Below are 288,358 nucleotides of genomic sequence, written 5' to 3'. Positions count from 1 at the left end.
AGTTTCTTCATGGAGTGCCGTCACTAGCGGTGTTCCGCAAGGATCTGTTTTGGGACCATTGCTGTTTGTCATTTTTATAAATGACCTGGAAGAGGGGTTAGAAGGTTGGGTGAGCAAGTTTGCGGATGACACGAAAGTCGGAGGAGTTGTTGACAGTGAGGAAGCATGTGGCAGGTTACAGCAGGATATAGAGAAGCTGCAGAGCTGGGCAGAAAGGTGGCAGATGGAATTCAATGTAGCTAAGTGTGAGGTGATTCACTTTGGGAAGAATAACAAAAAGATGGGGTACTGGGCTAATGGTCGGATACTTGGTAGTGTGGATGAGCAGAGGGATCTTGGTGTCCATGTACACAGATCTCTGAAAGTTGCCACCCAGGTAAATAGTGCGGTGAGGAAGGCATATGGCGTACTGGCTTTTATTGGTAGAGGAATTGAGTTCCGGAGTCCTGAGGTCATGATGCAGTTGTATAAGACTCTGGTACGGCCGCATCTGGAATATTGTGTGCAGTTTTGGTCGCCATACTATAGGAAGGATGTGGAGGCATTGGAACGGGTGCAGAGGAGGTTTACCAGGATGTTGCCTGGTATGGAAGGAAAATCGTATGAGGAAAGACTGAGGCACTTGGGGCTGTTCTCACTAGAGAAAAGAAGGTTTAGGGGTGACTTGATTGAGGTGTACAAGATGATTAGGGGGTTAGATAGGGTCGACAGTATGAACCTTTTCCCGCGTATGGAGTCGGGAATTACAAGGGGGCATAGCTTTAAATTAAGGGGGGGTAGATATAGGACTGATGTTAGGGGTAGGTTCTTCACTCAGCGAGTCGTTAGTTCATGGAATGCCCTGCCAGTAACAGTGGTGGACTCTCCCTCTTTATGGGCATTTAAGAGGGCATTGGATAGGTATATGGAGGATAGTGGGTTAGTGTAGTTTAGGTGGGCTTGGATCGGCGCAACATCGAGGGCCCAAGGGCCTGTACTGCGCTGTAATGTTCTATGTTCTATGTTCTATGTTCTAAGGCATTTGGTATACTTCTCTTTATTGGTCAGTGCATTAAGTAGAAGAGTTGGGATGTCATGTTGCAGCTGTAGAGGACGTTAGTTCGGTCACTTTTGGAGTACTGCGTTCATTTCTGGTCACCCTGCTATAGAAAAGATGTTGTTAAACTTGAAAGGGTACAGAAAAGATCTTTGAGAATGTTCCAGGGTTGAAGGGTTTGAGCTATAGGGAGAGGCTGAGACTATTTTGCCTGAGGGGTGAAGTTATAGAAGTTTATAAAATCATGAGAGACATGGATAGGGTGAATAGGCAAGTTTTTTTCCCCCCCAGGACAGGGGAGTCCAAAACTAGAGGATATTGGTTTAAGGTGAGAGGAGCAAGATATAAAAGGAACGTAAGAGGCAACATTTTCACAGAGATGGTGGTGCCTGAATGGAATGAGCTGCCAGAGGAAGTGGTGGAGGCTGGTACAATTTCAACACTTGAAATGCAGTTGGATGGATATTTGAATAGGAAGGGTTTGGAGGGATATGGGTCAAATGCTTGTAAATGAAATTAAATGAATCTAGGATATCTGATCGACATGGACGAGTTGGACTGAAGGATCTGTTTCTATGCTATACGTTTCTTAGACTCTATGACATGTTTTCTGTTCCATAAGAGTACCTGTAATGTTTTTTATTCCAAGCCATCCTGTGAACTCTCTGAATGATACTGGCAGAATACAGTATCAATACAGAATTAGAAATGGTTGTGCCTCGATGTTCAGTTGGGATGCCACTGAAATTGCCCAAATTCATTTTAACAGGTGGATATGAACAACCTACCTCCTGCCTTTTAAAAGAAACTCAATATCAAATACATTAAATTGGATGCTAATTAAATTCACACTGAGAATTCAGCATATTCTCTATGTTTTAACATTCTCTTCTGTAATTCAGTGGCATGCCAATTTGCTGCAGCGTTATCTGTCAGTTGTTTAACAAGTGTAAAATTTTGTGTGCTATCATAGCAAGTGATCTTGAAGTGTCCACTTAGTAAAGACTAATCTATTTAAATCTGCGTGCCTCTGTTGACCTCTCTTTCTGTGACATTCAGTCTGCCTTTTAAATAGTTTCTTGTCAACAGACCCAAGGGTATTTTTTGTAATGTGGCTCTCTATTCTATTTTAATGATGCATAGCACATTTTCACCTACCTCTTTCCAAATGTTAAGTATTCTGCTGTTAATACACAGGCTGACATCTGAGCACTGTCATTTAATAAGCTCTTGCTCCAGATACTGAAGAACATTAACTGACTTTTTTTTTGTGATGCGATGGTTTAAGATGTGCTGCAGGATATAATATATCTGAAAAACACTGGTATTTCGACACTATGAAACTTACTGGTTTGACACCGTTGTGGAGTGTTATTTTGTATTCCAAAACACAATTTGTATTTGTGTGCAAAAACAAGATTTCAATAAGCAAGTCATTAATTGATGGAACAGAAGCGGGAGAGAGAGAGAGACAATAAAAGTAATTAGTAGTAATGAATTCAAATGCAAATTAGATGGATATCTTATAGAAAAATCACACTTTGGGGTGCAGTATGTCAGTAGTTTAAGATATAATCTGTCAGAAATGTCATTCATTTACAGTAACAGGTGATTTTGCTTTTACAGATTCCCAATTTTATCTGACTGGATGTTTTCTTGCCTTTCTATGTGTATTGCAGTGCTTCATAGAGATTTATTGATATGATTAGCCATCAGTTTTAGTTTTCATTGTACCATGTGACAACGTAGAAGGAGACCTAACAATGCTCATTTTATGTTGTTTTACAATTCCTACTTCATCAATTAAAATGGCCATATAATTTGCAAAAATGTAATGCACAGTTCGCTCAGCAAACAATGATAGGGCTGCTTTCCTACACACAACTGGCAACTTAATTGTGTGTCTTTCCTAGTTCCTCAGTTTGAAACACACTGTGAGTACATACAGGCCACTCTGCAGGAGTTCTTAGACTGGCTTCATGATGAATCCGACGACTCAACTGGACAATTCGCTGCTTACCCTCGTTCTCGGTATTGGGGCTATTGTGATTACAAGTACGTCGCCATGATCTTCAAAGAAAAGGCTGAGGTCTTCCAGGTAACCAAACAGTTCAGAGTATAAAACAAAATATTGCGCATGCTGAAGATCTGAAACAAAAACTGAAATTGCTGGGGAGACTCAGCAGGTCTGACAGTGGAGTGATGGCTAATTATATGAATAATCGAGAGTGTGGTGCTGGAAAAGCACAGCAGATCAGTCAGCGTCTGAGGAGCAGGAGAATCGATGTTTCGGGCAAAAGCCCTTCATCAGGAATGAGGATTATATCAATAATCATATCTGTGGAGAGAAATCAGAGTTAACATTTCAAGTCCACTGACCCTTCAGAACTAGTCTTGCTTGATATCGAAATGTTCCCTGCGAAATTAGTACCTATTAGTTTTCATGTTTTGTAATTGCTGTTTGCTGTCTCAGTTGGACATATTTCACGACTTTTCAAAAAAGGGGGACCTTTCCCTGATGCTTCAACTGATATCCTTTAAACAGTATCAGGCAAAATAGATTATCTGAGGAAGGGTCACTCGACCCACAACATTAACTCTGATTTCTCTCTACATATGCTGCCAGACCTGCTGACGTTTCTGTTTTTGTTTCTGATTTACAGCGTCCACCGTTCTTTTGCTTTTTTTTTTAAACCAATTATCTGGTTAGTACCACATTGCTGCTTGTGGGAAATTGCTTGTGCAAATTGGCTGCTTTGTTTTCCACAATGTAAGTTACTTCAGATCAGTACTTGGAAGTGGTTTGGGAGTTCCTGAGTTTGTGAAAGACATTATGTAAATGCACTCAATAAAATCTGGAATAGAAAGCTGATCTAATGACAACCATTCCAGGACAAAGCAAACTGCTTGATTGGTACTCCATCCACCACCCTCACCATTCATTTAATTTAATGCCGATGCATAGTTGTATACATGCAACTTGTAATGGTACATACTGTAGTAACCAACCAAAGCTATTTCGCCAGCACCTTCCAAAACTGAGACCTCCAACGTCTAGAAGGTTAAGAATGTCAGATTGATTAATGGTCAATAACCACCACATTGCAAGTTCCCCTTCAAGCCACATGCCTTCCTGACTTGGAAGCAATTCATTGTTCCTTCACTGTTGCTGGGTCAAAACCCAGAAATTCCCTTAAAAGTGTTGCTATATCCCAAGGACTGCAGCAGATCAAGAAGGCAGCTCACCACCATGGTCTCCACGGGAAATAAAAAAGATCAATGAATGCAAGCCTAGCCCAAGATGTTGCTATCCCGTGAAAGAGTTTAAGGAAATGTTTTTTTAAAAAAATCATCTGGTTCACCGATGTCCTTCAAGTCTGACCTACATATGACTCCACATGCATAACTATGTGATTGATTCTTAAATGTCCTCTGAAATGGCCTAACAAGCCATTCAGTTGTTTCAGAAGTGTGACAAAGTTGAAATTGAGAAATAAAACTGGGCAGACCATCCTGCATTGACCGAGGCACCAGAAATGACAATCCTTGTCAACCTTGCAATTCCTTCTTGCTAATCGAGACAGCTGTTCCACAGACTAGTCAAGCAACAGTCTTACTAAGTTATACTCTCAAGAATTATACTTTACATATTTTAGCTAATACCATTGCCATCCTTGAGTATGTTCTGTAGCACTAAATGTGACACAACAATGGTATGCAAAAAGGATGGAGTTGCCTTGAGAGTTCTGAACATTGACTCCAGATTCCATAAAGTCTTAAGGCATCAGATCAAACACTGGCAAGAAAACTTCTCGTACCACATGCTTGTCCCCTTGGCTGATGAATCAGTTTTCCTCATATTGAACATTACTTGGAGGCAATACGGAGGGTGGTAAGAGTGCAAAATGACTTAGTGTTGCTCGATAGTGCCACTGCTGACGAATTCCAAAAACACAACTGAGAGACTTACTCTGTGGTCGGTGGTGTGGGAACCAACAAAAGAGAAAAATTCATTGATTTTGTCCTCACTGACTGACTTGTTGCCGATGTCTGTCCCGAGCAGTATCTGTCGGAGTGATTTTAGCACAGTCATTGTGGAGACTCAGTCACATCTTGACACTACCATTGTGCCCAAAGGGACAAACTTAGAACTGACCTAGCAACTCAAAACAGAGAATCCAAGAAATGCTGTGAGCCATCAGCGCAGTAATCAACCACAGTATAATGCAAGTTAGCTCTCTGAGCTTGAAGGTTTGGTTTCAGACATATCATCACCATGCTAAGTAACATCATCAGTGAGGGTCTCTGGTGAACCGCTGGTAATATGTTCTGCCTCTCTATTTATAGGTCTTGGTTCCTTCAGGTGGATGATGTCATTTCCGTTTTTCTTTTCGAGGGGAGGTACATGTTACCTAGTATGGTGATGAAATGTCTGAAAACAAACCTTCAAGCTCAGCGAGCTAACCTAAATACTTATCAATCTGAGCTCTAAATTTTCTCAAAAATCACTAATCGACCACAATCTCAAGGCCAGGCATATACTCAGCTCTGTCACCACCATCACAGTGGGAGATGAACATTTGTTCAACCAAGTGGATAGAAGGACATACCAGGATCTGTACCAGACATAACATTAAGGAATCAACATGTTAAAGCTACTCAAACAGGATTGACTGCATGCAATAGATATGAGTAAGGGATGCCACAACTAGTCGGTCAGGCTGAAACTCTGCAATCCTGCCACAGCCAATCATAAATGGTGATGGACAATTAAACAGAGGAGAGGGCTCCACAATTATCCCCATCCCCGAGGATGGGGCCTTGATACATAAGTGTGAAAGACAAGCCTGAAGTATTTGTGTCCTCCTCCACCCAAAAATAACATGTAAATGTTTTGGATCAGCTTCCTCTTGAGGTCTTCAGCCAATTTGATTCACTGGCTGAAAGCACTGGATACTGAAAAGGCTGTAGACCCTGACAACATTCTGGCAATACTACTGACATCCGGTGCTTCAGAATTAGATGTGCCCCTCACCAGCTGTTCCAGTACAGCTACAACACTGGCTTCTATCCAACAATGCCAAAGATTGCCCAGGTGCGTCCTGGCTATAATAAGCAGTACAAATCCAAATTGGCTAATTACTGCCTTAGGAGAAAGTGAGGACTGCAGATTCTGGAGATCAGAGCTGAAAATGTGTTGCTGGAAAGGCGCAGCAGGTCAGGCAGCATCCAAGGAGCAGGAGAATCGATGTTTCGGGCATGAGCCCTTCTTCAGGAATGAGGAGAGTGTGCCAAGCAGGCTAAGATAAAAGGTAGGGAGGAGGGACTTGGGGGAGGGGCGTTGGAAATGCGATAGGTGGAAGGAGGTTAAGTTGAGGGTGATAGGCCGGGGTGGGGGCAGAAAGGTCAGGAAGAAGATTGCAGGTTAGGAAGGTGGTGCTGAGTTCGAGGGTTGGGACTGAGACAAGGTGGGGGGAGGGGAAATGAGGAAACTGGAGAAATCTGAGTTCATCCCTTGTGGTTGGAGGGTTCCTAGGTGGAAGATGAGATGCTCTTCCTCCAGCTGTCGTGTTGCTATGGCCTGGCGATGGAGGAGTCCAAGGACCTGCATGTCCTTGGTGGAGTGGGAGGGGGAGTTAAAGTGTTGAGCCACGGGGTGGTTGGGTTGGTTGGTCTGGGTGTCCCAGAGGTGTTCTGGGCGGCCTGTCTCCCCAATATAGAGGAGGCCACATCGGGTGCAGTAAATGATGTGTATGGAGGTGCAGGTGAATTTGTGGCGGATATGGAAGGATCCCTTGGGGCCTTGGAGGGAAGTGAGGGGGGAGGTGTGGGCGCAAGTTTTGCATTTCTTGCGGTTGCAGGGGAAGGTGCCGGGAGTGGAGGTTGGGTTGGTGGGGGGTGTGGACCTGACGAGGGAGTCACGGAGGGAGTGGTCTTTTCAGAACGCTGATAGGGGAGGGGAGGTAAATATATCCTTGGTGGTGGGGTCCGTTTGGAGGTGGCGGAAATGACGATGGATGATATGATGTATATGGAGGTTGGTGGGGTGGTAGGTGAGGACCAGTGGGGTTCTGTCCTGGTGGCGGGGCTCCAGGGCGAAGGTGTGGGAAGTGAGGGGATGTGGTGGAGAGTATCGTCGATCACGTCTGGGGGTAATTGCAGTCTTTGAAGAAGGAGGCCATCTGGGTTGTTCGGTATTGGAACTGGTCCTCCTGGGAGCAGATGCTGCGGAGACGAAGGAATTGGGAATGTGGGATAGCGTTTTTACAGGGGCCAGGGTGGGAGGAGGTGTAGTCTAGGTAGCTGTGGGAGTCGGTCGGTTTATAGTAAACTCCGTTCCAACCCCAACCTCACTATCAAACCGGCAGACGAGGCGCGGTAGTAGTTTGGCGTACCGACCTTTACACCACTGAGGCTAAACGCCAGCTCGCGGACACCACCTCCTACTGCCCCCTTGACCATGACCCCACCTCCCACCACCAAACCATCATCTCCCAGACCATCCATACCCTCATCACCTCAGGGGATCTCCCATCCACCGCATCCAACCTCATAGTCCCACAACCCCGCACCACCTGTTTCTACCTCTTGCCCAAAGTCCACAAACCTGACTGCCCCGTCTGACCCATTGTCTCAGCCTGCTCCTGCCCCACCGAACTCATCTCTGCATACCTCAACACGATCCTGTTCCCCTTAGTCCAAGAACTCCCCACCTATGTTCGGGACACCACCCACGCCCTCCACCTCCTCCATGATTTTCGCTTCCCTGGTCCCCAACGCATTATCTTCACCATGGACATCCAGTCCCTATACACCTCCATCCCCCATCACGAAGGACTCAAAGCCCTCCGCTGCTTCCTTTCCCGCCATACCAACCAGTACCCTTCCACTGACACCCTCCTTCGACTGACTGAACTGGCCCTCACCCTGAACAACTTCTCTTTCCCAATCCTCCCACTTCCTCCAAACCAAAGGAGTAGCCATGAGCACCTGCATGGGCCCCAGCTATTCCGGCCTCATCGTAGGATATGTGGAACAGTCCATCTTCCGCAGCGACACTGGCACCACCCCCCACCTTTTCCTCCGCTACATCGATGACTGTATCGGCGCCGCCTCGTGCTCCCACGAGGAGGTTGACCAGTTCATCCACTTTACCAACACCTTCCACCCCGACCTCAAATTTACCTGGACCGTCTCAGACTCCTCCCTCCACCTTCCTAGACCTCTCCATTTCTATCTCGGGCGACCGAATCAACACGGATATTTACTATAAACCGACCGACTCCCACAGCTACCTAGACTACACCTCCTCCCACCCTGCCCCCTGTAAAAACGCTATCCCATATTCCCAATTCCTTCGTCTCCGCAGCATCTGCTCCCAGGAGGACCATTTCCAATACCGTACAACCCAGATGGCCTCCTTCTTCAAAAACTTGCAATTTCCCCCCCCAGACGTGATCGACGATGCTCTCCACCGCATCTCCTCCACTTCCTGCTCCCCCGCCCTTGAGCCCCGCCCCTCCAATCACCACCCCTCCAATCACCACCAGGACAGAACCCCACTGGTCCTCACCAACCACCCCACCAACCTCCATATACATCATATCATCCGTCGTCATTTCCACCACCTCCAAACGGACCCCACCACCAGGGATATATTTCCCTCCCCTCCCCTATCAGCGTTCCGAAAAGACCACTCCCTCCGTGACTCCCTTGTCAGGTCCACACCCCCCACCAACCCAACCTCCACTCCTGGCACCTTCCCCTGCAACCGCAAGAAATGCAAAACTTGCATCCACACCTCCCCCCTCACTTCCCTCCAAGGCCCCAAGGGATCCTTCCATATCTGCCACAACTTCACCTGCACCTCAACACACATCATTTATTGCATCCGCTGCACCCGATGTGGCCTCCTCTATATTGCAGAACGTTTCAGAGTACACCTCTGGGACACCCAGACCAACCAACCCAATCACCCCGTGGCTCAACACTTCAACTCCCCCTCCCACTCCACCAAGGACATGCAGGTCCTTGGACTCCTCCATCGCCAGACCATAGCAACACGATGGCTGGAGAAAGAGCACCTCATCTTCCACCTAGGAACCCTCCAACCACAAGGGATGAACTCAGATTTCTCCAGTTTCCTCATTTCCCCTCCCCCCACCTTGTCTCAGTCCCAACCCTTGAACTCAGCACCACCTTCCTAACCTGCACTCTTCTTCCTGACCTTTCCGCCCCGATCCCAACTCCGGCCTGTCACCCTCACCTTAACCTCCTTCCACCTATCGCATTTTCAACGCTCCTCCCCCAAGTCCCTCCTCCCTACCTTTTATCTTAGCCTGCTTGGTACACTCTCCTCATTCTTGAAGAAGGGCTCATGCCCGAAACGTCAATTCTCCTGTTCCATTGATGCTGCCTGACCTGCTGCGCTTTTCCAGCAACACATTTTCAGCTAATTACTGCCCTAGCAGAGATGGAAGGGATCACTCAGTGTTATTAAACAGCACTTGTAAGGGAATAACGTGTTCGCTGGCATTCAGTTTGGGTTGGACACACAGCTCTTGACCTCATTCAGCCTTGTTCAAGCATAGGCAAAAGAGCTGAACTGAAGTGAGGTTTAAGTGACTCCTCTTGACATCTGGAGTCAATAGGAATCATGGGATAAAGATTCAGCTGGTTGGAGTCAAACTCAGTAGAAAGAAAGATGATTGTGTTTGATGGAGGTCAACCATTTCAGTCCAAGAGCTTCACTGCAGAGACTGATCATAATAGTCAATGCATAAACATCTTCAGGTGCTTTTATCAATGATCTTCCATTCATCAGGGAATAATAGCTGATGATTCACAGTGTTCAGCACCATTCACAAGTCCTCAGGTCCTGAAGAAGTCCATATGCAGGATGATTCGGATAACATCCAGGCTCGGACTGATAAGTGGCAAGTGACATTTGCACCACACAAAATGCCAGGCAATGATCGTCTCCTCCAACAGACAATCTAACCATTGCCCCTTGACTTTCAGTGGCATTTCCATTGCTGTATCTCTCAATATCAATATTCTAGGGTTACCATTGGCCAGAAACTGAACTAGATCAGCCATGTGCACACTGTGACTAGAAGTGAAGATCAGATGCCAAGAATCCTGTGGCGTGTAAGTCACCACCTGCCCTCCCAAGTGCTTGCCCATCACCTGCAAGACACAAGTCAGGTGTGTGATGGAATATTAGCCAGTTACTAGGTGAATGCAGCCATAATAATACTGAAGAAACTCATCATTGGCCAGGACAAAACATTCCTTATTTAATTCATTCACAGGATGATGGCCAGCATTCATTCTCCTTCCCTAATTGTTCAGAGGGCAGTTAAGAGTAAACCACATTGCTGTGTGTCTAAAGTCATATGTAGGCCTGGCTAGGTAAGGATGGCAGTTTCCTTCCCTAAAGGGCATGTGCTTTTCCAACAATTGACAATGATTTCATGATCATCATTTGACTCTGAATTCCAGATTTTTATTGCATTCTAATTCCATCATCTGTCATAGTGGGATTTGAACCTGAGTCTCTGGATTAACTAGGCAAAAGTGAGGACTGCAGATGCTGGAGATCAAAGTCTAGATTAGAGTGGTGCTGGAAAAGCGCAGCAGGTCAGGCAGCATCCTGAACTATATTGCTTTTCTTTTCCTACCTGTAAGTCAAAATCGTGGAACTTGCTCCCTAACAGCATTGTGGATATATCTGAGCTAATCCAACTGTTCAAAAGACAGCTCCCTTCCAGATTCTCGAGCAGTTAGGGATGGGCGATAAACGTTGACCTAGTGAGTGAAACCTACATTCCCTGAATGATAAATAGGTCTTTTTTTAAAAAAAACAAATAGAACATCTTTGTCATGTATTGGTTGCGATTCTTGTGATCTAAGAAAACAAAAGATTAATTTTGCTTGTGGCGGATCATGTTCTTGGTTTGTGACCTACTTTTAAAAATACACACAAGGTTAAATTTATTTGCTTAGAGAAAATGTTTTATTCCAGTTGTATATGCATCAGAACAGGCCAGAAACTAATCATGGTGCAAGAGGAATATGCAAGTGTTTGGTTGTGTTATTGTTGGATGAGACATGACACCTCAATTGTCCAGTGTTTTTGGACAGATTAATCAGTTTCTCTTGGAAGTTGTTAAGCCATTCAGTTCCTGAGGAGCTTTTCAGGGTGTATGCACATACATTTTCCTGGCAGCTGTCACTTTGTGTGAGAATCACAATTTTAATAATTTGTCGCAACTCAACATTTAGGACAGGCTTCTTCAAAACCATCAGTGTTGTTGCAGGCAAAGGATGACGTTGTGGATTGACTGTTGTGTGTAAGGTTAATCAGAATTCGCATTCTGAAGGCACGACAAATTTACATTATTTTATGCCTCTGAAGGTGATACAGTGAAAAGTGAATGTTTGTGTCTCCTGAACCACACCCAGATGCGCCTTTTTGAAATTAAGAAAATGATATTTCATATAATGCAAACTGCAACTGAATGAGTGTAGCATTCCTAATAGTATCAACAAATTGATAACACATATTGAACTAAATAAATATGATCTAAGAACAATAATGGAAAGGTGGCTGCAGGATGTCAAGGATTGGGTCGTGAATATTGAGGAGTTTGTGACATTGTTTTAGAATAAGTGAAGCAAGAGAATATGAAGTTAGGAGGGCCAGCACAGTGAATCAAGGATAGCTTTAATGCAGAAGTTAGAGATGGCTTGGATTCTCTATCTCAATTTCCATAACCAATCGGCAGTAGTAGCAAGTTTATAAAATGAGTGTGTTTCATAGAGCAGCATGTTCTCGAATCAGTTTGCAGGTTATATTATGTTTGGCATCCTGTAATCTCAGGATGATTAATGATCTTTATATAAAGGTGCTCCTATCAAGCAGTAAATACAATATGGTAGAATTTTATATTCTGTTGAAAGAGGGAAGAGTGGGTGAACGACTAGTGTTTTAAGCTTAAATAAGGGTAACTGTGGGCAGAAAAGCTGAGCTGGCTGAAGTGAACTCTTGAATCCAGCCAAGGGGCAAGATCAGTTGAGAGGCAGTGACAGACATTTCAGAGATATTTTAAAATGCTCAGAAGTAGTTTATTCCTACTATACAGAGAATTTTTAAGGGAGAACACATCATCTAAATTAAAGAAAGCCTCAAACTTGAGGAAAAAAGATATAATTGTAGTAAGAATGGCAGGTCAGATGGTTAGACAGAATATAAAGAATGACAAATGATTACAAGATTTGTCAGGAGAAAGGGATTAGAGTATGAGAGGAAGCTAACAGAAGTTCTAAGAATGGATGGTGAGTGTTTTTTAAAAAAAAGGTATATTGGTCTTCGAGGGTCCGAGAGAGAGAGGGAGAATTCGAAGTTAATAGCAAAATGCTGGAGGAAATGAGCAAATATTTCGCTTCTCTCTGTTATATAGGATGCAATAAATATTGCAGCAATAGCTGTAAATCAGGAGCTGGAAGGCCCTTGGTCAAATTACAATCACTAGGGGAATGGTACTGATGATAGAGCTACAGATTGATAACTCCTCAGGTCCGGATGGACTTCATCCAAATGGCTTAAAGGCGGTGGTAAATGAAATAGTAGATGCTTTGGTGGACATTTTCAAAAATTTATTAGATTCTGGAAATGGTTCCATCAGAAGTTGGTGGGAACAGAGATCAGGAATCTAAAGGACAGTTAGCTGAAATGGGTAAGGTATTATTGAGGGTCATGACTGGGCAATTAGACTCAAGGTAATCTGGAAGAGTTCGCATGGTTTAATCTTTTTATTAGAGTTTTTTTGAAGGCATTACATACACTGCGGATAAAGGGAAGCCTGTATATGAACTGTACTTGGATTTCCAGAAGGTATTTCATAAGGTGCCACATGAAAGTTATTGTGCAAAGTAGTAGTGGGTATGGTGTTAGTATAGTTGGTTGGTTGCCATGAAACGCAGCATGTAGAAATGGGTCTTTTCTAATTGGTGCTAAGGCACATAAGGTCATTTGTTTTACTGTTTATGTAGCGAAGGTCTTTTCCCCAGGGTAGGGGAGTTGGAATTTAGAGGGCATAGGTTTAAGGTAAGAGGGGGAAGATTTAAAAGTAGCCTGAGAGGCAACTTTTTCACACAGAAGGTGGTGTGTATATGGAACGAGCTGCCAAAAGAAGTGGTAGAGGTGGGTACAAATACAATATTTAAAAGATATCTGGACAGATACATGGATAGGAATAGTTTAGAGGGTTGTAGGTCAAAAGTAGGCAAATGGGACTACATTTTAGGAACTCGTTTGACATGGGCAAGTGGGGTGAAGGGCCTGTTTCTGCACTGTAAGACTCTGTATAAATGACAGTGTGCTGAGCAAAGGCAAAGTATTTGCCAATGACACAAAGATTGGTAGGAAAGCATATTGTGAAGAAGCTGCAGGCGGATCTCGATAGGATGAGTGGGTTAAAAACCTGGAAAGTGGAGTATAATTTTGGAAAGCAAGTTGCTGAATTTGGCAGAAAGAATAGAAGAGCTGAATGCTACTTAAATGGAGAATGACCATGGAGTTCAGAGATGCCTTTGTATCTCATTGTTCTAGTACTAAGTCACAACATTTTAGATTGCAGGTAATTAAGAAACATAGAAGATAGGAGCAGGAGGAGGCCATTTGAGCCGCCCCAGCCATTCATCACAATCATGGCTGATTTGTTCAACTCAGTAGCCTAATCCTGCTTTCTCCCCATAACTTTTGATCCTGTTCGCCCCAAGTGCTATATCTAGCCGCCTCTTGAGTACATTTAATATTTTAGCATCAACTACATCCTGTGGTGATGAGTTCCACAGACTCACCACTCTTTAGGTGAAGAAATGTCTCTTCATATCCATCCTCAATGGTCCACCCTGAATCATCAGAGTGTGATCCCTGCTCTGGACGCACCCACCATTGAGAACATCCTCCCTGCATCTATTCTGTCTAGTCCTGTTAGAATTGTATAAGTCTTTATGAGATGCCCCCTACCTCGTCTAAACTCCTGCGAAAACAATTCTAACTTAGCTAAACTCTCCTCATACATCAGCCCCACTATCCCCGCAATGAGCCTGGTAAACATTTGTTGTTCCCTCGTTAGGGAACTGGAGCTGGATGAACTTCGGATCATTCGGGAGACTGAGGGGGTTATTGAGAGGAATTACAGGGAGGTAGTCACTTCTAAGGTACAAGAGAAAGGTAGATGGGTTACAGTCAGGGGTCAGAAAGGGAACCGGCAGGTAGTGCAGGGATCCCCTATGGCCATTCCCCATAGCAATAAGTATACCATTTTGGATACTGTTGGGGGGCGGGGAACAACTTACCAGAGGAAAGCAGTGGGGCACAGGGCTCTGGCACAGCGTCTGTCCCTGCTGCTCAGAAGGGAAGGGGTAAGAGGAGCAGAGCAGTAGTCATTGGGGACTCCATAGTTAGAGGGACAGATAGGAGGTTCTGTGGGGACAAGAGAGACTCATGGTTGGTGTGTTGCTTCCCAGGTGCCAGGGTTTGTGATGTCTCTGATTGTGTTTTTGGGATCCTTAAGGGGGAGGGGGAGCAGCCCCAAGTCGTGGTCCACATAGGCACTAACGACATTGGTGGGAAGAGAGATGGGGATTTAAGGCAGAAATTCAGGGAGCTAGGATGGAAGTTTAGAGCTAGGACGAACAGAGTTGTTGTCTCTGGTTTGTTGCCCGTGACACATGCTAGTGAGGCAAGGAATAGGGAGAGAGAAAGGAGTTGAACAGGTGGCTACAGGGATGGTGCAGGAGGGAGGGTTTTGGATTCTTGGATAATTGGGGTTCTTTCTGGGGTAGATGGGACCTCTACAAGCAGGATGGTCTTCATCTGAACGAGAGGGGTACCAATATCCTGGGGGGGGAAATTCGCTAAGGCTATTGGGGTGGGTTTAAACTAATCCAGCAGGGGGATGGGAACCAAAATTGTAGTTCAAGTATAGAAAAGGTTGAGAGTGGGGAGATCCGAAATCAAGTTTCAGGGACGTAAGATGGCACCGGCAAGCAAGAAGTTGGTTTGAAGTGTATCTACTTCAACACCAGGAGCATCCAGAATAAGGTGGGTGACCTTCAGCATGGGTTGGTACCTGGGACTTCGATGTTGTGGCCATTTCAGAGACATGGATAGAGCAGGGACAGGGATGGTTGTTGCAGGTTCCAGGATTTAGATGTTTCAGTAAGAACAGAGAAGATGGTAAAAGAGGGAGAGGTGTGGCATTGTTGGTCAAGGACAGTATTACAGTTGCAGAAAGGATGTTTGGGGACTCGTCAACTGAGGTAGTATGGGCTGAGGTTAGAAACAGGAAAGGAGAGGTCACCCTGTTGGGAGTTTTCTATAGGCCTCTGAATAGTTCCAGAGATGTAGAGGAAAGGATAGCAAAGATGATTCTTGATAGGAGTGCGAGAGACAAGGTAGTTGTCATCGGGGACTTCAACTATCCAAATATTGACTGGGAACACTATAGTACGAGTACTATAGATGGGTCCGTTTTTGTCCAGTGTGTGCAGAAGGGCTTCCTGACGCAGAATGTAGACAGGCCAACAAGGGGCAAAGCCACATTAGATTTGGTACTGGGTAATGAGCCCGGCCAGGTGTTAGACTTGGAAATAGGTGAGCACTTTGGTGATAGCGATCACAATTCTGTTATGTTTACTTTAGTGATAGAAAGGGACAGGTGTTTACAACTGGGGGAAAGGCAATTACGATGCGATTAGGCAAGATTTAGGAAGCATAGGATGGAGAAGGAAACTGCAGGGGATGGGCACATTAGAAATGTGGAGCTTATTCAAGGAAAAGCTCCTATGTGTCTTAGATAAGTATGTATCTGTCAGGCAGGGAGGATGCTGTAGAGCGCGGGAGCCAAGGAAGTGGAATCTCTGGTCAAGAGGAAGAAGGCGGCTGATGTTAGGGTGAGATGTGAAGGCTCAGTTAGGGCGTTTGGGGGTTACAAGGTAGCCAGGAAAGACCTAAAGAGAGAGCTCAGAAGAGCCAGGAGGAGACATGAGAAGTTGTTGGCAGATAGGATCAGGGTAAACCCTAAGGCTTTCCATAGGTATTTAAGGAATAAAAGAATGATGAGAGTAAGATTTTGGGCCAATCAAGGATAGTAGTGGGAAGTTGTGTATGGAGTCAGAGGAGATAGGGGAAGCACTAAATGAATATTTTTCAACAGTATTCACTCTAGAAAACAACAATGTTGTCGAGGAGAATACTGAGATACAGGCTAGTAGACTAGGTGGGATTGAGGTTCACAAGGAAGAGGTATTAGAAATCCTGCAGAGTGTGAAAATAGATAAGTCCCCTGGGCCGGATGGGATTTATCCTAGGGTCCTCTGGGAAGCCAGGGAGGAGATTGCCGAGCCTTTGGCATTGATCTTTAAATCATCATTGTCTACTGGAATAGTGCCAGAAGACTGGAAGATAGCAGATGTGGTTCCCCTGTTCAAGAAGGGGAGTAGAGACAATCCTGGTAATTATAGACCAGTGAGCCTTACTTCAGTTGTTGGTAAAAGTTTTGGAAAAAGTTATAAGAGATAGGATTTATAATCATCTAGAAAAGAATAATTTGATTAGGGATAGTCAGCACGGTTTTGTGAAGGGTAGGTCATGCCTCACAAACCTTATTGAGTTGTTTGAGAAGGTGACCAAACAGGCAGATGAGAGTAAACCGGTTGATATGATGTATATGGATTTCAGCAAGTATTTCGATAAGGTTCCTCACAGTAGGCTATTGTACAATATGCGGAGGAATGGGATTGTGGGAGATGTAGCAGTTTGGATCAGTAATTGGCTTGCTGAAAGAAGACAGAGGGGTGGTTGTTGATGGGAAATGTTCATCTTGGAGTCCAGTTACCAGTCGTGTACTGCAAAGGTTGGTGTTGGGTCCACTGCTGTTCGTCATTTTTATAAACTACCTGGATGAGGGCATAGAAGGGTGGGTTAGTAAATTTGCAGACGATACTAAGGTCGGTGGAGTTGTGGATAGTGATGAAGGATGTTGTAGGTTATAGAGAGACATAGATAAGCTGCAGAGCTGGGCTGAGAGATGGCAAATGGAGTTTAATGCAGACAAGTGTGAGGTGATTCACTTTGGTCGGAGTAACCGGAATGCAAAGTACTGGGCTAATGGTAAGATTCTTGGTAGTGTAGATGAGCAGAGAGATCTCGGTGTCCAGGTACACAGATCCTTGAAAGTTGCCACCCAGGTTGACAGGATTGTTAAGAAGGCACACAGTGTTTTAGCTTTTATTAATAAAGGGATCGAGTTCCGGAACCATAAGGTTATGCTACAGCTGTACAAAACTCTGGTGCGGCCATACTTGGAGTATTGTGTACAGTTCTGGTCAACCCATTATAAGGAGGATGTGGAAGCTTTGGAAAGGGTGCAGAGGAGATTTACTAGGATGTTGCCCAGTACGGAGGGAAGGTCTTACAAGGAAAGGCTGAGGGACTTGAGGCTGTTTTTGTTAGAGAGAAGAAGGTTGAGAGGTGATTTAATAGAGAGGGTTAGATAGGGTGGACAGGGAGAGCCTTTTTCCAAATATGGTGACGGGAGCACGAAGGGGCATAGCTTTAAATTGAAGGGTGACCGATACAGGACAGATGTCAGAGGTAGTTTTCTTTACTCAGAGAGTAGTAAGGGTATGGAATGCTTTGCCTGCAATGGTAGTAGACTCGCTAACTTTAAGTACATTTAAGTCATCATTGGACAAGCATATGGATGTACATGGAATAGTGTAGGTTAGATGGGCTTCAGATTGGTATGACAAGTTGGCGCAATATCAAGGGCCGAAGGGCCTGTACTGTGCTGTTATGTTCTATGTGTACTCCCTTGAGCAAGAGTATCCTTCTCAGAAAAGGAGATCAAAGCTGCGCACAATTTTTGAGGTGTGGCCTCACCTGTATAACTGCAATAACTCTTTTCTGCTCCTGTACTCTGAACCTCTTGCAATAAAGGCCAACATATCATTTGCTGCCTTTACCACCTTTAGTGACTAGTTCTCAAGGATACCCAGGTCCTGCTGCACACTCCCCTCTCCAAATTTACAGTCATAAGAAGATTGATGGAATGCTGTCCTTTATTGCAAGAGGAGTTGAACCGAAAGGCGAGGATGTTCTTCAGATATGCATTGATGAGGCCCAATGCTAAGTACAGTTTTAGTCTCCTTATTTGAGGAAAAATATAATTGCATTGCAATGAAAGTGTTTCAGAGGTGGTTTAACAGATAGATACTTGGATTGAGTTGGTTGTCTTATGTGGAAAGGTGTAAGATTGAGCTTGTTTTTTTCTGGAATTCGAAAGGATCAGAGGTGACGTGATTCAAGTGTATAAAATTCTGAACAATGTTGGCAAGGAAGATGTGGATAGAATATTTCCTTTCTGCGAGTTCAGAATGAGAGAGTACTTCTCTAAACTTGGGGATCACCCTTTTAGTACAGAGATGAGGTGAAGTTTTCTTTTCAGAGGACTATGTGGCCTTGGAACTCTTCCTCAGAAGGCAGTATAGGCATAATTCAAAGTTTATGAGGCAGAACTAGATAGAACGTGGAGCAAACTGATGAACTGTGATCTTGAGGAATGACCTACTTCTGTTCCTAATTTGTATGTTAGCATGTATAGATTCATAGTGGTATACAGCACAGAAAAAAGACTCTTCGGCCCACCAAATCTGTGCTGGTCAAAAGCAACCACCTAACCATTCTCATCCCGTTTTCAAGCACCTGGCCTATACTGCTGTGTGCCTTGGCATTACAAATGCATGTCTGAATGCTTCTGGACTTTTGAGAGTTTCTGTTTCTAACCCCTTTACAGGCAGAGAGTTTGAGATTCCTACCACCTTCTGGGGAAAAGATTTTTCATCACATTCCATCTAAACCTCGTGCCTCTTACTCTAAATTGATGCCCCAGGTGATTGATGCCACCACCAAGGAGAATAATTCCTTCCTGTCTGTCTCTCAATTTTATACATTCTCAATCACATTTCCTCCTCCGTCTCCTCTGCTCCAAGGAAAATACCCCTTGTTGATCCAATTTCTTCAGAAACAAAACTCTGCATCCAGGCAGAAGCCGAGTGAATCTAGGAAACCGAAGCACCCGGAGGAAACCCATGCAGACACGAGGAGAACGTGCAAACTCCACAGACAGTTGCCAGAGGCTGGAATCGAACCCAGGTCCCTGGCACTGTGAGGCAAGCAGTGCTAACCACTGAGCCACCATGCTGTAAGAAACTTCTTTTCTCTAACACTTCCTTTTACAAGATTTGCATTTAAAGATAGTACCTTATCAGATTATATTGTTTTTAATTACTCTTGTTGTGCAGTGATGGATTTTGCTCTTAAGATTTTAGGACCAACAGCACGATTTGTTTCTGGTATTGCTGGAATGGTGTGGTGAATACGGTCCAGAAAGTGAGAACTCCCTGTTCATTCTTGAAATACTATTGGGTCGTTAACATCCACCAGGAACCCTTGGCGCAAGCAGACTTGACGTCTGCCTCAGTATCTATCTGAGGAATGGTACTTCCAACTACTTGCCCTCCAGCTTTTGTTGGGGTTCCACCTTCATATGTCCTAATGACTTTGAACCCATCTGTTTTGGAGATTGCATGTTAAATTTGTGATGCTATTAACGTTTTTTTTGCTTGTCAGTGAACAATGTAAAATCGAGGGGAGGTATCGGGTATTGCAGCTATAAATGGCAATTGTCTCCTATAAAGTCCAAAATTGCTGATATGTCCTGCTATGAAGGATACTTTTTAGTAGGTCATGTAGGTTGCTGATCTTAGCCATTTACTGCCATTTACATTTGCCTTGCAGCTGGCCAAGCATTAATATGCCCTTTGGGATCCTACTGATATGATAGCAAAGTAGGGCACTGCCTGATGGTGCATTGCAGCACTGACCTTGACGACTTGCGTTGGCATTTTTTTCTCTTCTATTTACAATCATACAGTCAGCAGAGCATCAGCAATGATGTTAGTGATGTGTATCACTTACACACACGCGCAAATGCAAGGAGCCCTGCAGCCAACAGTTACCTTCCTTAACTTTTAAAAAAAGGTATAGTCAACTCAGTGGGAGGCCTTATAGTGCAAGGCCATGAAGTGGATCTGATAGATTTGAATTATCCCTGGGACACCATATTGATATTAGGCTTCATTTTAGGCCCCTGTTTTACATAGCTGCTCTGGTCAAAATTCCAGCCTGTTAGATACAATACCAAGAGCTGGCCATGACATAATGGTCTAATTTGCCTCTTACGTAAAACACTTATTTTCCCATCCTGACTTTCCTTTCCATCACTCTGGAGGGCAGAGACCCGAGTCGGTATTGTGGTCTGGAATTGTGTGAGGGTCAGGTGTCAGATTTTCTTCTCTGGAAAAAATGCAGTAAATTTGTCCTTTTAAAGGTAGATGTTTTCTAGTGTGAGCCAAAAAATAATTCAAATTCACTATTTGTTTTTGTGGGAATTGAATTCATGACTGCACACCACAGCAGCCTGGTGGAGTTTAATTAGTTCAGCTAATAAAACTCTGGAATTGAAAGCTAGTCTAATCAGGTAATTATCATTGTTGTCAAACTAATCTCCTCTGTTGAAGGAAATCTGCCACCGTTGTCTAGTTTGACCTACTTGTGACTAGATCCAGAGAAATGTTTTTCTCCCCTTTAATTTTTTGGTGGGCTTTGCTGGCAAGGTCAGAATTTGTTTCCCATCCTGAATTGCTCTTGAATTGACTGGCTTGTTAGGCTATTTCAGAAGGCAGTTCAGAGTCTACTATGTTTTTTGATTTAAATTCCACAAGCTGCAGTGGTTGGAGTTGAACTGTTATTCTCTGTTTTAGTGCCGTATGTGGGTCTGTGGATTACCAGTCCAGTGATATTGCCACTAAAGTACTGCTTTTAGTTGACTCAAAACTGCTCTTTGCACTTGCTTTTCAGCTCATTACTTTGAAGTCAGAAAGGATTTGGCAACATATGGTGGTCTTGCCATGACACTTGCAACCCACAAAACAATAAACTTCCTTTTTAAAATAAGCCAGTCCAGTATCAGATACGATAATTCCCAAAATGCAGTTGGAAGTTAGTAATTTTTATTCCATAGCTGTTGCAACCTGAATAAGGTCTATGTCCAGCTGCTACAGGGAATTTCATTAGAGACATTGTGCTAGCTTTTGATCAATCCTTTTGCCAAAGTTTTAAGCTCTGATTGCTTTGATGCATGTCTTCCTGGTACATTTAGTCCCGTGTGTCACTTTGAATGAATTGCCAACAGAAATTAAAAGCAAACTTATGAACAAGAAATCAGCTTTTCATTACTGATTGTTAAAATTTATAAATTAGCATAATTTCATCCTGCTTAATGTTAGAATAGTTAATTTATTGCCAACTATAAACTTGTATTGGGAAACGTGGACGGAACGATTTTTATGTTGCGGGTCATATTTTTGCAGGCAAAGTGCTTTCCGGCTGGATTATTGCTCCCATTACATTGAGTAATTGTCTCAAAACAGTGAGAGGAAGAAGATTGTGTTTTTTTCAAGAAGGATTGCAATCAGTTATCAACTGATGTTTGTCAGATTTAGATTACAGATGAAAGACGGAGAAAATGATGCTGAAGCAGGGCCATGAAAGTAATTTGCATGTTCAAGCAGTATGTTATCACCTTTGTCAATTCCATTCTATAGTCAGAGCATGTCCCATTGATTGTAGATGCGATTGAAGGTCCATAAAGCATCCTTTATGAACGTTCTTTGAATAAATATGGTTTTTGAAGTCTGGCCTGTTTTGGTCCTCTCAGAATTTTTTTTCATTTACTTATGGGATGTGGGCATTGACGGCTGGGCCAGCAGTTACTGTTCATCCCTTGTTGCCAATGAGAAAGCTATGGTGAACTGCCTGGATGAAGGGGTGAGATGGAGTTGAGGGGAAAGGAAAGAACTGCTGACCCATTGTGTTCTGGCCATTTCAACCAAAGCTAAATACTGCAGATGCTGAGAATCTGCAATAAAGCAGAAAATGTCGCAAATGCTTATCTAGTCTGGCAGCATCTTTAGAAAGAGAAACAGAGTTAACATTCAGGTTAATGAGCTTCCTTCACATGGTGAAATGCTCACACTTGTCTCTCTCTCTCTCCACAGATGCTGTCAGACCTACTGAACATTTCCAGCACTTTGTGCTGATGGATCAATTAGTTTTTTCCTGTGAATTGTGGATGTAGAACAATCCAGTGCAGGAAAAGCCTGTATAGCACATCATACTTTGGCTGTGTCTTTTCAAAAGCTAACCAATTGATCCGACTTCTGTTCTTTCCTCCTACCCTTTTTCTACTTAAAGTATGTATCTAATTCATAGAATTATAGAATCCTTACAGTTTTGAATCAGGCCATTGGGCCAATCAAGTCCACACCAACCCTCTGAACAGCATCCCAGCTAGGCACACACTCTCTACCCTATTGCTGTAAATTTGCATTTCCCATGGCCCATCCACTTAGCCTGCACACTATATAGGTAATTTAGCATGGCCAAACCACCTAACCTGCACATATTTGGACTATGGAGGGATACCGGAGAACCCAGAGGAAACCCATGCAGAGGGTGGAATTGAACCCAAGTCCCTTGCACTGTGAGGCAGCAGTGCTGACCATTGAGCCACCATGCTGCCCAGTATTGTACCTACTTCCATCATCATTTTAGGAGTTCATCCAAATTTGCCATTATTCAGTGCTTTAAAACAAAATTATCCTGCCTCATCTCTGGTTTATTTACCAATTATTGTAAATTCATTTCCTCTTATTTACTGACCTACTTAGCAGAAATTTGACACTTCAGTTTATTAATAGTCTAAGAATAAGAGGTGGAATCTTTCTTTTTGGCGAATGAGTCAAGAGTTGAGAAGAAAGCAGTCCATGTGTGTTGATGCAAGGAATGGGTTAAGAAAAAGATTTTAAAAACTTGAAAACATGCAGCATTTGGCACGAGGTAAGATTATTAACAAGAAGTAACCAACACATGATCTCATGCAGCTGGCAGCATTCAGGTTGCGATCAGTCCTAGATGACATCAACATTATTACACTTAACAAATTGGTTTATGTAATTTCCCTCAAGACTGGCTTGTTAACAGGCAGAAGATTCTAGTTTTTAATTTAAACATGATGTAGGTGACAAAATGAATTTAGATAATGAGATGCTGTGAAACGTGCAGTATTGAAGATGCATCTTCCTTTAGAAAAAGGAAGTAGTGAACAGTAAAATGCAAATAAAGGAGGTGATAAAATGTCCTGTCAAATATTGTTTGTGTCTTGGAGCACAGGGTGGTGCACCGATTAGTTCACTGTATTTTTACTGAATGCAAATCCAGGCCAGACTGATGGGATAAACGTATCGTTTCTCCATCCAGCTGCAAGAGTCTGCTTTAAATCAGGTTAGCATCAATCGTGCCATTGTGAAGTAATAACAGAGTCAATGAACAGGAAGGAAAGTGGATGTTTTGTCCTGTTTCACTTGTTTTTGATTGACTCCTAAAGAGAAACCATTGCGTTTTTATAGCTTCTTTCTTAATCTCAGAACATCACAAACCATTTTAGTGCTAATGAAGTTCTGTTGTCAAATAAAAAAAACATTCTAGCCAGTTTGCACACAGCAAGTTCATACAAAGACCATTGTGATTGTGACCAGATAACCTTAGTCTTATTTGGAGTTGTTGGTTGAAGGATAAATATTGGAAAGGAAACTAGGAAAGTTCTATTTCTATTATGAAATAGTACTGTAGCATGTTTATTATCCATCCATGAGCGCATTCAGTTTAACATCTCTTCTTCCTTATGGAGGTCAAATATAGAATAAGATCAATTAAGAGGCTCCACTGAGGAGATTGAGGAGAACAAAGGTTTGACAAATCATTATCAGTATGCTAACACAAACTTTTTTTTAGTAGGACGTAATTTGGTCTGACTTTGGGTTTCCTGGGAGAGATGGACGGGACAGCACACTCTGGATCGGTACTGAAGGGGCAAACACTCCCTGTCACCTTGATTCCTATGGATGCAATCTGGTGTTACAAGTGCAAGGAAGGTAAATTCACTTGTTGATCATTTTTCCTCATTACATTTTTTTACTCGCGCTTCCCTTTCTCATGCTTGTTGTATTTTGCTGACTAACATGACAGAGAAACAGTTTCCACTTCCACATTCTCCCCACAACATTGCATGACCTGCAAATAGCAATGACGAGGTGCATCATATGTTTTACCAGATATCGTAAATAACTCTAGTCCCATTTGCCAGCCTTTGGCCCATATCCCTCTAAATCCTCCTGATTCATCTACCCATCCACATGCTTTTTACATGTTCTAATTGTACCAGCTTCCACCACTTCCTCTGGCAACTAATTCCATGGAAAACATTGCCTCTTAGGTCCTTTGTATAGCTTCCCGCTTTCACCTTAAAACAATGCCCTCTAGTTTTGGATTCCCTCACCCCCATGAAAAGATCTTGTCTATTTACCCATCCATGCTCTTCCTGACTTTCTAAACTTCTATAAGGTTATCCCTCAGCCTCCGACACTTCAGGGAAAGTAGCCCCAGGCTGTTCAGCCTCTCGTTAAGCTCAAACCCTCTAATCTTGGCAACATTCTTGTAAATCTTTTCTGAATCCTTTCCAGCTTCACAACATCCTTCCTATAGCAGGGAGACCAGAATTGCGGTATTCCAAAAGTGGCCTAACCGATGTTTTATACAGCTGTAACATGATCTCCCAACTCCTATACTTAATGCACTGACCAATAAAGGCAAGCAAATCGAGCCGCCTTCACTATCCTATCCATCTGTGACTCCAATTCCAAGGAACTATGGACCAGCACTCCAAGGTCTCTTTGTTCAGGAGCTTACCATTAAGTTGTGAAGTCTTGCCCTGATTTACCTTTGTTAAAAACAATGACTGCAGATGCTGGAAACCAGATTCTGGATTAGAGTAGTGCTGGAAAAGCACAGCAGTTCAGACAGCATCCAAGGAGCAGGAAAATCAACGTTTCGGGCAAAAGCCCTTCATCAGGAATAAATGCAGCACCTCACATTTATCTAAAATAAACTCCATCTGTCACTGTTTGGCTCGTTGGCTTATCTGATCAATTCATTGTTAAAAAAGAAAAAGAAGGATTTGCACTTCTCAAGAGCCCCCCAAAGTACTTTCAACCAGTAAGGTACTTCTGTAATGCCGACTGCAATGTAGAAAACATGAAGTTGTTGTTTTGCAGGATGTTGCCGTGCCTTAACTTTACTTCGTTTATTTTTCTTTGGGTTACTTGTCTTTATTTTATTTGGCCATAACTTAATAATCCTCACAAATATTGATAGCCCTTATTATCTGATAATCTGACTAACACTCAAAATATCTTATTAGTTGCATTTACTTTAAGTGCCCATTTCCACAATGTACTGAATTCCCAGGTGTACCTAATTTGGTTCACACCACACTTGTGTCAGCTCCTGACCTTGCTTCCTTTGCTCAAGGCGATGATTAAGGGAATGGAAATGGACGATGGAGAGAAGCTAGGTCATGTCTTGGATGTGATACTGCTGTGACTTTGCTGTTCTCATCTTTTTCATTGGCAGTAGTTGCAGAGCAGGGATATCATTGAGTAAAATGTACTGGAGATGCTGAGTAGTTCCAGCATCTGTGGAGAGAGAAATGGGGTTAACATTTTGAGTCTGATTATAACTCTTCTTCAGATTTCTAACTAGTTCTTTTTACTTTCTGTTCGCTTTCCTTCTTTCAAGATTTCCAGTATCGGCAGTACTTTGCTTGGAGGTGCTTGTGAAGGATATAGAACATAGAACACAGCACAGTACAGGCCCTTCAGCCCACGATGTTATGCTGAGCATTTATCCTAATCTTGAGATCAATTTGACTTGCACACCCCTCAATTTACTGCCGTCCATGTGCTTGTCCAGCAGTTGCTTAAATGTCCCTAATGTCTCTGACTCTGCTACCACTGCTGGCAGTGCATTCCATGCAACCACCACTCTCTGCGTGAAGAACCTACCTCTGACGTCTCTTCTATACCTTCCTCCAATCACCTTAAAATAAGGACCCCTCATAGCCATTTCTGCCCTGGGGAAAAGTCTCTGGCTATCTACTCTATCGACGCCTAGTACAGTTTGTTTGGTAGACAGTATGTATCAGTAGATTCTGAATGGCAGGGGCGTCCATGAAACAAAAACTTGCCAAATCTGAGTCAGTGGGCCCTCCTTGCCCATTGACCTATGGTAACGAGAAGGCAGGATCAGCAGCGTCTTGGAAAGCCAATAACTTCAGAGTTTATCTTTGAGTCATACATTGTGATGTGGAACTTTATCATCACTGACATAAACGTAGAGGCTTTGCCCCATCTGTTGAAATGTGGCAAATACAAAACACGTGCTTACATCTATTTCAGTAGCTAGTCTTTCTGAGACAACACCTTTTGTCAGAGGCTATAGTTTGAGAGGTGCTGTTCCACATGGCTGACTAAACATATCTGTCAATCTTTACCACTTTCTAGAAATTATTTATTAAAATAAGTAAATTTGAGCCACAAGTTACAGTATTAAACTGTCAATGTGTGGTTCGAATAGTTAATACTCTAACTAAAACTCCTTTTTAAACCTTTACTCTTGGGAATTATCTACAGGCCCCCAAACAGTAGTCTGGATGTCGGATGTAAGTTAAATCAGGAGCTGAAATTGGCCTGTCGCAAAGATGTTACTACAGTTGTTATGGGGGATTTCAACATGCAGATGGACTGGGAGAATCAGGATGGTATTGGACCTCAAGAAAGAGACTTTGTGGAGTGCCTCAGAGATGGATTCTTAGACCAGCTGGTGCTGGAGCCGACCAGGGAGAAGGCAATTCTGGATCTGGTATTGTGCAACGAACCAGAATTGGTCAGGGACCTCGAAGTGAAGGAGCCATTGGGAAGTAGTGACTATAATACAATAAGCTTCAATCTGCAATTTGAGAGGGAGAGGTACAATCGGAAGTGGCAATTTTTCAGTTGAATAAAGGGAACTATGGAGCGATGAGGGAGGAGCTGGCCAAAGTTCAGTGGTGCAATACCCTAGCAGGGATGACAGTGGAGGAACAATGACATATTTCTGTATATAATGCAGAAGTTGCAGGATCAATTCATTCCAAAAAGGAAGAAAGATCCTAGGAGGAGGCAGGGGTGGCTGTGGCTGACAAGGGAAGTAAAGAAACATAAAGTTAAAAGAGAAAAAGTATAACATAACCAAGATAGGTGGGAAAACAGAGGACTGGGAAGCTTTTAAAAAACAACAGAGGATTAATAAGAAGGAAATACGCAGAGAAAAAGTGAGGTACGAGGTTAACTGGCCAGTAACATAAAGGAGGATAGTAAAAGTTTTTTTAGGTATGTGAAAGGCAAAAAAATGGTTAAGACTAAAATTGGGCCCTTGAAGACAGAAACAGGGGAATATATTACGGGGAATAAAGAAATGGCAGAAGAATTGAATTGGTACTTCAGATCTGTGTTCACTGGGGAAGACACAAGCAATCTCCGTGAGGTAACAGTGGCTGAAGGACCTGAACTGGAGAAAATTTATATTTGCCAGGAATTGGCGTTAGAGAGACTGTTAAGTCTGAAGGTTGATAAATCCCCGGGGCCTGATGGTCTACATCCCAGGGTACTGAAGGAGGTAGCTCGAGAAATTGTGGATGCGTAGGTGATTATTTTCCAAAGTTCGATAGATTCGGGATCAGTTCCTGCGGATTGGAGGGTGGCTAATGTTATACCACTCTTTAAGAAAAGAGTGAGAGAGAAAGCAGGAAATTATAGACCAGTTAGTCTGACCTCAGTGGTGGGAAAGATGCTGGAGTATATTATAAAGGATGAAATTACGGCACATCTGGATAGTAGTAACAGGATAGGTCAGAGTCAGCATGGATTTATGAAGGGGAAATCATGCTTGACTAATCTTAAATTTTTTGAGGATGTAACTCTGAAGATGGACGAGATCCAGTAGATGTAGTGTACCTGGACTTTCAGAAAGCTTTTGATAAAGTCCCACATAGGAGGTTAGTGAGCAAAATTAGGGCGCATGGTATTGGGGGCAAACTACTAACTTGGATTGAAAGTTAGTTGGCTGATAGGAAACAAAGAGTAGTGATAAACAGCTCAATTTCGGAATGGCAGGCAGTGACCAGTGGGGTACTGCAGGGATCAGTACTGGGACCGCAGCTTTTTACAATATATGTTAATGATATAGAAGATGGTATTAGTAATAAACATTAGCAAATTTGCTGATGATACTAAGCTGGGTGGCAGGGTGAAATGTGATGAGGATGTTAGGAGATTACAGGGTGACCTGGACAAGTTAGGTGAGTGGTCAGATGCATGGCAGATGCAGTTTAATGTGGATAAATGTACGGTTATCCACTTTGGCGGCAAGAACAGGAAGGCAGATTACTACCTAAATGAATCAATTTAGGTAAAGGGGCAGTACAGAGAGATCTGGGTGTTCTTGTACACCAGTCAATGAAGGAGAAAGTGAGGACTGCAGATGCTGGAGATCAGAGCTGAAAATGTGTTGCTGGAAAAGTGCAGCAGGTCAGGCAGCATCCAAGGAACAGGAGAATCGACGTTTCGGGCATAAGCCCTTCTTCAGGAATGAGGAAAGTGTGCCCAGCAGGCTAAGATAAAAGGTAGGGAGGAGGGACTTGGGGGAGGGGCGTTGGAAATGCGATAGGTAGAAGGAGGTCAAGGTGAGGGTGATATGCCAGAGTGGGGTGGGGGCAGAGAGGTCAGGAAGAAGATTGCAGGTTAGGAAGGCGGTGCTGAGTTCGAGGGATTTGACTGAGACAAGGTGGAGGGAGGGGAAATGAGGAAACTGGAGAAATCTGAGTTCATCCCTTGTGGTTGGAGGGTTCCTAGGAAAAGATGAGGCACTCTTCCTCCAACCATCGTGTTGCTATGGTCTGGCGATGGAGGAGTCCAAGGACCTGAATGTCCTTGGTGGAGTGGGAGGGGGAGTTGAAATGTTGAGCCACGGGGTGGTTGGGTTGGTTGGTGCGGGTGTCCCAGAGGTGTTCTCTGAACCGTTCCGCAAGTAGGCGGCCTGTCTCCCCAATATAGAGGAGGCCACATCGGGTGCAGCGGTTGCAATAGATGATGTGTGTGGAGGTGCAGGTGAATTTGTGGCGGATATGGAAGTATCCCTTGGGGCCTTGGAGGGAAGTAAGGGGGGAGGTATGGGCGCAAGTTTTGCATTTCTTGTGGTTGCAGGGGAAGGTGCCGGGAGTGGAGGTTGGGTTGGTGGGGGTAAAGACCACTCCCTCCTTGACTCCCTCGTCAGGTTGATTCTCCTGTTCCTTGGATGCTGCCTGACCTGCTGCGCTTTTCCAGCAACACGTTTTCAGCACCAGTCGATGAAGGTAAGCATGCCGGTACAGCAGGTAGTGAAGAAGGCTAATAGCATGCTGGCCTTCATAACAAGAGGGATTGATTATAGAAGCAAAGAGGTTCTTCTGCAGCTGTACAGGTCCCTGGTGAGACCACACCTGGAGTACTGTGTGCAGTTCTGGTCTCCAAATTTGAGGAAAGACATTCTGGCTATTGAGGGAGTGCAGCGAAGGCTCACTAGGTCAATCCTGGAATGGCGGGATTACCTTACATTGAAAGACTGGAGCGACTGGGCTTGTATACCCTTGAGTTTCAAAGACTGAGCGGGGATATGATTGAGAGGTATGAGATTATTAAAGGATTGGACACTCTGGAGGCAGGAAACACGTTACCGCTGATGGGTGAGTGCCGAACCAGAGGACACAGCTTAAAAATACGGGGTAGACCATTTAGGACAGAGATGAGGAGAAACGTCTTCACCCAGAGAGTGGTGGCTGTGCGGAATGCTCTGCCCCAGAGGGCAGTGGAGGCCCAGTCTCTGGATTAATTTAAGAAAGAGTTGGATAGAGCTCTCAAGGATAGTGGAATCAAGGGTTATGGAGATAAGGCAGGAACAGGATGCTGATTAAGGATGATCAGCCATGATCATATTGAATGGTGGTGCAGGCTCGAAGGGCAGAAAGGCCTACTCCTGCACCTACTGTCTATTGTCTTTACATGCATACAGATGCAGGCTCACAAAGAAATGGATTTATCGGTAGGGAAATAAAACTGTGAAACAAAGTGCAGCAATTCCTTCCACAGTTATTGTTTTTTTTAGTTTAGTCTCTAGTCAAAAATACTGAACATAAGCGATAGGATTAACAAACGTCCATCAGTTTTGTAACTTTTCATTGACCCTGATCTCAACAGATTCTTGTGTGATGAAAAGCTTCCTGACATCACTCCTGAGCAGCTAATTTTAAGTGAATGCTCCCATCTCCTGTATTCCTGTACCTGAGGAAATAATTTCTCTCTACTCTGTGAAATCCTTTTCATCATCTTGATGATATCTGCCCATCCGGGGAAATGATAGACTGTGCCCTAGGTGTATGTCACTTCCATAATTATCATTTTTGTTTGTGGTTGTAGAAGCTGGTTTGTGAGCAAATCACCTTAAATACCTCAATTTAGATATTCCCTTAGTTTTTCCATGCTCAAGGGAATACATATTTCTGAACATTGTTAATTGATCACAATTACTATGTTAGAAATTCATGAAAGTGGATGCTACAGGAATAGAATTTAGAGCTTTATGACAAATTTTGATGCAAGTTTTTCCGAACTCAGTTGAGGGAACATTTTGCTTTGTTAGGTGAGAAGACTGTGTTCCATTGCAGATTTAACTAAGTTGCATATTTTTTGCATGATTTTTTCAATTTTTCCAGAGCTTTAATATCTCCTTTTCAAAATTTGGAATCTGTTTCAACTTTAAATGTTTTGAACGAGTAAATGACTGGACCTCTTGAGGAAGCTTTGGCCATATCCATAGGCATGTTGAAGATACATCTGGAGTGCTGTTATTATGCAACATGTCTGTTATTTGCTCTGTTCAAAAGGGATGGTTAATTGAGTTCTGGTTAAACAAAAACAGGGTAAACGTTGGACTGTGATCTAAACAAAAGTCTTCTGTTGTTTGCTTAGAGGAGCTGGCCCGGTCTAGCTTTGAAAGGTGACTTTGAAGTCAGATAGAGATCATTTGTTAAAGGTTTGAAATCATGTGGTGAATGAAATGAAGCCTTTGCTGCACATCACAGGAACATCTCCACTATCTACTAGACCTATCCCTTGCGCCAAGTCTCAAATGAGGTTTTGGCAGTAATCCACCGGATTTGTTCAGTTCTAGGTCTATGACTGAGTTTCAGTATCACTCCCACAGCACACATGTTTACTGAACTGCAGTAACTGAGGCAAGAGGAGAAAGTCTGGATATATTTTGAGCTGCAGATATTTATCATTTAGTGTGTTTCCAATTCTTGTTTGCTTCATATTGCCTTCATTTTAAGAGGTTGAAATAATTGGAGTGAAGTACATCTTAACATTGCATTTTGAACCCCTCTGACAACCTATTAAGCCATCTCTTTCAATCATCCTGTGTCCTCACCAAGATATTTTCTTCCCAGATGCTCTGGTGTTAATGCCATTGCCTAGCTGAATAGTTAGTCATGTGTCTATTGCTACCTCGATCACAACAATATGCCTTCATTTAAAAAAAATGTTGATTTACTGAACTCGTGGATCTTGGAATATTAATTCCTTTACTGTAAAGGCAGTTTACTGAAAATCAACAGCTTTTAGCAATTATCCCTTCAGCCTGTGACAGGTTGGTGCACTGGTTTCGAAAGTTGTCTATTCACTGCTGAGACCTGGATTTAACTACAGCCAAGACTAATTTGCTAAATGTTTCATTTATCTCGTTTTCATTAAGTGAAATGTGCTTAGGGCATCCTTAAGTCATAAAATGGTAAGCATGGAACCACAGCACAAGATTACAGTAATTTGACTCTTAGTTTGTCAATCATACTCAATGATAGTAAGGTATATTAGGTGACCAGAATATCATTGAAACTGCTGAGGCTTTGGCTTCAGAACAAGAAGCAATAATTTATTCTAAGCAATACCTGAGCTGTAAGTCTTTGTTTTTATACTTGAGCATCTACTGTTAGCAATGTAAGAACGCAAGTGGGATCTGGAATAGAGCATATAGCCTCTCCAGCCTGCTCTACCATTCAATATCATTGCAGTTGATCATTTGCCTCAGCTGCACTTCTTGCGTGCTCCCCATCTCCTTCTATTTCCTCAGCGATCAAAAAATATATCAGCCTTGAACATACTGAATGCTGGAGCATCTACAGCTCTCTGACTAGATGACTGTAAAGATTTACAACCATCTCACTAGCCAGAATATATGGCTGAAAATTTATTTTATCTAAGCTTGTTTTACTCCTTAAAGAAATAGAATAAGACATTTAAGTGAATATTTTGATACCGATATGGGGTAAAATGCTTGAGCAGCTGAAACTTTGTTATTGGAAACAGCAGCCCAAAGATTCAGCGGTATCATTCCTTTTGCCCTGCCTCTTAAATTGCCAATATGCTGCTACAGATGGGTGCCAGATAGATATCAGGTGCCTGTAGTGTGAATGGGAACACAATTGGGTGGCTATCCTATTGTCAGTGAGGCACTGGCTTGGGTTGAGTTTGTAACCAGCTGCAGAATATATATGGCTTTGAGAGATAGGGTGGTAAGCCTGAAAGAAAAAAAATCTTTTAAGTCTTACACACAAATGTTTTCTCATTGAAATAATTAAGGAAACTTCTCAACAATACATTTGCAGAAAGAGATGGCATCTTTTCCCCCCAGAAGACACAGCCTCCCTGTATCCCACTCGTATTCCTTATGAGGAGTCTAGTGTATTTAGCAGTGTGAACGTGGTCAACCCTGATTTGGAGCACTTCCCTCGATTTCATGGAGCTAAACCGCATGTTGTGACATTGCATCCAGGAGAGGTAAGATTGTGCATGTTGCCTGGGCATGGGATTAAAGGAATCGGGTGTAAGACATTTGACCTCTTAGATATGCTCTGTTATTCAATTCATTCATTACTAATCAGTGTTAAATTTCAGGATGTTGGACGATTGTGAAAGGTGCATTGCAGTGTATGTCACTGGCTCTTTACAGCTATGCTATAAATAGAACTTTCAATTATATTAAGTATGGGAATGGTACTGCAAAACCCAGTAACTGCTGGAGAAACTCAGCAAGTCTCCCAGAATCAAAGAGTCAGATTGCTCTCAAAATGTTAACTCTGTTTCTTGCTGCACAGAGGCTGCCAGAGCAGCTCAATCCCTCTAGCACTTCTGCTTTTAATCATGTTGTTCCTTATCACTCAAGCAGAACATCTGTCTGACGTTTACAATGGATTTGACTGATGTGAGCTTCAAGCCACATATCAGTTCCATCATCACAACAACCACTTTTCCCTTTTATTAACATTACTTGGCCTCAGTTCCACATCCGCTGAAACCCGTTGTTCATGTCTTTGTTACTTCTATAATATTCTGGTGTTCGACCAGCTGTCCTCCTGGCTTCCATCCTCCATTAACTCAACCTCATGACGAGCTCTATCCATATCTAACTTGGACCAAATCTGTGTTTCTGGATCAATAGACTTTTGTGAGCAGGTGTGGGTTTTTAAGCCTTAAAAAAAAGTATCTACTTGACCATTGAAATTAAACAGCCTTGGATTTAGATCATTTTGATAGATAAGTGTAAAACATTTTGACACTATATATTAGATGCTGTGCTGTAATGTAGATGTGTTTTTAATACAGTAATTCATCATGAGTTCTTCATACAAATAAAACACAAAGCCATTTGAAGTGAAATCATGAGTAGGTCATTCAACCCTTCAGCCTGCTTCACTAGAGAAAAAGATCATTGCTGATCTGATGTGGTCATAACTCCCAATTTTCTGCTTGTCCTTCATAACCCTTTGTTTCTCATTTCAATCAAAAATCTGTCTAACTCAGGCTTGTATATATTCATTAATTCAGCCTACACTTCTCAGCAGGATAGAGAATTGCGAGCAATAACAGCCTTTTGAGAGAAGTTTCTCCTGTCCTCAATTTTAACAATAAATGGCCCTTATGTTAACCACTGTTGTGTAAGTGTTGCACTGTAAAACTTTTTTCGACTGAAGAAAGTGCCATAAAACATAAACATTTTTAAAAGAAAATCTGTCAGTCACAGCCTGATTGCTTAAGCATCTGACTGCTTAAAGAAGACTTACTTTGGAAAGTTAAGAAAATCTTTGCACTTATTCATCTCCATGACAACAATTATGCTGTGGAATAGAAATAGTACACTGTTGAGCTATGTTACTTTCTGGAAATATAGCTGTTAGCTTTTGAATGACAGCTATAGACATTATGAATGCTAAACTGGGTTTCAAAACTACTAATAGCGTCAGCTAAGCAGATGATCTGTTGATCCAAGAACCATTGACACATTTAAGGGGCTGCAGCAATAAAAATGTATCTTTTTTCATGTCATTTCTATTTTGCTTGCTTAAAGGATAACAGTTTTTGATTTGAATATTTTTCCCAGTATTAATGATAATTTGAATTAAAGGTATTCTAAGATTATTAGAGGAGTTTTTTCCAATTATTCAATGACAATCCCATTGCTATTGCATGGCTCCTGAGCAATGTACATTGTTCCAATTGGGTGAGTGGTTATCAAGGATCTATGAGGGTGCATACAGATGGCATGGGATATCAGAGAGCATTTGGTGGTTTGGGAGAATTGTGGAGGATTACAGTAGTATGGGGTTTCTGAGAGGCATGAAATTGCCTTGCACCTGTAAGGAGGCACGGCAAGGAGTGATATGGAAGATCTGAGGAGGCATAAGAAAATGATAGAATATCCTGAGGGGACATGAGTTGGATTGAGAGACCAGAGGGTGTATGAGGTCACATGGAGGTTACAAAGACATCCTGAGAAAATGACGTGTGATTTTGGGGGCATGAGGACTATATGGGCTGAGGTTTATGGACTTTTAAGCAATGTTGCCAGTTGAGCCAGTGAGTTAGATAACCAAGCCTCCTGACCTACAGCCCTTACAAACTCCATCACAATTAACACAGCAAAACCAATCCCAGGCAATATTAGACTTGTGTTGGGTGTGCGTTTTAGAAGGTGGAAAGTGTGCAGATCTGCTTTTCCTCAATGTAAAGGAAAATCAAGTCCTAAATCTTGATGCAATGTTGCGAGTTCGACCAAATTTGGCAACTCCCATCGATATTGCACCACATGGTGCCCTTACTCATTGAGCCCAGAATTTATAGTGCAGTTAAATAATCTTGTCACAGTTTTGCCTTGTTCTTTATCTGATGTTGGTTTAAAGACCACAGTAATCTCCAGCATCTTGATTTATTGCAGCTTTGAATGCTGTTGGCTTATTCAGAATTGGGGTCAATTACAAGAAATACACAAGATTTTGGTAAAAAAGAATCCATTGTCTACATTTTTTTAATAGTTCTAAAATAGATCAAGACTGGGCCAATGAAAAGCAGAAGTTTAAAGTGGTATATTTATGGCTGGATGATTTTTATATGTTTGAATATTCTCGCTTTGTAATGCATTTATCATCGCTTAGACAGAGACATCTGTGAACTGTGCTATGACCTTGGCATGGCAACAAAGACCCTAAATATTTCCTAGTGGAAACAAAACAGCTTAAACATTTGACATGCTCTAAGAGTATATATACTGCTTCAGCACGAGGCAGTCTTTTTTAAACGCTTATGCTGAAATCAACTGAGAAAAATCAGTTTCCTTGCATGAATCTCATCATGAGCCTTCCCTGTGTCAACTATTGGAATATGGTGTGTGCATAACTAATGATAGCTTAGAGTTTTGAACACTGGCATCCAACCAAATAGATGAGAGCTCAAACCTTGGAGTGGAATTATTGAATTTGTTTTATTTAGTTGGCTTTTGTAAATTTCTGAGAAAGTTAATTGATACAATTAACAAAGTGATCAGGATTTTAAAAGGATGAAATTATGAGCATTTGTCCTCAATCCTTTGAAACTTACAACAATACCAAGATGCCACATGCGCATAGTTAAACACACAAAGCTAAACTTTTCAATCCTGTACAAGGTGTGCTGTTGAAACATTTGCAGATGAAAATCAATTGGAAATCACTACATTGACAGGAAATTTTTATACTTAGCGAGTTTTGAGAAGATTTGTTGCTCAGGCTGATGTTCTGGATGTAGGTTTGCTCGCTGAGCTGAAAGGTGCGTTTCCAGACATTTCATCACCCTCCTAGGTAACATCTTCAGTGGGCCTCTGGGCGAAGCACTGCTGATACTTCCTGGTTTCTATTAAATGTTTGGGTATCTTTGGATTGGTGATTTCATTTCCTTTTTTTCTCAGGGGGTGGTAGATGAGGTCTAACTCTATGTATGTTTTGATACAGTTCCGGTTGGAATGCCATGCTTCTAGAAATTCTCATGCGTGTCTTCCGCCATTAAACTGGCACCACCCCCTCACCCGTTCCTCCGCTATACCAATGACTGTATCGGTGCCGTCTTGTACTCTCATGAGGTGCTTGAACAGTTCGTCAGCTTTACCAACACCTTCCATTCTAACCACAAATTCACCTGGACCATCTTGGCAATCTCCCTCCCCTTCCTGGACCTTTCCATCACCGTCTTTGGCGATTGACTAATCACAGTTTAGATTAGAGTGGTGCTGAAAAGCACAGCAGTTCAGGCAGCATCTGAGGAGCAGTGGGTGGCACGGTGGCACAGTGGTTAGCACTGTTGCCTCACAGCGCCAGAGACCTGGGTTCAATTCCCGCCTCAGGCAACTGACTGTGTGGAGTTTGCACGTTCTCCCCGTGTCTGCGTGGGTTTCCTCCGGGTGCTCCAGTTTCCTCCCACAGTCCAAAGATGTGCAGGGTCAGGTGAATTGGCCATACTAAATTGCCTGTAGTGTTCGGTAAGGGGTAAATGTAGGGGTATGGGTGAGTTCGCTTCGGCGGGTCGGTGTGGACTTGTTGGGCCGAAGGGCCTGTTTCCACACTGTAATGTAATCTGTAATGTAATCTGTAATCAGTAAAATAGATGTTTCAGGCAAAAGCCCTTCATCAGGAATACAGGCAGAGTGCCTAGGGAAAGATAAATGAGAGGAGGGTGGGGATGGGGAGAAAGTAGCATAGAGTACAGTAGGTGAGTGGGGGAGGAGATGAAGGTGATAGGTCAGGGAGGAGGGTGGAGTGGATAGGTGGAAAGGAAGATAGGCAGCCCAGGACCACAGAATACACCAGATGGCCTCCTCCTTTAAAGGCCATAATTTCCCTTCCCACGTGGTTGAAGATGCCCTCCAACACATCCCATCCACGTCCCGCACCTCCGCCCTCAGACACCACCCCTTCAACCGCAACAAGGACAGAACCCCCATGGTCCTCACCTTCCACCCTACCAGCCTCCACATAAACCACATCATCCACTGACATTTCCGCCACCTACAAACGGACCCCACCACCAGGGATATATTTCCCTCCCCACCCCTTTCTGCTTTCCTCAAAGACCGTTCCCCAATGACTACCTGGTCAGGTACACGCACCCCAACAACCCACCCTCTCCTTCTGGTACTTGCCCCTGGCACTGCAAGAATTGCAAAACCTGCGCCCACACTTTCTCCCTCCCCAAAGGAGCCTTCCACATCCGAAGTTTAACCTGCTCATCCACCAATGTCATTTATTGTATCTGTTACTCCCAATGCGGTCTCCTTTACATTGGGGAGACTGGATGCCTTCTCGCAGAACGCTTTAGGGAAATCTCCAGGACACCCACACCAAACAACCCCACCGCCCTGTGGCCGAATATTTAAACTCCCCCTCCCACTCTGCCGAGGACATGTAGGTCTTGGGCCTCCTCCACCACCGCTCCCTCACCACCCGACGCCTGGAGGAAGAATGCCTCATCTTCCGCCTCGGAACACTTCAACCCCATGGCAGCCATGTGGACTTCACCAGTTTCCTCATTTTCCCTCCCCTATCTTACCCCAGTTCCAACCTGCCAGCTCAGCGCCATTTTCATGACCCATTCTACCTGCCAAATCTTCCTTTCCACCTATCCGCTCCATCCTCCTCTCTGACCTATCACCTTTACCCCCACCTCCATCCACATATTGTACTTTTAGCTACCTTCTCCCCAGCCCCATACCCTCCCATTTACCTCTCCATCCCGGAGGCTCCCTGTTTCATTCCTGATGAAGGGCTTTTGCCTGAAACATCAATTTTCCTGCTCCTTGGATGCTGCCTGACCTGCTGTTCTTTTCCAGTACCATTCTAATCTTGGGTGAGTGCAGCTCCAACAATACTCAAGAAACTTGACACTATCTAGGGCAAAACAGCCCGCTTGACTGGCAGACCACCAAACATCATGCCCTCCACCATTATCACTTGGTAACTGCAACATGTACCATCAAGAACAGGCACTGCAGAAGTTCACTAAGGTTCCAAGACAGCACCTTTCAAACTCATGACCACAATCCCTGGAGTGGGAAAAGGTAGCAGCTACATGGGAAGATCACCACATGAAAGCTCCCCAAGCCACTCAACACAGTGACTTGAAAATGTATCACTATTTCTTCAAAGTCGCTGGATCAAAATCCTGGAATTCCCTATCAGCATTGTGGGACCATTCTCACGAAATGGTTTGCAGCGATTCAAGAAAGCAGATCACCATCGCCTTCTGAAGGGCAACGAATGATGGGTAATAACACACTTGAATGACAGAAAGAAAAGAAAGGAGTATAGGGCAAACTTGTTCAACTGCAGCTCAGACGTCAGCTCCTTCACATTAAGAGTCAGCTGAGTGAACAATTAGTGAACTGCTCCCAAAGCATGTCTTTGTAAGGTAATTAATACTGAACAGTACTCTGTGCTAAGCACTGCAGCCTCTGGCCTCCAGCCCACCGGCCATACCCGCCCCGCTCGGGCCTCCTGCCCGCTGGCCATACCTACTCCACTCCATGCCTCAAGCTACTGTACGTCAGGAGAGAACACCGAGAGTAAAGAGGGGAAGAAGATAGAAAACCGGAAATAAACAGAAGGAGGAGTAGAGGAGCTCCAGTTGGAGCATCTTACTCCGCCAACTGGACTGGGAGATTCTCCCCATGTTGGCATGGGGTTTCTCCAGGTGCTCCAGCTTTCTCCCACAGTCTAAAGAATCCATGGATGTGCAGGCTAGGTGGATTAGCCATGAGAAATACAGAGTTATGGCAGGGTGGGTCTGAGCAGGATGCTCTCCAGAAGGTTGGTGTTGACTCGAAAAGCTGAAGGGTTTCTTTCTCCACCTTACGGATTCTATGATTCTCTGTGTGGCTTCATCTATATCCAGCACTATTCTCCCAAGACTTTTTATACTACATCTCTCTTTGCAATAAAGGCCAACATTCCATTTGTCATCTTCACTACTTGCTGTACCTGCTTTATGGCTAATTGCATTTACATGAAGCTATGGGTGAAACTGCAAATGGCCGTGTTATATTTAACACAACAACCCACCAAACTCTTGTCTTACCTTCAAGAAATATCCAAAGCTCTAAACTGTGTAATGCTACCACCAGGGTCCTCTGCCTCCAAATGTGACGCATTCTGTTTTTAAAAAAGCCAATCGCTGGGAATTCCATGTCCTCTCTTTTTCTCGTGCCATCTGTTCCATAGCTGCATTCCTCAGAGGACTCCCTTATGACGTAACTCCACCAAAACAAAAATCCGAATTGCAACCAAACAAATAGTTGGACTTTATGTAAACCCTTAGCCATAACATTTCCAGAGACATGGTGTCCATTTGGCCAAGGTCACAGAAACACTTTGTGAACAAGGTTAAAAGATTTAGACGTCTTCATGTCATATCATGTCCTTGCTGCTTTAGCTACGCAACAAAGAACAGGCCAACTACCACTTGCATTCCACTCGAAAAAGTGAAGCAGAGTAGATGCCACTCACGGATCCACTTGTTTATCACAATGCTCAGTTGAGGTATGTTTGTGCTCAGAGAGATTCATTCCAACAGAAAATGTGTTACTGCTTTCAATCAACAATTAAAACAGCAGATACTATTTTCTGGGCACGTTTCCTAGCCAGCACTGCAACTAAACTGATTACTGCTTTAACAGATGTAATTACTTAGAAGCAAATGAAATATAGCTGGTGACAGTATTGTCACAAATACTAATTAGTAAGTGGCATTACACTTCGAATTGTTATTTTTCTTTTGACCGATCTGAGGCTTGAGCTTTGATAGCATGTTCATTCCAAGTGTTTACACAAGGACACACAAAATCCAGAAGCCGCCGATTTGTTTGTGGAAGCTGTGGAAGACATGAATAAGAGGAAGAGCAACATATACAAGACATCAACCATAAAATGTCAACCACAACACACATGCATGAGGAATCACTACAGTGTAAGTGTTTTATAGGATAAGCATAGAGTTTTCATTGAAGAAAGTTTTTAATATACCTCATGGGATTTGAATCCTTCCTGTGTATCTTGGTGGGCACTTACTTGGTGTCAGACGTTTGTGAATTCAAGTCCATTCCAAAGACCTGAGCACCAAACCTCAGTCAAAACACCTCTGCTAATACTGAATGAGTGCTGCACTGTTAGAGGTGTCATCAATCAGCCTCGAGACTAAAGCAAGGCTCTATCTTGCCTCTTATGTGGATGTTCATGATCCTATGGTATACTTTCGAAGAAGAGCACACTTGCTATCCACAATGCCCTGGCTAACATTTGTTCCTTCATTAGCATCATAAAAACATGTAATCTGGTCATTACCTCATGGCTTTGGGATCTTGTACACAGGTTTGGAGTACTGTGCGATGTATTACATCAGAAGTGAGTGGCTTTATTGTTTGCCCAGACTTCCAACAGCTAAATTGCATTTCATGATTTAATATGAGGGTTTTCATTCTAGTTATTCTATCATCCAACAGACTAATTTAAGATGGTATTGTAGTTTAATCTTTGTGTTAACAGTTGTTTGTTCAGCCTTACAACTTTGGTTGTCAGTGGACATTGGGACTGTTTTATTTTGAGAATTTCTTTCTCCTTCCCTTTGCTATCGACTTGCACAAGCTATCTTTTTCCCTCCCATCAGTACAACAGTGTTCAATTGCTGACTTAATCCATTGAGTGACTCATTCGCTTATGCTTATGTTGCAAAAGTGTGTAGAAATCGCTTTCCAAAATGCAGTTGTAAATTGGAAAGCTTGCCATATAATTTAGTAAATAGAGGCCAAAAAAAAAAATCTATCATTCTGCATGTAAACTTTGTGTCACAGAAGCCCATGATGGGTACAATTGTGAAATATCATGTTTCTGTTTTGTGCGCTAACATGATGGATAGCAGTGCTCAATTATGGTAATTTCAGGCAACATCTTAATAAAGAATAGTTAATTTTGATAAAACCTGACAAGAAATTCTGCATGCTGAACAGAAATTTTGGTGAATTGCTGAAACATTTTTTTTGCTACCATATAAACTAGACAAACCTTACATGAAACAAGAATAGTTCAATAACAATTTGTATTTATGTCGTGCCTTTAAAATAATAAAATGTTTGCAAGTGCCTTACCGGAGTGTTATCAAGTGAATTTGGACACAAACATGCTACATAAGGTATTAGAGAATACCACAGCTGAAGACTCAATTGCTAGTTGCGGTGTGATTAAAACTCGGGGTGCAGACGAATCCGGAATTGGAGGAAGGCAGTGTTCTACAAAGGTTGAACGGTCAGAGCATATTAGAGATTTGAAAAGCTGTGATAATTTAAAAGTCGGACCATTGTTGGATATCAATGTGGGTCAGTGAGTATGGGGCTGAACAGGATTTGATGTACAGTGAGAAATGGACAGCAGAGCATTGGATGAACTGATGTTTCTCATTCAGACTGGTTTGTTGTCTCTTATGGACCATGAGTATTAATTTATTTTTAACTCTTCTCTGGCAGTAAAATCGCTGCTTTTGGCTATATTAGGAACTTGTGCAGCATTTAATAGATTCCTTGAATGTTCTTGTGGCTCGCATTTTTGATGCCTTCCACAATCTCAGCACATTCTATTACAAATTTCAGGGTATTTTGAGATATGGCCCAGTGTTGTGATATTTTTTTCTCAACTCTTGCACCTTGCGTTTTATTAGCAACACATAGTTGGTGCATCCTCAGTGCTGAAATGATCAACCATCCAGCTGATTTCAGAGCCAAAGCTTAAGAGATAAACAGTACAAATTCTGAAAACACATGGTTGTGTCTTCCACCCCTTCACAAAAAAAAAATTTCAAAACTCAGACTAGAATGTCAAGAAAGTCAGAGCAACCAGGATTGTTCACTTTGAGTGGAATTGGATGTCCTGGGAACAGATGCAGCGGAGGTGGAGGAATTGGGCCCCAGCTATGCCTGTCTCTTTGTTGGCTACGTAGAACACTCCATCTTGCGTAATTACACCGGCACCACTCCCCACCTCTTCCTCCGCTACATTGATGACTGCATTGGCACCATCTCGTGCTCCCGCGAGGAGGTTGAGCAATTGATCAACTTCACCGCAAGTCCCGCACCTCCCACAAGCCCCACCCCTCCAACCATAACAAGGACAGAAACCCCCAATGCTCACCTTCCACCCTACCAACCTTCGCATAAACCAAATCATCGCCGACATTTCCGCCACCTCCAAACGGACCCCACCACTGGGGATATATTTCCCTCCCCACCCCTTTCCACCTTCTGCAAAGACCGTTCCCTTCGTGACTACCTGGTCAGGTCCACGCCCCCCAACAACCCACCCTCCCATCCTGGCACCTTCCCCTGCCACCGCAGGAATTGCAAAAGCTGCGCCCACACCTCCTCCCTCACCTCTATCCAAGGTCCCAAAGGAGCCTTCCACATCCATCAATATTATTTATTGTATCCGTTGCTCCCGTTGCGGTCTCCTCTATATTGGGGAGACTGGACGCCTCCTAGCAGAGCGCTTTAGGGAACATCTCTGGGACACCCGCACCAATCAACCACACCGCCCTGTGGCCCAACATTTCAAGTCCCCCTCCCACTCAGCCGAGGACATGGAGGCCAGAGGCCTCTTTCACCGCTCCTCCCTCACCACCCGACGCCTGGAGGAAGAACGCCTCATCTTCCGCCTCAGAACACTTCAACCCCAGGGCATCAATGTGGACTTCACCAGTTTCCTCATTTCTCCTTCCCCCAGCTCCAACCTTCCAGTTCAGCACCATCCTCATGACCTGTCCTACCTGCCAATCTTCCTTCTCATCTATCTGCTGCACCCTTCTCTCTGACCTATCACCTTCATCCCCACCTCCATCCACCTCTTGTACTCTTAGCTACCTTCTTCCCAGCCCCATCCTCACCCCAGCCCCCTCCAATTTCTCTCTCCACCCCGAAGGCACCCTGCCTCATTCCTGATGAAGGGCTTTTGCCCGAAAGCTGGATTTTCATGCTCCTCGGATGCTGTCTGACCTGCTGTGCTTTTCCAGCATTAATCTTGACTAATGTCTGGCGTCTGCAGTCCTCACTTTTGCCTGCACTCACCCAGCCAACTGTGGATTCCTGGCTTGTGCCTTATCAAACAGTGGACAGGCTTTGGGCAGTCGGGAGGTAAGTTACTTACTGCAAGACTCCTAACTCTTATAGCCACAGTATTTATATGACTAGTTCAGATCAGTTTCTGATCATTGCTAATCCCCAGCATATTGATTGTGGAAGGCTCAGAAATGCTAATACCATTGTATGTCAAGAGGTGATAGTTAGATTCTATCGTTAGAAATGGTGATTACCTGTCATTTGTGGCATACAAATGTTACTTACCAGTTGTCAGCACCAAGCTAGATATTGTCCAGATCTTGCTGTGTTTGGGCATGGTCTTCAATATCTGAAGTTGCAAAGAGTGCTGAACAAGGTGCAAAATCAGAAAACAGACCCATTTCTGACCTTATGATAGAAAGCAGGTAGTTAATAAAGTAGCTGGAGATAGTTGAGTCCAGGATACAGATGACTTAGAGCTGAGATGACTGCCAATAATTCCAACCATCTTCCTTTGTCCAGGGTATTGAACAAAGAGCAATATAGCACAGGGACAGGGCTTTCAGCCCTCCAAGTCTGCGCCAACGTATTTTGCCCTTCCATACTAAAATTGTCTTCACTTACAGGATCCGTATCGCTCTATTCCCTTCCTTTTCATCTATTCATCCAGGTGCTTCTTGAATGCTGCTTCCATCACTTCCTCTGGCAATGCATTTGAGGCACTCACCACCTTTGTGTGAAAAATGTGCCTTGTACATCTCTTTTAAATTCCCCCCACCCCTGCATTTTGAACCTCTGCCCCCTAGTAATTGACCCCTTCACCCTAGGAAAAAGGCTCATCCTTTCCACTCTGTCCATGCCATTCACAATCTTATGGACTTCTATCAGGTTGCCCCTCAACCTCCTGCATCCCAGTGAAAACAAACCCAGTTTATCTAACCTTCCTTCATAGCTAAAATCCTCTATATCAGGCAACATCCTGGTAAACCTTTTCTGTACCCTCTCCAAAGCATCCACATCCTTCTCGTACTGTGGCGACCAGAGTTGTACGCAATATTCCAAGCGTGGCCTAACTAAAATTCCATAAAGCTGCAGCATAACTAGTCTATTCTTATACTCCATACTCCGTGCTCCTTCCAATAAAAGGTAAGCATGCCAGAGACTTTTTTTTACTCCCTTATCTACCTGTGTTGCCACATTCAGTGATCTGTGGACCTGCACATCCAGATCCCTGTGCGTATCAATACTCCTAAGGGTTCTGCCATTTACTGTATAATTTCCACCTGTACTTGACCTTCAATATACATCACCTCACACTTGTCCAGATTAAACACCGTCTGCCATTTTTCTGCCCATGCCCTCCAATTGATCTATATTCTGCTTTATCCTCTTGACAGTCCTCCTCACTATCTGCAACTCCTCCAATCTTTGTATTGTCCACAAACTTATTATTTAGACCAGCCATGTTTTCCTCAAAATCATTTATATAGACCACAAACGGAAGTCCCAGCACTGATCCCTACGGAACACCACTAGTCACAACCTTCCATTCTGAAAAGCATCCTTACACCGCTACCCTCTGTCTCCTATGACCTAAGCCAGTTCTCCAACCATCTTGCCAGCTCACCCTGAAACCATGTGACTTCACCTTTTGTACAAGTCTGCCATGAAGGACCTTGTCAAAGGCTTTACTGAAGTCCATGTAGACAACGTCAACCGCTTTTCCCTCATCAGTCATCTTCATCACCTCCTCAAAAAACTCGAACAAGTTAGTGAGGCACGACCTCCCTCTCACAAAACCATGCTGCCTATCACTAATAAGTCCATTTGCTTCTGAATGATATAGATCTTGTCCCTGAGAATCTTTTCCAATAATTTCCCGACCACAAACATGAAGTCACAGATCTGTAATTTCCAGGATTATCCCTGTTACCCTTCTTCAATGATGGGACAACATTGGCTTTTCTCCAGTCCTCTGGGACCCCACCTGTGGCCATAGAGGATGGAAAAGATGTCTGACACTGCTCCAGCAATTTGTTTTCTTCCCTCCCTCAATATTTTGGGATAGATCCCATCAGGACCCTGCGGCATTTCAACCTTAATACTTTTTTAAAAATCTCACAACGCCAGGTTACAGTCCAACAAGTTTAATTGGAAGCACTGCTCCTTCAGGTTACGACCATCTGATGAAGGACCAGCACTCCAAAAACTAGTGCTTCCAATTACACTTGTTGGACTATAACTTAGTGTTATATGATTTTTAACTTTGTACATGCTAGTCCAACACTGGCATCTCCAAATCATTAATACTTTTTAAGAGACATAACACCTCTTTTTAACAGCAATTTGGCTTAGAATTGGACACTCCCTTCTCTGAGATCATCCACCACCAATTCCTTTTCTATGGTGAATATTGACACAAACATATTCATTTAGGACCTCACCAACCTCTTCTGGCTCCACAAAAAAGATTGCCTTATTTGTCCTTGAGTGTGCCAACCATTTCCCTGGCTACCCTCTTGCTTTTTATATATGTATAAAAAGCCTTGGGTTTTCCTTAATCCTGTTTGCTAATGTTTTTGTCACCCTTTTTAGCAGTTCTAATTCCTTTTTTAAGTTCTTTCCTATTTATATACTTCAAGGACTCCATCAGTTCCCATCCTCCTAGACCTTATGTATGCTTCCTTTTTCTTTTTGACTGAGGTCATAACATCCCTGGTCATCCAAGGTTCATGTAACTTGCCATCCCTATCCTTTCTTCTCACAAGAATGTGCTGCTCCTGAATTCTGATCAACTGCCATTTGGAATACTCCCACATGTTTTTATGAGTGCAATCAGCAGAGGTTTTTGTCCTGATTTCCATTGACTTGGGCTTTTCTAACATTCCTTGATGCCACACTCAGTCAAATGTGGATTTGAAGTCAAGGTCATTCATTCTCACTTCACCTTCAGAAATCAGCTCTTTAGCTCATGTTTCAACCAAGATTGAAAGGAAGTCAGCAGCTGAGCAGCCCTGGTGCAACCTAAACTGAGTTACTGAGCAAGTTATTGTGAAGCAAGTGTTGTTTGATAGTAACAGTGGATGATAATATGTGCCATTGCTTTTACAGATAATTGAGAGTACACTGATGAGCAGCAATTAGCTGGGTTGGATCTGTCCTGCTTTTTGCATGTAAGACATACTTGGGCAGTTTTCATGTTGTTAGTGTTGTAACTGCACTAAAGCAGTCCAGGGGTGTGGCATGTTCTGGAGCAGAAGTCTTCAGTACTATTGCCAGAATGTTATTAGGGCCCATGGCCTTTGCAATAACCAGTACCTCCAGCAGGTTTTTGATATAATGTGGAGTCAATTGAATTGGCTAAAAGCTGGTACCTGTGACGTTGGGGACATTTGGAGACAACTGAGATGAATCATCCACTTGGCACTTTGGCTCAGGATTGTTGAAAGTATGTTTTGCAGTGAACTGCTGGGTTCCTCCTTTATTGATGATCGGGGATGTTTTGGAGCTGCCTCCTCCAGTGAGTTGTTTAATTGTCCATCACCATTCATGAATACATGGGGCAAGATTGCGGAGCTTAGATATGGTCATTAGATTATGGAATTACTTAGCACCATTCATCACTTGTTGTTTATGCTGTTTAGCATCAACGTAATCCTGTTTTGTACCTTTACCAGATTGACTCCTTATTTTTAGGTATATCTCAGCTGCTGCTGATGTGCCCTCCTGCACTTTTCATTGAACCAGTGTTGCTCGCCTGCTTGGTAGTAATAGAGTAGAGATGATAGGCCTTGAAGTTACAGATTCAGTTGCAGTGCAGTTTTGCTACTGATGGTCCTCAAAGCATGTTTACCCAGTTTTAAGTTGTTAGTGTTATGGACTAGGCCAGACCACTCAAAACATTCTTAAGCAGGCAACTCCAGACCATAACTTTACAATTTGTTTCGGCAAGTGTACAGTGAAAGTTACCCGGAGTAAGACAGCGAGGTTGATTACTAGATTTTAAAACAGACGAAACTTTGTTCACAAAATTACACAATGGAACACAAAGAACAGAATAAAGAACCCATACAGAATTCAACCTATCCAGCTAGACGTAAATATGCTGTTCTGAATATGCTCAACAATCCCAATAAGCAAACTCCCTTTTAAAAACCAGAATAAATGGAACACATGCTTACAGGTTGAAGTTGAAGGGCAGAAAGAGAGAGAATTTCCACGCACTCCCTGTTGAACTTCCAACCAGCTCAAGACTGAACTAAAACTGCTCAGCTCAGCTAGAGAGCTGACCACTCCCCTCTCTTTATACAGGTCACCTCTAAAGCATGACCACTTTGGCCTGAGGTCTCATCTGTTTACAGAGAAACAAAAGGCCTCTCAAAATTCTTTTCATCTCTACAAAACCAGACTGATCAGAGTCTGGTCTGGTTTATTACCTCTCCCTCTGAAAAAAAATCAAGGACAGAGTCTCCTTGAGCCAAGTAACAGCTTTTAGAAAAAAAGGGACTAGCTTTGTGACACTAGATCTTTCAAAGCCTCTTCCATTTAGTACAGTGGTAGTGCCACAGGACATGATGGCTTGTCCTCAATGTGAAGACAAGGTTTAGTTTCCAGAATGACTGTTTGGTGGTCCTTCTTGCTAATACTGTCACAGACAGATGCATTTGTGTGATTAATTCTTTTTTTTAAACTGACCTGTTCCACACAGGTCATTTTCCCAATATGTTGTGAACATATTGTATGCTAGAAAAATGGACATGGAAGAGTAATGGGTTGGGGTTGATTCCTGAGTTGTTCTAGAGGCTATAAGGACTCTGGGGATGGTTGAGGGCAAGGAGTTATGATTAGACGGGGGGATTGAAGAGTGAGGTGTAGGGGACCTAAATGCCTTGAATAACACTGGGATATAGGTCTAAGGGAGCCAAGGTGGGCCTTCAAATGAGTTTATCGCAGCACTTGGCTACTCCTGTGTCTGCCTATGTTCTGCTTTTGGTTGGCCCAAATCTATCTCACATCGAATCCCCCAGAGTGAAGGTTATGATGTTCAGATGCCTTTCTGCTGAGACAGGTCAAGCAAGTTGAGATATTTCTTGACTCAAACTATCCGTCTTGGTAGAGCAAATCCAGCCCTTTTGTTTGTTGCGCACATTAGCCCGGACAGAAAATCAAACTCGCTTGCTGTTTATAAAAGAGCCTGTGACGTTATTTCATTCATCTGAGAGGGAAGAGGGAACCTTGGCTATACATCTCATCCAAAAGATGGCACCACTAACAACATTGCAATCATTCAGCGCTGTATTGACAAGTCAGCCCTAATTAATCTTTGGATTGGAGCTCAAATCCATAACCTCTGACGCAAAGTTGGCAGTGTGGTACCAAGTCATAGCTGGTGCTCAGGTTGCATTGTTAGTAAACCAAATATTAAAACTCAGGCCATGAATCGAACTCTGGCTCTTTGCCCATCTTTCTCTCTCCTTGATTTTGGAGTCAGCAGAAGGTGACAGTTTTCTTGCTGTGATCAGCATTGCATTTCCGTGTGTGCATTTTGCAAAGATTGCCGTGCATGTGGTTGATCCCTGTATGGATCTATAAATTAAAAATAAGCAAACTTTAAACCATGTTTTGTCTTGGTATTCATTTAGAATCGAATTAACCTACAAGGTTTTGTAAGCGATGAAATAATCGTGAGGTAATGTAGGTGATGTATCTTGTCATAGAGTTTACTGCTGCAGATATATTAATGTATATCATTGTTTTCTCCCTCAAGGTTCTATTTGTTCCCAGACATTGGTGGCACTATGTAGAATCGTTGGATCCTGTCACTGTCAGCATTAACTCCTGGATTGAACTGGTAATATATATATAAACTTTACATCTTCCTTTATCCTGTGGGGAAAATAAGAACATTTATGTAATTTCCTTCATGAGTGCCAGAGGTCATTAAAGGAAAGGAAATTATGTACCTTTGAATGTAATCATTTGTAAGAAATGCGGCAACCAGTTTATGCACAGCAAGCTTCCCCGAACAGCATGTGATAATAACAAGGTAACCTGTTGTTTGTAATGAAAGGTACTACATAAATGCAAACCTTTGCTTATCTTAGGGAGGTGAAGGGAGAAACAGTTTGTTGAGAATATGAAGTACAAAGCTGCTGATAGATTTCCATTTCTGCACTTGGTGCTGACTGTTCAACAAAAAAACTGTGAACTTTTAACTCTTTCTATTAGAATTAGAATAAGTGATTTAATTTGAGAAATGTTCCAAAATGCCAGCATGTTTGCATTCAGTAGATTAATTAGCCCTATTAGATGGATGTATTATCAAGAAAAAGATAACCTTTAAGTCCATTGTCATGCAGATGTAAGCTGCATGTGTCCTTCGAGTCACATCATGGTGCATGGTAAACAGAACAAAGTGTCTGACTTCATGAGAGACTGGGCTTTAATAAGAAAAGAAATCTACAGAGGAAAGAAAAATACAAGTTAAGTATCATGCATAGCTAGGGAGAATGAAAGGTGCTTTCAGAGCAGCTCACAACTTAATGCGGAATGTAGCAGTTGAGAATTCTGGTACCTTTAGTCAGTTCCTTTTATGAAACAATGCAGTATATTATATGAACTGTTTTGAGTTAGGTCCTGCAAGGATCTGTATGAGAACTGTTACTCCACACTACCTATTGACTTGATGACTTTGTCAGCAGTTTTAAAATGTTGACACAAATGCCTGTTAATAGTGAAATCTGGGATGAGGAAACAAGACTACATTCAGAAGGGAAGAATGGGCCAGTATCTGTCAGATGACATAAAAAGTTGACACGCGTCATGTAATGCAGGCTGATTGCCAGAAATGTATATAGCAGGTCACTGTTCAGAAGTCAGAATTGAGACTTGGGTGTTATTGTGCATTTGTCTCTAAGATGCTGCAGTGCAGTCAAAATGTACTCCGATGTTGTTAAGAGGTGCAATACCATACAAGGTGCAATGCCCCTGTGCAAATCTTTCTTACACCTCATCAAGAGTACAGTTTTATCCCTTGTATGCAAAGGCTCATCCCACCTTGCGCCCTCAGTAAAATTAAGCTCATTCAAAACTCTGCTGCTGGTATTCCAACTCACATCCACACCATTGTGATAGTACAGTGCATACAAAAACTTAGCCCCTTGAGCCAGCTCCACCTTTTCAATAAGATCACAGCTCAACTGATTTTAATCTCAACTCTGCATTCCTGCATTTCCTTGATAATTTTTCATCTTCTTGGTAATCAAGAATCTATCTACCACTTCCTTAAAAGTATTTCCTGATTCTGCGATCACTGCCTTTTGAGGAAGGGAATTCAAAACATTGCAACCCTCAGATTTTTTTCATTATCTCTGCCTTGAATGTCTGCTTGTTATTTTTAAACTATAATCCATAGTTCTAGATTCTCCCACAAGAGGAAACATGCTTCCAACATTCACTCGGTCAAGTCCCCTCAGGGTCTTATATCGAATTAATTCACCTTTTGACTTTTATAAACCCCAGAAGATATAGGCCTAGTCTGTATAGCCTTTCCTTGTGAAAAAATCCACTCTTTCCTGGTGTTAGTTCAGCTAACCTTCTCTGCACTGCTTCCAATGCGTTGACATCCTTTCCTAAGTATAATCACCAATCCTTTTTGCGGTACTCCAGATGTAGTGTTTCTCATACTTTGTATAACTGAAACGTAAACTCCCTCCTTTTTGCATTCAATTCCCATTACAATAAAACATGGCATTCTATTAGATTTCTTTCTTGATATGCCTGCATACTAATCTTCTGCAATTCTTGCTCTAGGACACAAATTCTCACTGTTGAGATACAATGCTGCTTTTCTATTCTTGCTGCCAAAACAGACAATTTCACACTTTTCCACATTATACTGCATTTGCCAGATCTTTGTCCACTCAATTAACCAATCCATGTAGGCTCTATATGTCCTCTTCCCAATTCATTTTCCTACATACCTTTGTGTCATCAGCAAATGTAGCTACCATACCTTCAATCCCTTTGTTGCAAATCGTTTATGTAAAGTGTAAAGAGTTGAGGTCTCAGAGCCAATCGCTATGGCACACTATTCATGACACCCTGTCAGCCTGCAAAAGACCCATTTATTCCCTTTCTCTGCTTCCTGTTACCCAGCCAATCTCGATTCATACCAATATGGTACTGCCACCTCCGTGCTTTGATTTTCAGATATCCTTTGATGTGGCACCTTATCAAACTCCTGGAATTTAAATGCACCACATCCACTGGTTCCACCTATATCAACAACACAAGTTACTTCAAAGAATTCCAGTAAATGAGTTAAACATGATATCCAATTGACAAAACTATTTTGGCTCTGCCTGATTACCTTAAACATTTCCTGAAGAAAGGCTTATGCCCGAAACGTCGATTCTCCTGTTCCCTGGATGCTGCCTGACCTGCTGCGCTTTTCCAGCAACACATTTCCAGCTCTGATCTCCAGCATCTGCAGACCTCACTTTCTCCTACCTTAAACATAATCAAGTTAAAACACATTTAATGATAGCGTCTAATTATCTCCCCTACAGTAGATATATGAGAGAGTTTACACCATGTTTACACAATAAGAAAACATTTTACACAATAGGCCTGTAGTTCCCTGCTTTCTGTCTCCTTTTTTTGAATACCTTCCCCCAAGTCAAGTGAGTTTAGGAAAATTAAAACAAATGCATCAATTATCTCACTAACTACTTTTAAGACTCTAGGATGAAATCAAGCAGGACCTGGGGTCTTAAAAACTCGAGTTCCAACAGTTTACTCAGTATTACTTCCCTGGTAAATGTAATTTACTTCCGTTCCTTCCTGACTCTTTTCACTGACTTGTGTGGTTTCAGGCCCAGCGATTCCTTAATTTTAAATTCTCATCCATGTTTTCTAGTCTCTCGACAGCCTCATCCCTAGAATTTCCTTCTGCCCTAGAATCTCTGGGATATATTAACTCCTATTCTGACCCTTTGAACATTGCCAATTTATATCCTTTTTCATTTGCAGCTGTGTCTTCCACTGATGAGGCTTTCCTAAATATTTGCCTTCTCTCTCCTCCTCCCCCTCCTACAAGATATTCCTTAAAATGTAACTGTTCTCATAGCTGTCTGATAAACTGGTTTCCAGGTGGATGTCCTACTTGAATTAGGTAAGTAAGGAAGAATCAGGGCACTTCAGTAGAAGATATTAAGCACAGGAGGTCCATCACCAACAGTTGCTTAGTAGTGTCACAGTTGAACAAACTGGCCAAGTTCTAAACTTTACTTGTGAGGGAATCAATGAGACGGCCATGGGAGGTGATGGCCTAGCGGTATTATTGCTGGACTGTTAATCCAGATCATGTTCTGGTGACCTCTGTTCGAATCCTGCCATGGCAGATGATAGAATTTGAATTCAATAACAAAAGCTTGAATTAAGAGTCTAATGATGACTGAATCCATTGTTGATTGTTGGAAAAACCCATCTGGTCCCCTCGGGAAGGAAACAGCCATCCTTACCTGGGCTGGCCTACATGTGATTCTAGACCCACAGCAAAGTGGCTGACTATTAACTGTCATCTGGGTAATTAGGGATGGGCAATGAATGCTGGCCTAGTCAGCGATGCCCTCATCCTATGAGTGAATTTAAAAAAAACTTGATCTTGACATATGTCTACCTTTCACATATACATCTTCCATCCTTTTATGTCACTACTACTGTGCTGAAATAGGTTGATTCAAACATGAGACGCTGTTAGTTATCATTTGCAGCAGAGTTATTTAGATTACTTTACAATGTGGAAACAGGCCCTTCGACCCAACAAGTCCACACCGAAGCGCAGACCACCCATACCCCGACATTTACCCCTTACCTAACACTACGGACAATTTAGCATGGCCAATTCACCTGACCTGCACATCTTTGGACTGTGGGAGGAAACCAGAGCACCCGGAGGAAACGCACGCAGACATGGGGAGAATGTGCAAACTCCACACAGTCAGTCGCCTGAGGCGGGAATTGAACCCGGGTCTCTAACGCTGTGAGGCAGCAGTGCTAACCACTGTGCCGCCGTGCCGCCCACACCACTGTGCCGCCCACACCACTGTGCCGCCGTGCCGCCCACACCACTGTGCCGCCGTGCCGCCCACACCACTGTGCCGCCGTGCCGCCCACACCACTGTGCCGCCGTGCCGCCCACACCACTGTGCCGCCGTGCCGCCCACACCACTGTGCCGCCGTGCCGCCCACACCACTGTGCCGCCGTGCCGCCCACACCACTGTGCCGCCGTGCCGCCCACACCACTGTGCCGCCGTGCCGCCCACACCACTGTGCCGCCGTGCCGCCCACTCCGCCGTGCCGCCCACTCCGCCGTGCCGCCCACTCCGCCCTGCCGCCCACTCCGCCCTGCCGCCCACTCCGCCCTGCCGCCCACTCCGCCCTGCCGCCCACGCCGCCCTGCCGCCCACGCCGCCCTGCCGCCCACGCCGCCCTGCCGCCCACGCCGCCCTGCCGCCCACGCCGCCGTGCCGCCCCCACCACCCTGCCGCCGTGCCGCCCCCACCACCCTGCCGCCGTGCCGCCCCCACCACCCTGCCGCCGTGCCGCCCCCACCACCCTGCCGCCGTGCCGCCCCCACCACCCTGCCGCCGTGCCGCCCGTGCCGCCGTGCCGCCCCCACCACCCTGCCGCCGTGCTGCCCCCACCACCCTGCCGCCGTGCCGCCCCCACCACCCTGCCGCCGTGCCGCCCACAGTTATATTTAACTAGTATAACCATATAGTTCAGTGTATCCCCCACTCTATCATTACCATCACGCCAGGTTCCATGGAGAGACAGGGAAGCATGTCAAGAGCAGCACCATATATTCCTAAAAATGAGGTACTAACTTAGTGAAGCTACAGTACAGGATAACTTGTTTACTAAACAGCAGAAATAGCATGTGATAGGAAAAGCCAAGCTAATATTCCTCAAACAACAGATTAAATGGGAGCTCTGTGGTACTGTCATATCCAATCATAAATGGTGACAGGCAATAAAATAACTCACTGGAAGAGAGCACTCCATTCACATCCCCATCCTGTAAAAGTTGTTCTACTTAACACTAATACCTCTTTGAAATACTACCTCTGGCATCCACTTGACAAATGAAAGATGTGTCACCTATCTGCAAAGAAAGCAGAAGAAATCCTATTTAACCAATTACCACCAAGTTGGTCTCTTCTTGCTTATTGGCAAAGCAATGGAAGATGTCTCTGAGTGTGCTGACCTGTGGCACTTACTCAGCAATAATCTATTCACTGGAACTCCCTGAACTACTGTGCTCTTCCAGCACCACTAATCCAGAATCCAGTTGGATTCTGTCAGGGTTACTTCACTCCAGATCTCATTGACTGCATTCTAAAAATGAGTTGAATGTGAATACCCTTGACATGAAGGCATTGTTAGAGTGTGACACCAAGGATCCCCAGTAAAACTGAAGTCCATTGGAATTAAATGGAAAACGCTCTGCTGTTTTGATTCTCAATTAGCACAAAACGAGATTGATGTGAGTATTGGAGAAGCTAATTATCTCAGCCCTGAATGTTGCTGCAGATGTTCCTTGGAGCAATGGTATTTAATGACCCTCCCTCTTTTATTCCATTGAAAATGGAGGTATTTGATGCTATGCACTGTTCATTATCATTTGCAAACCTCAAATACTGAAGAAGGCCATGCTGAGGTGCAGCAAGATGTAATCAGTATTCAGATTTGGGCTGATAAACATAAAGTAACATTTGCTGTCTCTCAATTGCCAAGCAATGGTCATCCTCAACAAGAGAAAATCTAACCCATTTCCCCTTCACATTCAACAGCATTGCCACTTATAAATTTCTATCATAAAGTTTACATCCTGTGGCTACCATTGACCACAAACCTGATTGGACCAGCCATGTAAATATTATGGTCACAAGAACAGGTAAGAGTAAGGGAATTCTGCTGAGAGTTACTCACCACCTGAATCCCCAAAACCTTTTCTCCATGTTCAAGTCAGGATAGAATACTCCATTCACCAAGATGAACTTAGCTCCAAAAACAGTTGAGAAGCTCAATAATGAGGACAACTTGATCCGCACCCCATCCAGGAGGTTAAACAATCGCTCCCTCACACCCTGCTCACAGTCTTGGATCACACTCATTCCTGGCCATACTAAAAGTAGGTTAGGTTGTGAGCTGAATCACTTTGGTCTGCAGAGCTCCCTTTTTAATACTTAGGAGGGAGTGGTCAGAAAAAAATTCCCTCAGTCCGGCTTGTTTTATTATTAACTGCTCACAGGGGATCGTATGATAGTGGGAGCAACAGGAGAGGTGGTGGTTCATCACACTTACTAGCAACATTGCTATTTAGTTGTATTTAATTTTCATGAAATAATAATGTATAAAAATTATACATTCAGCCCTAGGCTACGAATGGGAGGCTAATTGTTTCCAAACTGTCCATTCTATGGATTTCATTGTGAGCAATATTTATCCCTTAACTAGAATCAGTAAAATCAAATGATCTGATTGTTCCATTGTTGCTGTGTGCATTTCCTGGATTCCAAAATATTTATTGTATTTAATTATAGGAATGTGGAAAGTGTTAACTGGTGATTCACTTTGTCCCTATAAAAAGGAAAAGATGAGAACTGTTTTTCTGGGAGAGGAGGTGTATGTTTATAATATGTCTCACTGTCAATAAATGCTTATGAAAGTGTGTGAAGATCGGCTTCAGTTCTATTATTCACCAGCTAATCTTTCCATAATGTAATAGTGACTACATTTCAGTAAGTACTTTACTGAATGTAAGGCTCTGCATTAATGCAAACTTTCCTTTTCTTTTACATTCATACAGCTTGTATTTTGCTTTGTATTATAGAACTTCTTCATTTATTCTTCCTTTAATGCTTCATTTACTGTCCTTCACTCCTTCATTTACTGTCCTTCACTCCTATGCAGAAGTCAGGAACAACACTCAGTCTTTGTGCTCACAAATCAATTAAATGACAGTGGCAGGATGAATGGAGCAGAGGCACAAAGTGGGTGAATCGTTTACTTATATACAAATTGAATTTCCAAGTAAACAACTTGATCATAAAGAAGCCAAGCAGCATTACAGATTATGTGGTTTGAGAATTTAGGCAACTTAAGCACATACGTGATATGTATATAAATGTATTACATTGCGTGCAAGTCTATTTATATATAAGTAAATGTATTTACAAATAAATGAATATTCATGTGCACACTTCAATTTTTCTTGTTGCAGCATTATCTCCTGCAGTGCTGTGCATTTAAAGGTCTTGACTTTCATTAGACCTGTGAGCCTCTGGATGGTGCAAATATTAATGTTCGTTGTGCAGAGTAATGTAAATCTATGAATGTGACCTTCTAAATTTCAGACTGATTCAGCATATGTTTAGTTTATTCATATCACATTGTGTAGTCAATTATCATGATGCACTCGCTATACTGAGAGTCATAGAGTCGTACAGCACGGAAACAGACCCTTCGGTTCACCTTGTCCATGTCTACCAGATATCCAAACCTAATCTAGTCCCACCTGCCAGCACCTGGCACATATCCCTCCAAACCCTTCCTATTCATATACCCATCCAGATGCCTTTTAAATCTTGCAATTGTACCAGCCTCTACCACTTCCTCTGGCAGCTCATTCCATACGTGTGCCACCCTCTGCATGAAAAAGTTGCCCCTTAGGTCCCTTTTATATCTTTCCCCTCTCACCCTAAACCTATGCCCTCTAGTTCTGGAACCCCCCCGCCCCCCTGCCAAAACCCTAAAAGAAATGATCTTGTCTATTTATCTTATCCAAGCCCATCATGATTTTATAAGCCTCTATAAAGTCACCCCTCAGCCTCCGACACTTCAGAAAAAACAGCTCCAGTCTATTCAGACTTGCCTTATAGCTCAAATCCTCCAACCCTGGCAATGTCCCTGTAAATCTTTCCTGAATCCTTTCAAGTTTTACAACATCCTTCTGATAGGAAGGAGACCAGAATTGCACACAATATTCAAAAAGTGGTCTAACCAATGCCCTGTATAGCCACAACATGACCTCCCTATTCCAATACTCAATGCTTTGACCAATAAAGGGAACCATACCAAACATCATCATCACTGTCCTATCTACCTGCGACTCTACTATAAACCTGCAGTCCAAGGTCTTTTTGTTCAGCAACAATCTCCAGGAAGTTACAATTAAGTGTATAAGTCCTGCTCTGATTTGCTTTCCAAAATGCAGCAAGTCACATTTATCTAAATTAAACTCCATCTGCCACTCCTCAGCCCGCTGGCCCATCTGATCAAGATCCTGTTGCACTCTAAGGGAACCTTCTTCTCTGTCCATGACATCTCCAATTTTGGTGTATTCTGCAAACTTACTAGCTATACCTTCTATGTTCATATCCAAATCGTTTATATCAATGATGAAAAGCAGTGGACCAAGCACCGATCCATATCGCACATCACTGGTCACAGGCCTCCAGTCTGAAAAACAACCTTAAAAAGAAAAATAATGTTCTCACCACCAACAGGAATATTTTCAATGCTGCGAGCTAAAGAAGCCAGGAGAGATTCAGAACTATGTAGAAATAAATCACCTTTATATAATGAACACACTTTTATTTATACAAAGGAAAATTACTATGAATCCAAGGGACAAATACAACTAATGGTGGAAATCTGAAATAAGGACAGAAAATGTTGGAAGTGCGTTTCCATTACAAAAGATTGAATAGCTGAACATTTCGGAAGCAGTGATAGATTCAGACAGAGTTAGCATGGATTTTTAAAAAGGGAATCTTTTCGACGGTTCCAATGGAATTTTCTGAAGATGTGCATATTGTATACTTGGACTTTCAGAAGGTTTTTAATAAGGTCCCGTCTCAGAGATTAGCATGTAAAGTTAAAGCACATGATTTTGAAGGTAATGTTATGAAGTTGAAGGCATGTACTGTACCTTTGAGAGAGTGCAAGCTGGCAAGCACCTGTCATGTGACTGACTCACAGACAGTGTGCTGCAAAATTCAAAGATGTAACATTTGGCTGTGACCTAGATATCTTAGTTGTTTTCGCAACAGTTTGAATTTAACTAATGCCCTAACATACTAAAACCCAATCGAATTTGAATTTTATTGTTTCGACAACATCGAACCAATGAGATGATCCGATGTTTGGGGTATAGAAAAAGCAGGCATTTTGGATAGTTGGCCAGAAAGAGTACTAATTGCCACTGAAAGACTGCTATTCACCACACTCTGTTAAAGGTACTTTTTTCACACGAAACATCTTTGCAGCAGAAGACTGAAGAGAACCCAAGGCGAACTACAGAGTAGGATAAACAGTGTAGTCAACAACTACTGTCTAGTTTTGAAAGTAAGTTGCTGTAAATTTAAGAGGGGCTTTATTAGGTCAGTATATTATAGAGTGAGAGGTAGATAACAAATCTTCAAGCGAAAGGCTTAAGTAAATACTTGTTACTTAATGTTCACTTTTAGAGTTAAAGAATAACTTGATATTTTTTATTAAATAGTGAAATTTGTTTAGTTCTCTGTCACTCATACATTAACAGTTTACGAGGTGAGGTGAGCTTTTCTCTGGGTTTAGTTTAATTAGTAGAAGAATGTGTTTCATACTGTACACATAGTGTTCGTAACAATAGTGTACTGACATGGATAGAGAACTGGTTGGCCGATAAAGAAACAAATGGTAGGAATAAAGAGGTCTTTTTTTCATGTGGCAGGCAGTGACTAGTAGGGCACTGCAGGGATTAGTGCTTTCCAGGACCTCAGCTATTCACAATATATATCAGTGATTTAGATGAGAGAAGTAAATGTCATCTGTTATGGACCATGCCAGATCCCCTCAAGACATTTCTAGAAAGTGTCCCAGACCCTAACTTTGCTAGTTGTTTTAAGCAGGTGTAAAGTAGATATTCCAGGAGTGAAGCAGCTGGACCGGCCACTTAGTTTTAAACAAAACTGAATTTATTTGCAAGATTACTGAATGAAACACAAACAAAAGAGAACAGAGTATAGAATACTTAACCTATCTGAAAACCCAGCAGACTATGTCCACTTAATGCGATTCCAAATTCCTGCAGCAATCCTCATAAAAATCCCTTGGGAAAAATCAAACACGGTCTTACAGGAGAGAGAGATGGCAGAGAAATTCAGTATGGAACACATTCTTCCATGGAGCTATTTCTTGGATCAGCCTTAAAACTGATATCCTGCTTTCAGTGAACAGCCAGACTGCTAAAAACACAGCTGAGCTGGGAGAAGTTACCACTCCCATTTCATTGTAAAAGAGTTTGTTTTAAACTTGAAAGCCTATTATCTGAGGCAGTATCTGTTAGCTAAAATCAAACTAGCCCTAAAACCCTTCAAACCGTAGACTTTTTGGAATCGCTGCTTTTAACAACCTCTGTTGGGAGGGGAAAAAAAAAGCCAAGGATTTCTAAGTTTGCAGACATGACAAAGCTGGTGGGAGAATGAACTGTGAAAGTTAAGTGAAAGTGCAGAGGAAAATGAATTGTGAATAGGACATAAGGAGCCTACAAAGGGATATAGATTAACTGCGTGGATAAATGTCTCGCAAATGGTATATAATGTGGGTAGCTGTGCAATTGTTCATTTTGGCAGAAAGAATAGGACAAAACGGAGATGCAGAGAGATCTGTGTGTACTCGTGTATAAATTTACAGAAAGTTAGTGCAAGTAATTAAGAAAGCTAATAGAATGTGATGTTTGTGAGTGGAATTAAATGCAAGAACAGGGAGATTACAGTTCAGTAATAGAGAATATTGGGAAGACTGTCTGGAATACTGTGTACAGGATTGCTCACCATACTTAGGAAAGGATGTTAATGTTTTGGAAGCAGTTCAGAGAAAGTGAAGACTGCAGATGCTGGAGAGTTACAGTTGAAAAATGTGGTGCTGGAAAAGCTCAGCAGGTCAGACGGTATCCGAAGAACAGGTGAGTTGATGTTTCGGGCATAAGCCCTTCATTAGGAATGTGAGAGAAGGTTGACTAGAATAATACCTGGAAAGGCTAGGCCTGTATCTTCTGAAGTTTATAAGAGTCAATGGTGACTAAATTGAAATACAAACTCCTGAGGGGACTTGATCGGGTGGATATTGAAAGCATGTTTCCATTTGTAAGAGAATGCAGTACTGGGATCATTAGTTTAAAAATGAAAGGTTAGCCATTTAAAACTGAGATTAAAAATAACTTTTTCTGAGCATTGAGTCTTTAGAATTCCCCTCCTGGAAAGGCAGTGGATACAGAATCTTGAAATATTTTTAAGACAAAGGGAGGTAGATTCTTGATTAAAGGGATGAAGGATTTTTGGGGGTACACAGGAATGCAGAAACAAGAATAGAAATTGCTAGAAAAGCTCAGCAGATCTGGCAGTATCACTGCAGAGAAATCAGAGTTGATGTTTCAGGTCCAGTGACCCATAGAACCGAGAAAGAACACAGGAGTGCAAAGTTGAGGTTAAAATCCGATCAGTCGTGATCTTATTGAATGGTGGAACAGATTTGAAGAGTCAAGTGGCCTACTCTACTTCCTTATTCATACGTTCCTTTGTTGGTAATAGGGCAAAAAAATCTCACTAGACAAAACAATGTAATATTCAGATAGTTAACGTTTTGGGTTAATGACTCTGTGAGCCTTGGCTGCCAAATGGGGAGGGAGCAGAAAAATTAAAATTGAGTTACTGTAATTTTAGGAAGGACAGAATAGATAAAAGATTAGGTGGAGTTGTACTGTACTAGAGATTGTCATTGAGAGAGAGAATTGAAAAAGGAAATGTGTGGGCAGATAGAGATCTGAGCAGCGACAATAAAATTATTTTATTGTAGGTGGTTTCAGTGACCCATTTATTGTCTGGTGAAAGGAGACATCGAGATGTTAAAAGGAAATATGTTAGGATAGACTAAGATCCTCTTTATTAAGCAATGTGTAATGTTTTCCTCCAATGGGAGGGCTATTACTAGACCAAGCAATAAATAATAAAATAGATGTGTATAATCATAGATCAGATAGTGAATTAAGCCTAACATGAAAGCTATGAAAAATAAGGGCTTTTTTCCCTTGGAAAAAAATTATTCACAGTATCCTTGTATAGTTTTAGCACGATTTTCCTATTTTTATACTCCATTCTCTTTGAAATGATAAGCCTTCCATAAAAGTTAAAGTTCTTAATTTGAGTAAGGCAAATTTTAATACAATGAGACAAGAACTTTCAAAAGCTCGTTGGATTAGAAAGGTAAAGCGGCAGCTGCCAACTGGGAAGCTTTCAAAAGTGCGATAGCGAGAGTTCAGAGGCTTTATGTTCCTGTTAGAGTGAAAGGTCCGGCTGATAAGATTAGAGAACAATGGACAAATAAAGATATTGAGGTTCTAGTCAAGAATAAAAATGAATCATACTAGATATACACAACTGTGATAAAATGAATCTCTTGACAATTATAAAGAGTGTAGGGGCATTCTTAAGAAGGAAATCAGAAAGGTAAAGCAGGGATATGAGATAACCTTGGCAGATAAGGCTAAGGATAATCCAGAGAGATTCTGTAAGTACATTAAGAGCAAAAGAGCAAATAGGGAGAGAATGGGGCCCCGTAAAGATCGAGGTCTTTGTGTTGAAACTCAGAAGAGGTTTGTATTAGTTTTCACTGTGGAGATAGAACCGGAGGCTAGCGAACTCGGAAATAAATATTGATGTTTTGAAAACAGTTCACATCACAGAAGAGGAAGTGCTGGAGGTCTTAGAAACATAAAGGCAAGAAAATATCCGGGACCTGATCAAGTGTATCCCAGGGAATTGTGGGATGTTAGGGAGGAAATTGTGGGGCTCCTAGCAGAACTATTTATATCATTTATAACTGCAGGTGAGTTGCTGGAGGACTGGCAAGTGGTTAATGTTGTGCCTTTATTTAAGAATGACTGACTGTGAGGAGAAGCCTGGGAACTATAGACCTGCAAGTCTGACATTGCTGGTTGGGTAAGTTGGTGGAGATGGTTCTGAAAGATAGGATTTACATGCATTTGGAGAGACATGGCATGATTGGAGAGTGTCAGCATGGGTTAAGCAAGGGAAATCATGTCTGTCAAACTTGATGGAGTTCTTTGAGGAAGTAAGAACATTGATATTGCTTACTGGATTTTAGTAAAGCCTTTGGTAAGTTTCTGCATGGTAGACTGATTTCCCAAGTTAATCATATGGGATTCGAGGTGAGCTTACCAATTGGATACAAAATTGGCTTAAAGGCAGGAGACAGAGTGGTGCTGAAGACTTGTTTTTCTGACTGGAGGCCTGTGACCAACGGTGTTCCACAGGGATCTGTAGAGGGCCCACTTTTGTTTGTTATTTATGTAAATGTTTTGGATGAGAACATAGGAGACTCCAGTTTGCAGATGACCCAAAGATCGGTGATTATTAGGTTAGATTTCCTACAGTGTGGGAACAGGCCCTTCGGCCCAACCAGTCCACACCAACCCTCCGAAGAGTAACCCACCCAGACCCATTTCCCTCTGACTAATGCACCTAACAGTATGGGCAATTTAACATGGCCGATTCACCTGACTTGCACATCTTTGGATTGTGGGAGGAAACACGATCATCTGGAGGAAACCCACGCAGACATGGGGAGAAAATGCAAACTCCACACTGACAGTCGCCCGAGGCTGGAATCGTACCTGGGACCCTGGTGCTGTGAGGCAGTAGTGCTAACCACTGTGCCATCGTGCCACCCCTATATTGTGATATATTGGACAATGAAGAAGGTTGTCTAAGATTACAGAGAGGTCTTGATCGATTGGGTCAAAAGGCTGAGGAGTTTAATTTGGATAAATATGAGGTATTGCATTTTGATAAAACAAACAATGGCAGGACTTACACAATTAATGGTAGGTCCCTGTAGAACAGAGAGACCTGGGCGTTCAGGTACATAATGTTTTGAAATTTGCATCACAGGTAGACAGTGTTGTTGCTCGAAAAGTACAGTAGGTCAGGCAGCGTCCAAGGAGCAGGAGCATCGACTTTTCCAGCACCACAAACTCGACTCTAATCTCGAGCATCTGCAGTCCTCACTTTCTCCTAGTCACAGGTGGACAGGGTAGTTAAGAAGGTGTTTAGCAAACTTGTCTTCATTGCTCAGACCTTTCAGTATATGAGTTGGGACGTCATGTTGAGGTTGTACAGGACTTTGGTGAGGCCTCTTCTGGAGTATTATGTGCAGTTCAGGTCACCCTGTTACAGGAAGGATGTTATTAAACTGGAGAGAGTTCAGAAAAGATTGAATTATTAGGAGAGGCTGGATAAGCTGGGACTTTTTTCACTGGAGCATATGAGGTTGAGAGATGACCTTATAGAGGTTTACACAATCATGAGTGAATAGTAAAGTTTTGTTCCCCTAAGATAGGGTGTTCAAAGCTATGGGATATATATTTTTAAGGTTAGAGGAGAAAGAATTAAAAAGGACATGGTTTGTATATAGAATGAACTGCCAGAGGAAGTGGATGCAGGTACAGTTACAATATTTAAAAGACATTTGGATATGTACATGAATATGAAATGTTTGGAATGATATGGGCCAAACATCGGCAGGTGGGACTAATTTAGTTTGGGAACATGGTCGATGTGGACTAGTTGAACCAAAGGGCCTGTTTCTGTACTGTATGTATAAATAAAGACTAAAATTCCATTTAGACAATAGGACCGTAAGACATAGGAGCAGAAATCAGTCCATTCAGCCCATCACGTCTGCTCCGCCACTCAATCATGGCTGATAAGTTTCTCAACCCCATTCTCCTGCTTTCTCCCCATAACCCTTGATTCTCTTGATACTCAGAAACATATCATTTACCTTCGCTATTACTTGCTGAATGTTATGATATTGTGCGATAAATGCAATGATATCAGCAATACCTTCGGCAAAAAATATAATCAGACGGACAAAATGACTCCCAGGAGAATACTTAGAAAGGAGAATGGGAATGCCATCTCTCTATCTTCCTGGCTGAGTGAACATTTGTGCTTTTAGTTTGATCCTGTGGTCAAACTAAATGAAGAAAGAATGAAGAAAGAAGTGAAAATAACCCTCAACATATCATGTGTAGCCCTCAGTACCAAAATGTCTTTTGTATGCAATATATTAGGAGTGCAAGTAGGACAACAAAGATTGAAGTGTTGAATTTTGTTGACAACTTTGTGAAAATATGAAAGGGTCCTGTGGAGATTCTATAATTAAACATGTCCCATATCATATGTAATTGACTGCATTAGATCACTTTTTGTTTTGTTGTAGGATCTCTAATTACTCAGGGGTACTACTTCAACAATTCAAGGGATATAGTTACCTCTTATACGGTACTATAGTTTATATGATTACAGGAATATGGTGGTAAAGCAGCACACATCTGTATGAGTGTTATTGTGATGTGGCAGGCGAGTAAGTTTTAAGTTGAACTGTTATTATGCATTACACATTATTCTTGCTCAAGGGTAGTTTGTTATTGCTGCTTCATGTTGAGTGTCGAATCCTTTCCTCCCTGCATCACGTTGAGGGCTGCGCACTTTGATAATGTTCCCCTCATACTTGTTTTGCCGTAAGCAAAAAAGATTTGGGTGTTCATAAACCAGTCATGAAAAGTTTGCGAGCAGGTCCAAAATACAATTTAAAAATCTAATGGAACATTGGCTTTAATCTCAAATGGCTGTTGTACAAAGGGCAGGAAATATGCTTAGTTTACACACATCCTTCATCAGGCCCTGTAGAGTTATGGGCACTGCACTTCGGGGAAAGATGCATTGACCTTGGAGGAGTCTCAAGAGGTAGGAGCAGAAGTAGGCCATTCAGCCCATCAAGCCTATTCTGTCATTCATTAAGGTCATGGTTGATCTGATCTTCAAATGCAGTTTCCTGCCTTTTCCCTATAACCTTTTCTGATTGGAGTGCAGGTTCATAGTTCCTTGAACATAGAGTCGCAGGTACATACGATAGTGAAGAAGGTGATTGGTATGCTTTCCTTTATTCGTCAGAGCATTGAGTATAGGAGTTGGGAGGTCATGTTGCGGCTGTACAGGACATTGGTTAGGCCACTGTTGGAATATTGTGTGCAATTCTGGCCTCCTTCCTATCAGAAGGATATTGTAAAACTTGAAAGGGTTCAGAAAAGATTTACAAGGATGTTGCCAGGATTGGAGGATTTGAGCTTATAGGGAGAGGCTGAACAAGCTGGGGTGGTTTTCCCTGGAGCGTCAGAGGCTATGGGCGTCAGATGCCAGTGTTGGACTGGCATTTACAAAATTAAAAATCACACAAAACCAGGTAATAGTTCAACAGGTTTATTTGGAAGCACTAGCTTTCGGAGTGCTGCTCCTTCATCAGGTGGTTGTGGACTGTAAGATCGTAAGACACAGAATTTATAGCAAAAGTTACTGTGTGACGTAACTGAAATTATATATTGAAAAAGACCTGGACTGTGTAAGTCTCTCATCTTTTCGAATGAACATGTTGGTTTCAGTTCTTTCAATATGTTAATTGCAGAACTTTTTAAAAGTTACATTCTCAAGTGAACTTTAACAATTGGTGTCATGTCAACCCAATGCGTTGAAGGTGTGAGGTGCTCTGTGTGAGACTGTCTGTGCCACAATGGTCAGACTGATTCTAATCTAAAATCCGTTTTTTTTTAGACTATAATTTTATAAAGTTAAAAATCAAAACTCTATTTGTCTCATCCACAAGCTTGGTTGTTGTATGTTTCTGCCATTCAAGTCATTAATATATATTGTAAATAATTATGGCCCCAATACAAATCCCTGCGACATACCAGTGTTGAAATGCAGACTCTTTCAAGTGACACCAATGCTGAAGGAATAAAATAATGACAGTGCAAATTATACAATTGACTTTCATTCTCTTTAAATCTGTCTCATTAAAGGGTAATCCAATTGAGGGACTTGGGTTGATAAAATGATTGTTTAGTATAGGTCATGAAAATCTAAGATGATCTTAAAAATTTTGAAGTAAGAGCTTAACCATCAAGAATGAAGTCAGGAAGCATTAATCCAAACAAAGGTGGAGTGGAACTCTGAAAGTCTTTCCCTACCTTCCACCGCATCCCCCCGCGCCCCCCACCCCAGCTGAAAAATAATAGGACGCAGGAGAGCTTTCAGACCTGTGACTGATGGGAGTTTTGTTGTTAGGTGTGGAGAAACTGAGAGAATGTGGTTGGTCTGCCATGGCATAACTGAGAGATGGAGCAAGCGTGAGGCACTTACTGACCAACTACTGTTCTCAGGTTTCAAAAGTCAATACATTCAGGATTTTCACATTGAAATTCACCTCCACAGCTCAAAGTCTAAGCCAGGGTTGCAACATTGTTCTACCCCGATGCTTAAAAAAATGCTGTAGATGTTGTTTTCAAAAGAGAGTTTGGCAGTAGATTTGTGCTGTGAGTTGAGTTAATGGGTGAATAAAATGCAGACTTCAACCCTCCAGTTAGTTCTAAAGAAAAAAATGAGACAAATTCACGATTGCATATCCAGACTTGCAAAGAAGGAGCAGCCTAGTCAGGAGATTAGGCACTGTGGAATGAGTTTTTTGAAAGGTTACTGTAATTGTGACCTCAGGTCCTGTTTACTCTTACAGACCTGAGCCAGGAATGTTGGTGATTCAGATTGCAGTTTAGTTGAGCATGTTACAACTCTTTGGATTGCTTCTTATCCCACTGTTGTGTTATTAGGATGATGACGATGAAACCAGAGTTGGGGAAGCATTGGCTCGTACTGTGGTCTGTGCTCTCAAGGCTGCAGATCCTCATGTTCATACTGCCAGCTGGCTGAATACCACGGAGGTACGTATATCAGTCTTTAGTCTTTGGCGCCTTGGTGAAACCACCCTGGTTTGAATTTAATCCCACTGGGGCTTGTTGTAAATTAACTGTTAATTTTTGATCTTGTGTGCATGTGAACACAGAAAAATCTGCAAACCTCAGGTCAGTCAACTAATATCTTCTGCTGAAGAATTGCACCAGAAACGTTCACCTGTTTTTCTGTTTTGGTAGCTGGCTGACTTACTGTACATCTTTATCTGAAATAACTAAGCTTATGGTTTTGCTCATGGTATCTTGTTATCCAAGAGCCAGTGAGTGATTGATGTTTTAAAGTATTTTTCGTTGGTGCAAACACCCAATGATCTAAACAGGACTAATGGTTTCAAAGTGCTTATTGATACTTGTTATAATTTACAAGATAAGAGGCAACCTTATTGAAACATAAAAAAATTGGGGATTTGACAGGGTAGATGTTGAAAGGCAGTTACCTCTTATGGGAGTTTACGACAAGATGGCACAAGCTCACAGTAAGGGATCACACTTTTAAGGCAGGGATGAGGAGGGTTTTATTTTCCTTGACGGTAGTGAATCTGTAATATTCTTTACTGTACAGAGCTATTGATGCTGGGTCATTAAGTATATTCAAAGCTTAGGCAGATATTTAGTCCGTAAGGGAATCAATTATAATCAAAAGTTAGAGTAGAGTTGAAGATAATCGGCCATTTTCACACTCTGACGGAGCTGATACCTTATGGATTAGTTAGGATGAGTGAAAAGGGAATGTAAACAGTAACAAAGCATTTGATGATTGGCTGCTGGAAATCTGGAGAGTGGTGCTGGAAAGGCACAGCAGGTCAGGCAGCATCCGAGGAGCAGGGGAATCGATGTTTTGGGCATAAGCTCTTCATCAGTAATGATTGCTGATGAAGGGCTTGTGCCAGAAACGTCAGTTATCCTCCTCGGATGCTGTATGATCTGCTGTGCTTTTCCAGCACCACACTCTCGACTCTGACCTCCAGCATCTGCAGTCCTCACTTTCTCCTCCTTGCTGGAAATCTGGAGCCTATCAAATTGGGTAAGACTTTTGTGTAACCAATGCATGTGAAGTGTGAATCTGCCAGACATGAACATGTTGAAATAATAAGTATATTTATAAATCAAAGCTTTTTTTTCTCTTCATTTAGGCTGAAGTCACTTCACTTGAGACAAACTTGCATTATGTCAACCTTGCAGTTCAGGCCTGTATAGATAAGCGAAAGGTTTGCTCCTCAACGGGCAGAAACCTATCAGCACGGAGTTTGTCTACCTTTAAGAGAAGGAAATGTGATTCAGGTGATGGAGCAGGATACTCAGCAGTTGCAGATGCAGATCCTAAACCTGCCCTGACCACCAGCATTCCTTTTGGGCCTAATCTACTTCCGGTGGTCCAAGATACAGGAGCAACAGCCAAGCACAGAGTCCCCAGTGACTCGAGCAAGGCGAATATTTCTCTTAGCAGTAAGTTGGAAGCTAATAATTGTAGTGGAAAAGTGGGCAGTAATTCCAAAAATATTGGAGTTCACAGCACAACAATATCCACTGATGAGTTGCTGAACTGTTTGGTTCACCCTGACGTGATCAGTTTAATGACTGAAATTCTGCTGGACAGTCACTTCTCTCATTAGTCAGACAAGCTCTTCAATGTCGATTGATTTTATTTTTTTAGTGTGGAAATAAACTATTCCTAAAATAAAGTGTCTGACTCAATCTATCAATATTACACAGTCATAAGAAATAGTAGCTGGCAGAAGCCAAAAAGACCCATTCCACCTTTCTGTAACATCGTAGCTCATCTTCTGTCTCAGCTCCACTTCCCTTTGCAATCAATGACCGAGCATCTGAAATAGAGGTTGCCAAACACACACCATCCTTGAAATGAAGCAATGTCACCATATCTCAGCCCTATTGCTTACTGTGTATCCTGTGACTGTGTCCTCTCACTCTAGGCGGACTAGGCCACAGTGACAATGCCTGGTTGTCACTCTCCTTGGTCACGCTTATTTGATGGCACTTACATCTAGAAATGTTTATGTCAACTGTTGCAGGGTATCTGCAGTCTCTGGACAGCCCTGAGAATCATCTTGGACAAGTAAATGTGTGTGTTTATCAGCTGATTGCGAATATTCCACCACAATGCTTTAGCAGGAACTGTTCTTTATTCTTTTGTGGAAGATGGATGTCACTGGAATTTGTTGCCTGTCCCTAACTGCCCTTGAACTGAGTTGTATACGTCAGAGGGTAGCTAAGAGAAAACCACACTAAAACTGGAGTTGCATATAGACCAGAACAGGGAAAATGGTGGGTTTTCTTCCCCACATGACATGAGTGCACTAGACTAGACTTACTTAAAGAAAAATAACAATCGTTGGGGTCATTATTGAGATTGGTTTTATAATTTCAGATTTTATTAATTGTATTTGGATTCCACAACTTGCTGTGCTGGGATTTGAGCCTGTGTACTCAGAGCTTGGGTCTCCAGGTTACTAATTCAGTGACATTAGCACAAGCTGCCATCTCCTCCTATTTCATTCCTTAGTTTAGGGGAGGAGTATTAAATGTTTGTCTGGCATCCTGTGATGGAATAAAGAAGGTTTGAATTTAAAATTTCTGATGTTAGCTGTATTGAAGGATCTAAAACATAAAACAAGTCAAAGCAACTCCAATCCTGCGGCAGAAACAACAATTTCAGGACCTTGACATGCAATTTGAAATTCCTGTAATTCCAATTATAACAAGTTCAGCATGAACAGTTGATCAATTTTTGCTCACTTATCCAAAGACTTGCATGTTAATCACTCTGAGATGCTCAAAGTATACCCAAACCTCCTTTGGCTAAAGAGTCAGCAGTCAGAAGTGAGTGTAGTAGGCAACACCTAAGGAGGTGGCGTTGGGGGAAGCTGAAAGGTCTGAAGTGGGATAAATCACCCAGACTGGATGGGCTACACCCCAGAGTTCTGAAGGAGATAGCTGAGCGATTGTAGAGGTATTGGTGATCTTTAAAGAGTCCATTACCAAGGATGAGTGTGTAGTACTTGGAAATGCATGGTAAGGTAAGACTTAATCAGCATAACTTCAAGGGGAAGTCATGTCTGACACATCTTTTAGAATTCTTTGAGGAGGTAAAGTGCAGTTTGGACAAAGAGGCAGTGGACGTGACCAGTCTGGATTTTGAGATGGCCTTTGACAATGTGCTGCACTGGTGACTGCTAAATAAGAGCCCATAGTGTTAGGGGCCTCGATGGAGGATTGGCTGGTATGCAGAGAGTGGAGTTAAAGGGTTCTTTTTCAAAATGGCAGCTGGTGACTAGTTGGCTTCCGCAGAGTTTGATGTTGAAACCACAACTATTCTCGTTATACATTAGTAATCTCGATGAAAGAACTAAGGGCTGTTTGCAGATGACACAGATAGGTGGAGGGGCAGGTAGGACTAAGGAGATAGGCTGCAGAAGGATTTGGATAGGCTAGGAGACTGAGCAAAGAAGTAGCAGTTGGAATGTATTATGGAAAAGTTGGGTAGGAAAAATAGAAATGTAAACTATTTTCTAAATTGGGTCAATGTTTGGTAATTTGAAGGGCAAAGGAACTGTGGGAGTCCTAGTTCGGAATTCTCTTAAGATTCGGTTGACAGATTGGAAGGTAAATACAATGTTAGTGTTCATTTCAAGAGGGTTCGATTACAAAAGCAGAAATAGACTGCTAAGGCGATATGAGACTCTGGTCAGACTATTTTGAATATTGTGAGCAGTTTTGGGCCCTGTATCTAAGAAAGGATGTGCTTGCATTTGAGGGGGTCCAGAGGATGCTCACAAGAATGATCCTGGGTGTAAAGGGTTTGTCATGTGAAGAGCAGTTGAGGTCTCTGGGTCTGTGTGCGATGGAGTTTAAAAGGACAAAGTGGGGTGTGGGGGGGGGGGGAGAAGAACCTCATTGAATCTTACAGAATCCTGAGAGGCCTGGATACAGTGCATGTGAAAAAGATGTTTCCACTAGGAAGATTGACTAGGACCTGACATCCTCCAGGTGAAAGGATGACCCTTGGGAACTGAGATGAGGAGGAATTTCTTCAGCCAGAGGGTGGTGAACCTGTGGAAGTCATTGCCACAGAGGGCTGTGGAGGCCAAATCATTGAGTGCATTTCGGACCGAGATAGATAGATTGATGAGTAAGGGGATCAAGGCTTCCAGGAAGAAGGCAGGAGAATGGGAGTGAGAAATATATCAGCCATGATCAAAAGGCAGGGTAGACTCAAAACTGCGGGCTCTAAGAGCTACAAGGACAAGCACACGTGGGAACTCGACCAGCAAATTTCTCTCCACAAACAATCTGGACTCTCCACTGTCACTGAGTCAATAGCCTGGATCTTCCTCACTAACAGTGTTACAGCTGTCTCTGCAGCAGATCTATGACAGCAGTTTAGGGATTGAATGGCCACTTGGTTCACTTTTCATTGTACCCCTATATTCCTGAATGTGAGAACATGTGACAATAGAGTTAGAAGTACTAGGTGATGACTATCTCCAAAAAGAGCAAATCTAACATAGCCCCTCAATGTTCAATGGCATTACCTTACAATCCCCCACAATCACCAGCCTGGGGCTTATCATCGACTAGAAACTAAACCGGACTAACCTTATTAATGCTTTCACAAGAGCAGGTCAGAGGCTATGAATACTGCAGCACAAAACTTGCATCCTGACTCCCTAAAGCCTGCCCACAATCTGCAAGGAACATGTGAAAAGTGTAATGGAATTCACTTGTCTGGATGGGTGCATCTCTACTCAAGATGCTTTATCCCATCCAGGACAATGCAGCCTACCTGACTGGCAGCACGTCTACTACTTTTGCCATTCATTTCCTGCATCATAATACACTGTGTACAATCTACTAGATGGACTGCAGTAACTCACCAAAACTCTTACAAGCAGCACATGTGAAACCCATGACCTTTATCCCCTCAAAGGAACACACCACCTGCAAATTCTACATCATATTCAGACTTGGGAATGATGTCTCCATTCCTTTACTGTTTTTGTATTAAAATCGAATAACTCTTGAACAGCCCTGCAAATATTGTTCTACCCCAAGGACTCCAGTGGTTCAAAAAGGTAGCTCACCAACATCTTCCCTGTGGCAATTAGGGATGGGCAATAAACACTGGCCTAGCCACATCCCATGAGTGACTTCAAAATAACGATGTTGCTGAAGACTGGTACAAGTAGCTCTCTTCTCTACGTATATTTATGGAATGACGTATCTCCACATTTTCATGTGCCTTTGCTTCATTGAAATTATAGCATCATCACGACATTGAGTTGTACAATTACGATATCAACCTCCAAAAAGACTGCAGTTTTGCCAAGACTGACTGGCAAATGTGGTCATGTAGCGAGGTGTAACATTTCCGTCAAATTCACCACATCACATTAAGAGCAAGCTTGAAAACTTGTAATCTTGCAGAATGAAAATATTCATGTGCAGGAAAGAATAAATTGCAGGTTTACAGTGACATGGCTAATGTGTTTGAAGGATCCCAAGTTAGAGAGAATGAAGCAATAATTTTCAACCAAGACATTTGTTGACAGTCATGTTTATTTCATTGAGTACATTTACAAAAATAAACAATCTCCAGTGTTAAAATATATGTATTGTGCTATGCTGAATTATTCCTTCATTTTTTTTCCCCAGACTGATACTACATAAATATTCTCAAAAGAACAAGCAATTTTGAATTTCTGTGCAGCATATGCAGCCACGTTCTGAAAGGGAGGTGTTTTGAGAGTTTGTTTTCTTGTCGCTTTGTATTTCACTTAAATTGATCATAAAATGTATGAAAATCCACCTCTGGCTGCACTACTGTTTGAAATCCACAAATATTAAATAGCATAGGTGTAATAATTGTATTTCACAAGACTAAATGATTCAGGTCATTAATCTATCTTGCGCCCAGCCAGACTGTTAAAGAATGCTCCACTTTCCCTCCTTTGTATTCAACGCTGACTGCTCTAATGGGTTCTATAGGCCTTCCCTCTCAACACTTCATTTGCTGCACTTCATTTTACAGAATTTCATAAATTTTATAGCCCAAAAACAGCTAATGGAACCAACCAATACATTCCAGTGAGCGTTTATGTGGCTCAGAAATTTCTTCAAGCCCTACTTCATCTTTGGGTCCAGCAACTTCAAAACTGCCCGACTGATTTCAGTCAATAACCAGACCAAACCAAGTCAGAGAAAAACTGAGCTGGGTGAACATGCCACTCCCCTTTCATTGTGCAAGTGATTTTGTTTAAATCTTGAAAGCCTTTTTCCTGAGGAAGTATTTGTTAGCTATAATCAAACTGGACTGAAAACCCTTCAACTCGGACTTTTCAGAGTCTGTATCTTTTACGACCTCTCTGAAAAAATAACCAAGGACAACATAACCTTGTTAAAAGAGCAGCATCATCGCAATATCTGAATTTCTCTTGAGTGCCTCAAGTATGTGGGTGGCACAGTGGTTAGCACTGCTGCCTCACAGCGCCGGAGACCCGGGTTCAATTCCCGACTTAGGCGACTGACTGTGTGGAGTTTGCACATTCTCCCTGTGTCTGCGTGGGTTTCCTCCGGGTGCTCCGGTTTCCTCCCACAGTCCAAAAAATGTGCAGGTCAGGTGAATTGGCCATGCTAAATTGCCCGTAGTGTTAGGTAAAAGGGGTAAATGTAGGGTAATGGGTGGGTTGCGCTTCGGCGGGTCGGTGTGGACTTGTTGGGCCGAAGGGCCTGTTTCCACACTGTAAGTAATCTAATCTAATCTAATCTATGTCAAGCATGTCATTTCTATGGCCTGAAACAGCACTGATAATTCTGCACATTCACAGAGTTCATTCCTGGCTTTTGTAATGATTAGATATTTTCAAGCCACTTAAAGTGATTTGATTTACTGTTGTCATGTGTACCTAGATACAGTGAAAAGTTTTGGATATAGGTTTAGTGGCTGAGTTGGAAGGTTCATGACCTACTCTCACTAGTGTCCTTACATACAGAAGAGAAAGGACACCACTTTGACTGAGACAATACATCCATCCTAGGACAAGCCAGAGACAAGCATGAGAATCCCTAGAAGCATGGCATTCCAACCGGAACTCTATCAACAATCACATTGACTTGGATCCCATTTATCACCCCCTGAGAAAAAGAACTGGAAATGACATCACCATAGGAGATGATGTCACCACAGGAAATGACATCGTCAATCCAAGGAAACCCAAACATATAAATAGAAAGTGGGCTACATCACCAGTGCTTCATCTGGAGGCTCACTGAAATGCTACCTAGTATGGTGAAAACGAACCTTCCAGCTCAGCGAGCAAACCTACATCCAGAATCTCAAGCTGAGCTACAAATCTTCTCAAAACTCAATGAAAAGTTTTGCTTTGAGAGTAGTATAGGCATATCATGCCATGCAAAGATCATAGGGTGATAGAACAAAGCAAGGAATACTAAGTTATGGCTCCAAAGAAGGTGCATAAAAAGGAATGACATGGAGGAGCTGATGCTGGACTGGGGTGTACAAACTTAAACATCACACAACACCAGGTTATAGTTCAACAGGTTTATTTGGAAGCACTAGTTTTCGGAGCGCTGCTCCTTCATCAGATGGTTATAGAGCAGGACCATAAGACATAATTTATAGCAAAATATTACAATGTCATGGAACTGAAATGATGTATTAAAGAGACCTGGATTGTTCTGAAGTCTTTCATCTTTTAGAATGGGTTGCAGGTTTCGGTTCATTAATGTGTAAATCCCAGAACTTCTTTTAAGTCACATTCTCAAGATAACTTAAGGTTTTATATAAAAGAAAGGTGACATCTCAGCTCAGACAATGCATTAAAGGTGTAAGATTAGAGTCTGTCCATATCCCAATCCTGAGTTGGACTGGTTCTATTTCCAAAGTGGAATTTACAAAATATTACATGAATTGACTGCCTGCAGATTGTGCATTTTTTGAACAAATAGAATGTATCTGCAAATATAATTCTGCAAATGCAAATTCACCCTATAGATTTATATCTGTGTGTGCGTGCATAGAGAGAGACTGTTGATGTGTGAGTGCACGAGTATGTGGTTGTGTCCATGCTTGGTAAAGTGTGTGTGATGGACTATAAAGCTGTGAGAGGGTGTGTGCGTGGGTGTGAGTATGAAGGGTGTACTTGTGTCTATGAGAAAGATCTCTTCAGGCTCTTGAGAGAATCCACAGAAACTCTTCAGCTGGGTCAATAAAGCTCCACCAAAAATGAAGAGGGTTGATACAATGTGAAGCAGCCTGCTCTTTATAGTTTTTATAAATGACTTGGATGAGGAGGTTGAGGGGTGGGTTAGTAAATTTGCAAATGACACAAAGGTTGGAGGTGTCATCGATAGTATAGAGGGCTACTGCAGGCTGCAGCGTGACATAGACAGAATGCAGAGCTGGGCTGAGAAATGGCAGATGGAGTTCAACCTGGATAAATGCGAAGTGATGCATTTTGGAAGGTCGAACTTGAATGCTGAATATAGGATTAAAGACAGGATTCTTGGCAGTGTGGAAGAACAGAGGGATCTGGGTGTGCAAGTACATAGATCCCTCAAAGTTGCCACCCTAGCGGATAGGGTTGTTAAGACAACATATGGTGTTTTGGCTTTCATTAACACAGGGATCGAGTTTAAGAGCCGCAAGGTTTTGTGCAGCTCTACAAGTCCCTGGTGAGACCACACTTGGAATATTGTGTCCAGTTCTGGTCACTCTACTAGAGGAAAGATACAGAGGCTTTGGAGAGGGTGCAAAGAAGGTTTACCAGGATGCTGCCTGGACTGGAGGGCTTGTCTTATGAAGAAAGGTTATATAAGCTTGGACTTTTCTCTTTGGAGAGAAGGAGGAAGAGAGGAGACCTGATCGAGGTATACAAAATAATAAGTGAAATAGATAGAGTCAATAGCCAGAGACTTTTCCCCAGGGCCGGATTGACTGGTATGAGGAGTCATAGTTTGAAGATATTAGGAGGAAGATATAAAGGAGACGTCAGAGGTAGCTTCTTTGCGCAGAAAGTTGTGAATGAATGCATGGAATGCGTTGCCAGCTGTGGTGGTGGAAGCAGAGTCATTAGGGACATTTAAATGACTGCTGGACATGCACATGGATAGCAGTAAGTTGAGGGGTGTGTAGGTTAAGTTACTATATTTTACGTTAGGATTAAACCTCGGCACAACATCGTGGGCCAAAGGATCTGTTCTGTGCTGTACTTTTCTATGATCTATGTTCTGTGTTCATTTTCAGCCGTTTTGTCACCATACTAGGTAAGCTTCATTTGAAGGCTCACTGAAGATGTTACCTGATATGGTGATGAAACGTCTGAAAATGAACCTTGCAGCTCAGCGAGCAAACCCACATTCATATTGCTAAGAGCATGGAGTCTCAGGTAGGCCAGATCAGATAGAAATGGTAGCTTTCTCTTCCTTAGACTACATTGATTTGATTTGATTTGATTGTTGTCACATGTACCAAGATATAGTGAAAAGTATTGTTTTCCATGCTATCCAAGCAAATGATACCTTACATAAATACATCAGGGTAATAGAACAGAATGCAGTATATAGTGTTACAGCTACAGAAAAGGTGCAGAGAATGATCAATCCTATTATACGAGACGTCTGTGCATAAGTCTGATAACAGCAGGGAAGAAGCTGTTGGTACATGTTTACAAACTTTTGTATCCTCTGCCCGATGGAAGAGGATGGAAGACAGTATCACCAGGGTGGAAGCGGTCTTTGATTATGTCTGCTGCTTTCCCGAGGCAGTAGGAAGTGTGGACAGAAAGCTGGTTTGCGTGATGGACTGGACTGTGTTCACAGCTCTCTGTAATTTCTTGCGATCTTGGGCAGAGTAGATCCTATGCTGAGCTGTGATGCATCTGGATAGGATGCTTTCTAAGGTGCATCTATAAAAATTGGTAAGAGTCATTGTGGAGATTGATGAATCAGATGGGTTATTATAGAAATCAATGACAGATTCATGGTTCCCATTACTGAGACCTAGTCTTCAGTTCTGTATTTTAATTAATTGAGTTTATATTTCTCCAGTGGCAGTAGTGGGCTTTGAACGCATGTTCCCAGAACATTAGCCCAGATGTCTGGATTATTAGACCAGTGACATTCCCACTACATCACCATGTTTCCATTTCAGCTGACAAAAGGGTTGGTTCTGTAATGCTACAGTTTGTCTGTGAGAGTCAAGTGTCGGGTGAAGGATGGGTTAAAGTTCTCTAGTTACATTTGAGCTTATACACCAGCCACACACACACTGTTTCAAAGGATGTGCAGTGAGAAAGCAATTGATTTAGTGTCATGGTTCATGAAAGACGCTCAGACGATCAATTCTCCCTTTAATGCCATAAATCCACCATAGGGATTGAATCTAGTTTTCCATAAGCTCACACAGCCCTCTATTGAGTCAACAGTTTCACAGCACCTCAAGATTCAGAGCAGGAAAAGAAGCTGTTGGCCTGAGAATGTTTCACATCACAATCTAGTAGTTGGTTAATCCAGTTTTATCACTCCTGAAAGAACAGAAAGATGAACATTTATGTCTTTCATCGCTTCAGGATATCCCAAAGCGCATTACAGGCAGTGAATTGGTTTTGAATTCCTGTCACTACTGTCACTGTAACAATTAATTTGTGCACAGCTAGCTTCCGCAAACAGTAACATCACCATAGTCCTGCTGGACCTATGGGCTGCTCTCTCGTTAGAGACAGCGAGAGATGTTTGGTGGTGGTTTAACCTGAGGCTCACCATGCCTCAAGCGAGGGGAGAGGTTGAAATGGAAAGTCCATCATGGTGCAGGAATTGGACCCAAGCTGTTGGCATCAGTCTGTCCAATCAATTGAGCTTACTGACCTCTTTCCACAAAGTGATATGTAACAATGCTAATCTGTTTAGTCATGTTCATGGAGCAGTAAACACTGGGGAAAACTGTCCCACTCTTTCTTTTGGTAGTACAGTGGGATTCCTTTTATTTTATTCATTCATGGAATATGGGTGACACTGGCGAAGCCAGCATTTAGTGTCCATCCCTAATTGCCCAGAGGGCAGATAAGAGTCAAACACTTTGCTATGGGTCTGGACTCACATGTAGACCAGGTAAGGATGGCAGTTTCCTTCCCTAAAGGACATTATTGAACCAGATGGGTTTTCCAATAATTGACAATGGATTTACAGTCATCATTAGACACTTAATTCCAGATTTCTTTTATTCTGTTCAAATTCCACCATCAGAATTTGAACCAAGGAGCCAGAAGGATTTTTGGATTAATAGCTAACGATAATACCAGTAGGCCTGATGTCTAGCTGTGAGGGTAGATGGGGCTTCAGGTTAACATGTATCATCAGTGACATTAGTGTTTCCTTCACACTGAGTGGGATTGAATATTACAAACGTTCTGACACCCAGGTGACAGTGCCACATATTGAGTGCCAGCTGGCACACTGTAACGTTCCAGTTGTGTTTAGTATACCTCTCGGTTGAGGACAGCTAGGATAATTCACATCTCTCACACTTACTGTTCCTTTTCCCAGCTGAGCCATACCTCCTATTGTGGTTGGCGTGTGTCACTGTCCGACGTCAACCTCATGTCAACGTTTTACGCACGAGCACACTTTCAACAGTGAGACAGATTTGCAGAGAAGGTGTCAGGAATGAATTGTTAATCTTGTATGGAAATATTTTTACAATTCTGGGTCCTTTTTGAAGAGAAGGGTTTGCAATGAAGGTCTTCAAAATTATGAAAGGTTTTGCTGGAGTGGATGGAGGGAAAGCGTAGGGAAATGCATAAATAAAGGACTCCAGTGTAAAAGCCTGAGAAATATGGGCAAAGAGCCTTTTCATGTGACATAACCGTACTATGGTCCAATAACTCTAAATTCAGAAAAATACTTTTTATCACAAAGTGGTGAGAATGTGAAGTTTGCTCATCAGGTTGGGGGGCATTGTTTAGCTGCGCATAATGAGAAGCTAGATAAGTGTATGGCAGAGAAGGGAACATAGAACATTACAGCGCAGTACAGGCCCTTCGGCCCTCAATGTTGCTCCACTCTGTCATACTAATCTGAAGCCCATCCCATCCACACTATTCCATGTCCATCTATATGCCTGTCCAATGACGACTTAAATGCACTTAAACTTGGCAAATCTACTACTGTTGCAGGCAAAGCATTCCATACCCTTACTACTCTCTGAGTAAAGAAATTACCTCTGACATCTGTCTTATACCTATCTCTCCTCACTTTAAAGTTGTGTCCCCTCGTGTTTGCCATTCCCATACTTGGAAAAAGGCTATCCCTGTCCACCCTATCTAACCGTCTGATTATCTTATATGTCTCTACTGAGTCACTTCTCAACCTTCTTCTCTCTAACGAGAACAGCCTCAAGGCCCTCAGCCTTTCATAGAACATAGAACATAGAACAATGCAGCACAGAACAGGCCCTTCGGCCCACCATGTTGTGCCGAACATTTGTCCTAGCTTAAGCATCTATCCACGTACCTATCCAATTGCCGCTTAAAGGTCACCAATGATTCTGACTCTGCCACTCCCACAGGCAGCGCATTCCATGCCCCTACCACTCTCTGGGTAAAGAACCTACCCCTGACATCCCCCTATACCTTCCACCCTTCACCTTAAATTTATGTCCCCTTATAATACTCTGTTGTACCCGGGGAAAAAGTCTCTGACTGTCTACTCTATCTATTCCCCTGACCATCTTATTAACCTCTATCAAGTCACCCCTCATCCTTCGTCGTTCCAATGAGAAAAGGCCTAGCACTCTCAACCTATCCTCGTATGACCTATTCTCCATTCCTGGCAACATCCTGGTAAATCTCCTCTGCACTCTCTCCAAAGCTTCCACATCTTTCCTAAAATGAGGCGACCAGAACTGCACACAGTGCTCCAAATGTGGCCTTACCAAGATCCTATACAGCTGCAGCATCACCTCACGACTCTTGAATTCAATCCCTCTGCTAATGAACGCTAATACACCATAGGCCTTCTTACAAGCTCTATCCACCTAAGTGGCAACTTTCAAAGATCTATGAACATAGACTCCAAGATCCCTCTGCTCCTCCACCTTACTAAGAACCCTACCGTTAACCCTATATTCCGCATTCTTATTTGTCCTTCCAAAATGGACAACCTCACACTTGACAGGGTTGAACTCCATCTGCCACTCCTCAGCCCAGCTCTGCTTCATATCTAAGTCCCTTTGCAGCCAACAACAGCCCTCCTCACTACCCACAACTCCACCAATCTTCGTATCATCTGCAAATTTACTGACCCACCCTTCGACTCCCTCTTCCAAGTCATTAATAAAAATTACAAACAGCAGAGGACCCAGAACTGATCCCTGCGGAACTCCACTTGTAACTGGGCTCCAGGCTGAATATTTACCATCTACCACCACTCTCTGACTTCGACCGGTTAGCCAGTTCTCTATCCAACTGGCCAAACTTCCCACTATCCCATGCCTCCTGACTTTCTGCATAAGCCTACCATGGGGAACCTTATCAAATGCCTTACTAAAATCCATGTACACTACATCCACTGCTCTACCCTCATCCACATGCTTCGTCACCTCCTCAAAGAATTCAATAAGACTTGTAAGGCAAAACCTACCCCTCACAAATCCATGCTGGCTGTCCCTAATCAAGCAGTGTCTTTCCAGATACTTATAAATCCTATCCCTCAGTACCCTTTCCATTACTTTGCCTACCACCGAAGTAAGACTAACTGGCCTGTAATTCCCGGGGTTATCCCTATTCCCTTTTTTGAACAGGGGCACAACATTCGCCACTCTCCAGTCCCCTGGCACCACCCCCATTGACAGTAAAGATGAAAAGATCATTGCCAACGGTTCTGCAATTTCCTCTCTTGCTTCCCACATAATCCTAGGATATATCCTGTCAGGCCCGGGGGACTTGTCTATCCTCAAGTTTTTCAAAATGTCCATCACATCTTCCTTCCTAACAAGTATCTCCTCTAGCTTACCAGTCCATTTCATACTCTCCTCTTCAACAATATGGTCCCTCTCATTTGTAAATACTGAAGAAAAGTACTCATTCAAGACCTCTCCTATCTCTTCCGACTCAATACACAGTCTCCCACTACTGTCCTTGATCGGACCTACCCTCGTTCTCATCATTCTCATGTTTCTCACATACGCATAAAAGGCCTTGGGGTTATCCTTGATCCTACCCGCCAAAGATTTCTCATGCCCTCTCTTAGCTCTCCTAATCCCTTTCTTCAGCTCCCTCCTGGATATCCTGTATCCCTCCAACGCTCTGTCTGAACCTTGTTTCCTCAACCTTATGTAAGCCTCCTTCTTCCTCTTTACAAGACATTCAACCTCTCTCATCAACCAAGGTTCCCTCACACGACCATCTCTTTCCTGCCTGACAGGTACATACATATCGAGGACACATCGTATCTGTTCCTTGAAAAAGTTCCACATTTTAATGACATCCTTCCCTGACAGCCTATGCTCCCAATTTATGCTCCTCAGATCCTGTCTTGCAGCATCGTATTTACCCTTCCCCCAATTGTAAAACCTGCCCTGTTGCATGTACCTATCTCTCTCCATAACCAAGGTGAAAGTCACAGAATTGTGGTCACCATCACCAAAATGCTCACCCACTAACAAGCCCATCACTTGAACCGATTCGTTACCAAGTAGCAAATCCAATATGGCCTCCCCTCTGGTCGGACAATCTACATACTGAGTTAGAAAAGCATCCTGGACACACTGCACAAACACTGCCCCGTCCAATCTACTTGATCTAAAGAGCTTCCAATCAATATTTGGGAAGTTGAAATCGCCCATGACTACTACCCTGTGGCTTCTGCACCTTTCCAAAATCTGTTTCCCAATCTGTTTCTCCACATCTCTGCTGCTATTGGGGGGCCTATAGTAAACACCCAACAAGGTGACTGCTCCTTCCCTATTTCTGACTTCAGCCCATACTACCTCCAAAGGCAGATCCCCCTCGAACTGCCTTTCTGCAGCCATTATACCATTTCTAATTAGCAACGCCACCCCCCTCCTTTTTTACCACCCTCCCTAATCTTACTGAAACATCTGTAACCAGGAACCTACAACAACCATTCCTGTCCCTCTTCTATCCATGTTTCCGTGATGGCCACAACATCGTAGTCCCAAGTACTGATCCACGCCTTAAGTTCACCCACCTTATTTCTGATACTCCTTGCGTTGAAGTATACACACTTGAGCCCATCTCTGTGTCCGCAAGTATTCCCTGTCAGTGCTACCTTCTCCACAGCGTCCCTACATTCTTGGACATGCTGAAAAACAGCTAACCTACTTGCTGGACTACAAGTCCGGATCCCATCCCCCTGCCAAATTAGTTTAAACCCCCCTGAAGAGTGCTAGCAAACCTACCTCCCAGGATATTGGTGCCCTTCTGGTTCAGGTGCAACCCATCCTGCTTGTACAGGTCCTACCTTCCCCAGAATGCAGTCCAATTGTCCAAATACCTGAAGCCCTCCCTCCTACACCATCCTTGCAGCCACGTGTTCAACTGCATTCTCTCCCTATTCCTTGCCTCACTGTCACGTGGCACTGTAAGACATTCCTCGTAAGACATTCCCTCCATACCAGGCAACATCCTAGTAAATCTCCTCTGCACCCTTTCCAAAGCTTCCACATCCTTCTTATAATGCGGTGACCAGAACTGTACACAATACTCCAAGTGTGGCCATACTAGAGCTTTGTACAGCTGCAGCATATCCTCCTGGTTCTGGAACTCAATCCCTCTGTTAATAAAGGCCAAAACACTGTACACTTTCTTAACAACCCTGTCAGTCTGGGTGGCAACTTTCAGGGATCTGTGTACATGGACACCAAGATCTCTCTGCTCATCGGCACTCCCAAGAATCTTATCGTTAGCCCAGTACTTTGCATTCCGATTACTCCATCCAAAGGAGTTGGGAGATATTAGATATAGATGATGAAGGATGTGGAGAGGCATAGATTAGATGGGTTGAGTGGCTGATTTCCATACGATATATTCTACGTAATCCTAAACAATGAAAGTAATGATTGCCCTAATGTAACCCTGAGGAACCAAATTATTGGTTAGTCTGCTCTGACCAGGAGATGAGAATGACTGCCCTTGGTGTTAGGGTCACATTTGACCACATGTAGCATCAGGGAGCCCAAGCAAAACTAGAGTCAATGAGAATGGGGAGAAAATGCACCATTGGTTGGAGTCATGCCCAGCACAAAGGAAGATGGTCATGGTTGTTAGATGTCGCTCATCTAAGCTACAGGAGTTCCTCAGGAATTCCTCAAGGTCGTGTCGTAGGCCAAACCATCTTCAGCTGATTAATCAAAGACTTTCCCTCCATTACAAGGTCAGAACTGGGGATTTTTGCTGATGAATGTATAACATTCAGCACCACTTACAACTCCTCAGATACAGAAGCAGCCCTTGTTCAAATGCAGCAAGATCTGAATGATATCCAGGCTTGGGCTGAGAAGTGGCAAGGAACATTTGTGCCACACAAATGCCAGGCAATGACTATTATGAGAGAGAACTCACCTTCATCCTTGACGTTTGATGAATCTTCCACTGTCAACATCCTAGGGGGTTACCATTGACCACAAAGTGAACTGGACTAGCCATATAAATGCTGTAGGCAAAAGTGAGGACTGCAGATGCTGGAAACCAGAATTTAGATTAGAACGGTGCTGGAAAAGCACAGCAGGTCAGGCAGCATCCGAGGAGCAGGAAAATCGACGTTTCAGTCAAAAGCCCTTCATCGATGATGGGCTTTTGCCCAAAACGTTGATTTTCCTGCTCCTCGGATGCTGTCTGACCTGCTGTGCTTTTCCAGCACTGCATATAAATGCTGTGACTACAAAAGCAGAGCAAAAGCTATGTATTCTGGAGCAAGTAACTCACTCTCCAAAGCCTGTCCACCATCTACAAGGCAGACGCAGGAGTGTGATGGAGTACTCCCCAATTGATTGGATGGGTGCAGCTCCAACAATACTCAAGAAGTTTGACACAATCCAGGACAAAGCAGCCACCTTGAGTAGGGCCACATCCACAAACTTCATTCCCTCTATCACTGATGCTCAGTTGCAGCAGTGTGTACCGTTTACAAAATTCACTGCAGGAATTCACCAAGTGTCCTCAGATAGTGCCTTCCAGACCCGCTGCCTCTATCATCTCGAAGGACAAGGGCGGCTGATACAGGGGAACCCCACCACTTACAAACTCCCCTCCAAGTCATTCATTATCCTGACTTGGAAATATATTGCCATTCCTTCAGTATCTAGATCCTATAACTTTGTCCCTAACAGTATTGTGGATCGAATTTCACTAAGTGGGTTTCAGTGGATCAAGTAGGCAGCTCATCACCACCTTCTCAAGGGCAACTAGGGCTTAACAATAAACGCTCATCCAACCAATGATGCCCACGTCCCATGAATGAATTTTTATAAATGTCTGGATCACTTATATCAAGGAGCTTGGTGAAAAAGTATCTAATATTCAGATCAAGTCAAACATCTTTAAGAGTGAACTGGAATAAATGTAAACAATACTCAGGGCTAGGGTTTCACAGCTACCCACTGAGAACATCAAAGCCATTGAGTAGATTTTACTTTTGCTGAACAGTTTTGTTTCTTTATACCCCATTCCCATCTGCTTTTGCCACTATCCCATTGGTCCTTTGATTTATCCAGTTTCAGCCTATCACAGCCCTTTTTGACCTGTCCCAATTCTGTTCCCTCTGTAACTCACCAATATCTGTTACATTGCTTGGATATTTCTTGTACTGAGACAAGAGTCAAACTCTCTCTCTGGGCCTCCTCTTCTGGTCTCCCTTCTATGGGGAAGGTGTTTTGAAACTTCAAAGGGTGCAGAAAGGATTTATAAGGATGTTGCCGGGGTTGGAGGGTTTGAGCTATAGGGAGAGGCTGAATAGGCTGGGACTGTTTTCCCTGGAGCGTCAGAGGTTGAGGGATGACCTTATAGAGGTTTATAAAATCATGAGGGGCATGGATAGGATAAATAGACAAAGTCTTTGCTTCGGTTAGGGGAGTCTAGAACTAGAGGGCATAGGTTTTGGGTGAGAGAGCAAAGATATAAATGGGACCTAAGGGACAACTTTTTCACGCAGAGGGTGGTGCGAGTATGGAATGAGCTGCCAGAGGAAGTGATGGAGGCTGGTACATTTAAAAACATCTATATAGTTACATGAATAGGAAGGGTTTAGAGGGATATGGGCCAAGTGCTGGCAAATGAGACTAGATTTATTTAGGATAATTCAGCTTGTATGAAGGGGCATAACTACAAATTGCGGGGTGATAGATTTAAGACAGATGTCAGAGGCAGGTTCTTTACTCAGAGAGTGGTAAGGGCGTGGTATGCCCTACCTGCTAATGTAGTCAACTCAGCCACATTAGGGAGATTTAAACAATCCTTAGTTAAGCACATGGATGATTTTGGGATAGTGTAGGGGGATGAACTGAGAATAGTTCACAGGTCGGCACAACATTGAGGGCCAAAGGGCCTGTTCTGTGCTGTATTGTTCTATGTTCTATATCTTGTCGGCATGGGTGGTTTGTACCCCAAAGAGTCTGTTTCCGTGCTGTACATCTCTATGATTCTATGACACAGGATATGAGCATAATGGGTTGGGCTTGCAACTATTGCCTATAGGGCAGTTATAGGTCAACTGCTGTGGGTCTGGAATCATCCCTCAAACTCCAACGCTCCAGAGAAAACAGGCCCAGCCTATTCAACTCTCCCTCTAGCTCAAACTCTCTAATCCCGGCAACATCCTTGTAAATCTTTTCTGCACCATTTCAAGTTTCAAACCATACTTCCAATAGCAGGGATATCAGAATACAGTATTCCAAAAGTGGCCTAACCAATGTCCTGCATAGTCCAACTCCTTTACTCCACGCACTGACCAATACTGTTGGATGGTTTAAACCGTTTCCTTGTTTGTCAGAAACAAAAACAGAAATTTCTGGAAAAACTCATCAGATCTGGCAGCATCTGTGAAGAGAAATCAGAGTTAACGTTTCGGGTCCAGTGACCCTTCCTCAGAATGTACTTGAGAACGGGATAGGAGGAGGAAGGTAACTGAAAAATGGAGCAAAGTCTTCATTCTGGTTTGGAACTGGGTGATGAGCTAATTGAAGGAATAGATGTTAAGATCAACCTTTGATTTTCCCCACTCACAGCCCACCTCACCCCTTCCTGACCCCTCACCTCCCAATGCTGAATTGATCCACTGTTTGCGTTATCCTGCCAATCTCCAGTATTTTTGAGAGGTGAGCAGTTCCAAGGAAATTATGCAGCTACCTCTTTGCATTAACAGCTGTGAGTTGTCTACTTACCATTCCTATCACTAGCTACATAATCCAGCTGGTCATGAAGTATGACAGCGATAAATGCTGTTTCAGTTTAGCTTCCATTGCCCTTCAAGATTAAAGAGGCTCAACTGTTTTCACTTCTAGCATATTTTAAGAGCAGTCATTAAATTAATTGAATTTTTACAAGTTATTTGTAATTTTTCAAGTGAAAAGAACCCCTAGTTTTCTCTGTGTTGATGTTAGCTGCACTTATGGTCATGGCTGATTAAACCTATCTAATGTGGAGAGATGTGTGAACTTGCGAAGGGTACAAAGTAAGACTGACATTTTCCATGCTGCTTGCCTTCTAAGGTGGCAGCTGCTGAAGCATTTAACAACGACTGCATCAATGCAGGTTCCTGACTTTTTTGGCATGTGGGAACGTAGCAACCTTATGGAGATTTATAAAATCATGAGGGGCATAGATAGAGTTGAATAGCCAAGGTCTTTTCCCCAGGGTGGATGAGTTCAAAACTAGGAGTGGGGAGGGGGGCATATTTTAAAAGTGAGAGGAGAAAGGACATGAGGGATAACTATTTTACACAGAGAGTTGAATGAACTGCCAGAAGAAGTGATGAATGCAAGTACAGTTACAACATTCAAAAGACATTTAGATAAGACATGAATAGGAAAGGTTTGAAGAATATGGGCCAAACACAGGCAAGTGGGACAAATTTAGTTTGGCAGCATGGTTGGCATGGACTAATTGGACTGAAGGGTCTGTTTCCATGTTGTGTGACTCTATACAAGATTCTATATCATGGAGCCTGACCACTAGACTAACATTTCTACATAGCAAGTGTGTGAAGATTTCAGTCTTGCTTATTTGCTTATTTGAATCATTAGGTGTCATCTAATCTCTGATTGCTGCAAACTTCTCCAATTCATTTGCATAATAATAAGCTTTGATGTTCTTTTGTTAAAAGTACATTAGCAGTCTCTTGTTTTCAGTGATTGTCCACCATGGTAAACAGAAAGAAAAGTAAAACTGAAATTAAAGCATTGTGGGTGAGGGAAATCAGTAATAACTTTGTTTTTGACTGTTCATACTTAACAACCCACTGAAATGACCTAACTAGCTGCCTGACCTATCATAGGTTACCCATTCCTAACTGCCCTTGCATGGCTTGCTTGGTAATTTCAGAGGGTCGTTAAGTGTGAATCACATTACTGTGTAATTTTTCCTTTTCCCAAAGTACATTTTGATGTGTTTTTAACAGCAGCCAACATTGTAATTTCAGAATTTTAATTAAAGTTGCACAATCTGCTGCTTCTGGGATTTGAGCCTACATTCCCAGAGCATTGGGAATACTAGTCACGTGACATTGCCACTACACCACCATCTCTGCCTTGTGAGTAAGTGATCCAGGTGTGACTCTAGGGTCTAACATGTCTCTTATTGCAATCAGCTGGGATCATGACAGCCTGAAACAAGAACTCCGTTTCCCTCTCCGACTGAGACCCACGAGATCACTTTCCTGAATGTTTGGGTTAGCAGCTCCTGCATTAATTACATTTCCATTTGCCGCCAGTGGAAGCTTCGGCAGCCTGGCACCAATTGGCAGGCGGAGAGTTGCAGGTTCAATCCTGCAAAGTGAGGGCAGCCTAGGAACAGGGGGAGGGAGGGAGGGAGGGAGATGAAAGTAGCAGCGGCCATGACAGTAATGTCAATCTGAGAATATAGAGGGCATAGATCACAAAGTAACATTGAAACACAAGGGACCTGGTGGGAGGACCATACCTGGTAAACGTTTGATTAATTTAATCACCAACAGAGTGAGGCTATATCCATTACTTAGCATGAAATCTAAACCAATCTGATCATTTATCATATAATTAAATTTGCTTTCCCCTTCCAACACATTTTGTTTTAGCTCCCCCCAGTTCTCCCTCACCCTTGCACTGTACTTAATAGGTTTTGCATGTAAATTGGAAACATGGGTGATTTACTGGTGGTGGTTAATAGGTGAAAAGAAATACCAGGGGTGATTTGGTGATGGGGGAAAAAAAATACATTCAGTTGTGTGTAAGAGCACTTCTGGATATAAAAGAAATTCCATCCGGTATTGATCGGTTCTTGGGAATAAAGCTTAAAATAAATAACAAGAGATAGTAACAATAAAGGATTCTGATAGTTTTTTTGTAAATTAAAATCTCAGATTTATGCATAATAAATATTAAATGAAAGCATTTAACTTAAGCTCCCTTTTTAATTGAGCAGAATGAACACAAAGGAATCCAGCTGATTCTCAATACTGAGTCTTTTTGTTTGAGTCTTTAATTTATTTCTGTTAAATCAGGCAATAGTCGATCAAATAGAGGCACATCGTATATCTCAGTCCTATGAAAATCACACCTTGTTCATGAGAGGTCCAGGAATGTCAGGTTAGGTTCAGTGATAGTGAGTGGAGTATGGCAATGCATGACCTGCTGCTATAGGAGTGACCACTACTGCTGGGGTGGGTGCTTTTGTAGACTGCAGAATAGTCAAGTGTAGGGGGCATTCAGCATCCTCCTCTGTGGTTGCCAGGTTTCAGTGGGCAGTGTTCCTTCCTGAATGCCTGCAGGAATGTTTCTTAGGAAACAGCAAGCAAATGGACTTGAGAATGATGAGAGCAGCCATGATCTCATTAAATGGTAGAACACATTCAATGGGCAAAATAGCCTACATTTAGCTCTGATATTTTATGGCCTTAGGGAGTAGGAATGTGACTCTCAGAATTGGCTCAATGTCTGTCTAATGGCTAGTCCACCGTCAAAATTCCTGCCCCTGACAAGGTGGCATGTTTTCCACAATATTTTGCCATCAATCCTCACACCTAGCCGAAGGACTGGGAGCATTCTTCCATTATGTTCAATTCTGGGGACTACATTTCAGGAAAAAGCAGACATTTGAGAGAATACAGAAAATGGTTACAAGAATGATTCCCTGTTGGAAGATCTCAGTTTGTTTTGTTTATCTTTCTTCTTTGAAGATATGGTCCATATTTGTTGTCCATCCCTAATTATCCATTTTCAGAGGCCAATTAAGAGTCAACCACATTGTTGTGGGTCTGGAGTCACATGTAGGCCAGACCCAAGTAAGGGTGACAGATTTCCTTTACTAGAAACATTAATGCACCAGATGGGTTTTATGACAACCAATTATTGTTCTCATGGTCACTAACTCTGAAACAGGCTTTATATTCCCATATTTAAATTGCATCAGTGGCAATTTTCAAAAATTCATTTATGGGATGTAGGTGTCACTGGCTGGGCCAGCATTAAATGTCCATCCTTAGTTCCCTTGAGAAAGTGGTGGTGAGCTACCTTCTTTAACCGCTGCAGCCTACTGCAGTCAATTAGCTGTAAATAAACCCACAATGCCATAAGGCAACAAGAAATAGGAACAGCAGTAAGCCATTCTGTTCCTTGAGCCCCTTGAGCCGTTCTGTCCCCAGCATTCAATAGGATCATGGCTGAGCCAACATTTCCTCATGTTCACTTTCCTGCCCTTTCCCTATAACTCATGATCCCCCAACTGATGGAGAATCTATTGATCTCAGTCTTTAACATACACAAGGTCTCTCTGTGGCAAGGAGTTCCAAAGACTCACCAGCCTCTGGGACAAGAAATTCCTCCTCACCTCAGTCTTTATTCTGGTCTCTCCAGCTCCTTGTACGGTTGCAGTGCGACTTCCCTACTCTTATTTTCCAATTTCCCTGAAATGAGGGCCAATATCCCATGAGCCTTCCTGATCACCTGCTGCACCTGTGTACTAGCTTTCTGAGTTTCCTGCACAAGTACCACTTTGTATTACAGCTTTCTGCAGCTTTTCTCCAACTAAGTAACATTTTGTTCTTATGTTCTCCTTTGCAAATTAAACAACTTCACGTTTTACCATGTTATACTCCACTGGCCAACTTTTTACCCTCTTACTTATCCTATCACTATCTCTATATAAACTGTTTGTATTCCTCTCGCAACCTGCCTCTCCAGCTATTTTTGAGTTGTTTGGAGGGAATTCTAGGATTTTGACCCAGTCAGGATAGTGAGTGGCTTGGAGGGGAACTTATAGAACATAGAACAGTACAGCACAGTACAGGCCCTTCAACTCTCGATGTTGGGCTGACTTTTTAACCTACTCTAAGATCAAACTAATCCATGTATTCTTCATTGTACTATCTTCCATGTGCCTATCCAAGAGTCACTTAAATGTCCCTAATGTATCTGATTCAATACCACACCCACTACTCTCTGAGTAAAGATTCTACCTCTGACATCTCCCCTAAACCTTCCTCCAATCACCTTAAAATTATGCCCCTTGTGACAGCCATTTCCACCCTGGGAAAAAGTCTCAGGCTATCCACTCTATCTCTGCCTCTCATCATCTTGTGCACCTCTACCAAGTCACCTCTCATCCTTCTTCACTCCAATGAGAAAAGCCCTTGCTCCCTCAACTTTCCTTCAGAAAACATGCCCTCCAGTCCAGGCAGCATCCTGGTAAATCTCTTCTGCATCCTCTCTAAAGCTTCCACATCCTTCCTATAATGAGGTGACCAGAACTGAACACAATATTCCACTTGTGGTCTAAACCTTTGTCATCAGCACAGTAGGCTGGATCTGTCGATTACTAATCCAGTTGACATTACCACTTTGTCACCATTTCCTCACAGGTACGTGGGTAGATTGGTGAATATATGACTGTTCTCCTGAGTGAAGAGGCACAGTGGCTCGGTGGCTAGTGGTTAGCACTGCTGCCTCACAGCACCCGGGACCCATGTTTGATTCCAGCCTTGGGTGACTGTTTGTGTAGAGTTTGCACATTCTTCCCGTCTCTGCGTGGGTTTCCTTCGGGTGCTCCAGTTTTCTCTCACAATCCAAAGATGTGCAGGTTAAATGAATTGGCCATGCTAAATTGCCCATAGTGTTTAGGGAAGTATAGGTTAGGTGCATTGTTCAGGGGTAAATAGACAATAGACAATAGGTGCATTGTCTATTGTCTATTTACCCCTGAATAATGCACCTAACCTATACTTCCCTAAACACTATAGGCAATTTAGCATGGCCAATTCATTTAACCTGCACATCTTTGGATTGTGAGAGAAAACTGGAGCACCCGAAGGAAACCCACGCATATATCGGATAATGAGTCTGAATTGGCTACTCTTTGGAGGGTCATAGTGGACTTGTTGGGCCGAAGGACCTGTTTCCACACAGTAGGGATTCTATGAAAGAAAAAGTTGAGAGGAAATTCGATTGAATTCTCCAAATTCATGAAGGGACTGGACAGAATAGCTAAGGAGAATCTGTTCTCATTGGTGGAAGGAATGAGAACCAGAAAATACTAATTTAAGATGATTGACCAAAGAACTAAAGGTGACATAAGAAAGGGAAAACCTCCTTACACAGTATGGGCTTGGATCTAGAATTCCTGAGAGCAGGATGAAGACAGATTCAATCCAGCATTTGGAAGGATATGATAATTATTTGAAGGGAAAGGAATTGCAGCTCAACAGGAAACGGTCTGGAGATTGGACATGGCTGCCATGGACAGGAAAGATCAACGTCCAATGAGAACTGCAGGAAAATGGCTGAGGCTTGTGGTACAGCACATCATCAAAGATTGGGAGGAATTGGAAAGAATCTGAGCTTGGATGATCAAGTGGTGTTTGAATAGCACTTTGCCTGAGGTTCAAAAGTCTATGGATTGCAGGAGAATGGAGGACTATCATTTTGGCAGTGGGGTGCTGGAGGAGTGCCCAATAAAATGGCAGAAACCTATCAATCTCTGTTTGAATTTAGTTGGTGACTGAGCATCTACAGCATTCTAGGATAGATAATTCAAAGATTATGCTCCTAGTAAATTCACTTAATATTTGATATTTTGGTCGCTGAGGGAAGCAAGGAGAAATGGAATATGGGACTCAAGGTCACATTGAATGGGAGGAGCAGCCTTGAGGGACCACATTGCATACTCCTGCTCCTATTTACATAGAACTTAGAACATTACAGCGCAGTACAGGCCCTTCGGCCCTCAATGTTGCGCCGAGCTGTCATACCAGTTTGAAGCCCATCCCACCTACACTATTCCATGTACCTCCATACGCCTGTCCAATGACGACTTAAATGCACTTAAACTTGGCGAATCTACTACCGTTGCAGGCAAAGCATTCCATACATTTACTACTCTCTGAGTAAAGAAACTACCTCTGACATCTGTCTTATACCTATCTCCCATCACCTTAAAGTTGTGTCCCCTCGTGTTTGCCGTCCCCATACTTGGAAAAAGGCTCTCCCTGTCCACCCTATCTAACTCTCTGATTATCTTATATGTCTCTATTAAGTCACCTCTCAACCTTCTTCTCTCTAATGAGAACAGCCTCAAGGCCCTTAGCCTTTCCTCGTAAGACATTCCTTCCACACCAGGCAACATCCTAGTAAATCTCCTCTGCACCCTTTCCAAAGCTTCCACATCCTTCTTATAATGCGGTGACCAGAACTGTACACAATACTCCAAGTGTGGCCGTACCAGAGCTTTGTACAGCTGCAGCATAACCTCCTGGTTCCGGAACTCAATCCCTCTGTTAATAAAGGCCAAAACACTATACGCCTTCTTAACAACCCTGTCAATCTGGGTGGCAACTTTCAGGGATCTGTGTACATGGACACCAAGATCTCTCTGCTCATCTGCACTCCCAAGAATCTTACCATGAGCCCAGTACTTTGCGTTCCAATTATTCCGGCCAAAGTGTATCACCTCACACTTGTCCACATTAAACTCCATTTGCCACCTCTCAGCCCAGCTCTGCATCCTATCTATGTCTCTCTGCAACCTACTACATCCTTCGTCACTATCCACAACTCCACCGACCTTAGTGTCATCTGCCAATTTACTAACCCAGCCTTCTATGCTCTCATCCAGGTCATTTATTTGTTGTATACTTCCGTAGTAAGGATTAATGATGTGATCAGCTCTGTCAGACATGCTTTTGTAGCAATAAGACCATACACTGGAGGAGTAAAAGAGGCCATTCGGCCCATCAAATTTGCTCCACCATTTAATCTGATCTCCACTGTGGCTGATCTAATCATCCTCAATTCCGCTTTCCTGATTTTCCTCATAACCCCGATTCCCTTATCGAATAACAATCAATGTCAGTCTTGACTATGCTTAACCCAGCATCTATTGCCCTCCGTAACAAAGACTTTATAACAGATTCATCACCCTCTTAGAGACAAAATTCATCCATGTTTCTGCCATATGTGGTCAATCTCTTACCCTAAGATTATGCCCCTCCAGTCCTGGACACTCCCACAAAGGAGAAAGTGAGGACTGCAGATGCTGGAGATCAGAGCTTATAAATGTGTTGCTGGAAAAGCGCAGCAGGTCAGGCAGCATCAAAGGAGCAGGACAATCAATGTTTCTGGCATAAGCCCTTCTTCAGGAATGAGGAGGATGTGCCAAGCAGGCTAAGATAAAAAGTAGGGAGGAGGGACTTGGGGGAGGGGTGTTGGGAATACGATAGGTGGAAGGAGGTTAAGGTGAGGGTGATAGGCTGGAGAGGGGGTGGGGGCAGAGAGGTCGGGAAGAAGATTGCAGGTCAAGAAGGCGGTGCTGAGTCTGAGGGTTGGGACTGAGATAAGGTGGGGGGAGGGGAAATGAGAAAGCTGGAGAAATCTGCATTCATCCCTTGTGGTTGGAGGGTTCCGAGGCTGAAGATGAGGTGCTCTTTCTCCAGGCGTCGTGTTGCCATGGTCTGGCGATGGAGGAGGCCAAGGACCTGCATGTCCTTGGTGGAGTGGGAGGGGGAGTTAAAGTGTTCAGCCACAGGGCAGTTGGGTTGGTTGGTGCAGATGTCCCAGAAGTGTTCTCTGAAACGTTCCGCAAGTAGGCGGCCTGTCTCCCCAATGTAGAGGAGGCCACATCGGGTGCAACGGATGCAGTAAATGATGTGTGTGGAGGTGCAGGTGAATTTGTGATGGATATGGAAGGATCCCTTGGGGCCTTGGAGGAAAGTGAGGGGGGAGGTGTGGGCGCAAGTTTTGCATTTCTTGCGGTTGCAGGGGAAGGTGCCAGGAGTGGAGGTTGGGTTGGTGGGGGGTGTGGACCTGACGAGGGAGTCACGGAGGGAGTGGTCTTTCCGGAACACTGATAGGAGTGGGGAGGGAAATACATCCTTGGTGGTGAGGTCTGTTTGGAGGTGGCGGAAATGACGAAGGAAATTTCCTTTGCTCTCCCACAAAGGACAACATTTCCATGCTTACCCTATCAGGTCCCCCAAAAATCTTCCAGACAAAGCTGAGAAGGCCATCAGCCATTTCAACTAACAAAATAGATTTTCAGAACTTGATTTAGCAAGGACAGAACTGCTTAATGGTAACTGTGCACCTCACCCATTCTATTCTTCCTGTAACTCAGTGAAAAAACACATGCCTCCTGCAAACATCTGTCACCAAATGCTACATATTATTCAGTTGGTGTCCGGTTGGTGACTCCAACTGGTCTCATTGACTGTACTTTCTCACAACTTTCTTTTGAACTTTGACTGCCTACTTATAATTGAAAAGTGTGGTGCTGGAAAAGCGCAGCAGGCCAGGCAGCATCCGAGGAGCAAGAGAATCGAAGTTTCGGGCATAAGCCTTTCTTCAGGAATGAGGCTTGTGGGCCAAGGAGGCTGAGAGATAAATATGCCCGAAACGTCGATTCTCCTGCTCCTCGGATGCTGCCTGGCCTGCTGTGCTTTTCCAGCACCACACTTTTCAATTCTGGTCTCCAGCATCTGCAGTCCTCACTTTCTCCCTGTCTACTTCTAATACAAGAGTGTGGTGCTGGAAAAGCACTGCTGGTAGGCAGCATTCAAGGAGCAGGAGACTCGACGTTTTGAGCATAAACCCTTCATCAGGAATGAGGCTTGTGGGCCAAGGAGGCTGAGAGGTAAATAGGAGGTGGGGGGGGGGGAGGTTAAGGCGTAGGTAGATGAGAATGCGATAGGTAGATGAAAGTGGGGGTGAAGTGATAGATCAGAGAGGAGAGTGGAACGGATAGGTAGGAAGGAAGATTGACAGGTAGGGTAGGTCAAGAGGGTGGTGCCGAGTTGGAAGGTTGGATCTGGGATAAGGTGGGAGGAGGGGAAATGAGGAAACTGGTGAAGTCCACATTGATCTTGTGTGGTTGCAGGGTCCCAAGGCTGAAGATGAGGCATTCTTCCTCCAGGCATCCGGTGGTAAGCATTTGGCAATGGAGGAGGCCCAGGACCCTCTCCCACTCCCCCAGTGACATGTAGGGCCCAGGCATTCTCATCTACCTACCACTTTACCTCACACCCTCCCCCCCCCCCCCCCCTTCCTATTTATCTCTCAGCCCCCTTGGCCCACAAGCCTTGTTCCTGGTGAAGAGCTTATGCTTAAAATGTTGATTCTCCTGCTCTTCGGATGCTGTCTGACCTGCTGTGCTTTTCAAGTACCACACTCTCGACTGATCTCCAGCATCTGCAGTCCTCACTTTCTCCTGCCTCCAGTACAAGGGCCTGCACAAGTGTTGAATATTACCAAAGACCGTGCTGCATGACTCTATAACAGGGGACTTTCACAGTCAGTCCCTCGAGAGTTGCAATGAACACAGCAGCATATTTGTTCCTCATTATGCAACTCACAAACATTTCATTTCATGTGACTTTATAGATTCCACAAGCTGTCACTATGTCTGTAAATCTGTTACGAGGATTCCCGTCTGGTGCTTTTTGAAGATTCAGATACCCAACATGTGCACCTCCCATGGATTCTGCTGCATTTTAAATATTTGCTTCAAAAAATTGGCCAGCTGCTCACAATTTTATACCAGCAATGGATTTATTGCTTTCTCTCTCTTGCTCAATACTCTTGAGTTACCTCTTTTGTAATAAACTCTATAATATTATCCCCCCCCATTACAGATGTCAAACTAACCATCATACAATATCCAGGATTTTGTGCCTGATCTTTTTCTTTTCTGGGTATTAAATTTACATTGACCATCCTCTAGTTAATTGAACCTGTGCCCAGCAAACCTTGCAGCATTTTTTTAACCATGTCTTTTCTTTCAATCTTTTCTATGCTCTAACAATTACAGAATGGTTCAGGCCATTCAGCCAGTTGACCCTGTGCCAGTCTCTCGAGAAAGCTTTCCAATTAGTCTCACTTCCACGGTGATTCCCTGAGACACAATGTCCAAATGTTTCTCACTTCCTCACTTTCTAAATGATCAAATAATTGCTAGACATTTTCATTTTACCACTAGATATCATTTACTGATGGCTTCTTTCCAATGTATTATTTTTTTTCATCTCCAGGGTATTTAGTTCCTGATTTATATATTCAGTTTCTCGCCTGTAAAATGAACTCTCCTGATATTTGGTCCATTAATTTCAATTCCCTTTCCTTTCAGCCAGCCCTATGAGGCTGAACCTAATGACTGTCTAATTTCTGATCTATCCATCATATTAGTTTTCCTAGATCATGTTAGAAAATATTAAATGCAGTGTATACACTCTGCCCATCCTGTCCTGTGTCTGTATGACTGTGTGTGCATTTGGGTTGTAAGGGGTATAAGATTAGATTAGATTCCCTACAGTATGGAAGCAGGCCCTTCAGCCCAACAAGTCCACACCGACCCTCCAAAGAGTGACCCACCCAGACCTATTTCCCTCTGACTAATGCACCTAACATTATGGCCAATCCACCTGACCTGCACATCTTTGGATTGTGGGAGGAAACTGGAGCACCCAGAGGAAACCCACACAGACACGGGGAGAATGTGCAAATGCCACACAGTCACCCGAGGCTGGAATCAAACCCGGGTTCCTGGTGCTGTGAGGCTGCAGTGCTAACCACTGAGCTACCATGCCACCCCTATAGTTTAAGTTTGTGTTGAAGTAGTTAATAATCCGTGTTCCAACTGTTCAAGGATGAGCTTGTTCACAATAAATAAGAATCCCTACAGTGTAGAAGCTGGCTGTTTGGCTCATCGAGTCCACACTGACCCTTCAAAGAGCATCCCTCCCAGACCCACCCTATCCCCATAACCCTCCATTTCCAATGCTTAACTCACCTAGCCTGCACATCCCTGGATAATATGGTCAATTCAGCATGGCCAATATACTTAATCTGCACATCTTTGGACTGTGGAAGGAAACCAAAGCACCCAGATGAAATCCACGCAAGGAATGTGCAAAACATGGGTGGCATGGTGGCTCAGTGGTTAGCACTGCTGCCTCACAGCACCAGGAACCCGGGTTCAATTCCTGCCTTGGGCGATTGTCTGCATGGAGTTTGCACATTCTCCCCGTGTGTCTGTGTGTGGGTTTCTTCCCACAATCCAAAAGATATGCAGGCCAGGTGAACTGCCCATGCTAAATTGGGCCAATATAGGGTAGAGGAATGCGTCTGGGTGGGTTACTCTTCAGAGGGTCAGTGTTGGGCTGAAGGGCCTGTTTCCATACTTTAGGGAATGGAATCTAATCTAAAACTCTACACAGGCAGTCATCCAAGGGTGAAATCAAACCCAGGTCCCTGGCACTGTGAGGCAGCAGTCTGAAACACTGAGCCACTGTGCTGTCCCATGTTCATTGCTGAAACCCAGTAGGAGTCTCTGTTTTGTCTTTGTTTTGGGATGAAAGAATGTAGAGTTGAGATCAGCCATGATCTTAGAGAGTAGTAGAGCAAACTCGAAGGGCCAAGGGGTCTACTCTTGTTTGTATCTTCAATGAATACCAGTAAAGATAAAGCTAGTTAACTATTGTGATAACTAATTGAACTTTCACTCTCGAGCGACATCTTGTGAGCTAGTATTCAGTGCACTTCTTCCATTGGAATCTTAACAGTGTGGGGCTTGGTATGGGATCCTTGAATATGGCCAACATAGGATTGTATGTGAGATAGGAGTAACTTGGTAAAGCATCTAAGGGACAGATGCCCAGTACCTCACACTATTAAAACAAGTTGATGTCCAGTTGCTGAGTTCAACTGGTCTTATTGACTGTACTTTCTCACATCTTCCCCTCTAACCTTAATAAAAACCAAAATTACTGTGGATGCTGTAAATCCAGAGACAAAAATAGAATGAGAGATGGTTAAAATCATCTTCCAGATACAGAAGGCATCCCTGACAAGTTTACAGGATTTGACTGAGACTTAGGTTATAAACAAGCAAAGCAATTAAACGTGGATTTTGTTGATAATGCTAAGAAGACAGATAATTAAAATATTGATACACCATATTCTAAAGAAACTGGGTATTCCAAATGTTGAATCATCAAAGTTAAATATGTAGGCAAAAGTATAATGTAGATAACTGTGAGGTAATCCACTCTGCTAGCAAGAACAGGCAGGCAGGTTAATATCTGCAGGGCCACAAATCGATATTTAACAGAAACTTTCCAGGTCTCTCTGATCACGGGAGTAGTTCTGGGGGCTGGAGGATTACAAGTGTGACACCATTGTTTAAGGACTAAGGATAAACCAGGAAACTATAGACATGTCAGCTTGACATCAATAGTGGGAAAACTGATTGAGGCCATAATACAAGATAAGATAAATACAGCAAAAAATAAGTTAATACTAGACAGTCAACATGGCTTGGTCAAGGGTAGGTCATGTCTGACAAATTTAATGGAGTTTTGTTGATGAGTTGATACATGCAGGAGATGAGGGTAGCGCTGTGGATGTTGTAAACTTGGACCCTCAGAAAGCATTTGATATGGTGGCACATGGCAGATTGATTAGTAAATCAGAAATATTTGGGATTGATTGATCCTTGGCAGCATGGATTAGAAGTTGGCTAAAGGATAGGAAACAGAAAGTAGATATAGATGGGCATTACTCAGATTGGCGATGAGTTGAGAGTGGGGTTCCCCAGGGATTGGTATTGGGACGTATGCTTTTTCTAATTTATATAAATGATTTGGAGATGGACGTTCAGGGCAAAATCTCTAAATTTGCAGATGATACAATGTTGGGAGAATAATGAAACGTGAGGATGATACTGAGTGACTTCAGAGAGGCATTGACAAGTTGGTCAAGTGAGCAGGCAGCTGATTGATGAAATTTGATGCAGAGAAATGTGAGGTAATGGATGTTGGTAGAAGAAATATGAAGAGACAATACAGGCTCAATTGTTCAATTTTATGGGGAGAACAGGAGCAGAGGGACCTCGGGGTTCATGTACATGATTCCCTGAAGGTGGCCAGGAAAGCTGAAACAGTTATTAAAGAAAGCTTACAAAATCCGTGGGTTAATAAATAGAGGTAGAGAATATAAAAGCAAGGAAGTGATGCTGCACCTTTACAAATCATTAGTCAGACAACATTTGGAGTATTGTGTTTCATCCTGGGCACCTTATTTAAGGAAAAATTTAAAAAATTTTGAAGCCCTGCATTCAAAGGAGAATGATACCAGGAATAAAGGATTTTAGATACAAGGGAAGTTCAGAGAAATCGGACTTACTCTCCTTGGAGCGAAGATTAAGAGGTGACCCGATTGAAATGTTCAAAATTCTGAACAATTTTGACAGGGTAAAGAAGGATATTCCATTTCCACTAGTTGGTAAGTCAGTAACTAGAGGGTCACAATTTCAAGATTGTTGGCAAGAGAGCTAGGAGTGAGATGAGGAGAAACTTCTTCACTCAGAGAGCTGTTAGGATTTGAAATGCCCTGCCTGGGAGTGTGGTGGAAGTAGATTCTGTAGGAGGCTTCAAAAAAGAGCTGGGGGTATATTTGAAAGTGATGAACTTTGACGGCTACTGAGATCGGGCTGGAGAGTGGGACTAGCTGGGTAACTATTCCAGGAGCCAGTACAGACACAGTGGGTCAAATGGCCTCTTTGTGTACTGCAAATTCTACAATTCTATGATATAGGTTTCTCATAGAAATACCGTCAGACCAAAGTTCTGACTTCATGCCTAAAACTCTTCACAATAATTAGTAACTTGTGCAAAAAACAGTCCAAGTCCACAGCATATCATCCAGGAAGGTTTAGAGACACCAACACACTGTCATGACAATGAATGAAATATTTTGTCATGGATACCCTCAGGATTGGGAAATAAGTTTAGATTTTCTGATATTTAGGACTAGAGATTGAATGAGTCTATTTGGTTTTGCCAATTCAAATTGATCTATCGTCATAAGATTGATTCGGGAAACGTTCAAAGACAGAAAGGCAGAAAGAAAAATCCCCAACTGCTGATAATCCATGTTTCTGGAAATGCTCAGAGGAGCATGCAAAGCTCATTTGAAAACTTCACAATCAAAAATTAAAGACTGGGAAAACGTGATGCCATGAGAAACTTTCAAACAACAGACAGAGCGTTAATCTTCTTCCCTTTACAAGGTAAAGCTCTGAAAGTGAAATTCGGTGGTCCCTCCAAGATAGATACATCAATTGGCGATGTGACTTATCTCGTCAATACTATAGATTGCTCTATGAAGAATTGATTACATTTCATGAAAGCATTATGTGAAGCCCCAGTGGCCTAATGGATAAGGTACTGGTCTCCTAAGCCAGGGATTGTGGGTTTGAGTCCCATCTGGGATATGTTAATTTTGGGCAGCACGGTGGCTCAGTGGTTAGCACTGCTGCCTCACAGCACCAGGGTCCTGGGTTCAATTCTAGCCTCAGGTGACTGTCTGTGTGGAGTTTGCACATTCTCCCGGTGTCTGCGTGGGTTTCCTCCCACAGTCCAAAGAGGTGCGGGTCAGGTGAATTGGCCATGCTAAATTGCCAATAGTGTTGGGTGCATTAGGCAGAGGGAAATGGATCTGGGTGGGTTACTCTTTGGAGGGTCAGTGTGGACGTATTGGGCTGAAGGGCCTGTTTCCACTCTGTAGGGAATCTACTAGAGGAATAGTAGAGAGGAAGGTGAGAAAGAGCGAGTATGTCAGGTGGTAAGAGGAGTTGAGGGTGACAGAGATGAAGGAAAGGAGAGGTAGACAGTTCACAAGCGAATCTTCTATAATCCAACAAGCCTATACTGAAATACTGGAACAGTTGGACACTGCATAGAGGAAGGGAAATGGAACGAACATGTAGAAGAACCAGAATCTTCATTTCAGCAAGTATAATAATCTGCTTTGTAATGAATCTTGCTTAGAGTCAGTTTGCAACAGTGAAGGGTAACATATTGAGGACACATCGTTGGACTTGGGTGAATGTTACCAAGTGAAAGTACAGAGGAACCTCGATTATCCGAACGAGATGGGCGGGCACTATTTCATTTGGATAATTGATTATTCGGCTAATTGATTTCCTCTAGGGCTCGGAGTTTTCTGTGAAGTCTGCTCCCCGTTCAGGAGACTAGGCAGCAGCACACTGCACGCGAGCCCCTGCCTGCCCCCAACCCTGTCTGTCCCCCAATCCTGTACACCCACAACCCCATACACCCCCACCCACTGTCCGACCTCCGTCCGTGACCACGCCCCGGCCGCCCCCTCAACTGTGTCCATTCCCCCGCCCATCCCACAACCCTGTCCATCTACCCCCAACCCCGTCCACTCCCACCACCATCTGACCCCCATCCATGCCCAGCCGACCCCCCCCCCCCCCCCCCCCAAACCCCAGTCTGCTGCCCCCCACCCGGGTCATCCGGGCTACACACCAACAGTAAGACTGCTGCTGCCCCGGGGCAGTCTCCAAATCGTGCACACATGCAGCCACGCACACAACCTTTTACTGCAACGTTTTGACAAGTTCCACCTTTGCCCTGTACAGGACAATGTTGGAGAGATTATCTGAGGAGGGGTGGGGGGGGGGGGGGGGGGGTTGGTTTAGGGTACATCCCTGTGTAGAACTACAGGGAAAGTATGGGGAGAGAGCGAGGGTGGGAGTCATTTGGTGATGGTGCCTGGACTGTCCAGGACTGTTCTCGGCAGCATTTCAATGAGCCGAGTTCATTTTTAATCACTGTTAACAAAAGACGCAATCATTGTTGAAACAGCTCTTTGACGTAATGTTTCTACTGGGACCTCAGGACCTCCTTCGGTAGATCCGAAATTCAGATAATTGATATTTGGATAATTGATAAGACTTTGACGGGAATCCATGCTCCTAAAACTGATTGAGAAATCATGAGATTTATGGGGACATGGGGCTTTCATCAGAAATCTGTGCCTAACTCAGCACAATAGCTGCATCTCAAACGATTGTTTTACATAAAGCAGGGAAAGGTAATACGGTTAAAAAAGTGCCAAACATCTTCTGAGCAGTTGAAGGTAATCATAATGAATAAACCATGTTGACCAACCTGGGCTTCACTGAACCTTTTCAAATGGCGATTAATGCTAATGACTTGGGGGGGTAGGTGTGTCTTATTGCAAGGTAATGACTTATGTATAAAGTAACTTGGGAATACTTTTCTAAGAAGCTCAACTAGCACCAAAAAAAAGGTATTCCGTAGGGAGAGGGGGGAGTGGTTAGTTCAGTTGGCTGGCCAGCTGGTTTGCAATGTGGATGATAGATTTAGGGTGAGAGGGGAAGGATATAAAAGGGCCTTTACGGGCAACCTTTTCATGCAAAGGGTGGTACGTGTATGGAACGAGCTGCCAGAGGACATGGTGGAGGCTGGCACAATTACAACATTTAAAAGGCATCTGGATGGGTATACGAACAAAAAGGGTTTAGAGGCTATGGACCAAATGCTGGCAAATGGGACTAGATTAGGTTAGGTCAGCATTGATGAGTTGGACTGTTGTTTCCATGCTGTACATCTCTATGACTCTATGATAGCAACATTGTCGCTTCAATTCCCTCACCGGTACCCTGTCCCTATTTCCTCCTTTCACCCTAAGAGCTGTATTTAACTCTGAAAACATTCAACATTTTGGTTTCAACTGCAGCACAGAGCCGCACCACTCTCTGGGTGAAGAAATTTCTCTTCATCTCAGTCCTAAATGTTCTGCCCCATATCCTTAAACTATGACCTACAGCTCTGGAAGTTAACCGAATCTGGAAACTTTCAAGAGTTTAGAGCATGGTTCCTTTTAACTACCAGATAATTGAAATCATTGATGACTAAAGCCTTGATGCACTCCTCGTTTGTTCCAATAATGTCCTATCAATAGCTTCTGCTGCTTTGGTCAATCATCATCATTGGTGCTGAGTTAAAGGTATGTTTTGGCTCAATGTTCTGCTCTCCAAAGCAGTCTGGCTTCAATATTCCATTCAACACCCATTCTTCAAGTAGTCAGTAACAAAGGTGAGTGATTTATTTCAAAGCACTTTCAAATTAAGGATTATTTTTTCTCCGCACTGTGAAAATGACTATCCTTTATTTCATTAGATATGTCTGCGCTAGTCTGAGGTCACCCAGCTGACATCCAAGGAAGATAAATCAGTGTGTTTTCTAAGTGTTTGTAAGCATAGAGGAGCAATAAGATTTGGGAGTGCAATGATATCGATAGTTTAAACTTGGAGAGAGCAAAGATCAGAGCTGAAAAATGTGTTGCTGGAAAAGCGCAGCAGGTCAGGCAGCATCCAAGGAGCAGGAGAATCGATGTTTCGGGCATAAAGCCCTTCTTCAGGAATGAGGAAGGTGTGCCAAGCAGGCTAAGATAAAAGGTAGGGAGGAGGGACTTGGGGGAGGGGCGTTGGGAATGCGATAGGTGGAAGGAGGTTAAGGTGAGGGTGATAGGCCGGAGAGGGGGTGGGGGCAGAGAGGTCGGGAAGAAAATTGCAGGTCAAGAAGGCGGTGCTGAGTCAGAGGGTTGGGACTGAGAAAAGGTGAGGGGAGGGGAAATGAGGAAGCTGGAGAAATCTGAGTTCATCCCTTGTGGTTGGAGGGTTCCTAGGCGGAAGATGAGGCGCTCTTCCTCCAGGCGTCGTGTTGCTATGGTCTGGCAATGGAGGAGGCCAAGGACCTGCATGTCCTTGATGGAGTGGGAAGGGGAGTTAGTGTTCCGCAACGGGGTGGTTGGGTTGGTTGGTCCGGGTGTCCCAGAGGTGTTCCCTGAAACATTCCGCAAGTAGGCGGCCTGTCTCCCCAATATAGAGGAGGCCACATCAGGTGCAGCGGATGCAGTAAATGATGTGTGTGGAGGTGCAGGTGAATTTGTGGTGGATATGGAAGGATCCCTTGGGGCCTTGAAGGGAAGTAAGGGGGGAGGTGTGGGCGCAAGTTTTGCATTTCTTGCGGTTGCAGGGGAAGGTGCCGGGAATGGAGGTTGGGTTGGTGGGGGGTGTGGACCTGACGAGGGAGTCGCGGAGGGAGTGGTCTTTCCGGAATAGGGGAGTGGAGGGAAATATATCCCTGGTGGTGGGGTCTGATTGGAGGTGGCGGAAATGACGACGGATGATATGATGTATCTGGAGGTTGGTCGGGTGGTAGGTGAGGACCAGTAGGGTTCTGTCCTGGTGGCGATTGGAGGGGCGGGGTTCAAGGGCAGAGGACAGGCTGCCTACTTGCGGAATGTTTCAGAGAACACCTCTGGGACACCCGCACCAACCAACCCAACCGCCCTGTGGCGAAACACATTAACTCCCCCTCCCACTCCGCCAAGGACATGCAGGTCCTTGGCCTCCTCCATCACCAGTCCATGACAACACGACGCCTGGAGGAAGAGTGCCTCATCTTCCGCCTAGGAACCCTCCAATCACAAGGGATGAATGCAGATATCTCCAGCTTCCTCATTTCCCCCCTCCCCCCACCCTTTCTCAGTCCCAACCCTTGGACTCAGCACCGCCTTCTTGACCTGCAATCTTCTTCCCGACCTCTCCACCCCACCCCCACTCCGGCCTATCACCCTCACCTTGACCTCCTTCCACGTATCGCATTCCCAATGCCCCTCCCCCAAGTCCCTCCTCCCTGCCTTTTATCTTAGCCTGCTTGGCACACTCTCCTCATTCCTGAAGAAGGGCTTATGCCCGAAACATCGATTCTCCTGCTCCTTGGATGCTGCCTGACCTGTTGCACTTTTCCATGAACACATTTTTAAGCTCTGATCTCCAGCATCTGCAGTCCTCACTTTCTCCGAGTGCAAAGAGTAATCAACAAGGTATCGGAATGTTGGCATTTATCTGAAAAATGATGGAATACAAAGAGAAAGAACCATTGCTTCCACTGTCTCATGCTTTGTCCATCAGGAAGGATACACTGACCTTGGAAATGCTGCATTGCACAAGGTATATAATGTGGATATTGTCCATTTTGGCAGGAAGAATATCAAAGGAGCATATTATCCAAATGATGAGAGACTTCCGAGCTTTGAGATGCCAGAGATCAGGCCCAGTAACAAGCAACCCACAAGCAGCAGGACTGAAAAGGTGAACATGTTGGTTTCTGCAATAATGCAATTGCTGAAGGTGAATGAGAATGTCAAAACCAATCAACAATTTCAAGTAAAGAGTCTACAGAGATCAGTGCAGGTCTATTGGCAGATTGTAAATGACATTATACTCGCACAGATCAAGGACGCGATGCTTACAACTCAATGGAAGGGGCAAAAAAAATGTCCAAACATTCAGGATTCTGTAAACAAGTCAGGTTGCCCTCCATGAAGGAAATTGATGAGGCTAAAGATCTTTCAAATACTACAAAAGAGAAATGCCTGCTTCAGCAGGTGATAATTCTCTGCAAACAAAAGGTCTTCAGTTTAAAGGGACTTTCAGGATTTAAACTGTTAGAAAGAAAATCAAAGTCAGCTGTCCTCAACTAGGATTGGCCTGTCTTCCAAACGGAAAAGATTCTAGGCGAATAGAGAACCCCTCAGGTGTGATGGACTAGGCCAGACCACTCAAAACATTCTTAAGCAGGCAGCCCCATAACTTTGCAGTTTGTTTCGGTAAGTGCACAGTGAAAATTACCCAGAGTAAGACAGCGAGGTTGACTACTATATTTTAAAACAGACAAACATTTATTCACAAAATTACACAATGAAACACAAAGAACAGAGTAAAGAACCCTTACAGAACTCAACCTATCCTACTAGACCTAATTATGTTGTTCTGAATATACTAAACAGTCCCAATAAGTAAACTCCCTTTAAAAACCAGTATAAATGGAATACCTGCTTACAGGTTGAAGTTGAAGGGCAGAAAAGAGAGAGAGAGTGTTTCCACACAGCTCCCTGTTGAACCTCCCAGTTTGAGACTGGACTAAAACTGCTCAGCTCAGCTCGAGAGCTGACCACACCCCTTCCCTATGCAGGTCACGTCCAAAACGTGACCACTTTGGCCTGAAGTCTCAACTGTTTACATATAAACAAAAGGCCTCTCAAATCCTTTTCCCCTCTGTACCAAACCAGACTGATCGGAACCCGGCCTGGTTTATTACCCCTCCCTCTGGAAAAAAAATCAAGGACTGAGTCTCCTTGAGCCAAAGAGCAGCTTTTAGAAAAAAAGGACTAGCTTTGTGACACAGGGGCAGATAATAGTGAAGAATGTACTTATATATTCATATGTGTATCCTTTCTAGTAGCTTGGAAAGCATCACTGGCCAGACCTACATTTATTACCCATTCGTAATTGCCCAGAGGGCGGTTAAAAGTCAACCATATTGCCATGGGTCTGGAGTTACATGTAGCCCAGTAGTTTCTTTCCCGAAAGGGCATTATGAAACCAGATGGGTTGTTGCTGACAATGGTTTCATAGTCATCATTAGACTCTTAATTCCAGATTCTTATTAACTTAAATTCCACCATTTGCTGTGTCAGGATTTGAACCCAGGTCCTTAGAACATTATCTGAGCCCAGAAGCAATACCGCTAGGCCATCACCTCCACTAAATTAGCTTGAGCTATTTTTCTGATTTGAAGTTTGGCATTCTCGTATTTCTCCTGATGAGTGTACAATAAAAAGCTTCAGCAAAGTGCCCTTTTTCATTGAGATGCTCATACACAGATACAAGTCTTTCTTTGACTGAGGAGAATGGTGAAGAACATCCGTTTTGATCGCGACTAGAACCTCAATGATGGTATTGAGGGAAAAAAGAGAACGTTATCGAATTAAGTTCCCTTTTGAAAATTAACCTGTGGTGGTTCTTAGTTGGTGGCTCCAGCAGAATTGGCAAGAAGCCAACTAGGGTTAACTTTAACACCCGCCTGACGGGAATCTCCCTGAGTCAGGCCAGACTTCACCTTGAATTTCATAAAGTCAGCTAATGATCTCTGTTGTCTGCAAACCACATGTTATTCTTAAGTGGAAGAGATGTTTATTTTCTGTTTGTGCAGGATACCTGATGAATCATCGTGATGTGCTGACAGATGATTTTATCTTCACGTCAGTCACTATTAAGATCTCTAAATTCCAGCTGTGCTCCTGAGCAGGTTTCCAATGTGCTCTGCATGTAGCAGCAGCTTTATTTTTGTTTCCCCATACCGCACGTTGGCTTCTATGGTTATTAATGATGTCAGAAGGACCCTACTAAGTTTCCTTTGTTGAAACACGTCCTTCAAATTCTAGTACTGCTCCTGTAATTAATCATTAACATACTTTCTTGGGATTAGTTGTTCATTAATCAGCGCCTTTAACATCTACTGGAGACTATCTCTACTTCAGTCTGCTTCTCCTGCGTACACTCTCACGCACACTCACTCACTCACACTCACACTCACTCATACAAACGCACACAGACACACACTCACAAACACTCTCACTCTCACTCATACTCACAAGCACATACAAACACACACGCACTCACTCACAAACACATTAACACACACACAGTCACTCACAGACACACACACACACACACACACGTACACACTCACTCACATTCAGACATGCACCCACCCACAAATACACATAGACAGATAAAAACATGCACACAGCCACACACACACACACTCATTCACAGATACATAGACAGACAAACACACATACACTGACACACACTCACACAGACACACATACACACAGTAGAATAAAGAGAATGGAGCAATGTTGTTTCATAAATTGCCAACCAGAAATGCAAAAAGGTTGCCCTGAAGCTAACATTAAGTTAAAACTTGCACTCAGAAATGCTGTACGAGGTTTTGAAAAGTAGAAAATGCCAGACTGGAGATGATTCTGTGATTGAAATGTATCAAAAATTCTGCTTTATTCTCTGTCTGTTCTATGCTATCCTTAACAACATGAAGCTGACGTAACAGAGTGAAAGATAAGTAATTGGAAAAGGCCATTTGGTCCATCGAGGCCAGTCCTTTCACAGACCACATGTGATTTGCCCTATTGCAAGTTAGAATTGTTGAGTAATAGACTATACAGTTCAGAGGCAGGCCATTTGACCCATTGTATCCTTGCCAGTCATCAAACATCTATCTTTTTAAATCCCATTTCTCAGCCTTTGCCCAATAGCCTTCTTTGTTATGACATTTCAAGTGCTCACCTAATACTACAGTGTGGAAGCAGGCCCATCAAGTCCATACCAACTCTGTGTAGAGCATCCCATCTAGACTCACCACCACGCCCTATTCCTGTAATCCCACAATTCCCATGGCTAATCCACCGAGCCTGCACATCCCTGGATTCTATGGGCAGTTTACTATGGCCAATTCATCTAACTTGCACAGCTTTGGACTGTGGGAGGAAACTGGAGCACCCGGAAGAAACTCACATAGACACAGGGAGAATGTGTAAACTCCACACAGACTGTCACCTGGTGCTGGCATCAAACCCGGGTCCCTGGTGCTGTGAGGTAGCAATGCAAACCACTAAGTTGTTGGTGATGGCTATCACCTCTGCAGCCATTTCAGGATGTTGTTCCAGATCCCCGTCACCCTCTCGGTGAAAACATTTCTCCTCTAAACCTCCTGCTCCTTCCCTTAAATCTATACCCCAGATAATTTCCTGTCCATCAAGGGGAAACATTCATTCCTATCAACCATAACTATGCCCCTCCTACACTTATATGTCTCAATCAGGCTCCCCTTTCATCTTCTCTGCTGCAATCAAAACAAGACCAGCCTATCCGGTCTCCCGTCATTGCCGAATCATTTCAACCCAGGCAACCACCTGATGAATCTTCTCTGGACCCTCCCTAGTGCAGTCACATCCTTCCTACAGTGTGGAGACCAGAACTGCACACAGTACTCCAGCTGTGGCTTCAACTGCATCGTAACCTCCTTGTTTTTGCAATCTTACTCTCCTTCTAAGCACTATTCTGGATTATGCTTTATTATTATTATATGCCTTAACTCATTTTTATGTTGCTCGTACACATTTATAGCACAGAAGATGGCCATTCAACCCATAATGTCCATGGCCAACACAATAATGATCCCATTTCCCAGTGCTTGGCCTATCGCCCTGGAGTCTATGGCAACACAAGTAAATATCTAAACACTGCTTAAAAGCTTTAAGATTTTCTCACTCAGCCACTGCTTTCAGGTAGGAGAAAGTGAGGGCTGCAGATGCTGGAGATCAGAGCTTAAAAATGTGTTGCTGGAAAAGCGCAGCAGGTCAGGCAGCATCCAAGGAACAGGAGAATCGACGTTTCGGGCTTGCTTATGCCCGAAACACTCCTTTGATGCTGCCTGACCTGCTGCGCTTTTCCAGCAACACATTTTTTAAGCACTGCTTTCAGGTAGTGAGTTCCACATTTCCACCACACCCTGGAAGGTTTGTTTTAAGCATGCCTCGCAGTACACAAGGTTCCTCACACTTTTTCTGTTGAACCTCAGCTTAATGTTTCCAGAGGCTGTTCCCTCAGTGAGATTCATCATCCAGAATATACCACCATATATATATATGCTGGACAAAAGGTCTGTCATTCTCATGACATGCTGGAGAAGTGATGGTATAGCCCAATATCTTATATCTGCAATTCCTCTTCAATGAGTAATGTGGATTGTCAGGGCTTTGTTAAAGATCTTCCCACTTTAGCCAACCAGAGGAGGGCAGCTGATGTGTAAGAAAGGGACTGAACATTTTCGGGGCTATTAAAATTGAAAGACCGGTCTGGTAAAATGTTCTCACTGTCAAGACATGAAAATGTCAGCACAGAGAGATACATTTATCCCACTGTGTCCATGCTGCCACTACCTCGATGTGACAGCCATTTTCCCCTCAGCCAGAATGTTTTCACTCCTTTAAGTATCTGCCTGATTCCTCCTTTAATACAGCCATTCTCGAAACTTCCATGTTCACCTATTCTGAAGCAGCCAAAACAGAAACTGCTGGGAAAACTCGGCAGGTCTGGCAGAACTGAGTTCTGAAGAAGGGTCACTGGATCCGAATCCAATGCTTTTTCTCTTTCCACAGATGCTGCCAGACCTTTGGAGTTTCTCCTGAAGTTTCTGTTTTTATTTCTGATTTCCAGCATCTGCGGTTCTTCTGTGTTTCTTAGAAGTGGAATGCATCACTCGTTCTAACTTCCTGCATAAGGTAAGCATGTTCTAGTCACCCTCAGTTCTTCTGCTATTAATGTTCAAGTTATGCTTTTATCAGCAAATCAACAGGGCATAGCCTAGGGGTGCTCTCACTTGACCTATTAATCCAGAAACCCAAGTAATATTCTGGGGAGGCCGGTTCAAATCCTGCCACATTGAATTCAATTTTTGAAACGAAAAACCTGAAATTAGTCTAACAATGACCATGAAACTGTTACTGATTGCTGAAAAACCCATCTGGCTTGTTAAGGTCCTTTAAGAAATGACCATCCTTACCTGGTCTGGCCTCCATGTGACTCCAGACCCACAGCAATGTGGCTGTCTCTTAACTGCACTCTGGGCAATAATTACTGGCCCAGCCAGTGACACCAACTCACTGTGAATGATTAAAAAAAGTTTTACTGTAAAGTGTAAATCATGTTGACCAGTTTTCCCTTTGATATATTCCCTATGAGGGTGTCCTTTAATTACCCCTCCTTGCAGAAGGTAACCTCAGTTTTACAGGCCTGCCCTTCGCTACAGATTCTGGATCAGTGGTGCTGGAAGAGCACAGCAATTCAGGCAGCATCCGAAGACAGGCAAAATCGACTATTCGGGCAAAAGCCCTTCATCAGGAATAAAGGCAGAGAGCCTGAAGCGTGGAGAGATAAGCTAGAGGAGGGTGGGGGTGGGGAGAGAGTGGCATAGAGTACAATAGGTCAGTGGGGAAGGAGATGAAGGTGATAGGTCAGGGAGGAGAGGGTGGAGTGGATAGGTGGAAAAGGAGCTGGGCAGGTCGGACAAGTCCGGACAGGTCAGGGGATCGAGTTCCTGGAGGTTAGAAGCTAGGATGAGGTGGGGGAAGGGGAAATGAGGAAACTGTTGAAATCCTGCGCTACAGATTGTCCAGTCAATCCAGGGCAATCAAACTTTCTTCTCACCTGTCTGGAGAAACATCATATCAAGTGCATTCTTCAATAATGAATTTAAATATTGACTCATGGTTTTTTTGGAGAAAGTGAGGACTGCAAATGTTGGAGCTCAGAGTCGAGAGTGTGTTGCTGGAAAGGCACAGCAGGTCAGGCAGCATCCGAGGAGCAGGAGAATCGACGTTTCGGGCATAAAGCTTTTCCAGCACCACTCTCCCGACACATGGTTATTTGTCATGATTAATGAAACGCTGCATCGTTTTCCCTGCGTTGCAATCACTGATCTTCAGGATTCACTTCTTTTATTCATTCATAGAATTGAGGCCAGCATCATTGACCATCTTTGATTGTCCTTGAGAAGGTGATGGGTGAATTGAATTGCTGCTGCCCTGAGCCACCAAAGCAGTGGGCATTGTGTGTTTGGAAAGTGCTTTCGAAGGAGCTTTGGCAAGTCAGCGTATCTCGTGTACTGTGGTAGAAGGAGTGAAAATGTAAGACTGTTGATGGAAGTCTGAGCAAGTGGCCCTGAGCATGAATCAGACAGAAAATTCCAGCAACAGGAACAGAAATTGCTGGAAAAGCTCAGCAGGTCTGGCAGCATCAGAACCAGTTCTGAGGAAGGGTCACAGAACCCGAAACATTAACTCTGATCTCTCTCCACAGATGCTGCCAGACCTGCTGACCTTTTCCAGGAATGTCTATTTTTGTCTCTGATTTACAACATCCGCAATTCTTTCGGTTTTTATTTAGAAACATCCAGCAATTAAACATACGCAATTAAATATGGAGACCATGAAGTCTGTTTGGTTGTCCTTGCTCATTCAGAATCCTCAGTTGACTGTCATTTGGCCGAGAAACCTCCATTCAAAACACTTGAAATGGTATAAAGTCAAGGCCCTTTCATGATAGAAAATTGCACCAGGAAAAATTAACGTTTCTCCATTCATGTGAAAATATATTTTTAACAAAGCATTAACTATATATTACTGACAAACAAGCTCACCAGATCTGAAACTCACATTTCGATAATGTGCCGTCTTATGGCTTCAAGTCATAATTGGAGACTTTTTAAACAAAAAAAAACGTTTTACTTCTCTATCTGTCTTTATTATCCCCTTATGCCCATGCCATCCTGTTTTCCCTTCTTAAATCCAATCAATTAAATTTGGAATATAAAACTGGTCTCAGTAATTGTGACTATGAAATCATTCTTCATTGCTGTAAAAACTTAGCTGGTTCACTCGTTTCTTTCAGGGTTGGAAATCTGCTTTCCATACTGGGTCTGGCCCATATGTGACTCCAGACCCAGAGCAATGTGGACGGCTCATAATTGCCCTTTGAAATGCTCTGGGAAACCACTCAGTTCAATGGCACTGAGGGGTGGCGCTGCAGACATCCCATGAGAAACATTTTAAAATAAATAAGTATGGTTAAAAACCTAACCATTTTTCCTGACCTTGAAGGTAGGTGAAAAAGTCTAGTAAATGGTATGTACTACTGCTTTTTATAATATTTGTTTTTATTAGCAGTGCTAACTTGGTGGGTCAAATGGCCTACTTCTGCTCGTACATCTTAATGCCTCAAAGTCTATTTTCTGTTGAATTTGAACCGCATTGATGGTTAGAGATGAAGGATCTTGTTCCATACCATTATTTCCTATTGTTGCTTCTGCCAAGCCCTAACTTTGTTCTTTGAACCTTTGATATGAGACTTTATAGTAAAAGGAAGCTATTGTCTTTTTCAGAATTGGTATAATTTCCTCTCTTACACTGCCCCCTGCTGTGATCAAAGTCTGTGTTTTAAAAGCCTCGCATGCTTTAAACTAACACCACTGAAAGCTCAAATTCCCCAATAAGCTGCTTTTTAAAATAATCTACATAGTCCACAGATTTAGCCCTGAAGTGCATCCTTTACAATTATATCAGTGTCATTGAAAAGACATGGCAGCAGACCTTTCTCAACCAGAGGTCAATCTCAGAGCCCTTATAATTGTGGGATCATCTCCTTCCAGATGGGTTTGACTCAGACCCACCTATCAGACAGTGCAGCAACCCCTCGGAGTATTGACTGAGATTCTATTGCTCAGGTCCTGGAGTTAAATTAGTGGAAGAAACATAGGTTTTGTGAACAATTACTTAAATCAAACTATAAGACTATAAATCAAACTGCTCCATTAACTTTGCTCTGTCTTAGAATAATGTAAAAAGTAATAACCTTATGTTCTTTTATAATTAGTATTAATTGTTCCAAGACAATGTTGGCCCAATCATCAGCGAGATCAGGGCCTTTAGTTCTTGGGATGGGGTGATAACATCATGAAATGAAATGTAGTGAAGCCCCTGGCACTTAATGATGTTAACTGAGAAATGCCACCTTCATATCACAGGATAACTGGGGGGCATCTGTTGGCAGCGGTTATGGTTCCTGATCGTGAGCAGGGAAACATACTTGCGGGTCATGGGCACCACTGGCTGGGACCGCACTTATTGCCTGTGGATGTGGTGCCTATCTAGGTGCTCTTGAGAAAGCGGTGGTGAGCTGCTTTCTTGAACCACTGCAGTCCACCTGCTGTGGGTTGACCCACAATGCCGTTAGGGAGGAAATTCCAGGATTTTGACCAAGCGACAATGAAGGAATGGTGTTATATTCCCAAGTCAGGATGGTGAGTGGCTTAGAGGGGAGTTTGCAGAGGATGGAGTTCCCATGAATCTGCTGCTGTTGTCCATCAGATGGAAGTGGTCGTGGGTTTGGGAGGTACTGCCTCAGGATCTTTGATGAATTTCTGCAGTGCATCTTGTAGATAGTCCACACTGCTGCTACTGAGCATTGGTGGTGGAAGGAGTGAATGTCAATGATGTGGTGTCAGTCGATGTAGGTTGCTTTATCCTGGATGATGTCAAACTTCTTGAGTGTAGCTGGAGCTGCACCCATCCAGGCAAATGGGGAATCTTCCATCACACTCCTGACTTGTGCCTTGTAGATGGTGGACTGGCTTTCAGGAGTCAGGAGGTGAGTTACCAGCACAAGATGTTCTAGAGATTAAGTTTAAAAACAGGGAGGTTCTGCTGCAGCTTTACAGGCTGCTGGTGAGGCCACACCTGGAGTTCTGTGTACAGTTTTGATCTTATTATTTGAGAAAGGATGTACTGGCACTCTAGGTTCACTATGTTGATTCTGGAGTTGAGAGGGTTGGCTTATGAGGAGAGATTGAGTGGACTGGGACTATACTCATTGACATTTAGAACAAAGAGGGAGGGTCTTCTGCAAACATAAAATTATGGAGGGAATAGATAAGCTAGAAGCAGGGGGTTGTTTTCACTGGCGGGTGAAACTAGAACTTGGAGGCATAGCCTTAAATTAAGAGGGAGCAGATCTTGGACTGAGTTGAGGAGGAACATCTTCACCCAAAGGGTTGAGAATCTGTGGAATTCCCTGCCCAGTGAAGCAGTTGACGCTACCTCGTTGAATGTTTTTAAGGCAAAGATAGATAGATTTTTGAACAGTAAAGGAATTAAGGGTTATGGTGAGAGGGCGGGTAAGTGGAGGTGAGAGGGCGGGTAAGTGGAGCTGAGTCCATGAAAAGGTCAGCCATGATCTTATTGAATGGCGTAGCAGGCTCGAGGGGCCAGATGGCCTACTCCTGCTCCTAGTTCTTTTGTCCTAGGCACAGTGGTTAGCACTGCTACCTCACAGCGCCAGAGACCCGGGTTCAATTCCCGCCTCAGGCGACTGACTGTGTGGAGTTTGCACGTTTCCTCCCACAACCCAAAAATGTGCAGGTTAGGTGAATTGGCCATGCTAAATTGCCCGTAGTGTTAGGTGAAGGGGTAAATGTAGGGGAATGGGTCTGGGTGGGTTGCGCTTCGGCGGGTCGGTGTGGACTTGTTAGGCCGAAGGGCCTATTTCCACACTGTAAGTAATCTAATCTAATCTAATCTAGTCCTGCATACACATTTAATACATATGATCTGCAGATTAAATTGTACCTTTTGTGACCATGTTGGCATGGAGGTGGCATGAGAAACACATGTTTTCAGATTCATGACTGATTTAAGGTAACATGTTGCTGTTCTGCATTTCCCTTTTGGAAACTTCAATACCTGCCAGGTTGGGTAAACTGGATATAGGCCTGTTTCTTGTTAATACAGGATTGCCCAGGAGATGGACTTGCTCCTGAAATACAACAACTTTTGCCATAGGAGAGTATAGCTGCACTCCCTCTCCCTATATGCTTCAACTTAGGTTATGCATTGCAGCCTGGTTACTCGATCGTCAGCACGTGCTCTCTTAAAGTGATATCAAGATGGCCTGAAGCAGCCAAAAAGTGTGCTGCTGGAAAAGCGCAGCCTGTCAGGCAGCATCTGAGGAGCAGGGGAATCAACGTTTCGAACATGAGCTCTTCATCAGGAATGTGTGGGGGGTGCAAAGAGGCCTGAGAGATAAATGGGAGGGGGTGGGGATGGGGGGAAGGTACTGGGAATGTGATAGGTAGATGAAGGTGGGGGGTAATGATGATAGGTTAGAGCGAAGGGTGGAACGAATAGGTGGGAAGGAAGATGGACAGGTCGCACAGATCATGAGGGCAGTGCTAAGTTGGAGGGTTGGATCTGGGATAAGGTGGGGGGAGGGGAGATGAGGAAACTGGTGAAATTGACAGCAGGCAAGGTAGCTTTCCTGATGAATGCAGAGGAGTAGGAGATGGTTTTCCCGAGTGTGGGAAACCTTATAGAATGGGGGAGAGAAGGCTGAGCTGCAGTGGTGAGCTCAGCGGACATCTGCCCAGAGAGTTGGGCGTATGGTTGTCTTTGGAAGGGAGGATGATATCTGTCTGGGGATCTGTAAGTGGGAGGAGGAAGGGAACTGGCAGCTGTTCCAATCTGAAATCTTCCTGTCAAATGGACAAACTGGTGGATATGTACTGAAATGCTGTTTAAATTTGGCATCTGGACGCCACGTGGTGTAACCAACTCTCTGACTGGACTGGCTGCACAATTGTCCGTACCCCTCAACTGTGCACATCTCACTGGCTGACCACTGCTTGATTGTGGCCAGCCATTAGTCCCTCCCCTCGAGTGGAAATGATGGACAGAGCTCAGCAAATCCATAACTGACTCAGGCATAGGCTCTGCAGCCCTGCCACATCCAGTCATGAATGGTGTGGACAATTAAATAACTCACTGCAAAAGGCTGTGTTTATGTGTTCCCATTCTCAACGACAGGGGAGGATGGCATATCAATGCAGAAGGAAAGGCTGAAACATTTGCAACAATATTCAGTCAGAAACAGTCACCTAGATGATCCAGTTCGACCTCCTCCAGAGGTCCCCAGCATCACAGTTACCAGTCTTCAGTCAATTCGATTCACTCAACATGACGTCAAGGTACTGTAAAGTCTATGGGCCTTGACAATATTCCAGCAGTCGTACTGTAGGCTTGTGCTCCAATACTTGCTGCACCCCGAGCCAAGTTGTTCCAAGACAGTTACAACACTGACATCTACCTGACAACTTGGAAAATTGCCCAGGGTATGTCTTGTTAGCAAAAAGCAGGCCAAATTCAACCTGGCCAATTCTAAGCCATCAGTCTATTCTCATTCACTGTAAAGTGTTGGAAGGTGTCATTAACTGTGCTATCAAGCAGCACCTGCTTAGCAATAACCTGCTCAGTGACGTCCAGTTTGGGTTCCGCCAGGGCTACTTGGCTCCTGACCTCATTACAGCCTTGGTCCAAACATGGACAAACAGCTGAATTCCAGAGGACTTCCTCAGGATAGTGTCTGAGGCCCAGTCATCTTCAGCTGCTTCATCAACAACTTTCCCGCCATCATGAGGTCAGAAATGGGGATGTTCACAACTCTTCAGATACCGAACGAGTCCATGTTCAAATGTAACAAGATCTGGACAATATCCAGGCATGGGTTGAAAGGTGGCAAGTCACATTTGCACCAAGCAAATGCCAGGCAATGACCATCTGTAACAAGATTGTTCCTTGACATTCAATGGCATTACTGTCACTGAAACACCTACTTTCAACACCCTAGGGGTTACCATTGACCAGAAAATGAACTGGGCCTGCCAGAAAAATACAGTGGCTACAAGAACAGTCAGAGGCTGGGAATACAGCGGCAAGTAACTCACCACCTGACTGCCAAAGGCTGTCCATTACCTACAAGGCACAAGTCAGGAGTGTGATGGAGTACTCCCCACTTGCCTGGATGGGGGTGGCTCCAACAATATTTAAGATGCTTGCTATTTTTCAGGATAAAGCAGCAAGGCATCTAACATCTTCAACATTCATTCTGTTTTACTTGCAAGATACACCTTAGTGACTCACCTCTATTGACAGCACCTTCCAAATCCACAACCTCTACCATCTCGAAGGACAAGGAAGACTACACCACCTCCTGTAGGTTCCCCTAAGCCACGCGAAGCACCCCAACATGGAACTGTATCACATTCCTTTCACCCAATTCCTAGTTCTAAAGTCCATGAGTTGTACCCCCTACCCCACAACACTGGGGGTGTACACATACATGGACTGCAGCCTGTACAAGAAGTCAACTCAACACTGTCTTCTTGAGGGCAGTTAGGGACAAACAGCAAATGCCAGCCCAGCGAGCAACACCCGCGTCCTGTGAAAGAATTCAGAAAAAATCCTGGAGTGATGTAGATGCTTAGTCAATAAATACATTCAGGACAAAATTTCTTTTTGGGCTTTATATGAAAACTATAGGATAGGATAAGGCAGAATAGTTGAACTAGAAAATGGTGATCCAATCGAATGAAAAAGTGCACATAAAAGTGCACATTGTGACCTAGAATCCCTGCAGTGCAGCAAGAGGCCATTTGGCCCATTGAATCCACATCTATCCTCTGAAGAGTATCTCACCCAGACCCAGCACCTCCCCCAACCCTATCCCCATAACCCCACATTTACCATGGTTGATTCCGCTTTCCTGCACACCTTTGGACTGTGGGAGGAAGCTGGAACACCCGAAAGAAACCCACGGGAAGAACATGCAAACTCTGCACAGCCAGTCACCCAAGGCTGGAATCAACCTGGGTCCCAAGTACTGTGGGGCAGCAGTGCTAACCACTGTATCTCTGCACCTTCTTCCAAAGAGGTAAAAACAATGACTGCAGATGCTGGAAACCAGATTCTGGATTAGTGGTGCTGGAAGAGCACAGCAGTTCAGGCAGCATCCAAGGAGCTTCGAAATCGACGTTTCGGGCAAAAGCCCTTCATCAGGAATAAAGGCAGTGAGCCTGAAGGGTGGAGAGATAAGGTAGAGGAGGGTGGGGGTGGGGAGAAAGTAGCATCCCCACCCCCACCCCCACCCTCCTCTCGCTTATCTCTCCACGCTTCACGCTCACTGCCTTTATTCCTGATGAAGGGCTTTTGCCCGAAACATCGGTTTCGAAGCTCCTTGGATGCTGCCTGAACTGCTGTGCTCTTCCAGCACCACTAATCCAGAACCTACTTCCAAAGCCATTTCTTGGGTCCTTAAATAAATTGTCAGTCATTTGGTGATACTGAACTTGAATATTGTGGACAAAGCATACATTTTATTAATTGTTTTCATACAGAGAAACAGAATCATAGATGTACAACACAGAAATGGATTCTTCGGTCCAACTCATCCAGATATCTTAAATTATTTTTGTTCAATTTGCCAGCACTTGACCCATATCCCTCTAAACCCAACCTATTCATATACCCAGCCAGATGGCCTTTAAATGTTGAAACTGTACCAGCCTCCACCTCTTCCTCTGGCAGCTCATTCCATGCAAGCACCATCCTCTCACTTAAATCTATGCCTAGTTTTGGATTCCCTCACCCTGGGAAAAAGACCTTGTCTATTTATCTTATCCATACCTCTCATGATCTATAAACCTCGAAAAGAACCCCCCCCCCCCCACCTCCCCTTAGCCTCTGACACTCCAGGGAAAACAACCCCAGCCTATTCAGTATCTCCCTATAGCTCAAACCCTCCAACTCTGGCAACATCCTTGTAAATCTTTCCTGAAACCTTTCAAGTTTCACAACATCCTTCCTATAGAAGGGAGACCAAAATTGCATATAATATTCCAAAAGTGGCCTCACAAGCTCTTATACTCAATGCACTGACCAATAAAGGCAAGTGTACCAAATACCACCTTCACTATCCTGTCTACCTGCAACTCCACTTTCAAGGAGCTATGAACCTGCACTCCAAGGTCTCTTTGTTCAGCAATACTCCCCAGGACCTTACCATTAAGTGTATAAGTCCTGCTAAGATTTGCCTTTCCAAAATGCAGCACCTCACTGTTATCTAAATTAAACTCCATCTGCCACTCCTTGGACCATTGGCCCATCTGATCATGATCCTGTTGTAATCTGAGGTAACCTTCTTCGCTATCCACTACACCTCCAATTTTGGTGTCATCTGCAAACTTACTAATCATATCTCCTATGCTCACATCCAAGTAATTTATATAAATGTTGCACTTATCAGAACATTTGAAAGAAATACGAAAGGAAAAGGTGGGACAACGTTTTATTATTGTGTAGGAAGAGAATGCTGGGTAATTGGCAAGTAGATTTTTTTTAGATTACATTACAGTGTGGAAACAGGCCCTTCGGCCCAACAAGTCCACACCGACCCGCCGAAGCGCAACCCACCCATACCCCTAACCTAACACTACGGGCAATTTAGTATGGCCAATTCACCTGACCTGCACATCTTTGGACTGTGGGAGGAAACCGGAGCACCCGGAGGAAACCCACGCAGACACGGGGAGAATGTGCAAACTCCACACAGTCGCCTGAGGCGGGAATTGAACCCCGGACTCTGGCGCTGTGAGGCAGCAGTGCTAACCACTGTGCCACCGTGCCGCCCAAGTAGACTCTAATTGGCAAAGGTGTTGCTATGGAGAAAGTCCCATTTCAATGTTGACTTTAATCAAATTAATGAACTCAGGTGAGGCGGCAGAATGTGTTCTGGTACTCCTATCCCACAGGTGTCACTACATTCAGGAGCTGAGAGACAAAGAAAACACTGAAGGGGATTCAAAATGATTGATTGAGTTGAGGTGATTGCAGGAACTCTGTTAGAGCTCAAGCATTTTGTGCAGCAATTCTGATCCTTTTAAGGAATCAGTGATGTAATGGAAGAAAATACTCTCTTCAAATGTTCGAGGAAATTATTTTGAATAACCTCATACCACACCCTGGGACCATCACTTCAGTATGGATGGAAGACCGCACCCTCTGTCAGTGACAAACATGGCCTTTTACACTCAATGTCTCTGATGAATCACCAAGGAGCCTCATCATACTGCAGGGTGTGGTGGATACAGAGCTGTTAAGAAGGAAGGCTGTCATCTCATATTTAACCATGGGTAAAAACAATGACTGCAGATGCTGGAAACCAGATTCTGGATTAGTGGTGTTGGAAGAGCACAGCAGTTCAGGCAGGATCCGAGGAGCAGTAAAATCGACGTTTCGGGCAAAAGCCCTTCATCAGGAATACAGGCAGAGAGCCTGAAGCGTGGAGAGATAAGCTAGAGGAGGATGGGGGTGGGGAGAAAGTAGCATAGAGTACAATAGATGTATTAAACCGTGAAGGCTGAGATATCAAGAGTTAATAACTGTGAACTATCTTTTTAATTGTCTGCTGAGTGTAAGTGATTCCAATCCATTTTATATTCTCAGCTCCTGCAGGCCTGTTTCTCTTCCATTGTTAATTGTTTGAAACTTAGAGCCCACTCCAAGTTGCCCTTGAGAAGCTGGTGGAAAGCTGCCATCTTGAACTGCAGCAATCTATTTCATGTAGGCGCACCCAAAATACTGTTTGGGAGGGAGTTCCAGAATTCTAACTCAATGATGTTGATGGAATGGTGATTTTTTTTTCCGAGTCAGGATGGTGAGTTGCTTGGAAGAGGACTCTATTAGTAAGACGAGCCATGCAGGACTCAAAATGTTAACTCTGTTTCTCTCCACAGATGCTGCCAGACTTGCTGTGTTTCTCCAAAGCTTTCTGCATTTGTTCTGGATTAATAATTAATTGACATTGCCAAGATGCAATCGCCACTCCATTCTTTGTGGATAACTCCCCCCCCCCCTCCCAGGAGCCCTCTCCTACCCAGCCACTCCCCAGAAGAATTGGCTCCAACAGAAGTCCAGCCATTTCTTCAAACTATTACAGGATGCATCCACTGCCTTGGGACTTTCAAAGATTTAGGCTTCCTTGTTAACTTCCCCTTATTCCTTATTCCAGTTTGATGCTTTAGCTTGACACTCATCTTCCTTTGGATCGAGGATGACTTGCCTCCCCTCTGGTTCTGAGATGGTTTGTAAGTCCACTGTGTGATCTTTAGATTCAGCCACTTACAGAGTAGGTGGTACTTGAATGATCATGTGGAGATTTGTGCACTCCCATTGATCTTCTCCACGTGTTCCCGACAAAATTCGTTGATGTTTTCCTGAAGGAAGCTTCTTTATTTTGGTCGATCACCAGCCAGTGACTCGAATGAGTCTGTGGACACGTTTCACCTCATTTAAGGCACATTCCAAAAACCTGTCTTCCAGGGAATGTCCTGCTGTCACCACAGAATTCCAAAGCAAATGTGTGATTGGGCCTTTCACTAAATTCCTGGAAAGAGACAATCTCCTTATGACTATTCCAACAGTGCGGTCAGCTCCTTCCAAAGAAATATCCAAATGGAATGGTCTAGACTGTGTGCACTTTGGGCTGTTTGAGTCTGAGGCCATCATAGTGGAACCCAATCTGTCCTCCCCTGATGCACATGCAGCAAATGCTCTCTTGCGGCACAGTGGTAGTGTCCCTACCCATGGACTAGGCAACCCAGTTTCAAGTCCCAGAGGTGTGTAGTATTATCTCTAAGCAGATTGATCAGAAAAATAAGTTAAACAAAATTTATAAACACAAGCACATTGAGTTGGTCAAAGGACAACTAATCCCTTCCCTAGTTTGGCATCACCTGTCAAATATTTAATCTGTATCAAAGCTTGGTATTGTTCTGTGAATTTCTGGGTTGTTGTTTTATGAAAAAAGTATAGAAGCACTGGAGAGGATGTAAACAATAAGTTTGAGAGAGAACATTGTCAGGGACCCAATGACAGGTGAAGGAGTGAGTGAGTTTGTAACAAAAATGTCAAAGTGGAGCCAACCTTCAAGATCAGAACGAAGCAGGTAAGTGATTGCCTACTGAGAGCTTCTTCAAATCTCTTTCCAAGCTTGCACATAAAATTAAACCAGAGTGAGCTGGAAAATTATTTAAAAATACTGAGTTCATACAAGGGCTGGAAACTGAGAGTCAGAGTGGAGAATTAAAACCAGCAGGGACTTAGAATCGTAGAGATATACAGAAACAGACACTTTGTTCCAACTCATCCATGCCAATCAGATATCCTAATCTAATCTATTCCCATTTGCCAGCACTTGGCCCATATCCCTCTAAATCCTTCCTATTGATACACCCATCCAGATGCCTTTTGAATGTTGTAATTGTACCAGCCTCCACCACTTCCTCTGGCAGCTCATTCCATATGCTTACCACCTTTTGCATGAAAAAAAATGCTCCTTTTAAATCTTTCCCCTCTCACCGTAAACCTATGCCCTCTAGCTCTGGACTCCCCTACCCCAGGGAAAAGTCCTTGTCTATTTACCCTATCCATGACTTTAGCGCGTAATTAGAATCAATGTTCAATTAATCAGATCTACAGGATAAAATTATCATTAATTAACATTGCATGGTAGCATTAAAGTGCAATTTGACCAGCAGGTTGCACTTTAATGCTACCATGCAATGTAAGGTTTTCAGATTGTATGAATTGAGTGTAACATTTCTGTTAATCTCTCTATAAGGTCACCCCTCAGCTTCCGCACTCCAGGGAAAACAGCTTATTCAGCCTTACCCTATAGCTCAAACCCTCCAACCCTGGCAACATCCTTGTAAATATTTTCTGAACCCTTTCAAGTTTCACAAATTAATGGAAATGGAAATTTATAAGGGGTGGGGGTTAGAGAACCAGAGCTGTAGGAGATTTAGATGTCCCAGAATCCAAATGACATCAGAAGACATGGAGTCACATGGGTCCGTTTTCTGTCAAGTTTTTATTTGAATCTAAATTAAGTAAATATGAAACTAAATTGATTGGTTAATTAATTGGTACAGATATAAAAATCTGAGGACAAATTTAGACTTTAGCATGTAATTACAATCAATGTTCAATTAATCAGATCTACAGCATAAAATTATCATTAACTAACATTGCATGGTAGCATTAAAGTGCTCCGAACCTTTTGGTATCTTAAAATATAAGGTTTTCAGATAGTATGAATTGAGTATAACATTTCTGTTAATCTCTCCATAAAGTCAAAGGCAGCTGGGGAAGGCTTCATTTAGTTAGTGAGTTGTATTGTCTCATAAATGAAAGCACAACAAGACAGATGAAGTGTGCATCGTGTTCCATGTGGGAGAAGTTAAAAGCTTATGCTCGAAACGTCGACTCTCCTGCTCCTCAGATGTTGCCTGACCGGCTGTGCTTTTCCAGCACCACACTCTCGATCATGTTCCATGTGACAGCTCCAGGTCATTTTCTGTGCTAAGGATCTATGTAGTCAACTAGAGCAACTCAAGGTCCAGGTTTCAGAGTCTGAGTTGCAGTTTGTATCACTGCAGTGCATCTGTAATGTTGGGAGCTTCATATCTATGGCTTTATTAGGTGTGATCACCCTGGAGTGTTAGGTTATGAATGGGTCACCACTTGGCAGGTAGAGGAGGGCTGGGGAAGTCATACAGGACATCCCTTGCACCCCAATCAGTGGTTATTTTTGAATTCTGGTGCGAGTTTATCTGCGGGGTGAAGCCCTTGTTGTGACAATACTGTAGCTTTAAGAGGTGTATTTTGTCCTGGTTTTTTTGGAGTGGTTTTAAAGCAGAGGTGCTGAGCTCTCTATTAAAAACTCATGAACAGTTTGTGAGGGCTTGGGTTGTTTCTTAAAGCTGGAACAACAGAAGCAGCCTGAATGGGCGTGGCCAAGCTCCCTTACAAGCAGGATTTTTGGTTTTAGTTTTCAGCAATTGTTGCTGGCCTCTTGAAGGAGGGGAAGCTATTGTTTCCCTCTCTCAATTACAGTTAAAAGCCGGTCAAAGCTCTTCCTGCTGGTCAAATTGCACATTCGGTTTTCTGAATGAGGCTTTTTGTTTATGGGATGTCACTATATTGAAACAGTTAATTAATAATAGTTACTGCATCTATTATTTTGCTAAACATTTTGCTACAGCCAAGTCAATTGCTTTCTTTGTCCTTGCTTTTGTTGTATTTTAACTATAGTAAATGAATAAAGTGTGTTTTGCTTTAAATCCGCTAGCTTGACCAATCAAATTGCAACAGAATGAAACACCTGACACTTACCTTTAACATAAGAAAAAGTTAGGGTCCAGGCTATCTTCATAATGTATTTTGAGGGGGTCTGGTCCGGTCTACCACAGACGGTTCAGCTGTTCTGAGTGACACGGTGGCACAGTGGTTAGCACTGCTGCCTCACAGTGCCAGGGACCTGGGTTTGATTCCAACCTTGGGTTAAAGTCTGTGTGGACTTTGCATGTTCTCCTCAGGTCTACATGGGTTCTACCAGGTGGTCTGATTTCCTCCCACAGTCCAAAGATGGGCAGGCAAGGTGGATTGACCGTTGCTAAATTGCACATAGTGTCCAGGGATGTGTAGGTTAGTTATCTTGGCCATGGCCCCTGCAGGGTTATAGGGTTTGGGTGGGATGCATTTCGGAAGGTTGGTGAGGACTTGTTGGTCTGAATGTCCTATGAATTGGCTGGGAGGAAAGCTATAATGACACCACTAGGAAAGCAAGGCTTTTCTGTGACCACAGAGTGTAAATCCACAATGGTATATAGTCATAGAGATGTACAGCACGGAAACAGACCCTTCGATCCAACTTGTCCATGCCGACCAGATATCCCAACCCAATCTAGACCCACCTGCCAGCACCCAGCACATATCCCTCCAAACTCTTCCTAGTCATATATCCATCCAAATGCCTCTTAAATGTTGCAATTGTACCAGCCTCCACCACATCCTCTGGCAGCTCATTCCATACACGTACCACCCTCTGCGTGAAAAAGTTGCCCCTTAGGTCTCTCTCATATCTTTACCCTCTCACCCTAAACCTATGCCCTCTAGTTCTGGACCCCCCGACCCCAGGGAAAAGACTTTGTCTATTCATCCTATCCATGCCCCTCATAATTTTGTAAACCTCTATAAGGTGACCCCTCAGCCTGTTCAGCCTCTCCCTATAGCTCAAATCCTCCAACCCTGGCAACATCCTTGTAAATCTTTTCTGAACTCCTTCAAGTTTCACAACATCTTTCCGATAGGAAGGAGACCAGAATTGCACGCAATATTCCAACAGTTACCTAACCAATGTCCTGTATAGCCACAACATGACCTCCCAACTCCTACTCAATATTCTGACCAATAAACGAAAGCATACCAAACACCACCTTCGCTATCCTATCTTTCTGCGACTCCACTTTCAAGGATCTATGCACTCCAAGGTCTCTTTGTTCAACAACACTCCCCTAGGACCTTACCATTAAGTGTATAAGTCCTGCAAAGATTTGCTTTCCCAAAATGCAGCACCTCGCATTTTTCTGAATTAAACTCCATCTGCCACTTCTCAGCCCATTGGCCCATCTGGTCCAGAGCCTGTTGTAATCTCAGGTAACCCTCTTCGCTGTCCACTACATCTCCAATTTTGGTGTCGTCTGCCAACTTACTAACTATACCTCTTATGCTCGCATCCAAATCATTTATGTAAATGACAAAAGTAGAGGGCCCAGCACCGATCCTTGTGGCACTCCACTGGTCACAGGCCTCCAGTCTGAAAATCAACCCTCCTCCACCACCACCCTCTGTCTTCTACCTTTGAGCCAGTTCTGTATCCAAATGGCTAGTTCTCCCTTTATTCCATAAGATCTAACCTTGCTAACCAGTCTCCCATGGGGAACCTTGTCTTACTGAAGTCTATATAGATCACATCTACCGCTCTGCCCTCATCAATCCTCTTTGTTACTTCTTCAAAAAACTCAATCAAGTTTGTGAGACATGATTTCCCATGCACAAAGCCATGTTGACTATCCCTAATAAGTCCTTGCCTTTCCAAATACATGTACATCCTGTCCCTCAGGATTCCCTCCAACAACTTGCCCACCACTGAGGTCAGGCTCACTGGTCTATAGTTCCCTGGCTTGTCCTTATCGCCCTTCTTAAACAGTGGCACCACGTTTGCCAACCTCTAGTCTTCTGTCACCTCACCTGTGACTATCGATCAAAAAGCAAACTGTGGATGTTAGAAATCTGAAACTAAATCAGAAATTGCTGGAGAAACTCAGCCAAATCTGGCAGCTAGGAGAGAAAGCAGAGACAACGTTTTGGGTCTAGTGACCCTTTGTTAGAGTGCAATAGTATGTTGCCTCCCTGGTGACAGGGTCACAAAACAGACACAAAGGCTTCTGAGTGTTGTGTGAACTTGTAGTGGTCCATGTAGTACCAATAACATCAGGAGAAAGCAAAGTGTGGTCCTAAGGTCAGAGCTTAGGGAGCTAGGAAGACATTGAATAAGCAAGACACCAAAGGTACCAATCTTTGGAATCACCCCAGCGGTTTGTACAAGTGAATGTGGAAATAAGGGGATAGAGCAGATGAATGTGTGGCTAATGGGAAGGTGCAGTAGCGAGGAATTTAGATTCCTGGGGCACAGGGTACCCCTCAACAGAAGCAGCACAAATTTACTTATGAGGTGTTTTGATAGTGTTATTGGGGAGGGTTTAAACTAACTTGGCAGTGGAATGGGCAGCAAGAGAGAATAGCAGAAACTTCAAATTTCTCAGAGATAGACTGCAGTAGAGTAGGAAATAGTAGGGTATTTGGTTAGATCAGAGTAAGAGGTAATGGATTAAGGTCTACATTGTTGTGTGTGCAAAAATGTGAGTGTGTGGAGCATGGTAAACAAGATTGGGGAACTGAAGATGCAGATGGCCGAGTGGAAACACAATGTTGCGGCGATAAGGGAGAACTTGCTCAAAGAAGGATAAAACTAGGAATTCAGTATTCCTAGATACAAGTTCAGAAGTCACATGATACCAGATAATAGTCCAACAGGCGTATTTAAAATCACAAGTTTTCAGAGCACTGCTCCTTCATCAGGCGAAGTCTAACAAAGGAGCAGAGCCCTGAAAGATTGTGAATTCAAATAAACCAGTTGGACTGTAACCTGATGTTGAGTGGCTTCTGACTTTGCCCACCCCAGTCCAACACTGGCACCTCCATGTCATAGATACAAGCTGTTCAGGAATTATAAGAAAGCAATGAAAGGAGGAGAGACACGCTACTGACTGAGGAGCCCATTGCAGTGCTGAAAAGAGTTTCTTAAAGTGTCAAGGCTCAGGTCAAAAACAATGTGGGTACTATCCCATTGTTGTTGGACATTTATAGAGCATCAATAAACTGGAAAGATGTAGAGGGACAATTATGCAAAGGATTTACAGAGGAATACAAGAACTATAGTTAGAATGGGAGATATTAAATATGTTAATTATCCGAATGGAAGTTGGAGTATCATGTTTCGTTCATTGGAGTATCATGCATTCTGGTCACTACATCTTCGAAAGGCTTTGAAGGCAATAGAGAAGATTCACAAGCGTGGGCCTAGGGATGAGGAACTTCAATTATATGGAATGATTGACAAAAGAACGGTGAAAGCAGGTTTGTCAAAATCATGAGGGGTCTGGATGGAGAACCATTCCCAGTGGTGGAGAGATTGAGGCCCATAGACCACAAGTTTAAGGCTTTTGGCAAAAGAAGCAAAGGAGAGGAAGAGAAACTTTTTCATGTAGGGTGTGGTCAGGGTCTGGAGTGAGCGACCTGACAGGCGGATTCAATTGGAACGTTCTATAGAGATTCGGATCATTATCCGAAGAGGAAATATTTTCACAGCAACAGCAAAAGAGAGGGAAGTGGGATGAGGTGCTTGGCTCTTGCAGCTAGCATGGACCTGATGGGCCAAGAGAAGGTTTGCGTGTAATCTTATCAGGGTCTTTAAAATATTGGAAGGTTTTGACAGAATTGGTGCAGTTTGCTATTATGAGGAAAATGAGCAATGCCAGGAGCTGTCAGAAGATAGTCACCAAGAAGTTCAAAAAGGGACCTTTGGGGAAACCTCTTCACCTGAAGATTAATGGAAAGGTGCAACTTGCTTCCACAGTGAGTGGTTAAACAAAAAGTACAGATACATTTATTTGGAGGTCAGGGAAGACATTGAGGGAAATGGGATCTAGTGTTATGATGGAAAGAGGTTTAAGAGGATTGTAAATGCTGGCTTGGCTGTTGGGACTGAATGGACTGTTTCAGTAATCTATACCCTATGGAATCCCCCAAATGAGCCTTGAAGTTGAAGCTGGGACTTAGTGGGATGGTATGTTGCTATACCGGGCAGGGAATTAATGCACTCTGTCAGTGGGAGGGAAGTCAATGGAAGGGGGCACAGCTTGCAGTGACTTCCCAATCCATTTCTAACAAGCAGTCAGTCAGTTACAGGAACAATTGAACGTCAAGGACAGGGAGAGCTCAGCGAGAGCCAGACACAAAGTCAATCTAGATACAATTTTAATTCACAATTTTGATACATCGCTAATGCATCAGTCACATTAGTAGATAAAAATTTGCAAAATATACATTGTTCTCATAAATAGCCAGTTATTTAGAAAATGGATTTTAGATTTCTCTCTTGGATATAAATATTCATATGCAGGAAGCTGAAAAGTTGCTGAGTCTCCTCTTCAATGATTGAACGCAGCTCTGAATGTCAGGATGAACGCTGTCCCTTTGATGATTCCCTGTTGATGGTGTACACACCAGGTTTTCTGAAGTGATTTCTGACCTCCTTCCCTTCCCTGCCTGGCTGGTGTGTGATTCCACAGTGAGTGGGGTGGAAAGTCCCTACCATCATTGTAAAGGGCGGACATAGGCAGCACAAACAGATGTTACACCATTCAGTCCCATCAACACTGCTCCACCATCAAACAAGATCATCTTTCTATGTTAATGTTCCTGTTTGATCTCCCTGTCCTTTAATTCCAGAGAACCAAGAATCAATCATCCTGTCTTGGGTACGCCCAACAAAAAATCTTCTTTGGAGTAGAGAATTTCAATGATCCACACTTTTCCCAGCGAAGCAATGTCTGTCTTAAATTCAGGAGAAATCTCTTTACCCGGAAAATGGTGAGAGTGTGGAATCTGCTACAAGGGGAAAGGTTGGAGTGAGAAGTATTGATGCATTGAAAGGGAATCAGACAAGCACAAGAGGTGAGATGGGAATAGAGGGAACTTTAGCAAGTGGTGCAAAGATATCAGCATGGACTGGTTAGGCCAAATGGCCTATTTCACAGCTGTGCACCGTGTGCCATCCTATTTAAATGGCTTTTTTTTTAACCACTTAATCTGAGGCTGTGACCTTATGTTTTAGTTTCCCCAAACATTTTTTCATCATTGATCCTTTAAGAGCTTTATGGTTCAATAGATTCCTTCAATTTTTCTGAACCCCAGAGAACATAGATGTAGTCTACTCCATCATTTCCTCTACAATGATCCCATTACACCAAGAAACAGCTTTATTTACTCTTATTTACAGCCTTATGTTGCCCTCCCAATAAAGCAGGTATGTCCCTCCCTCAGTAAGGAGACTACAACTGGACACAATGCTCCATGTGAGGTCTCCCCTCTATAATTATGTTAATAGTTCTTTGCGCTTATACCTCCTCTGTGACACATCTGCAGTAAGTGTTGACACATCCAGCAGCTTTTGCTCAGAGCTTTATGAGCTGGTGACAAACTACAGTCATCGTGGCACTTCAGGGAAGGGGCAAAACTACTTGGGTTTCTCTGGCCTAGGAGGCAGGGACATCATTTAGGATTTAGATTCTGATGGAGAGTCACCAGACTAGAAAAGTTAACGCTGCTTTCTTCCCACAGGTGCCACGAGACCTGTTGAGTTTCACCAGCAATTTCTGCTTTTGCCTCATTTAAGATTGGGTCTGATTTGCTCAGTGGTCAGAGACAGGAATGTGTGACTGCAAGTGAAGCAGGTAAGGGGATTCAGAAGGTAGTACTGCAGGCGTAGAAGGCTCTGCCACTGTCTATCAGGTTTGAGGTTCTTTAAACTTGCGTGGATGAGACTGGAGGCTGCAGAGTGAATGAGCTAGCTAACATGGCACCATGGTACAGGATGCCATTCAAGTGGGGACAGCACCAAGAAATTAGTGGGAGCAAGGGATAGTATAGTGAGGGGTATAGACACTGTCCTATGTAGACAAGAGGATCGGTCCTAGAGAGCCGTGCTGCTTGCCTGGTGCCAGGTCTCAGGAACTTACAATGGGAGGCAGAGGATCCAGTTGTGGCAGTCAGTTAAGCACAAGCTGGAATCTGGAACTTACTATCTGTAAGGGTGGTGCAGGGAAAATCCGTCACAACAATTAAGAAGTATTTAGCTGTGCACTTGCAATGCTAAGGTATGCAAGACTATGGGCCAAGTGCTGGAACATGAGATTAGAATAGTTAGATGGTTGCTTTTGACCAGGGCTGAAACAATGGGCTGAATGTGTTGGTGATCTCTCTGACACTAAATGTCAAGGGCAGGACATGGAAATGGATTTGCTTCAAGAATGTGAGGAAATGGACACCAAATTGAAGAACAGAACCTCATTGGTAATGATTATTACCAGAGGGCACTAACATTAGCAAATTGGATAAATAGCTCAAAGCCCTTCTGGAGGAGAAGTGGGTCCTGGTTTGTGGGACACGGAAATCAGGCCTGGTGAAAGTGAGGTCTGTACCGTTGGGATGGTCTATACCTGAACCATGATGCACAATATTCTCTCAAAACCATAAGTTGGAAAGTAGTTACTTTAAACTGAAAAGGAGTAAGGAGTCTAGTTTGGGTAGATGCAGCAGATCAAGGTCAAGATTAGAGCGGTGCTAGAAAAGCACAACAGGTCAGGCAGCATCCGAGGAACTGGAAAATCGACGTTTTGGGCATAAGCCCTTCCTCGGATGCTGCCTGACCTGCTGTGCTTTTCCAGCACCACTCTAACCTTGACTCTAATCTCCAGCATCTGCAGTACACACTTCCGCGTAGCAGATCAAGGGTTCAAGTCAAGAAAGCAGTCCAAAATAATATAGGAAATGAGGATCAGTTAAGAGTAAATGTTATAAAGATAACAAAAAGACAAAACAAAAGGCCCTGTATCTGAATATGCTTGGAAAACTGATACCAAGCATTGCATTAAATAACTATGACCTGATAGCCATTATAGAAAGGTCACTGACTCATGACAAGAATGGGCCCTGAATAATGAGGGATGTTTGGCAAGAAGAAGAGGAAATTAGATAAAGGTAGAGGGGTAACACTGTTAATCAAGGATGGCATTGGCACAATACTTAGTGTCCTTGGTTCAACAGAGCAGGATATCGAATCAGTTTGAGTGGAGATGAGGAATAACAGGGGAACAAAGGCACTAATGGGGTGCAGTATACGGGCATCCTAACAGTAATCACAATTTAGAACAAAGTATATGAGAAGAAAGATGTTTGTGATGAAGGAACAAAAATAATCACTGTTCACTTTAATTTATATATCAACTGCTAAACTCAGATTGGCAATGGTGGTCCGAATTAAAAATTCATGGTTTGCTTTTGGGATAGTTTCTTAAGCACCACAACTTGGGACCAACCAGCACACCCTATACACTCTGTTCTGATATAATGCAATAGTTCGTTCCATGTGATCCTGCGTTATAAGAAATTTGTGTAATAGCAGCACCACTTAAACTAATGGGACCAAAATTGATTATACCCAACACAGGTAAGGAAGCTCACATTCTACAAATAATGCTTTAAATCATTCAACTGCGCTATAGCCAATTCACGTGGAAGAAATACACGTTATAGCGGAACTGACTGTAATATGTAAGGATACAGGATTAATTCCCCCAGAGTAAAACACCCTTTGATAGCAGCATGATTGAATTTTACGTTCAATTTGAAAATGAGAAGTGCGGGGCTAAGACAACATTTTAAACTTAAAAATGATATAGGCATGAAAGTTCTGCTAGCTGGCGTGAAACAGGATTTTATGCTTAGGGTTAGATGAATAAAGAAGCAGCAGAGGACATTAATGGGAATATCCCAGAATAACTATATTCCTATTGTCTACATAATTTGGCAGTGGGAGGGAGGGGCACTCATTTCTGTAGTGAACTAATGACATTAAGCAAAGCACCAAACTTAAGCAAAAAGCTAATCATTGCACAAAGAAGAGTGGCAGGTCAGATAATTGGACAGAATATGTACAAAACGTAAATAATGGCTAAAAGATTAATTAGGAAAAAGAATTGAAGAGTAAGAGAGGAATCTAACTAGAAGTATAAAAATGGATAGGAAGGGTTCCTGCAGATTTACAACAAGTAAATATATGTGTTGGTCTTCTGGACAGTGAGAGTGGACAGTTAATTGTAGATAATAAGAAAATGGTGATAAAATGAGCACACATTTTTGCTTCTATCTTCACTGTAGAAGATAAAAAGAAAACATTTCAGCGAAAGTTGCTGAAAGTACAAGAGGGAAGTAGTACTGACCAAACTGATGGAGCTGTGGTTGTCAAGTCTCCTGGTCCAGATGGATTTCATCCTAGGAGGTGGCTAATGAAGTAGTGGATGTGTTGATGTGAATTTTCCAATATTTCAAGAGAGGTGGCAAATCTAACTCCCCTCCCTGTTCAAAAGGAGTGTGCAGCAGAAAACAGGAAACTATAGGTCTGTTAGCATGATATATGTCATCAGGAAGCTGTTAGGAGGTTATGGAAGAGCACCTTGCTAAACTGAAGATAGTTGGGAGATGTTGGCATAGTTTTGCAAAAGAGAAATCCTGTTTAACTAATATATTGGGGTTCTTTAAAAGAGAAAAATAACATGCACTGAGAATAAAGGGAAACCTTTCTGGGGCTCCCACTAAAAATGTATCATTCAAAGCAGAAGCTCATGGGGAAGGGGCTAACAGAGAAATTATTTCAAAACCAGGAGTCACCCTTATGAGAAAGCTTGTGCATGTTTGGAACTCTCTACTTCAGAGAGGAAATGGAGGTGGGGCTCACTGAATATTTTAAAGACAGAGGTAGATAGATCCTTATTAGAGAAGATTACTGAGGAGGTAGATCAGAATGTGGAATGTGGAGGAGTCATCATGCATGCCAGTAATTTCCCTGCTGGAGGGAGGGGATACTTGTCTGAATTGCTGATGTCATTCCAGCATCTGGCACAGAATGCCCACTGATTGGAGGGAAGCAAGGACATTGACAAGATTCATCGGGGAGTGGGGGAGGGGAAAAGTAAGTTCCTTGATTTCTCCTCCAACCCACAATGTTCAAAGTAAGGAAAATAATGTACGCATTACTCTGAATCCACTCCTGATTAAAGATCCTGGGGCATATCTACATGACGGGTTATGGTGCCTACAACCCCTCCCTCCCTCAAATGACATTCTAACATCTCCAGACCTTTTGTACGCATGCAGTATTCGGCAGCGAGTAAAACTCTGAAGTGGGGACCCCAAAAGCTGCTTGCCCCTCCATTTTCCTGCTGTTCCTTTCCTGTTATGATGTGCATGAACCTTTAAGAGAGCAATGTTTTAGACTGCTGACCCTTGCCATCCACCACGATTGAAGGTACACGATCTCTTGCCATCTGTAAGACTGCAACAATTTTACAGACGAGCTATGCTTGGTCAATTATTGTCTGACCAATATCACTGAATGATTGGTGCAATTGTACAAAACAAAGGAATGCAAAACGCCCCGATCCTGGACTCTGCTGAAGTTCATCCAGTCTGACATTCACCAATCACTGGGGACAAAAGAAGATCTGAAGGAGAGATGGAGAGAAGTGTTTTTACCTAGTAAGTTGGTGGGAGCTGGAATGCTCTGCCTGAAATGGTGGCAGAAGCTGGTTCCACGAATAATTTTAAATTGAAGCTGGACAGGAGCAGGTGGTGTCGTGATAATATCTTTGGGCTAAGAATCCAGAACCCCACACCAAATGCTCTGGTAGTTGGTAACGTTAGCATTCAAATTTTAAATATAAATTGAATTAAAAGAAAGAATTAATAGTGAATATTTGGTCATTGTCATTTGTCTTAAGAACCATCTGAAATTTTCCACTCTTACCTGGTCTGGCCTATATTTGACTCCAGACCAACAGAAATGTGGTTGACTCTTAAGTGCACTCTTGGAAATTAGGGATGGGAAATAAATATTGGACGAGGCATCGATGCCCATATTGTGTGAGTACGTTTGGGTAGCGTAGTGAACCGCATAGGCCAGAAAACATTTGTGTAAATTATCTCCCACCACCCTGCATCCCCAGTGGCAGTTTGAGGATTCTGAACTGAAGAATTTGGAATTGGTAAAGTTATATCAGTGAAGGTGGCCATTCTAATCAAACTAGTTTAACTGCAAAGGAGAGCTGCTCATGGGCTGGTCTGTATGTGACTCCAGTCACAAACCAACTCATTGTTAACTCTGACCTACTCTCTGAAGTGCCCTTTAGTCGTATCTGAGGGTTAGAGAGCCCATCAGCAGTATTGGAGGGAAGCAAGGACATGGGGGAGTGGGGAAGGGGAAAAATAAATTCCTTGATTTCCCCTCTACCTCCACAATGTTCAAAGTAAGGAATATAATGAATGGATTACTCTGAATCCACACCTGATTAAAGATCCTGGGGCATATCTATCCGGTGACAGAATGTGTCCTGTAAATAAGACAGGAAGCAGCAAGTTAAGAAGGTGATCAGCTGTGGAGGGTTGATGGTGTTCTACATCCTTGTCTGCTTGTTAACTGAGCTGAGAGAGATATCCCGATATCCCGGAGGAATCTCCTCTTCCTTCTCCTCCTTTATCTTGACCAGTTGCTCTGATGTCACGTAGGTGTAGAAGTAAGCCATGATGGAGAAAATGATGGAGACAGCGAATAGAAGGCAAGCAAACAGCAAAAACTCGGCCCACTGCAGGGAGGAAGAGAGGAAACAGGAGAGGTGTTCCAATTACTATCAGAGAATCCAACAGCACAGAAAGCCCATATGCCTCTTTGGAAGTCTTAACTAACTTTCTTCTTTAGTCATTCACAGGATATGCATGTCACTGGCTGGTCCAGCATTTATTGTCCATCCCCAGTTGACCCTTGATCTGAGTGGCCTGCTATGGCCATTTCAGAGGGCAGCTGTTGGCTAAGCCAGGTAAGGATGACAGATATACCTCCCTGAATGGACATGAGTGAAAGAGATGGGCTGTTAAACATCAGAAACCATTGGACGAGCTTTTACGTCCAGATTTTTACTGAATTCAAATTCTAGCTACCTGCTGTCATCAGATTTGAACCTGTGTCTCCAGAGCCTTTATATAGCTGCTGTTGGCTTACTAACCCAGGGATAATGGCACTACATCACCATCTCCCCATACTTCACAAACAGGGAAGGAAGATGGTGCCAGAGTGATCGTGTCAAAGGGTTAGTAATCCAGTATTATATTGTGGGTTCAATTCCCAACCTAGAATTGGTGGAATTTTAGATTCTGTTAACTCAGTTACCCTGACCAAGGACTGCAGCAGTTCAAGAAGGCCATTCACCACCACCTTCTCAAGGATGGTCAACAAATGCTGGCCCAGCCAGTGATACCCAGGTTCTATGAGCCAATAGAATAAATATGTCTGGAATTAAATGCCATGGAAGTGTCATCAATTGTCAGAAAAACAATCTGCCATCCTTACCCGTTCTGGGACAATCCCCTCCCCACCACCTACAGCAACGTGTTGAACAAAGAACAATACAGCACAGGAATAGGCCTTTTGGCCCTTCAAGCCTGTCCCGACACATTCAGCTAAATCCCCTAAGAATCCTGCATGTTTCAATAAGGCCATCTCTTACAGTCTGAGTCATCGAGACGTACAGCACAGAAACAGATCCTTTGGTCGGTTCTATATTTCAAGTCTGACTCTCCTTACTTCGTATCAGCCAAGTGAACCTTCACTGGCCTTCTCCAATGACAGTATATCTTCCCTTGGGTAGGAGGGCCAATTATTTCATCACATTATTCCATCTGTGGTGTGATTAGTGCTATTTGAGGCTTTAATAAAGCCCCCCTACATTTATATTCCATTCCCTTTGAAATAAAGGCCAACAGTCCATTTGCCTTCCTTATTACCCACTGACCTTGATTCATATACAGAGAGAGAGAGAGGGAGTCACATAGCTTAGAGACAGGCCATTTGTCCCACCATGTCTGTGCTGACCAACAAACATCAAATGACACCAACCCCACTTACCTGCTCTTGGTCCACAGCCCAATATGCCCTGTCATTTTAAGCTCATCCAGATGTTTCTTAAATATTGTGAGAGTACCTGCCCCCAGCACTCTCTTAGGCAGCACGTTCCACATTTCTACCACCCTCTGGGTGAAAACTCTTGCCTCAGATCCCCTTCTAAACCACTTACTCCTCACCTTAAACATATGCCCTCTGCTCTTAGACATGTCTGCCACGGGGAAGAGATTTTTCCGATCTACCCCGTTTGTGCCCCTCATAATTCTGACTACTTCAATCAATACTCCCCTTCAGCCTTCTCTGCTCCAATGAAAACAAACTCAGCCTAATCCAGTCTCTCCTCATAACTGAGACTTTCCATCCCAGACAACATCCTGGTGAATCTCCCCTGCACCCTCTCCTTCTGATAGTGTGGTAACCAGAACTGCACACAATATTCCATCCATGGCCTAGTCAGAATCTTATAAAGTTGCAACAAACTTCCTTGCTTCTAGATTCTATGTCAGAGCTAATGAAGGCCAGCAACCCATTTGCCTTCTTTCCCACCCTCTATCTATACTAACCTTCAGGGATCTATGGATTTGTACACCAAGATTCCTTTGTTCTTCAGTACTCCTGGTGACGTAGTATTCATTATGTGCATCCTTCCCTTATCAGACCTCCCAAAATGTATCATCTCATACCTATCGAGATTTTAATGCTGTATAAGCTACAACTCTAATATTAGATTCGTCTACGACTCTAATATTAGATTCCCCACAAATGCACCTGACACTAAGAGCAATTTAGCATGGCCAATTCACCTGATCTGCACATTTTTGCATTGGAGGAAACTGGAGCACCCGGAGGAAACTCACGCAGACACGGGGAGAATGTACAAACTCCGCACAGACAGTCGCCTGAGGCTGGAATTGAACCCGGGTTCCTGGTGCTGTGAGACTAGCGCTAACCGCTGAGCCACCGTGCTGTCCCATCTGCCAATTTTCTGCCCACTCAGCTTATCTTTATTCCTCTGTAGGCTTCTCACCACTTGCCTTCCCACCCAGTTTTGTGTCATCCACACATTTGGTTATAATACATTCACTGTCCTTATCCAAGTCACTCATTATTGTGGTCCCAGCACTTATCTCTGCTACACACCACACATTTCAGGTTGTCATCCTGAAAACACTCCTCTTATTCCCACTCTCTGCCTTCTGTTAATGAGCCAATCTTCTATCAATGCTAATGTCATACTCCCAAATCCTTGGGGTTCTGAAACCCAAGTATATTGCATCCACTACTTCCCCTTTATTTATCCTGCGTGTTACCACGTCAAAGAATTCCTGTATATTTGTCCATGTAGCCATGCTGACTTGGCTTGATTATATTCTGCACTTGTAAACGTTCTGCTACAATATTCCTCATAATAGATTCATATTTGTTGTGGTTCTGTTTGCCGAGCTGGAAGTTTTTGTTGCAAACGTTTCGTCCCCTGGCTAGGCGACATCATCAGTGCATGGGAGCCTCCTGCGAAGCGCTTCTTTGATGTTTCCTCCGGTGTTTATAGTGGTCTGTCCCTGCCGCTTCCGGTTGTCAGTTTCAGCTGTCCGCTGTAGTGGTTGGTATATTGGTAAACTCCATCAACAAACACATCGACCTGGACCCAATATACCAACCACTAAAGCGGACAGCTGAAACTGACAACCGGAAGCGGCAGGGACAGACCACTATAAACACCGGAGGAAACATCAAAGAAGCGCTTCGCAGGAGGCTCCCAAGCACTGATGATGTCGCCTAGCCAGGGGACGAAACGTTCGCAACAAAAAATTCCAGCTCGGCGAACAGAACCACAACAACGAGCACCCGAGCTACAAATCTTCTCACAAACTTTGAAGATTCACATTTTCCCATTATAAACATTAAGTCAAGTGACCTGTAGTTACCTGTTTTCAGTGTCCTCTTTTCAAAATAAATGCATTTCCTTTGCAGTTTTCCAATCCCCTAAGACTTTTACAGAATCTAGGGGAACTTGGAAGATTACTACCAGAGTATCAAGTATCTCTGTTGGTACCTCCTTTTGTATCCCAGAATGCATCCCATCAGGCCTGGGGAAAGTAATGGTCTTCAGCCCCGTTAGTTTCCCTTGGCACGTTATTGTATTTACTTTCTGTCCTCCTTTTGCCCTTGGAACATTTCCTAATCTCAGGATGCCGTTAATGTTTTCTACTGTGAAGACTGATGCAAAGTACTTATTCAACTCCTCTGCCATTTCTGGGTTCCCTATTATTATTTCCCCACCTCCTTCTCTAAGGGGCCTACTATCTCACAGACACAGCTATCACACAGATATAGACACATCTAACACACAGACACAGCTATCACACAGATATAGACACATCTAGCACACAGACACAGCTATCACACAGACATAAACACATCTAACCCAGAGACACAGCTATCTCACAGACACAGCTATCACACAGATATAGACACACCTAACACACAGACACAGCTATCTCACAGACACAGCTATCACACAGATATAGACACACGAACATACAGACACAGCTATCTCACAGACACAGCTATCACACAGATATAGACACACGAACATACAGACACAGCTATCTCACAGACACAGCTATCACACAGATATAGACACATCTAACACACAGACACAGGTATCACACAGACATAAACACATCTAACCCAAAGACACAGCTATCTCACAGACACAGCTATCACACAGATATTGACACATCTAACACAAAGACACAGCTATCACACAGACACAGCTATCACACAGATATAGACACATCTAACACACAGACACAGCTATCTCACAGACACATCTAACACAGAGACAGAGCTATCTCACAGACATAAACACATCTAACCCAGAGACACAGCTATCTCACAGACACAGCTATCACACAGATATAGACACATCTAGCACACAGACACAGCTATCACACAGATATAGACACATCTAACACACAGACACAGCTATCTCACAAACATAAACATATCTAACACACAGACACAGCTATCTCACAGACACAGCTAATACACAGACCTTTGGCCTGTGGAATTCATTGCCACGGAGTGCAGTGGAGGCCGGGACATTAAATGTCTACAAGTCAGAAATTGATAAATTCATGATCTTGCAAGGAGTTAATATCTACAGGGAGAGTGCGGGTAAGTGGAATTGAAACACCCATCAGCCATGATTGAATGGCAGAGTGGACTCGATGGGCCAAATGGCATTGCTTCCACTCCTATGTCTTATGGTCTAAAGTGTCATCTTTATTCTGATAAGCCTGAAGTTATCTTGGAGCAGGGATATAGATATTAATCAATCCAAAACTGTTTTTTAACTGATTAAAGACTTAATAGCCACCTAGGTTTGTTCAATACATTCATGAAAGTTGTATGACCTTTTGATGTTTGGACTATAAATTCTGTGTCTGAGAAACGACGCGGAATCTGAAAGCTAAGGTTTAAAATAAACCTATTGGACTAAAACCTGGTGTTGTGTGATTTTTAACTTTGTAAACTTCAGTCCAACACCAGCATCTCCATGTTATATTTAACACAGGCACAGTTAACACACAGACACAGCTATCACACAGAGACAGCTATCACACAGACACAGCTATCACACAGACACAACTATCACACAGACACAGCTAATACACAAACACAGTTAATATACTGACACAGCTAACACACAGACACAGCTATTACACAGACAAAGGTAATACACGGACACAGCTATCACACAAATACAGCTAATACACAGACACAATTAATATACAGGCACAACTATCACACAGACACAGCTAATACACAGACACAGCTATCACACAGGCACGAGCTGAAAATGTGTTGCTGGAACAGCACAGCAGGTCAGACAGCATCCAGGGAACAGGAGAATCGATGTTTCGGGCATAAGCCCTTCTTCAGGAATGAGGAAAGTTTGTCCAGCAGGCTAAGATAAAAGGTAGGGAGGAGGGACTTGGGGGAGGGGCTTTGGAAATGCGATAGGTGGAAAGAGGTCAAGGTGAGGGTGATAGGTCAGAGTGGGGTGGGGGCGGAGAGGTCAGGAAGAAGATTGCAGGTTAGGAAGGCGGTGCTGAGTTTGAGGGATTTGTCTGAGACAAGGTGGGGGGAGGGGTAATGAGGGAACTGGTGAAATCCGAGTTCATCCCTTGTGGTTGGAGGGTTCCTAGGCAGAAGATGAGGCGCTCTTCCTCCCTACCTTTTATCTTAGCCTGCTGGACACACTTTCCTCATTCCTGAAGAAGGGCTTATGCCCGAAACATCGGTTCTCCTGTTCCCTGGATGCTGCCTGACCTGCTGCACTGTTCCAGCAACACATTTTCAGCTCTGTTCTCCAGCATCTGCAGACCTCACTTTCTCCTATCACACAGACACAGCTATCACACAGACACATTCAATACATAGACACAGCTATCACACAAAAACAGCTATCACACAGACACAGCTAAAACACAGATACAACTAATACACAGACATAGCTATCACACAGACACAGCTATCACACAGATACAACTAATACACTGACACAGCTATCACACAAAAACAGCTATGACACAGACACATCTATCACACAGACACAGCTATCACACAGACATAACTAATACACAGATACAGCTATCACACAGACACAGCTAATACACAGAAACAGCTATCAAACAAACACAGCTATCACACAGACACAGCTAATACACAGACACAGCAAACAGACAGACAAAGCTATCACACAGACACAGCTTATACACAGACACAGCTAACACACAGACACCAAACACACAGACACAGCTAATACACAGACACAGCTATCACACGGACACAGCTAATACACGGACACAGCTAATACACAGGCATAGCTAATACACCGACACAGCTATCACACAGTCACAACTAATACATAGACACAGCTATCACACAGAGACACAGCTATCACACAACACAACTATCACACAGACACAAGTATCACACCAACACAGCTAACACACAGACATAACTAATACAAAGACACAGCTATCACAAAGACACAGCTAATACATAGGCACAGCTATTACAGAGACACAGCTAATTCACAGACACAGCTATCACACAGACACAGCTAATTCACAGACACAGCTAACACACAGACACAGCTATCACACAGACACAGGTAATACACAGACATAGCTAATACACAGATACAACTATCAAACAGACCCAGCTAATACACAGACACAGCTATCACACAGACACAGCCATCACACAGACACAGCTATCACACAGACACAGCTAATACACAGACGCAGCTATCACACAGACACAACTATCATACAGACACAGCTATCACACAGACACAGCTTATACACAGACACAATTATGACACAGACACAGTTAATACATAGAGACAGCTAATACACAGACACAGCTAACTCACAACAACAATCAACCAGACTCAGCTAATACACAGACACAGCTATCACACAGACACAGCCATCACACAGACACAGCTAATACACAGACACAGCTAACACACAGACACAGCTATCACACAGACACAGCTATCACACAGACACAGCTAATACACAGACACAGCTATCACACGGACACAGCCATCACACAGACACAGCTAATTCACAGACACAGCTAACACACAGACACAGCTATCACACAGACACAGCTAATACACAGACACAGCTATCACACAGACACAGCCATCACACAGACACAGCTAATACACAGACACAGCTAACACACAGACACAGCTATCACACAGACACAGCTAATACACAGACACAGCTAACACACAGACACAGCTATCACACAGACACAGCTAATACACAGACACAGCTATCACACAACAACAACTATCAACCAGACTCAGCTAATACACAGACACAGCCATCACACAGACACAACTAATACACAGACATAGCTAATACACAGATACAACTATCAAACAGACCCAGCTAATACACAGACACAGCTATCACACAGACACAGCCATCACACAGACACAGCTAATTCACAGACACAGCTAATACACAGACACAGCTATCACACAGACACAGCCATCACACAGACACAGCTAATACACAGACACAGCTAACACACAGACACAGCTATCACACAGACACAGCTAATACACAGACACAGCTATCACACAGACACAGCCATCACACAGACACAACTAATACACAGACATAGCTAATACACAGATACAACTATCAAACAGACCCAGCTAATACACAGACACAGCTATCACACAGACACAGCCATCACACAGACACAGCTAATTCACAGACACAGCTAACACACAGACACAGCTATCACACAGACACAGGTAATACACAGACATAGCTAATACACAGATACAACTATCAAACAGACCCAGCTAATACACAGACACAGCTATCACACAGACACAGCCATCACACAGACACAGCTATCACACAGACACAGCTAATACACAGACGCAGCTATCACACAGACACAACTATCATACAGACACAGCTATCACACAGACACAGCTTATACACAGACACAATTATCACACAGACACAGTTAATACATAGAGACAGCTAATACACAGACACAGCTAACTCACAACAACAATCAACCAGACACAGCTAATACACAGACACAGCTATCACACAGACACAGCCATCACACAGACACAGCTAATACACAGACACAGCTAACACACAGACACAGCTATCACACAGACACAGCTAATACACAGACACAGCTATCACACAGACACAGCTATCACACAGACACAGCTAATACACAGACACAGCTATCACACAGACACAGCCATCACACAGACACAGCTAATTCACAGACACAGCTAACACACAGACACAGCTATCACACAGACACAGCTAATACACAGACACAGCTATCACACAGACACAGCCATCACACAGACACAGCTAATACACAGACACAGCTAACACACAGACACAGTTATCACACAGACACAGCTAATACACAGACACAGCTAACACACAGACACAGCTATCACACAGACACAGCTAATACACAGACACAGCTATCACACAACAACAACTATCAACCAGACTCAGCTAATACACAGACACAGCCATCACACAGACACAACTAATACACAGACATAGCTAATACACAGATACAACTATCAAACAGACCCAGCTAATACACAGACACAGCTATCACACAGACACAGCCATCACACAGACACAGCTAATTCACAGACACAGCTAATACACAGACACAGCTATCACACAGACACAGCCATCACACAGACACAGCTAATACACAGACACAGCTAACACACAGACACAGCTATCACACAGACACAGCTAATACACAGACACAGCTATCACACAGACACAGCCATCACACAGACACAACTAATACACAGACATAGCTAATACACAGATACAACTATCAAACAGACCCAGCTAATACACAGACACAGCTATCACACAGACACAGCCATCACACAGACACAGCTAATTCACAGACACAGCTAACACACAGACACAGCTATCACACAGACACAGGTAATACACAGACATAGCTAATACACAGATACAACTATCAAACAGACCCAGCTAATACACAGACACAGCTATCACACAGACACAGCAATCACACAGACACAGCTAATACACAGACGCAGCTATCACACAGACACAGCTAATGCACAGCCACAGCTATCACACAGACACTGCTAATACATAGACACAGCTAATACACAGACACAGCTAATACACAGACACGGCTAACACACAGACACAGCTAATACACAGACACGGCTAATACACAGACACTGCTAATACACAGACACAGCTAATACACAGACACGGCTAACACACAGACACAGCTAACACACAGACACAGCTATCACACAGACACAGCTATCACACAGACAAAGCTAATATACTGACACAGCTATCACTCAGAAACAACTATCACACAGACACAGCGATCACACAGACAATGCTGATACACAGACACAGCTATCACAAAGACGCAGCTAATACACAGACACAGCTAATACACAGGCACAGCTAATACACAGGCACAGCTAATACACAACACAGCTAATACACAGTCACAGCTAACTCACAAACACAGCCATCAAACAGACCCAGCTAATACACAGCCACAGCTATCACACAGACACAGCTAACTCACAAACACAGCTATCAAATACACCCAGCTAATACACAGACACAGCTATCACACAGACACAGCTATCACACAGACACAGCTAATACACAGACACAGCTAATACACAGACACAGCTAACACACAGACACAGCTAATACACAGACACAGCTAACACACAGACACAGCTATCACACAGACACAGCTAATACACAGACACCGCAATCACACAGACACATATAATACACTGACACAGCTAATACACTGACACAGCTAATACACAGGCACAGCTAGTACACAGACACAGCTATCACAGTCACAGCTAATACACAGACATAGTTAATACACAGACACAGCTATCACACGGGCACCGATATCACACAGACACAGCTAATACACCGATTCAGCTATCACACAGACACAGCTAATACACAGACACAGCTAATACACAGGCACAGCTATCACACAGTCACAGCTATCACACAAACACAGCTCATACACAGACACAGCTAATACACAGACACAGCTAATACACAGGCACAGCTAAGAAACAGAGTCAGTTATCACACAGACACAGCTAATGCACAGGCACAGCTATCACACAGACACAGCTAATGCACAGGCACGGCTATCACACAGACACAGTTAATACACAGGCACAGCTAACATACAGACACAGCTATCACACAGACACAGCTAATGCACAGAGACAGCTAATAAACAGACACAGCTATCACACAGACACAGCTATCACACAGACACAACTATCACACAGACACAGCTAAAACACAGACACAGCTATCACACAGACACAGATAATACACAGCACAGCTATCACACAGACACAGCTAATACACAGACACAGCTAATACACAGACACAGCTTTCACACAGGCACAGCTAATACACAGGCACAGCTATCACACAGATACGGCTATCACACAGACACAGTTATCACACAGACACATTTAATACACAGACACAACTATCACACAGACACAGCTAAAACACAGACACAGCTATCACACAGACACAGCTAATACACAGGCACTGCTATCACACAGACACAACTATCACACAGAAACAGCTAACACACAGACACAGCTACTACACGGGCACAGCTAACACACATTCACAGTTAATACACAACACAGCTAATACACAGACACAGCAATCACACATACACATAGGCACAGCTAATACACAGACACAGCTAATACACAGATACAGCGAATACACAGACACAGCTAATCTACAGACACAGTTAATACACAGAAATAGCTATCACACAAAAACAGCTATGATACAGACACAGCTAATATACAGACACAACTATCACACAGACACAGCTATCACACAGACATAACTAATACACAGACACAGCTAACACACAGTCACAGCTATCACACAGATTCAGATAATACACCGCACAGCTATCAGATAGACACAGCTAATACACAGACACAGCTTTCACACAGACACAGCTAATACACAGGCACAGCTATCACACAGACACAACTATCACCCAGACACAGCTATCACACAGACACGGCTATCACACAGACACAACTATCACCCAGACACAGCTAATACACAGACACAGCTATCACACAGACACGGCTATCACACAGACAATAGACAATAGATGCAGTAGTAGGCCATTCTGCCCTTCGAGCCTGCACTGCCATTCAATAAGATCATGGCTGATCATTCCTAATCAGTATCCTCTTCCTGCCTTATCTCCATAACCCTTGATTCCACTATCTTTGAGAGCTCTATCCAACTCTTTCTTAAATGAATCCAGAGACTGGGCCTCCACTGCCCTCTGGAGCAGAGCTTTCCACACAGCCACCACTCTCTGGGTCAAGAAGTTTCTCCTCATCTCTGTCCTAAATGATCTATCCCGTATTTTTAAGCTGTGTCCTCTGGTTCGGCACTCACCCATCAGCGGAAACCTGTTCCCTGCCTCCAGAGTGTCCAATCCTTTCATAATCTTATATGTCTCAATCAGACCCCCACTCAGTCTTCTAAACTCAAGGGTATACAAGCCCAGTCGCTTCAGTCTTTCAGTGTCAGGTAATCCCGCCATTCCAGGAATTGACCTCGTGAACCTACGCTGCACTCCCTCCATAGCCAGAATGTCTTTCCTCAAATTTGGAGACCAGAACTGCACACAGTACTCCAGGTGTGGTCTCACCAGGGCCCTGTACAGCTGCAGAAGCACCTCTTTGCTTCTATACTCAATCCCTCTTGGCCAGCATGCTATTAGCCTTCTTCACTAGCTGCTGTACCTGCATGCTTACCTTCATTGACTGGTGTACAAGAACACCCAGATCTCTCTGTACTGCCCCTTTACCTAAATTGATTCCATTGAGTTAGTAATCTGCCTTCCTGTTCTTGCCACCAAAGTGGATAACCATACATTTATCCACATTAAACTGCATCTGCCATGCATCTGCCCACTCACCTAACTTGTCCAGGTCACCCTGTAATCTCCTAACATCCTCATCACATTTCACCCTGCCACACAGCTTAGTATCATCAGCAAATTTGCTAATGTTATTGCTGATACCATCTTCTATATCATTAACATACATTGTAAAAAGCTGCAGTCCCAGTACTGATCCCTGCGGTACCCCACTGGTCACTGCCTGCCATTCCAAAATGGAGCCGTTTATCACTACCCTTTGTTTCCTATTAGCCAACCAATTTTCAATCCAATCTAGTACTTTGTCCCCAATACCATGCGCCCTACGTTTGCTCACTAACCTCCTATGTAGGACTTTATCAAAAGCTTTCTGAAAGTCCAGGTACACTACATCTACTGGATCTCCCTTGTCCATCTTCAGAGTTACATCCTCAAAAAATTTAAGAAGATTAGTCAAGCATGATTTCCCCTTCATAAATCCATGCTGACTCTGTCCTATCCTGTTACGACTATCCAGATGTGCCGTAAATTCATCCTTTATAATAGACTCCAGCATCTTTCCCACCACTGAGGTCAGACTAACTGGTCTATAATTTCCTGCTTTCTCTCTCACTCCTTTCTTAAAATGTGGTATAACATTAGCCACCCTCCAATCCTCAGGAACCGACCCCGAATCTATCGAACTCTGGAAAATAATCACCAACGCGTCCACAATTTCCCGAGCCACCTCCTTCAGTACCCTGGGATGTAGACCATCAGGCCCGGGGGCCTAACAACCTTCAGACCTAACAGTCTCTCCAACACCAAATCCTGGCAAATATAAATTCCCTTAAGTTCAGGTCCTTCAGCCACTGTTACCTCAGGGAGATTGCTAGTGTCTTCCCCAGTGAACACAGATCTGAAGTACCCATTTACTTCTTCTGCCATTTCTTTGTTCCCCGTAATATATTCCCCTGTTTCTATCTTCAAGGGCCCAATTTTAGTCCTAATCATTTTTTTGCCTTGCACATACCTAAAAAAGCTTTTACTATCCTCCTTTATCTTATTGGCCAGTTTACCTTCGTACCTCATTTTTCTACTGTGTATTTTATTCTTAGTAATCATCTGTTGCTCTTTAAAAGCTTCCCAGTCCTCAGTTTTCCAACGTATCTTTGCTATACACAGACACAGGTAATACACAGACATATCTAATACACAGATACAAATATCAATGAGACCCAGCTAATACACAGACACAGCTAATACACAGACAAAGCTATCACACAGACACAACGAACACACAGACACAGCTATCACACAGACACAGGTAATACACACACACAGCTAATACACAGACACAGCTATCACACAGACATAGCTAATACACAGACATAGCTATCACACAGACACAGCTAACACACAGACACAGCTATCACACAGACACAGGTAATACACACACACAGCTAATACACAGACACAGCTAACACACAGACACAGCTAATACACAGACACAGCTGATAGACAGACACAACTATCACACAGACACAGCTAACACAAAGTCACAGCTAATACACAGACACAGCTAAAAGACAGACACAACTATCACACAGACACAGCTAATACACAGACACAGCTAATACACAGACACAGCATACACACAGACACAGCTAATACACAGACACAGCTAATACACAGGCACAGCTATCACACAGACACAACTATCACACAGACACAGCTATCACACAGACACAGTTATCACACAGACAAAACTAATACACAGACACAGCTAATACACAGGCACAGCTAACACACATGCACAGCTAATACACAACATTGCTAATACACAGACACAGCTGATACACAGACACAGCTAACACACAGACACAGCTATCACACAGACACAGCTAACACACAGATACAGCTAACACACAGACACATCGAATACACAGACACAGTTATCACACAGACGCAGCTAATACACAGGCACAGCTAATACACAGACACAGCTATCACACAGACACAGCTAACACACAGATACAGCTAATACACAGACACATCTAATACACAGACACAGTTATCACACAGACGCAGCTAATACACAGGCACATCTAATACACAGACACAGTTATCACACAGACACAGCTAATACACAGGCACAGCTAATACACAGACACAGCTATCACAGTCACAGCGAATACACAGACACAGTTACTACACAGACACAGCTAATACACAGACACAGCTAATACACTGACACAGCTATCACACACACACAGCTATCACACAGACACAGCTATCACCGAGATACAACTAATACACAGAAACAGCTAATACACAGACACAGCTATCACACAGACACAGCTTATACACAGACACAGCTAACGCACTGACACAGCTAAAACACTGACACAGCTATCACACAGACACAGTTAATACACAGCCACAGCTATCACACAGACACAGCTAATACACAGATACAGCTAATACACAGACGCAGCTAACACACAGACCCAGCTAATACACAGACACAGCTAACACACAACACAGCTAACACACAGACACAGCTAACACACAGACACAGCTGATACACAGACACAGCTATCACATAAACACAGCTAACACACAGACACAGCTAATGCACAGACACAGCTATCACAGAGATACAACTAATACACAGACACAGACATCACACAGACACAGCTAACACATAGACACAGCTAATACACAGACACAGCTAACACACAGACACAGCTAATACACAGACACAGCTAATACACAGATACAGCTAACACACAGAAACAGCTAATACACAGACACCGCAATCAAACAGATGCAGCTAACACACAGACACAGCTAATACACAGACACAGCTAATACACAGACACAGTTATCACGCAGACACAACTATCACACAGACACAGCTTATACACAGATACAGCTAACGTACAGGCACAGCTAAAACACTGACACAGCTATCACACACATACAGCTAATACACAGGCACAGCTATCACACAGACACATCTAATACACAGACACAGCGATCACACAGACACAATAATCACACAGACACAGCGATTACACAGACACAGCTCATACTCAGACACAGCTATCACACAGATACAGCTAATACACAGACACAGTTATCACGCAGACACAACTATCACACAGACACAGCTTATACACAGACACAGCCAATGTACAGGCACAGCTAAAACACTGACACAGCTATCACACACATACAGCTAATACACAGGCACAGCTATCACACAGACACAGCTAATACACAGACACAGCGATTACACAGACACAATAATCACACAGACACAGCGATTACACAGGCACAGCTAATACACAGCCACAGCTAACACACAGGCACAGCTAATATACAGTCACAGCTAACACATAGCCATAACTATCACACAGACACAGCTAATACACAGACACAGCTATACACAGACACAGCTAATACACAGACACAGCTATACACAGACACAGCTAATACACAGACACAGCTAACAAGCAGACACAGTTATCACACAGACACAACTATCACACAGACACAGCTAATACACAGACACAGCTAATACACAGATACAGCTATCACACTGACACAGCTATCGCACAGACACAGCTATCACACAGACCCAACTATCACACAGACACAACTATCACACAGACACAACTATCCCACAGACACAGCTAATACAGAGACACCGCTAATACACAGGCAAAGCTAATACACAGACACAGCTAATACACAGACCCAGCTAATACACAGACACAGCTATCACACAGACACAGCTAATACACAGACACAGCTAATACACAAACACAGCTATCCCACAGACACAGGTAATACACAGACACAGCTAATACACAGACACAGCTAATACACAGACACAACTATCACACAGACACAGCTAATACACAAACACAGCTATCCCACAGACACAGCTAATACACAGACACAGCTAATACACAGATACAGCTATCACAGACACAGCTATCACACAGACACAGCTAACACACACACACAGCTAATACACAGACACAGCTAATACACAGACACAGATAACACACAGACACAGCTAATACACAGATACAGATATCATACAGACACAGCTATCACACAGGCACAGCTATCACACAGACACAACTAATACACACACACAGCTAATACACACACACAGCTATCACACAGACACTGCTAATACACTGACACAGCTAATACACAGACACAGCCAATATACAGATATCATACCGACACAGCAAACACATAGAGACAACTAATACACAAGCCCAGCCAGTACAGAGACAAAGCTAACACACAGACACAGTTAATACACAGGCACAGCTAACACACAGACGCAGCTAACACACAGGCACAGCTAGTCCACTGACCCAGCTAACACACAGACACAGCTAATACACAGACACAGCGAACACACTCTCACAGCTAATACACAGACACAGCTAATACATAGACACAGCTAATACACAGACACAGTTATCACGCAGACACAACTATCACACAGACACAGCTTATACACAGACACAGCTAACGCACAGACACAGCTAAAACATTGACACAGCTATCACACAGACACAGCTAATACACAGCCACAGCTATTACACAAGCACAGCTAATACACAGCCACAGCTAACACACAGGCACACCTAATACACAGACACAGCTAACACAGACATAGCTATCACACAGACACAGCTAATATACAGGCACAACTAATACACAGTCACAGCTATACACAAACACAGCTAATACACGTACACAGCTAACATGCAGACGCAGCTATCACACAGACACAGCTAATACACAGGCACAACGAATACACAGTCACAGCTATACACAGACACAGCTAATACACAGACACAGCTAACACACAGTCACAGCTATCACACAGACTAAACTAATACACAGGCACAGCTAATATACAGGCACAGCTAACACACATGCACAGCTAATACACAACATTGCTAATACACAGACACAGCTAATACACAGACACAGCTAACACACAGACACAGTTATCACACGGACACAGCTAATACACAGAAACAACTAGTAGACAGACACAGCTAACACACAGATACAGCTAATACACAGACACAGCTAATACACAGACACAGCTAATACACAGACACAGTTATCACACAGACACAACTAATACACAGACACAGCTAATACACTGACACAGCATTCACACAGACACAGCTAATACACAGGCACAGCTAATACACAGACACAGCTATCACTGTCACAGCGAATACACAGACACAGCTATCACACAGACACAGCTAACACACAGACACAGCTAATACACAGACACAGCTAATACACAGACACAGATATCACACATACATAGCTAATACACAGACACAGATATTATACAGACATAGCTATCACACAGGCACAACTAATACACAGACAGCTAATACACAGACACAGCTATCACACAGACACAGCTAATACACTGACACAGCTAATACACAGACACAGCCAATAACAGACACAGCTAACACACAGACACAGCTATCACACAGACACAGCTAACACACAGATACAGCTAACACACAGACACATCTAATACACAGACACAGTTATCACACAGACGCAGCTAATACACAGGCACAGCTAATACACAGACACAGCTATCACACAGACACAGCTAACACACAGATACAGCTAATACACAGACACATCTAATACACAGACACAGTTATCACACAGACGCAGCTAATACACAGGCACAGCTAATACACAGACACAGTTATCACACAGACACAGCTAATACACAGGCACAGCTAATACACAGACACAGCTATCACAGTCACAGCGAATACACAGACACAGTTACTACACAGACACAGCTAATACACAGACACAGCTAATACACTGACACAGCTATCACACACACACAGCTATCACACAGACACAGCTATCACCGAGATACAACTAATACACAGAAACAGCTAATACACAGACACAGCTATCACACAGACACAGCTTATACACAGACACAGCTAACGCACTGACACAGCTAAAACACTGACACAGCTATCACACAGACACAGTTAATACACAGCCACAGCTATCACACAGACACAGCTAATACACAGATACAGCTAATACACAGACGCAGCTAACACACAGACCCAGCTAATACACAGACACAGCTAACACACAACACAGCTAACACACAGACACAGCTAACACACAGACACAGCTGATACACAGACACAGCTATCACATAAACACAGCTAACACACAGACACAGCTAATGCACAGACACAGCTATCACAGAGATACAACTAATACACAGACACAGACATCACACAGACACAGCTAACACATAGACACAGCTAATACACAGACACAGCTAACACACAGACACAGCTAATACACAGACACAGCTAATACACAGATACAGCTAACACACAGAAACAGCTAATACACAGACACCGCAATCAAACAGATGCAGCTAACACACAGACACAGCTAATACACAGACACAGCTAATACACAGACACAGTTATCACGCAGACACAACTATCACACAGACACAGCTTATACACAGATACAGCTAACGTACAGGCACAGATAAAACACTGACACAGCTATCACACACATACAGCTAATACACAGGCACAGCTATCACACAGACACATCTAATACACAGACACAGCGATCACACAGACACAATAATCACACAGACACAGCGATTACACAGGCACAGCTAATACACAGCCACAGCTAACACACAGACCCAGCTAATACACAGACACAGCTATCACACAGACACAGCTAATACACAGACACAGCTAATACACAAACACAGCTATCCCACAGACACAGGTAATACACAGACACAGCTAATACACAGACACAGCTAATACACAGACACAACTATCACACAGACACAGCTAATACACAGACACAGCTAATACACAAACACAGCTATCCCACAGACACAGCTAATACACAGACACAGCTAATACACAGATACAGCTATCACAGACACAGCTATCACACAGACACAGCTAACACACACACACAGCTAATACACAGACACAGCTAATACACAGACACAGATAACACACAGACACAGCTAATACACAGATACAGATATCATACAGACACAGCTATCACACAGGCACAGCTATCACACAGACACAACTAATACACACACACAGCTAATACACACACACAGCTATCACACAGACACTGCTAATACACTGACACAGCTAATACACAGACATAGCTACAACACTGATGCAGCTAATGCACTGACACAGCTAATACACAGACACAGCCAATATACAGATATCATACCGACACAGCAAACACATAGAGACAACTAATACACAAGCCCAGCCAGTACAGAGACAAAGCTAACACACAGACACAGTTAATACACAGGCACAGCTAACACACAGACGCAGCTAATGCACAGACACAGCTATCACAGAGATACAACTAATACACAGACACAGACATCACACAGACACAGCTAACACATAGACACAGCTAATACACAGACACAGCTAACACACAGACACAGCTAATACACAGACACAGCTAATACACAGATACAGCTAACACACAGAAACAGCTAATACACAGACACCGCAATCAAACAGATGCAGCTAACACACAGACACAGCTAATACACAGACACAGCTAATACACAGACACAGTTATCACGCAGACACAACTATCACACAGACACAGCTTATACACAGATACAGCTAACGTACAGGCACAGATAAAACACTGACACAGCTATCACACACATACAGCTAATACACAGGCACAGCTATCACACAGACACATCTAATACACAGACACAGCGATCACACAGACACAATAATCACACAGACACAGCGATTACACAGGCACAGCTAATACACAGCCACAGCTAACACACAGGCACAGCTAATACACAGTCACAGCTAACACATAGCCATAGCTATCACACAGACACAGTAAATACACAGACACAGCTCATACTCAGACACAGCTATCACACAGATACAGCTAATACACAGACACAGTTATCACGCAGACACAACTATCACACAGACACAGCTTATACACAGACACAGCCAATGTACAGGCACAGCTAAAACACTGACACAGCTATCACACACATACAGCTAATACACAGGCACAGCTATCACACAGACACAGCTAATACACAGACACAGCGATTACACAGACACAATAATCACACAGACACAGCGATTACACAGGCACAGCTAATACACAGCCACAGCTAACACACAGGCACAGCTAATATACAGTCACAGCTAACACATAGCCATAACTATCACACAGACACAGCTAATACACAGACACAGCTATACACAGACACAGCTAATACACAGACACAGCTATACACAGACACAGCTAATACACAGACACAGCTAACAAGCAGACACAGTTATCACACAGACACAACTATCACACAGACACAGCTAATACACAGACACAGCTAATACACAGATACAGCTATCACACTGACACAGCTATCGCACAGACACAGCTATCACACAGACCCAACTATCACACAGACACAACTATCCCACAGACACAACTATCCCACAGACACAGCTAATACAGAGACACCGCTAATACACAGGCAAAGCTAATACACAGACACAGCTAATACACAGACCCAGCTAATACACAGACACAGCTATCACACAGACACAGCTAATACACAGACACAGCTAATACACAAACACAGCTATCCCACAGACACAGGTAATACACAGACACAGCTAATACACAGACACAGCTAATACACAGACACAACTATCACACAGACACAGCTAATACACAGACACAGCTAATACACAAACACAGCTATCCCACAGACACAGCTAATACACAGACACAGCTAATACACAGATACAGCTATCACAGACACAGCTATCACACAGACACAGCTAACACACACACACAGCTAATACACAGACACAGCTAATACACAGACACAGATAACACACAGACACAGCTAATACACAGATACAGATATCATACAGACACAGCTATCACACAGGCACAGCTATCACACAGACACAACTAATACACACACACAGCTAATACACACACACAGCTATCACACAGACACTGCTAATACACTGACACAGCTAATACACAGACATAGCTACAACACTGATGCAGCTAATGCACTGACACAGCTAATACACAGACACAGCCAATATACAGATATCATACCGACACAGCAAACACATAGAGACAACTAATACACAAGCCCAGCCAGTACAGAGACAAAGCTAACACACAGACACAGTTAATACACAGGCACAGCTAACACACAGACGCAGCTAATGCACAGACACAGCTATCACAGAGATACAACTAATACACAGACACAGACATCACACAGACACAGCTAACACATAGACACAGCTAATACACAGACACAGCTAACACACAGACACAGCTAATACACAGACACAGCTAATACACAGATACAGCTAACACACAGAAACAGCTAATACACAGACACCGCAATCAAACAGATGCAGCTAACACACAGACACAGCTAATACACAGACACAGCTAATACACAGACACAGTTATCACGCAGACACAACTATCACACAGACACAGCTTATACACAGATACAGCTAACGTACAGGCACAGATAAAACACTGACACAGCTATCACACACATACAGCTAATACACAGGCACAGCTATCACACAGACACATCTAATACACAGACACAGCGATCACACAGACACAATAATCACACAGACACAGCGATTACACAGGCACAGCTAATACACAGCCACAGCTAACACACAGGCACAGCTAATACACAGTCACAGCTAACACATAGCCATAGCTATCACACAGACACAGTAAATACACAGACACAGCTCATACTCAGACACAGCTATCACACAGATACAGCTAATACACAGACACAGTTATCACGCAGACACAACTATCACACAGACACAGCTTATACACAGACACAGCCAATGTACAGGCACAGCTAAAACACTGACACAGCTATCACACACATACAGCTAATACACAGGCACAGCTATCACACAGACACAGCTAATACACAGACACAGCGATTACACAGACACAATAATCACACAGACACAGCGATTACACAGGCACAGCTAATACACAGCCACAGCTAACACACAGGCACAGCTAATATACAGTCACAGCTAACACATAGCCATAACTATCACACAGACACAGCTAATACACAGACACAGCTATACACAGACACAGCTAATACACAGACACAGCTATACACAGACACAGCTAATACACAGACACAGCTAACAAGCAGACACAGTTATCACACAGACACAACTATCACACAGACACAGCTAATACACAGACACAGCTAATACACAGATACAGCTATCACACTGACACAGCTATCGCACAGACACAGCTATCACACAGACCCAACTATCACACAGACACAACTATCCCACAGACACAACTATCCCACAGACACAGCTAATACAGAGACACCGCTAATACACAGGCAAAGCTAATACACAGACACAGCTAATACACAGACCCAGCTAATACACAGACACAGCTATCACACAGACACAGCTAATACACAGACACAGCTAATACACAAACACAGCTATCCCACAGACACAGGTAATACACAGATACAGCTAATACACAGACACAGCTAATACACAGACACAACTATCACACAGACACAGCTAATACACAGACACAGCTAATACACAAACACAGCTATCCCACAGACACAGCTAATACACAGACACAGCTAATACACAGATACAGCTATCACAGACACAGCTATCACACAGACACAGCTAACACACACACACAGCTAATACACAGACACAGCTAATACACAGACACAGATAACACACAGACACAGCTAATACACAGATACAGATATCATACAGACACAGCTATCACACAGGCACAGCTATCACACAGACACAACTAATACACACACACAGCTAATACACACACACAGCTATCACACAGACACTGCTAATACACTGACACAGCTAATACACAGACATAGCTACAACACTGATGCAGCTAATGCACTGACACAGCTAATACACAGACACAGCCAATATACAGATATCATACCGACACAGCAAACACATAGAGACAACTAATACACAAGCCCAGCCAGTACAGAGACAAAGCTAACACACAGACACAGTTAATACACAGGCACAGCTAACACACAGACGCAGCTAACACACAGGCACAGCTAGTCCACAGACCCAGCTAACACACAGACACAGCTAATACACAGACACAGCGAACACACTCTCACAGCTAATACACAGACACAGCTAATACATAGACACAGCTAATACACAGACACAGTTATCACGCAGACACAACTATCACACAGACACAGCTTATACACAGACACAGCTAACGCACAGACACAGCTAAAACATTGACACAGCTATCACACAGACACAGCTAATACACAGCCACAGCTATTACACAAGCACAGCTAATACACAGCCACAGCTAACACACAGGCACACCTAATACACAGACACAGCTAACACAGACATAGCTATCACACAGACACAGCTAATATACAGGCACAACTAATACACAGTCACAGCTATACACAAACACAGCTAATACACGTACACAGCTAACATGCAGACGCAGCTATCACACAGACACAGCTAATACACAGGCACAACGAATACACAGTCACAGCTATACACAGACACAGCTAATACACAGACACAGCTAACACACAGTCACAGCTATCACACAGACTAAACTAATACACAGGCACAGCTAATATACAGGCACAGCTAACACACATGCACAGCTAATACACAACATTGCTAATACACAGACACAGCTAATACACAGACACAGCTAACACACAGACACAGTTATCACACGGACACAGCTAATACACAGAAACAACTAGTAGACAGACACAGCTAACACACAGATACAGCTAATACACAGACACAGCTAATACACAGACACAGCTAATACACAGACACAGTTATCACACAGACACAACTAATACACAGACACAGCTAATACACTGACACAGCATTCACACAGACACAGCTAATACACAGGCACAGCTAATACACAGACACAGCTATCACTGTCACAGCGAATACACAGACACAGCTATCACACAGACACAGCTAACACACAGACACAGCTAATACACAGACACAGCTAATACACAGACACAGATATCACACATACATAGCTAATACACAGACACAGATATTATACAGACATAGCTATCACACAGGCACAACTAATACACAGACAGCTAATACACAGACACAGCTATCACACAGACACAGCTAATACACTGACACAGCTAATACACAGACACAGCCAATACACAGATATCATACCGACACAGCACACACATAAACACAACTAATACACAGACCCAGCCAGTACAGAGAAACAGCTAACACACAGACACAGCTAGTACACAGACACAGCTAACACACAGACCCAGCTAATACACAGACACAACTAACACACAGACCCAGCTAACACACAGACACAGCTAACACACAGACCCAGCTAACAGACAGACCCAGCTAATACACAGACACAGCTAATACACAGGCACAGCTAATACACAGCTATAACCACCACACGGATGCAGCTCAGTCACAGTTAAGGGTCAGTAATCTCAGTTGGCTGGATGCTGATTAATAATGCAGAGTGATACCCACAGTGTGGGTTCAGTTCATGCACCAGCTGCCGTTAGCATGAAGGGCTCCCCTTCCCAACCTATCCCCTCACCTGAGGTATGATGGCCATCAGGCTGAATCACTCCATCTCATCTCTCTCTCTAAGAGAGTACATCGGTGTCATCTAACATCTAAGTCACTGCCACAACTAACATGCAGACACTTCTCTCACATTTTTAACAAGAGACTGCTTACTCATCATCACAATACACAGGCATACCCAGCACAAGTGTACAATAGCTATGAAAATTGATCATGATTTTCCAATTTTCACCATTTATGACATTCTAGTCTATCCTGAAGGAATTTTCTAATCTGCGAGCTGCCAATTTGGGGTCAGCCAGTTTTGGTGCTAACACACCGGACAGTTTTGCCCATATTCTGTCCAGGAACAGACTGCGCTGTTAGGGTCACAGTGCAGGGGAATGGCAGAACGATAGAAACACATACCTGTTCCATGTAAGCAGCTTTGGCCACAATCATCACCACGACATTTCCAAACGCTACAGTGAGGAGCCAGCCAGACTGGAGAACAGCTTTCATGTTCAAAGGAGCCTGGAATAACAAACACACCAGTGATTGGACACTGGAAAAACAAAAACACCTGTGATTGGGACCTGTAATAACAACAATGCCAGTGATTGGGCACTGTAATAACAAACACACCAGTGATTGGGCACTGGAAAAACAAACACACCTGTGATTGGGCACTGGAAAAACAAACACACCTGTGATTGGGCACTGTAATAACAACAACGCCAGTGATTGGGCACTGGAATAACAAACACACCAGTGATTGGGCACTGGAAAAACAAACACACCTGTGCTTGGGCACTGGAAAAACAAACACACCTGTGATTGGGCACTGGAATAACAAAAGTGCCTGTGATTGGGCACTGGAATAACAAACATACCAGTGATTGGGCACTGGCATAACAACAATGCCAGTGATTGGGCACTGGCATAACAAACACACCAGTGATTGTGCACTGGCATGAAAAACACATCAGTGATTGGGCACTGGCTTAATAGCAGTGCCAGTGATTGGGCACTGTAATAACAACAATGCCAGTGATTGGGCACTGTAATAACAAACACACCAGTGATTGGGCACTGTAATAACAAACACACCAGTGATTGGGCACTGTAATAACAACAACGCCAGTGATTGGGCACTGGAATAACAAAAGTGCCTGTGATTGGGCACTGTAATAACAAACACACCAGTGATTGGGCACTGTAATAACAAACACACCAGTGATTGGGCACTGTAATAACAACAATGCCAGTGATTGGGCACTGGAATAACAAAAGTGCCTGTGATTGGGCACTGTAATAACAAACACACCAGTGATTGGGCACTGTAATAACAAACACACCAGTGATTGGGCACTGGAAAAACCTTTTCCTCTTACAAATAAATTATTCTTAAAAATTGTTACAGAATTATACAGCATGTTAAGGCCATTCTGCCCCTCATGACATGCTGAATGAGCTACCAGAGCAATTTTACTCTCCTTGCTCTTTCCTTAATTATGTATTTCTCCAATTCCTTTTGAGTATTGCTACTGAAATCAAATTCAACCATTCTCCGTATGGAATGCATTCAATATCATAATAACCTCCAGAATCCTAGAGTTCCTACATTGTTGGAAGCAGGCCATACAGCCCATCAAGTCCACACTGATCTTCCAAAGTGCATCCCACCCAGACCCGCACCCTATCCTATCACTGTAACCCTGCATTTCCCATGGCTAACCCAGCTAGCCAGCACATCCCTGGACATTATGAGCAATTTAGCATGGCCAATCCACCCAACCTGCACATCTCTGCGCTTCTCACTTCAAAGGAATAAAAAATATAACCTTCCAGTCGCTCAGCAATTAACTTCCCACTGGCAGGGAACAAGGCACAACAATCGTTCTCCACAATTTGGGATTGCAAAGTGAGGTATCTGTGACTGTGGCCCAGAAAGTAGAATTCAATCCTGTTTTTAATTTGCTGCAAGGTGGCATGAAGCTGCTGGCTTATTTTTTGCCAGAGTGGCTTCCATGCTTACCACACGTTTCCACATTTCCAAATTCCAATTGTCACTATCTGAGGAGGAGGAATGCACAGGGGTGCAGGAAAAGGAGGGGGGGAATGTCAGCAAGAGAATGGTTCTTTAGGAGATCCATTACAGATGCGATCAGATGAGTGGCCATTTTGGGCCCTCACCATTTTTTGACAAAATTTCATTCAAAGGATGTGGGTGTTGCTGGTCCATCCCGCGTTACCCTGGCGCATGTGGGGGGTGAGCTGCCATCGTGAATCGCTGCAGCCCACCTGCTATGGGTTGACGCACAATGTCCTTAGGGAGGGAATTCCAGGATTTTGACTCAGTGACAGTGAAGGAACGGCGATATATTTCCAAGTCAGGATGGTGAATGGCTTGGAGGGGAACTTCAAGATGGTGATGTTCCCATGGATCTGCTGCCCTTGTCCCGCTAGATGATAGCTGTCGTGGTTTTGGAAGGTGCTGTCATAGGAACCTTGGTAAGTTAGTACAGTGCACCTTATCGGTGGTATTCACATTGTACCAGAGGTGAAGAGAGTGAAGGCTGAATGTGTTGGATGGGGCGACAATCAAGCTTTGTCCTGGATTGTCATAGAGTCATAGAATCATACAACACAGGAACAGAACCTGCAGTCCATGAAGACCATGATCCCAAACTAAACTAGCCCAACTTACCTACTCCTGGCTCATATCCCTTCAAACCTTTTCTACTCATGTGCTTATCCAAATGTCTTTTAAACATAATTGTACCCACATCCACCATTTCCTCTAGAGGTTCATTCCACACATAAACCACCCTCTGTGTAAAAGATTTGCCCCTCATGTCTTTTTAAAATTTCTCTCCTCTCACCTTAAAAAATGTGTCTCCTGGTTTTGAAATCCCCCACCCCAGAGAAAACACAACTACCATTAACTCTATCTATAGCCCTTATTATTTTCTATATTCTGTAAGGCTCTAGTGCTGCACCCATCCAGGCAAGTGCGGAGTATTCCATCACACTCCTGTCCTGTGCCTTGTAGATGGTGGACAGGATTCAGGGAGTCAGGAGGTGAGCTACTGGCTGCAGTATTCCCAGCCTCGGAACTGCTCTTGCAGCCACTGCGTTTATGTGGTGAATCCAGTTCAGTTTCTGATCATTGGTAACTCCCAGAATGTGGGACGTGGGGCGTTCAGCAATGGCAATATTGAGGGGTGATGGTTAAATTCTTGATTGTTTGATTGTCTGGTGTGTGCTTGATACCTGGTTCTGTGAATTATTTTGAGATGTAATGATATTAGTATGGCACGGCTTTGGATAAATGAGATGAACTTGGAGCCGTGGTTTATAAAGCCCTGCTCCAGTGTGGTTTTCCTCATTTCATATCGCGTGACGATCAGGAAATTAGCAAATGAACCAAAAAGATCTTCATCAGCTCTCGTGTAATTCCTGCATTCCTTGGATTTTTAAAATGTTGTCTTTTGGCTCCCCCTGATGGTGGGTGAAGGTAGTGCGATTCTTTTCTCTGCCATCAGAGCAAGGGGGTGGACTGGAATAATCTTAGTTCTGGATTAGTGGTGCTGGAAGAGTACAGCAGTTCAGGCAGCATCCAAGGAGCAGTAACATCGATGTTTCGGGCAAAAGCCCTTCATCAGGAATAAAGGCAGTGAGCCTGAAGCGTGGAGAGATAAGCTAGAGGAGGGTGGGGGTGGGGAGAAAGTAGCATAGAGTACAATAGGTGAGTGGAGGAGGGGATGAAGGTGATAGGTCAGGGAGGAGAGGGTGGAGTGGATAGGTGGAAAAGGAGATAGGCAGGTAGGACAAGTCTGGACAAGTCATGGGGACAGTGCTGAGCTGGAAGTTTGGAACTAGGGTGAGGTGGAGGAAGGGGAAATGAGGAAACTGTTGAAGTCCACATTGATGCCCTGGGGTTGAAGTGTTCCGAGGCGGAAGATGACGCGTTCTTCCTCCAGGCGTTTGGTGGTGAGGGAGCGGCGGTGAAGGAGGCCCAGGGCCTCCATGTCCTCGGCAGAGTGGGAGGGGGAGTTGAAATGTTGGGCCACGGGGCAGTGTGGTTGATTGGTGCGGGTGTCCCAGAGATGTTCCCTAAAGCGCTCTGCTAGGAGGCACCCAGTCTCCCCAATGTAGAGGAGACTGCATCGGGAGCAACGGATACAATAAATGGCATTGGTGGATGTGCAGGTAAAACTCTGATGGAGTTGGAAGGCTCTTTTAGGGCCTTGGATAGAGGTGAGGGAGGAGGTGTGGGCGCAGGTTTTACAGTTCCTGCGGTGTCAGGGGAAAGTGCCAGGATGGGAGTGTGGGTTGTAGGGGGGCGTGGACCTGACCAGGTAGTCACGGAGGGAACAGTCTTTGCGGAAAGGGGTGGAGAGGGAAATATATTCCTGGTGGTGGGGTCTGTTTGGAGGTGGCGGAAATGTCGGCGGATGATTTGGTTTATGCGAAGGTTGGTAGGGTGGAAGGTGAGCACCAGGGGCGTTCTGTCCTTGTTATGGTTGGAGGGGTAGGGTCTGAGAGCGGACATGCAGGATGTAGACGAGATGCGTTGGAGGGCATCTTTAACCACGTGGGAAGGGAAATTGCGGTCTCTAAAGAAGGAGGCCATCTGGTGTGTTCTGTGGTTGAACTGGTCCTCCTGGGAGCAGATACGGCGGAGGCGGAGGAATTGGGAATACGGGATGGCATTTTTGCAGGAGGTAGGGTAGGAAGAGGTGTAATCCAGGTAGCTGTGGAAGTCGGTGGGTTTGTAAAAAATGTCAGTGTCAAGTCGGTCGTCACTAATGGAGATGGAGAGGTCCAGGAAGGGGATGGAGGTGTCAGAGATGGTCCAGGTAAATTTAAGGTCAGGGTGGAATGTGTTGGTGAAGTTGATGAATTGCTCAACCTCCTCGCGGGAGCACGAGGTGGCGCCAATGCAGTCATCAATGTAGCAGAGGAAGAGGTGGGGAGTGGTGTCGGTGGTGCTGCTTTAGGGAACTTCTCCAGGACACCCGCACCAATCAACCACACCGCCCCGTGGCCCAACATTTCAACTCCCCCTCCCACTTTGCCGAGGACATGGAGGTCCTGGGCCTCCTTCACTGCCGCTCCCTCACCACCAAACGCCTGGAGGAAGAACGCGTCATCTTCCGCCTCGGAACACTTCAACCCCAGGGCATCAATGTGGACTTCAACAGTTTCCTCATTTCCCCTTCCTCCACCTCACCCTAGTTCCAAACTTCCAGCTCAGCACTGCCATCATGACTTGTCCAGACTTGTCCTACCTGCCTATCTCCTTTTCCACCTATCCACTCCACCCTCTCCTCCCTGACCTATCACCTTCATCCCCTCCCCCACTCACCCATTGTACTCTATGCTACTTTTTCCCCACCCCCACCCTCCTCTCGCTTATCTCTCCACGCTTCAGGCTCACTGCCTTAATTCCTGATGAAGGGCTTTTGCCCGAAACGTCGATGTTACTGCTCCTCGGATGCTGCTTGAACTGCTGTGCTCTTCCAGCACCACTCATCCAGAGTCTGGTTTCCAGCATCTGTGGTCATTGTTTTTACCTCTGGAATAATCTTGCAGCTATTTTCTCATTGTGCTGAATGAGCCTCACTGGCAGAACACAAGAAGCGAACTGCACTGTTTCATGTTGTGAAAGGCAGGGGCTAGCACAGCCTGGTGCTGTGTGTTGGGGAAGGTGGGAGAGGTGAGTGCAATTCGATTAAACCTTTCTCGATTCTGAGGGGGAAGTCTGACACAATTAGCCTGAGCAGGATTACATGTTAACAATCAAGAAAGAACAGGAATTCCTTCACGCAACTTTAGAAATGATGCACAAAACGATCCACCGAAAATGAGAGTGGTCCTCAGGGAAGAGTACTGAGCTGGGCCAAAGGCCAAGTATATCAAAATTTGGCAGCCAGGAGCTGGATTGGGGGCAGCTATTTGAAGGGAAGTCCACATTTGAGATGTGGGAGGCTTTCACAAATAGGTTGGAGGTAGTGCAAGTTAGGCATGTCCCTTTGAAAACAAGGGATAGGAAAGACAAGATTCGTGAGCCGTGGATGACAGGAGAAATTGTGCAACTAGCCAAGAGGAAAAGGGAAGCGTAGATAAGGTCCAGGCAGCTTAGAACAGAACGGGGCCTGGAGGAATATCGGGAAAGTAGGACCAGTCTTAAATGAGGAATCAAGCGGGCTAAAGGTAGTCATGAAATAACATTAGTGAGCAGAATTAAGGAGAATCGCAAGGCCTTTTATTCATATATAACAAGCAAGAGGGTAACTAGAGAAAGGGCTCGTCCACTAAAGGATAAGGAAGGAAGGCTGTGTGTCAAACCTGAGAAAATGGGTGAGATTCTCAATGATTACTTTGCATCAGTGTTCACTGAGGAGAGGGACATGATGAATGTTGAGATCAGAGACAGACATTTACTCTGGATCACGTCAACATAAGGAGGGAAGATGTGTTGGGTAGGCTAAAGAATATTAAGGTGGACAATTAAGGTGGATCTGGGTCCGCTACGTAGATGACACCTTTGTCATCACAAAACGAAACAAGATAGAAGAGACATTTAACATCATCAACAACACCCTCACAGGCATAAAGTTCACCAAGGAGGAAGAAACCGACAACAAACTCGCATTCCTGGACATCACAGTCAAAATAAAGGACAACGGAGAACTACAAACCTGCGTATACAGAAAACCGACAAACACTGACCAAATACTTAACTACACCAGCAACCATCCCAACACATACAAACGAAGCTGTATCAAAACACTATTCCAACGAGCCACCACACACTGCACCACAGACGAACTTCGGAAAACAGAGGTGAACCACCTATACAACGTATTCAAGAAGAACGGATACTCAAAAAATACAGTTCGCAGATTCCTCAGGTACAAACCACAACAAGCAGACCAAACACCGCCAGAAACCCTAACCACCTTACCATACATCAAAGAAGTCTCAGAAATGACAGCCAGACTACTAAGACCCCTCGGAATACTAGTAGCACACAAACCCACCAATACTCTCAAACAAAAACTAACAAACTTAAAAGACCAGTACATCCCATGGACAAAACCAACGTCATCTACAAAATTCCATGCAAGGACTGCCACAAACGCTACGTTGGATGAACAGGAAGAAAGTTAGCCACCAGGATACACGAACACCAGCTAGCCACAAAAAGACACGACCCTCTCTCCCTCGTAGCCCTACACACGGATGAAAAAAAAACCATCATTTCGACTGGGACAACACATCTGTCCTGGGACAGGCTAAGCAAAGACATGCCAGAGAATTCCTAGAGGCCTGGCATTCCAGCCACAACGCCATAAACAAACACATAGATCTAGACACCATCTATCAACCCCTCAGAAAACGAACAGGAAATGACATCACCACAAACCCCAGGAACCCCATCCAGGACAAACATATAAATAGAAAGCAGGAGACAACAGCTTTGCTTCACTTGGAGGTCACCACTGATGATGTTACCTAGCCAGGTAATGAAACGTCTGGATATCAAACCTACAGCTCAGTGAGCAAACCTACACCCCAGATGGGATCTATCCCAGGTTGCTGAGGGAGATGAAGGAGGAAATAGCTGGGCCCTGACAGATATCTTTGTGGCATCCTTAAATACAGGTGAAGTGCCGGAGGACTGGAGGGTTGCTCATGTTGTCCCCAAGGGTAGTAGGGATATTCCGGATAACTACAGACCAGTGAGCCTGACGTCAGTGATGGCAAAGTTGCTGAAGAAGGTACTGAGGGATAGGCTCTATTTATATTTGGAAGGGAATGGGCTTATCAGCGATAGGCAACATTGTTTTGAGCAGGGGAGATCATGCCTTACTAACTTAATAGTGTTCTTTGAGGAAGTGACCAAGTTGGTAGATGAAGGAAGGGCTGTAGGTGTCATATACATGGAGTTTAGTAAGGCATTTGATAAGGTTCCCCATGGTAAACTAATATAGAAAGTGAAGTCACATGGTGTGCAGGGTGTTCTAGCTAGGTGGATAAAGAACTGGTTGTGTAACAGGAGACAGAGGGTAGTAGTGGGAGTTTCTCAAAATTGAGAAAGGTGACCAGTGGTGCTCCACAGGGGTCAGTGCTGGGATCAGTGATATACATAAATGGTCTGGAAAAGGGCATTGGTGTCCTGATCAGTAAGCTTGCAGATGACACAAAGATTGTTGGAGTATCAGAAAGCATAGGGAACTGTCAAAGAAGATACGAGAATAGAGATAGACTGGAGAGTTGGGCAGAGAAGTGGCAGATGGATTTCAATCCAGGCATATTTGAGGTGATGCATTTTGGGAGGTCTAACTGTAGAGCAAACTATACAGTAAACAGAAGAGCCTTGGGAAAAGTTGATGGGCAGAGAGATCTGGGAGTGCCCTGAAGGTGGCTGCACAGGTCGATTGAGTGATCAAGAAGGCATATGGTATGCTTGCCTTCATTGGACTGGGAATTGACTATAAGAGCTGGCAAGTCAAGTTAAAATCGTACAAGACTTTGGTTTGGCCGTGTTTAGAATACTGTGTACAGTTCTAGTCGCCACATTACCAAAAGGATGTGGACGCTTTGGAGAGGGTGCAGAGAAGGTTTATGAGGATGTTGCCTGGTATGGAAGGTGCTAGCTATGAAGAGAGTTGAGTAGGTTAGGATTATTTTCATTAGAAAAAAGGAGATTGAGGGGGGACCTGATTGAGGTTTACAGAATCATGAAGGGTGGATAGAGATAAACTTTTTCCCAGGGTGAGGGATTCAATAATGAGAGGTCACGTGTTCAAGGTGAGGGGTGAAAAGTTTAAGGTGGATACATGTGGCAAGTACTTTACACAGAGGGTGGTAGGAGCCTGGAACGCATTGCTAGCAGAGGTGGTAGAGGCAGGCCCAGTAGATTCATTTAAGATGTGTCTGGACAGATGCATGAGTAGGCGGGGAGCAGAGGGATACAGATCCTTAAGAATTGGGCGAGAGGTTTAGACAGTGGATTTGGATTGGCACAATATAAAAGCAAATTACTGTGGATGCTGGAATCTGAAACCAAAAGAGAAAATGCTGGAAAATCTCAGCAGGTCTGGCAGCATCTGTAAGGAGAGAAAAGAGCTGACGTTTTGAGTCTAACTGACCCTTTGTCAAAGCTTTGGCCCAACGAGTCCACATCGAACCTCCGAAGGGTAACCTACCCAGGCCCATTCCCCCATTACTCTACATTTACCCCTAACTAATGCACCTAATCTACACATCCCTGAACACTGTGGACAATTTAGGATGGTCACTTTACCTAACCTGTACATCTTTGCACTGTGGGAGGAAGCCAGAGGAAACCCACACAGACACAGGGAGAATGTGCAAACTCCACACAGACAGTCACCCAAGGCTGGAATCAAACCCAGGTCCCTAGTGCTATGAAGCAGCAATGTCACCCTCTGAGCCACCTTGCCACCCCAGCATAATACGTACTGAGTACTATGGTGCAACCATGAGCTTATAGCAAAATATTCCTGATTAACTGATTAATTTTTCTTTTTGCTTTCATACAACAGCTCACTCCTGAGTTCAGACATTTGTGCATGTTTTGCTGTGACAACTTAATTCATCAGCAGTTGCTTAGTTTGGCCAAATATATTCCATGTCACACTTGGAACAGACTTCCATTTTCAATAGTTTTACCTTAATTCAATTGTTCTTGGACTTGTTTGGAATCTTTGAATCAGGGTGAACCTATTTCCCTACAAATCAGTCCTCCACTCTGGTTTCCTGTAGGTGGTTATGCTTGCCGGAGTAGAATTTCTGAGGGTGCACTCAGTCCTCTGATACCTTGCCGTTATTGTGAAAGCCTTTTCAATACACCGTTGGAAGCCTCATGCAGTAATGAATCACTTTACAGGGCACCTCAATGGCAAGCAGAAGTTGAAGCTGCTTAGATTAGGTTTTGCACTGACTTTGTCTTATTCAGTTCAAAGACAGCTCATGGAACTTGTGGTTAGAATGGGTTAATTAATGGTAATACTGTGGAAAATCTGAAGTTTTTTTATAGTTTGATTATGACTTGCAATCAACAGTTTTGACTCCAGGACTGTATAATTCTATGACTATATAATTCTATGGCTGTATAATTCTATGGCTGTATGATTCTATGGCTGTATGATTCTATGGCTGTATAATTCTATGGCTGTATGATTCTATGACTGTATAATTCTATGGCTGTATGATTCTATGGCTGTATGATTCTATGGCTGTATAATTCTATGGCTGTATAATTCTATGACTATATAATTCTATGGCTGTATAATTCTATGGCTGTATGATTCTATGACTATATAATTCTATGGCTGTATAATTCTATGGCTGTATAATTCTATGACTATATAATTCTATGGCTGTATAATTCTATGGCTGTATGATTCTATGGCTGTATGATTCTATGGCTGTATGATTCTATGGCTATATATTTCTATGGCTGTATAATTCTATGACTATATAATTCTATGGCTGTATGATTCTATGGCTGTATAATTCTATGGCTGTATGATTCAATGGCTGTATGATTCTATGGCTGTATAATTCTATGGCTGTATGATTCTATGGCTGTATGACTCTACAAATCTATAACTGTAGTGTGGGGACAAATTGCCTCCTTCCAGGTTCAGGAGACACACTTGTTCATGAATGGCTGTAGAGGAGGGCTGATAAAGCAGGAGGTTCTGGTAAAGAAACAAGGTCAGATCACTCACAGCAGCAAAAACCTGATGGTAACCCAGTGGCAGTATAGTAAATCAGTGCATGGCCCACATCGACACAGGGCTTTGGGCAGGCAAGCAGGACTCCATCTTAACTCCGCCACGTTTTAATTTGCTGCGCAAGAGAAACGGAAGCTATTCCCATTAATGGAGAGCACAGTAAATCGCAGGACCCTTAGGAATATTGATGTGCAGAGGGATCTTGGGGTGCAAGATCCCTGAAAGTGGATATGTTGCTAAAGAAGGCATATGACATGCTTGTCAAAGTTGGCAAGTCATGTTGCAGCTGTATAAAACTTTGGTCAGACCACATTTGGTGTCCTGTGTACAGTTCTGGTTGCCATATTTTATTAACCATGTGGAAACTTTGGATTTATTAGGATGCTGAGAGTTGAAAAATATGGTGCTGGAAAAACACAGCAGGCCAGGCAGCATCCGAAGAGCAGGAGAATCGACGTTTTGGGCATAAGCCTTTCTTCAGGGACACCAGAGTTGAAAAATGTGGTGCTGGAAAAACACAGCTGCTGAAGAAGGGCTTATGCCCGAAATGTCGATTCTCCTGCTCCTCGGATGCTGCCTGGCCTGCTGTGTTTTTCCAGCACCACATTTTTCAACTCTGGTACTCCAGCATCTGCAGTCCTCACTTTCTCCTCCTTTATGAGGATGCTGCCTGGAGTGGAGTGTATTAGATAGGAGAGTCATAGATATCCTAAATTAATCTAGTCCCATATTCCACCACTTGGCCCATATCCCTCTAAACCCTTCCTATTCATATACCCATCCAGATGCCTTTTAAATGTTGTAATTGTACCAGCATCCACCACTTCCTCTGGTAGCTCATTCCATACACACACCACCCTCTGTGTGAAAAAGTTGCTCCTTAGGTCCCTTTTAAATCTTTCCTCTCTCGCCTTAAACATATGCCCTCTAGTTTTGGACTCCCCCACTCCCACCAAGCCTATTTATCCTATCCATGCCCCTCATGATTTTATAAACCTCTGTAAGGTCACTCCGCAGCATCTGATACTCCAGAAAAAATAGCTCCAGTCTATTCAGCCTCTCCCCCTGGCTCAAGCCCTCCAAACCTGGCAACATCTTTGTAAATGTTTTCTGAACCCTTTCAAGTTTTACAATATCCTTCCTCTAGCAGGGAGACCGGAATTGCATGCAGTGTTCCAATAGTGGCCTAACCAATGTCCTGTACAGCTGTAATATGATCTCTCAACTCCAATACTCAGTGCATTGACTAATAAAGGCAAGTATACCAAACACTTCATCATCCTATCTATCTACAACTCAATTTTCAAGGAATTATGAACCTACACTCCAAGGTCTCTGTGTTCAGCAACTATCCCCAAGACCTTACCTTTAAATGTATAAGTCCTGTCCTGATTTGTCCTTCCAAAATTTATCTAAATTAAGATTTGGAGGTGCCGGTGTTGGACTGGGGTGTACAAAGTTAAAAATCACACAACACCAGGTTATAGTCCAACAGGTTTATTTGGAAGCACTAGCTTTCGGAGTGTCGCTCCTTCATCAGAACAACCACCTGATGAAGGAGCAGTGCTCTGAAAGCTAGTGCTTCCAAATAAACCTGTTGGACTATAACCTGGTTTTGTGTGATTTTTAACTATATAAATTGAACTCCATCTGCCACTCCTTGGCTTATTGGCCCATCTGATTAAGATCCTGTTGTACTCTGAGGTACACCATGGAAGCTTTGGAGAGCTTCGCTGTCCACTACTCCTCCAATTTTAGTGTCATCTGCAAACTTATTAGCCAGACCTTCTCTATATCTTCTGACTTCTACCTTCTAGCCAGCTCTGTTTCCAAATTCCAATGTGATCTGACCTTACTAACCAGCCTACCATGAGGAACCTTGTCGAACACCTACTGAAGTCCATACCGATCATGTCCACGTTTGGACAAACTTGGATTATTTTCGCTAACGCGTTTGGAAGCCGAGGGGCGACGTTCTAGTATATAAAATAATGAGAGGCATGCACAGGGTCAAGAGTCTCTTTCCCAGGGTGGAAATCTCAAATGCTAAGGGTAGAGGTGTAAGGACAGGGGAAGCGGGGGGAGGGGGGGGAGGGGGGGGGGGGGGGGGGGGCAGGGCAGGACTTTTAAAGGAGATGTCAAGGAAAGATTCTTAGCGAGAAGATGATAGGTGTCTGAAATGCACTGCTGGGGAGGTGGTACAAGCAGATACAACAGCAACGTTTAAAAGGCATTTAGATGAACACGTGTACAGGCATGGAATTGAGGGATATAGAACATGTGCAGGAAGATGGGATAGTTTAGAATGGCTTGACACAGTCATGGTGGGCAGAAGGGCCTGCTCCTGTGCTATACTACGCTATGTTCCAAGAACTACGAGAAGACAGATTTAAGTTTAGTATTAGAGATAGAGAGGAGGATGTCAGGAAGAGAACTTTTCTGCAGTGAGTGGTGATGACTGGGGACCTGCTGCCTATGAGTAGGGCACTAGGGCCAGCAACAGTTTTGGGCAGCACAGTGGCTCAGTTGTTAGCACCTTTGCCTCACAGCACCAGAGACCTGGGTTTGATTCCCACCTCAGGGGACTGTCTGTGTGGAGTTTGCACATTCTCCCCGTGTCTGCGTGGGTTTCCTCCCACAATCCAAAGATGTGCAGGTTGGTGAGTTGGCTATGATAAATTGCCCATAGTGTTAGGTACATTAGTCAGGGGTAAATATAGGGTAGGAGTCTGGGTGGGTTACTCTTCAGAGGGTCGGTGTGGACTTGTTGGGCTGAAGGGCCTGTTTCCATTCTGTAGGGAGTCTCTCTCTTCTCAACGCAAGCTGTATTGGCATAAAGTGTTACAGCACGGAAACAGGCCCTTCAGCCCAACTCATCTATGTTTCCTCAATGAACTAGCTCCATTTGGTCTGTATCCAGCCGACCAAATGTTTCTCTAAATGTTGTAATTGTACCTGACTCTACCACCTCCTCTGGCAGCTCGTGGAATTATATTCATGCACTACCCTCTGTGTGGACAGATTGCCTCTTTGGACCCTTTTTCAATCTTTCCCCTCTAATCTTAAACCTATGCCCTCTAGTTTTGTACTCCCCTACACATGGGAAAAGACTTTGGCTATTCATTTCTGCCCCTCATGGTTTTAGAATACTTAAGGGAAATGAATTTGCAGAGAATATGGGGAATGAATGAGGGAATGGGACCATCTGGACTGCTCTACAGAGGGCTGGCAACTACCTGATGGGCTGAATAGCTTCCTTCTCAATTGTAATGATTGTACAACCCAGAACTGATGGAATTAATTGAGGAGTGATCTAATCAAAGTCTTTAAGACATTAATAGAAAAGGGTGGAGCAAGATAAACTATTTCCATTAGTTGGCATTTCTAGGGCCATAGTCTGAGAATTAGGGCCATTCTGTTCAGGAGAGATATCAGGAAGGACCTCTTCACACAAAGGGTAGTAGATATTTGGAACTCTCTTCCACAAGTGGCAGTGAATGCTGGTTCAGTTATTAATTTTAAATCAGTGATACATAATATTTTGTTAAGCAAAGGTATTAAGGGATATGGGCTAAAGGCAGGTATATGGAGTTAGGCCACAGATCAGCTACAATCTCATTGAATGGTGGAACAGGATTGAGGGGATGAAAGGCCTACTCCTGCTCCTAATTTAGACTTCTAGTTTCCAAACCATTCACTGTTGAAAATTTCACCATTTATTCAATCTCTAGGTCTACTATAGGCTTGATAATCATCCAGCAGTATAAATATCCCTTTCCCTTGATACTTTTGTGAATTACCCTGATGAGTGCAAATCAAAAATATGTCTCTATCAGCAAAGCATCTAGTAGTCACTGTAGAAATATCCGTTTGTTCTTAGTTCAAGCTCAGCAACGTCAGACAGTCTCAGGGACATTACAATACCTGTGAGTAAGAGAACTCCACACCAGTGATGGAGAACATAACCTCTCCAGCAGACATCAGGACGTATTGAGGAATTTGCCACGCGATTTGCATGACGTTTGCTTTGACGTCTTCAGTCTTCCAAATCTTCAAGCTGCTGTCTTTAGGCTGAAGGCAAGTGGAACATAATGGGGTGGAGTCAGTACTTCCAAATGCAAGCAGTACCGTGTCAACAAACTACAGAAGGTTGCATGCACACCACGGAAGCCAACCTTCTGCCATGGACTCCATTTACGCCTCCTTTGCTGCAGAAAGACTGCTGACATCATCAAAGACTCCTCCCACCCCAGTAATGCTCTCCTGCAACCTCTTCCATCAGGCAGAACACACACACACACACACACACACACACCTCACCCCAAATAATGCTGATCTTGTTAAAGTTGGTTTTGCCCACCACACATCCTTTGATGTGTATCCTGTATGCCTTACTCTGTCCAAGTTTATTTCTCCCCCTGTGCTCTCTATGTCCTTGTTTACTATGATCTACCTGGGCTGCTCACAAACAAAGCTTTTCACTGGACTTAGGTACACGTGACAATAAATCAAATCAATCAATCAGTCAGTCAGTCAATCAGTCAGAGTACCAGGGAGTTGAGTGGTATTCAGATATATGACTCACATTTCTATAGCACCTTAAATGAAGCAAAGTGTCATTGCAGCATATAAAATAAAATATTCAGAAAGACAGAGGGCAAAAAGGTTGGTCCAAGAGGTAGGCTTTAATGGGTGTCTTAAAGGAGGGAAGAGGGGTGGAGGAGGTATAGGGAGGGAGGAGTAGGGTTTGGAGTTTTGGCAAATTGAAGGCATGGCCTCCAATAGCAGACTGATTAAACCTGGGAGCAATGGAGATGTGCCAAGAGAGCATTGGAGGGAAGATCCGTGGAGAAGCTTCGAGAATGCAGCTGCTGAAGTCTTCACCAACTGCTCACTGACTTTTCCTCTCCATTATTTTTTTTCTCTTGCACTACCGACACTTTAATTAAAGACTATGTCAAGACAATCACCAAATAGAAAAATAGAAAATAGTAGGAGGAGACCATTCAGCCATTTGAGTCTGATCTGCCATTCAGTGTGATCACAGCTGATCATCCAATTAAGGGTTCTAATCCCACCTTCGCCCCATACCCTTTAGTCTGAAGAAATATATCTAACTTCTTCCAGAAAACATCCATCATATGACCTTCGATTTTGTATTTAACTCCTGTTATATGACACAAAGGTAATTTTCTAAAACTTGCCTTAATTCAGTAAACAATGTTTTGTGCGGGGTCTGCCTGATTGTGGATTCGTATAACACAATGGGAGGCCATTTGCCCCAACCTGCCTGTGCTGGCTCTTTGAAAGATCCATCCCATTAATCCCACTCCCAAGAGTTAAGAGCACAAGTAGGCCCTTCGACCCCTCGAGCCAGCTCTGCCACTCGATAAGATTGTGGCCGATTTGATCGTGGCTTGAACTCCATGTTTCTGTCCATCCACCACCGCTCCCTGCGCTTTCCCCACCATCTCACAAATTCTCATTCAACAAAACAGACTGCATCGTTCACCTTCACACTCACCGTTTTACTCAGAATGAGTGTGTAAACTGCTCCAAAGTCGACCAATCCCACATCCACGATCTGCTTTGCTGTTGCATTTTGGCACACTAGTTTGTAGCTGTGTAAAACAGAGAAATGATCAGTGGAAAGAAAAACCCCGATACTCGGCCCTGGTCACTCTCCAAAAAGTTAACAGCGGGTTTCACTGACGGTTGCATTAGGTCCGTGTCGTATCTGTCTAAATCTGGCCAGGATCAAGGCTCGTGTGGGGTGGGGTGGTGTCACTCATAGAGGTCAAGATTAGAGTGGTGCTAGTCAGGTCAGGCAGCATCCGAGGAACAGGAAAATCGACATTTCAGGCAGGGGCCCTTTATCAGGAATGAGGCTGGAAGCCTCAGGGGTGGAGAGATATATGGGAGGGGGTGGGGCTGGGGAGAAGGTACCTGAGAGTGCAATAGGTGGATGGAGGAAGGGGTAAAGGTGATAGGTCGGAGAGGAGGAGATGCATTGGAGGGCATCTTCAACCACGTGGGTGGGGAAATTGTGGTCTTTAAAAAAAAGGAGGCCATCTGGTGTGTTCTGCGGTGGAAGTGGTCCTCCTGGGAGCAGATACAGCAGAGATGGAGGAGTTGGGAATACAGGATAGCATTTTTGCAGGAGAGAGGGTGAAAGGAGGTGTAATCCAGGTAGCTGTGGGAGCCGGTGGAATTGTGAAAAATGTCGGTGTTGAGTCAGTTGTCACTGGAGGTCATGTGGAGGTTGGTGGGGCCTTCCACCCCACCAACCTCCGCATAAACCGCATCATCCACCAACATTTCTGCACCTCCAAATGGACCCTACCACCAGGGATATATTTCCCTCCCCACCCCTATCCACTTTCCACAAAGACCGTTCCCTCTGTGACTACCTGGTCAGGTCCACGCCCCCCAACAAGCCACCCTCCCCTCCTGGCATGTTCCCCTGCCACCACAGAAACCTCCGCCCACACCTCCTCCCTCACCTCATCCAAGGCCCCAAAGCAGCCTTCCACATCCATCAAAGTTTCACCTGCACATCCACAAATGTCATTTATTGTATCCGTTGCTCCCAATGTGGTCTCCTCTACATTGGGGAGACTGGCCGCTTCCTCGCAGAGCGCTTCAGGGAACATCTCTGGGACACCCGCACCAATCAACCCGACCGCCCCGTGGCCCAACATTTCAACTCCCCCTCCCACTCTGCCGAGGACATGGAGGTCCTGGGCCTCCACTATTGCCATTCCCTCACCACCTGACGCCTGGAGGAAGAACACTTCATCTTCCGCCTCGGAACACTTCAACCCCAGGGCATCAATATGGACTTCACCAGTTTCCTCATTTCCTCTCCCCGCACCTTATCCCAGTCCCAAACCTCCAGCGCAGCACCATCCTCATGACCTGTTCTACCTGTCGATCTTTCTTCCCACCTATCCGCTCCACCCTCCTCTCTGACCTATCACCTTTACCCCTTCCTCCATTCACCTATTGCACTCCCAACTACCTTCAACTACCAGAGAGTTGCGAATCAATGGAATGCGTTGCCAGCAGTGGTGGTGGAAGCAGAGTCATTAGGGACATTTAAGCGACTGCTGGACATGCACATGGACAGCAGTGAATTGAGGGGTGCATAGGCTAAGTTATTTTATTATACATTAGGATTAATGCTTGGCACAACATCGTGGGCCAAAGGGCCTATTCTGTGCTGTACTTTTCTATGTTCTATCTTCTCCCCAGCCCCACCCACCCCCATTTATCTCTCCACCCCCCCGAGGCATCCCAGCCTCATTCCTGATGAAGGGCTCGTGCCCAAAATGTTGATTTTCCTGCTCCTTGGATGCTGCCTGACCTGCTGTGCTTTTCCAGCACCACACTCTCGACTCTAATCCCCAGCATCTGCAGTCCTCACTTTCGCCTCACTCATAGAAGTTCCCAACTAATCAATGCCAGAGATGCAATCCATCAGAACGTTTCATAGAAAAGTAAAGAATAGGAGCAGGAGTAGGCCATTCGGCCCTTCGGCCTGCTCCGCCATTCAATACGATCATGGCTGATCATCCAACTCAGTCCCCTGTTCCCGCGTTCTCCCCAAACCCTTTAACCCGAAGAACTATAGCTCCTTTTTGAAAACATTCAATGTTCAGGTCTCAACTGTTTTCCGTGCTTCCGCTCTCACAGCCTCACCACTGTCTGGGTGAAGACATTTCTCCTTGTCTCAGTCCTAAATGGTCTACCCCGAATCCTTAGCTTGTGCCCCTAGCACTGGATTCCCCCGGTCTTCAGGAATATCCTTCCAGTGTTTTTCCTATTACAGATTAATATATCCTCGGATGCTGCCTGGCCTGCTGTGTTTTTCCAGCACCACATTTTTCAACTCTGGTACTCTAGCATCTGCAGTCCTCACTTTCTCCCAGATTAATATATACTCTTTTGAACAAATGCCACATTTTGTCCTGGTTAATACCCTGTAACTCATTTGTCCAAATATATCCACTCCCTCCACCACCGACGCTCAGTAGCAGCAATGTGTACTATCTACAAGATATACTGCAGAAACTCACCGAATATCCTCAGGCAGCGCCTTTCAAACCCATGATTACTGCCATCTCGAAGAACACGGGTTGCAGATACATGGGAATACCAGTCCCTGCAAGTTCCCCTCCAAGCCATTCATCATCCTGACTTGGACATATATCACTGCTCCTATGTTGTCACTGGATCAAAATCCTGGTATTCCCTCCCCAAGGGCACTGTGGGTCCAACTACAGCAGGTGGACGGCAGTGGTTTAAGAAGGCAGCTCACCAACACCCTCTCAAGGGGCAACTAGGGATGGGCAATAAATGCTGGGCCCAGCCAGTAATGCTGAATGAACAAAGAAAAAGTGAAAATCTGTTTCTTTTGAGTTCAGAACAGGGAACTAAACAGAACTGGTATGTATTTGTTTCGACATAGTCGCCCTCCCATGACGACGTCATCTCACCCTTTCCAGAAACCCTTCTAAAGATAATAAAAGTAAGGTACTGCAGATGGATCTGTGGAATGGCACTAATAGCTTGAGTAACATGTTCTAAACAGTCATACTGGCCTCAAAACGTTAACACTGTTCCTCTCTCCACAGACTATAGTTATATATTGGTTAAAAACAATGACTGCAGATGCTGGAAACCAGATTCTGGATCAGTGGTGCTGGAAGAGCACAGCAATTCAGGCAGCATCCGAGGACAGGCAAAATTGACGTTTCGGGCAAAAGCCCTTCATCAGGAATTCACAGGCAGGATGTGGGTATCGCTGGCAGGGCCAGCATTTATTGCCCATCCCTAGTTAAGGAGGTGGTGAGCTGCCTTCTTGAACCGCTGGAGTGATACTGACAGTCCTGCTGGGTTTTTCAGCACTTGCTGTCTTTTTAATTTTAAAATCCTTTCTATTTCTTTCTCCCTCATGGGTAGATCCAGCATCCCTTTAAATGCTACTCCATCGCCACATCAGTAGGTGATATGATAGTGCAATGGCAATATCACCCTGGGCTGGTAATCCAGAGGGAGAAAGCGAGGACTGCAGATGCTGGAGATCAGAGTCGAGAGTGTGGTGTTGGAAAAGCACAGCTGATCAGGCAGCAGCCGAGGGGCAGGAGAGTCGACGTTTCGAGCATCTGCCCTTTATCAGGAATCATTCCTGATGAAGGACTTATGCTCGAAACATCGATTTTCCTGCTCCTCGGCTGCTGCCTGACCGGCTGTGCTTTTCCAACACCACACTCTCGACTCTGGTAATCCAGAGCCTAATGCTGTGGAAATATAGGTTCAAACCTCACCAAAGACACTGATAGTGTTTGATTAATACAGCTATCATTGATCCTTTAAACAACCAATTGTCTTTTTACAGAAGGAAATCTGCTGTGCTTACCTGCTCCAGCCTAGACATGACCATAGACGCATAGCAATACTGTGCTTAACTTCTCTCTGAAATGGTCCAACAAGTCACTCAATTCAAGGGTAAGTGGGAATGGGTCAAAAATGCTTGGCTTGTTAATGAGATCAATAGTTAATGAAAGAATGCTTTTAAAAATGTTGCTGTGCTAGTGAATCCTGCAATCAATCTAAGTCACTCTCCCGAGACTATCTCGTTTCTCATTATTAGTTATTGAAGTAGTACTGATTTTGGGCTCCCTTATAAATTCAACATTTTATCCACGTCCACCTTACCAATATCTTTCAACACTTCGGCACGTCCATAAAGTTTCTTATCTACTTTTACGGATGCACCATAGAAAGCATTTTATCCGGATGCATCACAACCTTGGTGTAGCAAGTGCTCTGCCCAGGACCGTAAGAAACTACAGAGAGCTGTGAACACAGCCCAGTCCATTACACAAGCCAACCTTCCATCCGTGGACTTCATTTACACTTCCCACTGCCTTAGGAAGGCAGCCAACATCATCAAAGACTCTTCCCACCCCAGTTATAATCTCTTCCACCTCTTCCATTGGGCAGAAGATACAAAAGCTTATTCACAGATACTAACAAGCTCAAGGACAGCTTCTTCCCCACTGTTATTAGACTTCTGAATTGACTTCTCAAATCTCAAATTTCATGCTGACCTTGCTGTTTGTGCACCTTCTCTGCAGCAGTAACAGTGTATACCTCGCTCTGTTCTATTAACCTAATGCACTTTGTATGGTATGATCAGCCTGTATTGCACACGAAACAAACCTTTTCACTGTACCTAGGTACATGTGACAATAATAATTCCAATCAAAAATCATCCGTATCAGTTCAACCCTTAGTCTTCCCTTTTCTAGAAAAAGTACCACTTCAGTTGGCACACATTACTCCCACTGTGCAGCAGTAATGGGTGACTGAATGCTGAAAGTGGTGCCAATCGAATGGGCTGTTTTGCTCCACAGGGTGCTGCTGGTGCTGCACCCATCCAGACAAGTGGGGAGTTGTCCATCCAGTCCTGACTTGTGCCTTGTAGATGGTGCAAATCAGGAATGTGCAAGAAATCAGAAGCACAGAGATCTCCCCGGGTTGGGGAAGGATTTATTCATTGCAATTTTACAGCTCACCATAGATGGGATTCAAATGTAATCAGTGGATGGCTCACCCATTATCATAGCTACAACACTAACATACCTACAATACGAACGGGTGAGGGCTTGTCATATGTGGGAATTGGAATCCTAGGCACACATTATGATAAAATATTTTAGAAAGAAAGCTCCACTTACTATCCTCTATCCATGGTCTTGTACAATGAGCTGCCGAAGTTCTTGTAGATAGTGCCAAAATTCACATCCCCCATGGTCACGTTTAAATCTTCAGTGAAGGCATTTACGATTCTGTAGACAGATCTCAGGGGTTGAGCACAGATCAGAAGAAACAGTTTACTTACAAGAAGTAGTTAAAGAGGACAGTGTCCTACCTCACTGCAGCCTTTCCTTTCTGTGGCTTTGATGTTTGATCTTCCAGCTGAATACAAAATAACACAAATTATTGTGAGTTTGGGAAGGAAAGTTTTTTTTAAGAGTTCCAAAAACAAAGCTAAAACTGACAACAGCAGTAATTACCCGGACCAAGAAATTGGGGATTGAATTTCAGCATTGAAGAAAAAAATCTCCAAAAAAGGAGCAGCTCTCACGTTCAAGATTCACTCCCATCCACCATTTTGGATATTTCCCCACTTTGCATTTCCGTTGTGTAGGACCCAGGATCTCCTCAAGAGCTTTACATCTAATGATGGATTGACAGAAGTGCAATGTAGCAAATACAAGAGCAAATTTGTGCACAGAATAGAATCCCTACAGTCTGGAAACAGGCCATTAGCCCAACTAGTCCACAATGACCCTCCAAAGAGTATCCCACCCAGACCCATTCCCCTACCGTATTACTCTACATTCACCCCTGACTAATGCACCTAACCCACACATCCCTGAACACTATGGGCAATTCAGCATGGCCAATCCGCCTAACCTGCACATCTTTGGATTGTGGGAGGAAACCCACGTTGATACAGGGAGAATATGCAAACTCCACACAGACAGTTGCCCGAGCCAGGAATTGAACCCGGGTCCCTGGCACTGTGAGGCAGCAGTCCTAACCACTGAGCCACCGTGCCGCCAGCAAGATCCCACGAACTGCCACGTGATCACCCGAAGGCCATCTGTTGGAATGGTACTGGGTGAAGAATAAATATTGGCCGGGACATTGGGGAGATCTCTTCCTTGAAATAGTGACATGGGATCTTTTGTGTCCACCTGAGGGACGGTGCCTCAGTTTGACATTCAGAAGCTATCACCTCTGGTAGTACAGCACTCCCTCAGTACTGCACTGGAGCATCAGGCTAGGTTCAGTGCTCCAATCTCCGCAGTGGAGCGTGAAGTTGCACCAATTGACACAGCAGGCTGTGATGCTATTGACTGCTATAACATTATTTACTGTGAATTGAGACCGTCAATTCTTTGAGACTAGATTGTGTAATGTGACACGAATACCGAAGTCTTTTTATTACCTTTCCTGCCTGTTTCTTTGCAGTGGTTTTGGGGCTGTCCCACTGAGTTTGGCAAATGCTACCCTAAACTGAAGACAGTGGAATTTCCTCCGTATAAATTAACCGTTAATCACTGTTGAAATATGCCCTCTTGACATTCAATGGCATTACCCATAATTGAATCATCTACTACCTACACTTTGGGGGTTAGGACTGAGCAGAAAGTCAGCTGGACCAGCCATATAAATACAGTGGCTACAAGAGCAGATCAGAAACCTGATTTAATGCTGAGGTGGAAGATGCAGGCAGCGACTGTGATTAATAATGTTTACAACTGTGCTGAGGGAATTCCATTCTTGTCTTTTTTTAAATAGGCTGTAACTCACACAGAAACACAGTGTTTGTTTGGAATCATTCCCAGGCAGAGTTCATATTGCAGTTTCACCACCGAAGAACTTTGTGTGTAAAAACCAGCACCATTGATTCAGACTAGGAATGCTGCAGCAAATAACTCACCTCCTGACTCCCCAGAGCCTGTCCACTATCTACAAGGCACAAGACAGGAGTGTGATGGAATACTCTGACTTGCTTGGAAGGGTGCGGCTTCAACAACACTCAAATGCTTGACGCCATCCAGGACAAAGCAGTCCGCTTAATTGGCATCACATCCACAAGCGTGGCACTGGAAAAGCACAGCCGGTCAGGCAGCATCTGAATTGCTTCAGGACGTGGCTGAAATGCTTCAGGGGAGAAGAGTCAACCTGGGGGGGGGGGGGGTGCAGTGAGAGAGAGAGAGAGAGAGAGACTCACTGAGATCCTTGTGGAAGGAGGAGGAGAACTTCTTCAAGGTGGGCATCCTTGGAAGACCAGCTGTGCTTTTCCGACACCACACTTTTTGACTCTGATCCTAGCATCTGCAGTCCTCACTTTCACCACATCCACACGCATCCACTCCCTCCACCATCAATGCTCTGTAGCAGCAGTGTGTAATATCTACAAGATACACTGCAGATATTCACCCAAGATCCTTAGACAGCACATTCCAAATCCACAGCCACTTCCATCCACAAGCAGCAACTTGTAAAAAGGGTAAATGTATGGGTGGGTTGCGTTTCGGTGGGTCGGTGTGGACTTCTTGGGCCGAAGGGCCTGTTTCCACACGGTAATGTAATCTAATCTAATCACTGTTCTCCTTTGAGTATGTGTGACTATGAAGCTAATTCAATTCAATCTAGAAGGACAAAGGCAACAGATAAATGGGAACACCGCCATCTGCAAGTTTCCCTCCAAGCCAGTCACCATGCTGACTTGGAAGTATGTCACCATTCCTTCAGTATTGCAGGGTCAGAATCCTGGAATTCCTGCCCTAATAGCATTGTTGGTCTACCTACAGCACTTGGAGTGCAGTGGTTCAAGAAAGCAGCTTCTCAAGAGCAACTAGGGATGGGCAGCTCACCCCCATGTCTCATGAACAAATAACAAAACATCTTAAAAGTCGCACAACGCGAAGCAAGCACATTCAAAACATTATTTGGTAGAAGGATCACCGACGAGAGGGAGACATGATAAACAAAGTCAACCAGGATGCAGTGCTTACGGAATGTCCAGCATGAGGTTTAAAGGCATGAAGACTGTAAAAGGAGAGCAAGGCTGAGGGGGTGCTGCAGATTTCAAGTCCTGGATAGCAATGAGTCAGTGCAGGAGATGGTGCAATGTTGCCTCAATTCAACAGGGAACAGGAAAGTAAGGAGGAGAAAGTTCAGAGGAACACGATATATTGCAAATATAATCAAAATTCTGACAGATATTGAAAGCTGGAGCTGAATGAAAAGATTGACTATCAAATGACAATCTTTATGAAACATTGATTTGACCTCAGTGGAACAGAATATTGTGTTCAATTCTGAAGTGTGTTGACTTGGTCCTGGTGAAAAGATTAATTGGTCTAAAAGCAGAGTCAGCAGGCTTTACTTATGTGGAGAATCGGGTTTATCTCCCTAGAGAAGAGAGGAAATTTGATGGGAACATTCACAGCCTTGAGAGTTTTGTTAGAGTGAGGAGGATTGGTTGGAGGGCCTGGAACCAGGGGTCATGGCCTCAGGACACAGGGTAGACCATTCAGGAACTGAGCTGAGGAAACGTTTCTTCTCTCAGAGAGTGGTCAATCAGTGGAACATAGACAGCTATGGAAGCCAGGTAACTGAGTACACTCAAGTGTGAGACTGACCTATTTTTTAGACATTTGAGACGTGTGGAGGGAAAGCAGTGCTGTGGAGTATAGATTAGATTCCCTACAGTGTGGAAACAGGCCCTTTGGCCCAACAAGTCCACACTGACCCTCCGAAGAGTAACCCACCCAGATCCTATATCTACCTACCCTATATCTACCCCTGATTTAATGTGCCTGACACAATGGGCAATTTAGCATGGCCAAGTCACCTGACCTGTACATCTTTTTGAATTGTGGGAAGAAACCGGAGCACCCAGAGGAAACCCACGCAGACACTGGGGGTGAATGTGCAAACTCCACACAGACAGTCGCCCAAGGCAAGAATCGAACCTGGGTCCCTGGCACTGTGAGGCAGCTGCGCTAACTACGGAGCCACCGTACCACCCCATATATTTTGAGGTTCAGCCATGATCATATCAATGGTGGAGCAGGCTTGAAGGGCTGAATGGCCTACTCCTGCGTACAGTTTTGTGCTTCTTCCTGAAGACGGGAGACAGTTGCATTGTAGGCTTTTCAGAGTAGGTTCCTGAGGCTGATTTGTGAGTTTGCACAAGCGCAGAAGGCCACTGGAAACTTCAAGAAGCTGACCGGCTGGAGCCTGTCAGAAACAGGGCTGGCAGGTGAAAGGTGTCTTCATTAATCGACAAAGGTTCTGTGCTGCAGTAATTACATTTTCATACCATTGAAATATCTCTACCCTATTCCTGACTTCCAGTTCCCTTTCTGTCCAGGCTGCTCTAAAGATGTAGGTGCTTACATTTATTAAACAAGACTGAGACCACAGCGATGGCTGCTGAATTTGGATTTGAATTCACTTTACCTATATCATTTCCTTTTTTTGCTTGCACCATCTCCTTCGACCCAGACCACCGACTAAGCACTCATTAATCCCCTCAACCCATAAAAACTGGAAGTTTTCTATGCTTCCCTTGTGTGTGGATTTATAACTGGTGAACAAACCTGGCCTTAAATCACTTAGCCCCAAAAACTGGTCCCACAAATACTCACTGGTTAGTACTGTTGCCTCACAGCACCACTTAGACTCCGTACTGTGTGGAATCAGGCCATTGAATCCACACTGACCCACCAAGGAGCATTCCATCCAACTCACTCCCACTATCCCATCCCTGTAACCCTGCATTTCCCATGGCTCATCCATCTAGCCTGCACATCCCGGACAATTTCCCATGGGCCAATTCACCTAACCTAGACATCATTACACTGTGGGAAGAAACCCATGCAGACACGGGGAGAATTTGCAAACTCCACACAGGCAGTCACCCGAGGCTGGGATCAAACCCAGGCCCTTAGCTCTGTGAGGCAGCGGTGCTAACCACTGAGCCACCGTGCCACCCATTAAGGTTCAACAAATAAAGTGTCAGGAGTGACAGAGTTCTAAATCAGGATCTTTAGGGTACTAATGCCTGGTTTGTTCACAACTGCAAAGACTATTTGGTATTGGAGTGGTAAATCAGGTTAACACTTAGTTGGATGAACAATGTGTTGGAGGGGTTTCCGGATTCCTGAGACATGAGGATCAGTACTGGGGCAGGTGGAACCGACACAATGTGAACAAGTTGTGCTGTAACAGGGCTGTGACCATCATTCCTTGTGGGAACATCAGCTAGTACTGTGGGAAGTGGCACCAGGATGAAGCTTTGGACAGGAGTTAGGAAGAGCAGAGCTTCGGGTGACTGCATGTGTGGAGTTTGCACGTTCTCCCTCTGTCTGTGTGTGTATGTCTCCTCCCATGATCCAAACATGTTAGCTGGATTGGCCATGTTAAACTGATCCATAGTGTCCAGGGATGTGCAATGTGGTGGATTAGCCATGAGAAATGTGGGGTTACAGGGCTGGTCTGGGTGGGTTGGCCTTCAGAGGGTCGTTGCAGACTTGATGGGCCAAATGGCCTCTATCCACATTGTGGAGATTCTAAGCTCGAGCAAAAAGAGAGAGATGTTGTGAAATCAGAACTTGAATAATGGAGGTGCAAAGCCTGTTGCTGCAGCATTCACTCCGTTTTTAATCTAAATGTTAGAAGAGCTGGCTAATGATATTTACTGACCAGTGTGCAATGGGGCGTGTTGACCTCTGTGTACATTAATATGCTGTATGCACTCCTCTCACTGATGTTTTGATGGCATATCTCGGTGTTGTTTTCATACGTAATATTAAAACCGAAAGCTTGATTTGGAGCATCCAGCTGCAACTTGGTGTAATTGTCCGGATCCTGTGAAAGACAAGAAGGGACATTTATTTAGTAAGATCTTTCTAAAATTACCAACTTCTATCAACAACTTGAATTCACGTGATACTAATGAGGACTTGATAGGGTAGATGCAAAAAGGTTTCTTTCCCTTTGTGGGACGGTCGAGGGGGTAATGTCAGAATGAGAGGGTTACACAATTAAAACCGAGACGAGGAGGAATTTCTTGGTGCAGGAAATCTGTGATGCTCTTTACTGCAGAGAGCTATCTTAATTATATTCAAGGCTGAGATAGACAGCCTTTTAATTAGTAAGGGGATAAAAGGGTTATGGGGAACAGGCAGGAAAGTGAAGTTCAGGATTATCAGATCAGCCATCATCTCTCATTAAGTAGTGGAACAGACTTGATGGGCTGAATGGCTTACTTCTGCTCCTGTGTCTAATGGTCGTCTGGTCAACCACACCTTCAAACATCCTGAGATGATTCACAGGAATACAATCAAGCAATTATTTAAAGACAAGGCAGGAAAAGAAACATTAGATGTTCAAAGAGGTGACCTTATTGAGTGTCTTTAAAAGAGTTTTAAGGGGCAGGCAACTCTAAAGCTTAGCACTGAAGCAGCTGAAGCTGCAGCTACCAATAGCAGAATGATGGAAATCACTGGACCAGAGGTCTGCTCTCTCATTAGAGATATATATAAAAGGAGAGAGAGAAAGAAAGAGAGAGAGAGAGAGAGAGGACTGGTGGTAGTTTAACTTGAGGGTCGCCACATCTCAGATGAGGAGAGAGATTGAGAAGGAGAGTCCTTCATGGTATGCTGACCCATCTGAGCCATCCCAGTTCTAGGACATCTGCTCAGTGTAGTGTGCTAAGCCCAACGATCTCCAGCTACTTCCTCCCCTCCACCAAAAGGTCAGAAGTGGGGATGTTCACCAATGACAACGTAATGTTCAGCACCATTCACGACCTGTCAGAGACTGAAGCAGTGCGTATTGAAATAGCTGGCTAATATCCAGGCTGACAGGGTCTTACAGTTGGATATCTCCCTCTGTGACCTAGACCAGGTATCAATTGCCGTACCGTGAGCAGTACTGATGCCTCTCAGTCAGAAGATCCCGGGGAAAAGATCTTGTCTATTTATCTTACCCATGCCCCTCATGATTTTATAAACCTCTATAAGGTCACCCCTCAGCCTCCAGCCCTCCAGGGAAAATAGCCCTAGCTTCTCCCTATTACTCAAACCCTTAAACTCTGGCAATATCCTTGCAAATCTTTTCTGAACCCTTTCAAGCTTTAACAACATTTTTCCCATAGAATGGAGATCAGAATTAAATGCAGTATTCCAAAAGTGGTCTAACTAATGTCCTGCATAGCCTCAACATGACCTCCCAACTCCTGTACTCAGTGCAGTGACCAACAAAGGCAAGAATACCAAACGTCTTCTTCACTATCCTATCTACCTGCTAATCCACTTTCAAGGAACTATGAACCTGTACTCCAAGGTCTCTTTATGATTTAACCTGAGGGCCACCAGGTCTCAGGTGAGAGGAGAGGTTGAGAAGGAGAGTCCTTCATGCTAACCTCAGGAACTGAACTCACACTGTTGGCATCACAAAACTTTGCAAACCAACCGTCTAGCCAAGTCAGCTAAACCGACTAATCACCCACTGAGTGAAAAAATATTTTGCTCACCTCCATCTTTAAAGGGAGAACTCTCTTTTTTAAACTTTGCCCTGGAGTTCTAGTCTTCCCCACGTGAGGAAACATCCTGCTGGTATCCGGCCTCTCAAATCCCCTCAGATATTATAGGTTTCACTCAGATCACCTCTCATTTCTCCAAGCTCCACTGGTTACAGGCCCAACCTATCCAACTATTCCTCATCCAAAACTATTCCTTCATGAAGAGTCACAGGGCTCAAAACTTTAACTCTGCTTTCTTCCCAATGATACTGCCGGGCCTATTTCTCCAGCCATTTCCGTTCCAGTTTCAGATCTGCAGCATACACAGATCTTTGTTTTACTCCTCATCCATTTCCTCTTTTCCTCAGAGCTTTACAGTCAGCTGGGACCATCTGCGATATGTTGTCGATGCTTACCTGAAAGGGAGCCATGGTGACTGGAAAGTCATCTCGCCCTTGGACTGTGACGCTGATATTTTCATCTGCCAAGTTTAGGAACTGAATGTAACTTTCTTTGGCTACAAGCTCAGGCATCACAGTTTTCTGAAAGGTAACAGATTATCAAAATAGATTAAAACCTTCAACAAAACACCTGGTAGACTTCAGGTGCAGGACTGTGTGCAATTGTAGCTGCCTCATTACAGGGAAGGTGAGAATCCTAGAATGCCTACAATGTGGAAGCAGGCCATTCAGCCCACTTAATCCACACCAACCCACCAAGGAGCATCCCACTCAGATCCACCCTTCTATCCTATCCCTGTAACTCTGCATTCCCCATGGCTAACCAACCTAGTCTGCACATCTTTAGACTGTGGGAGGAACCCCACGCAAAGAGGAGAACACGCAAACTCCATACAGTCACCCAAGACTGGAACCAAACCCAGGACTCTGGTACTGTGGGGCAGCAGTGTTAGCCACTGTGCTGCCCATGGCATTGGAAAGATTGCAGATGAAATATATAGGAACGATTACAGGGATGAGAAACTTCAGGAGGATAGATTGAAGAAAGTCGGGTTATTCTCCTTGGAGAAAGAAGGCTGAGAGGATATTTGAGAGGCTTTCAAGTCATGAGTGGGTTAGGTAGATGGGGAGAAGCTGTTCCCACTTTTAAAAAGAGGGCAGCTTTGAAGTGAAACAAGGGAGACATGAGGAAACAAAGTTCACTCAGTGGGATGTTAGCATGCGGAATGCACTGCCTGGAAATGCGATGGAGGCAAATTTAATTGAGGCAATCAAGCCTTTATTGCTCAAATCATTGAGTATAGGAGTTGGGACATCATGTTGAGGTTGTACAGGATGTTGGTGAGTACTTTTGAAGTACTGTGTACAGTTCTGGTCACCCTGCTATAAGAAGAATTTTATTAAATTAGAAAAGAGATTTACCTGGATGTTGCTGGGAATGGGGGGTTTGAGTTATGAGGAGAGGCTGGATAGGCTGGGACTTTTTTCACTGGAGTGTAGGAAGTTGAGGGGTGGCCTTATAGAGATTTATAAAATCATGAGGGGTATTGGTAAGGTGAATAACAAAGGCCTTTTTGCCTGGGGTATGGGAATTCAAAACTTGGGGGGCATACTTTAAAGGCAAGAGGAGAAATATTTAAAAGAGATCTGAGGAGCAACTTTTTCACACAGTATGTGGTAAGGAAGTGGTAGATGCAGGTACAGTTACAACATTTAAGTACATTGGACAGGTACGTGAATAGGAAAGGTGTAGAGGGATATGGGCCAAACACAGGGAAGTGAGACTAGTTTATTTTGGGAAACATGGTCAGCATGGACGTGATGGACTGAAGGGTCTATTTCCATGCTGAATGACTCTAGGAAGTTATTGGATGATATTTGGATAGGAATTTTTAAAAATTCATTCATGGGATGAGGACTTCACTGGCTAGGCCACATTTATTGTCCGGAGAACAGTTAAGAGTCAACCACATTGCAATGGGTCTGAAGTCACATGTAGGTCAGAATGGCAGTTTCCTTCTCTAAAGGACATTAGTGAACCAGATGGGATTTTCCGACAATTGACTTCAGGTCATCATTAGACTCTTAATTAAGACCTTTGTTGAGTTCAAATTCCACCATCTGCTATGGCAGGATTCAAACCCAGGTCCCCAGAACAGTACCTGGGTCTCTGGATTAACAGTCCAGCCACAATACCATTAGGCCATTGCCTTCCCTTCCCAGTGAGGTGTGCAAAGGTACGGAAAAAGGCTGGAGATTGGCACAAGGTGATGATGTCTGAAGAGCCAATGCAGGCATGATGGATTGAATGGTCTCCTTCTGTACCATAACAATTCTGTGATCGGTAAAATGTATCCAGTTCCTCTGGGTTGCTGGACAGGCATCCTTTCAATTCTGACTAACTGGTTCATTTTTACAACATAGTGTACAATGTGGGTATGATTATGTGGTACAGTCAAACATACAACCTTGTAGAACATGGGTTCAATCCTACCTCTGGAATTTGAATTCAGTTACAAATTCTAGATAGTTAGACAAAACCCAGCCAGTGTACTCATCACCTTTAGGGAAAACCTACTGTATTTATCTGGTCTGGTCTCAATGTGATTCTTGTCCCATCGAGTGTGCTAAGTGATAAAGCATTATCTCAGGATAGCCATCAATGGCTGTTCAACTCTGCAAGGGACTAGATTAACGTGACTGCAGGTATCTTATGGGTGTATTAGAGATGTTCGTGAGGGTGAATATTCTTCATCTCCTGGATCAGTGGTGCTGGAAGAGCACAGCAATTCAGGCAGCATCCGAGGACAGGCAAAATCGACGTTTCGGGCAAAAGCCCTTCATCAGGATTCCTGATGAAGGTCTTTTGCCCGAAACGTCGATTTTGTCTGTCCTCGGATGCTGCCTGAATTGCTGTGCTCTTCCAGCACCACTGATCCAGAATCTGGTTTCCAGCATCTGCAGTCATTGTTTTTACCTCATTCTTCATCTCCTGCCAAACTGTACACCCACATCAAACATTGTGGGTGTTGGAGAAACAAGTCCCACCAGGTATCTGATTGGACACACCAGCAGCATTCCCCCAGGATGCCGTGCGATCGGAGTGAGGGGACCAGCAACCTCAGCTTCGTCATGGTAGGATTGAACCCAGGTTCCACTGGGTTGTACATCTGACTATACCACACTATCACACCACAACCACCTGATGAAGGAGCAGCGGTTCGAAAGCTAGTGCTTCCAAATAAACCTGTTGGACTGTAACCTGGTGTTGTGTGATTTTTAACTTTGTACACCCCAGTCCAACACCGGCATCTCCAAATCATGACCCACATTATAGGTTATATTGTTCGCGTGTGAGCTCTGTAAAGGTGAATGAACACATTGCCTTCATGAGCGACATGACAGTGGCTCCTACTGTGCCACACACACTTGCCCTTCTAATCTGTCAAGGATTTTCTTTTGATATGGTCGCTCAGAGGTTAGCACTGCTGCCTCACAGTGCCAGGGATCCAGGTTCGATTCTAACCTTGGGTGACTGTCTGTGTGGAATTTGCATGTTCTCCCGTGCCTGTGTGGGTTTCGTCTGGGTGCTCTGGTTTCCTCCCATAGTCCAAAGATGTGCAGGTTAGGTAAATCAGCCATGTTAAAGTGCCACACAGTGTAGTGTCCAGGGATGTGCAGGTTAATTAGATAGGCAATAGGAAATGCAGGGTTTCAGGGATAGGGTGGGGGAATGAGTCTGGGTGGGATGCTCTTCAGAGGGTTTGACTTTATGGGCTGAATGGCCTGCTTCCACATTGTAGAGCTTCTACGATTCTATTACCATTGACAGACATTGTGCATATGACGGGGGGGGGGTTACATCCCTACGTCACACAATGGACCGAATGGCTTCGTTTTGTGATCGAAGCAAGTTGGCCAGTTTTACAGAAGTGAAAACATGCAGTTTTAATGAGTATGTAAGGTTGTAAGGTCATAATGGGGGCACACATGACATCAAACGGTATGAAGAAAGTAGGGATCCATCTTAAGTTGTTCCCAGGGAATTACAGCCAATCAACTTTCATTGTTGAGAAATTAGAGATCAGAGTTTAGCATCATACCATATAGGAGGCCATTCAGCCCATCATGCCGACAATGGCTCTTTGAAAGAGCTAACCAATTAATCCTATTTCCCTAGCTCTTTCCCCAAAGTCACATAAAGATTATCTTCTCAAGGATTTATCTAATTCCCTTTTGAAGGTAGTTGTTGAACTAACTTCCACCACTATTTCCGGCAGTCCATTCCAGATAATAACAAGCAAAAACAGAAATTGCTGGAAAAGCTCTGCAGGTCTGGCAGCATCTGTGGAGAGAAATTAGAGTTAATGTTTCGCATACAGTGACTGTTTTTCAGAGGGGTTCTGAAGGGAAGGGTTCTGAAGAAGGGTCACTGGGCCCTAGATGTTAACTCTACTTTCTCTCCACAGACCTGTTGACCTTTTCCAGCAGCTTCTGATTTTGCTTCTGATTTCCAGCATCTGCACCTCTTTCAGTTTGTTATCCAGATTATAACAACTTGCTGCATGAAAGAAACTCTTGTTGCTAGATTTTAGACAATGATGGTATGGTGGCACAATGGTTAGTACTGCTGTCTAACAGCGCCAGAGACCCAGGGTTCAATTCCTGCCTCCGGCAACTATCTGTGTGGAGTTTGCACATTCTCCCTGTGTCTGCGTCAGATTTCTCCAGGTGCTCCGTTTTCCTCCCACAGTCCAAAAATGTGCAGGTTAGGTGAATTGGCCATGCTAAATTGCCCATAGTGTTAGGTGAAGGGGTAAATGTAGAGGAATGGGTCTGGGTGGGTTGCTCTTCAGAGGGTCGGTGTGGACTTGTTGGGCCGAAGGTCCTGTTTCCACACTGTAAATAATCTAATCTTAAATTTGTATTCTCTAGTTACTGAAACCCTCGCTCCCACCCTCTGACACTGATGAAGAGTGGGCAGCACTCCACCCGGTGTTGGTACCTGAACTCCGACCTCCACAATGGCCGCTGCCACAAATGCCAGAGCTGCAAAGACCATCCCGAGCGTCATCCGTCTGAGGGGCCTGGGCAGGAGTGAAGAAACAGAAGGTTTGCAGTTTTCAGGGACTTGACGTAAGAACATTAGAAGAACAGCGCGGGTGTTTATTTGTCAATGGAGCTGTTCGGCCGTTTGTATGTGACATTAGCTCAGCTCTATGTTCCTGTTCCCTCCACTGTCTGAGAGAAATCAGGAATCTGCCCATCTGACCTGAAAGTATATTCAATAGGAACAGGCACAGTCCATTCAGCCCATTGAGCCTGCTCCAGTATTCAATGTGAACACTCCAATACCTTTTAACCACCCAATCCCATATGTCATTGGCATTCCGTATATCCTACTGGTTTTCAGTGTATGCCATTGGTAATCAGAGTCCACCATTAGTAATCAGGCTATGCCATTGGTAATCAGTGTCTGTCATTGGTAATCAGGATCTGCTACTGGTAATCAGTGTCTGTTACTGGTTATAAGGATATGCTATTGGTAATCAGTGTCCATCATTGGTAATCAGTATATGCCATTGGTAATCAGTATCCGTCATTGGTAATCAGCATATGCTACTGGTAATCAGTGTCTGTCATCGGTAATCAGTATATGCCATTGGTAATCAGAGTCCGTCATTGGTAATCAGGATACGCTACTGGTAATCAATGTCTTTCACTGGTAATCAGGATATACCATTGGTAATCAGTGTCTATCATTGGTAATCAGGATCTGCTACTGGTAATCAGTGTCTGTTATTGGTAAGCAGGATATGCTACTGGTAATCAGAGTATATCATTTACAGTCAGTGTATGTCATTAGTAACCAGTGTCCATCATTGGTAATCAGTGTGCACCGCTGGTAATCAGAGCACACCACTGGTAATCGGTGTATACCAATGCTAATCAGTGTATACTATAGATAATCAGAGTACACGATGGAGAATGTGAATCATAATGGCACATCTGCAACTCTCTGAGGAAGGGAATTCCAAAGATTCTCACCCCATCTCCAGGTGAAAGAATGTTTCCTCAGCTCAGTCCTAAATCATCAGCCTGTTAACCTGTAACCCTGTCCCTGCATTCAAGATTCCCACAGCTACCTAGACTACACCTCCTCCCACCCTGCCCCCTGTAAAAACGCCATCCCATATTCCCAATTCCTCCGTCTCCGCCGCATCTGCTCCCAGGAGGACCAATTCCAATACCGTACAACCCAGATGGCCTCCTTCTTTAAAGACCGCAATTTCCCCCCAGATGTGATTGACGATGCCCTCCACCGCATCTCCTCCATTTCCCGCTCCTCCGCCCTTGGGCCCCGCCCCTCCAATCGCCACCAGGACAGAACCCCACTGGTCCTCACCTACCACCCCACCAACCTCCATATACATCGTATCATCCGTCGTCATTTCCGCCACCCCCAAACGGACCCCACCACTAAGGAAATATTTCCCTCCCCTCCCCTATCAGCGTTCCAAAAAGACCACTCCCTTCGTGACTCCCTTGTCAGGTCCACACCCCCCACCGACCCAACCTCCACTCCCAGCACCTTCCCCTGCAACCGCAAGAAATGCAAAACTTGCGCCCACAACTCCCCCTTACTTCCCTCCAAGGCCCCAAGTGATCCTTCCATATCCGCCACAAATTCACCTGCACCACCACACACATCACTTACTGCATCCGCTGCACCTGATGTGGCCTCCTCTATATTGGGGAGACAGGCTGCCTACTTGCGGAACGTTTCAGAGAACATCTCTGGGACACCCGGACCACCCTGTGGTTCAACACTTCAACTCCCCCTCCCACTCCACCAAGGACATGCAGGTCCTTGGACTCCTCCATCACCAGACCATAGCAACACGACAGCTGGAGGAAGAGCGCCTCATCTTCCGCCTAGGAACCCTCCAACCACAAGGGATGAACTCAGATTTCTCCAGTTTCCTCATTTCCCCTCCCCCCACCTTGTCTTAGTCCCAACCCTCAAACTCAGCACCACCTTCCTAACCTGCAATCTTCTTCCTGACCTCTCCGACCCAATCCCCACTCCGGCCTATCACCGTCACCTTTACCTCTTTCCACCTATCGCATTTCCGACGCCCCTTCCCCAAGTCCCTCCTCCCTACCTTTTATCTTAGCCTGCTTGGCACACCTTCCTCATTCCTGAAGAAGGGCTCATGCCTGAAACATCAATTCCCCTGCTCCTTGGATGCTGCCTGACCTGCTGCGCTTTTCCAGCAACACATTTTCAGTTCTGATCTCCAGAATCTGCAGTCCTCATTTTCTCCTGCATTCAAGATTCCCTGGCCAGGCGAAATAACCTCTCAATGTACCCTGTTACCCTCCGTCAAAATCTCATACAAATTCAACAATGTTGTAAAGCCCAGTAGTCTCTTTTGGTTTAAGATCAAGCAACTTCGTAAAGGCTGGCTGGGGTGTAAGGTGATGATGATGGTGTGGGTTTGTGTATCTGATAGCTTTAAAGCATCTTAAACCAAGGTGAGGGGGGGGGGTCTTAGACCAATTACATGTTTGAACCCCTCAGCATGGCCAATAGCTATGGGAGTAAGGAAAATTACAGACCAATTAGCCTAACCTCTGTCATGGGTAAGATCTTGGAAACCATTGTGAAGGATAAGACTTATGAATACTTGCAAGTATATGGTTAAATAGGGCAGAATCAGCATGATTTCATCCAGGGTAGGTCATGCCTGACAAATCTGCTAGCATTCTTTGAGGATGTAACGAGTAGGTTAGACCAAGGAGAGCCAATAGATGTTATCTACCTGGACTTCAAGACCTTTGACAAGGTGCCGCACAGGAGGCTACTGACTAAGATAAGGGCCCATGGTGTTAGAGGCAAGGTGCTAACATGCATAGAAGCTTGACTGACTGGCAGAAAGCAGAGAGTGAGGATAAAAAGGGTCCTTCTCAGAATGAAAGTGAGGACTGCAGATGCTGGAGATCTGAGTCAAAAAGTGTGGAGCTCGAAAAGCACAGCAGGTCAGGTGGCATCGGAGGAGCAGGAGAGTCGACGATTCGGGCATAAGCCCTTTGTTCGGAATTGCGTTCCTGATGAAGGGCTTATGCCTGAAATGTTGACTCTCCTGCTCCTCTGATGCTGCCTGACCTGCTGTACATTTCCAGTGCCACACTCTTTGATTCCTTCTTAGGTTGGCAGTTGGTGACAAGTGGTGTTCCGCAAGGATTAGTGTTGGGACCATAACTTTTCACTTTATACATTAATGATCGAGATGAAGGAACTGAGGGCCTTCTGGTGAAGTTTGCAGATGATACAAAGATAGGTAGAGGGACGGGTAGCATTGAGGAGGTGGGGAAGCTGCAGAAGGATTTGGACAGTTTAAGCGAATGGGCAAAGAAGTGGCAGATAGACAACGTGGGAAAGTGTGAGGTCATGCACCTTGGTCAGAAGAATAGATTTATGGACTATTTTCTCAATGGGGAGAAAATTTAAAAATCTGAACTGCAAAGGGACTTGGGCGTTCTGGTCGAGGATTCTCTCAAGGTAAACTTGCAGTAGTTGGGAAGGCAAATGGAATGATGGCATTTATTTCGAGAGGACTTGAATTTAAAAATAAGGATGTGCTTCTGAGGCCACATTTGAAGTATTGTGCGCAGTTTTGGGCCCCAAATCTCAGGAAGGATGTACTGGCCCTGGAGCATGTTCAGAGGAGGCTCACGAGAATGGTCCCAGGAATGAAAGCTTAACATATGAGGAACATTTGAGGACTCTGGGTTTATATTTGATGGAGCTTACAAGGATGAGGGGTGGGGGGATCTAGTTAAAACTTACAGAACACTGAATTGCCTGGATAGAGTAGATGTTAGGAAGATGTTTCTCTTGGTAGGAAAGACTAGGACCCAAGGGCACAGCCTTAGAGTAAAAAGAAGACTTTTCAGAACGGAGATAAGGAGAAACTTCTTCAGCCAGAGAGTGGTGAACCTATAGAATTCACTGCCACAGAAGGCTGTGGAGGCCAGATCATTGAGTATATTTAAGATGGAGATAGATAGGTTCTTGAGTGTCAAGGGGGTCAAGGGTTATAGGGTGAAAGCGGGACAATGGGGTTGAGAAACTGATCAGCCATGATTGAATGGCAGAGCAGACTTGATGGGCTGAATGGCCTAATTTCTGCTCCTATGTCTTATGGTCTTATGTCTTAAATGAAGGAGCTGGTATTTATTTTGCACAACCTCAAGGCTATCCCATAACACATTACGGCTACCGAGTTGAAGGCAAAGAATTTTATATTTGAGGTGTGTGTGAATGGGGATAGAGTGCAGCTCAGCAATTGCATGGTTGAAAGAAATTTGGAGTTGGTTAAAATATTGGCACTGAAAATGTGTTGCTGGAAAAGCGCAGCAGGTCAGGCAGCATCCAGGGAACAGGAGAATCGACGTTTCGGGCATAAGCCCTTCTTCAGGAATGAGGAAAGTTTGTCCAGCAGGCTAAGATAAAAGGTAGGGAGGAGGGACTTGGGGAAGGGGTGTCGGAAATGCGATAGGTGGAAAGAGGTCAAGGTGAGGGTGATAGGTCAGACTGGGGTGGGGGCGGAGAGGTCAGGAAGAAGATTGCAGGTTAGGAAGGCGGTGCTGAATTCGATGGATTTGACTGAGACAAGGTGGGGGGAGAGGAAATGAGGAAACTGGTGAAATCCGAGTTCATCCCTTGTGGTTGGAGGGTTCCTAGGCGGAAGATGAGGCGCTCTTCCTCCAACCGTCATTTTGTTGTGGTCTGGCGATGGAGGAGTCCAAAGACCTGCATATCCTTGGTGGAGTGGGAGGGGGAGTTGAAGTGTTGAGCCACAGGGTGGTTGGGTTGGTTGGTCCGGGTGGCCCAGAGGTGTTCTCTGAAACGCTCCGCAAGTAGCCGGCCTGTCTCCCCAATATAGAGGAGGCCACATCGGGTGCAGAGGATGCAATAGATGATGTGTGTGGAGGTGCAGGTGAATCTGTGGCGGATAAGGAAGTTTCCTTTGGGGCCTTGGAGGGAGGTGAGGAGGGAGGTGTGGGCGCAAGTCTTGCACCTCCTGCAGTTGCAGGGGAAGGTGCCGGGAGTGGAGGTTGGGTTGGTGGGGGTGTGGATCTGACGAGGGAGTCACGGAGGGAGTGGTCTTTACGGAATGCTGATAGGGGAGGGGAGGGAAATATATCCTTGGTGGTGGGGTCCGTTTGGAGGTGGCGGAAATGACGGCGGATGATGCGCTGTACATGGAGATTGGTGGGGTGGTAGGTGAGAACCAGTGGGGTTCTGTCCTGGTGGCGGTTGGAGGGGCGGGGTTCAAGGGCGGAGGATCGGGAAGTGGAAGAGATGCGTTGGAGGGCATCGTCGACTACGTCGGGGGGGAAATTGCGGTCCTTGAAGAAGGAGGCCATCTGGGTTGTACGTTTTTGGAATTGGTCCTCCTGGGAGCAGATGCGGCGGAGTCGAAGGAATTGGGAGAATGGGATGGCGTTTTTACAGGGGGCAGGATGGGAGAAGGTGTAGTCCAGGTAGCTGTGGGAGTCGGTCGATTTGTAGTAGATGTCCGTGTTGATTCGGTCGCCTGAGATAGAAATAGAAAGGTCGAGGAAGGGGAGGGAGGAATCTGAGACTGTCCAGGTGAATTTGAGGTCGGGGTGGAAGGTGTTGGTGAAGTGGATGAATTGTTTAACCTCCTCGTGGGAGCACGAGGCGGCGCCGATACAGTCATCGATGTAGCAGAGGAAAAGGTGGGGGGTGGGGCCAGTGTAGTTGCGGAAGATGGACTGTTTCACATATCCTACGAAGAGGCAGGCATAGCTGGGGCCCATGCGGGTGCCCATGGCTACTCCTTTCGTTTGGAGGAAGTGGGAGGATTGGAAAGAGAAGTTGTTCAAGGTGAGGACCAATTCAGTCAGTCGAAGGAGGGTGTCAGTGGAAGGGTACTGGTCGGTACGGCGGGAAAGGAAGAAGTGGAGGGCTTTGAGTCCTTCGTGATGGGGGATGGAGGTGTACAGGGACTGGATGGCCATGGTGAAAATAAGGCGTTGGGGACCGGGGAAGCGAAAATCATGGAGCAGGTGAAGGGCATGAGTGGTGTCCCGAACGTAGGTGGGGAGTTCTTGGACTAAGGGGGACAGGACGGTGTCAAGGTATGCAGAGATGAGTTCGGTGGGGCAGGAGCAGGCTGAGTCAATGGGTCGGCCGGGGCAGTCAGGTTTGTGGATTTTGGGCAGGAGGTAGAAACGGGCGGTGCGGGGTTGTGGGACTATGAGGTTGGAGGCGGTGGATGGGAGATCCCCTGAGGTGATGAGGTTATGGACGGTCTGGGAGATGATGGTTTGGTGGTGGGGGGTGGGATCATGTTCAAGGGGGCAGTAGGAGGAGGTATCTGCGAGCTGGCGTTTGGCCTCAGCGGTGTAGAGGTCGGTGCGCCTCCCTTGTCTGCTGGTTTGATAGTGAGGTTGGGGTTGCAACGGAGGGAGTGGAGGGCTGCGCGTTCCGAGGGTGAGAGGTTGGAGTGGGTGAGAGGGGTGGGGGAGTTCAGGTGGCGGTTAATATCGCGGCGGCAGTTGGCTATGAAGAGGTCGAGGGCAGGTAGGAGGCCAGCACAGGGTGTCCAGGTGGATGGGGTGTGTTGGAGGCGTGAGAAGGGGTCGTCAGAGGGTGGGCGAGAGTCATGGTTAAAGAAGTAGGCGCGGAGGCGAAGGCGACGGAAGAATTGTTCGATGTCACGCCACGTGTTGAACTCATTAATCCGAGAGCGTAGGGGAATGAAGGTGAGGCCTCTGCTGAGGACTGATCTTTCATCCTCAGAGAGAGGTAGGTCTGGAGGAATGGTGAAAACTCGGCAGGGCTGGGAGCTAGGACCTGGTGTGGGGCTGGAGCTGGGTGTGGGGGCGGGGTTAGGCCTGGGGACGGGGAAATATTGGCAGCAGAGTTCTGGATCGGTTCCAAACAAGTGAGTGTGGGACAAACACTAGGAGAAGCAGACAGAATGCGTGATTGTCAGAAGGCAAATCTAATTGAGGAGTTTGGGTGGTTTTCTACATATAAAATTTAAACATTGTGAAAAGGAGACATGAAGTCAAAGCGTTTTGTTTTGCACTCGTCAGGATGGAAAAGCAAGAAGACCAACTTTAGAAAGGGAACACAAATCATGCTGCACGATCTTCTCCTGCTGTATAAATTGTTGTTCCCTTTCTAAAGTTGGTCTTCTTGCTTTTCCATCCTGACGAGTGCAAGACAAAAAAACTTTGACTACATGTCTACATTTTAAAACAAAAAAATGTTTTGTTTCTGTCCTACTAAGCGATTATTTATGGACAGGCTGAGAGAGTGTTACAGGCTGGAATTTAATCAAAGAATCCAGATGGTTTGTACATAGAATAATGGATACCTGGGAGAGAGCTACAGCTGGAATGCAATGTGACCAGCCCCTAAGGCATGAGTTATAATCCAGCTGAACTGACTGCATTATCTATCATTTATTGTCTTTAACAGGCACAATTTATGCACAGTGGTTTAACTAGGATTTTATGTCAGCTTTTGTGCTGTTTGCTAATGTTCTTTGAGCATGATGCAACTAACAGGAAAAGAGTACAATTGGGATTTCACACTGCAGGTCAACGGAGGAGTGAAATATAGCAAGTCTGCCGTCCCACCAAAACTTAAGTGAATCCAGTGATAAATTGCATTCCTTCCAAGTATGAAAAATAAAGCAGAAGCAGACCAATTGGCCCCCCAGTCTTTACTTGACCTCTGTGCATTCCGTCCACACTCAATAGAAACTATATTGAGCAATATTATGTCTATTAAAGACACTTTTTTCAAAAGGTTTGGTGCCTACTCCTAGTTCAGGATGTTACTGGGATCCATAAAGTTAATAAATCTTAGAACATAGAACGATACAGCTCAGAACAGGCCCTTTGACCCACGATGTTGGGTCGACCTGTGAACTAATCTAAGCCCATCACCCCACACTATCCCATCATCATCCATGTGCTTATCCAAGGACTGCTTCAATGCCCCTAATGCGGCTGAGTTAACTACATTGGCAGGCAGGACATTCCACGTCCTTAGCACTCTCTGAGTAAAGAACCTGTCTCTGACATCTGTCTTAAATCTATCACCCCTCAATTTGTAGTTATGCCCCCTCGTACAAGCAAACGTCATCATCCTAGGAAATAGACTCTTACTGTCTATCCTATCTAATCCTCTGATCATCTTGTATGTCTCTATCAAATCCCCTCTTAGCCTTCTTCTCTCCACTGAGAACAGACTCAAGTCCATCAGCCTTTCCTTGGTCACCTTCTCAAAAAACTCAATGAGGTTTGTGAGACATGACCTGCCCTTGATGAAACCATGTTGACTATCTGCAATCAAATTGTTGCTTGCTAAATGATTATAAATCCTATTTCTTATAATCCTTTCCAAAACTTTTCCGACAACAGACGTAAGGCTCACTGGTCTATAATTACCTGGGTCATCTCTACTGCCCTTCTTGAACAAGGGCACAACATTTGCAATCCTCCAGTCCTCTGGTGCTAAACCTGTAGACAATAATGATTCAAAGATCAAAGCCAAAGGCTCCAACATCTCCTCCCTGGCTTCCCAGAGAATCCTTGGAAAAATACCATCCGGCCGAGGGGACTTACCTACTTTCACACTTTCTAGAATTGATAACACATCCTCCTTACTAGCCTCAATCCTTTCTAGTCTAGTAGCCCATTTCTCAGCCTTCTCCTCTATAATATTCTCCTTTTCCTGAGTGAAAACCGATCAGAAATATTCATTTAGCACCTTTCCGATCTCCACAGGGTCCACAGACAACTTCCCACTTCTGTCTTTGACTGGCCCTATTCCTACCCTAGTCATCCTTTTATTCCTCACATATCTATCGAAAGCTTTAGGGTTCTCCTTTATTCTATTTGCTAAAGACTGCTCATGTCCTCTCTTTGCTCTTCTTAACTCTCTCTTTAAATCCTTCCTAGCTACTCTGTAACTCTCCATCGCCTCATCTGAACCATCTCACCCCAACGTCACATAAGCCTCCCTCTTCTGCTTAACAATAGATAAAATTTCTTTAGTAAACCACGGTTGACTAAATCATCACAGGTTTTGCAGAATTTATGGTCTGAATTCACTAAAACAAGATTACTATGCATCACGTGTCAGTTGGCCATTTGAGTGTTTTGGTCAGCCAGAAGCTCCAATATCGATGGACCAGGCCACTTAAGCCATCTCCATATCTATCTCCTTCTAAGGCTTGGAGCCAAATTTAGCTTTACCTTGTGACACACCTTTGAATGTTTTATTAAAGACAGTGTATGGATGCAAATTGTTGCAGTGTGGAGCAGGGATGTCTTGCCTCAATTGTACAGGGCTTTGGTGAAGCAACACGGGATTATTGTGTACAGTTTGGTCTCCTTGTCTGAGGAAGAATGTTCTGCCTATGGAGTGAGGGCATCAAAGGCTTACCAGACTGATTCCTGGGCAGGACTGACGTATGAAGACAGACTGTATTGGTTAGGACTATATTCACAGGTGTTCACGAAAATGAGGGGGGAATCTCACAGAAACCAATGAAATTCTAACATGGCTAGACAGGACAAAGGCAGGAAGGATGTTCCCAATGAGTCCAGAATGAGGGGGGGTCACAGTCTAAGGATAAGGGGTAGGCCATTTAGGACTGAGAAGAGGAAAAATTTCTTCACCCAGAGAATGGTGAGCTTACGGAAATTCTCTGCCACAGAAAGCGGTTGAGGCCAAAGAATCATCCAACTCAGTCCCCTGTTCCCGCTTTCTCCCAGTATCTTTCGATCCCTTTAGCCCAAAGATCTATATCTACCTCCTTCTTGAAAAATGCAATCTTTTCGGCTCGATTGCTTTCTATGCCAGGGAATTCCACAGGCTCCTCACTTTGGGTGAAGAAATTACTCCTCACCTTATGAGTAGCTGAAATGGAGATAATTATAATTTTCTTTATTCTCCTGTGGAATGTTGGTATCACTGGCAAAGCTGGCATTTGTTGCTTCTGTCTAATTGCCCTTGAACTGAGTTGCTTGAAAGGGCCAACCTGAGGGCTGTTAATAATCAAGCAGATTGTTGTGGGTCTGGAGTCACATGTAGGCCATGTTAGGTAGGGGTGGCAGATTTCCTTCCCTAAACGATGGGCTTTTATAACAATCGATGACAGTTTCCTGGTCGCTGTTACTGAGATGAGCTTTCAATTCTATTTGTTATATTTATTCATTAATTCCAACAGCTTCCATGGTGAGATTTGAAACCATGCTACAGAATTATAGAGGGCTACAGCACAGGAAAAGGTCCTTTGGCCCATTGAATCAGTGCCAGTCAAAAACAACCATTCAACTATTCTAATCCTATTTTTCAGCACTTGGCCCACAGCCTTGGATACCTTGGCATCGCAAGTCCACATCTAAATACTCCTTCAATGTTCGGAAGGTTTCTGCCTCTCCCATTCTTATAGGCAGTCAGTTCCAGATTCCCACCATCCTTTGGGTGAACATATTGACGTCCCTTTATCATTGATCCTTCCACCAAGGGGAAATATTCCTTCCCATCTACCCAATCTAAACACCTCATAATCTTATATATTTCATTCATGTCCCCTCTCAGCCTGCTCTGCTCTAAGGAAAACAATCCCAGTCTATTTAATCTCTCTTTTTAAAAATGTAGTCATTTGTGGGATGTGGGTGTCACTGGCTGGACCACCATTTATTGCCAGTCCCTACTTGCCCTTGAGAAGATGGTGGTGAGCTGCCATCTTGAATTGCTGCAGTCCACCTGCTGTGGGTTGACCCACAATGCCCTTAGGGAGAGAATGCCAGGATTTTGACCCAGCGACAGTAAAGGAACACTGATATATTTCCAAGTCAGAAGTGATGTGTGGCTTGGAGGGGAACTTGAATGTGGTAATGCTCCCATCTATCTCCTGCCCTTGTCCATCTAGATGGAAGTGATCATGAATTGGGAAGGCGCTGCCTGAGGGTCTTTGTTGAATTTCTGCAGTGCATCTTGTAGATAGTACACACTGCTGCTACTGAGCATCGGTGGTGAAGGGACTAGACGTTTTCAGAACTGAATCAGTGTTCAGTAATGTGTAGGTTAGATGTATTAGTCAGGGGTCAATACAGGCATAATAGGGTAGGGGAATGGATCTGAATGGGTTACTCTTTGGAGGGTCGGTGTGGACTTGTTGGGCTGAAAGGCCTGGTTCCACATTGTTCAGATTCTATTCTATTCTATTCCCCTAGAGGGTGCAAAAGAGGTAAAAGCAGAAACTCTCTTGGCACATGCAAGTATTGCAAATATACTTGAGCTGCTGACACAGCCACAGGCCCAGGCGTTGGAAAGTAGGATCAGACTGAATAGCTCTTCAATGGCTAACACAGACGCAGTCGGCCAAGTGACCCTGTTTTATGCCACACATTTCCTAGTTAATCTTTTCCCCATTTGGTGACAGCAAATCAATCAAGTAATTTATGTAACTGGCAGTGTCACTTAAAGGCTAATGAATACTCACGTGAAGTTGATTTTACATTTCCTAACGAGAGGGTAAATGCCCATGTCAAAGATTGGAATAAAAATAACAATCAAAAGGGCGTTAATAGTCTGTGGAGAGAGAGAAAAAACAAAACAAATGAAGCCACAGGTAAAACCAATTAACCGGATTAAATAACATAGAGACTTGTATTTAAATGACAAATCTTATCAGCACTCTCAGAAATTCTTCACGGTAACATCTACTCTAACAGGAAAGCCAAAACCTAAGCCTCATTCACCCTTTGTGTGTACGTTTCTGTAGTCAGTTAAGGGTTAGAAACAGTATCAGGAGGAAGCAAAGGGATTTAGAGACAAAGAAAGTGATAGGTGAGCAATTACCAACAGTAGAAGGTTGTATTGGCTGGGGGTGATGTTGGAGAAATGTCACTGCATGAGTAATCCAAGGACCCAGGTTAATGCTATAGACACATGGGTTTAATTCCCAACACAATTCCCAAACTCAATGATTAAAACTGGGATGACTAAGCTAGTGTCAGTGAGGCCCTGAGGTAAGACCAGTAAAACTTGCAAATGACACATGCATACTGGTGTGACTTGTTTTGTAGTCAGGGAGTCACTATTATTAACGTCTAACTTATGAACCCTGGTACTTACAAATGTGATCCAACGTTGGTGTGTAATTTTAAAGATGCAACGTACAAACATTACCTGTACTTACGAACGGCCCATCTATATCGTCCTGCTTTGTGTTCCGGCATCCAAATGAATCAACAGAACCCATTCACAACCCAGCACTGCAAGTATCTCAAAATGGAGCTTCAGTACCTCATTTCTAAATGTTACGTTTTTTTTCTCTCTTGATACCTGTTGTAAAAACCCATCTGGTTTACTAATTTTTTTTAGGGAAGGAAATCTGCCATCCTTACCTGGTCTGGTCTATGTGTGACTCCAGACCCACAGCAATGTGACTGGCTCTTCACTGCCCCCTGCAATGGCCCAGCAAGTCACTCAATTCAAATGTTACCCTTGCCAGCAGCGCCCACAACCCATGAATGAATAAAAAAGTCTGGAAGGTGGGGCACAGTTAGCCTGTGCCCACTGATCTGATTGGATGCTAAGTGATGTGTTGGATTGCTCAGTTTGATGTAACCCACTTCCAGTCCAGGGCCAGTCGTGGAATAGTTACAGCTGGGTTGTAACATAACTCAGGCCAGGCAGCATCCGAGGAGCAGGAAAATCGACGTTTTGGGCAAAATTCCTTCATAATTTTCCTGCTCCTCAGATGCTGCCTGACCTGCTGTGCTTTGCCAGCACCACACTAATCTAAACTCGGGTTTCCAGTATCTGCAGTCCTCACTTTTGCCTGTAACATAACTCACTACTGTTTGACAGAGGGAAAACTGTTACCTGTTCACCCTCCTTGGCACTGCTTAGCATATCTCTATGGCAAGGGAGATTGTGGACAGACTGGGGGGGCGGGGGGGGGGCGTTTCAAGCAAGGCACAGAAGGCAAAGGAGAAGATAAGATCTAATACATTCAATGTGATGAAGCAAATTGACAGAAAGGAGTGCGAAGCACAGAGCTCAAATTTCGATAAATGGCAAAAGAAACAGAGGGTAGAGAAAGTATATTCTCTGGTGCAAGTTAAGGATATCTGCTGCTTAAGAGGATAGAGGAAGCAGTTTTGATAAGATTTGTAGCTCAGGTTGAGGTTCTGGATGTAGATTTGCTCGCTGAGCTGGAAGGTTCATTTTCAAAAGTTTCGTCATCATACTTGGTAATGTCTTCAGTGAGCCTCCGGACGAAGCCTGGAGGCCTCGTCCGGAGGCTCGCTGAAGATGTTACCTAGTATGGTGACGAAATGTCTGAAAGTGAACCTTACAGCTCAGCGAGCAAACCTACATCCAGAGGAAGCAGATTCAACAGTAGCTTTCAAAACATTAATTAGTTCTTGAGAGGTGTGCCATGTGGGCACGGCCAACATCTATTGCCCATCCCCAGTTGCCCAGAGGACAGTCAAGAGTTTACCAAATTACTATGCCTATAGACTCACATGTAGGCCAGACCAGGTAAAGATGGCAGATTTCTTTCCCTAAAAGTATTCATGGGTCAGATTGGTTTTCACAACAATCATCAGTGGTGCTCACTGTGCGGTGAAATATTTATTGGATTCAAATTTTACCATCTGCTGTGATGGAATATGAATTAATATCCCTAGGCTAATGTCTTAGATTATCAAGCCAATGACTGGATGGAGGCTTCCTCGCTGAGCTGGAAGGTTCATTTTCAGACGTTTTGTCACCCTACTAGGTAACATCTTCAGTGGGCCTCAGGCGAAGCACTGCTGATAAGTCCTGCTTTCTATTTGTATGTTTGGATTTCTTTGGCTTGGCGATGTCATTTCCTGTGATGATGTCATTTCCTGTGATGATGTCATTTCCTGTGATGAAGTTGCTTCCTGTTCTTCTTTTTGGGGACGGTAAATGGGGTCTAACTCAATGTGTTTGTTGATAGAGTTTCGGTTGGAATGCCATGCTTCTAAGAATTCTTGTGTGTGTCTTTGTTTGGCTTGTCCTAGGATGGATGTGTTGTCCCAGTCGAAGTCTTGTCCTTCCTCATCCGTATGTAAGGATACTAGTGAGAGAGGGTCATGTCGTTTTGTGGCTAGTTGGTGTTAATGTATCCTGGTGGCTAGTTTTCTGCCTGTGTCCAATGTAGTGTTTGTTACAGTCCTTGCACGGTATTTTGCAGCTCAGCGAACAAACTTACATCTAGAATCTTAACCTGAGCTACAAATCTTTTCAAAACTCACCAAGACCTTATCAGTACATCACCACCTCCTCTCCTTAAATTATTGAATCATAGAATCCCAACAGTGTTTAAGCAGGCCATTCAGCCTAACAAGTCCACAACAACCCTCTGAAGAGTAACCTATCCCGACCAATTCCCCTATTCTATCCCTCTAACCCTGCATACACCATGGCTAACTTAGCTAGCCTGAACATTTCTGGACACTACAGGGCAATTTAATATGGCCAATCCACCAAACCTGCACATCTTTGGACCATGGGGGGAAGAAACCAGAGCACCTGAAGGAAACCCACACAGACATGGAGTTGAACAAATTGGAGTGTTAAGGGGAAAGAGTAGGGGAAGAGTGGGATTAATTGGACAGCTCTTTCAAAGAACCATCATTGGCTTAACAGGCTAAATGGTCTTCTTCTGTACTATAAGGTTCTATGATCATGCACCTTTGACTGTAAGGGGTGAATCAAGGCAGATCCTGAACAATGCACAGCAGATTAGGTGCTGATTTTCAAGTTATTAGAGGGAATGATCAAAATACACATGGACAGTGGGTAGATCCACCCCAGAAGTCCTCAAATCTCCCAGAATAATTCATCCTTGGGGGTAATTGAGAAAAGTCATCCCAGTAAACAGAATGAAAGGAAACAGTGATAAGTTGCTCCTCAGCTCATGATCCTCCCAGCTGAAACCCCAGGAGAGAAACAGTCTGTGACATGAAGAGCAGTGAACGGCAAAGGAAGGCAATGCTGCCATTGATGGAGTTGCCAGCAGAAATGTTGACTGGAGCGAGGAGCTGAGAGCTAGGGGCTAGGTTCCAAGAGCAAAGGGCAAGGAGGTAGAGTCTGAGAGACCAAGAGCTGGGATTGGAGCCATGATCGGAGGTTGAGCTCCAGGGGACAGGGTTTGTGGTCTGACAGCTGTTGCCCGGGAGCCAAAGGCTGAGTTAAGGTCTGGGTACCCACAGCTAGGGGGCAGAACTGAGATCCAAGAAAGCTTTCAACCAATTCCTTGAAAATCAATGTGAAATCTCTAAGCTAAGGTTGCATAAGTTCATAATTTTTTATAATTTAAAAAATGTAATGCATCCTACTCTAATGAACACTAGATTTCCATCTGAGACTGAGACAGGAGAAACAGTCAAATAGGGTTATAACAACCTGGCTAAAATGCTTGCGCATATTGAATGGAAACATATTGAATGTGACCTCACTGGTTTGTGGGTGGTTTGTTTAGGGAAATGGCCTTTTCAGTGTGGAAGCATGCCATCAGCTATTTTGTAAAAAATAAATTGTTGCTAACTTATGCCTGTTGCCTTTTGCCAATTTAAATATTGTGGTGTCTGGAAAATGAATGCTTCCTTTGTATGTTGTGGCTTTAAGTTTAATGGAGAATTAACAAGGATATTGATGAATTATTCTGTTTCTGCGAGAGCCCAGATACTCCATTGGAGAGTACAAATACAGATGTTATTGTGAAAAAGTGGCCTGTGAAAGTCAAAAAATAGCCCTCGGGGAAAATCTCAAGGAGAATCTATTAGAAAAGGGGAAAAAAAAATGATTTTGACACCTGTATCAAGGGGAGCATTAAAGGTGGATAAAGAAAAATCGTTTCCGCTGGTTGGGTCATCTATCACTAAGATGCAAAGTTTAAAAATTGGAGTTGTGCCTTTCAAAGCGAAACTAAGTAACACTTCCACACACAGTGGGTGACGAAAGCTTGTAACTCCATTCTGTAAATAACTTCAAATAATGTTGTTAATGTTGATCCTGTCAATGGTGTTCTTGCCTTGCACACATTTTGTACAGGATACCCTGTATGCCTCACTCTGTCCAAGATTCCTTCACCCTATGATCTGTATGTCCTTGCTTACTATGATCTACCTGTACTGCTCGGAAACAAAGCTTTTCACTGTATTTAGGTAGATGTGACAGTGAATCAAACGAAATCAAATGACAATGGACCCTGAATCAATTGATAATAGTACATCTGAGATTGATAAGATTTTTATTAATTCAAGTCAACTGCCATAAATGCTGTTGGATGCGAATCTTATCAGATCGAGTGGATCAGTTGGAGAGACAGATAGAAGCGATGAGGAATTTGCAACAGCAACAGTATATGATGGATGGCAGTTATAGGAAGGGGGGAAAGTCTAGATACAGTCACATAGATGGGTTAACTCCAGGAAGGGTAAGAGAGGTAGGCACCTAGGGCAGGAGTCTTTTGTGGATATACCCATTTCAAACAGGTATGCTGTTTTGGAAAATGTAGGGGGTGATGGATTCTCAGGGGAACGTAGCACGAACAGCCAAGTTTCTGGTATTGAGACTGGCTCTAATGCAACGAGGGGTACGTCGGCTTCCAAGAGATCAATTGTGTTAGGGGATTCTGTAGTCCGAGGTACAGACAGACGTTTCTGTGGCCAGCAGAGAAAAAGCAGAATGGTGTGTTGTTTCCCTGGTGCCAGGATCAAGGATGTCTCAGAGAGGGTGCAGAATGTTCTCACGGGGGAGAGGGGCCAGCAGGAGGTCATTGTCCACATTGGAACCAACGACATTGGAAAGGAAAAGGTTGAGATTCTGAAGGGAGATTACAGAGAGTTAGGCAGGAATTTAAAAAGGAGGTCCTCAAGAGTAGTAATATCTGGATTACTCCCAGTGCTACAAGCTAGTGAGGGCAGGAATAGGAGGATAGAGCAGATGAATGCATGGCTGAGGAGCTGGTGTATGGGAGAAGGATTCACATTTTTGGATCATTGGAATGTCTTTTGGGGTAGAAGTGACCTGTACAAGAAGGACAGATTGCACCTAAATTGGAAGAGGACTAATATACTGGCAGGGAAATTTGCTAGAACTACTCGGGAGGATTTAAACTAGTAAGGTGGGGGGGGGGGGGACCCAGGGAGGTAGTGAGAAAAGAGATCAATCTGAGATTGGTACAGCTGAGAACAGAAGTGAATCAAACAGTCAGGGCAGGCAGGGAGAAGGTAGGACTAATAAATTAAACTGCGTTTATTTCAATACAAGGGGCCTAACAGGGAAGGCAGATGAACTCAGGGCATGGTTAGGAACGTGGGACTGGGATATCATAGCAATTACATAAACATGGCTCAGGGATGGGCAGGACTGGCAGCTTAATGTTCCAGGATACAAATGCTACAGGAAGGATAGAAAGGGAGGCAAGAGAGGAGGGGGAGTGGCATTTTCGATAAGGGATAGCATTACAGCTGTGCTGAAGGAGGATATTCCCGGAAATACATCCAGGGAAGTTATTTGGGTGGAACTGAGAAATAAGAAAGGGATGATCCCTTATTGGGATTGTATTATAGACCCCCCAATAGTCAGAGGGAAATTGAGAAACAAACTTGTAAGGAGATCTCAGCTATCTGTAAGAATAATAGGGTGGTTATGGTAGGGGATTTTAACTTTCCAAGCATCGACTGGGACTGCCATAGTGTTAAAGGTTTAGATGGAGAGGAATTTCTTAAGTGCGGACAAGACAATTTTCTGATTCAGTATGTGGATGTACCTACGAGAGAAGGTGCAAAACTTGACCTACTCTTGGGAAATAAGGCAGGGCAGGTGACTGAGGTGTCAGTGGGGAGCACTTTGGGGCCAGCGACCATAATTCTATTCGTTTTAAAATTGTGATGGAAAAGGATAGGCTAGATCTAAAAGTTGAAGTTCTAAATTGGAGAAAGGCCAATTTTGACGTATTAGGCAAGAACTTTCAAAAGCTGATTGGGGGTAGATGTTCACTAGTAAAGGGATGGCTGGAAAATGGGAAGCCTTCAGAAATGAGATAACAAGAATCCAGAGAAAGTATATTCCTGTCAGGGTGAAAGGGAAGGCTGGTAGGTATAGGGAATGCTGGATGACTAAAGAAATTGAGGGTTTGGTTAAGAAAAAGAAGGAAGCATATGTCAGGTATAGTCAGGATAAATCGAGTGAATCCTTAGAAGAGTACAAAGAAAGTAGGAGTATACTTAAGAGGGAAATCAGGAGGGCAAAAAGGGGACATAAGATAGCATTGGCAAATAGAATTAAGGAGAATCCAAAGGGTTTTTACAAATATATTAAAGACAAAAGAGTAACTAGGGAGAGAATAGGGCCCCTCAAATATCAAGGCGGCCTTTGTGTGGAGCCACAGAAAATGGGGGAGATACTAAATGAATATTTTACATCAGTATTTACTGTGGAAAAGGATATGGAAGATATAGACTGTCGGGAAATAAATGGTGACATCTTGCAAAATGCCCAGATTACTGAGGAGGAGGTGCTGGATGTCTTGAAACGGTTAAAGGTGGATAAATCCTCAGGACCTGATCAGGTGTACCCGAGAACTCCGTGGGAAGCTAGGGAAGTGATTGCTGGGCCTCTTGCTGAGATATTTGTATCATCGATAGTCACAGGTGAGGTGCTGGAAGACTGGAGGTTGGCAAATGTGGTAAGAAGGGTGGTAAAGACAAGCCAGGGAATTATAGACCGATGAGCCTGACCTCAGTGGTGGGCAAGTTGTTGGAGGGAATCCTGAGGGACAGGATATACATGTATTTGGAAAGGCAAGGACTGATTCGGGATAGTCAACATGGCTTTGTGCGTGGGAAATCATGTCTCACAAACTTGATTGAGTTTTTTGAAGAAGTGACAAAGAAGATTGATGAGGGCAGAGCAGTAGATGTGATCTATATGGACTTCAGTAAGGCGTTTGACAAGGTTCCCCATGGGAGACTGATTAGCAAGATTAGATCTCATTGAATAAAGGGAGAACTAGCCATTTGGATACAGAACTGGCTCAAAGGTAGAAGGCAGAGGGTGGTGGTGGAGGGTTGTTTTTCACACTGGAGGCCTGTGACCAGTGGAGTGCCACAAGGATCGGTGCTTGGTCCTCTACTTTTTGTCATTTACATAAATGATTTGGATGCGAGCATAAGAGGTGCAGTTAGTAAGTTTGCAGATGACACCAAAATAGGAGGCACAGCGAAGAGGGTTACCTCAGATTACAACAGGATCTGGACCAGATGGGCCAATGGGCTGAGACGTGGCAGATGGAGTTTAATTCAGAAAAATGCGAGGTGCTGCATTTCGGGAAAGCAAATCTTAGCAGGACTTATACACTTAGTGGTAAGGTCCTAGGGAGTGTTGCTGAACAAAGAGACCTTGGAGTGCAGGTTCATAGCTCCTTGAAAGTGGAGTCGCAGGTAGATAGGATAGTGAAGAAGGCAGTTGGTATGCTTTCCTATATTGGTCAGAGTATTGAGTACAGGAGTTGGGAGGTCATGTTGCGGCTGTACATGACATTGGTTGGGCCACTGTTGGAATATTGCGTGCAATTCTGGTCTCCTTCCTATCGGAACGATGTTGTGAAACTTGAAAGGGTTCAGAAAAGATTTACAAGGATGTTGCCAGGGTTGGAGGATTTGAGCTGTAGGGAGAGGCTGAACAGGCAGAGGCTGTTTTCCCTGGAGCATCGGAGGCTGTGGGGTGACCTTATAGAGGTTTATGAAATCTTAAGAGGAATGGATAGGGTAAATAGACAAGGTAAATAGACGAGGTTTACAAAATTGAGGGGCATAGATAAGGTAAATAGACAAAGTCTTTTCCCTGGGGTTGGGGAGTCCAGAACTAGAGGGCGTAGGTTTAGTGTGAGAGGGGAAAGATATAAAAGAGACTTAAGGGGCAACGTTTTCACGCAGAGGGTGGTACGTGTATGGAATGAGCTGCCAGAGAATGTGTTGGAGGCTGGTACAATTGCAACATTTAAGAGGCATTTGGATGGGTATATGAATAGAAAGGGTTTGGGAGGGATATGGGCCGGGTGCTGGCAGGTGGGACTAGATTTGGTTGGGATATCTGGTCGGCATGGACGGGTTAGACCGAAGTGTCTGTTTCCATGCTGTACATCTCTATGACTGTATTAAAGGTCATGGAGTAAAAGCAGGCATATGGAGTCAATCCCAAGAGCTGGGTTTGTGCACAGGTGTTCCACAAAAAAAAGTACAGGAAATCAATATTTGCCCATTTGTATTTTTTTTACGTTCTAGGTGATGGAATAAATATTGATACTGAAATAAATTACAATGCTTTTTTTAAGCAGGAAATGTGGCTGCCAAATTTGACCATAAATGTGACATAAATGGGCGGTACGGTGGCACAGTGGTTAGTACTGTTGCCTCTCAGCGCCAGAGACCCGGGTTCATTTCCCGCCTCAGGCGACTGACTGTGTGGAGTTTGCACATTCTCCCCGTGTCTGCGTGGGTTTCCTCCGGGTGCTCTGGTTTCCTCCCACAGTCCAAAAATGTGCTGGTTAGGTGCATTGGCCATGCTAAATTGCCTGTAGTGTTAGGTGAAGGGATAAATGTAGGGGAATGGATCTGGGTGGGTTGCGCTTCGGCGGGTCAGCGTGGACTTGTTAGGCCGAAGGTCCTGTTTCCACACTATAAGTAATCTAATCTAATCTCTAATCTAATTGCTCGATAATCAGTTTAGTTGATTAAGTTTAAATATTGATTGGATCACCAGTGATATTCCTTTTCTCTGAAACAGTGCCATGGGATCTTTCACATTAATCTGACAGTGTACATCACAACATAACCTTTCTCCAAAAGACACAGTTATCTATCATATTCTGGATCAGTAGTGCTGGAAGAGCACAGCAATTCGGGCAGCATCCGAGGACAGGCAAAATCGACGTTTCGGGCAAAAGCCCTTCATCAGGAATAAAGGCAGAGAGCCTGAAGCGTGGAGAGATAAGCTAGAGGAGGGTGAGGTGGGGAGAGAGTGGCATAGAGTACAATAGGTCAGTGGGGAAGGAGATGAAGGTGGTAGGTCAGGGAGGAGAGGGTGGAGTGGATAGGTGGAAAAGGAGCTGGGCAGGTCAGACAAGTCCGGACAGGTCAGGGGATCGAGTTGCTGGAGGTTAGAAGCTAGGATGAGGTGGGGGAAGGGGAAATGAGGAAACTGTTGAAATCCACATTGATGCCCTGGGGTTGAAGTGTTCCGAGGCGGAAGATGAGGCGTTCTTCCTCCAGGCGTCTGGTGGTGAGGGAGCGGCGGTGGAGGAGGCCCAGCACCTCCATATCCTCGGCAGAGTGGGAGGGGGGAGTTGAAATGTTGAGCCACTGGGCGATTTGGTTGATTGGTGCGGGTGTCTCGGAGATGTTCCCTAAAGCGCTCTGCTAGGAGGCGCCCAGTCTCCCCAATGTAGAGGAGACCGCATCGGGAGCAACGGATACAATAGATGATATTAGTGGATGTGCAGGTAAAACTTTGATGGATGTGGAAAGCTCCTTTGGGGCCTTGGATAGAGGTGAGGGAGGAGATGTGGGCGCAGGTTTTACAGTTCCTGCGGTGGCAGGGGAAAGTGCCAGGATGGGAGGGTGGGTCGTAGGGGGGCGTGGACCTGACCAGGTAGTCACGGAGGGAACGGTCTTTGCGGAAGGCGGAGAGGGTTGGGGAGGGAAATATATCCCTGGTGGTGGGGTCTGTTTGGAGGTGGCGGAAATGTCGGCGGATGATTTGGTTTATGCGAAGGTTGGTAGGGTGGAAGGTGAGCACCAGGGGCGTTCTGTCCTTGTTGCGGTTGGAGGGGTTGGGTCTGAGGGCGGAGGAGCGGGATGTGGATGAGATGCGTTGGAGGGCATCTTTAACCACGTGGGAAGGGAAATTGCGGTCTCTTTTTACAGTTATCTATCAACCCAGTTCCAGTTTGTAAGCTTAAGTCTCTGGAGTTGGGTTTTGATTTCACAGGCTCTGGACTCAGAGACAAGAATGCAACATACAGACCAAATATTGTCACTCACTGTCTGTGTTCAGATGTGGTGAACAGTCAGCAACAGGGGAGAGATGGAAAATGCCGAGCATCCTGAGGCTGCACCCTAATTTAATTCAGCTGCATCAGGCTTGGGAAAGTCAGGAAGGTAAATGAGCATGTTTCCGTTTTGATCTTAAATTCCTTATCGAGTTATTTCAATGATACCTTAGTCACACCCCTCTTTTTCAGGGCAATTCAGGTTGAGCAATATATGTTGGCCTATCCGACAGCACTCACATCATGTCAAAGAATAAGGTTTTAAAAGCAGAAACATTTCACTCATGAGTTCCATACAAAAGGTTAATGATCGAGAGGTTAGAACATATTCCACGTTACCTGCATCTGATCTGGTTGGATAACGAACCCACCCTGAAATATGAGCAAAAATGTTAATGGCTGTGTGTAATGAGGAAGCTTTGGTAAGATCTTTTCTAGTTACTGTGATAACTCCGAGAGAGGTACAGATTCTCATTTAAATTACTCACAAAGTTGGAATTCATTCTGGCAGCCTGCAGAGTCCATCGTGATCCCTGAGTAAAAATTAGCACAAAGTTATTGGTCGATTTGAGATGTTAAAACGCTCATTGTTTGCAGAACCTCAGGCCACTCCGAGTTACTGCGGAGCCAACAAACCATTTTGAAAGACAACAATTGTTACATTGTAGGAAACCTGCAGTTTGTGCACAGCAAGCTCCCACAAACCGAGGTACCGGTCCGCATTACCTGCTGAGTTAAAACGCTGGAGAAAACTCAGCAGGTCTGGCAGTGTCTGTGGAGAGGGTAACGGAGTAACCACTCTTACCTGTTTTACTCTATGACACAAAAGACAAGATTGATCTCTGTTTAGTAAACCACTGCCCCCTGCGAACTGACCACACTTACAGAGTTTTGCGAAAGGGAAAAAAAAACACCAAGACCACCAAAGGCTATGCTGCTCTGCTTATAAATTGTGGCATGTGATTATTTATGACCTCCTTATGGAGAGTTAATAAATCTGGAATTTAAAGTCTTGAAACTGTGATCAATTGTAATAAAAACTGACTGCTTTACTAATGTCTTCCAGGGAAGCTGACCTTCCAACCTATAGCTGGTCAGGCCTATGTGTGACTCCAGACCCACAGCAATGTAATTAACTCTTAGCTGCCTTCTGAAATGGCCAGAGCAAACTGTTCATAGAGTCATACAACATGGAAATCGAGACTTCAATCCAATTGGTCCATGCCAACCATTTTCCCAAACTAAATTAGTCCCACCTGCCTGCACTTGGTCCATATCACTCCAAACCTTTCCTATTCATGAATTTATCCAAATGTCTTTTGAATGCATCCATCATTTTCTCTGGCAGTTCATTCTACACATGAACCACTGGCTGTGCAAATAAATTACCCCTCATGTCCTTTTTAAACCTTTCTCCTCTCACCTTAGCAATATGCCCTTTAGTTTTGAACTCTCCCACCCTAGGGAAAAGACCCTTGCAATTTACCTTATCTGTGCCCCTCATGATTTTATAAACCTCAATAAGGTCACCATTCAACCTCCTACTCTCCATTGAAAAAGTCCCAGTCTATTTCAGTCTATTTTTATAACTCAAGCCCTCCATTCCTGGCAGCATTCTGGTAAGTCTTTTCTGAACCCTCTCCAATTTAATAATATCCTTCCTATAGCAGGGCGACCTGAATTCCACACAGTACTCCAGAAGAAGCCTCACCAATGTCCTGTACAGCCTCAACATGATGTCCCAACTCCTGGACTATTCAGTTCAGGGGCAAGGTGCACTGATTCTCAAATGAGGTTGGTTTATTAACAGTTGTGGCAGGATTTGACGCACCCACAGCAATAAACCAGGTGTTTGGATTACTAAATGAGGGATATTGCCAATATACCACTGCCTCCCAGGGTAGGCCATCATGGTCTACCATGTACCTTGCCCACATGCTGTGACCCCCATTTACTGCAGTTAATGGCTGCAGGGTGAAGTCCTTAAGTGGTCATTCTTGAATCTTTCTGTCCCAGATCTAATCTTTGGTGGGAGTGGGGGTTGAATTGGGCTGACAATGGGCCTTTCAACCCCAGAAATGATGCACTTGTGAATGGAAACAAAGGGCACTGTTCAAATATAAGAAAGTCTTATATTTAAGACAGAGATGAGGAAGAAATCTTTCTTCTCTTAAAGGGTCATGGTGTTTTGAACTCTCTTCTCCAGCGAACAGTAGAAGGGCATTGAATATTTTTAAGGTGGAGGTAGATTGATTCTTGACTAATACAGGAGTCAGTTTGTTATAGGGAGTGGATAGGAATGTGGAGTTGAGGCCAGAATCAGATAGACCATGATCTTATAGACTGGAGCAGCAAGCTAGAAGGGCAGAACGGCCTGCTCTTGCTCCACGTTCATATGTTTGCAGTTTTCAGTATCCCCTACTCCTCAAACCACTCTCAGGTGTAGTGGGGGCAGGGGGAAGGGAATTAAATCGGAACACAGCCATTTTTGGAATACCGCATGTAATTCTGGTCTCCCTGCTAGAGGAAAAATGTTGTGAAACTTGAAATGGTGCAGAAAAGAACTACAAGGATGTTGCCAGGATTGAAGGGTTTGAGCTATAGGGACAGGCGAGATAGGCTGGGGCTGTTTTCCCTGGAGCGTCAGAGGCTGAGGGGTGACCTTACAGAGGTTTACAAAATCATGAGGGGTGTGGACAGAGTGAGTAGCCAAGGTCTTTTTCCAAGGTTCGGGGAGTCCAAAACTAGAGGGCATAGGTTTAAGGTGAGCAGGGAAATATTTAAAATGGGCAATGTTTTCACGCAGAGAGTGGTGCGTGTATGGAATGAGCTGCCAGAGGAAGTGGTGGAGGCTGGTACAATTACAACATTTAAACATAGAACATAGAACAGTACAGCACAGAACAGGCCCTTCAGTCCACGATGTTGTGCCAACCATTGACCCTCATGTATGCACCTTCAAATATCTGTGACCATATGCATGTCCAGCAGTCTCTTAAATGTCCTCAATGACCTTGCTTCCACAACTGCTGCTGGCAACGCATTTAAAAGGCATCTGGATGGATATATGAATAGGAAGGTTTTAGAGGGATCTGGACCAAATGTTGGCAAATAGGACTAGATTAATTTTGGATATTTGCTTGACATGGACGAGTTGGACCGAAGGGTCTGTTTCTGTGCTGTACGACTCTTAGTAAACAAAGAAAATACTATATAAAGGCTCAGCAGAGCACTAAAGCAAGTAAAGGGTATGATATTGACTTAAAGGGCCATTACATGTTTAAAAACGCCACAAAGTCCTGGACTAATAACTTGAACATGATTCAAATGGAAACTTATGACCCTTGGACTCCTTTCAGTTTAATTTAGTCAAATGTTTAAGGTCTGGCTAATGCCCTGTAATCTTAAATTCTGAATCTACAACTTGGTTGCAAGTTTCATTTGTCACAAAACTAAGCCCAGCGTTAAAGTAGCACTGAGGTCCTGCAAGTCATTTCAGTCAGGGAGTAATATCACCTTATCCCAGTGCAAGTTAAATCCGGACAATGTGGGAGAGGGCGATGCTGGGGGTTTGCCTACTTTACAGTCGCTCTCAAGGTTACTAGACAGGAAAATCCGAAAAGCTGTAAACTCACTCTTGCCTGCTTTACTCTATCTCACACAAGTCAGGACTGACCCCTGTTAGGAAGCCACTGTTCCCTGCAAAAAGGCCAAACTTAAAGTGTTTTGCAAAAGAAGAAAAAGCGAGGGGAGGAAAGGCTTTCTCACACATCAGTTTGTAGTTAGGGTATGGAATGCTCTGCCTGGAAATGTGGTGCAGGCTGGTTCAGTTGAGTCATTTGAGAGGTCATCATTTAATAAGGAACAATGTGCAGGATTAGCGGGCAAGAAGATGGTGATTGGCACTAAATCAGAATGTACAGGAATCGGGGGCAGACACAATGGGTTCTGCACCATAACATTCTGTGAAATTTTACTGAGTGTCTGGACAGTTTTTCCTCAAAGTGTAGCCCTTGCATATTTCTTGCAGTAGCACACAAGTGGTCCTTGAAGTGGAACACGGCCAGCACAGTATTTTCCAGGTTGATGTGCAGCCGTGAACTTCACTAATTAACAAATATGTTGGTCATCATTCCCAAACCTCATTAGAACAGACTCCGAACAACACAAATGATTTAAAATTGACAGCACAGAAGCCAGTGTAGCAGCACGGTGGCTCAGTGGTTAACACTGCTGCCTCACAGCACCAGGAACGCAAGTTTGATTTCAGCCTTGGGTAATCTCCCTCCTATCAGAAGGATGATGTGAAACTTGAAAGGGCTCAGAAAAGATTTACAATGATGTTACCAGGGTTGGAGTGTTTGACCTACAGGAATAGGCTGGAGCATCAAAGGCTGAGGGGTGACCTTATAGAGGTTTATAAAATCATGAAGGGCATGGATAGGGTAAATAGACAAGGTCTTTTTCCTGGGATGGGCGAGTCCAGAACTAGAGGACATACATTCAGGGTGAGAGGAGGAAAATTTAAAGGTGACCTAAGGGGCAACCTTTTCACACAGAGGGTGGTACGTGTATGGAATGAGCTGCCAGAGAAAGTGGTGGAGGCTGGTATAATTACAACATTTAAAAGGCATCTGGATGGGTATATGAATAGGAATGGTTTAGAGGGATATGGGCCAAGTACTGGCAAATGGGACTAGATTAGGTTAGGATATCTGGTCGGCATAGACAAGTTGGTCTGAAGAGTCTATTTCCGTGCTGTACATCGCTATGACTCTATGATTGTTGGAATTTACACATTCTCCTTGTGACTGTGTGGGTTTCCTCTGGGTGCTCTGGTTTCCTCCCACAGTGCAAAGCTGTGTGGGTTAGGTGAATTGGCCAGGCTAGTATCCAGGGTGTGCAGGTTAGATGGATTAACCATGGGAAATGTGGGGTGATAGGGTAGGGAGGTGGATCTGGGTGGGGTGCTCTTTGGTGTGGCCCTGATGGCAAATGGTCCCCTTCGGCACTGCAGGGATTCCATGATTTATGTTCCAAGCATTCTCCTACTTTATCATTCCATTCTATTGGAGTGCCCACCTATTCTTTCCTAACTCATGTACTTCTGTAACTTCTTCTGAAATATTACATCCAGACCCAGGGTGAGGTTTCCTAATTTGTTACCGTTCCAAATGGGATTCCCCAAACCATTAGCTTTCACGTGCGAGGTGATGAACTGGCTTCCCCCTTCTTTTTTACTCTGACCTTCTGCCAACTGATCACAAGAAGACTAATTTTTTTTTAAACTCACATCACTTCCTTTGGGGATACCATTCTCCCAGATCCAAATGTTTCTATCTTTCCTATTTTTTTAAAGAGAAGCCGATTTAATCAGGCTTACTTGAATGAGCAAAAGGATTGTGTTCATTGATTATTAAACATGAGAAGAAATACTAACACAACACCCGCAGACACAGAATAGAAAAGTAACTGTGGTGAGTCTAAAAAGTGCAGATAATTGAACATTGCAATGGAAGTTACCAACAGTGTTGGTGTTGACAGTTACATAATCAGCCTCACAGTCTTGTTTGAAGAAATTTTTGTATTTCTGATTCTTTTTAGCACTCAGAGCAAGACAGAGTTTTGTTATTCTGTTTCCTTTCTTCTGGTTTGTAGCACTTGGAGTGATGGACTGTCCTTACCTGTAACCCAGGGGTGACGAGGGAATATTTCTTCAACTATGACTTTCACAGCATGCTAACACCCCCTAAGCTGGTATATACAAGAGAATTCAGTCTCATGAATCCCTTCCAGTAGAGATTTTATCTTTTCTTAAGCCCTGTCATTGTGTGTTCTTCAAAGGAAAAGTACAAATGTGTTTGCAGTTTGTGACAAAATCCACAGGGAGTAATTTGCTGTTGAGAAGACAGTTGTCAGGATGGGTGTTCTGGCCTCATCTTTTTCAGTTATGAGACCATAGGCCTCTTCTGGAATACTGTGTACAGTTCTGGTCACCCTGTTGTAGGAAGGATATTATGAAGGTGGGGACGGTTCAGGAGGAAGTTGCCAGGAATGGAGAGTTTGCGTTATAAGGTGAGGCTGGCTAGACTAGGACATTTATCACTGGAGCTCAGGAGGTTGAAGGGTGACCTTATTAAAGTTTACAAAATCATGAGGGGTATAGATAAGGTGAGTAGCAGGTTTTTTTTCCCTCAATAGGGAGTTTCAAGATTAGGTGGCGTATTTTTAAGTTGAGATGAGAAAGATTTAAAAGGGACCTGAGAAGCATCTTTTTCATACGGACTGTGGCTCATATGTGGAATGAACTGCCAGAGGATGCAGCTGCAGTCACAAGATCTAAAATACATTAGGATAGTTACATGAATAGGAGAAAGTGAGGACTGCAGATGCTGGAGTACCAGAGTTGAAAAATGTGGTGCTGGAAAAACACAGCAGGCCAGGCAGCATCCGAGGATCAGGAGAATCAACGTTTCGGGCCTGAAGAAGGGCTTATGCCCAAAACATCGATTCTCCTGCTTCTTGGATGCTGCCTGGCCTGCTGTGTTTTTCCAGCACCACATTTTTCAACTCTAGTTACATGAATAGGAAAGGTTTAGAGGGATATAGGCCAAATGTAGACAAATAGGACCAGTTTAGTTTGGGAAACCTGGTTGGTATGGTTAAAGTGATGTTTCTATGTTGTACAACTCTATGACTCCATCATAGTTCTGTCTGTTTGACTTGCTACTTCCCCCTTTTGAAGGTTGGCATTTAAAATTCCCTCAAGGTGTGACAATCCATGAGTCTCTCTCTCTCTCTCTCTCTCTTTCCAGATCACCATTTATGTGCGTAGCCATATTTAAATATATTAGCCCACTTTGAAAATTACATTTTAAAATTATAAATTAAAATCAGGACAGGGTTCTGACCTGGAGTCATGACTTTGTTTCTCTCTGCACAGATGCTGCCAGACCTGTTGGGTTCCTCCAGCATGCTCTGTGTTTGTTTCACGACACTGTCAATTAATACCTTAAATAACAAAGGGCTAGGCACAAAGCTGACGGAGTGAAAGTTCCACCAAATAAACAAGGCCCTTCAACTCAAAGGGTGGGCGGTACCTGTAACATTTTATTTGATAAAGGTGGTGGAAACAGATTGCATGACAGAATTTAAAAGGGAGTTGGATAGGTTCTTGAAGTTGAGGAACTTTTGGTGACAGACAACAATCGGGGATGCAGAGTACACATGATGGACTGTCTGTTACAGACCTGACAGGCCAAATTGCCTCTTCTCTACTGCATACCTTACAGTGACTCCATAATTACTCATATGGTGCATGTTTTCAAGACATCTGAGATAGAAACATAATCATGGAGAATAGGAACAGGCATGGGCCATTCAGCCCTTCAAGCCTGCTCCACTATTCAATATGTTCATGGCTACTCATCCAACTCCATCCCTTGTTAACACTTTGTATCCTTAGATCCCTTTAGCTCTAAGAACTATATGTAACTCCTTCTTGAAAAAATCCAATGTTTGGCCTTAACTGCTTTCTGTAATAGGTTCACCACTCTCTGGGTGAAGAAATGCCTCTCCATCTCAATCCTAAATGGCCTACCTCATATCCTTAGAATGTGACTTCTGGATTTGGACTCCCCAGTCATCAAAAATGTCATGCCTGTGTTTATCCTGTCCATTCCTGTCATAATTTTATAGGTTTCTATGAGACTCCCCCCTCGGTCTTCTAAACTCCAGTGAATATAGAACTAACATCAGCCCACACAGGAATCAATCTGGTAAATCTTTGATGCACTCCCGCCATGGCTGGTACATCCTTCCTCAGATAAGGAAACTAAAACTGCACACGATACTCCAGGTGTGGTCTGACCAAGATACCGCAATTGCAGCAAGACAACCTTGCTCCTGTACTCAAATCCTCTCCCTGTGAAGGTCAACATACCATTTGTTTTCTTCAGTGTTTGATGCACTGCCATGTTTCTGTCCTGTACTTGCCCTTCCTCATTTGGGAAAATGTGCCTCCTTCTTGCGTTGCCTTGGTTTATCATCTGTGTTGCCCATTACCAGGTGTTGCACTCTTCACAGTCTTCCATTGAGGTAAAACAGCTCACAAATTTGATTGAGTTTGATTGAGGAAGTAACAAAGAGGATTGATGAGGGCAGAGTGGTAGATGTGATCTGTATGGACTTCAGTAAGGCGTTCAACAAGGTTCCCCATGGGAGACTGATTAGCAAGGTTAGATCTCACAGAATACAGGGAGAACTAGCCATTTGGATATAGAACTGGCTCAAAGGTAGAAGACAGAGGGCGGTGGTGGAGGGTTGTTTTTCAGACTGGAGGCCTATGACCAGTGGAGTGCCACAAGGATCAGTGCTGGGTCCTCTTTTTTTTTGTCATTTACATAAATGATTTGGATGCGAGCATAAGAGGTACAATTAGTAAGTTTGCAGATGGAGGTGCAAAAAATAGAGGTTTAGTGGACAGAAAAGAGGGTTGCCTCAGATTACAACAGGATCTTGACCCAATAGGCCAATGGGCTGAGAAGTGGCAGATGGAATTTAATTCAGATATATGTGACGTGCTGCATTTTGGGAAAGCAAATCTTAGCAGGACTTATACACTTAATGGTAAGGTCCTAGGGAGTGTTGCTGAACAGAGAGACCTTGGAGTGCAGGTTCATAGCTCCTTGAAAGTGGAGTCGCAGGTATGTAGGATAGTGAAGAAGGCATTTGGTGTGCTTTCGTTTATTGGTCAGAGTATTGAGTACAGGAGTTGGGAGGTCATGTTGCGGCTGTACAGGACATTGGTTAGGCCACTGTTGGAATATTGCATGCAATTCTGGTCTCCTTCCTATCGGAAAGATGCTGTGAAACTTGAAAGGGTTCAGAAAAGATTTACAAGGATGTTGCCAGGGTTGGAGGATTTGAGCTATAGGGAGAGGCTGAACAGATTGGGGCTGTTTTCCCTGGAGCGTCAGAGGCTGAGGGGTGACCTTATAGAGGTTTACAAAATTATGAGGGGCATGGATAGGGCAAATAGGCAAAGTCTTTTCCATGGGGTCGGGGAGTCCAGAACTAAAAGGCATAGGCTTAGGGTGAGAGGGGAAGGATATAAAAGAGACGTAAGGGGCAACTTTTTCACACAGAGGGTGGTACGTGTATGGAATGAGCTGCCAGAGGAAGTGGTGGAGACTGGTACAATTGCAACATTTAAGAGGCATTTGGATAGGTATATGAATAGGAAGGGTTTGGAGGGATATGGGCCAAGTGCTGGCAGGTGGGTTGGGATATCTGGTTGGCATGGACGGGTTGGACCGAAGGGTCTGTTTCCATGCTGCACATCTCTATGACTCTAAGTTTCTCAAACCCACATTCATCGTTCAGGCTGGTGGAGCACAATTCCTTTTCCAAATGTGTTAACTCCTCCTAACTGGTCAGAGCCATTGTTTATTCAGTGATTACCAACCAAACCCAAGAAGAATCAGCTCTTTACCTGTTGGTCAAACAGTGCCCAGAACATTGGAAGTGGAAGATAGAGGAACAGAACCCGGGTAACCATCTTAATTTCTTCAATCACATGCTTCTGTAAGAAATGAACATTTAAAAATGAGTTTATCTGTATTTATTAGTAAATGGAATTATTTCAAAAAAATGTTCTGCATTCAAAGAATTCAACAAAAGGAGTGTGACGTAACTGGATATTTTTCCCTTGCCCAGTCAAGCCAATGTTCCCGTTTCGGATAGTTTTTGCTGCGGTGTCTCCAGCGATTGGCTATCGAAAACTGGAAGAGAAGACAATTCTTTTTTAAAAGGTGGCCCCAGATTGAACTTTCAGTCTGAAAATGATCAGAGAATTAGGACAAAATACCCATATTGTATAAAAGATGTTGGACTGCATTGGAGTGCCCCATTCCTGATGAAGGGCTTATGCCCGAAACGTTGATTCTCCTGCTCCTCGGATGCTGCCTGACCGGCTGTGCCTTTCCAACACCACACTCTTCGACTCTGATCTCCGGCATCTGCAGTCCTCACTTTCTCCTTGAAGATTGCACTGGGCCTACTTTGAATCCATCTAATGTTTTAAATGATACTTGAAACTTGTACATCTAAGGTACAAAGGGTAATTTTATTGAGATGAAAATTTAAACTTAAGTGTAAATACCCATCAAATTAGGCTGCTCGCAGATCCTGGGAATTTTCTGTCTTCCTGAATCAAAGTCCCTGGTAACCAATATCCCACTTTTTGGAATTCTTATGCAACCAGTGAACAGTACGAGTCGTTTTCCTCACTCGGAACTGACTGCTTGATTGCATCTCTCTCTCTCTCCTTTTTGATTAGACCTCTCTGATGGTATTGATGAGCAGTCTTGGTCACAACTGGCTGACCTCTCCGCCTCCTGACGCTGCCTGGCTTGCTGTGTTCTTCCAGCCTCCTGCTTGTTCCAGCATCTGCAGTTTTTTTTTATCTCTAACACTCATGTAACCAGCAGCTCCCTCACACTCACCCATTCCCTGTGTGTGTGTTGGGTACTGGGGAGTTCACTGTCGGGGCTCCAATGTCTGACTCCATCGGTGGAAAGAGAAACAATGTTAACATTTCAAGTCTGCATGACTTAGAAGAGTCATATCAGCCACAAAATATTAACTCTGCCTGTCTCTGAAACTGCTGAGTTTCTCCAGCGCTCTCTGTTTTTATTTGAGATCTCCAATATCTGCTGTATTAGAACTTAATGGCATAAGACCACAAGAAGTAGGAACAGCAGTAGGCCATTTGGCCCTTCAATGTCTAATCCTACATTCCTCCTGCCCACTTTCTTACCATTTCCCCATAATCCTCGATACCCTTACTGATCAAGAATCTATCTCAGTTTTAAATATTCACAAGGACTCTGCCCCACAGCTCTCTCTAGCAAGGAACTCCAAAGACACACAACCCTCTGAAAGAAGAAATTTCCCTTCATCTCAGTCCTAAATTGGCGCTCCTTAATTCTGAGACTGTGGCCTCTGGTCTCTCATAAGGGGAAGCTTCCTCTCAGCATTTACCCTGTTAAGCCCCTTAAGTATCATGTTCGTCTTAATTAGATTACCTCTCATTGTTTTAAATTGTGCTTTTATTCAAATCCTTGGACTTTTCAGCATGTCTCCAGAATCTTGCTTCTCCAATTTCCAAGTAGACAATTATAGATTTGCAGATTTTTTTCAGAACTCAGTGTGAGCCTTTGGCCCTCCATGTTGAGCTGACTCTTTCGAAGAGCCATCCAATTTTAATCCCAGACTTGAGCTAAGGCTGTTCTCGTTAGGAGCAGAGCACACTACAGCTCTATCCTTCAATCTGTGCCCAGAGGGATGTCTCAACCATAGATCACACCATCCACCATGGAGTAGGTTCTGAGTTATAATGGGGACCGACCCCATGTGGTCAGTACCAATGGAACTCACTGCGCATCCTACCAAATGAGCCAAACAATATCCCCTCATAGGGACCTCAGGTTGCTATGGGAATGTAGACTTTTAGATGTATCTTGTAGCCTGGAATTATGGAGTGATGTTTGAAGCTCTACTTTACTTCCCATTATGTGGCTGACCATAGATTCATAGAGATGTACAGCACGGAAACAGACCCTTCGAACCAACCCGTCCATACCAACAAGATATTCTAACTGCCTTCTTCTTCTTGAACCGTTGTAGTCCAGTTGCTGTGGGTTGACCCACAATGCAGCTTGTGACGGAATTACAGGAGTTTTACCCAGTGATAGTGAAGGAACATATTTCCAAGTCAGGATGATGAGTGGCTTGGAGGGAAACTTGAAGGTGGTGGTGTTCCCATGTATCTGTTGCCCTTGTCCCTCTAGATAGATGTGTTCATGCATTTGGAAGATGCTGTCTGAGGATGTTTGGTGAATCTTTGCTGTGCATTTTGTAGACAGTAGACACTGCTGCTACTGAGCTTTGGTAGTGGAGTGAGTGGATGCTTGTGAATGTAGTGCAAATCAAGCGGGCTGCTTTGTCCTGATGGTGTCAAGATTAGAGTGGAGCTGGAAAAGTCCTGATGAAGGGCTTTTGCCTGCAATGTTGATTCTCCTGCTCCTCGGATGCTGCCTGACCTGCTGTGCTTTTCCAGCACCACTCTAATCTTGACTCTGATCTCCAGCATCTACAGTACCTACTTTTGCCTTGTCCTGGATGGTGTCAAGCTTCAGTATTGTTGGGGCTGCACCCACTCATATGTCTTCAAAGAGCCAGCACAGAGCAGACAAACTGAATAGCCTTCTCCACAACAATGGGGTTGATCGCTGACAGCAGTAAGTATTGGCAGCTCATTTAACCAGAAGGAGTCACTTTGAGGAACAGTAGAAAGGGAGAGGGGGAAGGTTGTTCAGTAAACCGCTCCCGAAATTTAGAAACATAGTTTAAAATTTTCCAGGAGGCTTTGGTCCAGGATTTGGACCTGAAACTGATAGGAGGAAGTGAAACTATGAAGACGTGAGAAATCAGAATACAAATGTGACTTTTTAGACAACACTGTGTCACACTGCAGTGCCTCAATGTAATACTTGAACACGAGAATTCTTAGGGATGAGCGAACATTCAAAAGGTTCATCCATTTCCTTCCCTAAATTTTCACAGTCGTATTTTGTCCTTCAAGGTTCCCTCTCCTACAAGAAACTATAGGATCCCTACAGTACGGAAACAGGACCTTCAGCTCAACAAATCCACACCAACCCTCTGAAGAGTAACCCATCCAGACCCATTCCCCTAACTAATGCACCCAAACAACACATCCCTGGGCACCATAGCATGGCCAATTCATCTAACCCACACGTCTTTAGACTGTGGGAGGAAACCCGCACAGTTGGAAAGCAAATGTGCAACTCCACACAGACAGTCGCCTGAGGCTGGGATTGAACCCAGGTCCCTGGCACTGTGAGGCAGCAGTGCTAACCACTGAGCCACCCTGTCGCCCATACAAATGTGCAAATGCCTCCTGTATTCATTCAAAAATAATCACTTCAACTCTTTCCTGATGTAGTGAAGTTACATCTTTGAGTAATAGTCCAGGCAGATTTGATTCAGTTGATAGAGTTGATAGCACTCCAGCTTCTGAATCACAATATTATAGGCTCAAAGTTCTTACTAGAAACTGAGTGTAAAAATCTACACTGACAGTCCTCAGTTTACAATGCTGACAAATGGGCTGTCTTTCTCATGAGCTGTTAAACTCAAGACATACCTCCCTCGCAGGCAGATCATTAAATTATACAGTACAGAACAGGCCCTTCAATCCATCAGCTCTGCACCAGCAAAAAGAATTTGGGTTTGAGTTACAAGGAGAGGCTGGTTAGGCTGGGACTTTTTTCCCTGGAGCATAAGAGATTGAGGGTTGATCTTATAGAGGTTTATAAAATCAAGAGGGACATAAATAAAGTGAATGGCAGGTGTCTTTTCCCTAGAGAGGGGGATTTCAAGATAGGGGGCATATTTTTAAGGTGAGAGGAGAACGATTTTAGAAAGACATGAGGGGCAACTTTTTTAAACTCAGAGAGTGGTTCACGTGTGGAATGAACTGTCAGAGGAAGTGGTGGATATGAATACAGTTACAACATTTAAAAGACATTTACAGAAGTACACGAATAAGAAATGTTTGGAGGGATGTGGGCCAAACGCAGGCAGGTGGGATCAGTTTGTTTGGGATTATGGTTGGCATGGACCAAAGGGTCTGTTTCTGTATTGGGTGATGCTATGACTCTATGATACTTTCCAACACTTTTTAAGACATTTCAAATGCTCATCCAATTACTTTTTAAAGGTTATGAGCTTTCCTGTCTCTACTACTCTCCCAGGCAGTGCATTTCAGATTCCCATCATTCTCTGGATGAAAACAAACATCCTCAAATCCCCTTCTAAATTTCCTGCCTTTCACCTTAAACTTATTCCTCCTTGTTGTTGACCCTTTGACTAAGGGGAACAGATGTTTTCTATTTACTGTATCCATGCCCCTCAATACAATGTTCTTCTATAAGGTCCCCTCTCAACTTTTTCTGTTCCAAAATAAGCAACCTGAGCTTATCCAGCCTCTCTTCTCAGCTGAGATGTTCCATCCCAGGCACCATCCTGGTGAATCTCCTTCGCACCCCCTCCAGTGTAATCACATCCTTCCTATATGCACACCAGCTGAGTCCTAAGCAAAGTCTTGCACAGCTCCAACATAACTTCCCTGCTCTTATAATCAATGCCACAAATAATAAAGGCGAGTGTCCTGTATGCCTTCTTAACTACTCTGTTGACCTGTCTTGTCTGCCTTCAGGAATCTGTGGATAAAGCCTGAATATCCCTCTGTTCTTCTGAGCTTCCTAGTGTCCTGCCATTCATTGAGTACTCCTTGAGTTGTTGCACCTTCCAATGTGCATCACCTCATATTTTCCAAGGTTAAATTCCAAAGCCCCAGATCTGCCCATCTGACCAATCCATCTATATCCTCCTGTCACCCAAGACCTTCTTTCTCACTTGGCCAATCTTCACGTCATCCACAATCTTACTTATAACCCCGCACATTTTCATCTACATTACTTACACATATCACAAACAATAGGAACCCAGCACTATTTCTATGGTATGCCACTGGACACTGGCCTCCACTTACACAAACAGCCATCTACCACCACCCTCTGTCTCCTCCCAAGAAGCCAGTTTTGGAACCAATATGCCAAGTTACCCTGGACCCTATGTGCTTTTACCTTCTTGATCAGTCTTCCACGTAGGATGTGAATATCTCTATCACCCTTGATTCCCCACAGCAATGCTTTGAAGAGGAGGAGTGGGGTTTCACCCTGGCGTCCATACTTAGAACATAAAACAGTACAGCACAGTACAGGCCCTTGATGTTGCGCAAACATTTTATCCTACTCAAAGATCAAACTAACCTGCATACCCTTCATTTTGCTATCGTCCATGTGCCTATCCAAGAATCGTTAAAATATCCCTAATGTATCTGACTCTACTACCACTGCTGGCAGTGCATTCCACGCACCCACTACTCCTTGAGTAAAGAACCTGCCTCTGACATCTCCGCTAAACCTTGTTCCAATCACCTTAAAATTATGCCCCCTTGTGATAGCCATTTCTGCTCTGGGAAAAAGTCTCTGGCTATCCACTCTATCTATGCCTTTCATCATCTTGTACACCTCTATCAAGTCATCTCTCACCCTTCTTCGCTCCAATGAGAAAAGTCCTAGCTCCCTCAACCTTTCTTTATAAGACATGCCCTCCAGTCCAGGCAGCATCCTGGTAAATCTCCTCTATAACCTCTCTAAAGCTTCCACATCGTTCCTATAATGAGGCAACCAGAACTGAACACAATATTCAGTGGTCTAACCAGGGCTCTATAGAGCTGCAGCATAACCTCACAGCTCTTAAAATCTATCCCTCTGACCATGAAAACCAACACACCATTCACCTTCTTAACAATGCTATCAATTTAGGTGGCAACTTTGAGGGATCTATGGACGTGGACTCCAAGATCCCTCTGTTCCTCCACACTGCCAAGAATCCTGTATTTAAGCCTGTAATCTGCATTCAAATTCAACCTTCTAAAATGAATCACTTCACACTTTTCCAGGTTGAACTCCAACTGCCACTTATCAGCCCAGCTCTGTATCCTGTCAATGTCCTATTGCAACCTACAACAGCCCTCCACAATACCCACAATTCCACCAACCTCTGTGTCATTGACAAACCTATTAACCCACCCTTCCACTTTCTCATCGAAGTCATTTATAAAAAATCACAAAGAATAGAGGTCCCAGAACACATCCCTGTGGAACACCATTGATCACAGAGCTCGAGGCTGAATAATTTCCACCTACTATCACCCTCTGTCTTCTCTGAGCCAGCCAATTCTGTATCCAGATAGTCAAATTTCCCTGTATCCCATGCCTCCTTACTTTCTGAATGAGCCTACCATGGGGAAACTTATCAGACGCCTTGCTAAAATCCATGTACACCGCATCCACTGCTCTACCTTCATCAATGCGTTTTGTCACACCCTCAAAGAATTCAATAAGGTTTGTGAGACATGACATGCCCCTCACAAAGCCATGCTGACTATCTCAAATCAAACTATGGTTTTCCAAGTAATCATAAATCATGAATCACTTATCCCAAAGACAACACTCACAAATTAAGCAGGGCTAATTTCGAATTGCTCTTTGTGGAAGCTTGGTGCTCAATTTGGCGACCAGGTTTTCTACACCTTATGAGTCTCTCATTGGCTGTAAGGCACTTTGGGAAACCCTAAGGGCATGAAAAGATGCTATGCAAATCCAAGTTCCTTTCTATGAGCATGGAGCACAGTCCAGGTTGGTTTTGCAGTTGGGTACAGTTCCTCAGAATATTTGTCTCTCCATCAACCATGTCAGTTCTTCCAGATAGCGCCAACAACAGTGGGTTATCAATTCCCCTCTCTGGGCATCAAATTGAGGTAGAACTTGGCTCCTACCAGTATTCAGACAAGTTGATAGCTGTTTATTTCAGGTCTCGTTGAGATGGTCATCTACGTTGCCCAGTATATTGGCACCAGTCCATAACTCAGCACTGCTCACCATGCTGGTCATATGTTTTACCTTGGGCCAACACACTTTCAGTTCTCAGCATGTTGGCAGCAACAATGAGAGTTGCCCTCTGATGTCCAGCTCTCCAAAGAAAACCTTCTATCGGAAACAGGCGACAGGAGAAGAGGGGACATCTTTGGTGACCCAGTAGAAAGGGGAAAGTGTTGAAGTGTGGCAATAATGGGATTACGTTTTGAGAGAGACAGTGGCTCAAATGACGATAAGACCTGGATGCAGATGTAGTCCACTCCATCATTCATTAAAATCATGGTTTATCTGACATCCTACCTTACCTCCATCACCCTTGATTCCCTACCCAAAATAACAAATGCTAGAGATCACAGCAGGTCAGACAGCATCCATGGAGAGACAGCAAGTTAATGCTCTGTGTCTGGATGATCCTTTACCAGAGCTAGCTGCATCTGCAGTATTTTGCTCCTACCCTTGATTCCTTGACTGATTATTGAAATAGCCTTCAACTGTTGAGCTACTCCATGATTTGAGGAGTTAGTACCCCAAAATCCAGAACTGCTGTACATAAAATAAGCTTCCTAACAATGAAGCTGTATTTAGGAGTGTATGTTAATTATAAGGACAGGATTATCACTAAATTACTCCTGAGGCACTCACCCCAATACAGCTACACACTTCCACCAGTATGTTTCCTTGTGGGGGAAGTTTCTTGTATAGCCCACTTCCGGATATGAACACGACTAAACAAAAGGAAAAGATCATCAAATTACCGTTCGCATTTCTGCTGCAATTTCTCTTCTTGCTCTGCATCAGGGTATTTCCTCTTTCCACTCTCCCGTTTATAAACGGGAATATTTTTTGAACATCTAGAATGCTGGACTCAATGCCAACCTTCCCAACTCATGTTGGCTATCAACCAGAATGACGAGACCAGACAGTACCTCATGGGAGCACCATCTGGAATCAAAGAGTGCTTCCAATGTGGAAAGAGGCCATTCAGCCCATCGAACCTGCACCAACTGTCCGGATAACATCTCACCCAGACCCTGTACCTTATCCCCATAACCCCATATTTCCCATGGATAATCCCCTTAACCTGCACATTCCTACTCCTATGGGGAAATTTAGCATGGCCAATGCACCTACCCTAACATGCCTTTGGACTGTGGAAGGAAACTGGAGCACCCGGTCGAAACCCACAAAGAAACGGGGAGAATTTGCAAACTCCACACAGACAGTCACCCCAGGCTGGAATTGAACCCGGGTCCCAAGCAGTGTGTGGCAGCAGTGCTAACCACTGAACCACTGTGCTGCCCTTACCTCCGCTCAATGCCCAGTCCATGTTGTACAACACCCTAACTTAGCCACATATCAATATTGCTTCATCATTGTTGGGCCAAAATTTGCCACATCTGAGATTAGATTAGATTACTTTTTTTAGATTAGATTAGTTACAGTGTGGAAACAGCCCCTTCGGCCCAACAAGTCCACACCGACCCTCCGGGGAGCAACCCACCCAGACCCATTCCCCTACATTTACCCCTACACCTAACATTATGGGCAATTTAGCATGGCCAATTCACCCTAACCTGCACAGTTTTTAGACTGTGGGAGGAAACCAGAGCAAACACGCAGACACGGGGAGAATGTGCAAACTCCACACAGACAGTTGAATTGAACCCGGGTCTCTGGCGCTGTGAGGCAGCAGTGCTAACCACTGTGCCACCGTGCCGCCCGTAAGGTTGGAACAATTCCTTGGAGTGATAGTTCAACAAAAGGACTGCTCTGGTCCATAAAGGTGTTCCCTCTCCTTCTCAAAGGATTGGCCATAAATGCGACCTTACCAGCGATGCCCACTCCTAAGATTAAATGAAAGTGGTCCTAAGTCCACAGCACAAGGTTATCCTAAACTGCATGAAATGCAAATAATTGAGGCCATTGAACTATTGGATTGTCACTTCAGTCCATTGCTGAAGTTGGTGAGAAAGAAGGTTCGTGGTGCAGCACACGGAGTTTTGACTCCACGTCCACTTTGTGCTTCAATATCCACTAAAAGTTCCTGACGTTGTCTAAAGAAAGGGGATTGCCAGATTATCCCAGAAGTAGCAAACACGTGACACAACAATGGCTGACGTGCTGAGAGCAGTGTTACATCTCACCTAATGCAATCACCATTAGTGCAGCAGGAACACCAAAGGCAAGAGCGTAGCAGTCTCCACCAAAGCACTGAACTTCAGCTGGAAAACACAACAAGGCAATGTCAATGAGGATGGATATGCTGCATGACCTTTACAGAATCTGAAAAGTCTTATTATGTGAGCAGCAAGCAATGAATAAGATCTTCAAACAGAGAACACAAGGATCTGCATCAACTTCACATCATTTGAAAGCTAATTGAATTAACAGTTAACATACCCACAGTCAACACAATGTTTGGTCTCAGTTGGTTCCCTGAAAGTTCATATTAGAATTTTCCATCAGTTTATTCCAATTGGTCCTGTGATTCCTCAAGGAAGTTTCCCAGGAGACTATGACCCTACAGTGGGACTGAATGGTCTCTAGACATGACCCTCATGACATCCAAGGTTCAGTGAAGGGCTTTTGCCCGAAACATCAATTTTTCTGCTCCTCAGATGCTGCCAGACCTGCTGTGCTTTTCCAGCACCACTCTAACCTAGACTCTGATTTCCAGCATCTGCAGTCCTCACTTTTGCCTAGGCTTCACGAACTGACAAACCATATTCTTCCTATCATTTTCATGTTAACCTGAATGGTTTAATTTTGTTGCACTCAATCCAATCTAGGCTGATATTTCAGTGTAGCCCTGAAGGAGTGCTGCACTGCTGATGGTGCAGTTCACTGGATACAATGTTAAACATGGCTCCATTCGGCCTGTTACCATGATGGAGTGGATGTTAAAGACCAATGGACACTACCTGAAGAATGGTACAGAGTTCACTGAGTGTGTCGGCTAACATTAATCCTCAACTAAACCTATGAGAGAATTTGGAGAAAGTGTGGACTGCAGACGCTGGAGCTCAGAGTCAGTCAGTTTTTCCAGCACTAATCTCGACTATGAGAGAATTTGTAAGTAATCTTTCATCTGACTTCCGACTTCAATCGTGGTATAAATGACTGCACTGTTTGCTGACATAATATTCCAATGCTTCCAAAGGTGCATTTTTGACAAATATTAATTCAGCAACATACAGTATAGAAAATTTATACTGCTAAAGAAAATACACATTTTAATACAGAATTTGGTATTGCATAAGGCAATTAATGTCCTGGAGAGTGTTGCTGAACAAAGAGATTTTGGAGTGCAGGTCCATAGTAGCTTGAAAGTGGAGTTGTAGGTAGGCAGGGTACCATTTGTTATCGCTGCCTTTATTAGTCAGTACACTGAGTATAGGAGTTGGTATGTCATGTTACAACTGTACAGGTCAATAATTAGGCCACTTTTGGAATACTGCATTCAATTCTCATCTCCCTGCCATAGGAAAGATTTTGTGAAACTTGAAAGGGTTCAGAAAAGATTTACAAGGATGCTGCCAGGGTTGGAGGATCTGAGCTACAGGGAGAGGTTGAATAGGCTAGGGCAGTTTTCCTTGGAGTGTCGGAGGCTGAGGGGTGACCTTATAGAGGTTTATGAAATCTTAAGAGGAATGGATAGGGTAAATAGACAAGGTCTTTTCCCTGGGCCAGGGAATCCAGAACTAGGGGGCATAGGTTTAAGGTGAGAGGGGAAAGATATAAAAGGCACCTAAGGGACAACTTGTAGGGGAGGGGAGCTTGCAGGTGATGGTGTTCCTGTTTTTGCTGCCCTTGTCCTTCTAGATGGAGGTGATCATGGGCTTAGAAAGTGCTGTCGCAAGGACCTTGATGAATTTCTGCAATGCATTTTGTAGATGGTACACGCTGCTGCCACTATGTGTCAGTGGTAGAGGGAGTGCATGTTTGTGATGTGGTGCTTATCAAGTGGGCTGCTTTGTTCTGGAAAGTGTTATGTTTCTTCAGTGTTGTTGGAGTTGCATCCATCCAGGCAATTGAGGAGCATTCTATTTCACTGTAGAATCATCGAGTCATGGGGTCATACAGTGTGGAAACTAGCCCTTCAGCCCCATGCCAACCAGACTTCCTAAATTGAACTAGTCCCATTTGTTGGCATTTGGCCCATATCCCTCCAAACATTTGCTATCTATTTACCTGCCCAAACATATTTTAAATGTTGTAATTGTACACTTATGTCTGGTAGAGGTGGACAGGATTTGAGGAGTCAAGAAGAGAAAATGAGGTCTGCAGATGCTGGAGATCAGAGATGGAAATGTGTTGCTGGAGAAGCGCAGCAGGTCAGGCAGCATCTAGGGAACAGGAGAATCGACGTTTCGGGCATTAGCCCTTCTTCAGGAATGAGGAAAGTTTGTCCAGCAGACTAAGATAAAAGAGGTGTCAAGAGGTGAGTTACTCACGGCAATATTCCTAGCCTGTACCCTGCTCTGTGACAGAGTTGTTATATGGCTAATCCAATTCAGTTTCTGATCAGTGGTTACCCAGGATGCTGATGGTGGGGGAATTGGTGATGGTCACACCATTGAAAGACAAGAGGCACTGGTTTGATTTTCTCTTATTGGAGATGATCGTTGCCTGGCATTTGTGTGCCGTTAATGGTCCGAGCAACTTATCATAAGATGAGATGCAGCCATCGGGATAAAAAGGATGTTCCTGGCAAAAGCGGTGTGTATATGTGTCTGTGTATGTGTCTGTGTGTGTATGTGACTGTGTATATGTCTGTGTGTAAATGTGTCTGCGTGAGTGTGTGTGTGGGCATGTGTGTGTCTGCGTGGGTGTGTGTGTGTCTGTGTGTGTGTGTGTCTGTGGGTGTGTGTCTGTGTGTGTATATGTGTATGTGTCTGTGTGTAAATGTGTCTGCGTGTGTGTGTGGGCGTGTGTGTGTCTGCATGGGTGTGTGTGTGTCTGTGGGTGTATGTCTGTGTGTGTATGTGTGTCTGTGTGTGTGTGTGTCTGTATGTGTGTGTGGGTGTGTGTCTGTGTGTCTGTGTGTGTGTGTGTGTGTGTGTGTGTGTGTGTACAGGTGCCCCCATCCTTGATTAAAAAAACACACAATCTCCCTCTCCATACCTCACTCACTACTCCCCGCATTTCCTACTTCCCTTCCTATAACATATAAACTAAGTATTTTATTACCCCATATCAATGAAGAGGTGACTGCATTGTTGTGAACCTGGAGTCACCATGTTGGCCAGACCAGGAAGAGGATGGCAGATTTCCTTCCTGGAAGGATGTTAATGAATCAGAAGGGATTTTGCAACACTTTATGGTGGGTCACTATTAGTGAGGCAAGCTTTACATGCTTGGTTTTTTAGTTTATTAATTGAATTCAAATTCCCGCAGTTGCAACTGTGAGATTATGAACCTGTGTCTCCAGCACATTCACCTGAGCTTCCGGATTACAGGCTCAGTGACAGTATCGCTATGTCACCATTTCCTCCAAATAAGTAGCAAAGGGGCTCCAGCCTCTCTCACCCTGAAGAGATTAGATTCGATTAGATTCCCTACAGTGTGGAAACAGGCCCTTTGGCCCAACAAGTCCACACCAACCCTCCGAAGAGCAACCCACCCCCGTCTGACTAATGAACCTAACACCATGGGCAATTTAACATGGCCAATTCACCTGACCTGCACATCTTTGGATTGTGGGAAGAAACCGGAGCACCCGGAGAAAACCCACACAGACACAGGGAGAACGTGCAAACTCCACACAGACAGTTGCCCGAGGCTGGAATTGAACCTGGGATCCTGGTGCTATGAGGCAGCAGTGCTAACCACTGAGCCACCGTGCTGCAACAAAACAGTGAAACACAAGCTCAGCCGGGCGACAGAAATCCCGACCTGGCTGATTTTCTGGACTCTGCTGTAAATGCCCATAACAATACCTCAGTGTCAGTCAAAAATAGAAACTGCTCAGAAAACTCAGCAGGTCTGGCCAATATCTTTGGAGGGAAAGCAGAGTCAATGTTATGAGTTCAGTGACTCATCTTCAGAAGTGACCTTTCTTCCGAACGTTCTGCAGAAGGGTCATCGGACCCGAAATGTTGACTCTGCTTTTTCTCCACAGGTGCTGTCCAGACTTGCTGAGCTTTCCCAGCAGTTTCTGCTTTTGTTTTGTGCTGATTTCCAGCATCTGCAGTTCTTTGATTGTCTTCTCCAGTATCAATCAACCTGACAGCAAAATAGGAAGTGAAACCCGATTTAAGATAGGTCGTGACGAAGGATCGAATCTTGGTTTGTGTAGATTTGTATTACTCCCAAAAACAGCAACACATCACATTGCACAACCACCAGACACCCAAGAGAAAATGTATCAGAGATCAAATTCTATATAAAATATTGCACATAACTTATATCAGTACAGCTAGAATTGCAAGTCAGCACTAACCTCTCAACATGGGAGTGATGATGGTTGAGAGTAAACTTCCTGCATTAATGGACAGATAGAAGAAGGAGAAAAACCTACTCCGCTCAGAATCCTGGAATATCGTATGAGAAATTGGGAAGTAATCAATTAATGCAATAAAATCCACACTTAGTCAGTCAGTCCATTCTATTCTATGCTATTGTTCTGATGTACTTAAGTAACGTATGATTTGTCTGGTTAGCACACAAAACAATACTTTTCACTGTGACAATAATAAATCAAAACAAATTTCATGCATTCATGGGATGTGGGCCTTGTTGGTGAGGTCAGGGTTTATTGCTCATCCCTAATAGCCCAGAAGGCAGTTCAGAATCAATCACATGTAGGTCAGACCAGGTAAGGATGGCAGACTTCTTCCCTAAAGGGCATTCGTGAACCAGATGGGCTTTTACAACAATTGACGCACAGTTGCCATTGGAATTTTAATTGCAGAGTTTTAAAAATCGATTCACATTTCGATTTTTAATGTGAATCCATCACAATGGGATTTAAAGCTAGGTCCCCCTCAGCTTCAGTCCAGGGTTCTCACTCACTAGTGCTGTGATATTACCATGATGCCAACACCTCCCAGATACAATGCAACTTATAGACCACCCTGTGGCTGAACATTTTAACTTCCCCTCCCACTCCACCAAGGTCCTGGGCCTCCTCCACCACCTAATCCTTACCACCAGATGCTTGGAGGAAGAACGCCTCATCTTCCACCTTGAGACCCTCCAGCCACATGGGATCAATGTAGATTTCAACAGTTTCCTCATTTCCCCTCCCCCCACCTTACTTAGAGTCATAGAGATGTACAGCATGGAAACAGATCCTTCTGTCCAACCTGTCCATGCCAACCAGATATCCCAATCCAGTCTAGTCCCACCTGCCAGCACCCGGCCCATATCCCTTCCTATTCATATACCCATCCAAATGCCTCTTAAATGTTGCAATTTTACCAGCCTCCACCACTTCCTCTGGCAGCTCATTCCATACGCATACCACCCTCTGCGTGAAAACGTTGCCCCTTAAGTCTCTTTTATATCTTTCCCCTCTCACCCTAAACCTATGCCCTTTAGTTCTGGACCCCCCGACCCCATGGAAAAGACTTTGCCTATTTACCCTATCCATGCCCCTCATAATTTTGTAAACCTCTATAAAGTCACCCCTCAGCCTCCGACGGTCCAGGGAAAACAGCCCCAGCCTGTTCAGCCTCTGCCTATAGCTCAAATCCTCCAACCCTGGCAACATCCTTGTAAATCTTTTCTGAACCCTTTCAAGTTTCACAACATCTTTCTGATAGGAAGGAGACCACTTGTCATTGAGGAGAAAGTGAGGTCTGCAGATGCTGGAGATCAAAGTTGAAACTTTATTGCTGGAACAGCACAGCAGGTCAGGCAGCATCCAGGGAACAGGAGATTCGACGTTGCTGAAGAAGGGCCTGTGCCCGAAACGTCGAATCTCCTGTTCTCTGGATGCTGCCTGACCTGCTGTGCTGTTCCAGCAATAAAGTTTCAACACTTGTCATTGCCCTCTTGACCTGTCGTACCTGTCCATCTTCCTTCCCACCTATCCGCTCCACCCTCTTCTTCGACCTATCACCTTCACCCCCAACTTTATCTACCTATTGCATTCCAAACTACCTTCCCTCCAGCCCCACCCCTTTCCAGTTACCTCTCAGGCCCCTTAGGCGGACCCCTCATTCTTGATGAAGAGCTTATTATCAAAATGTTGATTGTCCAGCTCCTCGGATGCTGCCTGACCTGTTGTGCTTTTCCAGCACCACCCTCTTCGACTGATCTCCAGCATCTGCAGTCCTCACTTTCTCCAAATACATATACCTAGTCTATGCAACATATACAGCCAGCGTGTGTTGGGCATACCAGCCAATGAGTGGAAAGTGTGTACAGTCAATGACTGCAAAGCTGTCCAGTCTACGAATGAGGACAATGTCAAAATGAATCTTTGAAGCCTGTTCTCTGTGCTCAGGCTGTGATGCAGGACATAGCTACTTTAATATGGGTTACATGCAGAATGTTTCCACACAACTGAAGTTCCTCAATTCCTGGTTTCTCCCTGTTCTACAAACCTTCTCTATACTTTCTCAAAGTCCTTGAGGTATTTCTTCCCGTGTTGTGTTCACTTTGAGGCACAACACGCACGCTGAGGTCTAAGGATTATCGATAAATATTTCGCTTAACTTTTTGCTTTGACGTTCATGGCTCTTCGATCAACGAGGGAGTCAAGGGCCATGAGAAGCAGAAAGCAAAGTGGAGTAGACAGCACCATCCAATCAGCCATGATCTTATCCACTGAGGAAAGAGGCTCAAGGGGCTGAGTGGTCTACCTGCATTCTTCATTTTCCTGCTATCTATTCACAAAACCTAGGATTGAGTATTCTAAATCTCTAGTGGCAGAATAAATAAGAACAATGCTGTTTCCAACATCTGACATTCTTATAGTGCACTCACTTGCTCCTCTTCAAATTGATCACCGCCAAAAGCTGCAACACAAGGTTTGATGCCACCAGTACCCAGGGCTATTAAGAAGAGGCCAAGCATTGATAATACTCTGCAAACAAGAGAACCTTCGTTAAGTTTTGAAGAGACTGGTATAACTCCATTCACTGAGAAGAATAAATATAAGCCACAGCGATGGGTGTGTTGACAGTTCTTTTGTTGCTTTGACAGTCATTAGGTTCTGCGGCCGAGTCTCAGAACAGAGACTTGATGCAAAATCCAAACAATGTGGCTTATTACTGAGGGAGTACTCTCCTGGTGAAGGTGCCACCCATCAGATGAGCTGTTCTCGCCTGGATCCCAACAATCATTATCCCTCAACAAATATCACTAAAACTGAACTCTATCATTACGCCTTTGTTGTTTTTGGAAGCTTGTTGTGTGCATATTTTGGCTGCTACATTGCCTACACTACAGCAGTGTTACAAGAGGATGTCATTGGCTGTAAAGTGTTTTGGCACGTCTGAGCCAATTGGTACCATGGCCATTATTATCAGTTAATGTTTCCAAATGAAAGCGTGCTCTATTTAACTTCATCTTTTCTTTAACCTACAGCATCTGTGTGAAGGGATAATCAGATTATAGAAACAGATAAATGACAGCACAGAAAGAGGTCATTCTACCCATCATGGCTGTCCATACTGAATTAACCATGCACCCATTCAAATCCCGCATTTTGAAACTGACTAGTTGGGAATCACTGGCAAAATGTGTGGCACTGGAAAAGCACAGCGGTCAGGCAGCATCCGAGGAGCAGGACAGTCAACGTTTGGAGCAGAAGCTCTTCATGAGGAATGCTTGAAACATCGATTCTCTTGCTCCTTGGATGCTGCCTGACCAGCTGTACTTTTCCAGCACCACACTCTTTGACTCTGATCTCCAGCATCTGCAGTCCTCATTTTCTCCTGGTTGGGAATCACTGCTGGGTTTTATTTGTTGTCTTCTCAATATGTTTGTTTCCACTGTTGTTTTGTCATTGAAGTATAATCAGAGCATTTTATTTGAAAATCCTGGGTCTGAGGCTCCACATTAGAAACGCATAAAACCGCTACCTTAAAACTGGACATTATGGAAATTGCTGCTGTAATAATTGATGAGGTGGAATTAAATTTCAGCAAAACATAGTCATTGGATAAAGACAAAATTATTAGAGATGCACAGAGAATTCACTACGATGCCAAACCCTTGAAAGAATAAAAAAAGTGAACTGCGATTTAGAAACTGTGGTGTGTGTACTTTGTGGTTGTTGAGGTTAGGGGAAATGTTTTAGATAAGATTAGATTAGATTAGATTCCCTACAGTGTGAAACAGGCCCTTCAGAATAAGGAACAATTCTTGTTAGCCAGTTGGTCATTTATTGGTTAGTGGATCATCTACCTGTTAGTTGTATCTCCCAATATTGCTTTTTTTTACACTGTTGTTCAAAATCAAAAAGCAGAGTTGTCAAATCTCCCAGAGTGCTAGACTTGCAGAGCAGCTTCCAGAACTTTCTATTCAAGGCTGTACAACAGCCATATATGATAACCTTCAGTCATTACAGCATTGCAAGAGATGGACAAACTCTACAGACACCTTTTTTTATTACACTTTTGCGAGGACAAATATTTTACAAAATGTTGTAAAAATAATATTAAAAAGTACATGCATGCAGAGTTGCTAACGTGTGTATTCATTTATCTTTAACACAGAGGGAAATGGGTCTGGGTGGGTTACTCTTTGGAGGGACGGTGTGGACTGGTTGGGCTGAAGGGCCTGTTTCCACACTGTAGGGAATCTAATCTAATCTAATCTTATCTAAAACATTTCCCCTAACCTCAACAACCACAAAGTACACACACCACAGTTCCTAAATCGCAGTTCACTTTTTTTATTCTTTCAAGGGTTTGGCATCATAGTGAACACGCCATTCTCTGTGCATCTCTAATAATTTTGTCTTTATCCAATGACTATGTTTTGCTGAAATTTAATTCCACCTCATCAATTATTACAGCAGCAATTTCCATAATGTCCAGTTTTAAGGTAGCGGTTTTATGCGTTTCTAATGTGGAGCCTCAGACCCAGGATTTTCAAATAAAATGCTCTGATTATACTTGAAAAAAAATGTTACCACCTACTGAAGAGCAAATTTGAGATCGGGTACCCTTCTGAAGAAGTGGTGCCCTTTTTAATTTGGTTCTCGGACACCTTTGGGAGGGTTTATGTGCCCTTTGGGATTGTTAAAAGTGCCCAACAACATATGTAAACATTACAGAAACCCATCAACTGTCTCAAGCAGCTCTCAGTGCATTTAAAGCTACTGTTCTTCAAATATTTGAAAAATATCTGTCTGGAGCATTTTAAAAAGAAAATTATTGTTTACTATTTAACTCTTGCCTGTTTATATAAGCTGAGGGGTCACTGTTGCAGGGTTAGTTCAGCATGGTTGATTTTACAACTTTCCATTATCACGTGGCCCACCTCCCATTTCACAGGTTGCTTGAAAGTCACAAATGATTCTGGACTCACTCAAGTGGGATTATAATTTCCAATGTTTGGTTTTGAGGGAATATGCTCTTGCATGAAATGTTTGCACTTATAAAGGGTTTTGTAGTTGAAGAATGCAAGTGCAGCAAATGAAGTTTTATGAATTAGTGCATTATTATTAAATAGAGTCTGTTTTAACTAGAGTTTAAAGTAAATAAAATTAAGTTAAAAATCACGCACCACCACATTATATTCAAAATGGTCTATTTGGAAGCACTAGCTTTCAGAGCGCTGCTCCTTCATCAGGTGGTTGTGGAGAATAAGATCATAAGACACAGAATTTATAGCAATGTTTATGGTGTGATGTAACTGTTATGACACTGTAATCTTTTGCTATGAATTCTGTGTCTTACTATCTTATACTCCATAACCACCCGATGAAGGAGCAGCGCTTCGAAAGCTAGTGCTTCCAAATAAACCTGTTGGGCTATAACCTGGTGTTGTGTGATTTTTAACTTTGCTGAAAATGTGTTGCTGAAAAAGCGCAGCAGGTCAGGCAGCATCCAAGGAACAGGAGAATCGACGTTTCGGGCATAAGCCCTTCTTCAGGAATGCTGATTCCTGAAGAAGGGCTTATGCCCGAAACATCGATTCTCCTGTTCCTTGGATGCTGCCTGACCTGCTGCGTTTTTCCAGCAACACATTTTCAGCTCTGATCTCCAGCATCTGCAGCCCTCACTTTCTCCTCGATGATTTTTAACTTTGTCCACCCCAGTCCAAGACCAGCACCTACAAATCAACATTAAGTTAGAGCACTACATGATTTAATCTCAGCATGGGTGTTGATGTTTGCCCTCAGTAGATGCTGATAATTAAAACTGAAAGAACTGCCGATGCGGTAAAACTGAAACAAAAATAAAAGTGGCTGGAAAAGCTCAGCAGGTGTGGCAGCATCTGTGAAGAGAAATCAAAGTTAACGCTTCAGGTCTGGCTGTGAGGAAGAGTCACCGGACCCAAAGCGTTAACTCTGATTTCTCTTCACAGATGCTGCCAGACCTGCTGAGCTTTTCCAGTGACTTCTGTTTTTTGTTTCAGATGCTGGTTATAGTTGGCATGTTAGGTGCAAGGGGAAAGGATGATGGGTGCATGGTTTGGACTATCAGTTGGCACTGGGCTGCCATCGGGGCTATAAAGGGACTTGAGGATTGATAGAGGACAAGGGTTGTCTTTGGGATTATGAGGAGCCCTGTGAAGGCATTGGATGGCATGGATGAGGCATGGGAATGTTTGAATGGCTGAGGAGGTATGAGGAGGTGAGGGCTGCTTTAACGTTCTTTTCTAAAATGTTGATACATTGCTCAGCCGGTTCCCACACCCAGCAGCCTCTGCACCCATTCCAAGTTGTAGAGACAAAATCCTAGATAACAAAAATTCCAACCTCTGGAACACTCTTTTCCGGGTTGGATTTGCTGAGCTGGGAACTGTCAAAGACACATCTCTTACACAGAGTTGACCTCCTTGGATTTCTCGTGGGTGGTGTCGGATGCTTGGGTCAAACAGCACATCTCCTAAACTAAGCGCTAAAGAACCATAGAAAGAGCCTGTATTGATATAGCACCATTCCCAGCCACTGATCATCCCAAAATGATGTAGTCAGTCTCATGCATCCTACGTGAGAGATTCAAAGCTTCATCCAAAAGACAGCACTTCTGATAGAGCAACACACCCTCAATACTGTACCGGTGAATCAGAGCATCAAAAATATCATTACTTATACTCACACATGTGCAGTGTGGTCACCCACAGTTGGTACTGCACCAACGGACTTCACAACATGACCAATAACGTAGACAATGGAGAGGATGATGATGGTTCTGTATGAAAGCAGAAGAACAACCACCTATAATTATTACATTAAAATAAATATAAACATTAAAGTTCTCACATTTCAATGTTTAAGCAATAAGATGCTTGGGAACCAATTTTAATTTATATGGATGACCAAATGTCTGGATCAATGTCACGGAATTGTTATAGGGCAGAATGAGGCCATTTGGCCCATCCTGCCTGAACCAGTTCTATTACCCAGTGCCAATCTCCTCCCTTTTCCCCATATCCTTACAAACTATTTATATCCCAATAACCATCCAAAGCCCTATTCAACCTACCTTCACCACATTTCCAGATGTCTCAAAGTTTCGTAACTAAGGGAAAAGGGGTCGGCATGGTGGCTCAGTGGTTAGCACTGCTGCCTCCCAGTGTTAGGGACCTGGGTTCGATTTCATCCTTGGGTGAGTGTCTGTACAGTCTACATGTACTCCATGGGTTTCCTTCAGGTGCTCCAGTCTACTCCCACATTCTGTACATGTGCAAGTTAGGTGGATTGGCCATGCTACATTGTACATAGTGTCCAGGGATATGCAGGCTAGGTGGTTAGCAATGGATAATGCAGAGTTACAGGGATGGGATTGGTCTGAATGGGATAATCTCCAGAGGGTTGGTGTGGATTGGATGAGTTGAATGGCCTGCTTCCACACTGTAGCGATTCTATGAAAAGCTGAAATAGTAGTGATTTTTCTTTATTATTGCATGGGATGTGGGCATTTTATTGCCTGTGCTGAAAGACCCTTGGATTTAGCAGCTTGCTAGGTGACTTCTGAGGGCGGTTAAGACCCAACCTCATTGCTGTAGATCTGGAATCACCTGTAGGTGGATTTTGTTTGATTTGATTTGTTTTATTATTGTCACATGAACACCAGAACACCAACGCTTCACCAGAGGCGCACTAATGATATGACCTAGAATGGTGGCAAAACATCTGTGATAACCAGCTCAGCGAGCAAGGCAATAATCTCATCCACAATCTGAGCTCAAGTTCTCATGAACTTCGATTGTCACATGTACCGAGATACAGCAAAAAGTATTGTTTGACAATTCAAACTTTACTTAAGTACATAGGGTAATAGAACCAAATGCAGAACATAGTGTTACAGCCACAGAATCAGTTCCTGATTAATGTTTGTGTGCGTATACTGGTCTGAAATGTTCTCTGAATCAAAAACAGGAAAGCTCAACAGTTCTAGCAGCAGCTGGGGAGAGAAATCAGTGTTAGGGTCACATGATCTGAAATATTATAGAGTCGATAGCCAGAGACTTTTCCCCAGGGCAGGGTTGACTGTACGAGAAGTCATAGTTTGAAGATATTAGGAGGAAGGTATAAAGGAGATGTCAGAAGTAAGGTTTTTACACAGAGAGTTGTGAATGCATGGAATGCGTTGCCAGTTGTGGTGGTGGAAGCAGAGTCATTGGGGTCATTTAAGCGACTGCTGGACATGCACATGGATAGCAGTGAGTTGAGGGGTGCGTAAGTTGTTACTATATTTTACATTAGGATTAAATCTCGGCACAACATCGTGGGCCAAAGGGCCTGTTCTGTGCTGTACTTTTCTATGTTCTATATTCTATTAACTCTGATTTCTCTCCACAGATGCTGCCAGACCTGCTGAGCTATTCCAGTAACTTCTGTTATTCTTTCTGACTTACAACATCCAAAGTTCTTTTTTTTAAAATTTATGATCTCCTGAATGTACTTCAAAACATGCGCTTACATCCATTCTTTCCATACTGCAACTATACAGGAGAACATAGTGTTACAGGCACAGAGAAAGTACAGAGAAAAATCAACCCTAATCTTTGAGAGGTCTGAGCATAATTCTGATAACTACAGGGAAGAAGCTGTTTTTTGAATCTGTCGTAATGTGTTTTCAAACTTTGTACTTTCTGCCTGATGGAAGAGGGTGGAAAAGAGTATAATGGGGTGGAAGTGGTCTTTGATTATGTTGGCTGATCTCCCGATGCAGACTCGATCGATGGACTGTATGATGAACTGGGCTGCGCTCAAAACTTTCTGTAATTTCTTGTGGTCTTGTGCAGAGCAATTGCCATACATCCATACTTGCCGTGATGCATCCAGATAGGATGCTTTCTATGGCGCATTTATAAAAATTGGCAAGAGTCATTGTGGACATGCTGAATTTGTTAGCCTCCTGAGGAAGTAGAGCCGTTGGTGTGCTTTCTTGACTGTAGCATTGAAGTGGATGGACCAGGACAGATTGTTGGTGATATTTACTCCTAGGAACTTGAAGCTATTGACCACCTGTACCTCAGCACCATTGACACAGTCAGGGGTGTGTCTACTCCACTTCCTGAAGTCAACGACCAGCTCTTTTAGGCCCCATTTGGAGTACTGTGTCCAGTTTTGGTCCCCACACCTCAGGAAGGACATACTGGCACTGGAGCGTGTCCAGCGGAGATTCACACGGATGATCCCTGGAATGGTAGGTCTAACTATGAGGAACGGCTGAGGATCCTGGGATTGTATTCATTGGAGTTTAAAAGATTAAGGGGAGATCTAATAGAAACTTACAAGATAATACATGGCTTGGAAAGGGTGGACGCTGGGAAATTGTTTCCGTTAGGCGAGGAGACTAGGACCCGTGGACACAGCCTTTGAATTAGAGGGGGTAAATTCAGAACAGAAATGCGGAGACATTTCTTCAGCCAGAGAGTGGTGGGCCTATGGAATTCATTGCTGCGGAGTGCAGTGGAGGCTGGGACGCTAAATGTCTTCAAGGCAGAGATTGATAAATTCCTGATGTCACAAGGAATTAAGGGCTACAGGGAGAATGCGGGTAAGTGGAGTTGAAATGCCCATCAGCCATGATTGAATGGCGGAGTGGACTCGATGGGCCGAATGGCCTTACTTCCACTCCTATATCTTATGGTCTTATGGTCTTTTGTTTTGCTGACATTGAGGGAGAGATTGGTGCCTTTACACCATGCCACTAAGCTGTCTATCGCTTTTCTATACTCTGTCTCATCGTTGTTTGAGATCTGACCCATAACTTTGGTGTCATCAATAAATTTGTCAGTGGATTTAGAGCCACACAGTTGTGTGTATATAAGGAGCATAGTAAGGGGTTGAGTACGCAGCCTGGTGGGGCACCTGTGTTGAGGATTATTGTGGAAGTGGTGGTGTTGCCTGTCCTTACTGATCTCAGTAAATTGGGGAAGGACAGCAGATTGCCTTCCCTGAAGGATGTTAGTGATCCAGAGGGGTTTATATAACAATCGATAATGGTTTAATGGCCACCGGTAGGCTAGCATTTAAGTCCTTTTTTTTAAACAGTCAAGGGTACATATCAACGGGCCTTGGTGAGTTATCCACTTTCACAAATACTAATCTTCTTAACATTTTGTCTCTCTTCTTACATTTATAACATCCAATACTTCACAGTAATCCTCCTTAACTAGAATGTCTGCATTTTTCATCTTTTATGAGAACACATGCAAAGTGTTCATTGAGTAGAATATTCACATCTCCTATCTTCACATGTAGTTTACTCTGTGCTGTTTTGTGTGTCATACTCTGTGCTTAATTATCCTCTTATTCTTAAATATTGTCAAATATCTTTGCATTTACCTTGATTTACAATTATTCTTTTGTGTTCTCTCCTCCATAAGTTCATTTTGAATTTAACTCCTATGCTGTGTATACAACTTTCTGCAGCACGAAGTGTCCTGCTATCTGATATTAGCTTTCCTTTTCTGCTTTACCTTAATCCTGTGTGCTCCTTGAAATGCAGCAGGCTCTAAAGCTAACTTACTCATCCTCTTCCTTCTGCGGGGACATGTTTACCCTGAACAATTTGAATATCCCCCAGAAGTACTTCCCATACTCCAATCACACTGAATCATTCCTCAGCCGACTAAAATTGACCTAACCTCTATTTAGAACTTTAAAATCCTGCTCTAACTTTTATCTATTCCATAATTACATTATAACTAACTGAATTATAATCAGTAACACCAAAATGTTTTGTTCATTTCCACCCCTTCCACTTGTTCAGCTTTATTTCCGACAGTCTATTCCAGAGTTCGCTTGCTGGACTTGATGGGCTGCTAGTTCCTGATTTATATGTTTGTGTGTGTATACTGGTCTGAACATTCTCCTGAATCAAAAATAGAAACACTCAGCAGGTCTGGCAGTAGCTGTGGAAAGAGTCAGACTTATGATCACTTTACTTGATTTCACTGCACAGATGCTGCCAGACCTGCTGAGCTTTCCCAGCAATTTCTGTTTTTGTTTCTGATTTTGTTTCAGCATCCAAAGTTCTTTCAGTTTTTTTTAAATTTATGATCTCCTGAATGTACTTCAAAAAACGCTGTTCTCTCCACTCTTTTTATACGGCAACTACCCAAGGTATAAACCCTTACAATTAGTGCCCTGTTGTTTTTGCACTGGTCAGATAGTTGTCTACATATTTGCTCTTAACTAGTGACTGCCCCTTACCTTGTTTCTTATGTCGATCTATACAGCCTTATTTGATGATCCTTCAACATGACATCCTACTTCAGTGCTCTAAAATGTCAGCAAGCTTCTTTTTTATTCTCTGTTCTCTCTCATCTAAGAATCTGTAAATAGAAACACTGAGCTGCTCTTCATTGCCCTCCATATGCCCTCGATTCATTAGCTTTATTTCCCGTATACCTTTGATCACAAATGCTTCATTATTTTCTAACATTAGTTCCCTCTGTTTTCCAGACTAGTTTACTAGGTTCCTTTGTCTTCTATCTCATTCCTGATTTTCACAGAATCATAGAATCCCTACAGGCCGTTTGGTCCAACAAGTCCCCACCAACCTTCTGAAGAGTAACCCACCCAGATCCATTCTCCTACCCCATTTACTCTACATTTACCCTTGACTAATGCATCTAATTTACTATGGGCAATTTAGCATGGCCAATTCACCTAACCTGCACATCGTGGGATGAAATCGGAGCACCCAGAGGAAACCCACGCAGACACGGGGAGAACGTGTAAACTCCACACAGACAATGGCCTGAAACTGGACTCGAAACCAGGCCCGTGCCACTGTGAGGCAGCAGTGCTAACCACTGAGGCACCGTGCTGCCCCATTTGAAAATATCCTCAGGATCCTATCCCTCTGCCAAACTAGTTTGAATCCTGCCTAACACCACCAGCAAACCTTCTTGCCACATTATTTGTTCTTATGGTGGAACCTAATACTGTCTGAGACTGGAAGATATTTTCTACTCAACCTGTTCAGAAATGTTACTATACAGCTCTCCAACAGCGGGACTTGAATGTGAGCCTCCTGTCTCAGCCACGGCATGTGCAATGGATAATTGTAATGGGTTTCCTCCCTTTACTCATTCAGAGAATTATAGAAGCCCTGCAGTGTGGAAGCAGGCCATTCAGCCTGTCAAGTCCACATTATCTCTTCAGCATCCCAGTCAAACCTAACCCCTACCCTATCCCAGTATTCCCATGGTTAACCCACCTATCCTGCACATCCCTGAACACTAAGGACAATTTAGCATGGCCAATTCACCTGACCTGCCCATCTTTGGGCTGTGGGAGGAAACCGGAGCACCGGAAGGAAACCCACACAGACACGAGGAGAATGTGCAAACTCCACACAGTCACCCGAGGGTGGAATCGAACCTGGGACCCTGGCGCTGTTAGGCCACTGGGCCACCCCAAAACACTCATTATCATTGAGTAACATTTTAAAGGGATAAGTCTTAAGTGCGGGGACTACCCTTATCACGTGAAGGACTTTGCACCACATGAAGTCTCAATAATTGCTTTACGATGGGGACGTTTCTGAGACTAGCCTTGGGAAATGGGGCTTCTCAGTTTCAGCTTTGTCTCTTTGACGAGGGTTCAAGAGCAATCAAACTTTGAGCACAAGGACTGAAAACGATCAGTGCAACACTAATTGCTGGACTACTCTTGGACACTTGCTCATGATCGAACAGGCATCCGCAGGAGGTTGAGAACAATTTCACCAACACTCCTCTGAAGCTATGCTTGGTGCAGTGGAATCAGGAGCAGACAGTGTGCACTGAGTTAGTGACAGACAGAGGAAAGCATGGCGAGGGGTTTTAGCAGTTAGAGGAGGCAGGGGTTCACGTCATCACAAAACAGAAAAAGGAAAGAATTGAACAAAATGCCATCTCACTTAAACTTTCCCAGCCAGGAATCAGCAATGAGAGCTCCGAGGACCGGTGTGAAATAGGCGAATCCGGAAAAGGCATGGTAGATGGCAGTGGATAGATCGTCATCCCAATAAAGGAAGTTTGCAAAGTAGAAGGTGAGGATCGCTGCAACACAATAGACATGAGAATGTAAAAATCCGAGCAATGAGAAAGGAAATTTTGTCGATCAAACCTACATCTTTTTTTCATTCTTTAACAGTATGAGGCCATCGCTGACTTCCTTCCCTAAAGGACATTACTGAACCAGATGGGTTTTTCCGACAGTTGACAATGGATTTATAATAGTTATTAGTTTCTTAATTCCAGGTATTTATTGAATTCAAATTCCACCATCCGTTGGATTCGAATCCGGGTCCCCAGATCATTACCTGTGTCTCATTAACAGCCAAGTGATAGACCATCGCCTCCTCCGAGAATTCTAGAAAATACAATCCTGGCTACAGTATTGGGGATGTTCAGGAAGCCTGAAACCATATGGGTCAAAGCAGTCTGGTTGACTGGCATCCCAACCACCATCATTTACCATTCATGCCCACCACCACAGACGCTTAGTAGCAGCAGTGTGTATCATTTACAATATGACTTGCAGCAACTCACCAAGGCTTAATTTCCAAAGAGGAGAAAATGAGGACTGCAGATGCTGGAGATCAGAGCTGAAAGTGTGTTGCTGGAAAAGCGCAGCAGGTCAGGCAGCATCCATGGAACAGGAGAATCGACGTTTCGGGCATAAGCCCTTCTTCAGGAATGAGGAAAGTGTGCCCAGCAGGCTAAGATAAAAGGTAGGGAGGAGGGACTTGGGGGAGGGGCGTTGGAAAAGCGATAGGTGGAAGGAGGTCAAGGTGAGGGTGATAGGCCGGAGTGGGGTGGGGGCAGAGAGGTCAGGAAGAAGATTGCAGGTTAGGAAGGCGGTGCTGAGTTCGAGGGATTTGACTGAGACAAGGTGGGGGGAGGGGAAATGAGGAAACTGGAGAACTCTGAGTTCATCCCTTGTGGTTGGAGGGTTCCTAGGCGGAAGATGAAGCGCTCTTCCTCCAACCGTCGTGTTGCTATGGTCTGGCAATGGAGGAGTCCAAGGACCTGCATGTCCTTGGTGGAGTGGGAGGGGGAGTTGAAGTGTTGAACCACAGGGTGGTTGGGTTGGTTGGTCCGGGTGTCCCAGAGGTGTTCTCTGAAACGCTCCGCAAGTAGGCGGCCTGTCTCCCCAATATAGAGGAGGCCACATCGGGTGCAGCGGATGCAATATATGATGTGTGTGAAGGTGCAGGTGAATTTGTAGCGGATATGGAAGTATCCCTTGAGGCCTTGGAGGGAAGTAAGGGGGGAGGTGTGGGCGCAAGTTTTGCATTTCTTGCAGTTGCAGGGGAAGGTGCCGGGAGTGGAGGTTGGGTTGGTGGAGGTATGGAGTTGAAACTTTATTGCTGGAACAGCACAGCAGGTCAGGCAGCATCCAGGGAACAGGAGATTCGACGTTTCGGGCACAGGAGGTATGGACCTGACGAGGGAGTCACGGAGGGAGTGGTCTTTTCGGAACGCTGATAGGGGAGGGGAGGGAAATATCTCCCTGGTGGTGGGGTCCGTTTGGAGGTGGCGGAAATGACGTCGGATGATCCGCTGTACATGGAGGTTGGTGGGGTGGTAGGTGAGGACCAGTGGGGTTCTGTCCTGGTGGCGGTTGGAGGGGTGGGGCTCAAGGGCAGAGGAGCGGGAAGTGGAAGAGATGCGGTGGAGGGCATCATCGACCACGTCTGGGGGGAAATTGCGGTCCTTGAAGAAGGAGGCCATCTGGGTTGTACGGATTTGGAACTGGTCCTCCTGGGAGCAGATGCGGCGGAGACGAAGGAATTATGAATATGGGATGGCATTTTTACAGGGGGAAGGGTGGGAGGAGGTGTAGTCTAGGTAGCTGTGGAAGTCGGTCAGTTTATAGTAAATGTCCGTGTTGATTCTGTCGCCCGAGATAGAAATGGAAAGGTCTAGGAAGGGGAGGGCGGAGTCTGAGACGGTCCAGGTGAATTTGAGGTCGGGGTAACCCAACCTCTACCACCTAGAAAGACAAGGGCAGTAGACCCATGGTAGACTACCATCTGCAAGTTCTCCTTTAAGCCACACACCATCCCAACTTGGAATGGTCGCTGTCACTGGGTCAAATTCCTGTAATATCCTTCCTCCCAGCTGTGGGGGGATACGTGCCCCACATGCACTCCAGGGTTCAAGAAGGCACCTTCAAGGGCAGGTAAGGATGGGCAATAAGTGCTGGCCAGCCTGTGACACCCACAGCTCATAAGTGAATAAAGAACATTAATTTGTGCCTCTGGATTACTCGGTACCAGTCCACCCAAGCTTGTTACAAACCTATTTTAGAAACTTGGTTAATGCAGGGTAAGAAGAGCTCCCACTGCCATCTTTACAGGCTGTGGGTGACATAGTGGCCCAGTGGTTAGCATTGCTGCCTCACAGCACCCAGGTTCAATTCCAGTCCCAGGTGACTGTCTGTGTGGAGTTTGCACATTCTCCCTGTGTCTATCTGGGTTTCCTCCCACAGTCCAAAGATGCACAGGTTAGGTGGATTATGCTAAATTGCCCTATAGCATCCAGGAATTTGCAGGCTAGGTGGATTAGCTATCGGAAATGGAGTATGGGTCCTGGTGGCATGCTTTTTGGAGGGTCAGTGTGGACTCAATGGGCTGTTACCACACTGCAGGGATTCTGTGACACATAGGGGCAGATTGTAGCCTTTTGGAGCTCGCTCTGCAAACCACAAAATAGGGATTTTTTTTTGATAAAAACATGAAGATCAAACGTACCTTTCATGCCATAGTAGGAGAAGCGTTCACAGAATTCGTTTACCACGACAAACAGAATGCTGAGTGGGTAATTGGTTCCACACAGTCTCTGCAGAAGATGAAAGATGATAGTTTGCAATGTATGACATGAAACAAATATAGTGGTGAGTCAGCACTCGTTTAACCCTATTAGGTTTCAGCAGCAGTTCTATTTCTTGCATTTATGCCTCTAAGCCACAACATTCAAGACCCACTCCAGACATACGTGTTTTCAATTCCGAAAGACTTCCAGAAATTCAGTCCATTTCTTCTTCACCTCTTTAATCTGTACCAGCAGTGTGGCAACGTCACCACCTTCCCAGTTTACCACATCTTGTTGAAGTCCATTCACGATTGTCTCCAAGTTCCTGTATGTGGGTGGCACGGTGGCACAGTGGTTAGCACTGCTGCCTCACAGCGCCAGAGACCTGGGTTCAATTCCCGCCTTAGGTGACTCTCTGTGTGGAGTTTGCACATTCTCCCCATGTCTGCTTGGTTTTCCTCCGGGTGCTCCGGTTTCCTCCCACAATCCAAAAAATGTGCAGGTTAGGTGAATTGGCCATGCTAAATTGCCTGTGTGTTAGGTGAAGGGGTAAATGTAGGGGAATGGGTCTGAGTGGGTTGCGCTTCGGTGGGTTGGTGTGGACTTGTTGAGCCAAAGGGTCTGTTTCCACACTGTAAGTAATCTAATTCCTTTTTTTCTCAAATATTTTCTGCGTGGAATGCAAATTATCGGACTGTTGGGTTTAAAGCAGAGATATAAAATTGCTTACGAAACACACAAAATCGGTGATTAGTTGAAAATATGTTGAGCCTCTGTAGATCAGCGTCTGTCTGAATGAGTTGATGGATGTCCAATACCTCTGATGCTCACTAGCAGCAGTGTGTTCCATCTACATGAATGCACCGCAGCCACTCACCAACATCCCTTAGACAGCGCCTTCCACATCTGCAACCTCTACCATCCAGGAGGATAAGGTCACCAGATCCATGGGAACAACACCCTCCGCAAGATCCTTCTCATTTGCTTCCCAGCTGCAAGGCTTTCCAAGATCCGTGTGTGGCAGCAACTTCCAGAGCTGGAAGCCAATGCTGTGTTGATGCCAACTGCCGTGCATGGAACCTCGGAGCAGATGCACTCACGCAGCTTCGAGGGAACATCGCCTTCCAAACCACGCACCAGCCTGACTTGGAAATATACCAGCATCCCTTCATTGTCACTGGGACAAAATTCCAGAGTATCTCCCATCAACAGCACTGTGCATGCACCTACACCAAATGAACTGCAGTGGTTCAAGAAGGGGGTGTATCATCACTTTCTGAAGGGCAACGAAGGACGGGCAAGGAATGATGACTCTGCCAGTGATGCCCATGTCCCTTAAATAATTAATCAAACAGCAGTGACCAGAACGATTCAGGCATGGCCAGCCTTACCAACTGTAGGTTGCAACATTTCAGGATTGGGTGGATGGAGGTGGTAATGATTACCATACAGTTCAGACTGATTTCTGACAAAATGACACTTACACGTGGACTGACCTGGAGCACATCGCTGGGAGCCTTTTGATTTTAGTTGATGAGATTTTATTTTAAACAGGAGATAGTGAGGATTCAGATGCTAGAGGGTCACCGTTGATAAAGTGGGGTTCTGGAAAAAGCACAGCAGGTCGGGCAGCATCCATCGAGCAGGAGAGTCAACGGTTCAGGCGTGAGCTCTTCATCAGGAAGAAAGCAGGCACAGCCCAGCTCTCCACTGCTTTTCAGAATATTAGGTTCTAAAGTACAGTGGGCATGGTGCGGGACCAGCAGGTTTGGCTGAATTCACATGCCATTGTGCACATTATAGGGTGGCTTCCATGAACTCAGAGAAAGGAAACTACAAGTCTATAAAGTAAGGGAATGAGGGGGTATTAAATGGCAGCTATTTGAATAATGATAAGCAGGAGGCTGGAAGAACACAGCATCTGGAGGTGGAGAAGTCGACGTTTCGGGTGTGACCTTTCTTCAGGACTGGGGGTGCATGTGGGGGGAGCTGCAGATAAAGGGGGTGGCGGGGGGCAGAGTGGTGAAGTGGGTACTAGGTAGAGGGTACCACCTGGTTGGTCAATAGGAGGAATGAATCCGGTTGGTGGCAGGGGGCAGTGGAAGGGATGAGGAGGGGCTGGGAAGGGAGTAGGGGAGGGGGAGGGAGGGTATTTGAAATTGGAGAACTCAATCTTGAGTCCTCTGGGATGTAGGCTGCCCAGGCGGAAGATGGGGTGTTAACCTAGGGTGGGTCAGGAAGGGCCAAAATATAGAAAAATAGCAGCAAGTAGGATCAAAGGGTATAAAGGGCAAAAAGGCAACACCAATGTCTCTTTACTTGAATGTGTGCAATATTCTGAACAAAATAAATATATAAATGGCACAAATGCAGTTCAATTGGGATGTTATAGCCAATTGGATTCTTATAGCCATTATGGAGACATGGTTTTAAGGAGATCAAAGCTGGAAACTAAATATTCAGGGGTATGTGACTTTTCAAAAGGACAGGCAGTAAGGAGAAGGTGTTAGGGTAGCACTGTTGGCACAGAATGGAATAAGTATGATAGAAAGTAATGATCTTGGATTAAAAGTTTTAAAATCCATACAGATAGAGGGGTGAAATAAAAAGTGGATAAAGACCTATTAGAAATACTTTATTGGGCCCTTAACAATTGTTATAATAGAGATAATGAGAGCATGTAAAAAAGGCATTACGATAATCATGAGTGATTTAAATCTTCATGATCTGGGATATCAGTTTGACATAAGTAGCCACAGGGAAGAATTCATAGAGTGCATTCAGGTCATTTCCTAGAACAATGTGTTGTGGATCCAGCCAGGAATTTATTTAACCAGGTTAAATAAATGATGTCAGAGTAAAAGATCCCCTAGGAAACAGCAATCATAACATTTAGCATTCTGTTTGAGAGGGTGAAACATGGGTTAGAAACAACTTTGCTGAGTTTACCCAAGAGTAATTACAAATGAAGGAGGGCCCAAGTGGATTGGAGAAATGGAGTTTAGCAGCAAAGATGAGTCGAGGAACAATGGAAGACATTTAAGGAATTGGCTCATTGCTCACATCAAAGATATATCCCAGTGACAGAAAACGATTCTAGGAAGGGCACAGTACAATGATGGCTGACCAAGGAAATTAAGGATAGCAAAGGATTGACAGAGAAATAAAAACATATAATATGGCCAAGATAAACCAAAGGATTAGGACAGTTTGAAAGACCAAAATAAGACAACTAATAAAAAAACAAAAGAAGATTAACTTTAAGGGTAAACTTCAAAGCAATATCAAGACAGATGGCAAGAGATTCTTTAAATATATGAAAAGGGCGAGAGAAGCAAAATAGGTTGCTTAGAGTATAAGGCTGGAAAAATGATAATAGGAAATAAGAAAATGTCAGAGGACATAGAACATAGAACATAGAACATTACAGCACAGCCCTTCAGCCCTCGATGTTGTGCCGCCCTGTCATACTAATCTGAAGCCCATCCCACCTACACTATTCCATGTACGTCCATATGCCTGTCCAATGACGACTTAAATGCACTTAAACTTGGCGAACCTACTACCGTTGCAGGCAAAGCATTCCATACCCTTACTACTCTCTGAGTAAAGAAACTACCTCTGACATCTGTCTTATACCAATCTCCCCGCAGCTTTAAAGTTGTGTCCCCTCATGTTTGCCATTCCCATACTTGGAAAAAGGCTCTCCCTGTCCACCCTATCTAACCCTCTGATTATCTTGTATGTCTCTATTAAGTCACCTCTCAACCTTCTTCTCTCTAACGTGAACAGCCTCAAGGCCCTCAGCCTTTCCTCGTAAGACATTTCTTCCATACCAGGCAACATCCTAGTAAATCTCCTCTGCACCCTTTCCAAAGCTTCCCCATCCTTCTTATAATGCAGTGACCAGAACTGTACACAATACTCCAAGTGTGGCCGTACCAGAGCTTTGTACAGCTGCAGCATAACCTCCTGGTTCCGGAACTCAATCCCTCTATTAATAAAGGCCAAAACACCGTATGCCTTCTTAACAACCCTGTCAATCTGGGTGGCAACTTTCAGGGATCTGTGTACATGGACACCAAGATCTCTCTGCTCATCTGCACTCCCAAGAATCCTACCATTAGATCATTACTTTGCATTCCGAATACTCCGGCCAAAGTGTATCACCTCACACTTGTCCACATTAAACTCCATTTGCTACCTCTCAGCCCAGCTCTGCATCCTATCTATGTCTCTCTGAAATCTATTACATCCTTCGTCACTGTCCATAACTTCACCAACCTTAGTGTCGTCCGCAAATTTACTAACCCACCCTTCTAAGCCCTCATCCAGGTCATTTATAAAAATGACAAACAGCAGTGGAACCAACACCGACCCTTCTGGTACGTCACTAGTAACTGGACACCAAGATGAACATGTTCCATCAACTACAACCCTCTGTTTTCTTTCAGCAAGCCAATTACTGATCCAAACTGCTATGTCTCCCACAATCTCATTCCTCCGCATTTTGAATAATAGTCTACTGTGGGGAACCTTCTCGAACACCTTGCTGAAATCCATATACACCATATCAACCGGTTTACTCTCACTGACCTGTTTGGTCACTTTGTCAAAAAACTCAATAAGATTCGTTAGGCACGACCTTCACAAAACCGTGCTGACTGTCCCTGATCAGATTATTCTTTTCTAGATGGTTATAAATCCTATCTCTTATAACCTTTTCCAACACTTTACCAATAACTCACTGGTGAGACTCACTGGTCTGTAATTACCAGGGTTGTCTCTACTGCCCTTTTTGAACAAGGGAACCACATTTGCTATCCTCCAATCCTCAGGCACTATTCCTGTAGAGATTAATGATTTGAAGATCAATGCCAAAGGCTCGGCAATCTCTTTCCTTGCTTCCCAGAGCATCCTAGGATAGATCCCATCTGGCCCTGGGGACTTGTCTATTTTCACACTCTGCAGTATTTCTAATACTTCCTCCTTGTGAACCTCAATCTCTTCTAGTCTAGATGCAAGTATCTCTGTATCTTCCTCGCCAACATTTTCATTTTCTATAGTGAACACTGTCGAAAAATACTTTGCATCAGTCTTCACAATGAAAGTCACTCATAGAATCCCAAAATTACTAAATAATCAAGTGGTAAAAGGAGGTAAAAGGAAGTAAATAAAATTACTATCCTGAGAGAAAAATTGATAGTAAAACAAATGGGGCTAAAGACAAGTCCCCTTGACCTGATGGGATGCAAGGACAGAAGTCACATGACATCAGATTTATTTGAAATCACAAGCTGTTGGTGATGACGGGGCAGCTTGTGATTTCAAATAAACTTGGTGTCATATGACTTCTAACCTTGTCCACTCCAGTCCAACACCAGCATCTCCACATGATAGTATGCATCTTAGGAAAGGTGAGGAAGTAGCTACAGATATGCACTGACTTAATCTTCCAGGAATCCTTGAATTCTGGACAATTCCCAGTGGATTAGAAAAACCTTTATTTAAAAAGGGAAGCAGGCATAAAACATGTAACTGTAGAACAGTTAGCTTTTTGTTGGTCATTGGCAAGACAGAATCTATGAGAAAGGGTATAATCGCAGACCATTTAGAAATATTTCATATGGTTAAGCAAAGTCAGCCTGGATTCACAATACCTGAGAGGTTTACATGAGTTTTTGTGGGCGGCACGGTGGCACAGTGGTTAGCACTGCTGCCTCACAGCGCCAGAGACCCACGTTCATTTCCCGCCTGTCAACTGACTGTGTGGAGTTTGCACATTCTCCCCGTGTCTGCGTGGGTTTCCTCCGGGTGCTCCGGTTTCCTCCCACAGTCCAAAGACGTGCAGGTTAGGTGAATTGGCCATGCTAAATTGCCTGTAGTTTTAGGTGAAGGGGAATGGGTCTGGGTGCATTGCTCTTTGGAGGGTCGGTTTGGACTTGTTGGGCCGAAGGGCTTGTTTCCATACTGTAAGTAATATAGTCTAAAAAAATTTCTTTGAGGGATTAACAAGCAGAATAGATAAAGAGGAAGGAATGGATTTTCAGAAGGTCTTTTTATAAGGTCAAAGTAAAATCACCACACTCTTACCAGATGATAGGGCTGCTCTCTCATTAGCGAGGAAGAGATGACATGTGATGGCTTAATCTTAGGGTCAGATAAGGGGAGAGGTTGAAAAATAAACCTCAACCAGTGCAGAAATTAAACCCACACTATTGATGATATGCTGCATCACGAACCAGCTGTCTAGCCAACTAAATGAACCAACTCTCATTTGATGAGGTATCCACATTAGACTTCTTATAAGAGTCCATCTGTTGGAGTTTGTATGTTCACAAGGATAGAGGATTGACCAATTAATAGAAGGCGGAGAATTGGGATATTGAGGCATTTTCAGGATGGTAACCTGTAACTCATGGACTGCCACAGGGGTCAGTGCTAGGATCACAATTACTTACAATAAAAATCAATGACTTGGATGAAGAAAGTGAATGTGCTATAACCAAGTTTGAGAATTTTACAAAAGTATGTGGGAAGGCAAGTGGTAAGGATGGCATAAAGACTCTGCACTGGGAGGCAAGTAAAGGAAATGAGCAAACACTTGGCAGATGGAGTATAATGTGGGAAAACGTGAGGTCTTGCACATTGGCGGTAAGAATTAAGGAGTTGAATATCATTCCAATGGAGAACGACTGCAGAACATTTGGGCACAGAAGAATTTGGGAATCTTTGTGCACAAATCACAGAAAGCTAACACCTAAGTTTGCAGGTAATAGGGAAGACAAACAGAATATAGGTCTTTATTTCAAAGGGACTGAAATAGAGAGGTTTTCTAAAATGATACAAGATTCTAGTCAGAACACAGCTGGAATCTGTGAAAAGCTTTGATTCCCTTATCTAAGGAAAGAGATACTGGCATTGGCTGGGCACGTACTCATTGCAATTTAGAAGAATGAGAGATGATCTTATTGAAACATATAAGATTCTTAGGGGACCTGACGGGCTGGATGTGGAATGGTTGTTTCTTATTGTGGAGGGGTCTAGGACCAGAGGACATCATCTCAGAAAAAGTGATTGCCCATTTAGGACAGAGTTGAGGCGGGATTTCTTTTCTCAGAGGCACTGAATCTATATAATTCTTTACCAGACAGAGCTGGGTCAGTAAGTATGTTTAAGACAGATATAGACAGATTTTCAATCAGTAACGGGCTATGGGGTTAAGTGAATTTGAGGATTATCAGGTCATTCATGATCTCATCGAATGGTGGAGCAGACTCAAAGGGCTGAATGGCCTACGTTTGCTGCTAAGATTCAATTGCTCATTCAGTTAGAAAAAAAAGGAACCTATGGGGCAGCATCTTCACACAGAGGGTGGTGCGTGTATGGAATGAGCTGCCAGAGAAAGTGGTGGAGACTGGTACAATTACAACATTTAAAAGGCATCTGGATGGGTATATGATTAGGAAAGGTGTTAGAGGGATATGGGCCAAGTGCTGGTAAATGGCACTAGTTTAATTTAGGGTATCTGGTTGGCATGGACGAGTTGGACCAGAGGGTTTGTTTCCATGCTGTACACCTCTGTGACTCTTAAGTATACACATCAATATACTGTACAAGGAAAGTTACTCACTCATTGCCCAAAGATAAACTGGATCTTGCCAGTAATAGCGAGTCATGGGAATGTACAGCATTGAATCAGACCCCTCAGTCCAACTCGTCCATGCCAACCAGATATTCTGTATCAATCTAGTTTTATTTGCCAACACTTGGCCCATATCCCTCCAATTTTTTTTTATTTATATACCATCCAGATCCATTTTAAATGTTGTAATTAAATCAGCCTCCACCACTTCCTCTGGCAGCTCATTCTATACACGCACCACCCTCTGTGTTAAAAGGTTGTTTCTTAGGTCTCCTTCCAATCTTTCCCCCCTTACCTTAAACCTATGCTTTGGACCCCCCCACAGTGGGGAAAACACATTGTCTATTGATACAGAGAGCCAGTTTTTTTTTGTGTGTGTGTTTCTTTTAGTACCAGCGGTTTACCATTGCCTTTCACTTGCATGAAAGTATGTCCTCTCCAAGAATCGAAGTGTTTCTGCTCACGTTATTCCGAATCACAAACTGGCCATTCAAACTAATTGGTTCCCATGAAGGTACCAACACACACACACACACATTACAGATCAGAAAGGATTTCAAAAAGAAAATATCTCTCATTTACTCCACGGAAACGCAGGCATTAAAAAAAAAGAGAACAATTTGCAGAAAGTGATAACCAAGTTAATAACTGAGCTGGATGAACTCCTCGGAGTTATGACTGAAGTACAGGTTCATTGCAACTGTGTGTTTTTCTTTTCGCGCGGCCTAACTTTCGGCACCGTCGCCAATACTAACCGGTTTTTGCTTCTCGGGAGGGGAAAGATCTTTTTGTATCTCGCCATCTGTGAATAGTTGGGGGTGGGCAGAGAAAGAGAGAATAGGGTAAAATAAATTGATGCTGCAACAGCACTTTAAAAACACAATCACACCCAAGCCAAATGGCAACAATGAATATAAGAAATGCTTACTGAAATGGTCACGTACCTATTTTGTTCTTCCCCATTTTGGAAGAGGCTGTAAGAAAGTTTGCAAACAGAAATTGCTACCTCTCTCTCTCTCTCTCTCTCAGCAGTCAATCAGTTCTGAGCCCTGCGCTTTTTATTTTCTGGTCGTTGGTGTTACTTTCTGGTTAATGTTTCACTCCTGGATCAGTAATCGACCGTCTCCGGGGCACTGACGAGCAGATCTCGGAACATGGTTTTTGACAGTTCCAAACAAACAACAACACCCGGGCTGAGGGGCTCCCCCTCAGGAACCTTTGACCACTCTCCAAAATTGCAAGGAACGGCAGAAAAGTTCCTCTGACAATTCCTGTTAGAGTGTGTGTGTGTGTGTGTGTGCAGTGCGTGGCATGCCGGCTAGGGGGTCTCCCCAACCTCTTTCCAATCTACGTAACTTTTCATCCTCCTATAGTACTGCCTTTGCTTACAAAGTTGCTGCCTTATGTTAAATTAGACACAGATAGTACCTTCTGACAACGCAGTTGGGGAGCTTAGCACAGTTCTGTTGAAGGGCTTATGGCCAAAACATCGATTCCCCTGCTGCTCGGATGCTGCCTGACCTGCTGTGCTTTTCCAGCACCACACTCCCAACACTGACTCAGTCTCCACTCAGGAAGAGAAGCTGGATGGGATACAGTGACCCTTTGTTTTGGTCAGATGAGATATTCCCCCCATTGACTCCCTAATGTACTCAGCGGCTCTGGGAAGAAAGAAAGCCAATTTTCTAAAGTGTAAACGTGGGCAAAAGAGCTGAATATCCAGAGGTGGGGTGAGAGTGACAGCCCTTGACATCAAGGCTGTATTTGACAGAGTGTGGCCCAGCACAATGGGAACCAGTGGGAGTGCGTGGGGAAAGCTCTCCATTGATTAGTTATACCTGGCACAAAGGGAAACAAAACCACCTTAACAGAACGCTGGAGAAACTCAGTAACATCTGTAGACAGAGAAACAGAGTAAATGCTGGAAAATAGTCTTTTGTTATACTTTTGACAAATGTAGAGGAGGTGTCTGGGCAGACGGTGTAGATACCAAACGCAAAAGGGTTTTTAATTGTAGAGAGAGATATAAACAGTATAAATTAACTTGTGAAAAGGGAGAGAGTAGGGCATCATTAATGTTCATCTGCATCATCAGCCAGGGAGTGCTGGGTGACCCAGGAGACCTTTAGAAAATGGTAGCTTGTCATAAAATCCCTACAGTAGGAAAAGAAGCCGTCAAATCTACCCAGAGCATCCCACTCAGACCTAGCCCCCAACATTATCCCCACATTTCCCCTGGCCAATCCATTGAGCCTGCAAATTCTCGCCATGAGGAACCCTGCAATGTATGCACATACAGCAGCCCAAATCTGGAATTGAACCTGCTCCCTGGTGCTGTGAGGCAGCAGTGTTAACCACTGAGCTCACCGTGTTGCCAACTCTGACAGATAAGACCTTGTCATTGTGACAACGAAACATTTTCATCCCCTATAGCCTCATCCCTTCCCTATCTCTGCTCCTCAAATCCCCTATAGCCTCATCCCTTCCCTATCTCTGCTCCTCAAATCTGGCGCACTCCCAGATTTTAACCACTCTGCCATTGACAGGCACTTGGGTCCTGTGCACTGATATATCCCTCTCACCTCCCGCCACTCTCTCTCTCTCTCTTTCTTTCCACTGACTGAAAGCTACCCTTTGGCTCAAGCATTTGATTGCCCTGTGCTAATATCTTCTCATGTGGCTCAGGGTCTCATTTTAAATATTTTCCTAATCAATCTATATATCAAGCAATATAGCACACATCTCTGGAGCAGGTGAGACTTGAACCCAGGTCTCCGGGTTAAAAAACACGGTCCGAATACTGACATTGCATCCCAACATCTGGTTTTGTTTTGACTGAGTATGCTCCTGTGAAGCACTATTGGGTTGAAGGTACTATGTAAATCCAATCTTTTGGTACTCTTAGTCGTAGAATGGCAGAATTTGCACAGATTCAAAAGAAACCATTCAGCCCTTGTCCCTGCACTGGAACTGGCTCTCCACATAAGTCGTGGGGGATCTCATAGAGACTTATAACATTCGAACAGGACTAGACAGGGTAGATGCCAGGAGGATGCTCCTGATGGTGGGTGTATCCAGAGCCAGAGTCACAGTCTGAGGATTCAGGGTTGACTACTCAGAACAGAGGCGAGGAGACACTTCTTCACCCAAACAGTGGTGAGCCTGTGGAATTGATTACCACAGGAAACAATTGATGTCAAAACATTGAATGTTCTCAAGAGACGGCTAGATATAGCACTTGGGGCGAATGGGATCAAAGCTTATAGGTTATGGATTAGGCTATTGAGTTGGATTTCAGCCATGATCACAATAATTGGTGGAGCAGGCTCGAAGGGCCAAATGGCCTCCTTCTGCTCCTATCTTCTGTGTTTCTCTGTGTCTATGATAGTGCATTCTCCCGCTCTGTAACTTGCCACATTGTTTCTACTTAAATAATCGTCTCGAATGCCTCGATTGAACTAACCTCCACCACCCTCTCAGACAGTGAATTCCAGACCTGATTACTTGCTGCGTGAAAAAAGTATTTTCTCATCTCGCTTCCATTTCTTTTGAAATCACTTTTAAATCTGTGCCCTGCCTTCTTGATCCCTCGAAATGTGAAAAGTATTTGTCTCTGTCTGCTGTGTACAGATGTCACATGGTTTTGATAACCTCAATCAAATTTTCCTCGAAGCCTTCTCTTCTCCAAGGAAAACAGTCCCAACTTCTGCAATGTATCTTCACAAATAAGATTTATCAGCTCTAGAATCATCCTACTAAACCCCTTCTGCACTTTCTCCAATACATTCACACTGTACCTAAAGTGTGGCATCCAAAACTGGACACACTACTCAGGTGAGGCCTATATAGTATCTTATATAGGTACAGGACAAACTCCCTGCGCCTGTCATCTCTGCCCATGTTAATAAAGCCTCTTGACATCAACCCCGAGTGTATTACAATAAATACAAGAGCAAATTTTCAAAGTTGGCACATGCTACCAAATTTGAAGAAGTGTAACATCTGAGGATTAAGCCAATAGACTGCAGCAGGACCTGGATAGCTAACAGAATGGGCAGACAATGTGAAAGAGGCAAAAGTGAGGACTGCAGATGCTGGAAACCAGATTTTAGATCAGAGTGATGCTGGAAAAGCAACAGCAGGTCAGGCAGCATCCGAGGAGCAGGAAAACTGACGTTTCGGGCAAAAGCCCTTCATCAGGAATGATTCCTGATGAAGGACGTTTGCCCGAAACGTCAATTTTCCTGCTCCTCGGATGCTACCTGACCTGCTGTTGCTTTTCCAGCACCACTCTGATCCAGACAATGTGAAAGATGCAATTTAATACAGGTAACTGTTATCATTTAACACAGTAGAAGCTTATTGGAATGAGGGAATCAATGTTAGATGGGTCTAGGACAGAGGTGGTTGGTTATCTCAGTTGGCTAGGCAGTTTGTGTTGCAGAGTAATGCCAACAGCATGGGTTCAATTCCTGTACCCATTGAAGTTACCATGGTAGGCTCTCCATCTCAATCCAGCCCCTTACCTGAGGTGTAGTGACCTTTAGGTTGAACCACCACCAGTCATCATTCATGACTGAGTAGCCCTAATGTGACTTTGCCTTTATGTTAATTGGGTGTGAATGAGTTACGACCATAAGACATAGAAGCAGAGATCAGGTCATTTGGCCCATCGAGTGTGCTCTGCCATTCAATTGTGGCTGATATGGTTTTCTACCCCATTTTCCTGCTTTCTCCCCATAACCTTTAGCTCCTTGGCAAACAAGAACTTATCAATCTCTGTTTTAAATATACAAAATGAAATGGGTATATGAAATGAGTTATATAAATATGAAGAGTAATCAGTGGTGTGTGAGTTTTATGGAGTACAGTTAAGTGAAATAAAGCTCCTATTAGAAATGTAAATTCAAACTCAATTTAAATCCTTTTATCTTCTGGTGTGTAACTGAAGAGCAATTTGACGCATTTTGGCAAAAAGACAGGGAGAGGGCATCTGTGTTAAACAGCACATTCCCACCGAGCTGGAAATCTTGTACATAGAGTAGATTAGATTAGATTACTTACAGTGTGGAAACAGGCCCTTCGGCCCAACAAGTCCACACCGACCCGCCGAAGCGCAACCCACCCAATATCCCTACATTTACCCCTTACCTAACACTACGGGCAATTTAGCATGGTCAATTCACCTGACCTGCACATCTTTGGACTGTGGGAGGAAACCGGAGCACCCGGAGGAAACCCACGCAGACACGGGGAGAATGTGCAAACTCCACACAGTCAGTCGCCAGAGACGGGAATTGAACCTGGGCCTCTGGCGCTGTGAGGCAGCAGTGCTAACCACCGTGCCACCATGCCACCCACTGAGTGTGGGCTGGTCATAGAGAAGAGAGACTGAGAGAGTAATTAACAATCCTTTGACATTTTGGATCTGTGGAGTACTGACTGAAAAAAGCAGGAAGGTTCTGCTCAACATTTATAACACTCTTCCTATTCCACGTCGGATTTTTCGACCATAATAGATGGGAGTAGGCCATTCAGCCAAGCAAGGTTATTCTGTCAATTAGTAGGATCATAGCTAATCGGCCAGTGGCCGGAACTCACGGTAAAGATTCAGTCTGCATGAAAATTGCCCCCGTGTTACACCAATCCTAAAGTGGCCACCGAGCCCCAGGGCTCCTGGCACACAGGCTAGAGCACTACTGCCTGAGCCAGATCTGGCACAGAGGAGATTTAGTATAATCATTCTATGGATGAGGAATTTCAGTGGAAAGGATAGGGCTGGAGAAACTGGAGGTATTCCCTTTGAAGAAAAGAAGATTGAGGGAAGATATATTGGAGATTAACTCAAATATGATAGGGTTAGACAAAGCAGCTAATCTCAGAAGTGTTATGGTACAGAAGGAGGCCATTCAGCCCATTACACCATTTCCAAATGGTCATTATAACTTTGTGCAAATCCCCTACATTTTCCCATACCCTTATAGATTTTCTATCTACACATACATTTGATGCCTTATTGAATGTCTCAAATGAACCTGCCTTCACTACACCACCAGACAGTGTATTCCAGACCCAAAGTTGTTGTGCGAAAAGTGTCTTCTCATCTCACATTTGTTTATGTTACAAATAACTTTCAATCTGTGCAGTCTTGTTCTTGATCTTTTAATGAATGGGAATGGTTTCTCTCAAACTACTGCAACACAGCCCCTCATGATTGTGAAAACTTCTATCAGATCTTCTCTCAATAAACCTACTCACCATAGAAAACAGTCCCAATGTCTTCAATCTATTGCAAGATAAAGTTCCTCACCCTTGGAACCAAGCCATGATGTATCTAGATAGAATGCTTTCTATGGTGCATCTATCAAAATTAATAAAAGTCTTTACATGCTGATTTTCCTTTGCCTCCTAAGGAAATAGAGGTGTTGTGCTTGTTTTATGCAGCAAGTCGTGACATGAAAGTTGTTGCCTACCAGATTAATGGAAGCAAAGATGATTCAATGATTTCAACAGAAACTGGGCATTTTAGGGAATTAAACTTGCAGGACTACTGGTGTAGAAATGCGTGACAGGATAAAATTTGTTGCTCTGCAGAGAACCGACATAAACTGAATGGCCTCTTGTGTTGCAATGACTCTATGAGGAAGGATCTTCATGTTAGTGTTTTCACTTTTTATTTCAGATCTCCAACATCTTCCCAATTTTGATTTGGTGCTCTTGAAGGGCAACTGGAGTCCTTGTTCAGCACCTCATCCAAAAGGTGGTGCCTACAACAATGCAGCACACCCTCAATAAAAGGCTGGCAGAGCCACCTAGATCTTGAGGTCAAGTGTCCAGTGGGGGACAAGGGTCCATAATTTCCTAATTCCAGGTACAGAAAACGTCATCCGTTGGCTCACCTCATTGTGGTCTTTGCATCAGTTTCCCAGCTCATTTGTTCATGTGTGGCATTTGCACAGTTCTCCAAGGAGAACTGTGCAAAGACTGGGCGGCACGGTGGCACAGTGGGGGTGGCACGGTGGCACAGTGGTTAGCACTGCTGCCTCACAGCACCAGAGACCCGGGTTCAATTCCCGACTCAGGCGACTGACTGTGTGGAGTTTGCACATTCTCCCCGTGTCCGTGTGGGTTTCCTCCGGGTGCTCCGGTTTCCTCCCATAGTCCAAAGATGTGCAGGTCAGGTGAATTGGCCATGCTAAATTGCCCGTAGTGTTAGGTTGTAGGGGTATGGGTGGGTTGCGCTTCGGCGGGGCGGTGTGGACTTGTTGGGCCAAAGGGCCTGTTTCCACACTGTAAGTAATCTAATCTAATGAGACTGAAATTTCCCTTACCCTTGCTTCCTGCACACACACAAATCCACTTCGGACAATGATCATTGATAGACAAGAGGAGGATTATCAGCTCCGTGAGTTAGTACACCTTGCCTCACCAGGATAGGCTAACTCAGCGGTGAATAAGGTTGAAGCCATTCCAAACCCATTGGATTCCTGAAGAAGGGCTCATGCCCGAAACGTCGATTCTCCTGCTTCTTGGATGCTGCCTGACCTGCTGCGCTTTTCCAGCAACACATTTTCACCACTGGATAAGACTTCCACTTACTTTCCATCTTTGCCAAGACACTTGAGTTATAAGCCAAGTGTGAGGCAGGTTTCGTACCTTTGCTTTCGTCACAAAGATTCTGAGTGGCAGCAATTTATTTCACAGGTCATTTGTGAGAAATCAAGAGAGCAAGATGACCTCTACAAACAGTGTCCAGCAGTGCTGCTGATTTCTCACTGGTTTGCTGTGTACAGTGTGCATTTTCTAGGAGTTGATGGTAAGAGAACAATGGTTGGACTACCAGTGGAGGAGATAGCTTGAATCAATTTGTGTGTGCCATGGAACTAGCAAAGTAAGTTATGGGGTGGGAGGTGATTATATAGTCATATTGACACTAGGCCAGGACTATTGTTCTGGTGGAATGGGGTTCTTGTCTGTGTGCAAATTTAAATTTGATTAATGAATCTGGAATTAACAGCTAGCTTTCATAATGTGATTGGGAAGCTATCAATATTTATCTTAAAAACTGACCTGATTCTCTAAATCCTTCAGGAAAGGAAATCTGCCATTCTTACCTGGTCTGTCTGATACATGACTCCAGACCTACAGCAATGTGATTGAATCTTAACTGCCCTCTGGAATGGCCAAGTAAACCATTCAGATCTTGAGCAATTATTGATGGGCAATGAATGGTGTCCTTTCCATCAATACTCTCAAGTATTGAAAAATTCAAGATAAGAAGAGAGGGGGACCTTTTGCAGGAGAGTAGGTGAGCCCTGAATTTAACATGTCACCAAAGAGGTAGCACAATGAGGCATTCGCTCAGTACTGCATTAGAGGGTTAGCCTGGATTATAGCGCTGAAGTCACTAGCTTGGGACTTGAAATTCCAATTTGCTGACTCAAGGCAAAAGGTCCAGCATAAGACTTAGCTAACACCAAAGTGCCCTCAGTGCTATTTCTGTCCTTACCACAGCTGTGCTACAGTGTACAGAGATAGAAAGGAATGCATTTCAGTAGCATCTTTCATTATTTCAGGTGGCCTCAATGATTTTGCAGTCAATAGACCTCTTATGAGGTGTAGTCAATGGTATTATGTAGGAAATTTAGCAACCAATTTGCAAACAGCAAGATCCCACAAGAAGTATCTACTGTTGTGGTGTTGTTCAAGGTTTAATTGTTAGCATGTAAACTGTGCCTTAAGAAAAGTAACAGATGTCTCACTAAATAAAAATACTAAAATCTCCAGCTAAAAACTGAAGGGGGACAGCCCTACAGTGTGAGGATTAGAAAGGCTCCTTATGTAATTTTTCATAGTTTCACACTAAACTTTCAATTCGTAACATCATTCAACAGCACTGTCATTCTGTGACAATTAAATACATCAGTATTATTCCCAATTAAAGCGTATCACTCTTTAATCACAGTATTTTCTCCTGTGGAAGACAAGATGTCTTTTTAGAGATGGACGTTTGCTTTAACTCCTTTTGCAACCAATCCCAAGCGAGGCTACACTAAATAGAAAGTGTACAAAATTGTAGAATCCTTAATAATGACGTTCAAATTGATCAGTGAGCAAACAATGTGATTGATTCATGCAAAACCAGCTCACTCATGTCTAGTTGAAACTGATACAGTGCACGTTTGGAATTTGAGGTATAATTTAGCTTTAAGTATGATGGAATGTGCAAGTTCATGTTGTTAATATTTATTTATTTGTTAACATTTGTTAGTTTGTAAAGATATAATCATTGGCAACAACAAAGACTTGTAATTATATTGCGCTATTCTTTGAAATACCAGGTGCTGGAGAATGGAATTGGACCCAATCTTTACACACTTCTCTAAACATTTATTTACAGAAACGTAGGATTCAAACATATTCTTCTCCTCCTCCAGGCATTGCCTCAGTCAGTTCCTTTTGCAGGAATGCGTGTGAATTTGCTTTTGATTTTATTGTCACGCGTATTTTGCAGCGAGAATACAATAGAAGACAGTGAAAAGCTGCCATTACGCACCACAAAATGGCACCATTTTGAATAATTTAAGAATAAGGAAAGAAAGAGAAAGATATAGCTTGAAAGGAGTCCATCAGTCCTGAGCAAGCTCATCACCTTCAACGATGCGTATGCCATCATTTCCCTGACACAACTTCACGGCCGGCTACACCAGACCCAGCTAACATCGAAGTAGTCAATAGGCAGGCACCATTTTTTGCCATTGGGCCTACGTTGGGTCTCCTATGCCAATGCCACAGCCACCGAGTCCTGTGTTAGCTCCAGAAAAGTAAGTAGTGGCTGACTCTCCTTCACGCTGGGCCCGCTCAAGACCTATGCCTTGGGCCCACTTGAATCCCCAATTATAGACCACAAGTTGCACACAGCTAATCTCCGGGTGACGCCTCTATTGTATTAAAAGAACTCAGTTTGTTTCACAGAAGGGGCAATCAACCAAGGGAATGCAATGGAGTCACTCAACAAAATGAAAAGGATGGGTGGCCAAAAGTTTAGTCAGAGATCAAGAGAGAAAATAAGCTTGCATTTGTGCATCACTTTTCTTGTTCACCAGATGTCCTAAAGCACTTTCGAAGGAAGATGTGATTTTGAAGTGTTTCCCCTTGCTGTACTATAAGAAATTCAGCAGCTAATGTGCATACAGCCAGCTCCCACAGGTAACTGTAGGATAATGACCTGATTAACAATAATCTCTTTTGAGGGACAAATATTGGAAGATAAATCACAAGCTGTTCATTGAAATCTATGGAATTTTTACAAATTTCCATCTCTGAGGGCAGATGGGCCTTGGTTTAACATCTAAACAAAAATCAGTACCTCTGACAGGGTAGCACTCTCTCAGTCCTGCATGGTCAAACGTGAATTTTAGTAAGACTTGAGTCTGTAACCTTTAGAATTTAAAATCCCCCTTTTACTGTGGCTGACACTGTTGACCCACTTTTCTTTATTCATTCAGGGGATGAGGGCATCACTGGCTAGCCCAGCATTAATTACCCATCCCCAATTGTCCAGAGGGCAGTTAAGAGTCAACCGTATTTCTGTGGGTTTGGAGTCACATGGGGGCCAAACCAGGTAAGGATGGCAGTTTCCTTCCCAAAAGTTTTAGTGAAGCAGATGGGTTTTTAACACAACAATCACCAATGGATTCATGGTCATCATCAGACTCTTAATTCCAGATTTTAATTGAATTTGAATTCCACCACCTGCTATGGCATGATTCAAACCCAGGTCCCCAAAATATTACCTGAATCTTAACAGTCCGGTGATAACAACACTGGGCCATCGTCTCCCTTTAAATAAAAGTCAATAGAGATAGTAAGGCTGAAAATATATGGGGCAAAATCTTATGCTTTTTTTTAGGTCAAGTAGGAGTTATATTGATTTTTTTTTAATTGAAGGATTCCCATTGTGAGGCTTGGTGAGCTTTATTCACCATATCTTATGAAACTTGCCTCATTAACCACCTACCCCACAACCTACGGAGTCTGTAAAGTCCAATTCCAGTCCCATTGTACTCTGCAGTCAACCCTGAATAATGTGCCACTCAGCAGATGTCCCAGAAACCACCAGCAGCTTTGTGTCAAAGCTGTCCTCAAAGGTCCATTGTTCAGCTGGACAGTCGACATGAGTCTGGGGGTGCCCTGCATATTGCTGGATATGGCAGGCAACAGGGAAATCATCACCAGGCTTTGTGGGCAGGGACCCTGGTGGTCCTGCTGGATGGGCTGGTGCAGAAGTGAGATTTCCTCTTCCCCCGTAGGATCAGCAGTGGATGTCATGACACCAGATCATGCCAACCTTGCTCAAGGTTGGTACTGGGGTTGAAACCACTCTCGGCCACCTGGAGGAATGCTCAGCAAGACAGGAGGAAGCTCAGCATTCCTTCAGAATAAGGATCACCAAGGTTTCTCCCATCCCTCACAGTTACCTTATCTCTGCAACTGTACCCGTCTCCCATCAAGGCTCATGCTCTACCACTCTCATAAGCCTGCTACCTTTTCCTCACTCTCTGTCCAACTCCCAGCAATACTCACCCTGCATGTCCTTTGTGCTAGGAGACAATGGGGCCTGCAGATGCTGGAGAGATCAGAGTTGAGAGTGTGTTGCTGGAAAAGCACAGCAGGTCAGGCAGCATCCGAGGAGCAGGACAATCAAAGTTTCAGGCCAGAGCCCTTCATCAGGAATGAGGCTGGGAGCCTTGGGGGGGTGGAGAGATAAATGGGGAGAAGGTAGCTGAAAGTGCAGTAGGTGGATGGAGGGGAGGGGTAAAGGTGATAGGTCAGAGAAGAGGGTGGAGCGGATAGATGGGAAGGAAGATTGACAGGTGGGACAGATCATGAGGGCAGTGTTGAGCTGGAAGGTTGGAACTGGAGTAAGGTGGGGGGGAGGGGAAATGAGGAAACTGGTGAAGTTCACATTGATGCTCTGGGGTTGAAGGGTCCCGAGGTGGAAGATAAGGCATTCTTCCTCCAGGTGTTGGGTGGTGAGGGAGTGATGATGGAGGAGGCCCAGGACCTGCATGTCCTTAGCAGAGTGGGAGTCCTTTGTGCTGTCTACCCACCTTGGACACCTTCCATCTACACCAAAGACAACAGCCACTTTCATCTCCATTAATATCTGCCTCTCTGTCATCCCAATAGGGTAGAGACAGTCAAGACAGGTGGGCAGCCTGTTGTTCAGCTCCTTACCCCTTTGTGTGGATAGGGCCTTAACATTGATGGCTCCGAATAGCGGATTGAGAGTTTTAAAGCCCCTGAGTGGTAATAGAGACTGCCCTTGACTTACTGTATGACAACTCCCTGAGTGAAGGCTGTACCCTGTTGGCTTGACTGAAGGTCATCAACCATGTCAAGCTTCCTGCTTTTGTATCTGTGCTAAATGGCAAGGCAAGGTGGAAGTAATATAAGCCTCCTATCGCTGACTGAGGGGACAGAGTTTTGAAAGCCAAAGCTGGGCAAGGATACTGTAACCATTCAGAAAGGTGAGAGTGCACAAAGAGAGCAAATAGCGAACCTGGAGTTGTAAGCCTGGTCCAGCTCATGAGCTGGATGTGTGTCGCTTCGTGCACAGTGTCTGTGCTGCAGCATTGCAATGATAGTTGCCTAGTGAGAGTGCACTGTAAGTGGATCACAGATGGATCAGGAGGGATCTTGGAGGCTGGCATATGTCAGATACATAGTGTCCATGGAGTGTGACCTGCAATGTCAGTGCCTGGTGTCCAACATGGACATCTTTCAAATGGCTAGCTGATATTGGCAGGTAGGAGAAAGTGAGGACTGCAGATGCTCGAGTCACCACATTCCTGATGAAGGGCTTATGCTTGAAACATTGACTCTCCTGCTCCTCAGATACTGCCTGACCGGCTGTGCTTTTCCAATGCCTCACTTTTTTGACTCTGATATCGGCAAGTGCATACTCTAGTCTTCATGTTGTTTTCCTGATGTTTAGCTTGGTTGGTGAGTTTAGTTAGATAAAATGTTAAATATTAGTAAGGTGTGTCAGACCAGCATGACTCACAACTGCCCAGCCAGAAACTTGCCATACCACTTGTAAAAAACCATGAAACAGTGAGTGAGATGCTCCTGACTTTGAAATGGGCCTCACCAGATCTCTTATTTAGTTCGACCATCAATCACAACATGGCCCACACCACTCAGGCTCCAATAAGATTCCACAACTCTTTAATTTAAAATATTGCAATGGAAGTGGATTAAGCACAGATGTCTCACTGCTCTCAATGAAAGAAAAGAGACATTATAAATAGTTGCCAAAGAATCTAATTTCATCTCAATTCATTCACATGAAGTGTGGGTTGTAGACATTTATTACCCATTTCTAATTATATTTATATTATTCATTTGTAGGATGTGGATGTCACTGGCGAGGCCAATGATAATTACTCATCAGGCATCTGAGAGTCAACCACCCAATATTGCTGTGGGTCTGGAATCTCATGTAGGCCAGACCAGCTGAGGATGGCAGTTTCCTTCCCTAAAGGACATTTATGAACCAGATGTTTTTTTTCTGACAATCAGCAATGGTTTCGTGGTCATCATTAGACACTTAGTTCCAGATTTTAAAAAAAATTAAACTAAACTCCTACCATGGTGGGACTTGAACTCAGGGTCCCCAAAGAGTTAATTGGTGTAACAATAATGCCGCTAGGCCACCACCTTCTGATACTACATGGTGAGCTTTTGTGCTTCAGTATCGTGTATGTGTCTCTGGACCAGGCAGCCAAGATATAATAAGTCCTCCCTGCTGGAGAGGTGTTCTGTAAAGTATCTGAACTAGTTGATACAAAAATATCTGATTTGGAGTGTGGCGATGTATATGACTGAATGGATTGCAGGGAGTCAGTTAAGAGTTCACTATATTATCGTTACAACAGAAATATTACACCAGTTGAAAGGGTCAAGTAAAGACAAATAAGCTGTATTTAAAAGTCAGGCAATTGGTCACCTGTTCTGTGCTTTGTTACCATAGCTATTTACAAAGATTATTTGACATGTCGTAAGTTGTTTGTTTCAAACAACAGCAATGCTTTAGGAGTTGGAGTTGGAAATTAAATGGCTCTGCACATTGTAACGTAAACTTCCATTGGTTCAGCTTTAAGTTCACCACACACAATAAATGGCAGCTCACAATGCACAGTTGTAAGTACTCCTATTTATGTTAACCTGCTTCAAATGATTAGATCTTTTAAATTTATTCTTGGAGTTGTAAGATTATTGCAGTGGATTGCTTTCTTCATAAACAATGCTTTTACTTATTTAACCAGCATTTGTTTGACTGCATAAACTAATGTAGGTGAAAGTGAGGACTGCAGATGCTGGAGATTAGAGTCAAGATTAGAGTAGCGCTGGAAAAGCACAGCAGGTCAGGCAGCATCCGAGGAGGAGGAAAATCGATGTTTTGGGCAGGAGCCCTTCATCAGGAATGAGGCTGGAAGCCTCAGGGTGTGGAGAGACTAATGGGAGGGGAGTGGGGCTGGGGAGATGGTAGTTGAGAGTGCAATAGGTGGATGGAGGAAGGGATAAAGGTGATAGGTCGGGAGGGAGGGTGGAGTAGATATGTGGGAAGGAAGATTGACAGGTGGGACAGGTCATGAGGACAGTGCTGAGCTGGAAGTTTGCAACTGGGATAAGGTGGGCGGAGGGGAAAAGAGGAAACTGGTGAAGTCCACATTGATGCCCTGGGTTGAAGTGTTCCGAGGTGGAAGACAAGGCGTTCTTCCTCCAGGTGTCGGGTGGTGAGGGAGCGGCGGTAGAGGAGGCCTAGGACCTGCATGTCCTCGGCAGAGTGGGAGGGGGAATTGAAATGTTCAGCCACGGGGTGGTGGGATTGATTTGTGCGGGTGTCCCGGAGATGTTCCCTGAAGCGCTCTGCGAGGAGGCGTCCAATCTCCCCAATGTAGAGGAGACCACATCGGGAGCAACTTCCTTCCCACCTATCCGCTCCACCCTCCTCTCCGACCTATCACCTTTACCGCTTCCTCCATCCGCCTATTGCACTCTCAGGTACCTTCTCCACAGCCCCACCCCCTCCCATTTATCTCTCCACCCCCGAGGCTCCCAGCCTCATCCTTGATGAAGGGCTCCTGCCCAAAACGTCGATTTTCCTGCTCCTTGGATGCTGCCTGACCTGCTGTGCTTTACCAGCACCACTCTAATCTAGACTGTGTACACTAATGTGATGACCTCCACTCTTTTAGATGAGGAGCCATTTAAAGGACATTCCTCAAACAGAAACTGCATTTGAGGAGCTCTTGTAGTGTAATGGTAGTGGTCCCTATTTTTGGACAAGAAAGCCCAGGTTTAAGTTCCAACTGCTATAGAGGTGTGTAATACATTGCTGACAGGTTGTTGAGAAGATATCCATAAAATGCATTCAGGCAAAGCATTAAACCTTCATTGCCAAATTACATGTTGATGTTTCATTGTGAAATACTGGAATTCCATGATTGGTTTCATCTTGTGAATTGCATGAACAGGCAACTTCGGTTGTGATGAAATGGTTTTTACAAATATCTTCCTTGGGATTTTCTGTGTGTTACTGACAAACCTGTCCTTAATTGCCCTTAAGATGTTGCTGGTGACTGCCTTCTTGAATTGCTGCAGTCAAGTGCTGTAGGTACCTACTAATGTCATTAAGGAGGGAATTTCAGGATTTTGACCGAACGACACTGAAGGAACAGTTCTGGGGAAGGGTCACTCAACCCAAAACGTTAATTCTGATTTCTCTCCACAGATGCTGCCAGACCTGCTGAGCTTTTCCAATAATCTTTATGTTTGCTTCTGAAGGAATGGAGATACATTTCCAAGGCAGGTTGGTGCATGACTTGGAGGGGAACTTGCAGGTGGTATTGTTCCCATGTATCTGCTGCCTTTGTCATTCTAGATGGTACAGGTTGCAAGTATCAAAGCTGCTGTGGAAAGAGTGACTTGCTGCAGTGCATCTTGTAGAATGACTGCTGCATTGTTAGCAATGGAATGTAGCAACTATAAAATGGCCTACTTTGACCCAGATGGTGTTAAACTTCTCAAGTGTTGTTGGAGCTGCACTTAAGCAGACAAGTGGAGAATATTTTTGACTTGTGCTGTGTAAATGGTCACCAGGCTTTGGGGAGTTAGGAGGTGAGTTATTCATTGCAATATTTCCAATGTCTCTGACCTGCTCTTGTATTTATTTGGCTAGTCCAGTTCAGTTTCTGTTCAATGATAACTCCCTGGATGTTGCTAATGAGGAAATCAGCAAAGGTAATGCCATTGAATGTTAAGAAGACAACGTGTTATCTCATTTGGTGGCATTCAGGTGCTGTAAATCATTGTTTAAACATATCTGAGATGGTTGATATAAAAGCTTAACTTTGTTGATCTCTGCTCTGTGACAATAAAAATGAATCAATACCTTTACAGGTTTGAATCCTGGAAATTGAATTAATCCTACATGGTGAGAGCAATATTAGGCCACAGTTTTTATTTCCTATGTTCAATGAACATTAATATTCAACTGCATGGCATGAGACTGAGTGACTTTTCAGTCGGACCATGCAGGTACAGGTGACAGGGTCTTATTACTTAATCAGTTTGGTTTTTTTAATGACTATCTCATAGCTCCTTTAACAGCCTTCCTAGATCCAAGCCACAAAAGGCCAGATTTCCCAGATTAAACTTTACAACATGCTCTGGTTAGATTTGGACTCAGGAATTGCAGTTTGCCAGTTCAGTCATCATATTCACAAGTTTACCATACTCTTCCTTGTGAAGTGGTGAGAGGTGACCAGCAGTCATGAGTGTAGAGAGTACTGTTTCAGATTGATCAAAGATTCCCACTTTTGGGATATAAGATCAACCATTATGCATCAGAGCCAGCAGTAGAGGTAAGCATTCTATGGTTTGCCCCATTGATGTGTGTTAACTCTAATCTCAACTGCAGGATACTTATAATGCACTAATATGAGGGCATCCGGTTTTTACAACAGATTGAGTGAGATTGACAACATGGGCTGGAAACAAGCACACATTAGATTTTGGAGTTGCACATGTGAATGAGATGGACATGATGATTAAGTGCAGAGTCCACTTGCTAATCAAAATACCTACGTCTAATGGACTAGAATAGTTAAACAGAGTTGGCCAGATGTAATTGTCCATGTGCAAAGTAGCCAAAGAGTCTACCCATCCTTCCAACCTTTGATTTCTAACAATTAGCCAATCAGCTCCCAAGTGAAAAATGGTCAACAAAGGGGCACTGAGAGGGTAAATGGAAGATTTTTCCCAGGGCTGGGGAAATCCAAACTAGAGGACGTAGGTTTAAGGTGAGAGAGAAAAGATTTAAAAGGCACCTAAGGGGCAACTTTTTCCATGCATAGAGTAGTGTGTGTATGGAATGAGCTGCCAGAGGAAGCGGTGGAGGCTAGTACAATTACAATATTTAAAAGGCATCTGGATGGGTATATGAATAGGGTTTAGGGGATATGCGCCAAATGCTGGCGAATGGGACTAGATTGATTTCAGATATCTGGTTGGCATGGACGGGTTGGGTTTGTTTTTGTGCTGTATGTCTCTATGACTCTCAAGAAGTTGACAGTCAGCCCTGGGACACATCTGCTGTTCTTCCTCTGGTACCCTTATATAGCAACTTCAAGGCTGTGGCATGAACCTCCCTCCTGGTGCCTCCATTCCCACCTGGCGCTATTCTTTGCACCTTCAGGAGGACCTGTTCTTGACTGGGCACAGATCACTTCATAGAGAAGGTAGTCATCTTTATAGACAGCACTTGGAGAATCTTATCATCTCCTGGATTCACTTTGATCACCTGAATGGTGTTAATGAGAAATTTTCCAGCATTGTTTTCCTTTATCTGGCCTGTCTTTATTTATTTTGCCTCCACAAGAATCTAAATATGTGTCGAGTTGATTGGGAAAGATATAATGAGTGAAGAGGTGTTTAGTCATGATGATCTGGCTATCATGCTTTGACTCAGAATTGAAGGATGAGCCATCTTGCTCCTGTTTATGACTTATGGATACCTGAATAAGTAACAGGAAAGTTAAGACAGTGACATTGGTCCCCACGTTACTCTGTTCCTGAGCTTCCTACTCCATGCCTCCCTGGCCCCAGTCTGAGATTGTAAACGCAGAGCTTGCAATGAGGATCTCAAGTCTGATCCCAAACTGTCCTTCCAAACCCCTATGCGTGCCATCACTAAGAGGGTCTGTTTCTACCTCAGTAACGTCACTTCACTTTGTCCTATCATCGCGTCTTTGCTGCTGAAACATTCTGATGCTTATTTCTTACAATCCAATCTCCAAAATTCTATTCTCCCTGTTTTAATTGTCAGAAAATCCCCTTCATTCATCACTCTTGTGCTCACTGACCTACAAGATAAGCTACAGAAACCTACCAGGGCTCCTTTAGTACATACTTTCAAATCTGTGACTTCGACACTCCAGGTGGACAAGGGCAGCAGATATATGGGAACACCATCACCTGAAATTTCCCATTCAAGTCATTCACTCAGCCTGACTTGGAATTACTGAATATCATTGTTCCTATAATGTCGCTGGGTCAAAATCCTGGAAATCCCTCTCTGAGGGTGTTGTGACTGTACCTATGTTAAATGAACCGCAGCAGTTCAAGAAGACAGCAGTTCACCACCACCTTCTCAAGGGCAACTAGGGACAGGCGATAAATGCTGGGCTAGCCAGTAAAACCCATGCCCTATGAGTGACTAAAGACAAAGTTAAGTAGCACTTCATAGTCCTGATGATGACTCCTTCCAAGACTCTGCTGATGAGCGAGAGAGGTCTGTTGGGGTTGTATTTGTCTTACCTTTAGTGGACATGACTTGCTTAGACAATTCCCACCTGGCAAGGCAGGCTCCAAGGATGTGGCTGTACTGAAATGGTTTGACTGAAGGTGTTGCCAATTTCCATCATTTTAAAGGTGCTAAATAAATACACGATGTTGTTGTTGACCATTGACTATCTGTTGGATCTTTGCCAAGTTATTCTTCTGCAGATTAGATTAGAATAAAGTTAGAAATCACACAACACCAGGTTGCAGTCCAACAGGTTTATTGGAATCACTAGCTTTCGGAGCGCCGCTCCTTCATCAGGTGGTTGTGATTGGGCGGCGCTCCAAAAGCTAGTGCTTCCAATTAAACCTGTTGGACCACAACCTGGTGTTGTGTGATTTGTAACTTTGTACACCCCAGTCCAACACCGGTATCTCCAAATCTAGATTAGAATAGCTTCCCTACAGTGTGGAAACAGGCCATTTGGCCCAACAAGTCCACCCAGACCCGTTCCCTATCCTATATATACCCCTGACGAATGCATCTAACACCATGGACAATTTAACATGGCCAACTCACCTAACCTGCACATCTTTGGATTGTGAGAGGAAACCGGAGCACCCGGAGGGGACCCACATAGACACGAGGAGAATGTGCAGCTACAAGATCTTGTCTTTGTAGACATCAGAATCGAATAAAAAGTAAGGGGGTGAAGTCAAACACTTTGGAAACATTGCTGTAGGCCTTAATTGGAGAATTGTGTATAATTCTGATGACTTCAAAAGCAGTGGTAAGGCCTCTGAGAGGATTGAGTGGAGGTTCACCAGGATGATACTAGGGATGATGGACTTCACTCATGTGGTGAAAATGATGGATGTTATTGGACACCCAATAGAGGGAATCAGAATAATGATATTTTGGGCAAAAGATGAAGGGTTTTTGCCTGAAACGTTGACACCCCTGCTTCTCAGATGCTGCTTGACCATGATGGGATATGAGCCAAAGTCCCTATAAAATAAACCAGGATTGCTGGCTTACTTGTCTAATGGCACCACCACTACACTACCATCACCCCTGAGCTGTATATAACCATTAGAACTTAATTTGTTCCTGCACTTAATTTTAACTGCGATACAAAGGAAGGGAGAGCATTATAATGGTAAGGTTTAGAGTTCAAATTGAGCAATGTAACTTTAATTGAATCATCCTGCATTTATTGAGATGTAAAATGCAGAAAAAAACATAGCCATTCTAACATTTATGACAGGGAGACAAGAAAGCTTGAACAGATTTAACTTATATTGGCTGTAAATGGTGACAATGCTGCTTTAAAATTTAACTAGACCCTTTCCATAAATGACTTGCAGCAGTAGATACAGCATTTAATGGTCATGCTAAATGCAAAGCTCTCTGGTTTTTTTTATTGGCTCTGGAAGGACTTTACACCACACTAAATTCACTGCAGGTGATGTACCTAATTCCACGAGCCAGGTTGATTTTTTTTTATATATATATAAAAGTACATTACGATACTTGTGCAAACATCAAGATGAAGATTACATTTTACAGAATGTGCCCAGAACACAAAAGCACATCAGATACCGAGCACAAGAAAAACTTAACTCAGTCTGGCATTAAGTAAAATATCCTCAAGCGTGAACGTTTTCTGAAGGAAAATGTCAGAATACCCTAGGGGAGAGGGTTTTTAATCTTTATGCTTTCACCCCATTGTCTGTCTACTCCTTCCCTATCCTCAAATATTTCTCATCAATGATGTCAAGATCTAGATTTTGCGAATGAGTGCAAAACAGATTTGTTTTTCTCTCTTCTGACTTTTTTTCCATTTTAAATTCAATAATTTCACACCATAACATTTTCTCAGAGCTGGAATATTCTACTTTTTTACCATTTCCTCTATTTCTGACACAATCTTTTCCAGTTATACCTCATCTACATCCACCTTTACACTATTACACTTCATTTGACCCATTCTTATTCCATTTACACCTCATCTAAACCCATCATTATATTACTTACACCTTATTTAGACCTAAACTTCTACCATTTACATTTCAATTTGATTTATCCTTAGATCATTTACACCTTATCCACACCCATCTTTTTACTGTTTAGGTAGTCCCAACCTTTGCAAACAATTCCTCTATGGATTTCTTTAACACAGAGGACTATTGAGGCTGGGTCATTATGTGTATTTAACATTGAAATAGACAAGTGTTTAATTAGTAAGGAAATCAAGGATTATGGGGGGAAAAATCCAGGAAAGTGGAAATTAAGGATGACAAGATCAGCCATGATCTCATTGAATGGCAGAGCAGTCTCAATGGGCTGAATGGCCTACTTCTGCTACTACAGTTTATGGACTGATGGTCTTACCTAGATCCACAATTTGTTTCTTTAACCTTCACATATTCCCTTCCCTCGTTAGCCTTCCAATGCCATTCTTTCATGACTTAATCACTCCCATCCTCCACCCTGTCATGGATCTTTCTGTTCCTTCCTCCCTTTCATTCCCACTCACTCTCCCCCCAATTATTTTTCACCTCTGCAGTTGCCTCGCCAACCTGCGAGTCTTGACAAAGGACCATTGACCACTGAGTTCCCAGCATTTTTAATCTTTGATTCATATTTCCTGGAAAAAGGGGCAATCTCCTTTCAATCACTTGTTAGATGCTATTAGAGAAGATTGGAGAACATAGAACAGTACAGCACAGGAATGGCTAAACATATTGCCAAATTACACTAATCTTTTTTAACTGCCCTTGATCCATATCCCTCCATTCCTTGCATATTCATGTGCTGATCTAAAAGTCCCTTAAATGCCCCTATCGTATCTGCCTCTACCACCACACTTGTCAGTGCGTTCCAGATCCTCCTGCTCTCTGTGTAAAACATTTGCCGCTTACGTCTCCTTTGAACTTTCCCCCTCTCACCTTAAATGCATGCCCCCTAGTATTTGACATTTCAACTGTGGGAAAAAGATTCTGACCGTCAATCCTAACTGTATGCACTTCATAATTTTACAGACTTCCATCAAGTCTCCCCTCAGCCTCTGCCACACCAGGGAAAACAAGCTGAGTTTTTCTAGCCACTCCTTATAGCTCATACCCTCTAATCCCAGCAGTTTCCTGGTCAACCTCTTCTGCACTCTCTCCAAAGCCTCCACATCCTTCCCGTAATGTGGTGACTAGGACTGAATACATTACTCTTAAGTGTGGCCTAACTAAAGTCTTATAAAGCTGCAACATGATATCCTGAGAAGAGAAGATTAAACAACAAATTTGATAGTGTCCAAAATCATGAGGAAGTAGATGAGGAGAAACTGCTCCATTGATAGAAGAATCCAGAGCCAAAGGGTAATCAATAAAAGAAGTAATTGCAATATGAAGAGAAAATCTTTTATGTGGTGAGAGGCTAGGATCTGGAATTCACTGCCTGCAAGTGTGGTGGAGGTGGATTTAATCAAGATCTTCAACATAAGACGCTGAAGTGAAACCTTTGGAGGGGAAAGGATGTGTGACCTCCAGATATGATAGATCAAATGATCTCCTTCTGTGCTGGAACTGTTCAGTTATCTATTAAGAAAATATGTCCTCATTGGAGGTATGGACTGTTAATAGATGGTGAAAACTATTCCATCTGGTGAGTCGGTCACTCAGAGACCATGTAATAGGATCTAGAGAGGAGATGAAAGAAACCCTATCACTTGGAGAATTAACAAGACCAGGGATGCTCCAGCACAGATGATGGCTGTCACTGAGTCCATTGGTAATGAGGAAAAGGAATTGGACAGTCAATTGAAGTTGAGGAGTTTAGAGAATTATGGAAAGAAAAGAAAATGATATGGAGGGTTAATCTGAACTCCTCTTTCAAAGAGTTAGAATGGGGCGCCATGGGCTGAATGGCCTACTTTGTGCTATCCCATTCCATGACTTAATGCATTTTTCCCAATTGTTAGACTTCTTGAGACTTTCCACTATGAATATAGCATTTTCCTTTAGACGTATTCAAACTGGGCCTGAAATTAGCAAAGGTTTTATCGAATAAAATAACCAAAAGTGCTTTTCATTACCCCAGGCTGTCCCAAAGCATTTCACAACCAATTACTTACTTTTCTGAAGTGCAGTAGCTGTTATTAATGAAAGAAGTGCCACAGTCGGTTGAACACAGCAATTTGCAAAGAATGAGAATGAGGAGGGAATCTGAGCAATGCACCAGTTTAGGTGAAAGAGGTCACTTCCCAGGGGAAGCAGGAGAACTGAACTGGTGAAGTTCTTTATAAAGGGCACATATTAAAGGTTTGGTTAAATGGGATCAAAGAATTATGTCGATGATAAACTGAATCTGTGCATATTTTTATGTGATGTGGCTGTATAAATTGGAAAGCTATCCAGTGGTTTCCCATGATCTTCTGTGTGGTGCAGTTTACCTGGGTATCCCCATGAGAAGAACAGGACTTCACCCACTTTAACCTCAGTTTACTCACATTCAGGAGCAGGGCTTTTGATCCCTTGACAGGTAAGTGTGATTTGAAGGTTTTCAATTAGATTCCCTACAGATTAGATTCCCTACAGTGTGGAAACAGGCCCTTAAGCCCAACCAGTCCACACCAACCCTCCGAAGAGTAACCCACCCAGACCCATTTCCCTAATACTATGGGCAGTTTAGGATGGCCAATTCACCTGACCTGCACATCTCTGGATTGTGGGAAGAAACCGGAGCACCCGGAGGAAACCCACCCAGACACGGGGAGAATGTGCAAACTCCTCACAGACAGTCACCCGAGGCTGGAATCGAACTTGGCGCTGTGAGGCAGCAGTCCTAACCACTGAGCCACCATGCCGCCCCCATTAGATTAGATTACTTACAGTGTGGAAACAGGCCCTTTGGCCCAACAAGTCCACACTGACCCTCAAACTGGGATGGACAAAGTTAAAAATCACATAACACCGGTTATAATCCAACAGGTTTAAAATGTTGAACTATAATCTGGTGTTGTGTGATTTTTAACTTTGTCTACAGGTAAGTGAACTGACAAAGATACAGTAAGGATGCAATTGCATTGGAAGCAGTTCAAAGAACATTCACTAGATTAATTCCAAAATGAAAGGCTTGTCTTATGAGGAGAGATTGACTTTTTCAACCCATAGTCTCTGGAGTTAGAAGAATGAGAGGGGGTCTAATTGAGATATATAAAATACTAAAGGGGATTGACAAAGTAGATGTAGAGGAGATGTTTCTCCTTGTGAGGCAAACTGGAATGAGAGGTCTATCGGTTTAGATTGAGGGATCACATTTAAAACAGAGATGAGGGGGAATTACTTCTCTCCAAGAATCATAAATTCATGACTCCAGAGTACGGTGGATGTCGGCCACTGAATACATTTAAATAAGAGATTTTTGGAATTTTTAATTAGTAATGGATTGCAAGGTTATAGCGTGAGAGCAGGAAAATGAAGTTAAGGCCAAGTTGAGGTCAGCCATGATTATATGAAAATGGCAGAGAAGGCTCAAGGGGCTGAATGGCCTACTTCTGCTCCTAGCTCTTACGTTAAGAAAGGACAACATGAAAGGAAAAGAACATTTATTTTAATGTATGCATTTTTCCACAAATGAGTCTTTCAGCCTGAGATTAACAATAGGTCTAGGGCTGGTAACACCTTCCTGATGAAGAGCTTATTCCCAAAACATCCATTCTCCTGC

At 43.9% G+C, this 288,358-nt stretch overlaps 2 protein-coding genes across 4 annotated transcripts in view; one reads left to right on the top strand and one right to left on the bottom strand.

The window, feature by feature from the left end:
• The window catches only part of hspbap1 (hspb associated protein 1), an 89,313-nt gene extending 19,437 nt beyond the window's left edge, over window positions 1-69,876 (top strand). For 2 of the 3 annotated variants that reach the window (XM_087989338.1, XM_087989336.1), the window contains exons 3-9: window positions 2,950-3,134; window positions 24,030-24,166; window positions 32,866-33,037; window positions 40,388-40,522; window positions 49,420-49,503; window positions 67,448-67,558; window positions 68,722-69,876. In XM_087989338.1, the coding sequence (XP_087845464.1) occupies window positions 2,950-3,134; window positions 24,030-24,166; window positions 32,866-33,037; window positions 40,388-40,522; window positions 49,420-49,503; window positions 67,448-67,558; window positions 68,722-69,201 (1,304 nt within the window). In that variant the 3' untranslated portion in view covers window positions 69,202-69,876. The remainder of the gene's footprint in view (window positions 1-2,949; window positions 3,135-24,029; window positions 24,167-32,865; window positions 33,038-40,387; window positions 40,523-49,419; window positions 49,504-67,447; window positions 67,559-68,721) is intronic. The other variant, XM_043694264.2, reaches the window with a different exon arrangement.
• A 60,064-nt stretch (window positions 69,877-129,940) lies between these two features.
• On the bottom strand, window positions 129,941-265,062 carry slc15a2 (solute carrier family 15 member 2). Its single transcript, XM_087989335.1, has 23 exons — window positions 264,729-265,062; window positions 264,540-264,586; window positions 256,079-256,166; window positions 253,238-253,379; window positions 246,971-247,063; window positions 242,679-242,778; window positions 240,187-240,277; window positions 235,889-235,966; window positions 234,387-234,469; window positions 226,845-226,931; window positions 226,643-226,732; window positions 217,638-217,682; window positions 217,489-217,521; window positions 206,551-206,639; window positions 194,985-195,066; window positions 190,436-190,561; window positions 188,198-188,362; window positions 182,838-182,884; window positions 182,644-182,754; window positions 177,423-177,519; window positions 175,823-175,969; window positions 161,547-161,651; window positions 129,941-136,405 (listed from the first exon to the last, which is right to left on the bottom strand). The coding sequence occupies exons 1-23, from the start codon at window positions 264,745-264,747 to the stop codon at window positions 136,217-136,219; spliced, it is 2,154 nt and encodes a 717-aa protein (XP_087845461.1). The 5' UTR covers window positions 264,748-265,062; the 3' UTR covers window positions 129,941-136,216.
• Window positions 265,063-288,358: the final 23,296 nt, after the last annotated feature.

This window comes from Chiloscyllium plagiosum, unplaced genomic scaffold, assembly GCF_037043375.1.
Source record: "Chiloscyllium plagiosum isolate Xiang-an unplaced genomic scaffold, Cpla_swu_hap1 HiC_scaffold_7, whole genome shotgun sequence".
Classification (NCBI taxonomy): domain Eukaryota; kingdom Metazoa; phylum Chordata; class Chondrichthyes; order Orectolobiformes; family Hemiscylliidae; genus Chiloscyllium; species Chiloscyllium plagiosum.
This window is presented reverse-complemented; position numbering and strand designations above follow the sequence as displayed.

Bases quoted from the DNA above. Each gene is read 5' to 3' on its own strand.
- slc15a2 (XM_087989335.1), bottom strand. The intron at 253,380-256,078 runs GTACGTTTGATC...ATTGTGTTGCAG, and splicing joins CTCCTACTATGGCATGAAAG to CGATCCTCACCTTCTACTTT. The intron at 190,562-194,984 runs GTACCAACACCG...GTTACCTTTCAG, and splicing joins TTGTGGAGGTCGGAGTTCAG to AAAACTGTGATGCCTGAGCT.